This window comes from Haemorhous mexicanus, chromosome 29 (assembly GCF_027477595.1).
Source record: "Haemorhous mexicanus isolate bHaeMex1 chromosome 29, bHaeMex1.pri, whole genome shotgun sequence".
NCBI classification, from domain to species: Eukaryota; Metazoa; Chordata; class Aves; order Passeriformes; family Fringillidae; genus Haemorhous; species Haemorhous mexicanus.
In genome coordinates, this window is record NC_082369.1 from 2,796,612 (window position 1) to 3,012,834 (window position 216,223).

At 53.7% G+C, this 216,223-nt stretch overlaps 7 protein-coding genes and 1 long non-coding RNA gene across 11 annotated transcripts; 4 read left to right on the top strand and 4 right to left on the bottom strand.

Moving 5' to 3' along the window:
* The first annotated feature begins 12,033 nt into the window (after positions 1–12,033).
* On the top strand, positions 12,034–28,063 carry LOC132339528 (nuclear receptor ROR-beta-like). The gene is made up of 10 exons (XM_059869830.1): positions 12,034–12,187; positions 19,451–19,536; positions 19,627–19,768; positions 20,104–20,517; positions 20,971–21,092; positions 21,501–21,633; positions 22,688–22,795; positions 23,226–23,336; positions 23,849–23,961; positions 24,497–28,063. The coding sequence occupies exons 1-10, from the start codon at positions 12,181–12,183 to the stop codon at positions 24,656–24,658; spliced, it is 1,398 nt and encodes a 465-aa protein (XP_059725813.1). The 5' UTR covers positions 12,034–12,180; the 3' UTR covers positions 24,659–28,063.
* Positions 28,064–32,177: 4,114 nt separating this feature from the next.
* SCAMP4 (secretory carrier membrane protein 4) lies at positions 32,178–53,383 on the top strand. The gene is made up of 8 exons (XM_059869793.1): positions 32,178–32,290; positions 37,833–37,903; positions 38,284–38,337; positions 41,130–41,258; positions 44,911–45,067; positions 47,992–48,093; positions 49,286–49,403; positions 50,433–53,383. Exons 3-8 carry the CDS (start codon positions 38,331–38,333, stop codon positions 50,607–50,609), a joined length of 690 nt encoding a protein of 229 aa, XP_059725776.1. The 5' UTR covers positions 32,178–32,290; positions 37,833–37,903; positions 38,284–38,330; the 3' UTR covers positions 50,610–53,383.
* Positions 53,384–57,263: 3,880 nt separating this feature from the next.
* On the top strand, positions 57,264–99,978 carry CSNK1G2 (casein kinase 1 gamma 2). Its single transcript, XM_059869664.1, has 12 exons — positions 57,264–57,380; positions 83,188–83,684; positions 90,961–91,001; positions 91,536–91,605; positions 91,969–92,117; positions 92,561–92,795; positions 93,000–93,085; positions 93,436–93,520; positions 93,597–93,745; positions 94,165–94,248; positions 97,476–97,582; positions 97,992–99,978. Exons 2-12 carry the CDS (start codon positions 83,498–83,500, stop codon positions 98,044–98,046), a joined length of 1,248 nt encoding a protein of 415 aa, XP_059725647.1. The 5' UTR covers positions 57,264–57,380; positions 83,188–83,497; the 3' UTR covers positions 98,047–99,978.
* Positions 99,979–100,918: 940 nt separating this feature from the next.
* On the bottom strand, positions 100,919–126,133 carry BTBD2 (BTB domain containing 2). The gene is made up of 9 exons (XM_059869634.1): positions 125,530–126,133; positions 118,818–118,937; positions 115,266–115,422; positions 111,515–111,620; positions 110,519–110,716; positions 106,811–107,003; positions 105,203–105,290; positions 104,116–104,262; positions 100,919–103,615 (listed from the first exon to the last, which is right to left on the bottom strand). Exons 1-9 carry the CDS (start codon positions 126,105–126,107, stop codon positions 103,454–103,456), a joined length of 1,749 nt encoding a protein of 582 aa, XP_059725617.1. The 5' UTR covers positions 126,108–126,133; the 3' UTR covers positions 100,919–103,453.
* A 6,281-nt stretch (positions 126,134–132,414) lies between these two features.
* On the bottom strand, positions 132,415–143,659 carry MKNK2 (MAPK interacting serine/threonine kinase 2). The gene is made up of 14 exons (XM_059870281.1): positions 143,580–143,659; positions 143,298–143,483; positions 141,283–141,364; positions 141,047–141,148; positions 140,824–140,921; positions 139,809–139,888; positions 139,267–139,340; positions 139,083–139,187; positions 138,690–138,745; positions 138,263–138,358; positions 136,714–136,908; positions 136,458–136,622; positions 136,313–136,356; positions 132,415–136,068 (listed from the first exon to the last, which is right to left on the bottom strand). Exons 2-14 carry the CDS (start codon positions 143,343–143,345, stop codon positions 135,801–135,803), a joined length of 1,413 nt encoding a protein of 470 aa, XP_059726264.1. The 5' UTR covers positions 143,346–143,483; positions 143,580–143,659; the 3' UTR covers positions 132,415–135,800.
* A 9,639-nt stretch (positions 143,660–153,298) lies between these two features.
* Positions 153,299–166,830, bottom strand: MOB3A (MOB kinase activator 3A). Of its 3 annotated transcripts, none has more exons than XM_059869764.1 (4): positions 166,699–166,830; positions 156,214–156,756; positions 154,390–154,592; positions 153,299–153,551 (listed from the first exon to the last, which is right to left on the bottom strand). In XM_059869764.1, exons 2-4 carry the CDS (start codon positions 156,629–156,631, stop codon positions 153,522–153,524), a joined length of 651 nt encoding a protein of 216 aa, XP_059725747.1. In that variant the 5' UTR covers positions 156,632–156,756; positions 166,699–166,830; the 3' UTR covers positions 153,299–153,521. The 3 variants fall into 3 exon arrangements, with proteins under 3 accessions (XP_059725747.1, XP_059725746.1, XP_059725748.1); XM_059869763.1 differs by lacking the exon at positions 166,699–166,830 and adding an exon at positions 160,889–161,036; XM_059869765.1 differs by lacking the exon at positions 166,699–166,830 and having other exon boundaries at positions 156,214–156,758.
* Positions 166,831–169,751: 2,921 nt separating this feature from the next.
* On the bottom strand, positions 169,752–212,553 carry AP3D1 (adaptor related protein complex 3 subunit delta 1). The gene is made up of 32 exons (XM_059870087.1): positions 212,222–212,553; positions 198,778–198,873; positions 197,887–197,967; positions 197,218–197,298; positions 195,289–195,396; positions 194,817–194,946; positions 193,371–193,510; positions 193,035–193,108; positions 191,276–191,325; positions 189,754–189,803; positions 189,304–189,352; positions 188,719–188,864; positions 187,852–188,000; positions 187,538–187,768; positions 185,864–186,095; positions 185,330–185,475; positions 185,063–185,204; positions 184,251–184,322; positions 183,429–183,504; positions 182,504–182,703; positions 181,799–181,872; positions 179,365–179,566; positions 178,066–178,128; positions 177,339–177,440; positions 176,430–176,579; positions 176,264–176,311; positions 175,728–175,917; positions 174,587–174,675; positions 173,537–173,622; positions 173,011–173,132; positions 172,201–172,280; positions 169,752–172,045 (listed from the first exon to the last, which is right to left on the bottom strand). The coding sequence occupies exons 1-32, from the start codon at positions 212,315–212,317 to the stop codon at positions 171,950–171,952; spliced, it is 3,651 nt and encodes a 1,216-aa protein (XP_059726070.1). The 5' UTR covers positions 212,318–212,553; the 3' UTR covers positions 169,752–171,949.
* Positions 212,554–212,997: 444 nt separating this feature from the next.
* On the top strand, positions 212,998–215,204 carry LOC132339643 (uncharacterized). 2 transcript variants are annotated; one of them, XR_009489706.1, is made up of 3 exons: positions 212,998–213,439; positions 213,596–213,737; positions 215,012–215,204. It is a non-coding gene; the product is annotated as an uncharacterized LOC132339643 (long non-coding RNA). The 2 variants fall into 2 exon arrangements; XR_009489707.1 differs by having other exon boundaries at positions 213,596–213,719.
* The last annotated feature ends 1,019 nt before the right edge of the window (positions 215,205–216,223 follow it).

A 216,223-nucleotide genomic window follows, 5' to 3' on the forward strand; every position in this document is an offset into this window, starting at 1 on the left:
CCTCCGGGGCGCTGGGCATGTTCCTGACAAACCCAACACAGCCGCGAGAGCCAGGAGGAAGGGACGGACGCAGGAGCCTTTTCAGACTCTGCTATTTGGTTGCAAACTGCTTAATTTCCTGAACAAAATGATATTTTTGTTGTTGTTGTTGTTTTGATGGAAAGGACAGCACTTTTTTGGCATGGTACAATCCCAGGGCTATTCATCCGTCACCACAGCAACGAGCTCCATCAATGGCCATCCGAGATTGCGGATGATTAGAGACAACATGTAAAAGGTGGAAGACGCTGGGCACCTCGAAAACCTCGTCTTCCCAAATGACTTGAATTATCCTCATTATTTCTCCCCGGCCAATTCTCTCCCCAGTCCGCAGGAGACGTCGCTGTTATATAAACACGGGAAGAGCCAAGTTATGAGAGCAGGCGGATGAGAAGGGAATGGTCCCTTCTGATGGGGACTGACCTGGAAAGCTCATGACATGGAGGATGAAACCCTCCGAGGTGCTCAGGGCATCCTTCTGTGCCTGGAAGTGGGGAGGAGTGGGGCCACGCTGCTGTCAGGGCAGTGGGGACCATGGCTGAGCCTTGGGGTGGGGTGACCACAACCTCTGCTTTTCCCAGTCCTGCAACTCTTCCCTGAACTCTGCCAACCCATTCCAGGGACACAGTGAGGAGCTTTGTGTTGTTTGCTCTTGCAGCACCTCAAAGACCCAGCTCATCACCACCACCAGTTTTTGGGGTAAACCAGAGAGAAAGCGGTCACTGGAGCCTGGTGACGGTGTGACACGTCCCAGTGGAGGGACTTCCCGTGGTGACAGTGTCCCGAAACATGGCAGCCCTGAAACTTTAATGCCCACCTGCAATATTCATGGTGCTTCCGACAGCAGCAAGGTGGGAATTGTGCAGAGCAGCCTGAATATTTCATGGGGGGCTCTGCACTGGGATTTTGGGGATGGTTTCCTTCACTGCCACCGCAGCCCCACCCTGCCGTGGAGTCTGAGCTATCCAGTGTGGAGGAAGAGTGATGACACCCTGATCTGCAGCCAGAGAGTCCCTCAGAAATAATCAATGAGTGTTTTGGCCCCTGCCTAGGGTGGGAGGAGAGGTCATGTCCTTTTGGGCATTTCTCTGCTCTGGGGGGAGCAGGAGACCCCAAGTCTGCAGGGTGACCTCCCAAACTGGCTTTGGTGAATGGTCCCCACTCTGAGTCACAGAGGGGCCCCAAGGGCCCACCCTGGGCAGGGCTGTCCTGGTGTCACTACGAGGGACAGCTGTCCCCAGTCCTGTCCTCGCTGGCTGCTGCAGGGTTGTTTCCTTGCTAGAGGCCCTTGTCCCAGGGCTATGTGGAGGCACGGGAGGTGACGGTCACACGGGTGGCTGGGATCCAGGTCAGCTCTCCATTGGGACATCCCCTCTGTGAGCTGGGTGCTCACAGCCAGCCTTACACAGGATCCTGACCCAAACCAAGCCGGCCCAGGATGGCAAAAGGTCCCCAGAGCAGTGACACTGCAGGGGGGAGGGAGGTGATGGTGACAACATCAGGGGACAGCAGCCCCTCTCCAGCCCCCTTGGCTGCAGCCCTTCCTGAGCACTCCCTGCCTGCTCTGCAGCAGCTTTGGGGGGCTGCTGGGGGTGGCTGCCTCTGAAGTCCCCCCAAGGGCAGCAGAGCCCACCATGGCAGGGACAGGGCTCAAGCACCCTCGTGGTTCCAGCAGAGCCACCAGCTCTGCAGAGCCCATCATGGTGCATGTCCCCTCCTCACTCTGTGCCTCAGTTTCCCCTCTGTATCCTGGGGATGAGCCCTCTGTCTAGGGCATTTTCCAGGACCCCAGGCGAGAGAATGGGATATCAGTTATAGGAATGTGCCCCCTGTTCATGGAGTGACAAAACTATCCTTTGTCCCCTTAAAAAGGAAATAAGCCCAGAAGTTTCTCTTCTCAGTTAGGTGAGGAGGGGGACTTCACCTCAAACTTAAAGATAGCCAATTGCACAGGAGCCAAAAAGTCCTGCTTGGGCAATTTACTGGAAAAAGAAGAGAACAAAGAAACCAATGGCTTTGTGAGGTGTTTTACCAGGAGCAAGAACCTCTTGCACCTGGATCGGTTTTTCTCTGCAAAGAGTTTGTTATTTTGCCTTTTATTAAACCTTTTTGTTTCAACACTGCAACAGAAGCCATCCTGCTGATTTTATGCCTCCAAAGGTAGCTGAGCTATCTTGGGTGAGAAATAGATCTCCAAGAGCTTATGAGACCTGGCTCCAGGATGCTCCTATAATTATCAGTGGGCTCCTGACTCCTTGCAGGGACAGACCCCAGCCCTGAGCACAGAGATGGGAAAGGTGGCCAGGAGACACAAGTGCCCATCCTTCTCTTCATCGATGGAGCAGCACAAGGAGGCAGAGTGTGGGCACTTCCCCTGAGCTCAGCACCAGGCAGGATCAGCTTTGCTTCCCTTCTGGAAGGATGTTGGGGCTTCTCCTTGGAGCAGGGGACTGGGGACTGCTGCCACCTCCCCTGAATGGCTCCTGGAGTACAGGGACATAAGGGACAGCTCTGCCTCAGTGTGGGAATGTGGCTGTCCTTGGGGCAGTGGTTGGTCCTGGTGAGTGAACCCTGCACTGTTTTGACCTCCTTTTCTGCCAGAGCCACCCTTGCTGTCCCCCAGTGCTACATATGAGATGCTGGCACCTCTGCTCTGGGACATTTGGGACATTCAGGGTCCATGTGCTGGCTCCTGGCTTGGGCTCTTCCCCTCCTTCAGTCCCTACCATGTCCCCAGTCCCCCTGCTTAGGGAGCACCCCCTGGCCAGGAATGCACCCCAAACCCCACCTGCCCCCAGCTCCCCAAGTTCCCCTTTGGGTCCCATCAGCTCCCCTACACCCCCAGCACCTCAGGGCAGGGGAGGAATGGCCAAAACCACAACAGGGAGCTGTGGCTCTGATCAGGCTCGATTGGAGCCGATAATTAACAACAAGAGAGGATCGATAAGGGAAGCAGCTGTGCTGCAGCCAGGGGCAGGGCCAGGGACTGGGCTGGGGCCCCTCCTGCAACCCTCTCTGGCCCCCTCTGCCACCTCAGTGCCGGGGCTCTGCTGGCATCCCGCACTCCCACAGGAGGAGGATGGGACATGCACACATAAGGCTTGGCCAGGTCCCCCGGGGAACCAGCCACCACCAGGCTGGGGGTGACAACGGGGGGACCCCCCTCATCCCGCAGACCCCAGGCCACACCGGCAACGCAGCCGGAGCCCACGCTCCAGGTCTGGGAGCTGCGGGGTGGGAGAAGGAGTTAATTCCTACACCGAAAAGCTCTTTGCCGGCATCTCGTCTCTAATGGAAGAGTCATGTCGGATTAGCGGGAGGGCGGACGAGGCGCCGAGCGAGCGCCCGGCCCGGCGGGCCCGGCCCCGGGGACAGCGGGGGAAGCCATGCGGAATGGCAGATCTGGGCCACTGTGCCAGCGCCGCGGGGCCGCGCCGCCACCACGGCCAAGGACGGGCCGGGGGAGCGGCCCCGTGGAGCTCCCACGCGGGTTTCCATCCCCGTCCACTCCTGGAGCCCGGGGATGCTTCTCCTCTGTTCCAGCCTGGGGGGAAGGAAGGAAGGAAGTGGCGGAAGGAAGGAAGGAAGTGGCGGAAGGAAGTGGCGGAAGGAAGTGGCGGAAGGAAGTGGCGGAAGGAAGGAAGGAAGGAAGGAAGGAAGGAAGGAAGGAAGGAAGGAAGGAAGGAAGGAAGGAAGGAAGGAAGGAAGGAAGGAAGGAAGGAAGGAAGGAAGGAAGGAAGGAAGGAAGGAAGGAAGGAAGGAAGGAAGGAAGGAAGGACGCCCCAAACCCCAGCGGCTCCTCAGCTGCTGCAATCCAATCACCAAGGGCGAGCGATGCCCGTGTGATGGAAAAGTGGGTCAGGCACACTGGACACCATGTGCTCCTCCTCTCCTTTCACACTCCTTATCGCAGACCCGATGGTAAATAAACCAGCCTGTCTCCCCAGCAACCCAGGCGGGCGCTGGGCTGCGCCGGGAGCGGAGTCCAAGGTGAGCCACGGTGGCAGCCATGGGAGCCGGCCCGGCCAGCTGGGAGCCAGGGATCATCAGGAAGCCCCAGCCCATGGCGAGAGCAGGGTCTGCCCCGCAGCCAGGGAGCACCACCCCGGTCTGGTGGCGTGGGAAATGTGGGGAAGGCCCATGTCCTGCTGGGATGCTGCCCCTGCAAAGGGCACTGAGTTCTCCCGAGCCGTTCAATGGTTCTGGCAGAGCCCAAGATGGAAAAACTCCAGAAAATGGGGATATTTGTCACAAGGAAGCATAGTGAGGTATTTGAGGCACCTTGTCTCCCTTGGGATCTGTCAGCAGGAGCAATGGCTGAGAGCATCAGAGCATCTCTGACCCACTGACCTGTAAAAATGAGGCATCCCAGAGGGGCCCCACCCTGTATCACCCCCCTGAGCATCCACCTCCTTGGGCAAACCCAGTGGCTCTCCTGAGGCAGGGCTGGGTTGCTGCCACCCCCCCCTCCAGCTGCTTAAATCAAGCAGAGCCCTTTGTTTTCTCCTTTCATATTATTTAATTCTCCTCTCCTCACTTGCACTGCAGGGGCAGTGGCTAAGCCCAGGGCTTTGCTAAGCTGGGATCGTATTAAAAGAGCAGAGAGGAAGAGAGTTTCTGGTTCTAAGCTGCTTGTGGTAACAAAGATGGATTTAAGGAAACTGCTCCCATAGCGATATTATTGCTCAAAAGCACCCAACCCCAAGGGACAGCACCTGGGAATACAGGGAAAGGCCCTGGGAGCTTCCAGCTGGGATGCACCAGCAGCAGCCCTGACACTGCAGGGCTGGGGGTGCTGTGGGGGGCCACCAGGTGAGGCCACAGCTGGAGCTGGGACCCACAACCAGAGCTGAGCCCCTCAGCCGGGGCTGGTACCAGCTCATTGGGGCTGGCCAGCGGTGGGTGGCTCACCTGGGCTTTGGCTGTATTAAAAGCTAAGCCCTCTGGCACGGCTTTTTCCAGAGCAGCAGCCAAAAAGGTGCTTACGGGGCCGAGGCGAGCGCCTGCCAAGCCCTAATTAGGGCCGCTCAGCGGTGCCGGCGCTAACGCGCAGCCCCGGCCTCTGCAGGGCGGGGCTGAACGCACCGGGATCGCCCCGGGGATGCGAGTGCTGGGCTCGGGGTGTTTGCTGGGAGGGAAAAACCCTCCTTCCTTCCCAAAATTGCACCAGATGGGAGCTGCCAAGCCTTCCTGGGCCACTGGTGCTTGGCATCCCCAAACCAGCGGGATGCAGTGACCAGAGCCCAGCCACGGGGAGGGCCAGCAGCAGATTTCTGGGCACTTTCCTCTTCCCTGCTCCTTACCTCGCCTTCTCTCTGCATTAACATGTTAACTTTGGCCAAGAGCTTTTCCCACTGACCTACTGATCTTTCCTATTTCGGTCCCTGGAATTAAGGGATTGCTGGGATTAACTTGCACTAAAGCCTCCAGATCGGCTCTGAACGGGACGCCCAGGTACGGGCACCGGGGCAGCCCGGGGCACCGGGGGCAGGAGGAGGGAGCCTGGCAGTGCCCGAGGGCTCCTGCACGGGTAGGACAGGGCAGGACCCTGCTGTGCTGGCAGCTCCGCTCCTGCTTCTCCCATTGCCAGGGTTTTGGACCTGCTGTGCCCAGGGCTGGGCACCCCCACAGGTGATAGGCACGGTGGGTGCCCAGAGCCCCCCAGCAGGGATGGATGGGTGCTCTGAGGACCAGGCTCTGTCCTGGCAGCAGGGGTGCCACCAAGGGGCTGTGCAGCTCCCAAGCCCCTTTCCCAGGGAGGAGTTGCTCCCCGTGGCAGAGCCCTGGGTGGGCAGTCAGGACAGGACCTTGACCAGCACCGTTTTCCTGCTGGCAGCCCCAGCCTGGGGTCCCACAGTCATCCCCACCTGAGCCCTGGAGGGAGGATGCTCCTGGCACCTGCCACCACATCCTGCCACATCCTCTACCTGCCCCACAGGGTGATGCCGCAGTGCCACCAGCCCCCAGAGCCTCACTGTTGGTGGTAAAATCAGAGCCACCATCTTGGTGGCCCTGAGCCATGGGCTATCTTTTTGCAGCATTTCCACAATATTCCAATATGGGGGCAAAATAAAATCTCCAAATATACCCTTTTCACTCCAGATTGGTGGTTCCCCTCAAAGGTAGGTGGCTTTTCCACCTGGAGGGATCATCCCACAACCCTGCCCCAGCCCTAGGGACCGTGTCACTGCCAAGTGCCTCCATCTGCCCCAGGACCCCCATGCTCACCACCGGGCATGGGAGAAGCAGCATCACATGAAACTCAGCAATTTTGTGGCTGGGAAGTTCAAAAAGATGGAGGTGAAGGAGGGGCTGGGGGGAGCAGGAACAACCCAGCTTTGAAGGTGCCTGGAGATTAACTCAAGGCCATGGTTGAGGCTCGGAGACTTTTACAGCAAAACCTCATTAAGGCGGGAGCGGGGGGAACGGGGGGAGTCAGGAAATCTTCTAAGCAGGAGGAAAAATGTTTGATTCAGCAGAAACAAGTGGGAAAAAAGCCCCCTTGAGTCCCCCCACTCCGCTTTTATCTGTCCCGGGGGGATCGGGGCGGAATATGAAATCTGCCCCTTTCCTCTTTCCTGTTTATCTCCTAATTATGACGCTGGAGATTCGCGGTGCCCGGACGGTGCGGAGCCGAGGCTGCGCCGCCCGAGCCGGGGGCAGTGCCAGGGGGAGCTGCCCGGGGAGCCCCTGCACCCCAGGCTGCTGGGCTGAGCCCCTTTGGCTCCAGGGAGGGAGGGGACGGTGTTGGGGGGGCAGGACAGTCCTTCAAGTGCCAATTTGGGCATCATTTGTGCGGCAAGGTGAGTCAGGGCTCTGCAGCCTGGGCCAGGGAGACGCTGCCTTTGCCCCCTCCCCAGGGACCACAGAGCCCAGTGGGGTGAGCAGGGGGGAGGGCTGGGCCCAGGGCCAGGGCAACCAGGGGCAAAGGGAGCCAAGCCCCCCAGGGTGGGCCCTGCAGCCACCTACGGTCACCCAACACCACGGCCCAGTGACCTACTTGGGGCATCACTGAGCCACAGGAGTGTGGGATGGGGATGGAGACAGGGATGGGGATGGAGACAGGGAGGGGGATGGAGAGAGGGATGGGGGTGGAGAATGGGACAGGGATGGAGAGAGGGATGGGGATGTAGGAAGGGATGGGGGTACAGATGGACAGGAACGCAAACAGGGACGGAGGCAAGGATGGGGATGCAGGAAGGGGTGGGGATGGAGACAGGGACAGAGATGCAAAGAGAGCTGGGGATGCAGGCAGGGATGGGGATGCAGGAGGGGATAGGGATGCAGGCAGGGATGGGGATGCAGGCAGGGATGGAGGTGCCGTGCTCCACCCCAGTGGACACCCACAGCCACTGCCCGGGGCACAGTGGGATCCAGCCCGGCTATGGTTCCCCCTCCCCCCAGCCCCTAACGAAGGCTCGGCAGTCACTAATTGCTTGGGACACCCCTCGGGGTGCGGGGGGAGACTGAATGTCCCTCCCCCGGCAGCTCTGCTGGCCACGGCTCCAATTAGCCTCGTTATCCCGCGTCGCTGCTGATTAGGGGCCGGGTAATTGCCCGGCGTTTGGTGTCCCTTAGAGCCACATGGCAGCAGCTATTGCATAAGCACTGGGCAGGCGTTACGTGAGCCGTGAGCGAGTCAGGCCAGCGCGGGGGCTCCGGTTACACCTGGCCCTGCTGCCCCTCTCCTCTCGGCCTCGGGTGGTGACAGTGACAGCCCCGCACGGGCTGCAGGACTCAGGGGTGCGCGCTACTACTGCCTCAGTTTCCCCGTTCTTCGTGCTCTGCTTTGCACTCACAGTGTACCCGAATGACACCCACCCTGCACCCAAGGTCCCATGGCCCCACAGCCCCATGACCCCACAGCTCCATGACCCCACAGCCCCATGGCCCCACAGCCCCATGGCCCTACAGCCTCATGCCATGGCCCCTGAACACCACAGCCCCATGACACAGTCCCACCCCATGGCCCCACAGCCCCACACCACAGCCCGTGCTGTGCCAGCCTTTGCATAAGCAGCAGTGAGGTGCAGTGACTCACAGCACTGCAGCGGGGCCACGTGCCCAGCACCATGCCTGATCCCCTGGCTGCCAGGCCTGGCACAGCTGGCAAAGCCACATCTCATGGCCATGGTCTGAGGGCGCTGCCCCATTTGCTTTGGCACTGCTGAGGGACCCCCATCCTGCACCACCGAGGCACTTCAGCAACAGGGGGGGAGGAAGGGTGGCACTGATGCCATGGAGAGGACAAAGCAGTGGACCCAGCCCCTGAGCAGGGGGTGCCCCCCTGTACCACCCCCACAGCTGGGTGCACAATAAGGCCCAGTGGCTGCAAGTGCTGCAGTTCTCCTGCAGCTCCCCCAGCCCCCATTGCTGCCCCCACCCCCAGCCCAGTATGGGGGACATGGCTGGGCCCTCATCCAGCCCTGGGACTGGGGGACAGGACCCTCATCCAGCCCAGGGATTGAGGGACAGGACTCCCATCCATGCCAGAGATTGAGGGACAGGACCCCCATCCATTCCAGGGAGTGGGGGACAGGACTCCTGCCCAGCCCTGGGACTGGTGGCTGCCATGGGGCACATCCCCCACCCGAGGATGACTGTGGGGACACCAGTGCTGTGGCCCCTGTCAGTGGGTTCACCTCGTGACCCGCTCCCTGCCGGGCAGGTCAGCCACTCCAGATGGGAAACTGAGTCACGGCAGGTGCCTGGCAGTGCCCCTGGCAGGGAGCCCGGGGCAGGGACACCGCGGGGTCCAGCCGGGCCAGCCCGGGGCTCGCCGAGCCCAGCCCTGGCTGTGATCCCCGAGCGGGGTGAGGGGCTCTGGGTGAGGGGCTCTGGGTGTGGGTCGGGCGATGCTGGCAGAAGGTTCCCCTCTCGCTGGGTGGGGCTCGAGGGAGAGCAAACAGTGATTAAGGCTCGATGGTGTCATCCGGAATTCCTGCTCACCTCCGGGCCAGCCCGGGGCCGGCTGCGCTGATCCAGCGGTGCCACAGGCTGGCAGGGGCCCGGTGTCTGCCCTGGCCCTGATCACAAGGATTTGGCAGTGAGGCTGGGGCAGGAGGACAAGTGCTGGATGGTGGCAAGTGTCAGTTTTTGGGTCCTTATCCCTTTCTGGTGGCCCTTTCCCTCCTCTGCCACTGGTGCCACCTGGGCTGGGCTGGATCCAGCCCCACTGGACCTGTCCCCCTGCATTGCCCCTGTGGGTGCAGCTCCTGGCACACAGGAACAAAAGGCAGCTCTGGCCCTCCAGCCCCACTGTTCCCACCACCAGGAGCAGCACCAGGAGATGCTGGGGTGAGGGTCTCTGCCCCAAGCAGCTTTGAAGGAAGCTCCACCAGCTCCTGTCACTGCATGGGGAGGGGCAGAGGGTTTTTAGGGGATGTAATGTGACCTCCACTGCTGCCACTGCAGAAAACAGCCCTGGTCAAGGCCGCTCCTCTCTTAGGAGCAAATATTACTCCAGGGGCTCAGCCACCGGTGAGCTGGCTCCACCTCATTCTGGCTTTCCTGGGACCAGGACCCCAATTTGAACTCAGCCAAGTCCATGGGGTGAGACCCCGTCACGAGAAAAAGGGGTCCTGCTCTGCTAGAGCCTCTCCACCTCCACCCTTGTGGCCCCAAAACCGTGGGGCTGAGTCTCAGATCTGCAGCACCCAGCACATGCTCAGGTAACCCTGCAGCATCTCCTTCTCCCCTGGGCCTTTCCCCGGGCCATTCCCAAACCTGTGGGTGCCGCACACGAAGGGTTAAAGGGCCGGCGGCGGGAGCGGGTGCGTGGATGGCTGCGTGGGTCCCGCGTTGCTCACGGCAGGTGTGGTGCCGCTTATGTAACCTCATACTTTTGGGTTGCGCTGAGCACTCGGGGAGGATTTTCGCTCTCGCTCTGGCGCGATTCAGCCACGACTGTCCCAACAGCCGCAATCGGCGACCGCCTTTTGGGAGGGGCGAGTCGGCCGGGGCCGGACCCTGCGTGCCACGAGGAGTCACAGCGCTGCTCCCGCTCTCAGTTTCCCCATCTGAAATGGGGCTAATGAGGGTGACCTGCTTCGGGCAGCTCCCGTGACCCCGGGGGACGGCAGCGGCCTCGCCGCGCACGCCGCGGCCGCGGGGGCTGCCCCCGGCCGGGGCCGCTCGGGATGCGCACCGGGGTGGGAGCTCTGCCTCCATCCGGGGCCGCGCTCGCAGGAGCCGTGCTGCGAGCGGAGCCTGCGAAGAGCGAGGCGAGACGTCGCCCCTCGTCCCGTCTGCGTGCCCATCCATGCGGAGCAGGCAGGAAAGCCGGGAGGAAGGAGCGAATCCGACCGGCGAGAGCAGCGAACCCGTTCCCAATCGCCATCAGCAAAATCGTGTCAGACAGCAGCACTGAAGCGCGCTCGGGCCCTCCGCCCTCCAGCCCCGGCCCCCTCCCCGCCGCAGCCGCTCCCGCGCCGGAGCAGAGCCGGGCGGGTCTCGGCGCAGGGGTGGGAGCGCACTAAGTGCCACCACGGCTCAGCCCCAGCGTCCCTCTGCCACTGCCACCTGTCTGTGCCAGAGCAGGGGAAAATCCAAGGAACAGCAGGGGAACCCCTCTGCCGGCGGCCCATCAGCATCTCTGCACCCTCGGCTCAGTTCAGCGTTTGGGGTGGATGTGGATTGAAATTACCCCCTTCAGCTGCCATTAAATGGTTTGATTTGAGCACTGGGGGGCTGAGGTGTCCCCTCAGGGCCCAGCTGCGAGAGCAGGAGGCCATCCAGGGGGGAGACAGTGATGCCACATGTAGTAATGGTGATGGTGGCTGCATCTGTGCCTCTGGTAGGTGCTGTCTCCACGTTCATGGCTGATGTGGCTGTGCCATGCTTGTGACCACGGTTGGATGCCATGCTCATGGCAGATGCCACACTCATGCTCGTGGCAGATGCCCCATCCATGCCTGTGGTGATGCCAGGTCCATGCCCATGATGGATGCCAGATCCGTGTCTGCAGTGGGAGCAGTGCTCATGCCTATGGCAGATGCCTTCTCCACACACATCAGGTTTCCAGGCCAGTGCCACTGTCCCCAGCCATCTCTGGGCACCGCTGAGCTCTGACCCTGGCACCTGAGCCCTGGCCCAGCATTGCCAGGACCAGCTGCCTCCACCCCTGTGATGTGGCACCAGGGAGGACTCTGGCGACCTGGTGCACCACAAACCCCAGCCAGGGGACTTTGCCCCGTGCCGACACCTCGGGCTCTGCACGGCGAGGCCGCCTTGCGTGGTCCAGAGCCACCATCTCTGCGCCTCTTCATCAGTGTCCCTTATCCGGGGTACAACCCCGGGCCCCAAAACCACCTGTGCCTATCCCAGCATGAAGGACGGGTTGGAATGCCTCCCTGCCACCTTCAAAGTTTCCCACTTCTTCCACGGCGCCGTTCCCGACGCGCGGGGCTCCCAGGTGGGATGTGCCCCCAGACCTCAGCACCTGCACCCTGGCATGGGCACACTGGGCAGCCACAGGGGGGTCCCCGTGCTCCCCACACCCCCCCGGTGCCGGGTACTGCCCCTTCTGCAGAGGCCCCCCACCCTGTCCTGTCCTGTCCTGCCCTGCCGGGGTTTTTTTGGGGTCCCCGCGCCGAGCGGGGTCCCTGGCGGGGACAGCGGGGCTGCACGGGAGCGAAGTGAAGCAAGGCAGCAGTGATTCAGCGGGACACGCAGCCGGCCCCGTGCCTGGGCGAGCCGGGGCAGGACGGGCACGGCACGTCCCTCCCGGGGGCGGGCAGCCCCGGGGGCAGCTCCGAGCCGCCACGGCCGGGCGGGGGTCGCGCAGACCCCGGTCCCTGGCGGGCTCCGGCAGCTCCCGCGCAGCGCCGAGCACCGGGCGGCGGAGCGGCGGGGATGGGGATGGAGCAGGAGGAGGAGGAGGACGAAGGGCAGGAGGTGGGGCTGGAAGTGAAACCGATTGGGGGGGGCGGGGCGGGCTCGTCATGTGAACGGCCGCATGCTCGGGCAGAAGTGGGTCACGGCGCGGCGGAGGGGCAGGTGCCAGAGCCGCCCGGTGCCGCCCGGTGCTTCCCGGTGCCGCCCGGTGCCTCCCGGTGCCGCCGCTCCCCGCCGCGCCCCGCGCCGCTCCGGACCCCCGCGCCGCCCCATGCGCCCCCCGGCGCCCTGACCGCGGCGGACACGATGAGAGGTGGGTCCGGAGGGCCGGGGACTGCGGGGGGCAGCGGCAGAAGTTGGTCCCGGTGGGGATCGGGGATTCCCGCATCAGCCTGGCGGAGGGGGACGGGAAGGACCCGACGTCAGCCCGGACGGGGATACGGGGGAGCCGCATCAGCCCCGCCGGTGGGGGACGGGGGGACTCGGTGTCAGACCGGACAGTGACAAGGGGGGATCTGCATCAACTTTGCTGGAGGAGGACGAGGGGAGCCGTGTGAGCCCCGCGGAAGGGATGGGAAGGACCCCGCAGCAGCCCCACTGGGGACATGGGGGACCCGCACCAGCCCTGCTGGAACGGGACAAGGGGGGACCCGCACCAGCCCCGCGGAGAGGAGCAAGGGGGGAACCCGCACCAGCCCCGCCGGGGCCGCTCTGCCTCCTCCAGCTCCCCCTTCGTTAGGAATAAAATTCTTGTTTATTTTGCTTTGCTTTCCGACGCCGGCTTAGACGCACTCTTAAGCTTTTCCCCTCACTAAACCCCTTAATCTCCTCTTCAATATGTTGCTCCCACCAGGGCTGGATTTATTGTAGTTTTTTCCCCCTTTTCCCCCTCCCCACGGCGTGGGGGGCAGTTTGAGAGGCTCCTGCAGGGACGGGAGAGGGATCAGGTGCAATTTTGGGTGCCCCTTTTCCAGGGCAGGGGTGAGTTGTGCCAGCACCTGCCTGCTTTTACCCGTTCCCAAAGGCAATTCCTACTTTTCACCCCTCTGCTTTGCCAAGAAGGCGGTGGGGAGGAGGAGGATGGAGGGAGGAAGGCTCCAGCGGGACAATCCAGCGGGGCCTGGTGATGGTGACGCAGCGGTGGCCGGACTCAGCTCTGTTCCAGCGGGCTGGGCTAGGATTTTCATCCTCCTTTAAATCATTTTTCCATCATGCCCTGCCTTCCCCGAGCCCTTCTCCCTGCCAGGACTCCCTGGTGCCCCTCCATAGGTGTGTTTTGGGGTGCAGGTCCTTAGGCTCATTTTGGGGTGTGGGTACCAGGATGTTCATCCCGAGCTCCTCAAATCCTGCTTCCTCCCTGCGCCGCGGGTGCTGCGGCTCTGTCCCCGCCGCACTCTTGTGTAACGGTGAGGCCAGGGTGGGTGAGGAGGGCGAGGCGAGCCCCCCACATCCCCTTCCTGCCCCTCGACATCCTGGGTTTTCACCTTTATTAGGACCGAGGGAAGCATTAACGCCTGCCTAATTGCGATCACGCCTGGCTCTTACGTAGCACTTGCACAGCCAGCACCAGCTTAATTAGCAACTGGGCGAACTTTTCCTTTTTTTTAAATATTTTTCCTTTCCCCCCATGAATTGCTGGTGTTGACCCTAATTTAGGGCCGAACCCTGCTGATATCCCACCGTTCCCCCCAGTCGGGCGTTTTTCCCGCAGTCCGGCGTCCTCATCCCTCTCGAAGCCCAAACGCCGCATGGCGACGCCAAATTGATTCAATCTCCATTTTCCTTCCCAAAACCGCCACCGCTCTGCCCCGTTTCCCCGGGGGCCACAGCAGCTCCTCGCTCCTGTCCTTCCCTGCGCCGCGGCTGCGCCGGGGCCGGGGAAGAGGCTTTGCCTTGTATAATCCTATACGATTTCCAGCCCTCCTGCTCACTTGTTTTGCAAGCAGCGTGGCGAGGAGCGTGCGGTGGCTCGGCAGCCTTTGCGACTTGTCCTAGTGACCTAGATCTGTCATTGGAAAAATCAGAGAGGGCGGAGGAGGAGCTTCCCTGCCCGTTTCGGCGGCGTGCACACGCTAGCGCGGCCGAGGGCGGCCGGCACCCACCGGCCCTCCCGCACGACGGCCGCGCCTGGCCCGGTACCGGAGCGCGGGGATGGCCGTGCCTCCACTTCCCAAAAAACAAACCTGGAGGAGAAAGCTGTCCTCTGCCTTTATGGGGTCCTGAGGGGTTCAGACGGGATTTGGGATCCCCCACCCCGATAACCCCGGGGAGAGTCGGCACCGGGAGAGGGGAGAGCAGTGGTGGGGGCCGGAGGTCCCTGTCCCCAGCCCAACGTCGCTGTCCCTGCTCCCTGTCACGTTTAACTTTGAACTCGCTGCCGCTATTTAAAGAGCTGCTAATGTCTAAATCAGCCCGGTTTATCGGATGTGGTGAGCAGAGCTGCTCTCCTGCCTTTTTTTAGCCCCAGGGAGATAATTCCCCCCGGTTTAGCAGCCCTGCCGGAGGGGTTCTCCCACCTCATCCCGGTTTGTCCCCACCCCGGGCTGGCAGGTCCCCCTCCTCGCTGCCTCACCTTTGCCACCCTTCTGCAGCAGGCAAAGTGCAAAGGGCCGCGTCCTGCGCCGGCGGGGCTGGCCTTGGCACGGCGCTGCGTGGCACGGGAGCTGCGGAACCGGAGCTGCTGAACCGGAGCGGCCCGGGCAGGAGCGGGCGGCCCTGGGGGAGCCACATCTTCCATCCGGAGCTGCCATTTCCCTGTTGGGGGCACACACTGCATCACGGGACGGGGAAAGCAGCGCCTTGCTGGGGACTGGGGAGAATGCAAAAGCTCCGTTTGCGTGCCTGCAAGGGAAGGTGGTCAGGGGTTGCCCCAGGGCAGGGTGAGAGCAGCTGAGCGCTGTTCTGGCCCAGAGTTTCCAGGAAATCTTTGCTAATCACTTAGGAAAGCAGTTCCCCCTCCAGAATCCCAGCCTGGCACGGGCCGTGGTTGTGTCATCTGAATTTTCCCTACTGCCCACTTGGCCTCCGTGTCCCTGTGCCTGGAGCCGGGGCTGCGAACACCCGGCATGGGCCTGGCTTGTCTGGGGTTCCCCGGGGTGCAGGGATGGGGATGGGATTTTTTTGGCAGCCATGGCCAAAGTGCCGGGGTGCTGGGAGGCCCCGAGGCACTGCAGCACTGGAGGCTGTTTAATAACAAAGCCAACAGCAGATATAAAGGGGTGATAATTCCCTTTATTTCCTTGTTTATTCCTGCCCCAACACCAAAACACAACTGTGAATGGTGGCTGTGGGGAGGTGCAGTCACTCCTGGGGCTGGAGGTTGCTGCAGAGGATGCAGGTGCAGAGCAGGGGTTTAGGGCAGGGATGGGAAATGGGGTGGCTTTGTAGGTCCCTGCGTGTCCCTGTGGGTCTCTGTGCAGCCTGGACTCACACTCCTCTCCCTGCTCTGGCTGCACCAGGGGGATGCTGAGTCCCCCTGGAAGGGGAGAGGTGGTGGAGGTGAAGCATTGGAGCACCCCAGTGCCCTGACTGGGGCTGGGGGATCCAGGGGGGCTCAGGGCTGCTGCCAGTTCCCAGGGGTGCCCATCCTGCAGCATCGATGGAGCCTGGCAGAGGGATGGGGGACAGAGCTGCTCTCCCAGCAGGTTCACTGGGTACCAAGCCAGGGCACTGGGGAAGCACCAGGGGGTATTTGGGGCAGGGATGGTCCCAGAGGCACAGACCCACCTCTGAAATACTCAGAGCTGGGATGCTGCCCCACTACCTCCAGCAAGGACACCATGGCCTCACGTGGCCCCCCAGGGAAAGGGGTGCCCATATTCTGCCCCTGTGGGGTGAGAGCTGTGCAGGCTCACCCTGGGGGACTGTGCAGGGATCTGCCAGTGCACCCCAAAACAAACCCCTCCCAGGAGTCCTCACCCCACAGCCAGGGGCACCCAGTTATGCCAATGGGGAGGGGTCAGCTCCAAAAATTCTCCAGCAGCAGTGGGGTCACAGCACATCCCAAGGCTAAATGGGGTGCTGAGGGTTTTGGGGTGATTGCCCCAAAGCAGTGAGATCATATGGCCGAGGGGAGGGACAGGGGGAGGAGGAGGATGGAGCCACCATCCTCCCTGCACCACAGAGAGGGGTTCAGCCCCCCGTGGCTGATTCTGCAGGGCCTGCCTTGTTTTGTTTTGGGGTGCAAGAGATGCCCGCCCTTGGGGCGGAGGAGATGGAGGGGAGGGTGTGCCGGCCCATTCCCTCTCAGGGAGGGCGGCTCTGGCTCTGCCGAAACCACCGGAGCCTCCAGCAGGGGCAGGGGTGAGCGGTGCTGGGCTGGAGGGGACACACACCGCCAGGTCTGGGGGGTGACAGGCGGCCTGGGCACTGTGCAGGGACACACCTGTGCCCCTCACCTGGAGCTCCAGCTCAGGATGGCAAATGGGTGACCCCAGCTGGAGGTATCACCCCGAAATCCCCCAAAATCCCCCAAAATCCCTCAAAATCCCCGCTCCCGCTGGCGGGAGGTCGGCTTGCCGCCCCGAGCAGCAGCCCGGTCCGGGAGCGGCGGCGGGCCCGGAAGGGTTAACGGCCATGGTTACACAAGCGCGCGTGGCCACGGACGGAAAGTGTGTCAGTGGGACAGGAGGGCTCCACCGCGGGGCCGCGGCAGCGCCGCACCGGGGGCCATCGCCCCGCCACGGCCGGGGCCCGTGGCCGCACCGGGCCACAGGGCCACTTACATAAGGGCCGGCCGGTGGCAGCGGGCCGGGAGTTGGGCAAGAAGTGTTTACAGTGGGAGGAGAGCAAATACCACCGCCGGGACATTTTAATTGCCGGCTGGAGATCATTATTACTTTTTTTTTTTTAACCCTTTCGTTGTTTCTTTTATCCTGATCCGTGTTTTAGCCCCATTGGCCCCGGGGTGGAGGTTCCCTGCTGTCTCCCCCAGAGGGAGAAGAGGTTCATCCCGTCCTAAACGTCCCCCCCCGCGTTCACAGTGTGGCCGATGGTGGCACGGTTGTGGTGGAAGAAGATTCTCCAGTGGGGAAACTGAGGCACGGGGGTGGGGTGGTTGAGGTGGAGGAATATCCGAGATTTGGGGTCTACTGAGATGTTTTCCCTGATCACAGTGAGATATGGGGGATGCCGGACTTGCTGTGGCCACCCCACCCTCACCCACATTCCTTCCCATCCCCCAGATCCTGGGGATTTGCCCCAGGGGCGTGTTTGGGGGTCGCAGGGGAGATGGGAGGATGGTTCGGCCGCCTCGGGGGTCCACGGCCGCGGCACGAGGGGGCACTGAGGGAGCCGACTCGGTGATTCAGCCGGGTTTACAATCAGAGCAGCAATTAGCCGTGCCGGGCTGTAATTGCCATCGCCAGGTTACGGCCGTATCTCCACGTCAGTTATTTGGGGCGAGCGTCTTACGAGCGGGTCAGGTGCCAGCGGCGGGCACGGCCGGGTAATTAGCAGCATGGTAATTAGAGCCCCAAAAGGCTGCGGGCACACGGCGGGCGGTCAGGGCTTGTCCTTCACCATCATCATCCCCATCACCCTCAGCTCCAGCCCCGGGGGCTCTCGGGGGGCGGGATTTGGCCACCGGCACTACACGAAGCCTTTAGGATCGCTGGGGTTTCTGGGGCGTCGCTGGGCTCTGCTGGGGGTGCCGGCGGTGCCGGGCCGCGCTCAGCCCCGGTGTTTGCCGGTGCCGGTAATTCCGGGTACCGGAGTATCGGCCGCGGGCGTGAGGGCGCGGCGGGCGCGATGCATCACCCGCGCTGCCGGCGGCTGCAATTAACGTTGCATAACGAGCCGACGCCGCTTCCTGCCGGGGGTGGCACCCCCTCCCTGTGCCCCCCGCCATGCCACCACCTCGGCCCCATCCCGGGACAGGGCTCGGGGAGGGGAGATGGCAGCGGGATCTAGGGAACTGGGGGTGTCTTGGTCATCGGAGCCGGGTGGTGATTTGGGGGTGGCCCCACAGGGCCCTCCTGGTGCCTCCGTGCCCCTGTGAAAGGGGAGGCCCTGGGGCTGCGGTGTTGATGCAGCTGCGGGGGATGTGAGGATGCCCTGGACATCCCTGCCCTGCCCACCGCGGGGAAACCAGCTCTGCTCTCCCAGGCTCAGAACCAGGCAGAGGCGTAGGCAGAGGATGTGGGGAGGGGCAGGGATGGGATGTGACTCCCTCGAGTCGGGGGACAAGACACAGTCCTGGGAGAAGCCCAGGTCAGCAGCCTGGGGGAGGAGGGGTAAGCCCCAAAACCACCTGGTGCATGTGGGGCATTGGGTTAGTCAGTGAGTCAAAGGATGCAGGAGGGATCTGTCCCTCCACTTACACCTGGAATGGGAGTGAGTCCTTCCCCAGAGCCGGGGAGAGCAAACCTGCCCCGGGGCTGGCATCCCTGGGGGTACCAACAGCATCCCTGGGGGTACCAGAACCATCCCTGGGATATTGAGCATCCTTGGGGGTACCAATGGCTCCCCTGAGGCACAGAGAGCATCCCTAGGAGGGACCAGTGCCATCCCCGGGGGACTGAGCATCCCTGAGGGGCCGGTGGCACCTCGGCTGCCCCTCTGCCCAGTGAGGCTTCAGTGCCCCATTCCAGCCCCCCCCCCCCCAAGCATTAAGGGACCCCAGGACCCTGCCAGGTGCTGGGGTACAGGTGGCACTGGCTGAGCACTGGGATTGTCACTCACAGAGGTGGCCCTACAGAACACATCTCTCCAGCAGAGCCGATGGCTCCCAGGGGAGAGGAGAGGCAGAAGGGAATTACCCGAGCAGGGATTTGCACAGGCCCAGGAGATTGGAAATAACCATAATCTGGCCCTGGGGGTTATTTTGGCGCTGCGGTGCCTGCCCAGCACCCTCGAGAGCGCCGCCAGGCTGAGCCGGGCCGGGGCTGTGGGGGCTGGAGCGGGGATTAGAGGGTGCAGAGATGCCGGGAGGCACGTACAGCCCCAGGGGTGCCGTGCATCCCCCCCGCGGGTCGGGAGGGCAGAGGCAGCCCAGATCTGGGGCAGCTGGAAAATGAGGAGGACGAAGCCTATTAGCAGCTCAGTGCCAGCGAAGCAGAAGCGGGGAGGGAAGCGGATTTGTGGGGGGAAGGGGCCGGGACCTTGAGCTGGGGATGGCTATATCGGTCCTGGGTTCAAAGGAGCTGCTGGGGGGAGCACGGGGGGGTCCAGAGCATCTGCATCTGTAGGGATGGGGATGGTCCCCGTGCCGAGGCTGTCCCTGCCCTGGTGCACACATCAGTTGAAAAATAAGGGGAATGATTCCCAAACAAGGTCCCGGGCAGAAGCGTTCTGTGCTCTCCTGGATCCAAGGGCTTTCCTACCCTAGCTCTTGCTGCTGGGGGATGGGGGTTCCCCATGCCCTGTGTGAACCTTTTAGGGACCTCTCTGAGGTGCAAGAATCCTTGTGGTGTCCGTGGGAAGGGCTGAGCTGCCGGTGGGTCCAGCTCTCGTGCCTCAGTTTCCCCAGGTGCTGAGCCAGCCCGCGGCTGCCGTGGCCGGGGGCCATCCCCCTCCTCCCTCCCAGCCGTGACCATTATTAACCCCGTGATTTCCCCTCTTTCCCCATCCACCACAGCCCAAATCGAGGTGATCCCGTGCAAGATCTGCGGAGACAAATCCTCAGGGATCCACTACGGTGTCATCACCTGCGAAGGCTGCAAGGTGAGCCCGGGGAGGCCGGCTGCGGGCTGGGGGGCGGCCCTGGCTTCCAGCCGGCCACTTTCCCAACTCCTCCCTTCTCATCCCGGGCAGGGTTTCTTCCGGAGGAGCCAGCAGAACAATGCCAGCTACTCCTGCTCCCGGCAAAGGAACTGCCTGATCGACCGCACCAACCGCAACCGCTGCCAGCACTGCCGCCTGCAGAAATGCCTGGCACTGGGCATGTCCCGCGACGGTGAGTCGTGCCCCGGGTCCCCAGGGGCCACCTGCTCCTCCTCGGAGCGAGTCAGGCACTCAGGATGAAGCTGCTCCCCCCGCAGGGCCAGCGCGGTGCGAGGAGGGTTTGGGAAGCAAAAAACGCTTTTGTGTTTTCCGTGGGAAAATCGAAATTGGTTCTGTTCGGTTGGACCCAGGGTTGGTCTGGGATGGGGGCGGTGCACCCAGTGGGGTCCCAGCCCCCAAGCCAGGCACTCCCGCGGGAGCCAGGGCATTTCCCAGGGCAGTGGGCGGTCGTGGCTTTGCCCTGGGGGGTGAAGCTGCCCTGACGCGGCCGCCTCTCCCCCGGGGCAGCGGTGAAGTTCGGCCGCATGTCCAAGAAGCAGCGGGACAGCCTCTACGCCGAGGTGCAGAAGCACCAGCAGAGCCAGGAGCAGAGCGGCGGCACCAAGGAGGAGCCCGAGCCCCTGAGCCGCGTCTACACCACGAGCGTCAGCAGCGGCCTCTCGGACCTGGACGACATCTCCACGCTGTCCGACGGGCTGCTCTTCGACTTCCCCCTGACCCCCGATGGCAGCAGCACCTACTACAACCTGGACCTGCTGGCCTCGGCCCAGCCCTCGCCCGACCAGTCCAGCCTGGACGTGGCTGATGCCACGCTCATCAAGCAGGAGTCCATCTACGAGCTGATGCTGGAGCCGGCGCTGCTGGCACATGGGGCCCTGGAGGGTGCCCAGCTGCCCCCTGACATCTCTGTCCTGGAGATTGGTGAGTGCCAGTGCAGTGCAGGGCAAGCGTGTGGCCCCAAGGATGGTGCTTGGGGCCACCCCAGCACCTTGCAGGACACACCCAGCCCCGGGGACACACACCTGGTCTAGAGGAAGGTGTCTTTGCCCACGGCAGGGGGTTGAAATGAGATTTAAGATGAATAAGTGGATGGGATTTAAGCTTCCAACCCAAACCTTTCTGGGATTCGAAGACAGTGAGCCCAGCCTCAGCTCTTGGAGCAGCCCCAAGGCTCCCTGATGGAGCTCAGCACATCCAAGGTCATGTGGCACATCCCTTGCTTGCTTTAGGCTCAGCCCCTGCTGCCCCATCTGTCCTCACACCCCTGTGACACTGAGAGCCCCATCACCCCTCCAGCCCTCAGCCCCGGCAGCCCCAGAGGCCAGGACAGGGTGGGGGTCCCCAGGTGTCACCGGCTGCTGTCCCCCCCTGCAGACCGGGTGGCCCAGAACGTGGTGAAGTCACACCTGGAGACGTGCCAGTACACAACGGAGGAGCTCAAGCGCCTGGCGTGGAGCCTCTACTCCCCCGAGGAGGTCCGTGCCCTGCAGAGCAAGGTGAGTGCCACTGTCACAGCCCCCTGGCACAGCCAGTGTGCCCTGGGGCTGTGCTGGGTGAGCTGCCCAGAGGGGGAGGTTGCTGTGGCAGCTCACACCCCAGGTGTCCTAATGCCACCATCCTTGTGGATGGCACAGCACTGGGGTCTCATCATTGCCCTGGGGGGTGACAGAGCTGGGGTGCCAGGGTGCCAGCACACCCTGAGAGTGTCACCTGTGGATGGCACAGCACTCGGGTCTCGTCCCTGCCCTGGAGGGGTGACAGAGCTGGGGTGCCAGGGTGCCAGCACACCCTGAGAGTGTCCCCTGTGGATGGCACAGCACTGGGGTCTCATCATTTCCCTGGGGGGTGACAGAGCTGGGGTGCCAGGGTGCCAACACTCCCTGAGAGTGTCCCCTGTGGCACAGAGCTGCGAGGCCATGTGGCAGCAGTGCTCGCTGCAGATCTCCAACGCCATCCAGTACGTGGTGGAGTTCGCCAAGCGCATCGATGGCTTCATGGAGCTCTGCCAGAACGACCAGATCATCCTCCTGAAAGCCGGTAAGGGGGGGAGCCCCACCGCCCCCCTTGCGTCCCTGCCACCCTCCTTCGTGTCCCCACCGTCCCCCTCCCACCCCCAACACCTCTCCTGAGCGGCAGCCGTGGGGCCAGAAGCAAATCCCATCTCTTCTCTTGGCTGGTGCTTTCATTTTGGGGTCCCCCCGGCTGCCCCAGTTCTCCCAGTGCTGGGGGAGCAGGTGCTGGGCTGGAAGGAGCTGCAGGTCACGTCCAAGGGCAATGGTGAAGGGGGGCACGTGGGGAGTGCCTGCCTTGGGCAGAGGCTTTTCTCCATGGCCACCCTCATCCAAATGTCACCCAGAAACTGGGATGGAAACGAGAACAGAAGGTTTTCCTCTGGGAGAAGGGGTGCCAAACTCAAACAGGAGCAGGGAGGATTGAGAGAAAAGGATTGGCCTCTTCTCCCAGCAAGAGACTGGGAAGAGGAGGATGATGGCAGCGCACACCCACGTCCCCCACCCTTCCATCTGCCCAAGCTGGCAATGCCGTGCCCAGGCCAGGGAGCTGAATGTGCAAAACCCCCAAAACACTGGGAAAACCTCATAGTTTCTAATCTGTCAGAGCTGGGGAGCTGAGATTAGCTCCCAGCCCTGGGGACACGTGCCAGCGTCCCAGCAGGGTGCTGTACCCCAAAGCCAGAGCTGGCTGTGCCTGACGCGCTGGAGTTTAACTCATTCTTTCATTTCTTCCTTCCATTTTCTTTTTATTTATTTTGTTTTCACCCTTTCCTCTCTCTCGGTGCTCCACCACGACCTCGGTCTCGCTGTGCCTGGCTGCAAATGACTGGATAATATTTCCCTTTGGTGAAATATTGTGGTCACAATTGGACACCTAAAAAAACCCAACCGATCCCAAAAACCCAAACTGGATTTGTTGAAATACCCGTTCTGCTCTTGGGAATGAACAATCTGGACCTCAAACGTGCACTGGGGGCTTTCCTCTTTCTTACATTTGGTCCTGGGGTGATGGAAACCCCCCTGACCTTCCCCACCCTGCCCTGCCCTGCCCTCGTCTGCGCTCTCTCTGCCTACATCAGGTTGCCTCGAGGTGCTCCTGATCCGCATGATCCGCGCCTTCAACCCCTTGAACAACACCGTCCTCTTCGAGGGCAAGTTCGGTGGGATGCAGATGTTCAAATCTCTCGGTAAGGGCTCCAGCTGCCCCTCCCTTGGGGCTTTCTTTCTCCTCCTTCTTCCTCCCTCTTCTTCTTCTTCCTTCTCTTTCTTCCTTCTCCTTCTTCTTTCTCCTCCCTCCTTCTCCTCCTTCCTTCTCCTTCTTCTTTCTCCTTCTTTCTTTCTCCTCCTCCTCTTCTTCCTCTCCCTATCCTCTGTTGTCCCTGTCCCTGTCCCTGTCTCTGTCCCTCTCCTCTCCCTCTGGACCCCAGACAAGGCTGGAATTTGCCAGGTGAGTGTCCAGGACCCCCCTCCACCCAACTCCTCTCCCAAAACCTTTCCAAGCTCCGGGTGCTGCTGGGCTCTGCTGCTGGGTGAGCTGAGCAGAGCAGTGACAGTGACAGTGACAGTGACAGTGACAGTGACAGTGACAGTGACGTGTCCCTGCTGTCCCCTGCTCAGGCTGTGACGATCTCATCGGTGCCGTCTTCGAGCTGGGGAGGACCCTGTGCCGCCTGCAGCTGTCGGACGAGGAGCTCGCCCTCTTCACTGCTGCTGTCCTGCTCTCCCCAGGTACTGGGGGGCCCCCACATCTGGGGGTGTCCTGTGGGGAGAGCTGACCCCATAAACCTTCCTTGGTGGATGATTTCAGTTACTCCTGGGAAAGGAATTTGGGGAAAAAATGCATCTAAAGGTGGACAAAATGAATCTTGGTGGGAAGAGGAACTGTGTCACCCATGGTGGGGTGGGGAGCAGAGAGAGGAGCCAAGTGTCCTCAGAACCATCCTGGAGAGCAGGAAGGGTTAAAAGAGCCACTGCCCTGTGCCTGGGAGAGTCCCTGTGGTCTCTGGCCCTGTGGTGGCTCTGACCTTGTAGTTGTGGGAAATGGATTAGCCTCTAATAGTGATAACATTCTAATAATTAGCTTCTAATGGTGGTAGAATTATAACATACATATTGTCTCACCCTTCACCTAAGACTGAAAATAAAATAAAAGTTTTTAAGACATCTCTCTGTTGCCCCATCTCTAAGTCAGAAAAGAACGTAATCCAACAAGTGGTGACTCTGTCCCTCCTCTCCCGCAGACCGCCCGTGGCTGACCGAGTCCAAGAAGGTGCAAAAGCTCCAGGACAAGATCTACGTGGCCCTGCAGCACGAGATCCAGAAGAAACACTCCGCCGAGGACAAGCTCTCGAAGGTAGTGGCACAGCAAACCCGGCCAGGGGAGCAGGAGGTGTCTGAGCTGGGGGACGTGGCTGTGCCAGAGCTCATGAGCCACACACATTTTGGAGAGAGAGACCCCAAATCTGGCAGAGGAGGAGAAGAATTTCTCCTTCCAAGGGCTGTGAATCTCCCTTGTGGTGCAGGCAGAGCTGCTGAACCTGGCAGTGCACCAAGAAGTGGGTTTTTTTTAGGAAAAAGAGCCATTCTGGGAATGCTTTGACCTGCACAGAGCTGGGATGGGGAGGAGCCCCCGCTGTAGAAAGATGTGGGTTTGGGGGTGAGGCCAGGTTGGTGCCAGGCTGTCCAAAGGTGGGGAGTCTGATGGTGCCCCGCTGCCAGGTTTGATCCCCAAACCCACCCACTGTGCCCAGGGAAAGGGGGAACTGCCCTGCAGGGTACACCAAGTGGTCCCCAAACCCCCCTGCTTGTCCCCAGGGGAGGGGGAAGAGCAGCATCAGAGCCACCACACCCGGCATCCCAGTGGTCACCAGCTCCTTCTCTCCCTGCAGATGGTTTCCAAGCTGCCCTTGATGAAGACCATTTGCAACCTGCACTTGGACAAGCTGGAATTTTTCCGTCTCCTGCACCCAGAGACTGCCATGAACTTCCCCCCCCTCTACAAGGAGGTTTTCAACTCTGAGCTTCAGTACAGCGACCCCCGGGAGAGCTAAGGCCAGGAGCCAGCGGCCCCCTTTGAGTTCCCCCAAATTTGGAGACAAACTGCACTTCAGAGGTTTGGGGCAATTTATTTAAATCAAATAATCAAAGGCAAGAGAACCCCAGGGGGGCTGCGGTGCCTCCCTGGCCCCATCTCCTCGCTGTGGATTGCAATAGCTCTTGAATGTAAAGCACCTTGAAGGAAAAAGCAAATGGACTTTGCCATACCAGTGAAATGAATGTGAAATCTCTGCTTGGGAGAGGAGATGCTCCTGGCAGTGGTGAGGGACAGGCTGCTCCTGGTGACACGGGAGGAGGGAGTGCCCTTCCCGCTGTCCCGGCTGCACTCTCCACCTCCCATTTTTATTTCTTTGTTTTTTAATTATTATTTTTATTCTATTGTGGTTTTTTTAACCCGAACATCAGGCATGGGATAAAGAAGGGGCGATGCTGACTCGGCTGGGTCGGGGCTGCAGCTGAGGAGAGGGAAAGGACAGAGCCTTTGCTTTATTTCATCTCCCACGGGTGCAGCAGGACCCCGGGAGCTTGGCCAAGGAAGGTCTGGCTGTGGCTGGTGGGGTCCTGTGGGGGAAGTTGGTTTGAGGGAAAAGATGCTCAGTGCAGCCGGGGAAAAGTTTTGCAGGGTCTCCATGCCCTCCGTCACAGCATTTTCCCAAATTCCCAGCCAGCTCTTTGTCCAGCTGGGCGACCACCTGACTTTGTGGAGCCGGTTCAGCAGGTTCACCTGCCTCCTGCCACCTTTGTGCATCCCAGGAGCTTTTCCAGGCCCACGGGACTTCAGCCAGAGCCCAGATCCTGGCCATCCCACCCCAGAGGCACCCGTGGCCACTGGAGGGGCTCCAGGGCTGGCCGCAGCAGTGGTGGCTCTCTGGGTGTTGCTGTTGTGTGCACTTCTCTCATCAATCCCATTAAAACTGCCCCATGGTTCAGCACTCAGAGCAGGGTTTGTGACCCTTTCTCCACCCAGCCCACAGCTGGTCCCATCCCCAGGTTCCCCTTTCCCACACCACACACAGGAGCCCAGACGTGGCTGCAGGTTGAGTTGGACCCAGGCTTTCCCCTCAGTGAGCTCCCTAGAACTGTTATTTTGGGAGTTTCCCTAGAGTTAGCAGGATTTAGGAGCTTTTAAGGGGGAGAAACTGCCTGCTGGAGTCAAGGGGAAGTGAAAGGTCCTTATTCCCTTTAAGGAATAAGGTTGGTTGGAAGGAATGTGGTGTTTGGGACCTGCTGCTCCTTTTGGGAGGCTCAAAAGGGGATGAAGGAAGGATTGGTGGGATGAGATGATGCTGTTCTAAGCCACGGCAGCAGGGGATGCTTGAGAGACTCTGTGGCTCTGCAGATGGATTTTTCCGTCCCTGCTCCTGCTCCTGCTGCAGCAAATGCCAAAAAACTACAAGGGAAAAATCTGCTCCGAGGCAGCCCCAGTTTCTGCTGACAAAGGGCTAAAATCCCCAGCTCCTTTCCTGCTTTGTGCTGATTCCTCGTGCACCCAACCCCATCCTCGGGCAGCTCGGACCATCCCCGAGCGTGAGCCAAAACCTTTGGATCCATAACTGCACCCTTCAAACAAAACAAGCAGCTTTCTTAGCAACGTGAGGGATATTCCTGCTTTTATCAAAAGACCTCATAGGGAAGACCATGGACCAACCTTGACAAGGGAAGACTCCCCAGGAAGCTGATGGGATTTCTGCTCCGCTCCAAGGCAGAGGGAATTTGGGACCGCGTTCCTCCAGGCAGCTGCCGCGTGGCTTTGCTGACCACACCCCAACAGCAAACTCCCATGGCTTTGCTGACCACATCCCAACTGCTTCTGGGAGTAGATTGGAGCCTGCCAGCCTCAGCTCCCTCTCTGCTGGATCCAGGTCTCTGGGAAAAGGCTGCCAGGCCTCCCACGGCCCCACGCGACGTCCAGTGCCAATGCGTCGCTGCCCAGCGCAGCGTCCACGGCGTGGGGATGTGCCCAGCTCCTCTCCTGCCCTCTCCAAAGCTTGGACAGAAGAGAGAAGTCAGTACTGCCTTTTATGTCCAGAGGGTTGTGCCTTTTTTTTTTTTTTTTGGAAGCATCATTTCTGACAGCACCGTTCACTTCCCGGGAAGAGCAGCCCCAGAAGGTGACTGAGCTCAGAGGGAACAGCCCGTGGGGGTTTGGGAACGTTTGGGGAAAAACAGAAATTTAAAAAAAAAAAAAGCACACACCCTTCTTTTTGCCCCTCAGTATTCGTCAGCCAACCCAACACACACCAATGGTGAACGCCACCGACTTCATTTCATCCGGCAAAGACCCCAGGAAAGCACCTTAATTTGGGAACAGGCCATCAGAGCCCGTGGGGAGAGATTCTGGATTATTCTGAGCAATAAGAGCCCCCCCCGTGGGAACCTAGGGAAGACTGGAAGTATTAAGCACGAGTAACTCGACCTGCCAAACTGCAGGAACCTGCACTTTTCAGTTCTCTTCAGAGGAACCGACTTGATTCGACGATTTTTTGGGAGGGGATAAAGTGATTCGGTGTCGATTCGGTGATTCCTGGCCTGGGACGGGTGCCACGCCTGGAAAGGGATGCCAAGGGGTGGAAAGGGATGCCAAGGGGTGGAAAGGGATGCCAAGGGGTGGCAGCCCCTGCTTGGGGCTCGCCAGGGCTGTGCCAAGGTTCCTCACCCCTGCTGGGCCACCCAGAGCTTGGAGCTCGCAGGGAAAGGGTGAACAACAAAGCCTGGGCAGAAATGCCCAAAAAGGGAGATTTCCCTCTCCCCTGGGGCCAGTGGGGAGGGGGCCCAAGAGCCCTGAGCCCCCCATGGCTCTGATGCTCCAGAAATGTTCCCATCCCAACACGGGATGTTCCTTTCCAAGGGCCCTGGGCCGCCAGCGATAGCTCCTTTCCAGACCAAGATTAATTTAGTGTTTGTTTGTCTGCTCTGGCAGTGTAGCTGAGTGTCCATTTCCACCCACAGAACCCTCACACTGTGTATAAAGACGGATCAAAAATATATATAATATATATTCTTGTGAATGTTGGTGCAAAAGAGAAAAATATATAAAGTTTTGGTCGGCTTTATGTTATTTTTTATCTCTATGAATGAAAGGAAGAAATGGAAAACCTTTTATTTCCATTTACCACCCCTCCACACATACCTACCTGTAGATACCAACAGGTTTTATGGAAATGTTTTACTTTTTAGATTTAGGAAATGCTTCTGTTCTCATTGAATGTTCTGTCTTGTAAGATTGTAATTTCTATTTTTTTAAAGAAAAGAAAATAACTAAATAAAATTTCCTCTTTCAGACCAGTCAGCTTAGGAAGGGAGGGCAGGGGAGGGAGAAATGTTTATTTAAGGACAAAAACTGTTGTTGGAATTTTTCATAACATTAAATAAAAAGTAATATAATGTATGGATAACAACCTTTTTACTGAGGTGTGTTCTATAGGTACATAGATGTATATTGCACAAAATTTACAGGAAGAAAAATAAAGTCTGTTTCACAAGGTTAAAAAAAAATATATAAATATAATGTTGGAAATACTGATTTTAAATTTTAGCAAAGAGTGAGATGAAAATGAATCCCTCAAAGTGATGGAAAAACCTTTAATTTCTTCCATGGGTTAAAGACTGAGCTGTACCAGAATCCCAGACTGGTTTGGGTTGGGAGGGACCTCAGAGCCCATCCAGTGCCACCCCTGCCATGGCAGGGACACCTCCCACTGTCCCAGGCTGCTCCCAGCCCTGTCCAGCCTGGCCTTGGGCACTGCCAGGGATCCAGGGGCAGCCCCAGCTGCTCTGGGCACCCTGGGCCAGGGCCTGCCCACCCTGCCAGGGAACAATTCCTGCCCAAGATCCCATCCATCCTGTTCAGGATTTGGACATAAGGGCAGATTTCAGGCACTGGGAGGTGTTCTTGCTTCACTTAATGCACAGCAAAGTGAGCCAGGAGGAGGCTGGGACTGTGCCCTGCGGGTGTGGGTTTGGTTTGGAGCCCTTGGCAGCCACTGCCAGCCCCTCTGCCTCCTCCAGCTGGGCACTCCAAGGAAGAGCAGAGCTCTGGGAAGGTTCTTCCTCTGGGAATGCTGCTCGAGCAGCCCTTGAGTTGATGGACAGGGGCTGCACCTGGCAGTGCCAGGGACACATTTTGGGGCAGGAGAGTGGAGACAGGTCTGGGGAGATGGTGCATCTGTGGGGAGGAATCAGGGACAGCCAAGGAGCATTTGGGAGTCATTTTCAAGCAGTTCCCAGTCCTAGGAAGGAAAGAACACCTCAGATATACCAGGGCATTATGCATAGGTGTTCATGGATGTCCTGGATTTAACAAGGATGCCAGGCACTAATCTCTGCTCTGGGACAGGGACAGGAGGCCAGGAAGGGCTGGAGCTGGGTCAAGGCTTGGCATGGAGCTCAGGGCAAGGTTCTTCCCCCCGAGGGTGCTGGGCACTGCCCAGGCTCCCCAGGGAATGGTCCCAAGGCTGCCAGAGCTCCAGGAGCCTTTGGACACAGAATTCACAGAATTCCAGAATCACTGGGTTGCAAGAGACCTCCAAGCTCATCGAGTCCAACCCAGCCCCAGCACCCCACCTGAACCCTGGCACCCAGTGCCACATCCAGGCTTTGTTAAACACCCCCAGGGATGGGGACTGCACCACCTCCTGGGCAGCCATTCCAGAACTTTATCACCCTTTCTGTAAAAAACTTTTCCCTGATATCCAACCTATATTTTTTTCTAATATCCTAATTAAGTTTTTCCTAATATCCTACCTATAGGATATGATTTCACCAACTTCCTAATATCCAACCTATATTTTTTTCCTAATACCCAACCTGAATTTCCCTTGTCACACCTCGAGGCTGTGTGCTCTGGTTCTGTCAGTTCCTGGAGAAAGAGCCCAGCCCCAGCTGAGCACAGGCACCTTCCAGGAGCTGCAGAGTGATCAGGGCACCCCTGAGTCTCCTTTTCTCCAGGCTGAGCACCCCCAGCTCTCTCAGGGGTTCCTCACAGGGTTTGTGTTCCCAGCCCCTCCCTGACAGAGCTCTCAGGGCTGCTCAGGGTGGGGGTGTTGGGGTGGCTGGGCAGGGCCATCAGCTGCACTGATCCTCCCTGAGGGTCCCTGCTAACTCAGAATGTTCCAGGACTCTTTGAATCTCTGCTCTGGGTGCACACAGGGCAAAGGGATCTCTGGGTGTGAAGACACATCCTGGTTTTCTTCTGCTTCCCCTGTGATCCTCACCTGGGTGTCCATTCCCTGGTGGACAGACCAGAGCTGTGTCCCCCAGCACACAGCTGGGCTGCCCAGGAGCTGTGGGGCAGAGGGAAATAACAAAAAGGATCCTTGGAGCAGCAGGGTCAGGCAATGCCGGCTCCCAGTGCTGCCCTGGGCCATTCCCAGGGGACAACTGGGCTCCTCCTCCTCCTTCCCACCCACCTGGGGCTCAGATATTGCAGGATAAACCCTGAGCAAAGCAGGGCACAGCTTGGGGAGGTGCTGGGAAAGGCCATCACCCACTTTGGAGGCTCCCTGGGGTGTCCAGGGAATATGTGTGTACATATATATATATATATATATATAAAAATAAAAAAGTTTATATGCAATTTAATATATTATATATTATATATAACATCTAACATCTAACATGTTCTATATAATAGATATTATATAATATACAATATACAATCTATAATATACAATATATAATTTATAATTTATACTATATAATATATAACAAATGATATATTATTTATTTCATATTTCATATTTTATATAATATTATATATAATACATAATATGTAATATATAATACATTATATATTGTATATTGTATATTACATATTGTATAATGTATATTGTACATTATATATTGTATAATATATATTATATATTGTATATTATATATATAGCTCCCATGTGGGAACTCCAGACCCTTGGATTGCTGCGCACTGACATTTTGGCTTTAATTTTTAAAAAATGTGTCTTTTTTTATCCCTCGCAGAAAATCCTGTTTCTTTGGTGTATTTCGAGAAAATAAATAATAAATTAAAGCATGGCTTTAAACAAAAAAAAAAAAAAGTTTAGGGAAAACAGCTCCAAGGGAGAAGCTGGGAATTGCCAGGGAGGTTTCAGAGCTGAAGTCGGGGGTCGGGAGGGACGGATCCCATGGGACAGGGGACAGGAGTCTGGGGTGGCCCGGGCGCTGTCCCCAGTATCGCTCCCTGCTTTACTGGATTCACTGGGGCCGAGTGACCTCTGCTGGTTCGCACCCAAAATCTCCCTGCGAGTCGAGCAGCCCCATGGATTGCAGGGCAGCTCGGAGGGGCTGGGGGAAATTTTAGGGCAAATTTTAGGGATGAGCCTGACCCGCTCCCTGGAGCTGGCAGTGACAGAAAGCACGGCCCCAGAGCTTGGAAATGTCTTCTAAAGTCCAGCTGGGGGTTTATACACCCGAATTAATAGGATTTGCAGAGCTGAGACCTTGGAGAGGGATCCCTGCTATATTAAGGAGTCTAATGTGGTGAAAATAAGGACTTAAGGAGCTCTACAAGTGTTCAGGCTGGAAGAGACCAGAAAAAAAAATTAAATAAACAAAATAAAATTCATCTTTTAGACCAGGCAGCTTAGGAAGGGAGGGCAGGGGAGGAAGAAATACAAATTTAAGGACAAAACTGTTGTTGGAATTTTTCATGGCATTAAATAAAAAGTAATGTACTGTATGAATGTATGGATGACAACCTTTTTACTGAGGTGGGTTCTGTGGGTACATCGATGTATATGGCACAAAATTTACAGTAAGGAAATAAAGTCTGTTTTACAAAGTTAAAAATGTAAAAGAAAAAAAAAAAGAAAAAAAAGGCAAAAAACCCCACAAACAATAATGTTAATAATGTTAGAAATAGTGATTTTAAATTTAGCAAAGAGTGAGACTGAAAATGAAGACTTCAAAGTCTTGAATTGGAAAAACTTTAATTTCTTCTGTGTTCTCAGGACCGAACTGTACCAGAGTCCCAGAATGGTTTGGGTTGGAAGGGACCTCAGAGCCCATCCAGTGCCACCCCTGCCATGGCAGGGACACCTCCCACTGTGCCAGGCTGCTCCCAGCTCTGTCCAGCCTGGCCTTGGGCACTGCCAGGGATCCAGGGGCAGCCCCAGCTGCTCTGGGCACCCTGGGCCAGGGCCTGCCCACCCTGCCAGGGAACAATTCCTGCCCAAGATCCCATCCAGCCCTGCCCTCTGGCAGTGGGAGCCATTCCCTGGGTCCTGTCCCTCCAGGCCTTGTCCCCAGTCCCTCTCCAGCTCTCCTGGAGCCCCTTCAGGCCCTGCAGGGGCTCTGAGGTGTCCCTGGAGCCCTCTCTCCTCCCGGTACACATTCCCGCTCTCCCGCCATGTCCCGGCCCCCGGAGCAGTTCCCCCAGGCGGCGTCGGTCCCGGTACTTCGGACAATTCTGTCCCTCCCGGCTGCCGTCCCCCGCCACTGCCCCTCCCCTCCGCCCTGCCTCTCACATGACAGCGGTGGGTGTTTGCCGCGAGGAACGCTGGGAGTTGTAGTTCATAGCGCGGGGCGCGCAGCGGCAGCGGCTACTGGCGGGACTCAGTTTCCCAGCGCGCCCCGCGGCGGCCCAGGGGGAGCGGGACCGGGCGCTCGCTGAGGTGGGCGCGGGGGGATCGGGCCGGGGGCAGCGGGCGGGCCGGGGGTGACATGGGCGGAGGGATGGAGGAGACGGGGGTCGGGGAGGGGAAGCGCGGCTGGGGGGAGTCGGGGGCCGGGAGGGGGAGCTGAGGGTCGGGGGAGTGCCCGGGGAGGGGGAGCTGGGGGATGAAGGGGGCAGGGGCCACGGAGGAGGGGCGGGGGACCGGGAGCGAGGGGAGCTGGGGGCCCGGAGGGGTCGCGGGTGGTCTCGGGGCCGAAGCGGGGCGGTGACACTCCCTCAGCCCGGGGAGGGGTCCCGAGGCAGCTCCAGGGGCTGGACTCGGGGCGGTATCGGGGACAGGTCCGGGGGGACGGGCCGGCTGTGGGGGAATCGGGGCCAGCCCGGGCGGGAGGGATCGGGGGCCGCCCCACTGGGAGCCGCTATCGGGGGCAGCGGGCGGGAGGAGCCGGGCCGGGTCCCGTGTGCCCCTCCCGGGGGCTGCCGGCCCCGTCTGCTGCCGAGGGCTCTCGGGAATCACCTCCTTCCCGGCTTGGCCCTGGGGACACAGAGGGGACAGGGTGGCACAGCGGACCCGCTCCCGCCGGGGAGGTTCCTGACTCCAGGGGTTCTGAGGGTGAACCTCGCTGATCTGTGTGGTTCGGGTACCGCAGATGTGTGTGTTGCCCTCGATAGACAGCACCTGGATGTCGTAGTTTTATTTCCCCTTCTGATTTCCCCTTCTAATTTCTGGTCTCAGCGTTTTGTAACTCTCTCAAGAAACTCTGTGATGAAGAGAGCAGTGGGTTAGAAATTAAGTAATTGGTGGATTGATTTATCTGCGTTTCAGTGTTATTCTGGGCCAATTAATATTTTTGCTGCTGTCTGCAGTCCAGTTCTTCTGTGTGAGGCCAGTCTGAGCAGGTGACAAGGGGTGGAACAGGCTGGTGTCCTGAGCACGGATGTTTCTGTGCTTTCTGCCTTCTTGAGCCACCTGAGCTTCTGTTCCTGAGCAGCCATGCTTCACTTCTGGATGTGGTTGTACCAAAATCAATATTTGTCTGCTGTGGCTTTTGCATAGGCAAATTAAGGCTCCTGCTGAGGCAGCACAGGGCTGTGTAAACAGGCTGGAGGAGCCCTGAGGGGAATTGCTTCCACATCTGCTGTGCCCCCAGCTCCAGGCTGGGGGGAGATGGGGCAGCAGAAGCCCGTGTATAGCCAGGAGCCCCCATGAGCCTCCTGGAATGACGTGGGGAGGGGGATCACTCTTGTAACTTCACCGTCCCTTGCTCCTTTTCTCAGGGCACTGCTGCCATACAGTTTCCCCCTTCTCCCTGGTCATGCTGGGTGGCTTTTGGAGTTATTTTTTAGCTGGTTTTGTCACTGTAGGGACAGTGTCCCACCCTGGGAGGGCTGGGGGTGTGTCAGGGAGAGGAAGCACTGCCAAAGCCAGGCTGTGTCAGCTCTGGGTTTATAGTGCTGAGCTGATTGTTTTGGAGTGGCTGCTGCTGCCTTGGGCTCTCTGGGCAGTTCCTGGTGAGAGCTGGGCATCTGGAAGAGGCTCAAACCCAGCCTTTTGTCTTGAAACCAGTGCAGAACCACCACTCTTTCTTTAAATTCAACTGGAGAGATCATGAGAAGGGTGTTTGCTTGTGTTGGGAGCAGCAGAGGCTGCACTGATTCTCTGCTGAGCTGGCTGATTTCAAACCCACATCTCCAGGATCCCTGTGGGGGTCTCGTTCCTTTTAGGCTCCTCTCAAAGGTCTGGGGTCTTCTGGCTCAGGGTGGGTTCTGAAAGCCTGGTGGTCCTCCCCAAAGGCTCAGCTTGAAGCACTGTCAGGATTGTGTGTTGTGCCCAGGTTCTCATTCTGCTCGTGTTCCCGTTGTTAAATCCCTGTTGATGAGGGAGTGTGGACAGTTCTGCTCTGTGCTGGGGTCCTGCCCCTCTGTGTGCTCTTGGCAAATGCCTGGGTGAAGCCCTGGAGTACAGGATTATGTGGAAGCTCTTGGCCTCGCTGCATCGCAGAGTCAGAGTCCTTAATGATAGAAAAGGCCTCCAAGGTCATCAAGTCCATCCTGTGCTCCATCCCTACCTTGTCCCCAGCCCAGTGCACTGAGTGCCACATCCAGGCCTTCCTTGGACACCTCCAGGGATGGAGACTCCAAACCTCCCTGGGCAGCCCCTGCCCCCCTGACCACCCTTTCCATGGAGAAATTCCTCCTGGTGTCCAACCTGAGCCTCCCCTGGCACAACTTGAGGCCATTTTCTCTTGTCCTGTCATTTGTTCCCTGGGAGCAGAGTCATCAAATCAGAATGAAAATACAAAGGCAGTACAGAAAATATCCTAAAGGAAGGACTCAGAAACTGGGGGATCTGTTGGATGGAGAGCTTGGGATATTGTGCTCCTCTGAGATTGGCTGGGACATCTGCAGGGCACAAGAGGAGCCAGTGTCCTGTGAATCTGGTCTTGGGGACATGCTCCAGGTCACTTGGTGGGTTTATGGCGAAGCAGGAATGAATTCAGCTCTCCCACCCCTCTGTCACTGCTCCTCTTCTGGCCTGGCCTTTGCTTGTTCTTTGCCACCTTTCTGTGATAGTGGAGAAAAGAGCAGGGAGAAATAACAAACTTTAAAAACTACTTGATATGGGCAGAATAAAGCAGGGGACTGAGGAGTAGCATTTGCAGTAGCAGGAATGCTGGGGATACCAAACTGGGAGGAGGTGCTGACCCCCTGGAAGGCAGAGAGGCCCCACAGAGAGTCCCTGACAAATGGGGGCTGAGCAGCCCCCAGCCATGTGACAAGGGCAAGTGTCAGATCCTGCCCAGGGATGGGGCAGCCCGGGGTGCAGGGAGAGACTGGCAATGAGAGGCTGGAGAGCAGCGCCGTGGGAAGGACCCTGGGGGTCCTGGTCAGTCCCAAGTTGGATCTGAGTCACTGCTGTGTCCTGGCAGCCCAAAGGGGCACCCTGTCCTGGAGGGCACCAGGCCCAGGGAGGGATTGTCCCACTCTGCTCTGCCCTGGGGCAGCCTCACCTCCAGGGCTGGGGGCACTTTGGGCACCACAAGATCAGAAGGATCCAAAGCTGGTGGAGAGTGCCCAAAGGAGGGACACGGAGCTGGGGAAGGGGCTGAGGAGCAGCTGAGGGCACTTGGCTCCTTCAGCTGGAGCACAGCAGACTGAGGGGAGGCTCCTGGGGGGCTGCAGCTCCTCCCCAGGGGAGGCACAGGGCCAGGGGCTGAGCTCTGGGACAGGGACAGGAGGCCAGGAAGGGCTGGAGCTGGGCCAGGGCTTGGCATGGAGCTCAGGGCAAGGTTCTTCCCCCCGAGGGTGCTGGGCACTGCCCAGGCTCCCCACGGAATGGTCCCAAGGCTGCCAGAGCTCCAGGAGCTCTCAGGGCTGCCCAGGGTGGGGGTGTTTGGGTGGCTGTGCAGGAACAGGGGCTGCACTGATGGACCTGTGGGTCCCTTCCCACTCCTTCCCACTCAGGATATTCCAGGATTCTGTGATACTCAAAATGTGCCTCAAAGCAGATTCCCACAGGAATTCCTTCACAACATTTTCCCTAATCTGAGGTGGTGCAGTGTTTCACACTGCAGTCACATTCAAAGGAATAGTGTTGTTGTCTGCCTGGAAAAACAGCACTGCTTGTGTTTGTGTCTTGGTTTGAGAGGGAAGTGATGTCCCTAGACCTGACACTGGGCATTTTGTCTGTGAGATCCTGCTGAAGAAAAGCTCCAAGTGTCTCCAGTGGACTCCTGAGTCATGTGCATTGGACTGTGAACTTGAGAGTTATTCATTGACCATGGATGAGCACGGTGGAAAAAGGAAGTTCACACCAGAGTTTCCTTAGCATGTGTGGGATTTTCCTCCCTCCTCAAGCAGTGGGTTAGAGATGAAGAAAATCTCTGCAGTGGGTGCAGGGTGTTGGGCTTCACCTATTCCCAATTAAACTGAAAATATCCATGTGAATAGAGATCTGATTTACACATTGGAGAGGGACTGTTTATAAGAGGGTGTAGTGAAGGGACAAGGGGGAATGGCTTCAAACTGACAGAGGGCAGGGTTGGACTGGATATTGGGAGGAAATTCTTGGGAAGAAGCTCTCTCCTTTTACCAGGAGCTGGGAAGGTCAGCACATCTCAGGAAGTGATTACTCAGTGTAAAACATGGCCATGTGTGCTGTCCTTGCTGAAAGAATTGTTCTTAATGCTGCTTTGTGGATCCAAACCACGTCTTTCTATGGAAGGGGGTGCTTCACCAGAATGCTGCTTTGTCTGGGGGTTTTATTTATTTATTTGAGTTAAAACTTCTTCACAGCACCACAGGTCTCCTTGAGGGGAGGGCACAGGAAAACCATTGTTTGGCCATTGCAGGAAACCCATTGTCTGGCTCTGTCAAGGCAGGAATGTCCCCCTCAGTCTTTGCTTCTGATCCTTTTTCCAGTGGACAAACACCTCTCTGCAGCTGTAGGATACCAACACTGAAGTGCAGTAGCTAAATAATCCTCTGAAGAAGAGGATTATTTGCAGGCTTATTCTTCAGTGAAGGATTTCTCTCTCTTAGTGCTTTAGTGTAGCTGGTGTTTCATGGGCCATTTGTTCTCCCCCTGAAATTCCCAGATCTCAGCTGGGAGCAGCTGCAGAAGAGGGGGTGAAGTTTTAATGCTGTTCTTAACCATCTTCATCCTTTGTTTTCTATTCACCCATTTGAAAACTGCAAAGCAAAAGGCTCCCATTTCCAAACCATCAGTTACAAAACGGTGTTGGGCAGTGTTGGTGTTGAGGGACAGCCCTGAGGCCTCAGCTGTGGCAGGGATGGGGACCGAGCCTCCTGTCCCCACACTGGGGCTTCCCAGAGACTGGTCCAGGAAAATAATATGTTCTCCTCTGTGCAAACATATTTAAGCTTGTACATCTCTGCAGAGGAAGAGCAGGCTGCTGGTACAGCCCCAGGTGCTGTTGTCTCCACAGGCTGGGTTAGAGCAACCCAAGGAAACAGCTGTGCCAGTGCAAAACTCTGCAGCCTCCAGACCTTACCTGAGGACAGCACTGAGATGCAGCAGAACCAGCTGCTGTAAATCCTGAGGGATTTGGGTACAGTGGGCTGATCTGACCCCACTGCTGCTGCAGCTGCTGTCAGTGGTTTTAGGGGCAGATTTTAGTCTAGACTGCCTTAATTTCTGTCAGACTCCACAGTGCTGGTTTGCAGGGTTGGTTTGTGTGGTCTGTGTTTCCATTCTGGGATTTGCAGGTAGGGACACGTGGTGTTTTCATCCTTAAGGAAGAAGGGGTGGAATTAAAACTCAGCAAAGACCTCTCTGTCTATTTCATCTGTGGGATCAGCTCTGCCAAAATCAGCAACACAGCTCATGCTGGGTAAACTTCCCAGGACTGGCTTCTGCCAGAGCTACAGCCACACTCAGTGTGGTAACAGGAAGAATGAATCTGCATTTGTGCAGAGTTTCTAAAATAACGAGGGGTGATGGGTTTGGTTCCAGCTGATTATTTTTTGTTAAGCAGGAGTTTAGTGTCCAGCTAACAGGGATTATCTGTTTGTTCCAGGAGCTGGGAAGCATCACAGAGAGCCAGAAGCCAACAAATCATCTCAACACCTAAATGAGGCATTAAGTCTGGTGAGCTCTACACATTTCTCTTCCAATGTATGAGCTCTGCTGGGTCCTGACCTGTGTGCCTGCCCCTGGGAGCTGCAGGTGTTCTGGCAGGGGCTCCCTGAGCATCCTCAGCCTTTGCCAGGGGGTGCCAGGGGCACTTTTGTTTGCTGCTGGATGATACAAACTTCCAGGTGGCTGAATGAGGTGCTGCCAGAGCTTTCTCTGCACAAGGAGAAATCAGGATCCTTTTTGGGAGGCTCCAGCCTTCCTCCTCTGGGTGATGGACACGAGTAGGAGCCCTGGACTCGTGTTTGTCACACACTGGGAACATTCCCAGTTCCAGGAGGTTCTCTGGGTGCTGCTTAGTGGCATGTGCTGACCTGATTTTTTTTCTCCAACAGATCTATTGCTCTGTCTGAAACCTCACCAGGGAACACAAGTATTAGAAATGGCAGGTAAGAGCACCTCAGGTCCAGCCAGTAGGGAGTGGTTTCAGAGAGTTATTCATGATGCTGTGGTGGCTGTAACATGTCAGGAATGTGACCTGTGCCCCTTCCCAAGACCTTGGTGATCCCTAAAGCTCTTCAGCTACTTCTCTTGCCTTGGTCACATTCACTTTCCTGCTGTGTCCTGCCTGGTCTGTCACCTGAGGTTTCTGCTCAGGTGATAAAGGTTCAGGTGTGACTTGCTTGAAAATTTTGTGAGAGTGGGATTTATTCAGAAACAAAGTACATGAGAATAATTCCCTCTTTACAGAGGCTTTCCACAGTGTTCCTAGCTGTGCTATTGACATTAATCCATCTGAATTATACTTGCAGTGAAATTAGTAACAAAATTCCAACCTTTACAAAAATAAGAGGAAGTCTGGAATTTGCCTCCAGCTGCTGCTCATGGGTGATGCAGTTTGGTTTTTGAAAGCATGGGGTGCATTTGCTGATCAGATGTGTTGATCCCAGCCTTGATGGGAGAACTGTAGCACTCCAAGCTCTGCAGTCAGACATGAAAGGGGATATTTTAATGTAATTTATTTTGTCTAATCTCAGAAGTAACCCAGAACAGCTGGGAACTGCAGGGTCTCTGGGTGGGAGGAGGTGGGCAGCAGCTGGACAGCAGCAGAGAAGAGGTGTATTCCCCAGCTTTGTGTACCTAGCAAACAATCCTGGGGGTGTTTGGACCATTTTATGAGCTTGAAAAATGACAAACTGCAGTGGCTGCTTGGTTTTGGCCCCACCACGTTGGAGCTGGCAGCAGCTCTGCTGTCCCTGACAGAAAATGGGAGAGAGCAGAACCAAAGGAACAATCTGCAGCTTCAGCTCTTGAAGAGGGACAGAACAAAAGTTTCCTCATCCCTCAGAAAAAAAAAAAAAATTGTTAGAGAATCTGCTTTTACTGTGGCTGATTAATCTTGGTCTTCCTGGCTTCCCTAGAGAGCTGTCCTTTCAGCTTTAAAAGCTGTGTCCCCTCCCTTTCCCTTGATCCAGCATTGTTAAATCCCTTTGTAGGCTGCAGGGACACACTGTGCAGGAGAAATCCTATTAGGTGTTTACAGCAAACAAAAAATTAATGCAGAGGAGTCCAAATTCCTGTGGACTTTGAAAGCATCCGTGGGCCATCAGCTCTTCATGGGATGGAGTCAGCATGGTGTTAACCAGTAACTCAAACCAGCTTGGAGGGCATCTGAATGAATGTGAAGTGGGTTTGAGGGGGATGGATGAGGAGGGGCTTGATGTTTGTTTTTATCAGGAGAAGTCAAATTGGGCTGGTGACTTCAGACATTATTCCATAGCTACTTCTGATGTATTCCCAGTGGGCGTTCTCACCATATTTTCTGTGTGAAAATATGCATGAGGGAAAGCCTTTTTCCTTCCTCAAGCCTGGCTGCAGCTCCAGGCTCTTCCCTGCCAACCTTCAAACAGAGCTGAGGAGCTGCTCCTGCAAAATGTCTCCTCAGCCGGAGATAATGGGAAGGGAAGGGGAACTCTTGTGCTGACAGTACTTGTTCAGACATTTCCTCTTGTCTCCTGTGCCATTTGGAGGTTTTCCCAGGACATTCTTCATCTCTTCCTCTGGTTGTTTTTAATTCTGTTTACTGGGGCTGAAGGAGGCTAGAGACAATTAGTCACAATGCCCTGGAATCAAACTTTAATCAGCTCTGGAAGGCAAGAGCAAACATTCCCAAACATGTAGGAGCACACATCCAGGCACACACAGACAAATCTGGGAGCTGACAGCAGCAGAGGATTTAGGCATTTAATGACTTGATTTTAAAACAGAAATTCTTCCCAAGGTAGAGTTTTCTCCACCATATAGCTTTTGGCAGCATTTGCTGATTTATTGTCTCTGAATGCAAAGCTTTTCTTTTTTCCTTGCTTTTTTTTTTTCCCTATGGCTTAACCTTGCAGGAAAAATGTGAATGTACCCTTTTTCCATTAAAAACCTTGTGTGTTTTCAAAACAAGACACAGAATCATGGAATCACAAAATGGTTTGGGTTGGAGAGGACCTTAGAGCCCATCCAGTGCCACCCCTGCCATGGGCAGGGGCACCTTCTGCTGTCCCAGGGTGCCCCAAATCCCCTTCAGCCTGGCCTTGGACACTGCCAGGGATCCAGAGGCAGCCACAGCTGCTCTGGGCACGCTGTGCCAGGGCCAGGAATTCCAGGAATTCCTTCCCAACTCTGACTTATTTCCATGAACTGAATGATACCTGGGTGCACAATTCCACTTTGGGGATGCCTTCAGGCACCCTTCCTTATTGTCCCAGGCTACAGCAGGCCCTAAGGCCTGACCCCTGGCCAGGACATGCTCCTGCCTACCCAGAGCTGGTGGCTGAAGGTAAATCTGCTTGTCTGGACACTCCCCAGCCTTTCTTTCCTCTTGCTGTGGATATCTGAAGGCTTGTAACTGAACACCTCTGTGCAGCTGTTTCCCCCTGACGTTGCTGCCACCTCCCCCTTCCTGAGGAAGCTCATCCTGGAACTTATTGAAAGTTGTTTTTTTCTTGCAGCACTTTTCACACAACTTCACACTGATGTGTAAAGGTGTTAAATCCATGTGATGTTTATTAGCCCATTCCTATTCCCCTCTCTCAGCCTTGTGTGTAGTAGAACAAATGTCCTGTCCACTGCTGAGGAAGAAAACCAATATATTTGTGGTCTGGGGAGAGGATGAACGTGCAGCACTGTTGGGAAGGTGTGGAGGATATAACACATTTCTACTCCCAGCTGAAATCTGTGTTCTGTGTTCCAGAAAAGGTGAATAACTTCCCACCACTCCCCAAGTTCATCCCTCTGAAACCATGTTTCTACCAGAATTTTGCTGATGAAATTCCCATCGATTACCAGTTCCTGGTGAAGAGAATCTATCATGTGTGGATCTGTAAGTTGAATAAAAACACCTGTGCTGGAAAAAGGTATTTGTGTAGCAAAACTCCATAGATCTCAATGACTAATGTGCTTTAAAGTTTTGATGAGGAGCAATGATCCCCCTTAGAATACTCTAATATAACTTTATACCTGAATTTTAGGCTGCTGTGCCTTGAATCCTTGAGGGATCTTGAAGAAATGAGGGTATCAGTGCTGGAAAAGTCTAATAGTAATTCTGAAGAGGGAGAAAGCAGACCATGTTTGATACCTTTATTAATGTCAAATGATCATAGAATTCCAGACTGGTTTGGCTGGATGGAACCTTAAAGCCCATCCAGTGCTACCCCTGCCATGGCAGGAACACCTTCCACTGTCCCAGAGTGCTCCAAACCCCATCCAGCCTGGCCTTGGGCACTGCCAGGGATCCAGGGGCAGCCCCAGCTGCTCTGGGCATCCTGTGCCAGGACCTGCCCACCCTGCCAGGGAACAATTCCTCATTCCCAAGATCCCATCCAGCCCTGCCCTCTGGCAGTGGGAGCCATTCCCTGGGTCCTGTCCCTCCAGGCCTTGTCCCCAGTCCCTCTCCAGCCTTTTTGTAAACCCTATTTAACTCCCAAAAATAGCTACCTTAAGGAATTTCCCAGTTCCCCTAAAGTAAGAGGAATAGGAGAATTTTAGGCAAAATAAATGCAGCCCATTTGCTGCTACCTGGCTCCCCACCTCGCTCTAGAAAGGCCAAAATTCCCTCTTATTCCTCCATTTCCCTTCCCAATGGAAGCAGTGTCTTCTAGCTGCATTCTGGCTCTCCCTTAGCTCTCCAGAGCCCCCAGACATCCTGCTGGAGTTGGGAGCTGATCCTGTCACAGCTGGTGATGTGCTGATGCTCTCTGTGAGCAGAGCTCCTGGCCCTGAGCTCCTGTTGTTTGCCTCAGCCATTGAGGAACCAGGAATGAAAATTGACCATTCTTCTGCAAGCAATGAAATCAGTGTGGCAAGCCTAGGAAACCACAGGGAATGCTTTGCAAGATTAAGAATCTTTTTGCCTTGCTTATCTTTTTTTCCCCCAAATGCTTGTCATCCTCTTTACCCTTCTCACTGAAGGAAGGCTTGTTTTCTGCCAGCTCTGCATTTGGTGGCGTGGCTTTTATTCCAGATGCACGGGATGTGTGTAGGAGAGAGATTTGTGTGCATAAATAATGGCATAATCCATGGCTCCATTGTTCTTTGGTTATGTGGAGCTGCTGCAATGAGCTCTGTAATTTTCTTGCCTGAAGAAGCTGCCTGTCCCTCCAGACTCACTGGTGCGATGTCGAAGCTGTAAAGCCGCCTTTGTCCTCCCCTCTCCCAAAACAAAGAGTCCCTCAGTCGAGTTAATGGCAGGCTGGAGGAGAGCCAGGGATTTGGGCATGGCCAGGAGAGCTGCCATCTGCACCAGGAGTTTCACATTTCCATCTCCTGCACTCAAGAGTTTCACATTTCCATCTGCAGTGCACTTCCTTTGGGGGTCTCCCTGATTTTTTTGGCGTGGGTTGGAGGGAGATGTGTAAAGGGAAGAAGGTAAACAAGAAAAGGGCAGTTTTGAAAAGTAGAAACACACAGGTCATTGCTGGAAGGGTGATTGCTCATTACTTTAATTGGATGTGAGCACTGGATTAAGGTGGAGGGAGATTTGGGGAAGGTTGTACCAGAGCTCCCACTGCTGGAGAACAAACTCCGACCTGAGGCACAGGGAGAGCCAAAAGTTCCTTAAAACTTTGCACCCTGGCTTGGTGTTGTTTTGTTGGCTATTTTAAAATAAGTAACTTTTGGAGAATAAATAGCTTCTGAAAATGAATATTTGGAGAAGTACAGCTAATTGGTCTGTAAATGACATATCACTGATTCATGGAATCCCAGAATAGTTTGGGTTGGAAGGACCTTGAAGCCCATCACTGCCACCCCCTGCCATGGGCAGGGACACCTTCCATTATCCCAGACTGCTCCAAGCCCTGTCCAGCCTGGCCTGGGACACTTCCAGGGATGGAGAATCTACAAACTGTTAGTTTAAATACATAGAATTAATTAATTTAAATAACCAATATTCTCCCCCCCAACACTAAGACACATCCAAACCATTGTGTACAAGGCTTTGTTGGCTACTCAAAAGACATATTCCTTGCAGTAAAACAATATTTTATTTTACTCTCAGGCCATGTGTAAGTCAGAAGTAGCAGCTGCTATAGGTTTTGTTCCCCTGACTGTGTTGTCAGTATGATTTTGTGACCATAAAACCTTGCAGTTCTTTAGGACCCCCAGGCTGTGTGCAGGCAGGTGGGTCAGTGCCCAGGAGGACCAAGGCAGTGATGAGCAGATGAGCTGCAGAGCCATGGCAGGGAGTGGAGTGGGGCATGGGCAGGACACATTCCCTTGGCACAGGTGAAGAGAAATTCAGGGATTGGATTTTGCCTGAATAGCTGAGGCCAAGGTCCAGAGTGTCACCATGAGTTCATCACCAGGCTGTGCTGGAGGGCCTTTGGTGCTTGGACCTTCCACCTTCTCCTTTCTCTGTGCTTGTTGATACAGGTTACCACAAAGGGTTTGAAGAGTCTCCACCAGCTTTCAAAAATAGGAGCTTGTAAATTGGCCTCTTTGAGCCTGGCAGGGCCTGGGGGGATGCAGGGACAGCTGTGGGGAGCCCCTGGTTTGGGGCTGAACCCCCTTTCCAGGGATGTCAGCTCCAGGAAAATGGGGGAGCAGCATCCCTTCATATACCACTACTTAGTGCAGCACTGCGTGCCCTGGGGGCCTTTGTCAACTGTTCCTCTTTATCCAAGTGACAGGAACAGGGATGTGAAAAGGCCTCTGAGCCACCCCTGTGGTCCCATATTCTCAGCTTGATTGGCGTTTGTTTATTCCCTTGCTCAAGGCAGCACTGCCAAGCCCCCAGGCTGATATCCAGGCTTCCTCAGAGGCCCAGGGAAGCAGAGAGAGAGCCTGCAAGGCACTGAGCTGGCTCAGAGATAGCTCCTGAGGCAGCCCCAGAAGCACAGAGTCATTCAGAGGTGGAGGCAGGGCTAGGGTCATCCCCCTCTCCTCTCACAAAGGGTTTTGCTATTAATGGAAATTAGGCCTTGCTCATAATTCATAGTAACACTGGCCTGAGTCTTTTATTGGTCACATCAGTTGCTACCAAAGCTCTCCATGCTTTGACAGGTTGTAAAAGATTCCCTCATCCCTGTGCTGCAGGATCCCTCTGGAGCTGGATGTTCCTGTGCTCCCAGCTCTAGGTCACACAGGAGCCTGTGCCTCGCTCAGGGCAGCTGCACTGCTGCCCCAGGGACCCTTCCCACTGTAACCCCGGGGACTTAACAGAGTCCTGGGGTATCCTGAGTTAGCAGGGATCCCCAAGGACCATCAGTCCAGCTGGTGGTGTCAACCAGGAAACCCCAACAATCCCTGAGCAGCCCTGGGAACGCTGTCCAAACGCTCCTGGAGCTCTGGCAGCCTTGGGGTTGGGACCATTCCCTGGGGAGCCTGGGCAGTGCCCAGCACCCTCGGGAAGAAGAGCCTTTCCCTGAGCTCCATGCCAACCCCCTCCCACAGCTCCAGCCATTATCTTTTGTTTCCTTTTCTCCCAAATCCTGGAAGTGCCCCAGCCCATGTTCTCTCCTGTGCCCTCTCCCCAGTTTACTGCATCACGCTGGCCGTGAACCTCATTGCCTGCCTGGCCTGGTGGATCGGGGGAGGCTCTGGGGCCAACTTTGGCCTGGCCATCCTCTGGCTCATCCTCTTCAGCCCCTGTGGCTACATCTGCTGGTTCCGACCTGCCTACAAAGCCTTTCGGTGAGTACCAGCCCAGGAGGTGCTGCTGGTGCAGTTCCCTCTGGCAGTTTCCTCAGTTGTTACTGTGGAGTGCTGCTGGGGGAGATCTCTGTGGCTGGGGTGAAGGTTCAGCACCTCATGTCTGAATGTCTTGTTTACTTTCAAAATGAAGAAGAATGTAGCTACTTCTAAATGCTAGATACAGGACACATAGGGTCATAGGTTATGAGAGTCACATAAGATTGGAGGTGAGCAGTTTGGCACTTCTGAGAGGGTTAAATTCGTATTTTACTTAAATACCTCAAACTTAGCAGCACCCTCATCTCAGTGCAGCTTTAAAATAAGTACTAATTTGGTAAAGCTTCATTGAGGCTTATTTTGATGGAAGACTATTATTAGTTTTGAGAACTCTTCTGATTCCCGTCTCCAGCTACTTGAGAGCTTGTCTGCTTAGCTTTTTAGATAAAAGCAGTTCCCTGGAGTCAGTCCTTCTGAAACTCCACAAATATTTAAAGCCATCTTACATTTTTGCTTTAATTAATAATCATTTGCATTTGCTGTGGACCATGAGGCATCATTCAGACATTAATGTGTAAAGCCTGGCAGAGCTAGGAGGGTCCTGAGCAGTTCCCAGCCTGACACAGGGAAAGGAGGGGCCTGCCCAGGGCCACCACCACACCCCATACTCCAGTCAGGGGGTTGCCCTCTGAAGGTAAAGCTGTTCCTGGTAGGATACTCTGGATTTGATTATTCACCAGACTCTGTGATGAGCTGTTTTGGACGACAGCAAAAGCAGCTGATGGAAATGGGAGGTGACAGGTGGGTCCTGTCTAGCCCATGATAAATTAATTGTTTAAATGCACTTCTGAGCTGATGCTTTGTGTGCCCACAGCACTGGGCACTGGATGCTGGATGCTGTTAAATCACCAGTGCCATCATGGAGTACAGGGGAGGGTCATTTCTGCTGGAAAAGAGAAGGATTGGATTTGTCTCAAAGTTCCAAATGACGTGAAAATCCCAGCTCTGAACTCTTGCCCTGTGGGGCTGGAGTTTGTCCCCATCTTGAGCTCAGAAGCCCCAGGGCCTCCAAGTGCTGGAGCTCTGTTCAAAGAGGAATTTCCATTCTAAAGTCTGGGAAAAATTATTCCTCCCTGCTGACCTCCCCCAGGCTCCAGAAGGGCCGTTTCTCATTATTCCTTGAACGTTGTTTGGATGTGTTTATGCAATGAATGCTGAGAGGTCCCTGAGGTTACTGTGTGCAGAGACTTGCAGTTAAAAATAGACTCAACCCCAGGGACAGAGTGAGGAGCCCAGGGATCATCCCCTGGGACAGCAGTTGGGCTGGAAATCACTGAGGAGGGGCAGCACTGTTGGGATCATAAGTGGTGATTGCAGAGGCAAAATCAGCCCTGCTTGTCCTGGAGGAGGCACCCTGTCCTGTGAGGATGCTTCTGTAAAACCTTCCTCATCCCTCTGCATCCCAAATTAAATTAGCTGCAGAGCTTTGGTGCTAGGGCAAAGCTGTAGCAAATCTGCACCAGAAAGCTGGATGAGAAATCACCTTTTCTCTGTATCCCCACTAATTCCTGCAGATCCTTTCAAATGAAGACTCCTCCAGCCCCTTCAGGTCGGAGTTGCAAGAGTCTGTTTGAAGGCTCAGCCTAGAGCCTAATCCTTGTTAATTGGATTCTGACAGGCACCACTGTCAGCAGGCCCTGCCTAAAGTATTCCTTTCTCAATGCTGTACTCTGAGGTGGTATTTGAAGGGTGGGATTGTGAGGATACTCAAGGATAACAAATCTTCCAGAGCCACCATCTGTGACAGACACCCAGACCAACACGGGCAGCTCTGAGCAGCGTGGGTCTGGCTGGAGGCTTCTCAACATGCCTTACCTCCCTCATCTCCTCCCAAGGCATCAGGGGCTAGAATGATAAAACTAACAACCATCAGCATCATAAAAATAATTAAAATTATAAGCATTTAAATACTTTCAGGGTTTAAGCAGGAGCTGGCAGGGATTGGAGCTCTTTTCTTAACTCCTCTTTGTACCAAACTGCTTCACAAGCACCTGAAGGGTTTTTTGTAGATCTGTAGATAAATCATTGGCCCTTTGAGTTCCTTGGGGTACAGGAATCATTTGTATCATTAAAAATGATAGTTTGAGGAACTTCAGATGTCCCTGATGTGGCTGGTTTGATGGTGTGAAGATGTGTTGTGGCAGAGCCCAGACTTGGGCAAGGCAGTGCCAGGTCCCAGTGCACCCACGACAGAGACTGTGAATGTCTCAGGTCAGCATCTTGCTTGGGGTCATTTTCATGCTAATTATTGTACCTGCATAAACTCAAGGACCTCATCTGTACATCCTGAGGATGGGGAGCCTGCAGAGATGGGAAGTGTGCCTCTGCTTTCACTCGCCTCTCTCATGGCTTTTTTCCCTCCTCTGATGTCCCAGTGCTGGATTATTTACCATGGGTGTGGGAAACAAGCAGACACTGAGACATTCCCAGCTGGAATTCTCCTGCTCAGTGATCATTTCTAGTGTATGGACAAGCTCTGCCTGCCAGCATCAGACTCCTGCATGCCTCCTTGCCAGAGCAGAGCTGGGCAGGTGTCAGGATGGGCTGACATTCGGTCAGAGAATGATTCAGACTCTGTGTGTAGGAGACTCATGTCCCTCAGCCTCTCCTGTGTGTCATCATACGTGCAATTCCTTGGGGAGGGCAACTGCAAGAGCCAGATTATTGGGAGACAATCTGTGCTGCTGAGTCATGGAGCTGTGTGCTCTCACTGCCAGGGAAGGGGAGAAGCCTCCCAGCACACAGCCATGGAGGGAGCCCTCTGGAGTCACCACTGGGGAGGGTTTGAATGTGGTGGTGGGGTCAGACATGGGTGTGGAACAGCACAAGGTGCCAGTGCTCCCCTGACGTCCTTTCTTCCTCCACAGGTCAGACAGTTCCTTTAATTTCATGGCCTTTTTCTTCATCTTTGGGGCGCAGTTCCTCCTCACGGTCCTGCAGGCGATCGGCTTCTCCGGATGGGGAGCGTGGTAAGTGGGAATGTCCCAGCAGGCCCAGGAGCTCTGGGCTGTGGCTGCTTCCATGGTCTTGAAGAGGCTGATGGGAGCCTGTACAAGGTGGAGAGAAGGAAGCTTTCTGATTTCCCCAGTGGCATAGCTCTGTCTGCTCTTGGGGTGCATGCACAGTTCGGGTTTCATTGCTGTGTTGGGCAGAAATCAAGGCCAAGTTGGATGAGACTTGGAGCAACCTGGTCTAATGGAAGGTGTCCCTGCCCATGTGGTCTGACTGGCCTTTAAGGTCCCTTCCAACCCAGATCATTTTGTGATCTTCACCTGGTTGCTCTCTGTAGCCTCTTCCCTCAGTGTCCATTTCTTTCACCATTTCTTTGACGGTGTCAGGCTCAGCATTGCCCTCAGCATTGGCAGCACACGGTGAGCTGAGTGTGGTGACTCATTGTTGGCCTATGACAAGTACTGTGAGAGTTCTCCTAAAATAAATGGGAGCTTGTTAGTTCTGTCCCTGGTTGTGTTATAATTGTTTGGCATTTTAACTTCCGTCTGCAGAGACTTGAGAGCAATTCCTGCTGAAACTACAAGTAATGGAAAGTCTTAGCACTCCGTTTAACACTCTGGTTTCAGAATTGCTGATGTCTCACCTGGTTTTTGCCAGGAAAGGAATGGAGATGGAGTGTAAATCACAGGGCCCTGGTGTTCCCTGATCCCAGTTCTGGTCTCTAGATGCACAACCAAATGGGAATATGTCTTCTCTTCCCAAACTCCATGCAGCTGGCTGTCCCTTAAAGCTCTCAGACTGGATTAGTGAGGGATGCTGTCAAGTGAGAGTTGAGATCTCAGGGAGATACCTGCATTGAATTCTGTCAATTGCCTTCATTGTTAATTTCATTTTCAAGAGCTTAAAAGCTGCCTTGTAAATTTCTGGGTTATGAATCACAGAAACAGAGAATGGTTTGGGTTGAAAAGGACGTTAAATCCCATCCTATTCCACCCTCTGCCATGGGCAGGGACACCTTCCACTCTGCTGGGTTGCTCCAAGCCCTGTCCAGCCTGGCCTTGGACACTTCCAGAGATCCAGGGGCAGCCCCAGCTGCTCTGGGCATCCTGTGCCAGGGCCTTACAAGCACATAAACAATTTTTCTGATAACAAGGACACTTTGAAAAGCAGATTATAATGTTACTGTGTCTCTTTTTCTGTCTCTTGCAGTGGATGGTTGGCAGCCATCACCTTCTTCAGCAGCAGTGTGGCAGCTGCTGTGTTCATGCTTTTCCCTGCCATCATGTTCACCATGTCAGCGGTCGCAATGCTCATCTGCATTATAAGGGTAAGTTCTGCTCATGGAATGTGTCCCTGCCCATGGCAGGGGAGCAGAATGAGATGAGTTTTAAGGTCCCTTCCATCCCAAACCATTCTGGGATTCTTCAGATCTCTCTCTGCCTTGGAGAATCCCTGCTGTGTATCACAATAATGTGAAGAGGCAGCTCAGCAGCCACCACAAGCCATCACTGCTTTGAAATGTTGCACAGTGCAGTCAGTTGATGTCTCTCAGAGTTTCTGGAGGACAAATCTAGACAGCAGAAGACAGCTCAGGCTGGAAATTGTCACGGTGTCATGTGGTGATGTTGCTTTGTGTCATCTAAAGCAAGCTTCATGTGAAGCAACCTGAGGCTCTGTGAAGGGGGGAGGTTTGGATTGGATATTAGGAAACATTTATTTTCACAGAAAGGATTGTAAAACGTTGGAATGGGCTGCCCAGGGTAATAGTGGAATCATCATCCCTGGGAGTGTTCCAAAAATGTGTGAATGTATTCCCTGGAGACATGGGTTTGTGGTGATCCTGAGGGTGGAGCTGGGCTAATGGTTGGACTTGGTGGTCTTGGAGGTCTTCTCCAGCCTCAGCAATCCTGTGATTCCATGATTTGTGGCTCCTTAGGATGGTCAATGGTGAAGCATCTGCAGTGGGAACCAGGTGGCAGGGTGGGAATTGGGTCTCTGCAGAAACAAGGATTTGTAGTAGGACTCTGGAAAGCTTTGGCAGGCAGGGAGAACTGAAGCTCTGTGGCAGCAGTGGTGTTGGACTCTGTTGGAGAGGTTTCAACCCCCTGGCCTGGGCTGGCTGCCTTGCTGTGGGATCCCCCACCTGAATTGTGGGCATGCAGCTGGAATGTGTTCAAGGATTCGGTTGATATTCTCTATCTGCACCTCTGTTCACTGCATTACTGCATTTCTTGCGCTTTGTTCCTTGGAAATGCAGCTCTTCACAGAGACAAATCCTGTTCCAAGTGGCTCAGCAGGGGCTCAGCTCTGGGCTCCTGGTGCTGACTCTCCTCTTGTCCTCCCTTTTATCCCTTAGGTACATAAAATCTACCGAGGGGCTGGTGGAAGCTTCCAGAAGGCTCAAGATGAGTGGAACAGCGGCGCATGGAGGAACCCTCCCAGCCGGGAGGCCCAGTACAGCAATTTTTCTGGGAACAGCCTGCCAGAGTATCCCACAGTGCCCAACTACCCCTCTGCAAACCAATGGCCTTAAGCAGCAACAGCTGCAAACTGCCTGGAGTCTCTCCTTTTTGGTCTTTTTATTCTTGTTCTTGGAAAAGATCATTTGCATTCCCCCCCAAGCACCCCACTCATCTCGAGGACCTTCCTGGTTCTTGTCTCCTGATCCCTGAGGAATATCTGTGCTCTCAGCCCTTCCCACCTCCGCTGCACTGCACGGCCATGGCAGAAAGCTTTTTGTTTGCCTTGAGTCACCAGTATTTGCCTCGTTGCAGACTGAGAACAAACCCTTCTCTGCCCTTGCTTGAGGGAATCCTCTCCTGACCATCTCTGGAAAAGGCTCAGCTTCCCCACGATGGCAACACTCCCACAGCTGCTCCTGCCCCTGCTCCTGCTCAGCTCCCATGGAATGCCCAGCACAGCACCACACCGTCTGTAGCAAAAGCAATCAGAGCAAGAGTAGCAACTGGTGTTTACTCTCCTGGATGAATAATGTGGAATTTTTCACTCTAAGGGAAATGCAGCATTTAAATTATTTGGTACTGGTGACTCTGAAGTGATTTGTGAAAGCTCCACCCTCCGTGGGAGGATCCTGCAGGTAACAGAGGTGCCCTGGGTGAGTCCTCGGATGGGAAGTCCCCACAAGTCCTCCTTTGCCTGGCTCAGACTGTTGTGATGCTACAGCTCTTGCTTTCCCTGCTGCCAAAACCTCTTGCTGGATCTGTGTGTTCCAAAGGTGCAGATTCATCTCCTTAGGTTCATGATTGTTTGCTAAAGCCTGAATCAAAGCCCAGTGGAAACCAGTGTAGAGCTGACACTGGGCCTTGGTGATGTTCACCCTGGTGCAGGGACTCAGCACGAGATTTCGCCACCATGTAACTTCCAGCCAGGTTTTGTGCTGGATGCAAGATAATGATTGATCTCAGTGCTGGAGCCCCAGTGTGGTTTGGAAATGCTTCTGTTACAATGAATAGTTTAATTCTGCCTTCTGCTGGTGTAGCTGAACTCCAGATATGACAGTGGGGTCTGGGAGACCAAGGGAAGCTTGTTGGTCCTCATGGCTGCTGTTGGCTCTGTGGCTGGCAGGACTCCCATGAGAGAGAGATTCCTGCCTTTCTCCAATGATCAGCTGAAGGGAGGATGAAGCTGTAGAGAGGGATTGTTTTCCCTGAGGTTATCCTCCATCTTGTCATTCATCTCCATTCTGTGCCTGAGCCATCCAATTCCCTGTGTCCTACAGCGATCCAGGCAGCAAAGGCTGCAGTTTCCTCTTTCCCCTCAGCCTGCTGTGAATTTTTTTAAAACCTGTCCAAACTGGGAGGTCAGCTCGCAGTTTTTTTATAGGGAGTGACTGTTCCAAGTCTTTGGCTCTCAAAGTTTTGGCCAATGATCCAGAGTGCTCCATCTGGGAGACCTAGGAGGGGTTGGGCACCCTGGGGATCAGACCCAGAGTCCATTGCCTTGGCAGGCTGTTGATGGGGTTATTCCAAATTCCCAAATTCACACTGAGCAACTGGAAAACAAAACTGGCTCCTTGAAAGGGACAGGGACATGGTCCTAGCTAGGTGGAATTGATTTGCAAGTGGTCTTTTGAAATTTTTTCTCTACATGTGCCTTATCTAATGAAATCAAGGTTCACAGAGGAGAGCTCCTGCTTCCCCCTTGCCCCTGCAGAATTCCCTGTTTCCCTGTTAACTTGTCCTGTGTCACACTGTAAATAATGAGGGAAGCACAGTCTGGGGTCTGCATGACCCCTGTGTTACCAGGGCCAAAGCAAAAGCAACCCCAGATTTCCCCAAATTTCCTTTTACAGCCACACTGACCCCTGCTGCAGGAGCAACCCTGCGCTGGCTCTGGGACATGGAATGTGCTCCCAACACCAGAGGTTTTTCCTGGAGAGTGTGCAATGTGCTTGGGAGGACGAGCTCTTGGAGCCTTCTGAACAGAACGTGACCTGATGGCATTGTGAAGCTTTTAGGTGCCTTTGTCTAGTGTCAAGTGTAATTTTAAGTGTTCTTTGTCGCTTGCCATTGGAGTGATGAAAGAACTGCCTGGCGTTGACTCCCTGGAAATACGATGGATGCACCACGGGGTGAGGGCTGAAGGAGGGACTGGCCACACCTGGGAGCCAGGACATGGTGCACCTGTGTCCCTCAGTCCTGCCCTTTGCCATCCTCTTGCCAAAATTCTTCAAAACCATTTGATACCTGCCCCATTTCAGTGTGTCAGTTTGGAGGTTTTGAAGGAACCAAGAGGAGAAGCGTTGCTGGGGGCTCCACATCCTTCTTCTCTTTGGGATTTTCCCCTTGGAGAATCTGGGGGCTGTGTTGAAGCACCCACCCTCAGTCACACTGGAAATGTTTGATGAAAGGAGAGGGGGTGCCTGGGAGCCTGCCCACCAGAATGGCTGAAGCTGGACACCAAAATCACACCCTGTTATCCTGCACTGCCTGAGATCCCTGTGGAGATCAATGCACCTCCAGGTGGGAACTCCATCCCATCCCTCCTCCTCAATGCCAGAAACCGTAATTCCAGAAAGTCCAACATGCTGCCTGAACAAATGGCTTAATTTTTTTCTTTTTTGTTTTTTTTTTTTTGGACTCCTCTGTATGTTTTTAAATGTTTACATTATTAGATTTCTAAAAGTTCTTAACACCATTAACCCGGCCCTGGCTCCTGGTGTGGTCGGGCATCACGTGGCGTGTCTGTGTGTGATGTTTCATGTCACCTGTGGAGCTCTGGGTTTTGTTTGTGTTTTTCTCCTGATCACAAGACAATAAATGCTCATCCTGTGCTTGATGAGGAGAACTGGCCGCATCAGAGAAGTGTCTGTTCCTAGGTAACCAGAGTTATCTGGCAGAGGGAAATGGCAAATTCTCTATGTTCCTCCAAAGTCTCCCACTGCATGTTGTTTTCTCTGTGAAAGAACAGCACATTGATGGATGAGGCTCATCCTCTGTGCTGGGACTGCTGTGAGTGGCTTCTTGTGGTTTGTACTCTTAGAGATGCAGCTTTGACCAAAGGTGCTGCCATTGTTCCCATCATCTAACAATGGGATTGGAGAGCAGAGCTGTGGAGAAAGTCGCATATCCCAAGCACTGGGGTCATTTTTGTGGCCTTTCCATAGTACAGAGAGCCCCTGGCAGTGCTGGTGTCTGTCTTCCCCACTTATTGCCTGGAAGGAGAGACTCTTGCCCCTGGAGTAAATGGGCTTGGACAGTGAAGGTGAGTTGAATCCCTTTAGCATGTGGCTGAATTTATTGCCCAAAATGTTCTTCCAAAGCTATCACAGAATCCCAGAATATTTGTGTTGGAAGGGACCTTTAAAGCCCATCTCATTGCCCCCCCCCTGCCATGGCAGGGACACCTCCCATGGTTATCCCAGGTTTCTACAAGCCCCAATGTCCAGCCTGGCCTTGGGCACTGCCAGGGATCCAGGGGCAGCCCCAGCTGCTCTGGGCACCCTGGGCCAGGGCCTGCCCACCCTGCCAGGGAACAATTCCTGCCCAAGGTCCCATCCAGCCCTGCCCTCTGGCAGTGGGAGCCATTCCCTGGGTCCTGTCCCTCCAGGCCTTGTCCCCAGTCCCTCTCCAGCTCTCCTGGAGCCACTTCAGGCCCTGCCAGGGGCTCTGAGCTCTCCCTGGAGCCTTCCCCTCTCCAGGTGAGCACTCCCAGCTGTGCCAGGGAACAATTCCTTCCCAATATCCCTTTAAATGTGATTTTTTTTTCCCCATCTAAATGTCACTTTTCCAGTGGGAAGCTATTTCCTGTGTCCTGTCCCTCCAGGCCTTGTCACCAATCCCTCTCCAGCTCTCCTGCAGCCCCTTCAGTCCCTGCCAGGGGCTCTGAGCTCTCCCTGGAGCCTTCTCTTGTCCAGGGGAGCACCCCCAGCTCTCTCAGGCTGGCTCCAGAGCAGAGGGGCTCCAGCCCTTGCAGCATCTCCGTGGCTCTCCTGGACTCATTCCCATAGGTCCATGTCTTTCCTGTGTGGGGGCCCTAGAGTTGGACACAACATTCCAGGTGGGAATATGGAAATCACCATGTTGTGGTGTCATACCCCAGCTCCACTCCATGGCAGATATTTAATCCTAGAAGAGCCATTTCCCTGACAGCTGTTGATGTGACATCTGCTGATCTCAGTGACTTCCCTGTCTCCAAAGCCCTGTGCCAGGCTCCCCCTGCCCGGCCCTCACCATCCTTCTCTCTCTGACAGTGGTTCCCTACAGCTGCTGCTGTGCCCTGATGTGTTGAGCATGAGGATGAATTGGATTTTCCTCAAATTCTTGCTCCAGGGCCTCAAAATCTGAGCATGAGGCACATTTTAAGCTCCTGTTCCAGCTGTTGCTGGAGCAGGACCTTGGCACTTGGAATGAGGGGATTTTTTTTGCCTCTGCTGCAGGAGGATCAGGCAGGGTTTGTCAGGAATGGGGGTGGTTGTGCAGCCAAGCTCAGCCCCCCACCCTGAGGAGCTCCCAAAAAGCTCTGGATTGCTGGCACCAGGGTGTGTAGGGCTCTGTGAGGGTCTGGCTTTTCCTTTCTCTGGTTCTTGCTGTGCTTCTGTCCCTCTGCAGTTCCAGCTGCCATCCACCCTGGAGCATTCCTCATTCTCCTGTGCACTCCCAGTGGTCCCTTTGTGTTGTCTGCTTGTGAATGAGCCCAAACTGTCTGGTGCCCACAGGAGAGGGCCAGGGCTCCTGGCTGGATGATTTCCCAACAGAAATTCCCTGGATTTCTTGCTCCCCATGCTGGTTCTGTGGCATGAGCTGCTCGTGTCTCTGCAGGCCTTTGGCACACTGTGTGCTCACTGCTGGAGATCTGCCTTGAAATAAAATCCAAACTCTTTCTTCCCCCCTCTCCTGCTCCAGAGGGTGGTTCAATCCTCCAGCCAAATGCCTGAACAACTCGTGAGCTCTCAGAGTGTGTGAAATCACCATCAAATTACAGAGTGGGGGGGTGGGATGGGGCAGATAGGAAAGGGAGGGTTCTGGGGGGGGGTTTACCCTCTCCAGGAGTGATTTTATCTTCCTCAGGGGTGATTTTATCCTCTCCAGGAGTGATTTTATCCTCTCCAGGGGCAGGACGTGTGTCACAGCACCTCAGCATCCTCCTGAGCCAGGCCACAACACAGGAACAGGACGGGAGCAGCTGGAATTCATGTGTTCAGAATTTTCCTGATGCTCTAAAATCAGCTTCTTTTTGTAGGAGCAAACACCCACAGGGAAAAGTCCTCCAGCCAAACGTTGTGGGGAGAGCTTTTCCCTGGAACACTTCTGTGACAGGAGAAGAACCAACTCAAGCAGTTGGAAATGTTGAAATGGGTACTGGGGGTAATGCTGTCCCCCAAACCCACACAAATTCACTCACCCATTGCCTGAAAATACTTTTGGGATGCATCTGCTCCATGCTGTGGTGAAGATGTGACCAGCAGGGTCGTGCAGGGGTGTCCCCTCCCTCCAGCCTTACCCTGAAAGCCTCAAACTTGGGGGTTGAGGAAAACGAGGTGAGAAGGAAACAATCCTCTGGCTGTGCCCTCCTTTGCTGAGGGAGCACTGGGATGGAGTGTTTGTCCCCAGGTGAGCAATCAGAAGAAAATTAAAGGCTTCAGGAGTTGGCAGTGGGGTCTGTGTCCCTGCTCAGGACACTTCACAGCAGGTGATCTCCAAAAAAAAAAATCTCAAAATTAAGGAAATCTCCAATTAGCAAACCAAAACCACTACACAAACTTAGTATTTCTGCCCAGTTCAAACTAAAACCTTCACACTGTCCCAGCAGATCCCAGTCCTGGAGCTCTGTTCCCTGCAGGGCAGTGCCTCTGTTTCCCTCAGAGCGGCTTTGCTTGGGGCTGATGTCCCCAAAAAGGTGACAATGCCTGTAAAATGCCACCCCGACTTCCCTCTGTCCCCAGGGGGTGGGTGCCACAGCTGTGCCCCCTCTACAGACCCCCAGTCCCCGTCCCGAGGCTGCCCCAGAGGGCCTGGAGTGAGGATGGATGTGGGGCTGAGGGAACTGTGCCCCAAAAAGGGGCTGGACCCCAGAGCAGGGTCGGTATCCAAACATGGGGGCTGTACCCCAAACCAGGGGCTGTACCCCAAAACAAAGGCTTTATCCCAAAACAAGGGCTGTACCCCAAACCAGGGGCTGTACCCCAAACCAGGGCTGTACTCCGGTGCGGGGCTCACTCACATATTAGGACCTGTCCCCTATAACTGGACGCATACCCCCCATGATGTTCCCTGCAACAGGCCCGTGCTCCATCTGGAGGACGGTGACATCCATATCGCGACAGCATCGCGATAACCCGCACCATCAGTGGGGCCGGACCCTACAGGGTCCCCTACAGTGCGGTGTGCCCCCTGTGTGAGAGCCGCGCCCACCGGCCCCGCAGGCGCTGAGGCAGCACGGGCCCTGTCGCGACAGAGGCGCTTGTCCCGACAGCGGCACCAGGCAGCGCGGGGTTAACCGGAGCTGCCGTAAAGCGCGCGGCGCTGCCGCAAAGCCGCGCCGCCGCCTGCCGGCCGCTATTCTCGAACGCGCCCTACGCCAGCGCCGCTGCGCCGCCACCCTAGCGCCCGCTGCGCTTGCGCCGCGCTCCGCCCCGCGGCCCGTATTCACGAAGCGCGGTTGCGCCGCTGGCGCGCGGGCGCGCACGGGCGCGGCGCGGTTCGTACGCCGTTGGCGCAGCGCGGGCCGTACGCCGTTGGCGCAGCGGCGGAGGGGAGGCGAGCGGGGCCGGGCCGGGGGCGCCGCCATGGGGGAGCGGCCGCGGGGCAGCGGCGCCGCCGCCCGGCGCTGACGGACCGCCGAGGTAATACCGGGGGAGCACCGGGGGGCGGCGGGGGCCCTGCGGTCTCGGCTCCGCTCGGCCGGCACCGGGGAGGGGCGGCCGGGCCGGGCGGCACCGCGGGCGGGGGCGGCGGGGTCGGGGCGGTGGCGGGGGGGGGGGGGGTGTTGAGCGGCGGGAGGGGCCCGGAGGGAGGAATGGGCTGTGGGGGTCGCGGGGGTGCCGGGGGAGGCCCCAGCTCGGCCTGGGGAGGTCGCCGGGTGGTGGGGATGAGGGGGGATCGGTCTGGGCCGGGGGAGAGTGGGAGGCTGTGGGGGTCACGTTGGGATCGGGGGCTTGGGGAGGCTTCGGGGTCGCGTTGGGATCAGGCTGGGCCGGGGTGTGAGGGCCCAGGGCCGCCTCGCCCCTTCCCCTCCCGGCCGTGCCTGTTTTGTGGCCCCAAAGGGCTGCGAGCCCCCGGTGCCGCCGAGGCCGGGCGGGCGGCGGGGCTGGGGTCGGATGGACCCCGCCGTGTCCCCTCGGCCCGCAGCCCGCCCGGCCTGCCCGAGCCTCTCAGGATGTTGGCTCCTTTGTATGTGGCTTTCCTCTCTCCAGAGGGCTTGGGAAGTGTTTATTTGGGGAAAGGACCGTGCTGAACCTGGTATTTAAAACGGCTTTTTTTTTCTTCAGCGAAGCGGGTGAGGATGAATGCGAGAAAAGGGAAAAGTGCCCTCCCCCTCCTGCCCCTAGCAGACAGGAGCCGACTTGGGCTGTTCCGAGGTTTGCAAATGAGGAGCGGCTCTGCCGGGGAGGCCCGTGGCTCCTGTGGCTTTCTGGCAGGAGGGAGCTGAGCCCGGGGGCTGGCTCTGCATCTGGGGGAGCAAACAACGGGAAGTTGTGGGGATGGTCAGGAAGGTCTCTTCTTTGTGTGCTGGGCAGCATGGAGACTTGCTGTGTTTGGTGTAAAGTTAAAAAGCAAAGTTTCACGAACCCCTTTTGAGTTGCCGTGATATCAGTCCGTTCCAAGCAGTCCAAGTTAGCCTGGACCCGGGTTGAAAGGTGTGTAAAACCTTTGGAAGTTGCCTCCTGGACTAATCTGTTTGTTTTCCTTCCACACAACAAGTGGTCGGAGGTGTGGAAGTGCATTCTGAGAGGTGTGTGAGTTCATCTGCCAGCCAGGCTGCCCTGTCAGGCTGCCACACACAGTGTGCCCCCATCTCCCCACGGCCAGCACACAGGTTTAAAAATCGGGCCTTATGTAACAGATTGGAGCAAACGTTTGGTGTTTGCCAGTGGTCTGACAAAGAATTGCTGCAAATTAGGGCAGGAGGCCTCCATGGGGAGCCTTTGCCGTGGCAGGATAGGCTTGGCTGCTGTGAGGAACTTGCCAAAGATTTGTTGGTTTTGTTTTAATTCGGTATGTTGCAGATAGGGACGTTGTTTGGTCAGTGTTTTATCACTCCTGAGCAGCTTTGGTGTGCTGGGAGGGTTGTGGTGCTGACTGGTCCAACACCAGCAGGCTCAGGTCTGTGGGAACGTGAGATCTGGGGGGGCCTCAGATCCCTCAGCCTGGAGAGGTGGTTTAGGTTTTGATCTCCTCCTCGTTAGCTGACAGCTCTGTGAGGCCTTATAAATCACTTTAAATTCACTTGTGCAGCTCCTTTGCCAAAGCAGCAGCTGCTCTGCTTTGCCCCTGCATCCACGGGGTGCAGCTGCTGTGGTTTGCAGGGCAGAGCTGGTGTCCAGCAGCTTCCCCAAGCACTCTGGATGGAGCTGTGTGCTCTGTGTCCAGCAGCTTCCCTGGATGGAGCTGTGTGCTCTGCCCTTGCAGCGTGGTGTGTGTGCAGCTCTGGGTGCAGCTCCTGGCCCTGGTGGCTCAGCAGGTCCCTGGTGCTGCTCTCGGGAGCAGCCTCGCAGTGCCCCTCGTTTTGTATTCCGTGTCAGAGCTCCTGTGCAGCCCGGCTGTTGTCAAAACTGTTAATACGGGAGTGACTCAGCGGATCAATGGGAATGACATGAGGGTTGTGCTCGTGGACAATCAGTGTTTCCTCCCCCCCTCCAGCCCCACTGGGCTGGAAGACACAACGTCTGAGAGCAGCTGCCAATAAACGTCTCTGCTGGACTTGGGCCTGGCTGTGCTCTGGAGCTGTCTCCCCCTGCTCACCCCCCTCCCCGTTGTTTTCCTAGCTAGGAGGAGCTGGGATGAGCTGTGCTGGAGCAACACTCCTGTGCTTGGCTGTGCCTCCAGGTGTGTGCCTGGCCCTTGATCCGGGACACTGCTGCAAGCCCAGGGTGGGTAGGAAGCTGTTTATATCTGTCTTCAGACAGGAACTGCAGCTCCACAGGCACTAAAGGCTTGGTGGGAGGGATGAGGGAAGCCTTGGGTGAGCAGCAGCCCCTGATGTGCTGTTGTGGGGTGTGCAGGAGAGCTGCAGCCCCTGGGCTGGGGAGGAGACTCTCCCCTCGCTCTGCAGGGCCAGGCACTGTGGGATTTGGTAGCAGAGGGCAGTGTCCTGGTTTGTCCTGTGCTACTCCTGGGCCTTCCCACTGCAGTTTGAGGAGTCAGACCCTCTTCCCTTGTAGTGCTGCTGAGCAGGAGCAGACTTAGGTGCCAGCACGGGAGCTTCCTTCGTGTGTTTGCCATGGCTTTTTGCTGAGAGCCTGTGGGAACAGCTCTGCCCACAGCCCTGTAATTGGGCTGTGACTGGGCAGACGTGGCTCCTTGTGGGTGCAGTGAGAAGCTGTGAACCTGAGCCTCCTTGCTTGGCCCAGACATGGTGTGACCAGGAGTCTGCTTCTGTCCAGCTGTACCTGTGAGCTGGGAGGGAGAGCAGGTCCCAGCAGCTCTGGGGCTCTGCAGGAGAGCAAGTCATCTTCCTATTAGAAAAGCTGTGTGAATAGTTTTGGGGTTTCGTGAGAGGCTGTTTCTACTTCCTGCTGGCAGTTGCTGTCTCTGGTAGGTTCATCCCTGTAGAGAAGCAACAGCTTTGGTTGTGAGGGAGGTAAAAAGGTAATTTTCTGCAGGGGTAGCTGAGTGTGGAGCATCAGGGTCCTCTGTCAGACTCCCTGATTCACACCAGCTGCCCTCCTCCTCCTGAAGAATTCTAAATTCCTGCCCAGGCTGTAGCCCTGCAGCCCTTCCTGTGGGCAGCCCCTCCCTTGCATCTTACATTGATGCATTATTTCTAATAACTGGCTTGGGAGAAGCAGCCTGTGCATCAGGAACTGGCGTGACAGGACAAGAAGGAATGGCTTCCCCCTGACAGAGGGCAGGGTTAGATGGATATTGGGAAGAAATTCCTGGTTGTGGCAGTGGTGAGGCCCTGGCACAGGTTGCCCAGAGCAGCTGTGGCTGCCCTGACCCTGGAAGTTCCAAGGCCAGGTTGGATCAAAGGAGCGCCCTGGACTAGTGCAAAGCATCCCTGCCCATGGCAGGGGGTGGAACTGGATGAGCTCTAGGCTCCCTTCCAACCCAAGCCATTCTGTGATTCCATTCTGAGGTGTTCCAGCACACCCCTGCCTTGTCTGGCCTACCCTGTCAGGTTCCTGGGTGACACCTGTGGTGCTCAGAGTTGTGACCCCCCACTCACAGCCTTCCAGCCCAGTGGGGGCAGGAGGGAGGGTGGTGCAGTGGCTGTAAAACCACAGGACGTCTCTCTGCCTTCCACTTGCTGCCTTCAGAGCGTGCAGCAGCAGATCAGCCCCCACCATGAGCCCTGTATGGTGCAGGAAATGGCTCTTCAGGTAAGCTGAAACTTCTAGGTAAGGCTTTGCAGGGTGTTTCAAAATGCTACATGGAGCAGGAAGTCTCTGGTTTCATCTACCACCCACAGTAAGGAGAGTTTGCTCCTGCACTAGAGGATTTCAATTAGTTCTGTTAAGACTTTAAATTGGTTTCTTTGGCTCCAGTGAGATGGTGGATAGAAGTTCACTGTCTCCAGGAGGATCTCCCAGTGCTATGGAGTCAGTGTTCTGCTGAGAAGTGTTGGTGGCAGGGGCCTTTCCAAGCACTGCCCTGCTGTCACCTGCCTGCCCCACTGCATCGGGCCCCTGGCACTTGAAGTGTCACAGCAGAATCATCCTGACTCGCAGGAAACACAGCTCTTGAGGCCTTGTGGTGACAGTGAACCAGGTGCTCTCACAGTCCTGTCTGTGAAAGGCTTGCACTGAGATGGTGACATGGGGAAACCCAAAGTCCTGCCCAGCGGGGTCCAGCTGAGCTGACCCCAGGCTGGGGAAGGGTCCCTGTGCCACAGGCAGCACAAACACATCCATGGTGCCTGGGGACCGTGCTCTGAACGAGGGCTGGGCAGTGCTGTGTGTTGTTCAGTGTCTGCAGGGCCGGGGTGGCAAGAAGTTGAATGTGAGAGCAGGATTTGGGATGAGGCAAGACACTGTTGCCTTGGAAATAAGGTGCTCGTTGGCCTCCCAGGGTGCTGGAGTCTGGAGGAAAGGAGCGTTAATTTTTGAGTCATTCATTTTTACATGTCCACCCAGCAAAGAATGTCCTGTAGCCCTTTGTTACTTAATGTTATGTAATGCTTTTTAATGAGGCAGGCCTGGCCTTTGCTTTCCCAGTGGTGAATGAGACAGTTGGCAGGTGATGCATGGGCTTTGTCACCATGAGAGGGATGTTCTTAAGTTAATAAACAGGGGTTAAGGTTGAGCTTGAACTTGGATTTTGTGCAGCTTTCCTTTGGAAGAGCTTTGCAGCCCTGCAGCTGAGCAGTTTGTGCAGCAGGAGCGGTGCTGGGAGGGGTGTGGGGGTTCCCTGGGAGCACAGCCAAGTCTCTGGGGGTTTATTCCTCTTCCCAGGCTGGGGGCTGCAGTCTTGCTAAGAGGGGCTGCTTGGGTGTGGGTGGCTGAACGATGGGCTCAAAAAGGTCAGTGGAAATCTAATTTAAACCCGAACAGAGCTCTGTTTGTGCTACAAAAGCTCCATTCTTGCAGGCTCTGTCCTTGCCCAATGTTTTCAGGTAAAAAAATCTTGCTGCTTTTGAGGTAGCACCGATGTGCAAACAACAAAGCAAAAAACCCTTTTCTCTTATCCTTTTTTTAGCAGGGACTGTTGGCAGTGATGAAGTTTATATTCTGCTTGGTTTCCCTGGTTTGATGTGGGGAGAGGATGGTGCTTTCCAGCAACTTCTGTGCCGTGTGTGTGGGCGAGGGGCAAGCTGAGGCTTTTCTGGAATCCCCTCGCCCCCAGCTCTGCCGATTCCTCTCATCCCGAAGGCGATGCTGGTTTGAGTCAGTCTGGCTTTGGTGGTGCCAAGTACAGGGAATGTTAAGGAAGGACTCAGGTGCTGGGAGCAGAGGTGGGGTCCCTGTGCTGGAAGGGGCTGCTCAGAGCCAGGAGCTGAAGAGCAGCAGTTGGCTCTGGGAGTGTGGGGTCAGTGTGCTGTGGGATGAGGAGGTGTTGGTGCTGACAGGTACAGGCTGGTCTCTGCCTTGAGCCTTGGGAATTCCTGCTCAAACTTGCTGGAGCTCGTCCCTCCATGGGCTTCGGTGGCTGGGGAGGGAATAGGAAGTGCTCAGAGCTTTAACATTTCCTTCAGGGTGACTCGCAGCTGGTTTTAAACCCACACGGTTTTCAGAGGGGTGTCTGTCTCATCAGGGGGTCTCCCTGAGAGGTTGTCAGAACCCCCAGCAGATTCCCCAGCCTGAAGTGCCATCATCAGTGTCTTGGGAAGGAATTAGAGAGGAATTCCAGCACAGCAGACCATCAGAGCTCTCCATCTCCCACAGCCATGGGGGATGTTGTCAGGAGCAGCTCTCCTTCCTTTGCTCAGTCCCTCTCCTGCCTCCCAGGCCTGCTCAGAGCTGTCAGAGCTGAGCAAGGTGCTCCTGGGCTTACAGGGTCCACAGGAGAGGGAAAGGGAAGCTCATTTAACACACCCCATGCTGAATTTAGCAGGATATAGAACAAACTCTTTGAGTGTGGGTGGGTGTGTACCACATCTGTGCCATGTAACTTTTCTCAGGGTAGCTGTTGAGGTGTTTTCTGGAAAAGCATTGGGCAGAGTCCTGGTGTTGGAGCAGACTGGTTTGGGGTGGTTTTGCCAGGGGCTCTTTGGGACCTGCCTGCACTGGGGCTGATGGAGCAGCCCCTCCACTCAGGCTTGGATCAACAGCAGCATCTGGACATCACAGATCTGCTCTGGAGTGCAACAAACCTGGCTCTGCAGGGCTCAGCTCTGCTCCCCTGATCCGTGTGGAAAGTGCCCATGACATCCCAGGACCTGACCTCAGTGCAGGTTTCTTTTTCTTCCTTACCCTTCCCTCTCCCTTTTACTGTGCTGCCATCCCTCTGACTGCTCTCCTGCCTTGCTGGGATGTTTTCTTATGAGAGCCAGCACGTCTGTCGGGGGCTGGGCTGCCTGCAGAGCAGGAACAGCCTGGAGCATCCTCTGCACTGAGGAGCTGGGCATGGCTGGATGGAGAGGTGGACACCTTTGGGAATGCTGGTGGTGCAGCCAGAGGCAGGGAGCACAAGGTGTGCAAATGCCCTGGGTGGCACCCGTGGTTCCCAGCAGGTCTTCTCCAGTGTGTCTCTGAGGATATATAATCACAGCCCTGGAAATGAGACTCAGACTGGTCCTGTGCCCGGTGCAGAGGATGCACTGCAGCAGCCTTGGCTGGGTGACAGCAGACACCCGAGGTGTGAGAAAGCACGAGCAGGGACAGTTCCCACTGCTGGTTGTGGTCCTGGCAGGGGACTTGCAGAGCCTGAAATCTGACTTATCCCAGGAGGAGAGTGTAACACTCAGTGCTTTGGTCCTATTTTTGTTCTGAGCCAGAAAGCAAAGTCCAGAGCGGTGCTTCTCCAGCCAGAATCATTGAAAGGCACTTGTTGTTGTTTTAGGGCCAATATTTAACTTGTGCCTTCCATGAGGAATGCCTGTTAGACTCCAAATATTTGCCTTAAGGAAGAGGTTTGAGGGAAGAATGTCCAGTGCTGGCAGGGAAGCAGGAGGGATTCAGGAAATGAGCTGAAGTCTGTGCATGTCCAGGTGTGTGTGGCACAGCCTGTGTTCCCTCTGGCCCAGCCCTGGCAGGTAGGAGGCAGCTCTGGCTGAGCCGCGGTGTGGAATGGCTGGGAGGAAATGTTTGTGTGCTCCAGCGCTGGAGCACAGGGCGTGTCTGCTCCCTCAGCCCCGGGCCTGTGCTGCCAAGGGGATTTAAAGGCACAGGCTGGGAGCTGCTCTGCAGCTGGGGCTGGTGTGGGCAGCCAGGCTGAACTTCCTGATAAAAGCAACTTATCAGAAAAGAAATGCCTTGCTGCTTTTGCTTTCGCTGTGGTCTGTGGTGGCAAGGGTTCATTAGCTGTGAAATCCTCTGCAGTGGATCCTGCTAATGGCAGGATTTCCCATTCCCTGAGCTGGCTTGATGAGGTGCTCATGGCTTCTCCTCACCTTTCAGTGTGATCCTTCACCTTTCTGTGTGATCTTTCTCACAGGGTGCCCCAAAAAATCAAGTAAAGCCTGCTGCTGGTTCAGTGCCGAGCTTGTCCCACGTTTCTCCCAGGGAGAGCAGCTAAACGGGGCTGTGTGCTGGTGGATGTCAGAATTCAGGTCAGGGTTTGGTGGCATCTCAGGCTGCATGGGCTGGTTTTGGTGTGTGAGGACACAGGGAGTGACAGGAGCCTGATCCTCTTCCCAGCCCCTCTCTGCACACAGGGCAGGTGAGGAATTCTGGGTCTGTCTGGGAAGTCTGGGCTTCCTTAGCTCCATGGTAACCCTCTGCCCTGACTTGTCATACTCTGTGCTGTTGATTGGATGGTTTTGGCTGGGCTTGACTGTTTTACGCCTGGATACAGAGAAAACATGTTTCCTCTTGAAGCAAAACCAAAGGCATGTGAGGCTGCTTGCAAGGGGAAGGCTCTGCCTGGGCTCCTGAGGCCAGAGCTCAGCACAGCTCTGAAAGGTTGGGAACTTTGTGCCAGTGTGGCAAAGAGCTTGCAAGCAGCCTTTGGGCGCAGCCTGAAGCTGTGCCAAGGACAGCCAAGCCTAGCCAGAGCATGGCTCTGGCTCTTAGTCACAGGTTTGGTGCTGGGGAAGCAAAGAGGAGTGAGAGCCCCATCCAGCTTGGAGGATAGTGGGATGCTGGGCAGCTGTGGGAAGTCTTGGTCTCTTTCCATAATGAGAGTTGATGGGTTAGGGCCACAAATTGGCTGCCTAATGAATGAGGGAGCCAGGGGAGCTGTATCCTGTCTGCAGGGGTTGAAAGAGGTGATGTAGACTAGAAAATGAGTAATTAACTCAAAAAAAAAAAAAAAAAAAAAAGGAGAATTTGGGGTTTTGGATGGAAGTGTGTACTAGAGAAGGGTGAACGTGTGTTGGCTGGGATTTCTGGGACAAACCAGAGAAGTGAGAGCCCAGAAATGAGGGAGAAAGGACAGTCTGTTCGTGCAAATAATGTTCCAGGTATTAATAGCAGCAAGATGAAATGGGTCCTCCTGGGGGTGTATCCTACATATTTCTTCATGGGAATGATCCCTCTGATTTTATAAATTAAGCCCTTTGTGTAGGGTTGAAAGAGGCAGGTAAGGGGAAGGGAGGAACCAGCAAGGTTGCAGTAGATGAAGCTGTTTGAGAAAGTCTTTGGGATGAACCCCTTGGAAGATTCCTTTCCCAGTGCACAGCAGCACCTCTTCAGCTGTAGTCTGTCCTGTGCTCTTCCTGTTTCAGTCCTGGCCTTCTCATCCCCTGCAAATACACAGGTGGGGGACAAGGGAGGATGAGAAAAAACCCTTTGGGATGTGCCTTTCTGATGTGGAGGTTGGTGCAAACCAGACCAAATCCTTAATCCACAAAGCTATCCCAATGCTTAATAAAGGGTTGTGAGGCTGATCCTCTGTGTGAGGGATGGAGGAGTGAAAGGTCCTGCACAGCTTGTGGTGTGACCAGCAGTGGGATGTAGGTCTCTAGTCCCTGTTTTGAATCTTATCTCTCCCTGCAAGGCAGCAGACTGGGGTGCTTGCTGGGCCTTAGGAATTTGTCCCAGTTAGTCTCCAGTTAGTTGTGAATCACTGTTCTCTATGCTCTTTTTTCTCAGAGATCACAGATGCTTCCATGCCCATCTGTGAAATAAGCAGGTCACTTCCATACCTTTGAGAGGTTGCAAGGAAAGCTGTAATGGATTGAGCTGCTGATGGTCCTGTAGTAGAGGGGGTGGGAAAATGAACTCCTTGTGGATCACTCACTGCTTCCCTCAAGATGCTGCTGGCTCTTGCAGGGAAGGTGATGGATGTTGTCATGCCACAGGGCATCCCTCTGCCCCAGTTATTCTGTAGGAAGCATTAATTGCATGGTGCTGCTCTTTCCTCCTCGTGGTCTGGGCTGTGGGTCCTGCCTGTGGCCCTGGAGTGCTGTCCCTGCTGGGTGGCTGTCCCTGCTGGAGAGGAGAGCTGGGAGCCAGGGCAGCAGCGAGTCAGCTCCTGCTCCTCTGCAGTAGGGAAGTGCTTTAGGTGTCTCAGCACACAGAATTTCACAGTTCTTTGGGGAGAGGTTTCCCAGGTAGCCCCACTGGATGCTTACCCTTCCCTCCCCTCTTGTCCTTCCCAAATCTGTGCGGTTTGGCAGTCATTGAGGGGAAATTTGTGGGGCTTGGAGCAGCCTCAGGAAGAAAGCAGAGGGAAAAATATGGGACAGCTGAGCTTGGCAGAGCTGCAGCTCTGCCACCCAGAAATGGAAACAGCCCTTGTCACCAGTGGGAATGACATCCCTTCCACCCACCCTGCTCTGGGACTCTCCAGGACAAGGGACCTGCTCTGGAGCAAAGGGACTGGGCTGGGACAGAGCTGAGCTGGTGGTGCTCCCCCTTTCTCTGTGAGCTCAGGAGAAGTGGGGAAGTTGTGATTAACTGTAGTTTGGTAATTGAAGGGATAACTGGATCCAGGCACCCCTTTTTTTCCCTTGCCTTGCTTTGCAAAAGGCCACTCCAGATCTGCCAGTGCAGCTGCTTCCTAACCTGGTTCTGTCAAGAGGATATGGGTTAAGGGAAAAAAAATCCTACAATTAAAAGTGTTTCTGCCAACCCAGATCCTGCTGACAGAAAAGGGGTTGGGAGTGCTACACATGACAGGAGGCCAAGCAGATCTGTGCAGAGTGACAGTCCCCAGATGGCTGAGGAGCAGGGAACCCTGCTGGCACACACAGCTCGGGCCTTTGGCAGCCAGGCTGGAATTGCTCCGAATCCACTGAGTTGGACTCTTTGTGGGTCTGTTTCCCCCTTTAAACTGTAGCTGGTGTGTGCATGGCTCATAAAAAACAGCTTCAGAATACTCAGCTTGCCCCTTGCCCCCATTCCTTGTGGGATGAGTAGCTATCCCACATGTTGGAGGTGGGAGGTGAAACTATGGTTTTCATTCCTCCAGTGCTGCGTGTTGTCTCTGCCTCTTCCTCCCCTGGTCCCAGGCAGGGCTGGGAAGGAGCCCTGCTCCTTGAAGTACTGGGCAAATCTGTGTCACAGCTCTTGCCCATGGGAAGTGATTGCAGAATCCCAGAATCATTTCAGCTGGAAAAGACCCCCAAGATCAAGTCCAACCTGTGACCAATCCCCATGTTGTCACTCAGCCCAGGGCACTGAGTGCCATGTCCAGTCTTTCCTCAAACACCTTCAGGAGTGGTGACTTCACCATCTCCCTGACAGCCCCTTGCAATGTTTAGCAACCCTTTTTAAGAAGAAATTCCTCCTTTTATCCAGCCTGTGTTGATGAAGGTGGCAGGTTCTCTGGTTTCTCAAAGCTATCTGGTTTCTCAAAGCCACCCAGGTGAGCTTTGGCTCTCCTGTCAGGAGCTGGTTGCTTTGTCACACAGAATTCCCAGCCCCTCCCTGGGGCTGCTTGGAGCTGCTGGACTGATGGGTGGCACCTTCTGGCTGAGCTTTTGTGTGCTCCCAGTGCCTCCCTGGCTCTGCACTTGGCTCTCTGGATGGCACAGAACAGCTCATCCTCCCAAGTTGTTGGATTGGGTGTCCCTCCTTTCCCACACCTCTGTGGTGACAGCCCTGGAGTGACAGAGCTGGGTGGTATCCATCTGTCCCCTGACAGGAGGGCAGCTACTCTTAAGAGGTTGCCTGGGGTGGCACAGGTCAGGAGAAGGAGGAGGGAGTTGCTGGCTGCAGGCATCTGCTCCATGCACCTCCTGGAAATGTGAACCAGGAAACAAATCTGAAACCAATCTGGCAATCTCCAGGTCAGGCCTCTGACCCACTCCTGGGACAGTGCCCTGTGCCAGGTTACTGCCCTGCCTGGAGAAGACACCTGTGGTCAGGGCCACCATCCCTGCAGGTGACCTTAGAGGGCACAGCAGCCTTTGGGGACTGGGCTTTTCTGCCTCTTCTGCTGCTGCTTTCTGTGTGACATGTGGCAGTGTTGTGCCTCAGTTCCCTCTTCTGTAATGACACTTCCTTGGTGACCTACTCTGAGCCAGCTGCTGCAAGGAGCAGTGTGAGAGCAGGGGGAGCATTGGTCTGGAAAGCCCCTGGAGCCTGTGATGAGGCACACTGGGAAGATAAGATGGCTAATGCTGCTGCTTGGATTGTTTCCCAGCCTGCTGGGAGAGAAGGAGGTGTGTGTCCAACCCTGGGAACTGTATGGTGTGAATGCCAACACAGGAGAGCAAATGGGATCTCTTCTGGGGTGTCCCACCTTGTGTGTCATGGAAAGAATTTGCAGTGGCAGCATCCACCCCTGACATCATCTGCTCTCCCTGGTGGCCTGGACTCTCCAGGAACAGAGGGGGTTTTCTCATGCATGGCTGCTTGGAAAGCTGTGGTTCAGATAAGGCAAGGCAGTCTGCTGTGGCCATGCAGCAGCTGGGGCAGTGGGGATGTCCTGCCCTCCAGAGATGGTGCTTTCCAGAAGAGTGAACGTCACCTGTGTCCCTGGCACAGAAATTGGTGCAATGTGCTGATGGGATCCCTCAGATTCCTTGTCTGACCTCCTGTGTTGGGATTCCCCCCCTGCCTGTGCCTTACACACAAAGAGGCCGTGCAGACAGAGTGGAGGGAGTGGTTTTGCTCATTCTGTGCTCATTAGAGGCTGCAGGGAAGTGAAATAAAACCACTTCTAGCTCTGCTTATTTTTGATCTCCCTCTCCCTGGAAGTTGGGAGCGAGCTGGGATACCCTGGGTTTTTCAGTGGTGTTCAGCCATTTGTGCTGTGGGGAGGCCTGTGGTGTGAGTCAGGGCAGCAGTCTGTTCCCTTCTCCTGCTCCTGAGGTTATTTAGGAGCAGGTCCAAAGGCTGTGGGGGGGAACGAGTCCTGAGTGTGTCACTGTGGTGTCCCACTCCGCGGGGAGGAGAGTGCCAGGCTTGTCTGTGCTGGTTTTCAGTTAAGTTCCTCTGTGGGGAGGAAATCTCTTCCAGGTGGATGAAAGGTTTTCAGACCCAGCTTGGAGGAGGAAGGGAAGGGAGACACATGCATCCAGAAATTTGCTTTTGTTATGGGAGAGGTGTTGGGAAATGTCTCTTATCCTTTGGAGAACAATTTTGATTCCATCGCCCTGCCTTTCACTGATCCTCCCCAATGCCAGAAGGAGCACATATGGGTTTGAGGCTGTGGGATCTCTGAGGACATCCTCGATTGGCTCGTGTTCTTCCTCTGCTCTTGCACGTCTCCCAGCAGTTGACAACACTCCCTATGAGACAGCACTTGGGTGTCCCCCTCACCCCGTGTCCTCCCTGCTGCTGCTCCTGGCCCGTGGGATGCCAGCACGGTTCCTGCTCTGGAAGCAGAGCTGTCCCACAAGGAGCTCTCCCACGGCATGTGGGGGAACATCCCACCCCACCATTTGCTCAGACCCTCTGACTCATGCACACCAGAACGGCTCTGGAGGCTCCTCTGGAGGCTCATCCTGCTGTGACAAGGTTGGATCATCCCGTGGGTAGTGTCCCCCTCCAGAGATGCCACGACACCATCAGGGTGGCTTCCAGAGGAGAGGGGTGGGTGGGAGGCAGGGCTGGCTGGGGAGAGCAGTGCTTCCCCAGGGAGTCCCATGGGACAGAGAAGGCCATAACTCAGGGTGGTGGGGGCTGCAGGGAATCCCCTTCCTCACTGTCTGAGAGCTGCTCTCAGCTTTCCCATGCGTGGGAATTGATACAAGAGCTGATAAAGCTGTGTCAGCAGGGAGCTGTTGTGTCATGCACTGGCTGCACTGATGGCTCAGGGTCCAGGGCTGCCTGCCACAGCGGAGGGACTCACTCTGTAGCTTGTGGCAAGGGGTGGCAGTGGCACTGCAGCCCCTCCTGGTGCATTCTCTCCTGTGAGAATGGCTGCTGTCATGTCCTGCCTCAGTTTCTGTCCTCAGGGGCCTGTGGTTGCATAAAGGAGGAAGCTGTTGCTGTAGGGCCTTCTCAGTGGGTTGTAGTGGAGAGTGTGAACTCTGCTCTGCTTTCAGTGCAGTGGAGAGAAGCAATGGCACCATACACAGCGTTGAGGTTTGCGATGGACTGGCCTTGTGGTGACGTTTGGACTGTCCCAGGGCAGGGAGAGCAGGATGCCTTCCCATCCCTCTGCTTTGGTGGCAAGAGCTCATTTTGTGGACTGGGATTCAGAGATCTCTGCTAGTTCACTGTTTCAACCATCTGACTTCACACTAATGTTTAAATACATGTGTGTGCTCTCATGTATTACTGAAAATTCAGCAGTGGCAGGGAAGACCCCGAAGTTTAACAACAAGCAGTGCAGAGTGGCCTGAATACCTGGCTGGGAAATAAGCCCATGCCAGTGTGTTGGGAAGTGGATATCTATTTGCTAAGACAGCTGTCCCTCCTGCCCTGGTGAGGTGTGTCAGCAGTGCCAGCTCTGTGCTGTTCTCCCTGTGCCCACTAGCCCCAGGAGATGCTGAGCAGGTGAGCTCAGGATCAGCTCTTGGATGGGCACATTGTGGCCTCCCAGCTGCTGCAGCATTCCCCTCTCTGCTTTGCTGGGCCATTCAGAGCCAGAGGCACGTTCCTCTGATGTTTTCCACTGCTGTTCCTGTGTTTGTACCTGGTGTTCCTCTGGGAGTGCTGTCAAATCCTCCTGCAGCAGGTTGTCCCTAAGCCTTGTCTTTCAGCTGGAGCTCTCTGGAGCCAGGGCAGCTCTCAGCTGTGTGGCTGCTAAGGAAAGGTGCAGCACACCTCTGGCTGCAGTGGAGGTTGGGAGAGTCTTCCCCTGTTCTCCCTGGAAACTGATGGCAGCTCTTCTTGCGCATCCATTCCCAGGCTTGCTGCTGGAAGTGCATTAAGATCCCTTATCAAGGGAAAGGAGAGCAGCACTTCATCTTGTTTTTATGAAAAGTGTTGGCTTTTGAGGGCGTGGGAGTATTCAGGGACAGGTTGGGGAAGTAGCGTGCTGGTAGAGATGGTCTTAACCTTATTTCAGGCTACAGCAGCGCAGGAGGAGGTGTTCCAGCCTCAGATGGAAATGGAAGCTGTTGTTCCCAGCTGCTGGGTGAAAATTATCTGTTTGTCTAGAAGCCTGTTTTTTCCCACTGCCTGGTGACTGTGAAGCAGGCTGCAAGCTCTGGGGAGGGGAGGAGGTGGAAGGAGAACTTGCCTGCTCAGAAACCTGACATCTGAATGCAGAGCTTTCTTGCCTGGTTCTTGTGGGCCAGCACAGCGACTGTCATGGCCAGACTGGCGATGTGGTGGTGATGAATTTGTGTGTTTGTGACACATATAGGATCATCCCTTTCACAGAAAGGCTTTTCAAGGGAGTCTTAGAGCTGCCACCTGAATCTGAAGCTAAATCTGCTCTAGAAGCTTCTGTGGAGCTGGGGATGGAGAGGGCTCAGTGATGCCTGTTCCAGCTGTGCTCGTGCAGCTCCCATTCCTCATCAGCCAGCTGCCCTTGGGCTGCATCCCCATGGTCCTGCAGGGCCAGCAGGCACTTGGATCTGTCCTTGTTCAACCTCCCAGGAAAGTAAAAGGGTACCTTTTATGAGCTGTCAAGACTTTGGGTATTTTTCCCACAGCATCCAGTGGCAGAGGTTGAGGTATGGGGTAGGGTTGCCCTCCCTGAGGGTGCTGTGGGCTCTGTAATCTGTGCTCAGCAGCTCTCCTTGGGCTTCTCTGTTTCCCAGGGTGAAACACAGATGTGACCCAGTGATCTGGGATACAGACAGTGCTTTGGACGCCTGCTTGCAGGCAAAGCCTCTTTTGCAGAGAGTTACCAGGCATGAAAGCAAAGCTCAGGTTTTGCAGGAGGTGAGCACTGGGGACCTGCCCTTTCCCATTGTGTCAGTCAGATCTGCCTGGGTTGTTCTGCTCCAAAACTTCTCAGATTTGGTGTCGGTGGAGCAGCTGAATCTTGGGGTTTATGCTCTGGGCATGAGTGGATGAAAAGCAATGTTGTGTCTTGAGTAGAAAGGAAATCTTTGCTGGCTCCTTCCCAAGATGAGCACGCTTATGATGATGAGTCTGTGCAAGAACTGGGCAGGATGGGACTGGTTGGAAAATGTAAACCTAAATGTATGGATGGGGGAGCAGGAGAAGCGGAAGCCATGGGACTGGTAAACACCTTTTTGCTGGCCAACTGCTGTGGACTTTTGTAAGGCAGCTGGTTCCTCCTGGGTTTTCCAGCAGCAGCATGGATTTAATTAGTATCCGGTGTCTCCCTGGAGCTTGCAGTGTTGGGGGTGCATTGTTTCATTTAAATGGAAAACCCCATGGCAGAGCCACCAGAGCTGGCTGAGGGCTGAGACCACGGGGCTGAGTCAGGGGCTGTGTGAAAAATCCCTGAGTGGGTCCAGCTCTTGCCGTGGTGAGTGGGGGGCTGAGGGCTGAGACCGTGGGGTTGGGTGAGTCAGGGGCTGTGTGAGAAGTGCCTGAGTGGGTCCAGCTCCAGCGGGGGCTCCAGAGAAGCGTCACGTCCTGGCCGGGGTGGCTGCGCGTGTCCCACAGAAACGCCGGAGCAGATGGGACAGGATGAAGCACTGGGAGCTGGACTCTGCTCTCCTTTTAAGGTCTCCCAGGCAGGGACTCAGCTTTGTCCATAGTGAACTTCCTTTCTTCCGGCGCTGCAAACTCTGGCTTAGTAAAACCGAAACCAGTTTGACATCCTAAGTGGCCTTTTCTGCGTTGGACTGCTGAGAGATTCTGCAGAATTGCTGCATGGGCAGAAAGCAAACCTGTGCCTTTGTTGTTCAGAAGGTTTCCTGCTCTGGTTACCTGCCTGCTCCCTGGGCCCTTCCTCTCACGGTAAGAACAAAGCAAGTTGCAGTTCCTGTGTGAGCAGGGGCACCAGAGTGCTGCTGGCACGGGCACTGGGCTGGAGCTGGGTCGTTTGCTCACCTTGACATCTTCCAGCTCCATGCCAGTTCCTGGCCCAGCAGCCCCGAGGATGGCTGTTACTGGTCATGGAGAGGGGATGCTGGAGTGGAGGGTGATGGTAACATCCCAGAGGCCTCATGGTAGGGCTGGATGGGAAGGTGGGAATCAGATACCAGTTGCTCCCTGACTCCCTCCTGCAGCCAGGGGTTTGCAGTCCCACCACCCACAGTGCTTTGGTGTTCCTCCTGTTTCCATGCAGTGGATCCCACATGGGGAATGGGTCCCAAGATGGACATGGCCAAGAACTGGGAAAGGGCAGCCCTTGGCTTTGTTGGGCACAGTCACATTAGAAGAGGTGTAAATCAAAATGCAGACCTTTTGTGGGGTCTGTAAAGTCAACCAAAAAGCTTCTTCCTTTCAAGTCACTTGTAGAGCTTCAGTGTGTTTTCTGGTTATTAATTCTGCAGCTGGAAGTTTAAATTTGTGCCTGATGAGCCCAAAAAGGTGAATCAACATTCTTGGGCACTTGGTTCACGGATAGGTTTGTCTGACTTGGGCTGGGTTTGTTATTTCCAGACTAGTTCTCAGATCTGGTCTTATTTTAGCATGTGTGTATTTACTGTTATTATTTTTCCTAGAGAAGTAGTTTCAGCTTTTTGCTTGGCTCCTGTGCTGCTGCTGAAATTTCCAACGTGGTATTTCCGGCTCCTTGGTGGAGCACAGTTTAATATTTCCATCCAGGTGTACCTGCTTTGGATGAGGATCCAAGGAAAAGAGTGAAATTGTGCATTGGGCTGGGAGTGAATTGGCAGCTCATAAGAGTGGAGATGCTTCATGAGGGTTTTTTTGTGGCTGCTAAGAGATTTAGGAGTGTCTTTACTCTGTAGGCTGGTTTCAAAAACATGAAGATCTGGGTTGTTCTGAATTTGGATGTTGAGGATCTGAGTTCTGCATTTGGACTGTCCATAGCACATTGATTTCTTTCTGCTCACGTGTGCAGGGAGCAAATGTTCATCAAACAGTCCCACTGCTGTTGGCTGAAGAGGAGCCTGGTTCCTCCTCAGATATTTTTGGGTGCAAAATGATTCCTGCTGACCTGCTGCTGGAAAGCTGACACTGTGCATACATACTGCTGCCAGAGAGGGATTCTTCTCATCCACCCTGAGCTGTGGTGAGAGTTTGGGGTGAAGTTCTCCAGCTGCTGCTCCAGGGGTGTCCTGGCACGTGGCTTGTGCAGCCCATCTGTGCTCATCTTGAGAGGAGGAAATTTTTTGGGTTAGGATCTCACCAGCATAGGGAATTCACACCAGCTCTTGAGTGGTGCCTTGTGGTTCTGTTGGAAACTGAAAACTCTGCTACTGGTGGTCTGCCCCCATCTTTTACTTCCTTTTTGATTCTGTTGTGTTTGGAGAACAGTTTGAGTTTTGCTTCCACTCCCTTGAGGAGCCCTTGCATGGGGGACACTCTGGGTCCGTCGGCACTCCCAGCTCATGGGCTGCAGGAGCCTGGCAGGCTTGGGCTGGAGTTTGAGGAACAGCTGAGATTTTGCTTTTAAGGCAGCCTGAAGGGTTTGCATGTCACCTGGTGTCCTTTAGAGACCTCTGTGAAGCCACACAGAAGTCATGACTGGTGTGTTGTGAGAATCTGTTTGTGGGGGAGACTCCAAGGTGGGAAGCAGGACCCCCTTCAGCAGAAGCATTGCCCTGCTGCCTTGTTGAAACTCTGCTCTCCTCGTTGTTCCAGAGGGAATGGTATGGCACAAACATTTAAAAAAATATTGAAAATTCATAGCAATCCATTAAAAAACCATATTTGGGTTCAGAGGCTGGGAGAAAATAACTTTGAAACAATTTGGAGCCTGATTTGTTATAGGTTTAGAGCTGACCAGAGTTCACAGTGTCGTAAAAGTCTCCTGGGGAAGGGAATAGCCAGTAAGAAGAGAACATTTCTAATTTAGAGAAAAGTTTAATAGATGTGTGAGCTGGAAAAGGAAGCCAGAAAGAAAAATCTGTCATCTTCATGGCACAGCTTAACTCTAGGGAAAAAACCAAATGCTTTATTATTTTTTAAATTATTTTTTAATTTTATTTTTTACATGCTGGTGGTTTTGTGCCTTGGATGTTTTTATGGATGTGGGTGAAACCCTGAGGTGCTGGGAGCAGGGCAGTGCCTGCACGTGGTAACTTCTGACAGGCTCAGCACGTTCCTGCCTCGTTTGCTGAAGTCACTTTTGTTTGTTCTGTGTTACTGGTGTGGCTGGAGGTGATGGTGTGTCTGGTTGCTTGCTCTGAGAGTGGATTTATGGTTTTAATTCTGGAGCTGGAGCGTTGTTGGCTGTGTCCATCCCTGGGGCCATGCAAGGGGAGGGCCAGATCCTGGCCATGGAGCACTGGCTGGGCTGGAGGTGCCAGGAGTGCCCTGTGCCCACTGCTCTGGCAGCTGGGTGTGATCCTCTCTCCTCACTGTGTTCTCAGTAAAGAGCTGGGAAGCCGGGAAGGGAGGAGAGGTTTGGAACAAGGATCCTGGGATCATGTTGGATTAAAAGCTTTGCTGCCACAGTTCAGGGTTTTTGTGGGTTGGTTGTTTCTGTTGGGGGTTTTTTTGCCTCTGAACAGTAGAAGAAATTCTGGTAGAAACATTAGCCTCAGCTTTATTCCTGTCTTCTTTTCAAGAAAGAATCTGGATGGAAAAAAAGCATGTTTTGGACAAACTGCCCAGAGATTTCTTAATATTGGGGCACCAGAGTGAAACCCCACTGGTTTATTTTGCTGAGAGGGAAGCCATCCAGCACTGTCAGTGCTTCAGACACTCCTGGTGCAGTGGCAGTGGTGACAGAGCTGTGTCTGCCATGTCATCCCTGACTCAGCCTGGTGGCACTGCACAGATGAGCTGGGGTCTGTATTTGGGGGTTAGGGACAGAGCAGGGGCAGGGGGGTGGGCTGGGGCTGCCCTGTGGGACCAGCTGGCTGTGGGGATCCAAGCAGTGCATTTGTGACCACTGGATATTGGCCAGCCTGTGTGCAGGCAGCAGCAGCACAGGTGGGCTGGGTGGGTTTCACAGGATGCTGTTCCTGTCTGGTGGAGCAGTTCCTTTAGTTCTGGTTCTTGTCCCTGCAGATGCCCTGAAGCAGGCAGGGGGGGCTTGCTGAGCTCTCAGCACCATTCGAAAGCTGAAAAACAGCCAGGCATCTCCCCAGGGACCTCAGATTGAGGAGGTGCATGCAGGGAAGTTATCCCAGTGTAACAGGCAGGATGTGAAGGGCCAGGGGCTCAGTACATGCCCAGGTGACCACGGAAGGGGTGGCAGAGGCAGCAGCTCTGCAGTCCCTGGAGCTGAGCTGCGAGGCTCCCCCGGCTCTCAGAGCAGCCGCGCGTTCCGCCCGGGCTCCCCGGTGGCCCTGCATCAGCAGTTCAGTACCAACTATTGAACAAGAGCTTCCTGTTGTGCTGACACCAACAGCAACCTACAAAGGAGCAAGAGGAGTAAACAGAGCTGTGCTGGCTCCTGCCTCGCTGGAGGCTGGAGGAAGGGTTGGAGATCAGGAGGAGGCTGGGGTGCCATTGCCTCTGAACCCAGCCTGTGTTCTGATGTTCTTGTGGCTGCACTTGGCAGAAACTGCTGGGAAGGTGGCTGCTTCCAGGACTGCTTGGTTTTTAAGGGAATTTCTGGGATGGATAAAGCCCCTTTCACCCCTTGCCCTGCTGCTCCAACTCCTCCACAGGTGCTGTCCCCAGAGTGGTGCCGCCCATCCTCCATCCTGACAGGGTGGGCACAGCTCTCAGAGCTCTGAATGTAAGATGCTCACATCCAGAACTCCCATTTCCACCAGCTTCCTGGAGTTCCTCAGTCTGAGCACTGAAACTCCAGTTTTCTGAGGGATCCAGAGGAAATGGGGCCTGAACAAGCCAGTCTTCCCTTGCCATAAGGAATGTTCTGCTGTGCTGCTAGGTTTGCTTGAGTCTCCCGTGACTGGAGCTGTTGCTGGTGGAGGTCCCAGGTGGAGCAAGCTCCAGGGACTGCACAGCCCCTCTGCCTCTCAGACCATGGAGGAAACTTCCTTGTGGGGTCAGGATGAGTTTTCTCCAAACAGCAAATCCATGGACCTGAGTTCCAGCCTGTTCAGCTGCTCTGCCCAGCTTGGAGGAGAGGTGCATGTCCAAGGGTGGAGGAAGCTCAGGAGATCTCTCTGGAGCCTGTTGGATGCTCACTTGGTGGATAACTGGCTGGATGGTCGCACTCTTAAGTGGAGACCAGTGACCAGTAGTGTCCTCAGGGGTTGGTACTGGGACCAGTGCTGTTTTACATCTCTGCTGGTGCCATGGACAGTGGGACTGAGGGTACCCTCAGCAAGTTTGCTGGTGACACAAAGCTGTGTGGAGCAGTCATATGCTGGAAGGAAGGGATGGGGCATCCACAGGGACCTGGAGATGTGGGATTGTGCCAAACTCATGAAGTTCAACAAGGCCAAGTGCAAGGTCCTGCCATGGGCTGGGACAGTCTCAAACACAAACACAGGCTGGATAAAGAATGGATGGAGATCAGTCCTGGAGAGAGGGATTTGGAAACTTTGATGGATGAGAAACTTGATGTGACCCAACCCTGTCAGCCTGGCTGTACCCGTGGCAGGGCTCCCCTGGGAAGCATGCTGAGGCTTTCCATGACCCCCTGTTTTGGGACACCTTTGGGACCCCTGTGTGGCACAGCTTTCCCTGCTCCATCACAGGCAGGGCTGGCTGCAACTCTGCAGGCTGGAACATGTGTTTAACAACAAACCCTTGCAGACATCATTGGGGACCGTCTGGAGCTCGCTCTTTAAGATGTTTTAAGATTTTCCTTTGTTTTAAGACTTTTGATCTTCCTGTAAGCTCAGCCTCTTAACTTTTAGAATTTATTGGGATTTAGTTTCAGCTGTGCAAGGCCACTGGTTGCTTTTTGGTCTGGATTTTTGCACTGGGAGCCAGCTGATGGGTCATCCTTTGGGACATTGGGGTATTTGTGATTATTTTTAGCCTTTAATTGACAGTGATCTGTACTTGGAGCTGCAGAGTGTCAAGGGCTTTTCTCTTTGTGCTCTCAAGAAGCTTTCCTTTCTCTTTCATCTGGATGCAGCTGTGTTTCCCTTCTGCTCACAGAGTGCAGAGTACATGGGGAAACCAGCTCCAAGAACCATCCCAAAGGCTGGTGGGGCTCAGGGAGCAGCACCCAGGGTGTGGCTGCTCCAGGACACCTGGGCCCTGTTCTGAGCAGCACCGTGGACCTGCTCCCTGACCTTCACCAGCCACTTCCCTGCTCCAGGCTGCTATTTTTTTCCTCTTTTTCCCCTCTTTTGTCTTGCCCCGTTTAGCTGTAACCTCTTTCGGGCAGGAACACGGTGTGTGTGTTCATATAAAGGGCTGAGAACAATGTGCCCCAGATGGTTTGTACAAGTGCCTTCTCAGCAGCCACAGGGTTTCGTTCTACTGGAAAGAAATTCTTAAAAAGACAACTCTTCAGCATCTTATCCTTGCAAATGTGGGCAGGAACTTCCCGAGCCTTGATATTTTGGTCCAAGTCACAGAGACAAGGGGTAGCACTAGAACTGCAGCTTTTCTTTTTTTAAGGAAAAAACCAACTCCCCCCCAACCCCAATTCCCCTTTTCTCACCCTTACATCTGCAGGGAAAAACTTGTAAATGTGACTGGAGCAGCTCTGACCTGCTTAAAACCAGATGGCAAAGAAAAAGGACCCAATGTTTCAACAAAAGCACTGTGAACTCCCTCTTTGGGAATCAGAGGGTGTGTGGGCTTGCCCCGTTTTTATGGCACTTCCAGTGCTTCTGAGGTTCTGTTTTGGGGGTGCTGAGGCACTTGCACTTGCCTGCAGTTTGTTTCCCTTCCAGGATCCCTGGCTCAGAGCACTGGCACTGCAAACACCACAGGGCACTTCTTATTTACTTTAAGACCACAGCTTGCTTTGGAATTTCTTCTGCCAAATTTCAGGACAATTCATTTTTTTTCTTTATTTATCCCACTCCTTCCCAAAGAGACAAACAAGTTTTCTTAGTCTCATCTTGCATCAGATTTGATTCCAGGCCAACAAATCCAGCCTAGAAGGTGCTTTCCTGAGGCTGCTTTCCTTGCTGTGACCTTTTGGGAGAGGATTCCTGTGCAAAATGGAACATTGTGAAATCAGTTTTATACAGGGAATCTGCCCCCATGGTGCTGCTGCCTGGGGAGGATGGGTCAGGTCTGGGTCCCTGTTGCCTGTCCACAGGCTGCTGTGTTTTTACTAACACAGGGGTTTTTTGCTCTGGAGCAGTGGGAGTCCTGGGATTTTACCAAAAGTTTCTGTTTCTAATTAGGTTGTTCTTAATTTTAAAGGCCAGTGATCCTTTTATGGCACAGAGTAGAAAACCTGAGCAGTCACTGACACTGCACAGAGGTGGGTCCTGCTTTTGTCCTGAGGTCCAGTTAGCCACTGTGTCTCCTTGGTATTCCTGGGTTGAGAAAATAAATTCCTCCCAGCCCTTGACTCATCCACGGGGGAGGCTGGTGGGCAGAGTGTGAGGGAGCATCACTTGCCCTGGCCTGACTCACATGGATTTGGTTCAGGGTCCTGCTGCTCTGACTGCCCAGCTTGGGAAAGGGGGAATTGCAGCATGGCAGTCCCAGCTTGGGGGGCTGGGCTGTGGCCTCACTGGGTGTGAATCTGGCCCAGCTGCCTGAAATTGGAGTTTGGAGCTGGGCCCCTCCAGGAGAGCTGCTCCTGAGGCTCCGCAGGCAGGACCAGAGTTGTGCTGTGCTGCTCCTTGCATTTGTCTGGGCTGGGAAAGGGCAGCACAGTCTCCCTGTGCTCACAGGAAGCAGGATTTAATTTTTCCCTTCTGCCTCACTTCATTGTCTGAAATTCCCTTGCAGAGGCTGGCCCATAACTCTTCAAAGAAAATAATCCCAAGCGCCGGGGCTGGAGCTCCCTGAGCTCTGGCTGTTGGCCGCCTGACTCTGTGCAAACAGTCTGGGCCTGGAATCCCCTGGGACTGAGCATAAAGGTCTGATTCAGAAGGAAAGCAGGTTATGGAGCTGCAGCAGGGCTGTGCATCACCAGCTGCTCCCCTTTCCCAGTGTGTGGCTGGAGCCGTGTCCAGGGAAAGCAGCTCCCAGAACGCCGGGGAGAGCTGCCCGCTCCGGGAGCTGGGAGGCCCTGGGGGAACGGCTCCGGTGTCCTGAGGAGGTGGGAGAAGCATGAGGAGGTCGGGAGGGCAGCACCATGTGCTGAACCCGGAGCGGAAACCATCGGGGGAGCAAAGAATGAGCAGGATGTCACGTGTGGGCCGAGCGCGCTCGGGGCTGGGGCAGAACAAAGCGCGGGGAAGCCCTGCTCCTGCCGCTCCCAGCCCGCTTCCTGCTGGCACGGACACGCGCTGGGGGAAGGGAGCACCAGGGCCCACGCCAGCCCGTGGCTGCCCAGCTTTGGGAGAGCTGGAAGGCTCCCCGTGCCTCAGTTTCCCTTGGCCGAGGTGGGCTGGGTGTGGCAGGATGGTCTCCAGTTGTTGGTGTGTTGTGGGCCAGGCTGCTGTGCTCTAGGGATGCTCCAGGGGTGTTGGAGGCTGGAGCCTGTGGGGGCAGGAGGGGGCTCCCATGATGCATGAAAGCCTTATTCTCCTGTGCTTGAACAGGCAGGTCCCACAAGTGGCACCCCAGCACTCTGTGCCCTTGGAGCAGCTCTGGCCCCTCCTGGAGAGCAGTGGCAGTGTGCCAGGATGCTGTGGAGAGTGAGGATTTGGTGTCAGGAGGGGGCTGAGAGCCCCCACAGGGGCTGTCCTTTCCCCTGCTGAGCTCTGGCTTTGGTGTCTTTTTCCCTGGGCTGCTCTTAGAGCTCCCACATTTCCCTCTGTGTAGCATTAAGCATGAGAAGCTTTTTTTTTTTTTTTTTTTTTTGTTATTAATAGCTATTGAGAGCCAATAAAAAGTTTTATGGGGTTTGGCCAAGCATCAGAGCTCGCAGTGTGTTCATTTCCTGGAGCTGGAGCAGGGGGTTTGCTTGGATAACCCACGGGGTCAGCAGGAGTCTGTGGCCCTGGGAGCTCTTGGGAGGCTTAGAGTGCTGTCACAGGGGCCTGGAGAGGAGCAGAGAGAGGTGGGGAGGGGGCAGGGTAAAGGAGGGGTAGGAGGATGGCAAGGGCCAAGCTGGGAGCAAAACCGGAGCAGGGGGGAAATGGAGGTGTGGGTCTCTCATGTGCTTTCCCAGTGTGTGCCTGGATCCTGTTTGACCCCCTCTGCCCATGTTCAGCTTCCTGTCTGTCCTTCCTGCCTCCCACATGGGCACCCTTGTGAGGAGGAACCCAGCCTGACCTCCCCCAGAGCAGGGGAGTCCCTCTCTGGTGGAATGCTGGAGGGAGGGAGGGTGCAGTTCCCTCCTGGGCACCTGGTTCCTCAAGCACAGAGCAGGTCCATGGTTCTTTTCATCCCAGTCTTGTGTCCAGAAGGAAGCAAGGCTTTGGTTTGCCTTGATGTTGGGCTCTTGTACCCACATGAGGACAGGCAGCTGCACAGGGATGTGTGTGGAGCCAGTGTCATGGAATCTTGGAATAGTGTGGGTTGTGGGGACCTTTAAAGGTCACCTCATCCAGCCATGAGCAGGGCTGTGCACATGAGAAGGAGCTCCCTGGTTTGGGGGGCTAAGCTGATTGCTGCCTGTCTGTGGGAGCTGAGGGGAGCCTGGATAACCCCACCAGCAGCATGGGGCTTTCTAGCAGCCTCACTGGGAGCACACAAGGCAGCAAGGTGCTGCACCCCTGAGCAGACAGGCTGCCTAGAGCATCATTTGCTCTGGCCAGTGTCACAGCATTGGCCCAGGCTGCAGCCAAGGGGCCTCGCTCCCAGCGCTGCGTTGAAAATCAAGGTTGGTTGATAAGAGCAGAGGAGGAGGCAGAGGGATGTTAGCAAGTTCCTGTTTGCCAAGTGGGTGTTTTCCCCAGCCCAGGTGGGATGTGGTGGGCGCCCTCAGTGTGGCTGTTCCCCAGGAACCATGTCCTGGGCAGGGCCACTGGCACAGGACCCTGGCCCAGCACAGCAGGGGCTGCTGCTGGAGTGGGAAGTGCTCTAGCTCCACTAGCCCCTGCCCCTGGATCCACAGGGACCCTCTCAGCCAGGTGAAATCATCTTCACACCATGGGCAGCCCCATGCCTGGCATGGTGTGCCCATAATGCTGGGTTCATGTGTGTCCTCTGCTCCTGGGGGCTCTCAGAGTCCCTGGCTGGTGCCTCTGAATGCTTCCAGAAGCTGCCAGCAGCCCTTCCCCATGGGGACAGTTTTGTCCCCACATCACTCTTGGCTGGCTCCAACATGGAGATGCTCATCAACCATTTCACCTCAGGCCAAGGTTTTTTAAAATTCATTTGTTTGTTTGTTTAAACCAACCTCTCAGCCATGGGGCACTCTGGGACCTGATGTTTATCCCAGCTTCTCCCAGCCCTCAACTGCAGTACTGTCATTGCTGTAGGAATTACCTGTCTGCAGGGACGGTGCTGGAGGGACTCTGAGGAACCCAGAGCCCACAGCCCTCTGTTGCCCTCTGCCTTCTCATACTGACTTTCTGCCTCTCCTTTTGCACAGCTGGGACACCGAGGAGCTGCGCTGGGAGGACCCTGTCTGCAGGATGTTCTCTCCACCAAAGAGCTCCCTGTGACCGGCGATGATGACAGTCCCGGCGGGACCTTGGGAAGCACTAACATTTCAGTAGCCCAGCAGCCGTGGACGGACCTTTGCCCCTCCTTCTCCAGACCCCGCCCTCCCAGCGCTCCCCGGGATGCTGTATTAACCAAGAGGAACCCTGCTTCTTTCCTCCTCACCCTTCCATTTTCGGCAGCTCTGGGATTTGTATGGCAGCAGCGTAACCGTGGAGAGGCCGGGGTATCACAAACTTATGGATTTTGATAAGAGAGGAGGGAAAGGGGAGCTGGAGGAAGGTAAAAGAATGTCCAAGACAGGTGGAGGAAGGAGTGGTCATGGAGGCCGGGGTGCTGGAACCAACTCGGGAGTCTTAATGGTGGGTCCCAACTTCCGTGTCGGCAAGAAGATTGGATGCGGCAATTTCGGGGAGCTCCGTCTAGGTGAGAAGGGTCATCTCTGTCCTCGCTGTACCCACTCCTGCCAGGATTGCCCTGCCATCCTCCTGCTGCAGCAGGAGCAGCTGGCACAGCCTGTGGCTATGGGCACAGGAGTGCTGACTGGCCACACAGAGTGGAAGTGTTGCCCCTTGCAGGTAGCCCTTGTTCTGTCACAGAGGCTCCACTTCCTTCATCCTTTCACGCTGTGCTTGATCTACCAAGGCCCATCCCAGCCCAAAGGACTGCTTGCAGAGGTGTTTCCCATCTCCTCCCCTGCCTTGTTGCTCTCTGGGTCTGTCAGGGAGAACACTACAGCCTGGATCTGTCTGTTGTAAGCAGTGGTGGCCACAGAGATCTGGATGTCCCCCAAATCCAGGAACACTGAGTGAGTAAGGATTCAGGAGATGCCACTGTGTGCTCACCAAATATCACCCTGCCTGTGCTCTGGGTGCTGCCCTCTTGCTGTGCCTCGGGACAGGGGATGGAGCATGGGGGCCTGAGGGATGTTCACTCTGCTGGTACAAACATATAGGGAGGAGAATCCGTGTTGAATCCTGGGTAAATTCTTCAGTTGTTGAAACTAGTTATTTGAGACTCCTGAAATTCTGTGCAGGTCAGAGAAAGGGAGGAATAAAACCCAAGCATCTTCCATAGTCACTTTCCATTCTGAACCAAGTTTATCAGGAAACTCCTCAAGCAAACTCCTGTTTGGAGGGTGGGGAGGTTGCTCCTCTCCCAGGACTGGGAATGTCCCTGGAGACTTTTCAGCAAGCTGTTAACCCTTTGCTTGGCATTAGGCAGCTGGGAGTGGTCTGGCAGGGCCAGGCACCTCTGTGCCAGCAGCACAGTCTGGATGTCTCCAGGAATATGTGGGTGGAGTCCCTGCCAGCTTGGCTGTGAGTGCTCTGGGAAGGGGCTTGTGCTCTGGGAAGAAAGAAGAGAGGCAGTCCCCAGAGCCTGTGACAGCCACGGCCTTGTTGCTCCGTGATATTTTAAGCAGCGCCTTCTCAAACCGAGCTCTGAGCTAAACCTGCCTTGAGCTCTGAGCTAAACCTGCCCTGACCGTGGGCCTGGGGAGGAGCTGTGGCAGCCCTGGCTGGGGTGAGGTCAGTTCCCCCCTCCCTGTGTGGGGAGTTAATGTCAGCTCTTCCCTGCGTGACAGACTGGCTGGTGCCAGGCTCACCCGTCCGTCCCCGCACTTCCCGGCGGGATCACCGCGTAATTGCAGAGCTGGGGAAACGCTCTGCTGCAAATCCAGCTGAGCAGTTCCCCTGTTCAGCTGTCTGTCCTGCTGTCATGAGGAGCTCTGAGCCTTCCTCCATACCCAGGGCTTGTGGAAGGAGAGGTACTGCGGGATTTTGCCACACCAGCTGCTCCTTTCAGTTCCCTGGATGGATCTGGCTGCTCCTGCTGCCAGTGCCTCCCTGCTGGGCCAGTGGACAGAGAGCCCTGAGCTGTGCAGAGTCCACCTGTGTCCTTGCACCTCCTTTTTCTTACTTGCCACTTAGCATTCTGCAGTGGATCTGTGTTTCTGGGTGAGCTGGATCCCAGGATCCTGCTCTAGGCAGCAGGCTGGGGCTGTTTTGCTTTGCTGTGCTCAGTGCTGAGGGTCAGTGTGACCCCCCTGCCTTGGCCTCCCCCTCATTTTCCGGGGACACGAGTCTGACACGGATCTGAGGAATGTCTGTCAGACTGACAGGGAGATTGCTGCAGGGACTGGGAGCAGTTGGGCTCGGTTTGCTCGTGGCTGCGGGGACAAGCACGAGCTCTCGCTCCAGGGCTCCACAGTGGTCGATTCTCACAGTGAGAGTTTGTCCTTGCCACCAGCAAGAGAAGCTTCCAGTCCCTTCACGTGGCTTTTTTGCTCTGTCACACCCTGCAGTGCCTGGCCATAACATGCTAGAGGCCTGAGCACGAGATCTCATCACAGCAGTGGAAGCCACAGCTATGTGGCTCCTCTCCTAAAATCACATCTCTTCCTTAGGTGTGCCTCCAAACTGCATCAGGGCTCAGGAATGCTTTCAGGATTTAGGGATTCCTCCAGCTGCAGATGAATGGCAAGGGACCAGAGGGCTCCTGCTGTGAAGTGGTGGCATGAGCAGGGATGTTCCCCAGCTCTTGCTGGGTACTCAGCTTTCCCCTGGGAGTAGAGAATTCAGTCCTCAAGGCTGCCAAACTGCAGCTCGGTATTTAAAAGCTCCCAGACCTTCTTTGGCCTTTTCCCTCTCATACCAAAGGCCATAAGATCTTGAAAAATGTACCTGGAGGTGACTCCTCCATCTCCCAGTGGTGGGGAGGGAGGAAGGGGACATTGTCTTCCCCAAAAAGGTACCACTTTGCCCTATTTCTCCACCACACCGAGGGGCACGTGGTGATCTGTCCTTAGGGTGCTTCAGCTCAGCTGCCCCAGGTAGAGACAAATGTCCACCTGTGTAGGAGGTGTCCAAAATCAAGTGATCTGTTTAAAGATGAAATATAAAAAAACAATTGGCATAAGGCATTTGTGGGAAGCCAGAAGGGGAATGACGTGGGCAGGAGTTGTGGCTGCCAGGGTTGTGCATTTGGATCCTGATTGTCCCTGCTGGCCTTGGCATCCTGGGCAATGCAGGGACGTGGTGCCAGTCCCATTCTGGCAGTGCTGCCAGCCAGTTCCTCTCTGGACCAGCATGACTGGAGAGCTGGGCTGGGAGCTGGAGCAGGGTGGCTGCCCTAGCCCTCTGGCACAGAGGGGCAGGTTGGTGTTGTGCAAGTGTTGGGTCCTGTTACCTTCTTATGTCCTGGAGCTTCACCCTGAGCTGGTGAGTGCTCATCCCTCCCCCTGCCAGCCTCCAGCTGTGGTCCAGCACCACCCCAGCTCCTCCTGGGGCTTTCCAACTGCATCCCAGGGCAGTGCCTGCTGCCTGCACCCCCTGAGCTCTCCCTGCCCACGTGCTGCCCACAGCCAGCCCCACTCTCTGCCAGGGTGGGGCACTGCCCTCTGAAACACGAGGCAGTAGGACGCTGGTGGCAGAGTGTGGCTGGTGGCTCGTGTGCCCTGGCACTGGGCACAGCTGAGCTGCAGCCCTGCCAGCTCCCTGCACCCCAAGAGCAGGGCCAGCACACTCACAGAGAAGGTTTGTTGGGGCAGGTTCCTCTTAGCAGCTACTCACGAGTACTTGGGATGGGCTGGGGTAGGGGGAGAGGAGGAAAACCCAGACATTCAGCTGGAAGGTCAAAACTGAGCCCAAAGCACCTGGGTGCTGTGCAGGTCGTGCCCTGGTGCAGGGCTGCCTCAGAGGCAGGAATTGCCCTTAGTCCTGGCATGCTCCCTGAGGGCCCCTTCCCAGGCTGCTGCTCCTGCCAGGCTGTGCCATGGAGCTGCCCCAGGGCAGCCTCAGCCTAGAGCAGGGTGCAGAGAAGGTTGGGGGACTTGGCAGCAGCTGCTGCTTCTGTTCATCAGCAGTAAACTTCTGCAAATGTGCTTTTTGTGGCTTCTCAGTGCCCACCCCTCTCCCCCAGCCTGCTGTGTGCATTGCTGCTGGCAGCTTGGAGCCACAGCAGCTGCTTTCCTTCAAAATTAAAAGCTTGAAATTAATTATCTTTTAAAGTAAACTCGGGATTTTAGAGGGAAGAACACGGGGGGTGAGCCTGTGTGCAGTGTGAGAGCCAGGAGCAGCTCACTGCTGCAGCTGGGCCAGGGCCATGCCAGCTGAAGGGTCATGTGCAGGTGCTGGGGACATTCCCAAGCTCGCTCTCAGGCCTGTCCTGCAGCCTCCCAGGAACTCACTGGGAGTTACCTGGGGCCACTAAAGGTGCCTTCTGAAAAAATGTCTGGGCTCAGTGCCCTGCTCGTGACACCTTTCTTGTCTTGGGCTCTGCAGAGACCTCCCTGTGAACACCTGCAGTGTGGCCAAGGGCTCAGCCACCCCCCAGAGGCCAGAGCCACAGACCCACCACGTGCCAGAGGGGGCACATGGGTGTGTTTGGAGGCTTTGGAAGAGAAGAACCCACACAATTCCTGCTGCTCCTCTCTCCTTTGCTGAAGGTTCAGACTTTTTTCCTCCTGCTTGTTCAGAGCCTCCTTTAGATAAGGTCAAGCTCTAAAATAACATTTTTCTTCTGATGGTGTTAAATCCCAGCATTCCACAGAGCTGTTGTTGCTTGGCCTGGTGCAGCCACTGTCACTGGAGCTGCAGTGCTGGCAGGGCTGGGCTTGGCTGCCTTTGTGTGGAGCTGCCTCATCCCCTGTTCTTTCACTGCATTCCCAGGTCTGGGAAGCCAAATTCCCATCCTGGTGCCCAGGCACAGCTCTGTGCTGCTGCTGCTGCACAAAGGTGCCCAGGGTGGGCACAGTGCTGTGCCACGGGCAAGGGGCAATCTCAGTGCTCACTTTTCCCCTCACAGCAAGGGGCTGGAGCGTGTCCAGAGACCTGAATGGAGCTGGGGAAGGGTCTGGAGCACCAGGAGAGGCAGAGGGAGCTGGGAAAGGGCTCAGCCTGGAGCAAAGGAGGCTCAGGGAGGCCCTTTTGGCTCTGCACAGCTCCTGACAGGAGGGGACAGCCGGGGGTGTCGGGCTCTGCTCCAGAGAACAGGGACAGGAGGAGAGGGAATGGCCTCAGGCTTGGCCAGGGGAGGTTTAGACTGGAAATTGGGAAAATTTCTTCACAGGAAGTGTTGGGAAGCATTGGAACAGACTGCCCAGGGTAGGAGTGGAGTCACCACCCACAAAGTGTTCAAAAACGTGTGAATGTGGCACTTGGGAACCTGGGCTAATGTGAACATGGTGGTGCTGCTGTCTGATGATCAGAGTGGTGATCTGAAAGGTCTTGTCCCACCTTAAAGTGTCTGTGATTCCATGGCTCTGAGCTGCTTGGATGGGGACCCAGCTGGGAGCCAGAGCAGAGCCGGGCTCCTCCTGGTGCCCTGACGTGCAGGAGCAGGTGCTGGGCACTGCTGCCAAATCCCTGGGGAGGGAGAGCAGAGAGAGCCAGATCCAGCTCTAACCCACCCTGGCCCCAGGCCTGGCTGCCTGCTCCTGCCTTCAGCCTTTTCTGTTCCCACTCTGCATCCTCAGGTGCTGCCAGCTGGGTTTGGAGGCACCTCCGGCACCGAGCCGGGCAAAGGCCCCTGCAGTGCAAATATTTGCTTTCTGCCACCCATCTCACCACTTTCCTCTTTTATTTCCTTTCAAAAGCACCTTTTGTGCTGCAAGTCCTGCCTGCTCTAGGCCTCCTAGGCACTCCCTGAGCACATTTTGGGTGTCAGAGGTGCCCCCTTGGGAGCACTGGGGCAGAGCGGGTGGCTCCAGGAGCTGGAGTGGGGAGTTCCCTGGAATCCTCCCTCCTTGCTCTTTTGCTTTTTCTTTTCTCTTGGTTTATTAATCTCATGACTGGCCAGTTCTGCTATTTGCACCTTTTTTAATTCAGAAAGAGGAAGCAGAGGGTGATGATTTGACCAGTCCATACTGCCTCTGCTCCCCATCTTGTCCATCAGCTGTGTCCAAGCCCCCCAAGGAAGGGCTGGACCAGGGGAGTACCAAATTATTTTGACTCTCCTTTGGGCTGGGAGAATGCTGCCAGCTCCAGAGCCTTGTTGCTGGTAGCTTTCTGTGCCACCACTGTGTGGTGGGGACAGGACAGATGCCACTGCTGGGGATTCTCCTGCCTCCATCCCTTCTCCCTCCCTGCTGAGTCCCTTCTGCAGTGTGCCTCTGGCAGTTTTCCTGCCATGTTATATTTTTCCCCCTTCAAATCCTGCCTGACCTCAGGGAAAATCCAGCTGTGAGTTTTCTGATCCCATGTTGCTGCCCTGAAGGCAACAGTAATTGTTTTGGACTGCACTGTAGGGCCCTGTGGAGCCATGCACGGGTCTGGGGGTGTCCCACCTGCTCCCCAGGAAATGTCAGTGTGTGATGGGACAAACCCCCTGGATCTGGCACCCGCTGTGTTCGCAGACGTTCCTCCCTCTCTTCCTCCCAAATCCCTTCCTCCCTAATCACTGTGAAGGGATTTGCTTTATGCAGAAGCAGCAGACAAAGTGGCTTGGCAGAGGTCCCCTGGGATGGGAGAGGGTCAGGGAGGCAGCAGGATTGAGCCCCTCCTTGGCTGCAGAGCCCATCCCTGGGAGGAGCTGCTCCATTAATATCTCCCATTCATCCCTCTTCCCGTAATCCTGCGAGCGTGGCGCTCAGCAGCTGCCTCTGATGTCACCCGGCCAGGATTTATGGCTGCTTCAGGTGGAGAGCAGCACTGGGAGCAGATGAAATCTAACGCCAGGAGAAGCTTGTTCCCTAAGCAAATTGCTTGGAGAAAATCCGAGGAGACAGATGCAGCTCCATCAGATACCCACATGCCAGGCTTGGGGATCACTGCTGCCCTTAACCCCCACCTGCCCGGGCTCCTGCAGGCTCTGGCACAGGGAAAACTCAGAGCTGTTCCTGCAAACCTTTAATCTTGGCCTTTATGGGCCTGGGCAGAGGTTGTGCTGCTGCTTCTCAGGTCTGTCCCCTTTTCCTTGGCCCCCTGGTTTTGGGGGGATGTGGAGGTACCCCGAGCTCAACCTTCCTGTGGTTATGGTGTGAAAAGTCCTGTGCAGGTGTGGAGCCCTCTTGGGGTCCTGTACAGGGTGATGGGTGCCACAGCTGCTCCTTCACTCCCTGGGCTCTCCCTGCAGCCTTCAGCTCCTCGTACAGTCTGGGCCATGCCATGGATCTGCTCCAGGCCTCCCTTGTGCCCTTGGGTGGGCAGGACCATCCCCAGGGATGAGGTTCATTCACACACACATACACACAAGTATGTGCCATTCCCAGAGTGACCCCAGCCCTGGGGGACAGATTCCCACCGGCCTGTGGTGCCCTCAGACCACTGCCAGCTGTGCCAGTGCTCCTGGGTGTCCTTCCTCCCTGCCACTCTTTGCAGGGTCCCCCTGGCCATAACTCAGTGTCCCCCAACTCTGGCCATCCCTCTGTAGCCCCTCCCCCTGTGGGGCTGGGAGAAGCACCAAGTCTCAGTCTTGTCCCATCCCTGATGCTGCCTCTTCCCATCAGCCTTGGCTCCAGCCCCCAGGAGCCTCCCCATCCCAGAGGAATCCACATACCCCACCTGGGGATAATTAGCAGGCATGTTGCAACTCCCCACAGTGGATTCTGCTCCCCGTGTCTTGAGGCACCTTCAGGTGTTGTGGGAGCTGCAGAACCTGTTCAGAATGTTTTTGAGCCCAGGAGCCCTCAGGGACAGTGGTGGATGTGTGGTGGGGGTGATGCAGGGACTGCTTTTCATCTCCTTTTTGTGTCTCCCCTCAGGCAAGAATCTCTACACAAACGAATACGTAGCTATCAAATTGGTGAGTGGCTGTCAAACCAGGGGGTTCCTCCGTGGTCGGGGTGGGGGATGTTCCAGCCATTGGGAAGGAGGCTTCTCCCCTTTCTCCCATGGTGTTGGGCTGGGATGTGATGGATGTGGTGGCTGGGGGGCTGTGGGGGCGCTCTGTTCCTGCTCAGAATTGAGGGCGGTCTGGGAGCACACATCACTGCAGGTGGGGTGATCTGGGTCTGGGCAGGGAAGAGCTGGGTCTTGCTTTTCCCATCCCTCAGCATGGCCTGTGCTGTGCTCAGCCAGTGCCAGCAGCAGGGAGGGTGGCCCCACTGGTACCTGATTCCATTAATGTATTCCCCTCTCTGGATGAGATGATCTGGCTCCCATATGGGCTGATTTTCTCTCATCATCCCCTGAGGCTTCAACTCCATTTTATACCAGTTGCTCCCGACCCCAAATGCTCTCAGTCCAGCTTCTGCCAGCCTGTGAAAGATGTGTCTGACACCCAGACCCCCTGAACATCCTGCTTCCTACTTAATTGTTCTCCTTTCTCTCCTCCAAGGAACCCATAAAATCCCGGGCCCCCCAGCTGCACCTGGAGTATCGGTTCTACAAGCAGCTCGGCAATGCAGGTACGGGGCTGGGCTGGGCTGCCCTGGGGAGCTGCCTGCCAGGGGCACTGCTGGGAGAGAGGCTTTCCCTAAGTGTGACTCTGCAACTTCACCCCCAGCTGGAGCTCCTGCCCATCTGCTCCACAGGGAGAGGCTGGCTTTACACAGATGCCTCATCTCATCTTTGATCTCTCTTGATTTAGTTCTTTTTCCCCCCACCCCGGCGGCAGAGTCAGGGATGCAGGTGGAGCTGCCCTAAGCAGAGCCAGGCTGGCTGTGCAGGGACATCCCCCCCTGCAGCCCCTGTCTCTGTCTGGCAGTGGCATGGCTGTGACAGCGTGGCCCTGCTGCAGCCCTGCACAGCCCCTGCTCCATCTCTTGCAGAAGGAATTCCTCAGGTTTACTACTTTGGCCCCTGTGGGAAGTACAACGCCATGGTGTTGGAGCTGCTCGGACCCAGCCTGGAAGATCTCTTCGATCTCTGTGATCGGACCTTCACGCTCAAGACCGTCCTGATGATCGCCATCCAGCTGGTGAGTGCAGCCCCTGCATGGCTCCCCTGCAGGCCTGCACGGCTCCCCTGCAGCCCTGCACCTCCCCTGGAGCCCTGCACAACTCTGCACTGGGGAACTGGGGGTGTATGGGCACCATGGGCATCCCACGGGGAATGGGGGGAGGATGCTGGCACAACCCAGCCTGGCTCACCCATACCTCAGCCCCTCCCTGCTAAGGGAGGGCTCTCCACCCCTTCACAGCCCCTCTCTGAGCCTTGACAAGCATCTAAGCGTGCTCAGAGCATCTCACTGTGCCTAGGGTGCAGCTGGCCTGGGGCTGTGTCCCGTGGTGGGAAGGAGCCCGTCCTTGGGGCCAGGCTGAGGGGAGCAGGGGCGAGGCGGCTGGAGCAGGGCCCAGGGCAGGGGTGTGCAGGACACAGGGTGGGGCTCTGCCCTGGCACTGACACCTGCTTCTGCCCCAGATCACACGGATGGAGTATGTCCACACCAAAAGCCTGATCTACAGAGACGTCAAGCCAGAGAACTTCCTGGTGGGGCGGCCGGGCAGCAAGCGGCAGCACACCATCCACATCATCGATTTTGGCCTGGCCAAAGAGTACATCGACCCCGAGACCAAAAAACACATCCCCTACCGAGAGCACAAGAGCCTGACAGGGACAGCACGTTACATGAGCATCAACACCCACCTGGGGAAAGGTGTGTGGGACAGGCAGCCAGCCCTGCCTCCTGGCTGAAGGGGGGGACTGCAGGGCAGGGGTGCCAGAGGTGGGGCTGGGGACAAGCTGCCTCTCCTGCTCTTCAGGGTGCTGGCAGGACACATGGGGTGCTGCAGGATCTGGGGGCTCGACAGGGGCAGTGGCTGTAGTGGGAACTGACCCATGTCTCTTTTTCTCCATGCAGAACAAAGCCGCAGGGACGACCTGGAAGCATTAGGGCACATGTTTATGTACTTCCTCCGTGGGAGCCTTCCTTGGCAAGGCCTCAAGGTAACTGCCAGCTCCTGCTGCCCCTGGGCATGGCTTCCTGTGGGTGTGGCTGTGCCCCAGCGTGGGGAGGGGGAAGGTTTGGCCCCTGGGTTGTTGGAGGGTTGGCACCCTGCCGCTCTGAGCTCCATGCCAGGCCCTTGCAGTGCTGAGCAGCTGCAGGTCTCCCTGTGTCCCCTCAGCTGCTCTCACAGTGGCTGTCCTGGAAACCTGGGATTTGTCCTCTGGACTTGCCCGGGGAGGGACTTTGCTGGGAAGGAGTTACGTGGGAAAGGGGGCCCAGGAAATCACACATGGTGTGAGAGCCCAGGGCAGTGCCTGGCCCCTGAGCTGACCCCCCTTGTCCCTGCCAGGCCGACACACTAAAGGAGAGGTACCAGAAGATTGGTGACACCAAAAGAGCCACCCCGGTGGAGGTGCTCTGTGAGAACTTCCCAGGTGAGAGCAGTGCCCAGCCCAGCCCCCCGCCCCGAGCCCCCTGTGCCTGTCCCCCTGAGCCCCCGTGTCCCCGCAGAGGAGATGGCCACGTACCTGCGCTACGTGCGGCGCCTGGATTTCTTCGAGAAGCCCGACTACGACTACCTGAGGAAGCTCTTCACAGACTTGTTCGAGAGGAACGGTTACGTGTTCGACTACGAATACGACTGGGCAGGGAAACCTCTGGTGAGTGAGAGCTCAGGGCCTGGGGGCACAGGGGGAGGCACCCCAGGGAGCAGGGACCGCGGGGTCGGTGGCAGCAGCCAGGGAGGAGGTGGCTCTCAGCCATCCCTGCCACACACTGTGTCCAGGGGACCAGCTCCACCCTCCTCACCAGTCCCAGCTCCAGGGCTGTGACACGGGAATTTGAGGCTCTTGGAGCAAAGGGGACCCCAGCAGCCGAGCTGGCACTTCACTTTCTGCCGTGGGTGCGTTCTTGGGCTCGCTGCAGCCGGATCCCAAACATGGCACTGCTGGGGCAGGGGTAGGGGCAGTGATCAGGGCCTGGTTCTGGGGGGTTTGGCATGTTTGGCCAGAGGCTGGATCTGGCTGCGGGGTGTTGGGAGGGCTCCGTGCTGCACTGACATTGTCCTTTGTGTCCCCAGCCCACCCCCATTGGCACGATGCACAGCGAGGTGCAGGTGCAGCCCCCGAACAGAGACAAAGCACAGCCACACACCAAACACCAGGTGAGCAATGGCACAGCCTGGCTGGGGCACAGGGCCATGGGCTGGGCAGCTCAGGCTGCAGCTCCAGGGACGTGGAGCCCAGCAGGGATGGTGGCAGGGATTGGAACATGGTTTTCCCTCAGTGCTGTCTGTGGGAGTTCCCTCCCACAGCTCTGGGTCTGTGGCTCGCTGGGGCCCAGGGCAATGTCCCTGTGGCCTGGCAGAAGGGGGAGGAGGCACTGTGGGGGCTGTAGTGTGACTGGGGGGTGCCAGGCCTGGATATCAGCTGGTGAGGGGCAGGGTCCAGCCTGGGGTGTGGGGGACGGCTTGGTGCAGGATGAGCCACCTCTAAGGACACTGTCCCCATGGGGTGACTCGCTGCTCTGCTTGTGATGCCCTTCCATTGATGGGACAGTGACATGAGACAAGGGAGGGCAGGACCGGGGGGCAACTTGGCAGCATTTTGCCCCTGGCTGAGGCTGCCTTTGTTCTGGGAATGGCCAGGGCACAGGGAGCCCAGCCCGGGGCAGGGATCAGGCCGAGCTGTGTGGGAAAGGGGCCAGGCTGCTCAGAACTGCTCCAGTGCTGTGGCCTGTCCTGCCCTGCTGCAGGACACATGTCTCTGGCACTGCTGCCACCGAGAGCAAACATCGTGTGTTTCCCAGCAGTCCTGTACAAACCCTTGTCCTCCCAAACCTCCTCGGGGGCAGAGCACCTGCAGAGGGGCTGGAGCAGGGGGTGCAGCACCCTGTCCTCCCCATGCTGCTCCTGCCCAGCACAGGAAGCCTGGCACAGCCCCTTCTCTCACTGGCAGAGCTTTCTTGGGGAGAGGGAAGCATCTTCAAATCACCTCTGGCTCATTTCTGGGAGCTCGCTCCCAGCAAGGTCTGCTCTGTGCCCCCAGCACCAGGGAAATGCCATGCTGGACATCCCTTCTCCAGAGCAGGGGGAAGAGCAAAGCACAGAGCTCCTGGAGCATGGGAGCAGTGTCCAGCCTGTGGACACAGAGTGTCCCTGCAGCTCTGGGGCCGTGCTGTGCTCACCAGGGGAGGGTTTGGCCCAGCTCGTGCCACACAGGCCCTGCCGAGCCCTGCGTCGTCCTGGGGATGCGGCGTCACCCGGTCCTGGCTGCAGCTCTGGCTCTGCTGCCCCAGCCTGCTCCCAAACACAGCCCCCAAGCCCTGCTGGAGCTGGCTGTGCTCCAGGGGCTGTGTGGGGCTGGCCCTGGGGGTGTGTGTGTAGGTGGCAGGGGGACACAGACCCCCTTGTCACTGCAGGGACCGCTCTGGGAGCCGCCGGGACGGTGCTGCACGGGTGCCCTCCGCAATCACCAACTCGAGCTGCTCCGGTCATGTTTTTGCTTTTGCATGTCTTATTTTCTCGACTCCCTTTGCCACTTTGCCCACTCCTTCCCTCCACTTCTCCCTTCTCTTCCCCATTCTCCCTCTTTTCTTTTGTTTCTTTTCATTCTGTTCCTCCTGCCTGTCGCGAGCAGCCGCCCGAGGGGACGGAGTTGTGGGATCCTCAGGCCGGTGGGCAGCCTGCCGAGGAGCCTTTGGGAGCTCACCTGGCAGCCGGCAGGCTCGGGGGGTCTGTGCAGGTACATGAAACCTCCTGGGGCAGGGGCGGGCGCGGGAGGGAGCGGAGCCACCCTGGGCCTCGTGGCCACCCGCGGAGCCGGGACCAGCCCCGCTCCCCCGCCCCGGGGCTGCACATCCCGGGGTCCTGCCCCGGCTGCAGCACGTACTGCCTGTCCCTGTGGTGTGGTGGGATGCTCACGGCTCACAGATGAAGCTGGTGCTGCTTCCCAGGAGCTGCTGGGCTCCCTTGGTGCTACCAGGGGGAATTAGAGGGTGGTTGGAGATGGATGGATGGATGGATGGATGGATGGATGGATGGATGGATGGATGGATGGATGGATGGATGGATGGATGGCAGGCACGCTGCAGCACGGCAGCTGAGTGGGTGTCGCTCTGCCCCCAGTGCCGCTCGTCTGAACAGGGACTTCCCTGCGCCTCCTTGGCTGGAGCCCTGGCTCCGAGCCCTGCTTCTCCTCCCTTCCCGGGCACTCCTTGGCCGTGTCCCCTGCAGTGGCCCTGCCTCGGTCCTGTGCTGGCGCCGTCAGCCCCGTGCTCGCCGCCCTTGCCGCCTCCTGCCCGCTGCCCCTCAGCCCTGCCTCGGCCTGGGGGTCCCTCCCTCATGGATGGTGGGACATCCATGCTGGGTCCCCCTGGCTGGGCCTGCGCCGCTTCCTCTGTCTCTGCTTCCGTCCCCGCCACTCTTGCTCGTTCCTGCTGCTCCACGGTGACTCTGCTGGTGCTTGGCCCCAGGCCTGGGCACAGCTCCTGCTGTTGCCATAACAAGGCCGGGCACTCCGTGGTGCCAGGCAGGCCCAGGCACTCCGAGGGCCCAGCTCATGCTCTGCCTCGCTCCTCCTGTCCCTCATCTCCTTCCTCCTCCCCACTGCTGCTCTGCAAACCTTCCTGCTGTGCTCCACCTGCGCCCAGCACTGCGGGGTGATGTGCAGGGGTCTCTGTGCTGGTGTCAGGGGCTGGAGCCTGACGTGGCCCTGCTGGCTGGGCACTGCCTGTCGGGTGGCAGCTCCTCCAAGGGGCTGGGGAAGGCCCAGGGTCCTCACGGGGGCCGAGCAGCTTGGAGAGTGTTTGGCCTGTGCATCCCCAGGGAGCTCCTGGCTTTGCCTGTGGGCAGCAGGCACAGGATGGCAGTTCAGGCACCTCCCAGTTGCCTTGGTGGCTTGGATGTCCTCCTGGCCCTGGCACTGTGGCTGACCCTGCTGCCCTGGTGAGTGGGCAGGAGCTCAGGGATGCCTGAGCCCGCAGGGTAGGCACTGGGCTGAGTCTTGGTGCTGGGAAGCAGAAGTCATGTTCAGATGCTCAGCTGTGGAAAGGGCTCCTTGGAGCTGTCACCTTTCCCAGGCCCTGTCTCTCACCCACACTGGAGTTGGCTGCCAGCAAGCCCCTCTCCTGGTGCAGGGGCTCCCAGGAGCTGGGATCCTTGCAGGGGCATTCTGAGGGGCTCAGACCACTCTGTTGTGATGGGGCTCTTGGGAAGAGCTCAGCACCGAGGCCGAGCACTGCGATCTGGGTGAGGGCACCATCCTGCCACCAAGGGCACCTCGGTGCTCCCGGGCAGAGCTGGGTGGTCTCCTGGGTGGCTCCTGTGCCCCACAAGGAGGGGAAGGGCTGCAGACCCCCGGGCTGCCCCTGCTGACACTCGTCTCTCCCCAGGTGATGAGCTCCACCAACGGAGAGCTGAACACAGATGACCCGACGGCAGGACATTCGAACGCCCCCATCACAGCCCCCACCGAGGTGGAGGTGACAGACGATACAAAGTAAGGCCCCAGCCCAGCTGTCCCCTGGCCCCCCGTGAGGGGTGTCCCTGCAGGGCCACCACCACCCCAGCCCTTCCCATCTCGCCCTGGCCGAGGCTCCTGCAGAGAGGGGCGTGGATGGATCTGGGACTGCTTCTCCTTTGGAGTCTCTGGTCCTGCCTCATGGCCTTGTGTGCCACGGTCGGTGTCACTCCCCTGGTCGGTGCCATTTGCTGTGGCAGGTGTCACTTTTGGTGGCCGTTGTGGTGCTCCCAGTCCAGCCCCTGCCCTGTACCAGAGGCACTTGGTGATCAGCTCTGCCCACGTGAGGCTCACCAAGGCACCGAGGAGTTTCTGTCCTCCCTGACCCCGGGGCTGCTGCGCCCTCCGTGCCGTGGCCCTGGTGCTGACGGGTCCCCTCTGTCCCCAGGTGCTGCTGTTTCTTCAAGAGAAGGAAGAGGAAAACCACCAAGCGTCGCAAGTGAGCTGCCGGGGCCGGGCGGAGCGGCGAGCGATGGCTCCTCTCCCTCTGGCCGTGGCTGATCTTGCCCCGCGGAGCCAACGGCCCCTCGGGCTGGACGGGGACGGGGGGGCCGGGCCGGACGGGCTCCCCCAGCGCCCCACGCGCAGCTGGGGAGCGGGGCCTCCCCAAACTGCTTGTCCTTTCCTCCGCCACTCGTGGCCGTTTACTCGAACCAAGCCCAACTTCGCTGAAGTTCCTGCGTCCGTCAAACAGAAAAAAAGAGAAAGAGAAAAACCCACGGCGTCACTTGTTTTGAGTTTATAACCAGTCTGAAATGGGGATCAACTACAGACTCTGACCCGTCGCTGTCAGAAGAAGACGAAGACAATTTCAAGAGCAGTGGGCTAAGGAGGAATATTTTTTTTTTCTGTTGCTTCTTTGTCTCTTAAGTTAATTTAAAGTGAGTCTCGGTGCAGAGTGCTGAGTCGTCAGTCTTTGACCGTCATCTTCAGTGTTACCGAATTCTGCTCTTCCTTCCGGCCCCGCCCCGCGTCCCCGCCGGCTCCCCCTCGGTCAGGCCGTTGGTGGCGAGCGCTGGGCTCGGTCCGGCCCCGCTCGGGCGGGGAGAGCCGGGGGCGCGCGGGGCGGGGAGAGGAAACGCGTTTACAGTTCATTTACGATGCACTTTTGCGAGCAATACAGGCGCCGTCCGGTCCCGCCGAGAGCAGGTCCGAGACTCCCAGGGGCTGGGGGACACAGGGACAGGGACGGCCGAGACCAAAGGGACCCATGAATGGCAGTGGCAAAGCAGGGAGGGGAAGCAAAGCAGCCTCGTCTCTGGTGCTGCCATGTCTTGGGGCTGGATGTTTCCACAACAGCTGTAGGTGCGGGCCGGGCTTGATCGGCCTCTTGGTTTTGCAGCCTGAGCCCCCCGAGGCCCCGCGGCTGCTCCCGGGGGGCCGGGGCTGGGGGCCGGGCCGGGCGGTGAAGGGCGCGGGGTGGAGCGGCTCTGCCAGCGTGGAATTCTCACCGGGGCATCCCCCTCTGCGGGATCCTCCCGGCCTGCTCCTGGGGCTGGGGAAATGCAGGTTCTGGAACTGACACACGGACACCCCCCGAACCCCCGTGTTCCTCGCCACCCCCAGGGCACTGCAGCTCCCCACGTGACTGACCCCGTGCTCTGTCGTGTGTGTTGATCGTGACACTTTGGGGGGGGACACACTTATCTTTACCAAAACCCTGTTGTTCTGCCCCAAGGGAAGGGGCTGAGGCTGTGCTGGGGGGGGGCGGGGGAGGGATGGGACCATCTGTGGCTGCTTTGAAACATTTGTCCAAACTGACCATCTCGGGGGGCTGGAGACCCCGGATTGTGGAGGGGCTCGGGGGGCGTGGGGTCTCCCACGGGGCCGTGCCCTCCCCACGGCCCCTCTTCATCCTAAATTCGGATTGACCCCGGCTTTGGCTTGTCCGGGCTGCAGCCCCAGCTGCTGCTGCGTCCCTGGCCACGGCGGGAAGGGGACGTGCAACGTTTGGCCTCGTGTCCCCAGCGAGGCGAACAAACGAATTTTAAAAATCGCCTTAAAATTTTCACTGGAAGTGGTCCCTTGTCAGCGCGTCGGCTCAGAGCAGCCCCGGCAGAGGCCGAAGAGGAGCCGCGGAGGGGAAGGGAAGGCGGCCCCGAGGGTGTGCCCGGCGTGCCCGGCTCTGTGCGCACACCCTCGGCCGCCGGGGCCGTGGCCGAGCCCGGGACTCTCTGTCTTTCCAGCGAGGAGTCCAAATACTGCGATTGTACGTGAGAGCGTTTGTTCCATTGCGAGTTTAGTTACTGCTTTAAAACCAAGTGTACAGATATGGCATTTCAATTTCTCTGATGCTTCCTGGAAGCCATAGAATTTAGGGGCTTTTTTTTTTAATAAAAACAAAAAAATAAAATAAAAAAATCTTTAAAACCCAACACGTTTTTCTGTGCTTCTTGTGTGGCCCCAAGGGTGAGGACATTGTCCAAGCATCCCCTTTTTGTTGGAGGCTACCTCAGCAGTGGGTGGGAGCAGCCCCAGCCCCTCGCAGGGGGGACCAGGAGCCTTTCCTGGAGCAGCAGAAGGAAAATCTCGGGGGGACGGGTCAAGGGAACAGCAGCACAGCCGATGGCTCTGGGCAGCCCTCCCAGGATCCCGGCAGATGCTCCTGCAAAGCCCCAAGTGAGGAAGGTGATGGTGCAGGAGGATAATTCCCAGTTGAGCCCAGTGCTCCAGCAGGGAGCTGGGCTGGGCTGGGCTCCCCCTGCTCCGGGCACTGCAGGGCCCCGAGGCCGAGCTCCAGCACAGCCTGGAGCCCTGGGAAGCTGCCCCTGGCCCAGGGGCTCACGTTCACCATGGCCCCACTGCTCCCCGGGCAGGGCCCTGGTGGCCCCGAGGAGCTGAGTGACCGTGGGAGCTGTGCTGGGCACAGAAGCAGAGCCCAGCCCTCATCCCTGCTCCAGCAGCCCCCAAAGCCTCTCCATGCTGGGAACCACTGGCCAAAGGATCTGCCTTCCCCCCAAAGCCTGGGCCTGCAAAGGCTGAGGCAGCTTTTAGTGCATTTAATTGTCAAAAACCTCCAATTCAGGTTTAAGAAATTCAGTCATAAAATGACATCACCCAGAGCAGAGTGTGCCCACTCTGTGCCATCCTGCTGCCCTCCTACCACCTCCTCATACCCTGAGGGTCTGGACACCCCAGCAGTGATTGCCAGGCTTCAGGAGTCCTGAGGATCTGGCTCATCCCACACCCCATGGATGGGAAGCTGAGGACCCCACACCCTCAGCTGGGGAAGATGGGCCAGGAGCCTGCTTGGCTCAGATCTCCCCTCCACCATGGCAGCGGCCATCATTCTCCTCCCATCACAAAGAAACTTCATAAAGACAACCTCGATGTCTTTATTGTTTTCCTATTTACAAATCACAAAGCTGGCCAAAAAGCAGAGTGTGAACACGGGACGAGAGCATCGGATACATTCATCAAATTGCACAGGAGCCGGGCCGGGCCCGCTCTGCTGGAAGGTGACGTGGTACAACAGAATGGCTCATACTTCTGGGAACAGGCATGTCCAACAAGGAATTACATTCATCTATCTACAAAAGCCAGAATTGCATCAAACTGCAGAAAAGCCATAAGAACAGAAGTTGCTCAGGTGTAGTTCAGAGTTTGACTCCTCTCCCTCCGTGACAGGACAAGCTGCCAGACCTGCCCCATGCAGGGAGGGCAGGAAGGTGGGATTTGGGATGAGAATCTGTAACAAAATAATCATGAGAACAGAACTTCCAGGGAACAGCCAGGGAGGCTCCCCCTGCAGCTGGGCAGGGCCTGCCCCAGCCCTGCTCCTCCCAGAGCCAAGTGCACAGCTCTGCTTCTTTCAAATTCTAATTATTCCACTCTTTCCATCTGTACCTGACACTCCAAGGTGCAGAACCCAGATCAGAGCCCCTGGGAAGGTGCAGCTCCAGCATGGGCCCTGGCTGCCAGCAGTGACATTCCCACCACCCATGGGAGAGGGTGGTGACAGGAACAGGCACAGTCACAGCCCGATGGACACAGAGCCTGGGCTGTGAATCCATCCCACAGCACTGTTTGCATTGCAGTCGGGCTCAGTCACCAGGTCATGGACCCAGGCTGGGATTTTTTTTCTATTTTTTTAGTACTGGCCATATTAGAACCATCCCACCTGGAAGCAGGCTGACAATACACAGCTCACACCATCTCCCTGGAGCACAGAACACACTCTGGGCATCTCTACCAGCTACTGGTGAGGAGATGCAGGGCATTCCCAGGCTGCTACTGCAGGGCTGAGGAGGAGACTCCAGCCAGCACAGCCCCAGGATCCCAGCTGGGGCAGCAGGAGGAGGAGGAGAAGCCGTGCTTCAGCCAAGGACAGCCAGGTTTCCACTTCCAGCAGTGAAATCCAGTGGCAGCAGCTGCCCAGAGAGTGGCAGTGGCTCCATGTGCTGGAGCAGGAGGTTGGAGAAGGGGCCCTGAGGCAGCACCACCCCAGCCAGTCCCACGCAGACTCCGGTGGCTCTGGTCTTTCTGACAGACTGAGCTTAATTCCAGCTTCCTCTGCAGAGGAGGGGAGGAAGAGTCTCGTGGTCTTCACTTGTGGGCAGTGATGGTGGGGCTGGTCAGGCAGCCCAGGACCAGCCACCCTCTCTGTGACAGCCACGGGGAAAAGCAGCTGGCCCTGAACAAGGGGTATCTTCAAGGTCACTGCGCTCCACAGCTCAGCAGGTGATGTTTGTGATCCCCCTCCTGTGCCTGGCCGACAGGCAGGGTGCAAACACACACCAGCACAGAGAATATTCCACCTTTTCCTGAACCATTTGGTAAATCCTTGTCCATCTGCTGCATTATAGGTAACAGGCAGGTGCACATCCAGCCTCTCCTCCTGCTTCCATCAGGGCAGCAGGGGTGAGGCAGCAATGCACAGGAACAGAAGGGAACACATGGAAACGTGCATGGAAACTGCAGGAGTGCCCTGGGACAGGTGGGGCAGGTGCCCTTCTGCTTCAACTGACAAACCCTGGCACTCTGCAAAGGACAACAACCAGTGACAACAGAGCTGGGGCTGCCAGGGGTGAGCTGAGCATCACCAGCACTTGGGACTTGCCAGGGGTGTGGAAGCAGCACCACGGGGACTCAGAATGCAGGAGGAGCTGCCTGGCCAGGCTGCTGCCCCTTACCACTCTGCAGGGAGGTCACCTCGCTGCCACCAACTGCCCGAGGTGAAGATTGTCACAGATTGGTGGGAAGAGCAGGAAAATGCCTCAGTCCCTCCAGAGGAGCTCAGCTTTGAGATCTCCAAGCCTGTGTAGTGCTGGAACAGCAAAGCCTCAGGAAAAAGTCACTTCCCATAACTTTTGAAGGTGGCTCTGTGTGCCCAGGCTGCTGGGAGGAAGGGAATGTGCTGGACACAGGCTGGCCAAGCCCTGCAGTCTGGCCTGGACTGCTGAGCTGGAGCAGAGGAGAGGCCACCCAGCCCTGACCGAGTCTGTCTGCAGGACCATCTCCTCATGGCAAGTGAAACCACAACCAGAGCCACTCATTGCCTTGTTTCTGACTGGTGGAAAAGCATCTACATTCATTACAGTCCAAAAAACGCACGTTGTTAGAGAGGGTTAATCAGGAGGTGAAAAACAACAAGCCACAGACAACCTACAAATGGTACTGGGACACCAGCTGGACTGCACTGGGACACCAGCTGGCCTGCACTGGGACACCAGCTGGCCTGGCACCTGAGAGCAGCAGCAGCACTAGCACAAGGCAGAACATGAGCTTTGAAATGATTTCACTGTGACCTTTGGCTAGTGTGGCTCCAATTGGTGTGGTCAAACTCAGCCAGAGATTCAGTTTGGGAGGCGACAGGGAAGAGTTGAGTCCAGGGCGGGCTGGGCAGCAGCACTATGTGTAGAAGATGATCTCTGGGATTTGTCCATCCTCCACGGAGGTGCCGTTGTTGTTCCCAGCCGCGTAACAGAACGTAAAGCAGGTTTTGGCTCCCGTTGTTGGTGATTCATGGATCACTTTGCGCAGTCCTTTGGTTCCATAGTGGGAATCTGGACCCTGCAGGGGTCACGGAAGACAAGAACAGGTCAGGACCCTGCTGCTGCCCAGGCTCTCTGGTGGGTTTGGGGCTGTGGGGATGTGAGTTCCTCCCTTTTCCTCCTGGATTTGCACCTCAGGTATTGTGAGCTCAATCCCATCTCTATCAGAATTTAACACTAATTTAACAAGGTCTCAACTGCTAAATATGAACTTTTTGAGGCCATGGCAGCAGGCTCTGGATTACACACCTGCAGGACTGACAGCTCAGCTGTCCACACCAAAAAAATCACCCCATCCCCTCCCCAGTGAAACACCTGTTCAGTGCTGTGAGACAAGTCAAAAACCAACCACCCCTCTGAATGCTGGGGGTGAATGAGCTCATGGCAGCAGCAGGGCACACAGAGGCCTTGGAGATTGCACCACTGGCCTTGAAGGACACAGAGCAAGACCCAGGTTGCACCAACAGCCTACAGCAGGTGCCCTCATCTGCCTGCAGCTCATCCCACCCCGGGTGGTACCTTTAGAGTAGCACAGGCTGTGTAGTTGACGTTGGGTAAAATCTCAACAGGCTCCTTGAACATGACCCGGAAGGTGTTGGACGAGCCGTCACAGCTGAAGCCGGTGTCGTTCTGCCCCAGGACCGTGTTGCTGTCTGTGTGGATGATCTGCAACACAGATCATCCATGACAAGGTCAGCTTTCATCTGGACACTGCCCATGTGAGCGTCCCTGAGTTAGGCTGAGCCCCAGGCACTCCCAGATTGACCAGCCCTGTGATGACTGCACTGTCCATTACTCGTGCCACCCATCAATGATCACAGAACCACAGAATCCCACGTTTGGGTTGGGATGGACCCCAAGGATCATCCATCTCCAACCCTCCTGCCAGGGGCAGGGATGCCACCCACTATCCCAGGTTGCCTTGATCCACATCCTAGACTTGAACTTTCAGGGCTGAGGCAGCCACAGCTGCTCTGAGCACCTCTGAGCTCAGCACAGAGCTGTGGGCTCAGGTCCCAGACAGCCCCTCCTCACCCCCAGGCTGGCAGAGCACTGCAAGCCCACACTGTGCTTAGACCCTTCTCCCCCAGAGCTCAGGGCAGCAGGATGAGCCCTGACAATCAAGGAAGAAATGCTGACAGCCTGTGCTCATCACACCTGCCCTGTGTGCTGGAGTGACTCTCCTGGGGACAGTCCTTCTGCAGTGACCCACCCTGGGGTGGCACACAGGCACCCAGAACAGGCACAGAGCATCCATGGGCTCCACCTGCTCTTTGGACAAGACCATGACAGCCTTGAGACAACTGAGCCTCTCCCACGCTGCTCGGGGTGAGAAATCATGCACAGCTGCTTCCCAAACTGCCTCCCAACTGCCCCAAAGCTGGGAGCAGACCTGGGGAGATGCTGCAGTGACATGTGCAATAAAATCAAGAGCAATAATCCTTCTGATCCCCAGTGCCCCATCTGGCCCCTGCTACATCTGCCAGTCCCCCTGCCCAGGGACACACACAGTCCCTCTGAACCTCAGGTTTTGTCACAGAGTCACTAAAATGTGTTTGTCAGCCCCTCAAACAGCCAGGATTTTTAAGGTAGCAGAGAGAATTACCTGTATATTTACTTGGTAATCCGTTGGCCCGTGTATGGATCCGTATAATCCAAACCCAACTACAAATATCCTTTTGTTTACTGAGAACCTGCAGGAACAGAGCAGGAAAGTCAGTCCAAACCTGCCACTCCTGTACTGCTCCAGTACAAAGCTGATACACAAATATCTCCACTTGTGCTGATTTTACATCTCTGATTTAATCAAACCTACACAGACTTTAATTTAGCCCTTACTAAGAGGTGAAACCCTGCACAGAAACAATCAGCTGCACCCTCACACCTCTGACTGGTCCACTGGGCTTGTGTGAAACACAAAGCTGCATAATCCCATCCCAAATTTCAGGGTCCAGGTTCAGGAAGTGTTTCCAAGTTGTGGCAAAACATCAGCACCCCCAAATGCCAGCCAGGCCCAGGCAGGGCAGCCTGGGGGTGTGGAGCAGGGCCCTCCTCACAGTGCTCTGCCCAGCAACACCACTGGGTATTTCACTGCTGAGCCCTGGGGAACTGCTCACCTGCTGCTGGGTATTTGCTGCATTCCAAATTTATCAAGAGCAGACATAAGGATTCAGTCACTCCTGAGTGCAGGAAGCCCTGCTGCCCAAGGAAAAAGGGGAAGGGTTTTTGCCCCACTACAGCTCCACCTTCTCAGGCAGCAGAAGCCTCAGTGTCTGCCAAGCTGCCAACAGCATTCCTTCATCTGTGCACCAACTCTTTCAGCCCTGTAGTGTTTCCAGAAGGCTGGAAGCCTCAGCTCTTCAGCCAGCACGGAATATTCAGTGTTGGAACTGACCCTGATGCTGCAGAGGCTGAACCTCAAGTCAAACCTAAACTCCAAAATGTCTGTAAGTGTTAGAGGTGGGAGCAGGAAGTGTTTGGAGCTGGCAGCAGTTCCCACTACCAGGGGGAATGGACCAGAGGATCTCACCAACAGCTCCAGTGCAACAGAACCATCTGAAAAGTTGTGAAGAGTTTCATCGCTGCGAGTCCCCTTCCACCCAAGATGAAGACAAAGCAGGAAAGAACCCCAAGGCTTCCTGATTCCCTCCTGTCTTGCTCTCATTTTCAGCCTTGGGAACACAAGCCTTGCAAAGCACCATCTTCCAGCCACATCTGCCAGTCTCTGCAACCATAACTGGGCTCTGCTGGTTGTCCACAAGCTCAGGTCTGAACAAACTGGGGGTCAGCAGAACTTGACCCCAACACCTCTCTCCAACAGGAGAGGTTAAGGGGCTTCAACAAGCCACACTGACACCTGGAGCAGGGAACCAACCTGATGGAGCACTGGTTAACTGTCCCCCACAAAGCATGACAGGGGGACAACTGGTGACAACTCATTTATGTGCCCCTAAGCTGCAGGAAGCCTTTGGGGAGTTATTTCCCTCCCTTTCCAGAGAGGCCTGTGCTGGAAACCTTTGCCAACAGAGATGCAAAGTGGCAGCAACATGCAGGTCAGTGCATCAGGGGATGATTCTGCCCAGCAGAACACCTTCCCTTTGGGGTCACCCGGTGGAAAGTTGGGGTCTAGCACAGAACCTTGAGTTTTTAGAGCTAGAGCAGTGGAAAGCTCAGGGACACGAGTCCAGGGGTGGGAATGGGCGCGAGAGCTGACCTGATCCTGTCACTCGTCCCACTGTACCCCCAGCGGCTCTCCACCTGCTGGAAGCGGCTGATGCTGCACTCCTTGCCCCGCAGGCAGCACCGGGGCCGGTCGATGAACTCCACCCGCGGCTTCGGGTTCACCGTGAAGTGCAGGAACAGGCTCACCACCTCCCGGTCCGTCAGGATCCCCGACTGGGCAGGCCCTGCAGAGGAGAGGGAAGGGGCAGTGCCGTCAGCCTTAGGGAACCACAGAGTCCTGCAATGTCCCGTGTCAGGAGGGACCCTCAGGGATGATCAGCCCAGCCCCTGTCCCTGCACAGCCACCCCAACAACCCCACCCTGAGCAGCCCTGAGAGCTCCTGGAGCTCTGGCAGCCTTGGGACCATTCCCTGGGGAGCCTGGGCAGTGCCCAGCACCCTCGGGGGGAAGAACCTTGCCCTGAGCTCCATGCCAAGCCCTGGCCCAGCTCCAGCCCTTCCTGGCCTCCTGTCCCTGTCCCAGAGCTCAGCCCCTGGCCCTGTGCCTCCCCTGGGAGGAGCTGCAGCCCCCCAGGAGCCTCCCCTCAGTCTCCTGTGCTCCAGCTGAAGGAGCCAAGTGCCCTCAGCTGCTCCTCAGCCCCTTCCCCAGCTCCGTGTCCCTCCTTTGGGCACTCTCCAACAGCTTTGGATCCTTCTGATCTTGAGGGCCTCAGAACTGCATAAGCAGAATGAATCCCTCTGGGATGTTCATGGGGAAACAAGCCTGACCTGCAGCTGGGAGCAGACTAAACCCCCATCACAGATGGGATCCCAGTGGTGCATCAGGATATTAAATCCCAGACAAAGGTGCTGCCCTTTAGCCACAGGGCAGTCATGGGCTGCAGAGCCTTCATGGAACATGGAACTGTGATTTACTGCCCAGCTCTGTGGAGCCCAAAAACACCCAAAAGCATGCAGCTGATCCTTGCCCCACTCCTTGTGGAAATGACAACATCAGTAAGAGACAGGGATTTCCAAACATCCAAACCGGTCATTCAGACACAATGGAGGACCGTGAGGAGGAGGGAGAGGGACTGTCATGCAGTTACCATCAACTCAAAAAGTCTAAGAGTATTTTTACTCAAGACAAAGGTGGTTCAGCTCATTCCTTCAGGCATTTAATCCACATCTTGCATTTGAATACCTTTATGGTAGAACCTTGGGAAAAATGCTAATGATTTTAGCAAGAGCTGGAGCATGTTCTCATCTTTTCCCCACTAACAAGACATTTTTTCCAGAGTGATCACAGAATCACAGACTGGTTTGAGTTGGAAGGGACCTTAAAACTCATCCAGTGCCACCCCGTGCCATGGCAGGGACACCGTCCACTGTCCCAGGTTGCTCCAAGCCCTGTCCAACCTGGCCTTGGACACTTCCAGGGATCCAGGGGCAGCCACAGCTGCTCTGGGCAACCAACTCAGTGATGCTAAACTCAATCTTTGCAAACTACTTGAAATACTTTCAAAAGTGAAACTGGATAAAATTAGTCTGTTAGCCTAACACTCAAAAACTTCTCTACAGCTGCTTGCACAAGGCTTTGAACAGAAACAGGACCACTGAGTACTGGGGAAACAACAGCAGTTAAATGCTCTTTAACATGGGGAGCAAATGCCCAGCTCCTTGTAGGTCCAAAACTACTTGTAGCTGGTTAAATTCAGCATGATATTACCCAGACATAACTGGTCCAATGATGCAATGGGGAGAGACTCAAGAAAGACTCCTCAAAGGTAAATGAGCTTCTGAATACTTTGTTCAGCAAAAAATCAGCCTCGTTGATGTGTCTGAACTTATCCTGTGTTGTTGCAACTCACTTCTGCAATGTTTCAAATTACCTGCTCTAAGGGGAGGGAGGGACACATTTGCCAGTTAAAACATCTTCATGCAAAACCCCGTGTTTGATACCAGATTATACAATAAACTGGTGAAACCACTGCTGTGAAATTCCCTCTTTTCTTGGCTTTTGGGAGAGAGGGGTCTGGAGGGGAAAGGTTTCCCTCCTCTGTCTCTGCTGTGATCACCACAGAAATCAGTCACTCAGAAACTCAGAGGAAGGACAAAGCTGAAGGAATTCCAAGTTAATTCCTTGTTTAAGGAACAGCTAATCATTGCAGTCCCCCAGGTTTGGGGGTTTTGTTCATCTTTTAGGTTAAAGTGGATAGAGAAAACTTAAAAATTTCTCTTAAAGCACAAAGGTCCAAGTAGGACAGGCAGTTTGTGACAGACAACATGAGGAGAGGCACTGGCACTCCCAGCTCAAAGCCTTCAATTCAAACATGCCAAAATCAACACTTTCCTTCCAGTGAGAGAATGAATACAAGGTAGCAAGGAAGGATTGAAAGAAATGAGATCTGCAGAAAGATGCAAAGATCCCTGCTTCCTAAGCGAGCTCCTTCTGAAGAAATCCACATTCCCTAAGGCCACATCACAGCTGTGACAGGCCAAGTAGAGAGTGGGGACCAAGTCTGAAGCTCAGATTTTCTCCTTACTAACAGCCCTCCTCACGTGGGAACAGGAACATGAAGGACCGAGCAGCTGATGCCAGCGCTGCCCTGAGAAGTGACCTGCAAAGGAAGGGGCCAGTGCCCCTGTTTGCTCCTGTGTACACAGCACTGCAACCTGAAACAAGTTACAGTCTGGAAAATGGCTTCACTGTGTCTTTTTAGCATGAAAACTATTTAAGCCAATTGCCAGCTTCCAATCCCCAGGGAATCCCCAGAGGATGAAGTGAAAGACAACAAGCAATGAAAAGAAAACAAGGCAATCTATAGTCCAAGCTGTGAAATAAGTTAGACATCTCTGTGGATGAAGATCTTAATGTAAACTTGAAAAATACTTTGAGACACAGACTAAACAACACCCAGCCTGCAGCTCAAAGAACATTTTCAAAGTTTTTCAGATATGGGGTTCTGCTCTGAACAGCACTGGCAAGACAGGGCCAACACCACCACAGGCAGAGGATGGGGAGAGACACCCCCATTTCTCTTTGGGAACAGGCTACGATCAACACAAATAATTTGCAACTCCATCAGCTTTATGTAGTTTAAACACTCGGTATGGCTGGGAAGGGGAGCAGGTGAACCCCAGTTTGGCTCTTTGCTCTCAGCTGAATGGGACAGTAAGCATCCAACCATGCTGTGAGAGCAAACACAGCTGTGAGCCCCCTGCTCTTCCCAGGGGAGCACCACAGGCTTTAAAATGAGTGAATGGCCATGGATGCAAACAGCGTTCAGACAGCAGATGTTGTATTCAGAATCACAGATGAGTGTTGGAAGGCACCTTAAAGCTCATCCAGTGCCACCCCCTGCCATAGGCAGGGACATCTTCCACTATCCCAGTGCACTCCAAGCCCTGTCCAGCCTGGCCACGGACACTTCCATGGACTGGGCAGCCACAGCTGCTCTGGGCACGCTGCGCCAGGGTCTCACATCCTTATACTACAGAATTTCCTTCTGATATCCAATCTAACCCTGCCCTCCTTCAGGAGGCCATTCCCCCTCGTGCTGTCACTCCATGCCCTTATGATATGTCTCTTTCCAGCCTTTTAGGGGGAGAATGAGGGAAAATGGGGAGGAATGTGGGGGAAATCTCACATTTAAATCACTACAGCATACACAGAGAAAACCCTCTTTTGTGTGACTTGACTCTCTGTAGCTGAGGGAAAGCAAAGACCAGGATTGCCAGAAACACCTTTGTTGAGTTACCTGCTGCAAACTCCTCAATAGTCATCAGTGGGAAGCGGATAAGGGAGAGAGCTTTGCCCAGAACCTTCCGCTTGTTCTCTGGAATCACCTGGAGCTGCTGCCGCTGACACTCGGCCTCCGACCAGCGCACCACGGCATTGAACAGGCGAACCTCCCGGATCCCCAGCGTGTCCCTCTCCAGCACTGCCACCAGGGTGTCTGCAGGGCAGGACAACAGGCACAGCTTCAGCCTCTGAACCGCAGATCAGCCCCTTGCACCTCGCCAGGAGTACCCCATGCTCAGCCACGGTAAAAGAGGAAGCGGCTGAACAGACAGCATCTCCCAAAAGTGCTGCCTGCAGCCTCTGAGGAAGATTTATCTGAATATTCCATCAGCGAGGAACTCACTGGAGCAGCAAACAGAGCCCATTTAATTGGCATGTTAATGCAAGTGCAGGAGGATGAATTGCAACTTGCTTGACGTCAAATTTGGATGAAACAAGCAGCATGAAAGCCAGAAGGTGACCCGTGCCTTACCTCCACTGCCCATCTCATTAGAAGAAGGTTAAAGCCTGAATTTTAATGTTCATTAACTGTGCCCAGCAAGTTTGGAAACTGCAGACGGTAATTAAAATAGCCAGTCCTTGCTTCCAAAAACACAACACCTTTTTAACTCCAAAACCTGACAAAGACTTGGGGAAGAAAGCCAACTACAAAAAAAGGCAAGTTTACACCCACCCAAAACCTGCCAACATCAACACAGGAAGCAGGCTTTGTGTCATGCCCAGAAAACTCAAGTTGCACCAAAGTAAGCATATTCCAGGGTATTTCTGCAGGCAAGGCAGCAAACTCTTTGGCAAATTCCCTGTCTCCAGTCACTTTGTGCCAGAGACTATTCAACTGATTGCTCCAGAACAGCCAAGCCACAAGTGCCAAGCATTATTAACCTGTAACAACTTTGGAGACAAGCTGGTTATGAAAGCAGGGAGAGAGAGGGAGGGGTGGAAAAGAGCTTACCCAGGTCAATGTCTGTAAACCCCTCTGCATTGAGGGCATCTGAGGTGTTCTTGTCTATGTTCTCCAGGCACAGGCTGGCCAGCTGGGGCTCATCAAACAGCCGGGCCTAGGCAGGAAAGAGCATCATTAACAGAAAAGGTATTTTAAAGTTTACTCTAAGAACCCCCCTTCCCCTCCCACAGCCCATCTTCATTAGCAATACCATGCCTCACTGCACCAGGAATCCACTGGGCCTTTCACAAGCAGTTAAGCATGACAAGGCAAACACTAGAAAATTCTGTGTTTGGCAGCAGCCCTGGTTCAGCTGTGCATGTCTTCAGGCATGTCTTTGTTTTAACGCAGCCTGGGTGCAGGCACCAATCGTGCTCTCCAGCACCACACTGACCCTGTCAGCTGAGCACAGGCAATTTTTACTTCATTTTTCTATTTACAAGAAAGCTTTGCCCAGTGACTCCAGGCCTTCTTGCTCTAGGAATAATGCAGAGGCAGCTTATTCTGTAAGAACAGCCACACTGATCTTGTGCATTAGCAAGAAAAAGCTGTAGCAGCAGTGCCTGTCTGTCCTGGGGAGCCCTATAGGGTACACAGCCTGCTTAGTGCATTTCCATGTTTTGCACAGAAACAGCTACTCTAATCCAGTTACCTTAAAGAATTTGTCCCAAAATAGGTTACTATTCCAAGAAAAGCCTTACACAGCCTGGAGAGCTGCTCAGAATTTCTCTGCCCAACTTAAGTGAAGTCTTGTAAGTGAAGTCTTGCTGCTACTTCAGATCACCCTGGACTGCCATGTGTTAGCAGCCCTGTGCCCCAGCATAAGCAGAAATGGATGGAACACACAAAAAACACTAAATGACCTCTTACTTCAGTGCTTTGATTTTGTTGTTTAGGAAAGAACTGCCTTGACTTCACACCTAACAAGAGTACACCAGACTTAAACTCGCTGCCACAGGTAAGGCTTAAAACTCATGTTTTGTGGTGGGAATTCCATCACTCAGGAGGAGCCTTCCAGCATCTTCTGCTTCACCCCTGCTTGTGGCACGCAGAGCTCAGCAAGGCCAATCTTTGTGCTGAGACCTCAAGTGCAGGAAGCTGAAAACAATTTCTCAGGGCCCAGGGAAACTTCAGCAGTTGTCACCTGCCCCAGGGGCTGGAGGGCTGCCAGTGCCTTTACACTCTTGGCATCAAGAGCTGTGACTGAGTCAGACTTTACTACTGTAGTGGCTCTTTGGACACGTGAGGACTTCAGTTACACTCACAGAGCTCTCCCCCACAGCAGCTCCAGGCAAGCTTTATTTCCTTGCTGATCAAAGTGACACTTGGACATATGTCTGGCATGAAAGAGGATCACAGCTCACTACGAGGCACAATCAATTAGGAAAGTTGTTTGCCTCTGCTGTGTCTGCCACTGATCAGCAGTTGCTTGAGACAGTGACACAGCTGCTGGACCAGCAGATTGGGCAGATTCACACAAAAGGAAGTTTGGGGCTCCGCCTGGGATCTCAGGTCCATGATCTTAAGACTGTTGGGTATTGTACAAGATATATGTCAGGTCTGTAATTTACTGAAGAGGGTGTTGGTTTGATGCAGTGAAAGCAGAAAACACGTAGGTTTTCACACTGCAGGACCAGAAACGAGAGGGCTGTGAGAAGAGATCCTTTCAGTGAGGTGCAGCCAGTCATCAAGATCAGGCACATTTCTCAAGCAAGACGTGCCTCAAACATCTCAGACTTGATACAGAGAAATAGTGAACATAAAACTAGGTGGGAATCATCACTGATGATCATACAGAATGAACAGCCACAAACAAAAGGCATCAGGAAAGCCTTTCCCCATCTGGCATTTCACCTGCCCCTGTGCCAGTGATAGAGTGGCAGGCAGTAATTTGGTTTTGGCACCTGAAACACACGGATACCTTCCTCCTTTGCCAAAGAAGGACCTTTGTGACTGGTAAGGAAGTCACCATAAACCTAAATATTACTTTGCCAAAGCCACAAACTCAAGTGCAGAGACACAGGGAGCCACAAAAAAATCTCTGCATAAGGAATACCACCAAAAGCCAACACCTCTACCCCATCATGAGGTAACGGCTAGCCTAAGATTCCTCCCCAAAACTTCAGTCTGTGGGAAAGATCTGTTCCTAGCTCCTGGCCAATAGCTCCTGATCTTTTAGATTGCAACTGCTGAACCCAAAGAACAGGAAAGCTGCAGCTGAGGAGCTGCAATTGTCCCACCATGCATCAGATGGGAGCACAGATTTAGCTGCCACCGCCCAATCAAGAGCCTTCAAGTCCTGAATCTGCCTCTGGGAAGTGCAGTGTGGATCCCCCCTGTCTCAGGGGCTGCCTCATCTGTTCATGGCATGTGAAAAGGGTCACGTTAAGAGGATGTGTGAAGAAGGCATGGAGTGTTGCAGCAGTAGCTGAGCCTAAGCAGTGACAAGTGTATACAAACAGCAGTGTGACATGGAACTACTTTGAGAACTGATCCAAATATTTAAACTAAAAAAAAAAAAAAAAATCCCAGCCTAATCCTGAGCAAAGAGCCCAGCAGTGACTGCTTCAGGCCAGCACTGCTTCAATATCTGCACAACCACTGGTGTAGCCACTGCCACCCCATGGTACCTACAGCCAGAGCCTGAGAGACACCTGTACTCCTGATGAGGGGGAAAGATCCAGCAGACAGGAATGCTGGGTGAGACAGGCAATCCCTCAGAGCCAGGCCACCTTGGTGTGCTGGTTCCCAACTCACTGCAGCTGGGAAACTCCTCTGCAAGCTCTATTTAACATCAGACATCACAGCAGCTTTCCTGAGCTGGCTGATCAGAAATATCCCTCTAGAGCCACTCCAGTCTGCCCATTCCCTGAAGGAAAGAAAGTCACACAAAAAGCCTGTGTGTTTCTTATTCCTACAGCACCCAGAACAGGGTGTCCCTGGCAGTGCCAGACTCCACCACACAGATGACAGCAATGTGGATGTCACCAATACGGCATCAGCTGTCTGAGAGGGAGTGACAGGACCAGAGAGAGAAGACAGGGCTGGGAAATGGGGATGAGTGATGCTCATTTAATCAACCTGGACACTAAGTCTGATCTTTTCCAAACTAAGCAGAAGTTGTAAACTCTATCTCCTACTTTGCTGCTTCAAGGGCAAGTGGAAGGTGGAGGAGCCCAGCCCCAGAGATTGGATCAGACCCAGGGCCAAGGAACAGCTGCTCTGACACTCTGGGTCTGTGAGCCTTCAGTGCAGGAGGTGGAGCTGGAACAGGCTGAGGAAGAGAGCACCTTGTTCCTCTCCCAGGAAAATAAACCAAAGCACTCATGAAAATGTTTTCTTTCACCCCCACTTCAGGAAAGTATTGCACAAAAGTCCTTCAAGGAATGGCTGAGCAGCCAGACACAGCACTGAGAGAAAGCTCAGCATTACCAGTCCTGATTCTGTAACACACGGAAATCCTCTCATTCCACTTTTCTTCTTGGCAGATGAAATCTTTCCACCCTGTTAACTCCATCCCCAGCTCACACTCTGGAAGGAACCACCTGCCACAGTGAAACAGAAAGATCTGAAACAGCAGCAACCTTTGCTGTATATTGTTCTTTGTAAGAACCTGCTCAGCAGTGCTGGACTCCTGTGAGGAAGAATTCAAAACGACCCAGAGCTGCTCTACTTTGGATGATCACCTCTGGAACACCCAGAAAATTCCCATTTTCTGACTGTGCTGGACCTTGCTGAAGGCAGATGATCACAAACTCACCTGAGTTAATAGCATGAATGCATTGTCTGCTCTGAGGTTTTTTTTAAGAAACTCCACACAATGAGCTTCAAGGGCTGGAACTGCATATTTCTTAGCTGTGTAAAGTGTTGTCATAACAGTCTCTGGTCCGATCTGAACTTCGTCTGAGTAAAGAAATCTGAAAACATGCAAACAAACATTGCTGTGGTGAATTAAGATAACAGGGTAAACCCCCTTCAATTCATAGAAAACACGCTTGTGCCTCTGCCTGTCATCCTGGTCCATTTCCTCTATTGGAGAGGTAGAAGGGTTTTCACATCCTTTCCACTGACTCCGTTTTTTTTTTTTAGCAGACATTTTACAGTATAACTTTTAACAGCTGGGATTTCCACTGAAGCAGCTCAAACTGCCTTGCATCTCACCACCACCAGTGAGCTCTGAGTCTACCACTTATACCAGGCTAAAACAGTCTCTGGCCAAGGGTATCCCTTAAAATTAATAGTTTTGCTTCAATTAGAATGAACAAGGACAAAGATTCAATCTTGCCTGCCTCCCTCAGAAGAGAAACTCCATTTTACACTACTAATTCAGAAGTGCTGAGAAGCACTCAGACATATCCATCCACTACACACAAGGTGCTTTACCCACACTTCCCTTTCTCATCTCTTCACAGATTGAACTGTTCCATTTCATGACACAAATGTTTAAGTACAGCTCACGGTGTAACTTCAGCATAAAGCAAGAGTTAACTGCAGTGAAAAACAAGGACTGCCATGCTGCAGCAAAGCACCAGCCTTCACTGCTAGGCCAAAACAAGGAAGCACATTCATGATCTGAAAACAAAAGAAACCTGACTGAGCCCCCTAACACCTGAACTCACTGACCAGAGACAGCAGGAACTGAGGCTGAGCTCAATAAAATTAGTGATGTACTGTTGTTAGTCCTTATCACAGAATTCCAGAACGGTTTGGCTTGGAAGGGACCTTAAAGACTGTGGCACAGACACCTGCCATGGGCACAGACACCTTCCACACCTCCCAAAGGCTGCCCAACTTGGCCTTGGGCACTGCCAGGGATCCAGGGGCAGCCACAGCTGCTCTGGGCACCCTGGGCCAGGGCCTGCCCACCCTGCCAGGGAACAATTCCTGCCCAAGATCCCATCCAGCCCTGCCCTCTGGCAGTGGGAGCCATTCCCTGGGTCCTGTCCCTCCATCCCTTGTCCCCAGTCCCTCTCCAGCTCTCCTGGAGCCCCTTCAGGCCCTACAAGGGGCTCTAGGCTCTTCCCAGAGCCTTTTCTTCTCCAGGCTGAACAGCTCATGCAGAGGTTTTGTTACTGTATCTCCTTTAACCAGTGGAGCATTTGCCAGTCAGGAGCTCAAGGACACAAAGCACAGAGATGCAATACTGTGCTAACTGTGCTTGGCATTCCTATTCCACGGGATATTTTGGAAACTCCAGCAATGTTTTGCTCTGTATTTCTCTGAAGGGGACACAGCAGCAGGTTGTGTGGCTGCTATTCCTGGAAGCTTCATGCAGCAGCAGGGCTCTTCCAGGGGGATGCCAGGCAGCATTCCCATCTGCAGCAGAGGAGCTCCTGCTCCTCCAGCTAGAGAAGACCAGGAATGCCATTCAGGGAAGCATCAACAGTGTGATCCACAGGCAGCGAAGCCCTCTCACTGCTGAAAGCAGGCTTTGTGCTGCTCCAGGGCATTTGTCAATAGCAGCATAATGCCACAGGTTAATCAATGTATTTTGCATACACCCTGTCCCAGCCCCATTTGCACTGAGCAATCCTTTCTATTCCAAGATTAAAAGAACACATTGGCTCTAAAACCAATTATTTGTTTACTTCGATTACTGTGTCAGTATTTCTGTTTACCACAGTCCAGTGTGTGCTAAGAGAGACAACAAGAGTGAAAAAACTATGACACTGTGAAAAAACCCACTATCAATTTAAAAGAACATTTAGACTGTAAACCCAGACAATCAGACGTGTTCTCATCTTTGGGTTAAAATAATAATCATAACGAAAAATAATGTCTTACACAATTACAGCAGACCTATTAAAGGTCACTAGCCCACAAACTCCATCACAATCCAGCATCCAGATGGGACCTTCTGCAGAACATTCAGGATGGGCACTTTGTCCCTGGATAAGCTCCTGATCCTACAGCATTCAATCATGGCTTGGACCAAGTGAAGAGACATATGTAAGGAGCAGCTGCCAATTCAGATCAGTGTTTGGAGGACTGGTTTTACTCCAGGAACTCATACCACATACTTGGTCAGCTCTGTCCTGGAAAGCAGCACCCAGACTTCCTCTGGCACAAGCTCTGAGCATTTTAAAAGCAATTTAAAAATTCATTCTAGATTTAAGCACCCAAGATGTCCAGGGGCACAGCTCAGAAGCACTGAGGTAATCCACCAATGACTTCTTCCACAAAAAAATGTAAATATTTCTGTTGAAATCCACCTACATTCACCACCTTGTTTTTTGAGATGATGGGTTGTCTTCTGAAATTGCTCTGTTTAATCAAGTGCTGAAATCTCAGCACTGGCAGGGAAACATCAGGATTTTTGCCTCTAATTCACTGGATATTTGGGCCTCACAAAGATTTAAAGATAGTTACAAGCTCTGCACTCCAGAGAGATCCACATGGCTGATAGGCACACACCAATTAAAGGGATTCCCCACGTGCTGGTGTCTGCTTTAAAGCCAGCCAAAGGGGAAGGGGCTCAGGGCTCCCAATTATTTCTGGCCTTTCATTCTAGCCCAGATGAATTTTAAAATATTCCAAGACAGCGCAGGCACAACCAAAGCACTTTCTGAAGGTAAAGCAGAAAGTGTGCCAGAGCTATATATAGTGAGTGCTCCCAGTAGGAAGCAAGTAGGGAACATGTTAAGAGCACAGGACTGGAAACCCCTGGAAGTAGGTTAAAGGAATCCTATAGAAACAGGACAATGACTTTCCAGCATCCATTCAGAATTGCTGCTGGATGTTGTACAGCACCAGCCAAGCTTAAAGGAATTGGTGAATAGGATGTTACAGCCCCCTCTTCCTCCTCCTCCTCCAGCACACAGACTTGCAACACACACTGGAAATGTAAATTCAAAACCAGGTCTCCAAAAGAGGGATAAAACCCACACAAAGGCTGATACCACATGGAATGGCTGAGATTTATTACACACCTCTGCTTACCTGTTACAACTTGCTCATGACCTAAACAAGCTCCAAGTGTTTGTAACTTACAGAGCTTTCAAAAGATCACTTTTCCCCTCTTCTCTCAAAGAGCATTAGGATGAAACCAAACCAATTAGTGAATAAGAAGCTATAACACAATGGCCAGTATTACATATTTTTATATCTATATAATTTTTTTAAATGCAGTAGACTTTTACTCAAGAAAACCGTGATTTAACACCAACATTTAAATACTGTTGAACAGATCAAAGAGGCATTTCATCTTGCAAATTAACAATCTCCATTATACTTCCCTGCTTTCATTAAAAACATTTTTTTGCTACACTAAATCTGTGCATCCCAGTTATCCTGTGCTTTAGAAGCAGCTTACTTGAGCAGAGCTAGGAAGGCAGCAGGCTCCACGTCAGGCAGCTCAATCTCTGTGGAGGTTGTGGCCATCCCACCATTAAACATTGCATCAAAGACAGCGCTGCCCACGGCCAGCACGAACCTAATGTGGAAAAAACAAACATGCAAATAAAACCTTATGTTAAATCATATTTATATTCCAAAAAAATCCCAGGCTGGTTGCTTATCCCCAAAGCCACCCTCAGGGAAGGCAAATCGTTTGTGGAGTTAAAGCAAAAGTGTTTTGCAAGAGCAGGGAGGGTCAGGCTTGCTGCTCCTTAACTGCAAAGCACCAAAGCTGCAAGGAACTTCCTTCTGAGCCCTGTCCTGGCATACAGCACAGAAACGGTTCCCCAAAGGCCAGATTTTGGGCATTATGGAATAGAATACACACGCTTTGCAAAGTCCCTGTAGGAGCCTATGTATCATCCCAAGGTTGAGAAGCAAAGAAACAGCAGAGCTAAGGAGTTCAAGTTCTTCCAGTAAACAGAGCCCAAGCCTTTGCTGCAATTCCCCACAGTCACCTACTGGAAACACTTATGGAAAACTTGTCACTGCACACTACCCACAGGCCCAGGCACACATCTTTGGTGATGGCAGAGCTCCCAAAGCACAAAACTGCACCAGCAGCTGCAGACACCAAGCCCTGGTGCAGGAGCTGCCCTCCCCACGTTGCTGAGCACTTCCATGGATAACCTGCTCTGGGCTCAGCCCAGAGGGAAGAACAAACCTCCCTCAGAGCAAACCAGCACAGTGAGATGCACACAAACCTCAGCACTGCTGGGAGCTTACATGGTAATACTGGCACAGAGAAGGATGTTATCAGCTCTGAAGACACTGAAAGCAGGAACTTGCACAAAACAGGTTTGAGATCAAAAATTATGTCCCAGCACTCCCATGCAAACAAGATGATCCTCCCCCTCAACAGACATCCCCTGTTCGAGGAGGAGGCCCAGGCCTGGGCTACTCAGGGGCCTGTGTATATTTAAACTACTGTACCTGCCTCAGGACTTAGAAAGCCATTTTGAAAACTTTCTTGTTCAGAATGAACAAGGGGTGAGCTTTTGCCATGAAGGATTCCTGTGTCTGCCACCATGCAGCTCCCTGAAGTTAAACTGAAGGTCACAACTCAGGACAGAAGGGAAGCAGAGCAGCCCAGGCTGCAGGAGAGGACTACAACCACTTCTCTACCAACTAGGAAAAGGAAAAAGCTGGAATATTCCAGGTTCGTGCTGCAGTGGTTTGATGCACACTTCCAGAGAAGCAGCAGGAACTGCAGGCAGAAATCCACAGAAGACAGCAGGCATGGGGCAGAAACCTCCAGCCCAAGGAAAGTCCAGCACTACAGGGGAATTTCAGTCAGATTTAACAGGAAATGACCTTTTAAAAGTAGGAAATTTCCATTTAAACAATGTTTTCATTTTCTCGCTTTTACCTCCCCTCCCATCCAGAGGAGGCTTCCCAGGGATACAATGGAGTGAAGCTCCATGGATGTGCCAGGCTCATGTGCTGTGACGGAGTTTGGCTGACGAGCTGGCTCATTGTTCCTGATGGGCTCAGGGTGCTCGGGACAAACCACAGTGGTTACAAAAAAGTACACACATGCATATTTCTGTCAAACCATTCTCAAGAAAAATGTCAAGAAAAATAAAAACCTTCCTCACAATACCAGAATTGCCAGATGAAACAAAAATCCTTGTTCCTCCAAAAGCAGCAATGGTGGCAAAACAATTGCCGGCTTTGTCTGATACTAAAAATTAACATATATTAATTGCACTCTCAAATTTTCATTCTCACAGCCAGCACAGTACAGGTCCTCAATCAGCAAGAGCTTTCAGAAGCTATTTGAAAAGGGCATTCATTTAAAAAAACTCTCAAATGTTTGCTTCCATTTCAGTCGGGAACAAATCAGTCAGATTTTGTAAACTGCTGAGCCCTAATAGGATCCCGGGAGGTGCCAGAGAAACCCAGGACTCCACATTTGAAGTTCTTTTAAAACACTAAGAGAACATAATTAACATAAGAAAATCCCTGTCTCTCTCTCTCCAGTGTTTTCTTAAGCTGCACTAAAGACACTCCAGGAAAAGCAGGGATGCTCACCACTCCTCCTACACCATCCACCAGCTTCCCCCAACATGCAGGTCTGCAGGAGGAAGAGATGGGATTTGTTTCAGATGGGAAAATCCAACAGAGGGTTATTTTAAAACATTTTTGTGGCCAAAACAGAGTGGACTACTGAAAGGAGGCAAAGAAATAAGCAGAAACAGAACTAAAGAATTAAGAAAGCAACACCTGATTTCTCCTCATCCCCTCTGCACCAGGAAGAGCCAAAGTAAATTGACCGTCAGCAGGAAGAGTCACAGGAACTTCCTTGAGGTTAATTTGTCTTCAAAAGGATCTGAAGCTGACTACAGGCTGTGGAAGGCCTGCAAGAAAATGTCTTTCCTTCTGCTATTTTGTTTCCTGACACAACTTTCACTGCTTCATCACCTTGGCACCACTTGTCACCTGGTTTCATCTGCACACCCACCAGTACTGCTCCCTTTCCAGGCACTACAGTAACACCAGTAACAAAAGAAACCACTCAAAACCCACAACTACCCCACTGCTGCTGAACAGCTCCCTCCTCCATCTGCACCACTGCAGAGAAACCTTAAAATATCTATTCCAGAAGAGCTGGCACAGGAACACAGCAACACGTGACATGCTGGAGCTCGGTGACACCAGAGGTGATGAGAAGCTGCTGCTGCTAATGGTGTGCTGGCTGCAGAGGATGCAGACCCTGGGTGAAAGGAACAGGAGCGGTCCTGCAGGGGGGCAGGAGCCATGGGACACAGGAACTGTGAGTGAATACACACCCGAGAAAAGACAGGATTGGCTCAGAAGAGACTCCTGGAAACAACAGCCAGAATCTTACTCAGGCTGTCACCAAGCTGTAGATCTCCCAGGCTGGAGCACACACAGGCCTGCATCCCCACACGCTTGCCCTGCTCTCTCTCGGGCCCTGTTTTCTGGCCAATTAACAAGTTTAATTATGAGACCCATGCAGTTCCTGGCTGAGCAGGTTTAGGCATTTCTAATCCCATTGATACTGTGCTCGATGAAGCAGATCTGGAAAAAGACAAAAAACCCTTCCCTCTTACTGCTGGGTCTAATCAATGTGTTGACCTTGGCCATGCTGGTGCCAAGAAGCTTCCAGGCAGCTGCTCAGCCTGGCCTTGACATCAAAAAAAAATTAAGGCCATCCCATCTTCTTCATGGCTGATTCAGCAGCAAGAGGGAATGAGCTGAAGGCTCAGAGACCAGGCCTGCTTCAAGGTAGGCAAGGAACTTCCACGGGGGTCTGGAGTCTCCTCCAGGTGGGAAACACCTTATCTTCTCAGGGCTGCAGATACTTGGACAGGTGACCCTTCAGTCAAACCCATTCACACCTTTTATCTACAAACTGGGCTTTCACACACAAAATGAATGTTTGCTCTTAGCTGCTCTGTGAGGTTTCTTTTGTCTCTTTCTGTGGCTTGATACGAACTGCTCAGCCACAGAATCCCAGACTGGTTTGGGTGGGAAGGGACCTCAAAGCCCATCCAGTGCCACCCCTGCCTTGGGCAGGAACACCTTCACTATCCCAGGCTGCTCCAAGCCCTGTCCAGCCTGGCCTTGGACACTGCCAGGGACCCAGGAGCAGCCACAGCTGCTCTGGGCACCCTGTGCCAGGGCCTTGCCACCCTAAAATGGAAGAATTCCTTTGAGATATCTAATCTAAATCTCCCCTCCTTTCAGATTAAGGCCATTAACTGAATTTGCCAGGTGCACTCAGAAACACACCTGAACCTACAGCTCTGTCAGAAACTTCTTCTGGCACCAGCACCTGTGGACAACATCACCTGTGCTCACAGGGCACACACTACTTCATTACCTCAGCCTACAAACCCTCCACACTCCCTCAGCTCCATCCAGGAGACAGACCAGGAATCACCTGCACCATCATTTCCACCTCACACAGGACTGCATCTCTGGGATTATCTGTGCTTCCCAGTCTGCTGCCAAAGCCATTCCCAGCACACCATGAAGTCACATTGAGGATGACAGGCAGGATGCTGTAGACCACTCCTCAACGCACCACAAAGAGCTGTCCAAGAGCCCTATTTAGGAGCTGCTCCTCCTGCAGCCATGCTTGGTACCTGGCCTGCTCTAAAAATGTACACAATTAAACCAGACTGCAGAAATACTTACCTGGGAGCTGTGCACTATTGTGCCAGGGGTGGTTTAGATTGGATATTAGGGAAAATGTCTTTACAGAAAAAACTGTAAAGCACTGGAATGGGCTGCTCAGAGTGGTGGTGGAGTTACCATCCCTGGAGCGTTCAAAAAACATGGATGTGGCACTTGGGGACATGGTCTAGTGGTGAATATAGTGGTGCTGGGCTGATGATTGGATTTGATGACCTTAAAGGTGTTTTCCAGCATTAATAATTCTGTGAGTTTATGATTTCAGACATCTGACAAAGCACCAGCACCTGCCCTGGTCACTGAGGCAAAACAGCATCTCTCCAATTGAACCCATGTCTACTTTGCAACTCCATTCCAACACAAAGTAACTTCTGCTGTTGAGCTGCTGTGGGAGAACTGAGCACAGAAGGGGTCTGGGTGGTTTTATTTTAGGGTCTCTTATTTCTGAAATAACCACAGTACTTCATAAATCACCAGGATATCCCAGCTGTAACATTACATGGACAAGTTTTACTAAAATCTCTAGAATCCTTAAATCCTTAGGTGGGATGTTACACCATGACACACACCATTCTATCTTTACCACCCAGAGCACCAGATGAATTTCATAGCAATTAAGCAGCATCTCACTTCAGGGACAATTTTTTTTTTTTTTTTCCAAAGCTTCATTTATTTTCCATTTATTTCTGGGCTGAACATCACCTGTCCCCACCCAGCAAGCCTAGTTCTCAGGACAGGACTAAGCTTACCCAAATACTAATTAAGCTTCAAATTATAAGAGAGCAAAGCTGACACCCTAAACTCTAAAACCAGCTTAGAACAAGTGTGATTTGTTCTAAAAATGAGAGAAAAGAGGGAAATCTGAAGAGGGAACTTCCAGTAACATGAGCACTTAGGAGAAAAGCAATAGTTTGAAACTGTTTGGAGTGAGGCTCCCTTTGCCAAGCACCACTTCCAGGAACACCAAGGAACCTCCCTCACCCAATTAAAGTTGGTTCCATCTATGAGCTCTTCCTTGGGAGGAAGAGGGTGGCACACATGGTTTCACTGGAGCTCCCCCAAGGAACCAGCTGAATGTCAATCAGCCACATCAGATCTGCATCATCCAGGTGGAGGCGATTCCCAGCTCCTCAGAGCTGCAAATTCTTAAATGGCAGCTCAGCCCTAAGCATTAACCACCACCTCGGGTTATTCAGGCCCACATTCTCAACCCAGCTCTTCATGGTAGTGGATTAACCCCCAAAACACAGGACTTCAGAAAAGATTCAATAAAGGTCATTTTAAAATTAATATGTTCCACCTGAAATTTGGGGTCTCAAATCATTGATCCTTCATTTCCATCCCCAAGGCTCTCACGGATTTTGGTGATCCCTGTCAGCACGGATCAGGCAGTCTGGGAGACTACTCCTCCCCTCCTCTGCTTCCCATCAAACCAAGGGCTACTTCCAAGTGAGACCCAGGGATGTGGGGTTTTCCACGCTGCGCCTGTCCCACTCCATCCCTCTGGGAAAAACACTCTCACCCAAACCCTGGACACATCCTGAGCTGGTGACTCTGAGGAGAGGCATTACACTGACCCAAGGCTGGGAGAGATCTGGGGCAGCACTGACTGACCACAGTGGGGGTCCTGTGCTCAGTACGTGTCCCTGAGCAGGGGGTGAAATGTGGGGTGCAGTTATGTGACGCCCTTTTCTCTCCTCGCAGGGGAGGCGCAGCAGCCCAAACCCTGCACCCCAGAACCCCACTCGACGGCACATCACCACCCGAGGCTGCAGGAGAACCCACGGCGCTCCCAGGGCCAGCTCTGAGGGGCAGTTTGGGGATGAGGGGCCATCCCCGATGGAGAGCAAAGGGATCATCCCTGAAGAGGATGAAGGGCCATCCCTGAGGAACTGTTCTGAGAATAAGGAGACATTCCCTGAGGAGCAATCCCTCAGGGGCAGTTTTGGGGGATAAGGGGACAGTTCCCTGAGGAGAAACACGAGGGAGCAAAGTGAGCAATCATTGAGAAGCAGTTTTGGGGGGATAAGGGAGCGATTCCCTGAGGAACAGCATAGAGGGGTGAGGAGAGCCATCTCTGATGGGAAGTGAGGGGGATAAGGATGCAGTGCTCCGAGGGAATATGTGACCAATTCCCTCAGGAAATAACGGGGGGCGGCGGGGGGGGGGGGGAAAGACGAGCCATCCTCGAAGGCCAGTTTGGGGGTTGGGAGGGTGATCCCTGACAGGAGGAGGAGGAGCGATGCCTGAGGGGCACTTTTATCAAATAAACGGGCAATTCCCTTTATCACTGTGGGGAGAGTGAGGGGACGACCCCAGGCCCATCGGGCCGGCCCCAACGACCCTCCCGAGGCCCGGGGCCCGCGGCCACCCCGCAGAGCCATGGGGCTGGGTGCCCCCACACCCTTCATCCCTCCCGTATTCCCTGATCCCCACGCGCGGGATCCCCGCGCCCCCCGCCCCACCTGTGCGCCGGGATGCGCTGGGAGCCGCGGCCCTTCCCCACCAGGAAGTGCACGTCGCTGAGCACCTCGTTGTTGAAGAGGAACGCGAACCGCTCCTGTACAGTCGGCTTCGTCGCCTGCCAGTTGTACACCGGCTCCCGCTGCAGCGCCCCGCCAGGACCGCCCGCCCCGCCGGCTGCCCCCGCCGCCGCCGGGCCCCCCGCGCCACCGCTGGCCGCCGGCGGGTTGGCGGCGCCGCTCTGGTTGTAGGTGAGGCCGGGCGGCGAGGCGGGCGCGCCGTTGGTGCAGGCAGCGGCCGCGGCCCCGTTGCCCGGCGGGGGCGGCGGCGGCTGCGGGCAGGAGGAGGAGAGGCCGCCGGGGCCGCCGCTCCCTCCGGCCGCCATCTTGTGCGGCGGGGCCGCGGGGGCGGGCGGCGCGGGGCGGCGCTGCAGCAGCACCAGCACCAGCAGCGGCGGGCGGGACACGGCGGCAGGCGGGACGGGGACGGGGGCGAGGGCCGCGGAGATGTCGGCGGTGGCGTCGATGGCGGTGGTGTCGATGGCGGTGCGGATGCAGAGCGCCGGGCAGCAGCGGCGCATGGGGCGGGCGCCGCCGCCGGCCGGGCACGGGGGAGCGGCGGAGGCGGCGGCGGGGCGGGGAGAGGGCGTGGGGCGGCGGGCGGGGCCGGCACGGAGTGGGAGGATGGAGGGCGATGCGAGGGGGAATGAGGGGGTGATACCTAAGGGGATGATTCCTGAGGGGGCGATCCTTGAGGAGGATGAGGGTCCATCCCTGAGGAGAACTTTTGGAGATGAGGGGGCAATCCCTGAGGGGCGATCCCTGAGAGGCTCTTTGAGTGTAAGGGGGCGTTTCTCTGACGAGCAGCAGAGGGGAGCAATCCCTGAAGGGCACTTTGGGGCAAGAGGGGATGAGACCCTGAGGAACCAGTGTGGAGGAATGAGAAAGGCAATTTTGATGGGCGATCCCTGGAGACAGTTTGGGGGATGAGGGGACGATCCCTTAGGGAGGGTAAAGGGATGATCTCTGAAGGACTGATCCCTGAAAAGGATGGGGACTATCCCTGAGGGGTAGTCTGGGGGACAAAGGGGGTGACCCTTGAGGTGGTGAGAGTCAGTCTGTGAGGGGCAGTTTTGGGGATGAGGGAGCGATCCCTGAGGGGGAGTAAAGGGATGATCCATGAGGGACTAATCCCTGAAGATGATGAGAGGCCAAACCTGAGGGACAATTTTAAGAAAAAGGAAGCATTTCCCTGAGGAGCTACATGGAGGGGGCAGCAAGAGGAGCAATCCTTGAGGGGCAGTTTTGGGGATGAGGGAGCGATCCCTGTGGAGGATGAGGGCACATCCCCGGGGTGAAAGGAGGAGGAGCAAGGAAATGGGAGTGATTTCCTGAGGAGCAATGAGCGGGGGCAGGGGGTGAGGGAAGCAATCCCTGAGGGTCAGTTTTGAGGGATAAGGTTCCCTGAGGAACAGTGTGGGGGTGTGACAGAAGCAATCCCTGAGAACCAGTTTGGAGATAATGGCAATTCCCCGAGGAGCAGTGTGAGGGGGTCAAAGGGGAGCAATCTCTGAGGGGCATTTTGAGGGTAAGGGGAGTATCCCTGTGAAAGGGGTTATTCTGAGGAGGATGAGGGAACTCAGAGAGCAGTTTGTGAAGGGATGAGAAATGGGGGTGCAATTCACAGAGAAGAGGTTGGGAGTTAAGGGGCTGAAGGGGGTCAGTGCTGGGGATGAGGAGCCAGGGAGGTTTGGCCTTGTGGAGCTGAAGGTGAATTGGGGGTTTTCCCTTCATGATCTCACACACCAGCCATTCCTCTGCAGCAGACCCAGGCCTCCAGCAACCACAGGCCCCTGCTTCATGCCCAGCAATTCCTCGCAATAATCAGAGTTACTGGCTGCTGCTGCTGCTCACACAGGCCTGGAGCACCACATTACCAGGCCCACTGCAGGTGTTACCCTGCACAAACCTGGGAGCCACAGCACGCTGATCCCTCACTTGGTCCTGCCCTGCTGCTCCTGCTGGACCTGCTCAGCCAGAAACCACTGGCCAGTGTTGTCCCCACCGATGGCATCTCCTTGCCAGGCAGTGTGAAGTGGAGGTGGTGCAGGGGCAGGAGCCGGCTGCAAAGCAGAAGACTAATTAAGAGGCTGTGCCACTGCCTCGCTGTGATTTCAGTAACTGAACCGTTAAAGTGATTTATTCTTCGCAGGGTAATTACATTCCCCCTCTCTCTGTTATCCATCCCCTGATCTGTGCTGCTCACACACCCAGTCAGGAGCAGGCGTGCGGTCCGTGAGTTGATGTGTCACAGGGGAGATGTCCTGGCTGCCCCTTCTGCTTCCTGTGCCTTGGGGTTACAGCTTCTGTAGCACACAGAGACATGCTGTTTGTGTGGATTGTGTGCCGTTTGTGTGGATTTAACACTTCCAGACCCTCAAACAGCTCTGGGATCTCCCCATGAGCCACTGTGGCTGGACACAGCAGTGCTGCTATACCACTGATTTTGGCTGAGAGTCCAGCCTGGCTTTTTATTGTGTTATCAATACCCGTTTCTGCTACATTCTGTGCTGTCAGGTTTCTTGCTGCACTTTTAAAGCTGCATTTCACATGGACAGGTTTGGGAAACTCCTATGCAGACCTCTTGTCCTAACAGTCCCAGTGCAGGCAGGAATGAGTAAGAGCCTTTAAAATCAGAGAACCACAGAACCATAGTATCATTAATATAAGAAAACATTTTTAAGATCAAGTCCAACTGTTACCCCAGCATCACCACCATGTTCACCACTAAACCATGTCACCGCATGTTTTTTGAGCACTTCCAGGGCTGGAAACACTTAGCAGCGTTTTCGAGTATCTATTCAGAGTATTAGAAATAGTATTTTTCAGAGGAACAGTCCTTTTTCCTGTGAAACCTTTCATTTATTAATAATAACCAGGCATTCAGCACAGCTGTATTCTCTCTTAAAACGCTGCATCCTTTACTCTTTAGCACATTTCCTCGGCACAACACTCCCCCCTTTCTAGCCCAGCTGCTTCCACAGATTTCAGCGTCACACTTTTCCCTCGGGACCGGCAGCCTGGCTGCCCGCCCGCTCGCTGCTCCGGCCTGTCCTGCTTGCGGATGCTCCTTTCGGGCCACAAACATTAGAGGGAGCTGGAGACCCGCAGTGCCCGGCTGGATGGTTGGACGCGGCTGATGGCTGGCAGGAATGGCCTGTAGGCACGTCCCGAGCGCCGGGGGGTCACTGGCTGTGTCATCCCACACGCATCCAGCTCCAGGAGTGCCACTGAGGGGTTTCTGCCCTGCCTGGGAGGTGCAGGATCATCGAGCCAGCCCATGCTGCTGGTGGAGGCTGAAGTTTCTTCACCATAGCATTCCCTGCTCCAAAATCCCAGTAAATTCATCCTGGACAAACTGTGGTGTGCCTGCTAGGGAGGACTGGTGCTTCTCCATCACCTGGGGAGGGGATTCCGCACCCGTTCAATCCTGATCTTCCAGCCTGTTCTGTGCCATGCTCACCATGCCAGCCCTGCCACCCTGCATCTGACAGATCCTGGTTATTCAGCCTGTGGTAAACTAAATCAGGGTGATTTGTGTTGTGGCAGGAGCCAGAGGCTTAACTCAGGACCAGTGTAAGGAAACACAGCTGTGGAACTCAGGGATAATGGATCTGTGAGGGACACTCACCATGGCACTGTGGGATGGGGTGATGGGTTTGGTGCGCAGACCCAGCACCAACACCACGGTGATCAGTGCTGTGTTAGACCAGAGGAATAAAAAGATGAGTGTCATGCAGGAGACTTTACCACCCCAAGAATAAACCTGGGAACAAACACTCCTATAAAAGGCCTGGCGTCATTATTTCTGGGTCTGGTAGTCAACAGATTCCTTCAGAGATCAGGCTCTGGGCAAAGGCAGTGCTGTTTTAGCTGGACCATTCACAGCGTGAACAAAAGCCTCACCCCAGCAGTAACTCTGGGCAGGGAAATCACAGCTAGGGTCCAGCTGGTGGGATGAAGGCTGACCCCATCCAGGGCTGGACATGAAGGGTCTCACAAGGCTATGAGCAGCTGGAATGAAAACAGTGGGACCAGAGTGCTCAGAGTTGGATAGCAGAGAATATCTGGCCTTTCTTCACCTCATGGAGGCAGAAAAAAAAAAACATTTATAACGTGTGCTCCAAGCAAAAGCTGGAAATGTGTGTTCCAAGCAAAAGCCAGGCAGATGCAGCTCTCCCCTGGCTGAGCAGCTCACCTCAAAGGAGGCATTTTAGGATGTAGGAAGCTCCGAGGGAGACTGCCTGGCAGAGACATCCTGAGTGTGAGCCAGAGGAGGGCAAAGTGGGACCTGCCAAACCCTGTGCCTTAGCACGAAACCCTGATCTAAACCTCCAGCCAGGTGAGAAGGTGACTCACAAGGCCCAGGGCCACTCCAGCCTTGGGCACAGCTCTCCTGGGTTTTGGGAAAACCTGACTCTGCTCTGCTCCCACTGACTGACCACAGCTTCCATTGCCCATGCAATTCCACCCAGAGCTGGAATCCTGTGGGAAAGCCAGACCTGCACCCCATGGCTCTCCAAAATTCACACTTCACCATCCAAAACCACAAACAAGGCTAACCAAAGCCTTTTCCAGACAGTGGAGGAAACAGATGTGCCATGCTGTGCCAGTGCCACCGAGGCTCCTGGTGCAGAGGGAGCAGCCACAGGAAACACAGGCAGGGTCAGACCTGTGTGCTGGGCTCTGCTGGGGTGCACATCACTCACTCCCTGAGATGACTTCAGAGGGAGAACCTGTACACACCTGTCAAAACCACACCAAAATGTCACATCCTACCAAAAAACCACCCCAGATGGCTGGTTTGGGTTGCCTGGATAGGAGACATGACTCTCTGCAAAATGCACAGGAGTTCTTTCCTTCTCTGCCCCATCCCAGAAAACATCTTAAAAGCACAAAAAGGAAAATATTTTTTTGATCCAAAACAGCTGTTTTGCATCAAAACACACTTCACACCTTCCACTCCGCATTGCCCAGTGTGGGTTTGGGGTTCACTGACGGTTCAGGAGAGCAGTCTGGTCTGAGGGAATGCATGTTACTCACTCTGGGGTGGTTTTTTGGACAGGCGTTGAATCAAAATGTTGGCTAATCACCCAGGTCATCATGTGTCACCAGCAGAGCTGGGCTCAGACCCAAAATACCGAGGACACTTCATCTTTGCTCCTGCCCAGGTGCCTCAGTGCCCTGGGCTGAAGCCAGATGTGACCCCACCAGCCACCCCAGCACTGCGGCCACTCAGATCCAACCATGACCTGACGGCTCCGTTAAATCCTGAAGACAGGCAGACTGGCACAAAGCCACCACGTCACCCAAAGCCTGGCTGACCCCCTACGTCAGCCAGGCCACCCCGGTGGCTCTGCAGCGGTCTCTTCCCTCTGGGCCAGCGTGGGCGCTGCTCCTGCTGCAGGGCTTTTCTCCACTGCAAATCCACACCAGGATATTTATAGTGCCCTTATCCCGGTGGAGCCTATTTTGGGCTGATGCTCAGGCACCAGAGCAGCACAGGTTATTTTAACCCAGCCCTGGGTTATTTTCAGAGCTGCCCTTCTCTGCACGTGCTCAGAAGTGGTTTCTAACTGCCAGGAGCTTTCTGGGGTTGGGGAAACTGGGGAAGGGGGAGAAGAGGGACCATGTGAAAAATTTCAGAGATTTAAAGTTAAACCAGCATCTGCAGCAAAGCTGCCTTTGACACATCTGTCTGGGATCCAGCTGGAATCTTGGAAGCAGGATTGTCTGCAGGACACCTCTTGAGCAAAAGGCAGGAGGGGAAAGATTTCTGAAGCACACAGCTGAGGGCCCAATGATGATGAAACAACATGCAAGAGAGGAAGAAGAGCAGAGACCTGGATGCTCCTAAAATGTCCAGGGCCACCAGCTGGTGGCCCCAGGCCCAGGAGGGAGCAATGGCTTTGTTCAACAGAGGCAGAAACAGCACTGTAGGATGGGACATGCTCCTCATCCTCAGCGTGGAGGGAACCCCAGGTCTGTTCTCACCACATGCCATCCTGGAACAGCCAGGGAAGGGAGACTTCTGGGCCCATCCTGTCCTGATCCCGACATTGCAAAAGCAGCTGCAGCATTTACCAAGCAGTGAGCCTTGATTCTCAGCAGTGCTGCAGTGGGGCTCTCTCAGCTCAGAGCAACAGCTGGTCCATGGCAGAGCCCACAGCCCATTCCCCAAACCTGGGGTGCCATGGATGGGGTTCTGCCAGGGCAGAGGCACCATGGAAATAGCATCCAGAGGGATCCAGCTCCATCCCCAAGCCTAGCAGCAGGGCTGGAGAAGTCAGGATTTTAAATTTTTATTTTAAATTCCACAAGGTCTTGCCCTGTCCATGTAAGAAAGCTTAGCAGGGCCTCTACAGCCTTTTCCCCACCCTGATCCCCAGCCTCCAGTCCCCACTGCCTTCCCTATCCCACCACACTTTCCTCTTGCCTCAGTGCCCCACTCTGGCACCTGACCCATGGAGGGATGGGGGAGATGTGCCAGGAGTGTCTCTGGGGGTGGCAGGGCAGTCCCAAAGCCACTGGGTGCAGTTGGCAGGGAGCAGAGCCCTGCCCCGTGACCTCCAGCTCCCACTGGGATTGAGAGGATCACACCATCCCGCTGGGACAAGTGAGTCAGGGCCTGAGCCACTGCCAGTCCCTATTCCTGGCCTCCCACCCCAGCCACACTCCCAGCCCCCTGGGCCAGCAGCAGGCTGGGAAGGAACAAGTGAGAGTTGGGAAGGATTATGAGGAGAGGAGCCCCTGGAGAGAGTTCCACCCAATTCCCCAACCCCCCCCCATCCAACGTGCCCCACCTGCCACAGCCACTTGCCCACCATATAGGTCTCAATGCATTTTTATTAAATTCTTACAAAACAGAATACAAAATTCTGGCATCAACAATTGTTATAAAGGAAAACTTCAATTCAGCTGTATCAGATCACCTGGTACATACAGTAAAGTGCTTCTTTTTGTGTGTTTGTTTTTTTTTCTTTTTTTGTTTTTGTTTTTTTGTCTTTTTTTTAATATATATTTTCATTTTTATTTCCCAGCCAGCCCCTGAGCAGAGGCCGCTGTTGCACAAACCAACAGTGCGTTAACGTGACTCTTGTTGAACCAGCTTTGGCAGTCTTCATCAATTGTAAAGTGGAGAAAGTTTCTCCTGTTTTGATAAAAAAGAGTTAGCTTCACAGTAAACATTTCTAACCAGTTCTAAGTCGAGTTAGTTGGCTGGAGGAAGGGTGGGGGGGAAGGAGAGGAAGCAAAAACACGTAACATTTCCAGCTTAAAAAAAAAAAAAAATTTTGAAGTTGGTTTCCAAGATAGATGCTCTATGGGGGGAAAGTTTGGAAAGAGGAAGAGGAGGAAGAAGGGTGCTGGCGAGAGGGGGTCGCTGGTGCTGGACCATGGGAGCATCTGTCTGGAAACCGCCCCGAGAGAGGTGCTGGCAGCGGGGAGGGGATGTCTGGCCCTGGCACAAGGGTGTCCTCAGCCATGCCTGCCCTGCCAGGGCACCTGTAGGTGCCCAGCGCTGCCACCAGCCAGGCTGGAGGTTTTCCAGTCCATCCCAGCTCTAGAGGCATTTAAAGACTCTACCAATGCACAGACCTAGGCTTGGGTCACCCCCCAGTACCACGCCAGGAGCGCCGGGTCCACACCAAACCGCACCCAAAATGCAAAGCCAAGCCCAGGCCGAGCTCAGATGCCCCCAGCACTTCCTCCAAGTCCCACAAACTCCCACAGCATCTTCTGCTGCACATCCCTGGCCGAGGACACCCACAGGACACAGGCAGGGTCACCCAGGCCTTCCCCAGAGTATGTGGTGTACATATAGATAGAGATAGAAAAGAGATCGCTCTTATGCGTGGGGGAAAAGGGGAAACTCAGTTTGAAAACAAAAGCAGCACGGGGGACAGATAAATTTTGGAGACATCCCCCTGCCATCCCCTTCCCAAGATTTTTGTGTTTTTTAAAAAAAGGCTGCAGCGTGCAGCATCAACGATAGCTTCACAATACCAGCTCAAGGCATCGCGTACTGTACATCATTCAAGTATTTCTTAATATAAGACAACAAGGAATTATCTACAACTGATAAAACAAAAAAAGCTATAAAAAGTAACAATGTACAATCAAGATGGAGTTTTTTTTTTTTCTTTCTGTTAAAGGAGGCCTCTCCAGGGTGTCCTGGTGCCTGCGGGGAGGGTCTCCCCTCACCACTGCCTTGCTCCTCCCCACCCAGCACAGTGGGACTGGGGACACACAGGGGAGAGGGAGATCACAAGTGCGAGGCAGTTTTGGGGATGGGATGGGGATGGAGTCAACCTCCCCAGCCCCCTGGGTCAGCAGAAAGGCTGGGAAGGGTGAGAGAAGATGACCCCTGCCCTAAACTCCATCAACACCCGAGATCATCATCTCCCAAGATAACACACACACCTCCCTGAAACAAAAAGCAACATATATTGCATAGTATTGCTGTCAGCAGTCTTAAAATAAAAAGAACTTTCTTTTCTTTTTTTTTTTTTCAGAGACATCGACTGTCTTCAGCTGAAGACCCAGGGAAATCTGTTCCCCAGCTCAGAGCTCCCAAACCCTCACCTGTGCACACAATGGGCCGAGGCTGCTTTTGCAAAATATAAAGCTCAAAGCACTGAGTCAGAAGGGACAGGAGGAGGCTATGAAGGGGACACTGCCCTCCCAGTGGGAAGGTGGCTGACAGCAAGCACAGCTTGGTGGCACAACCCCAAGCAGTGCCTGTGGCAGGGAGCAGGGAGTGTCAGGGGGATCTGGAGGCCGGTCTGGCCCGGAGCACAGGCCCTGCTCCCCTGGACAGACCAGAAACCAGCCAAGGGCCTCACCCCAACTCAGCATTCTGAGTCCTTCCCACCCTGAAGCAAACTCCAAGGAAAGGACAACGCCATGCATGGCTGAACACACGTGAGCAGGGATGCACCTGCATGACCACCCACACCAGTGCTCTCCCTGCTCAAGACCCTGCTGCTCTGACCCCAAATCTTCCAGTCCTACATCCCGACCTGTCCCCAGGCTGCTCTCCCATGCCCTAGCCTTTGGGTGCTGCCACTAGCCTGACTGCTCACCCACTGACACCCCCAGGGCACTGGGCACCCTCTGTGCCCCCTGACCCTCCTGCCACAGCAGCCTCGGGGCCAGCCTGAAGCCACGGCAGGTCTCACTGTCCTGCAGTAGGTCCTGATGCTCGTTAAGGGGGTCCTTGCTTTCCACAGAGTGCACAATTCCCAGAGAGTGTTTCTGGCTGCTCTGGCCACCCTGAATACCTCATCCCCCATGCACTTCCCCAAGGGCACAGCCACCAGCCTTTTCAAAGCCCAGGGTGCAACACCTGACCTGGCACAAGAGCACAGCCCTGGATGCCCATGCATCCCCAGGGAGCCGTCAGCCGGAGCGTGGGAGAAAAGGAAGACATCTCTCTGTGCCCTGCAGAGAAGCACAGCTGGCAGTTTAAAACCAACAGTAATTAAAAAGGAAAGGGAAAAGAAAAAGGGCAAAAAGAAAATGGGTGAATAGCTTATTCTGGAAGCAGGATGCCAAGGAGAGAAGGTGGGTTGGGTGCTGCTCCCTTGCTGGCACCATCCCTCCCCAGCCCGAGCTGTTCCCTGCACTGCGTCCCCCTGGAGCTGAGCTGGGGACGCCCCCAAGCACAGGACAGAGGGGCTCCCCACACCTCCCACACCCGGGAGGTGCCTCCCAGACCCCCAGGAAGGGGTTTTTGTGGGATCTACCCGAACATCGGAGAGAAACCTGCAGCTCTGAGGGGAGGGACGAGGTTAAAACGCAACTCCCGTTGTTGAAAATGCGACCGACCGAGGGTCTTTTGTTCACAGTATGAAATGAGCTGAAATTGTCAAAGCAGCCGCGGATACAAAGAGTCCTTTGGTGTCAGGGAGGGGAAAAAATGTCAGAGGAGAAACCAAGAGCCGGGAAACAAAAGTCCGTGTGTCTGTCAGATGTCCTTGAGTGCGCCCTGGGTGAAGCAACCTCACACTTGATTTAATACCTTTAAAAAAAAGATCTTAAACAAACCCTCCCACCCCCAGACCTACAAGATCAGCAAAACCTTGGAAACCAGCCACAGGGACGAGTCCTGATCTTGTCACTAGCCAGAAACGGTGGGGTCAGGGAGGGAAAGGGGAAGAAAGAAAGGAGGAGAAGGGAGGACATGGGGTACAGCAGGTGTGAGGGGCACACACTCAGGCTTGGTCGGCCACCAGGACCAGCGGGGCCACCAGGTGCTGCCCAGAGGCCACTGCCTTGGCCAGGCTGCTCTTCTGCCGCCGCTTGGCCAGCTTGGACTCAGAGGGGGGGGAGAGCTGCATGGCCCGTGAGGTAGCTTTGATGATGATGGGTCGTGCTTCCTCCTCCACCTCTTCCTCCTCGTCCTCATCATGCCGTGTCAGCTGGCGGTTGACAGCGATGGCCTCAGCAGCAAAGGAGGTGAGCTCTTTGGCACTGCTGTTCCTGCAGGGGAGGCACAGACTCAGGGGGGGTGTGGGGGGCTAGAGGGAGGTTGGGATCAAATATCCAGGTGTCCCTTCTCACATGCTGGCCATGCCAGACTGGTCAGACACCAAAAAATCAAAGCCAAAGTGGCAGGGCTGCCCAGACACAGAGTCGTGGCAGAGCCCCCAAAAAGCAGGAGGAACAGACAGTAGTGCTGAGGAGTGGAGTCAGGATTCAGGGGGCTGCAACCCACACTACTCACCTCTGCAGGATGATGGGGGTTGGCAGGGTATTGTCAGGGGCACACTGCAAGAAAATGCAGCCAGTCAGAGCCAAGATTGTGCAGACAGGTGTTCCCCACCCCGGCTTTTGGGAGCAGAGAGTGGGGAGGGGATATCAACACTCACCCCCTGCACCCAGGGGTGCTCCAGGACCTGGGCTGCGCTGAGACGCTTCTTGGCATCTCTCACCAGCAGCTTGGAAATGAGGTCTTTGGCTCCAAAGGAGATGTGCGCCCAGTCCTTGTCAGGAAACTCGTACTTCCCCTCCTGGATGCTCTCAAAGAGCATGTTCTGAGCAGGGGGAAAAATAACAGGGCCTCAGCCAGGAGTGCTGCAGCCAAACTGGGGGTGGGTTTGGGCGCTGCTGGGGTCCCCCACGCACCTGGCAGGTGTGGCACGCCTCACCCCGGTCCCAGCCGCAGTCAGAGCCGCAGTGGCCCACAAAGGGGGGGTACCCGCTCAGCATGATGTACAGGATGACACCCAGGCTCCACAGGTCACAGCGCTTGTCGTAGATTGAGGCCTCCTCGTTGAAGGCTTCCACCACCTCTGGGGCCATGTACTCGGCTGAGCCACACTGCAGGGACAGGTGGGGTGAGCCCCAAGGGTGGGGACCGACGGAGCAGGGAGCACTGGGAGGGTCCTGACAGATCTCCGGGGCTGCACCTCTGAACGGAAGGTGCTCCCCAGGTTTGCTCCTGCCACATCACCCTGCTGGGTTTCCCACCACAGAGGATGCCACAGACCCACCTCTCTGGGGTCACCCAACAGCAGCTGCCACCCCGAAGGAAAAAAAAAAAAAAAAAAACAACAAAGCCTAAAGGGAGCAACCCCCACGGCGCAGCACAGCCGGACCCACAGGACCCACAGCATTGTCACCACCCAACCGGCTCAGCGGGACAGCCCCAGCGCCTGGGAGCGGCCACGGGACACGGTGGGACAAGCCGGCTGTGCCTGTTCCCTGGGCCGGCACAGGCGGAGCTGCCGCGCAGGATCCGGGGCGGGAGGAGTTAACCCCGTGCAGGGAGAGGCAGAGCCAGCGGCCCCATTCCCCTATCGCTCCAGGGACTCTGGGGCTTTCCAGCACATGACCCGCAGCCCACACAGGCCCCGTGACCAGGGGAGAAAAGAGCTGCAGCCAGCAGATAATCGCCCCGTAACGAGAGAGGCCTCCCGACGAGGGGCCTCTCCGGGCCCAGCAGCCGATGCCACCGCAGGAAAACAACCCCCCCCAGGCCGATCCCGGCGGGAATGGAGCGGCCGTCCCGCTCCGCCCCCATGGACTGAGAATGGGAAACTCGGGACACCGCAGGAACTCGCATCCGCCCCGGGAGGAGGCGGACGCGGAGGAAAGAGGGGGGCATCGGTGTCCTGGCCGCCGCCCCTGCTGCTGGGCGCCCCGCTCGGGCTCGGCTCCGCCCTCCCCGGCACGTTCGCACCCCAAAAACCGGGGTGCGGGACGATACCCTGCACGGGGGGCACCTGCGGCTGGCGATAAGGGGAGCGCGGCTTTCTGCAGGAGATGGCATCTATGCGACACGGGGACACCCGGGAGCTCTCGGGCTGTCCACCCTGCACCGCACTCCCGCAGCACGGAGGCCCGGCCCCTCTCCCTCGCCCACGAGCTGGGGAACCACGGGCCCCCCAGCCCGGTGCTGACCCAGTTCTCCCGGCAGGCTCGGCGCAGCCGCCGCGGCGCTCGGGCTGTTGCTAAGGCTCACGGCAGCCCGGGCGCTGCGCCAGCCCCCGGCCCCCCCGCGTTATGTAACCGCATCTCGCCTGCCACGGCGCGGGGGGGGACAGGGGACACGCAGCATCAGCGACAGCGGCGATGAGTAGGGAGGTGTCCGTGCATAGCCCTGCCCCTGGAGGCTGCAGGGCAGATGGGGGGCCCCCGAGGACGCCACAGTGTGGGGGGCTCGCACGCTTACCGGCGTGAGCAGCTCCGGAGTGGAGATGGGGGAGCAGTCGCCGTTCAGTTTGATGCCACTTCCCAGGTCAAAGTCGCAGATCTTCACTGGGGAGACCTGCGGAGAGAGGGGAAGGAATGGTCGGCGACCCCCCCCCGGCATCCTGCAGGAACCACAGCCGGCAGCCCCCCGGGGACCACGGCCGCGTTTTCAGACCACAGCTGCTCAATGCCAGGCTGTGTCATGCTTCACACCACGCTGTGCTGTGGCATATGGGGGGTGTGTGTGTCCCTGGCAGGACCTGCTGCATATGTATGTGTCCCTGGCAGGACCTGGTATGTGTATGTATGTGTCCCTGACAGGACCCTCCTGCACCCCCCACCTGAGGAATCACCCCCCCACCCCCAGGCAGCACACCCTGCACCCACCCTGGCTGCTCCCCGCTCACCTGGTCTGGGCTCTCACACAGGATATTTTCTGGTTTCAGATCCCTGTGTGCAATCCCTGGGGGCAAAAGAGCCAATGAGGGTAAAAATCCCCCTCCTACAAGACTGCTATAGTGTAAAGTCTGGGGGCGGCACAGGGACCCCTCCCTCCCCACCCCAAATCACTGCCTGCACCCTGGCAAAAGGCAACATTTGCTGCTGGCCCCGAATCCCAACCAAACTGGAGGAACAGGATCTGCACCACAAAAACCCTTGTGATGCAGCTGGGCCTGACCCTGCATGCTGGGACGGGCACTGTCCCCTGGGCAGGAGGACGGGGGGAGGCAGTGACACCCCTGGGAGGGCCCAGCGCACCCTAGGGTGTCCTCGGTGGCACCTGGGGCGTCCCAGCTCACCTTTGTTGTGCAGAAAGTGCAGGGCGCTGGCGATATCCTGCACCACCACGCTGGCCTCCAGCTCATTGAAGTGGCGTCTCCGGTGGATGTGGGTCAGGATGGAGCCTGTGGCCAGGGGAGAGCAGAGCTGGGGCTCGTGGGGGTCCTGCTGCCCCAGCTCCCTCCGCCCCGGGGCCGCACTCACCTCCCCTCATCTTCTCAAACACCAGGTAAAACCTCTCCTCCTCCTCGAAGAACTCAATCAGCTCCAGGACGTTTCTGCAGGGACCATGGCATCAGTCCAGCATCCCCCCAAACACCTCCTGGTGACCCCTCCACAGCCTCATCCAGCACAGGACCCCAGGAGGGACGTGGGATGGGAAAGCTGGGCTTGCAATGATTGAAACCACACGGCCAGGGCCCCCCTGGCCGAATTCCAGCAGGGAGAGGGGCTTGCAGCACCCGGCTCCGCTCCTCCCTAATTGCTCACAGCCCCTGCTGGCCCGCCCCACGCACAGCCCCACTCAGCGGCAGGGGCTCGGCTGGCCTCCAACTTAGCCACCGAGGCCCTGTCGTCATGGCAAACCACTGAACGTCCCCTGCGGATGCTCCAACGCGGCCCGCGGGGTCAAGGGGAGAGAGCATGGGGCAGAGGGCGGCCTGGCTGCGGCCCAGGGGTGCCACGAGCATCAGCCGGGTCTCAGCCCACTCCCGGTGCCCACCGTGGGGGATGTCCCCGCCCCGTACCTGTGTCCCTGGCACTGATAGAGCATCTCCACCTCCCGGAAAACCCTGCTCCGGATGTGTCCCAGGCGCTTCTCGATGATCTGGAAGGCAGAGGGGGAGGCTGAGTGCTGCCAGGGAAGGGCCGGGGCACCCCTGCCCCTCCAGCGCAGGGACCCGCGGGGCCGGGCGGGGCTCCGGCTGCAGAACAGGCTGTTCCCGGCGCCAGTGCCAAGCGGCAGCGGCCGTGCCAAGCCGCTCCCTGCGGGGCCGGGGCCAGCAGAGCTCCACGTGATGCCGGAGCAGCGGCGCAGCAAAGGGCCCTATGCCCCACTGGGCGCTGGCACAGCGGGGCTCGCTGGCCATGCCAAGGGTGGACAGGGGGACACCCCACACGGTGGGGAGGGCAGACAGGTGCTGTCATTGCCCTTTGGGGCAAACAGAGGACTCCACTACCACAGCCCTCCCTGCTGCCTCAGCTTCTCCTCTGGGGCACCCAAAGGCCCCTATGGAGCAAAGGGGGAGGCAAAGCTCCCCCAGCATTTGGCTGCTTTTTGACACAGGGCCCATCCTGGAGCCCCCATGCCATGGCTTGGCATCTGTGGGGTGCAGGGCCACAGGACCACCATCCCTGACCCCAAAAGCTCACCCCAGCCCCCTCCAGCACCCACATGAGACCTCCCTGGAGTGAGCAGGAGATGACCACCCTGCTAGCACCACCCTGCCCCAAGTCCCCAGACACATCCCAAGTGTTAATTTAGTCTCTGGCCTGCCCTCATTGACAGAGAGAGGAGTGTGGCTAAGGGGGGTCATCGAGGAGCCCGAGCTGGGTGGTGACAGAGGTCAGTGTGCCACCACCACAGCTCAGTGCTGCCACATCCCCACCCCTCTCCCCTCCCTCCAGCCCATAGAGCCACAGTCCTGGGCCAGCACCGGATTGTCCTGGGAGCTGGGAGAGCCCCAGGCGTGGAGGGCAGAAATGGAACTGAGGCAGGGGGTGGAGGAGGGCGGCCCTGCAGTCCCAGCAGTGGAGCTTTACCTTCACTGCGTACTCCTTGTTGGTGATGAGGTTCACGCAGGACTGGACTCTGGCGTGGGCCCCTTCTCCCAGCACCTCCTCCTGCAGCTGGTAAACATCTGGGGAGAGGGGAGAGGTCACCTGAGCTGCTGGCCCCACTGCACACAGCCTGGGGACACCAGGAGGGCCCAGCCCTGCCCCAGGCCAAGGGGAGCCCCTGGGGTCCCTGAGCAGCCCCGCTCACCTTCGAACCTGCCGGAGAAGCTGTCGGTGGCTCTGCAGCGCTTCTTCTTCTTGTTCCTTTTCTTGGCATCAGGGATGTCGATGGGTTGACTTGAAGGCATGTCTGTGCCAGAGCAAAGTCAGCAGTGTCAGCCATCCCCGTCCACCCACAGCTCCCCCAGCACCACCAGGGCTGCCGCCAAAGCCTCCAGGGCCCAAATCCCAGGGGCAGGATGGGAGGAGGCACCCGCGACTCACCGGGACGGGGCGGGCACTCGAAGTTGAAGACGGGCTCCAGGTGGTTGGACTGGTCGAACTCCAGGTCGAAAGGGTTTTGCCCCTGTGGGAGCCAAGAGCAGGAGTGAGGTGGCAGCTGCTGGATCAGCCACCACCGGCTGCCACACCGAGCCCAGCACAGACACACAGCCCAGCATGCTCTGGGACACATTCTGCTCACTGCCCCATGGTGCAGGACACCAGCTCATGGTGGGACACGGCAGAGCTCCAGGGAGAGCCAGAGGATGAGGAGGAAGGTTTTGACCACATCTCCTGATGGGGATGGTGCCGCAGGGTCACTCCTCCAGCCAGCCCCAGGCCAGCACACGGGGGATGATGAGAGGGACCACAGCCACCCACACCAACCCAACCCCAAACCTCCACCCAAACGTGAACCACAGTGAGGTAGGAGGGGAGGAAGAGAAGTGACAGGGCAAGACAGGCTCCAGAGCCACCCCTCCATGTCCTCCCAGCTCCCTGCAAGGTCACAGTGGCTGGAGCCTGCTCTGTGGACATCGTGTCCACTGGGCTGCAGGAAACCCCTGACCTGGCAGGATCAGGCCTCACTCCAAACCCTCCTGCACCCCGGGATCCATGGAGGGCATGGGACCTGCTCCTTCCCCCATGCAGAACCCCAGCAGCACCCAAAGGGACATGGGGAACCCTCTGCTTTCTGCTCCCCTGAGCCACCCTTGGGATGGAGCAGTGCTAGGGGCAAAAGGGCCCCCTCCTCCCCAGGATTATGAAATCTGTTTGGGTGGAGGTGGCAGCTCCAGCGGCGTTCCCAAACCCGCCCGGTGCCCGGGCCGGCTGCCAGCCCCAGCACGGCCAACCCCGGCCACCGGCAGAAACACCCAGAAGGCGCCTGTTTACTGCAGCCCTGGGGGGCCGGGGGTCCCCAGCGGAACGGGGGGCAGGATCACAGCAGGAGCACCCCCCTCACCAAGCACAACTTTGGATCTCTGGGACCAAAACTCTCCTGTGCTGCATTTTCCCAGCTTTCCTCCCCCTCAAAACCTGGATTTGGGGAGCGCAGCATCACCCCGCTGCTGCTGCCCCCCGGGATGAGCCCCGGCAGCATGGGGGGGGTCGGGGCCTCCGGGAGAGGCACGGGGTGTACGGGGGGGCAGGGGAAGTACGGGGGGGCACTGGGGGGGCAGTAGGGGGCCAGGGGGCCCTGCCAGCTGCCGCAGCACTGCCACACAAAGGTCTGGGGGATGGGAGGCTGCGCACGGGCTCAATCAGCACAGCCGAGGCGTCCCCCCCGCCTCCATCCCCAGCCACCGCGGGGGGACACAAACCTCGGCCAGAGGCCACCCGAGCGGGAGCGGGAGGTCACCGCCATGAGGGCGGGTTAGGGGGACCCCCCCGCACCCCGGAGCTGGAGCGAAACCGAACAAAGGACCCCCCCAGCCCACAGCCAGGAGGCGGCTCGGGAAGGGGGAAAGCGAATGGAGCGGGACCACAGGGACCCCCCCTCACCCCCCGAGGTGACAGCGGCAGGTGGGACGGGGTGGGGTGACGGGCCCGGGCTGGGGGTGCCCAGGGCATCCGGGGGCGGGCGGCATCGAGCCTCGCACGGTCCCACCGGGCCGGGCCTGGGGAGTCCTGAGACCATCCCCACATCGCTGCCGGACCAGGACGAAGGGGTGCAGCTGGGCGGGGGGAAAGTGCAGCCAAGGCACCCACGGGGGATCCCCGCGGGAGCTGCGGCATCCCAGCGCCCACCCGAGGCATGGGGGGGAGACGCTGACCCAAACCCCGGGAGCACCGCGACCTCCGGCACGGGGGACAGGGGGGTCCCCCCGCACGGTTTGGGTGGCAACGCCCCCGGACCTCCTCCGTTTGGGGGGTGTCGTGAGTGGGGCAGGAAGCGGCCGGGCCCCCTCCGTTCCCGGGCAGGGGATGCAGCGATGCGGGTGCAGCCCGGCCCTGCCGGCACCCCGGCCCCGGAGCCCCCCAGAGCATCCCGGTGGGGGCGGGGAGCAGCCCCTTACCTTGAAAGAGCGGTGGAATCCCGGGATCTCTGATTTCTTCTGCACCATCTTGCTGCGGGGGGGGGCGGGGGGCGGCGTTGCTGGGAGAAATGAGGGGGGGCGGCAAAATAAAAAAAAAGGGGGATGGGGGGGAGGGAGGCGGAGGGACGGGCAGAGCCGGAGGGGAGTCCGGGGGGTGGCCGAGACCTGCGGGGAGAGGAGGGCGCAGGGGGGGTCAGGCGGTTGCGGCCCCCCCCGGATCCTGCCCGGTTCCGCCCCCGAGCCCCCCGGGCCGGCGCTCACCGGCGCGGCCCCGCAGAGCCGCCGCTGCTGGTGGTACCGCAGCCCGCACCGCCGCCCGCTCCGCTCCGCGCCGCTCCGCCGCCGCCGGGGGGGGACGCGCCGCCCGCGCCCCCGCCGCCTTTATAGGCCCGGCCGCGGCCCCGCCCCGCCCCGCCCCCGGCCCGCCGACACCCCCCCGCCCGCCCCGGGACGGGGACACCCCGCCGGGGACGCAAGCGGCCACCCCGGGCGCACAAACACCCCCGCCCAGGGCCACAAAACCCCCCCGGGAACGCGCCCCCTCCCGGGGACACAAACACTCCTCCCGGGCACCCACCGGGACACCAGCGTTCCCCCCCGAGGACAGACACAGTCCCCCCTCCCCGGGCATACAAACAACCCCTCCGGAACACCCCAGAGCGCCGGGCACAGGACAGCAACACCTCCCCCAGTGCACCCCCCGCCCCCGGACACAAACACCCCCGGTGCAGAACCGGGGGACACAAACGCCCCCGGACATGCAAACAGCCCCCCCCCGGCCATCCCAATTCCTCCCGGAGACACAAAGACCCCGCTGGGCACTCACTGGGGAAACAGCCTCCCTAAGGAGACACCCCAAACGCCCCCCGGGACCACCCACACCCCCTCTCGGGCACCCACCCGGGACCTCATTCCCCCGGATTCCCTCTGGCAACACCGCACCCCCCTCGGGTACCCCCTCGCTGCACCGGGGCACCCTCTGCACTGCTCCGGGCACCGGGACCCCCCCGGCACCCTGCTGTGCTGTGGGGGAGGCTGGGGAGGCTCCTCGGAAGGGTCCCTGCACCCCCATACCTGGCACCCCCTGTGCTGCACCCCCCCTGTCACCCCCCTGTGCTGCACCCAGGCACAGGGACACCCCCCCTGTCACCCCCCTGTGTTGCCCCCAGACACAGGGACACCCCCAGTCCCCCTCAAATTGTACCCACTGAAGGCGCAGGGGTGGGGGAGGGCAACCCCCGCATCCCTCAGACCCCCCTGCACTATTTTAGGGGACAATGCCCCCCCCGGCACCCCAATTCCCCCCTCCCCCTTCAGACACGCTTGGGCACAGGGATGGGGACAGGGACACCTCTTGGGGACCCCCCCCTGCACCGGGACAAGGACACTCCGGCTCCGTGTTCAGGACCTGGTGGCAGGGTGGGGGGGGCCCCCTGAGCCTCCCAGCCCACTCAGGTCACGAGTGGGGCAGAGCTCAGCCCGGCCTGCACCGGGGGGGGGAGCAGAGCAGGGGTCACGTCCCTCTGTCCCCGCGGGCCACCAGTGGCTGTGGGGAGCAGGGTCGGGAGCAGGACCCCCCTCCCGGCGCGGTGACCCCGTGGGAGCCCCTCCCCACGCGTGAGTGCGACTGTCCTGTCCTATCCTGTCCCCCCCCCCCGCGCCGTGTGACGCCAGCGGGGGCTCAGAGCAGACGCGCTCGTTGCGCGCAGCGGCTGCGCCGGGGCCGATGGCTGCGGCACCGCGGTGACTTCACCGCCCGCCCCGCGCATTGGCTGCGCCCGCCGCCGCCACGGCACCCCGGACCCCCCCCTCCCCCCCGTCACCGTCACGGCACCCCGGACCCCCCTGTCACAGCCATCGGAACCCCCAGACCCCTCCCCCACCACTACCACCGCCCCCCCCCGGAGCCCCCCCAACACTCTCGGCACTCCTGGACCCCCCCGTGGCAGCCCCTGGACCCCCCCCCCCATCATTGCCATCGGACCCCCCCCCCCATCCCCACAGCCACCGGCACCCCCGGACCCCGATCGCCGATATCGGCACCCCTGGACGCCCCTCACTGCCACGGCACTCCCAGGCCCCCCATCAGCCATCGGCACCCCCGGACCCCCCCCCCCCCGCCATCGCTGGCTCAGCCCCCCTTCACTGCTATCAACACCCCCGGACCCTTCCCCGCTCCATCGGCACCGCCCCCCCTCCCAGCGCCGCAGTCCCCGGCCCCGCTCTGTCCCCCCACCCTCCTGTCCTCCGATCCATGGGGTGTTTGGGGGGGGATGTGCATGGCCCCAAAGCCCGCTGCCAGCCCGGGGTGGGGTCCCCAGGGTGGGGTCCTGGCCACCCCCTTCCCAAACCTGCCAAATTCCTGCTTTTCCTGGCCCTAATGGCTCCTCCCGCGTCCCACACACCGGCCTGCCCCTGCCCGGGCCTTTGTTTGTTGGTGCTGCTAATGAGGGCTCCCCACTTAATCCGGACTGGGGGTGAGTGGTGGTGCCCCCACTGCTGGGGGGTCTGCAGAGGGACAGGGACGGTCCCTTCCCCTCCTGGGGCTCCTGAGGAGCCACGCATTCCCAAATCGTGCCTGCCACCACGTAGGTCATGGAGCCAGGAGTGACGGGGTAGCACAGCCGGGCCCACAGCCCTGGGGCCACCCAGGGGTGCCTGGCGTGGGGGGACATCCAGGGCTGGGCCGGGGGCTCACCTGGCCCATGGGGGTCCCTGGGGTGTGTAAACTGGGGCAGTGGCAGCATGTTCACAGTGCTGGCTGTGAGTCATGCTACCTGCATGTCCCCTGCGTGTCCCCACATGTCACCATGCCCTCTGTGCACACCCAGTGTGTGCCCAGTGCCCACCCCTGCTCCCCGTGTGGTCCTGGCATGACCTTGGCATGTTTGCCCCCTGTGCTGGTCACACACACTCAGTGCACACCCAAGGGGAGGTTTCCAGCCTGGTGTGGCAGCACTGCTGGGCACAGGGACAGCGGGACAGGCTCCTCTGCCCAAGGCTCCCCTTCCCCGTGCTGGTCCCTGTGGAATTGGCTGCTAGGGAATGTGCACAAAACCACACGCGTGTGTGCAAGGCCAGAGCATGGCCCAGGGGGTGTTTGCACGAGCCCACACACACACACGTACATGTGACCGTGTGTTGTTTTGTGCCTGCACACGTGTTCATCCCAGGGTACCACCCGTGTTTCCCCCACAGGACCAGGGCTCTCCCTCTCCCCCTCTCCTGCTGGGCACAGGATGCAGCCAAAATCCCCCCCGTGGCCCAGCTTGGCCCCCAGGTCCCTGCACTGGTGGCTCCCGCTGTGGGGACACAGGTGCCCGTGGACAGTGGAAAGGGCCCCAGGCAGGGCTGGCAGTTCACAGAACACAACTCAGACCCTCCTGGTGTTTTTTTCAGGGAACACGAATTTCGATACATCTGAGGCCCCTCTCTGCTCCTGATCACATCCAGCGTCCCAGGGGTACCGACGTGGGGCTGGCAGCAGTGAATTCCCCATGTCCCAGTTCTCCCCAGGATCCACTCATGGTGAGCCCCCTGCTGTGTCCCCAAGGTGTCACCTGTCCCCACACCAGGACCCTCAATCTTGTGGGGTCTGCAGGAGCTGTTGGAGCCCCACACTCCAAGACCGGCCGAGGGAAAACAGGAAAGTGAGCGGGGCTGTGCCGGAAGGCGCCTATTGTTGGCCAGGGAGCAGAGGGAGCAGCCGGGGCCGGAGGCATCGTGACCACCCTGTCACCCCTCTGTGCCCTGAGCCACTTACGGCTGCCCACCCCCCCTGGATGTGCCCCAGTGTGGGCAGGCACTGCTCGGGGCTGTGCAGGGCTTCCCCTCCCACCCCACAGCTCTGCTTTGGAAGGGAAAATAAATAAACCTTTTTTTTTTTTTTTTTTTTTTTCCGTGTGTTACTTCCCCGGCCCAAGGAGGGCCCAGCTTCCCGGCCCTGGAAGCAGGAGGATTTGGAGCCCTGGCTCTGTGTCAAATGAAAAAATCCTGCAAAAAACTTGGAATTTCCTGCTGGGCAGAAATCAGAGGTTTGACACTCCTGGCGCTGGCGTGGGACAGGAGGGATGGGAGGGACACGGGGACACAGGGGACACTCCTCCCCCCATGCCCGGGGCACACACGGGCTCATGGCCGAGCTGGTTCCCGTGCTGGTGGTCCCTCAATTTCCCCCTCACCTTGAAGCCACTGGGAGGTTTTGGCAGCTCCTGCCAGGCCTCCAGTGCACCCCAAGTCCCCCCCCCCCGCCACCGTGGGGCTCTTCCAGGGACACAGCCTTGGTCCCTCAGTCCCCTGCTGCAGGGACAGGGCTGGGGTGAGCCCTGCTTGGCTTTCCCAGCTCCTGCTTTGCCCCCCCATTTCAGGGCTGCCCCCTTGCCCAGGAGCCCCCAGCAGAGCTGCCCAGTGTGTCCCAGGACAGCTGGGGGACAGGCAGAGTGAGAGGGGTCACAAGGAGGGGCATGGTGGTGTCATTCCTCAGTTTCCCCAGCTGGAATAGGTGCCATAAGGGGAGAGAGTAGCTGGAACCCAGCATGAAAGCTGCAGGGAAGTGTGTCCTGAGGGAAGAAGGTACAAACACACCCTGGTTTCACCCCCAAAAAGTCCTTCAAGGGAGGTGCCAGCTCAGTGGGGAGCATCGTCCCTCCCCCATTGTCCAGTCCCTGACACCCCACACCAGCCAAAACCCAGGGGACAAGGACATGGAAATGGTGGGATTGGGATGGGGCTTGACACAGGGATCTACTGGAAAGATGGAATCAAGTCCTCCAGGAGGGAAATCTCTGCAGCCCCGAAAACAAGGGGCAGGAGCTGCAGGAGCTGTGGTTTTGGGGTGGCTGGGAGAAGGGCAGGGACAGGGCTCATGCTGTGCCACAGTGGGAGTCCTGTCTTAGCAAAGAGCAGCAAATGGGAAAAGCATTTCCAGGAGGACTTCAAACACCCCAGGCTGTTGTCACCCTCCTCCACCCTCCCAATTCCCTGGGAAGGGGGAAATCTGCAGCAGCAGCCCTGACCCCCTGCAGCTGGGTCAATCCAGGGAAGCCCAGAGACGTGGCAGGAAGAGGTGCAGGCTGGCACGTTGCACATTTTCTTAGAAAGAGCAGAAAAACTCCCAAACCATCAAAAAATTCCCCCTGCTCCCTTGGAAAGGGCACCAAAACCACAGCAGGGCCTGTACACCCCGTGCTGGAGGACGTCGGTGCTTGCAGCCTCTGGGGTTAGCAGGGATTTTGTCCACCAGGACCAAAAATGATCCTGGGGCCCCTTCTCCTGGTGAGGCAGCGGGTGAGGAGGGAGCTGCCATCCCCGTGGGGCCAGAGCAGCAGGTGCCCTGGGTATCAGTGTCACCACGAGGATGGGACATGTCCTCGCCGCTCCAGCATTTTCCCAGAAGCATTCCAGGTCCTGCCCATGTTCCTGGAGCTGCTGGCTCCCTGCCTGGCCTGTGCCATACAAGGCAGAGGGAGCACGTGCCATGCTGGTGACTGCTCCCTTGTCCCAGCAACGGCTGTCACCTCCTCCATGGAGCCCAAAACTGGAGTGGAGCAAACCCAAGGCCCTGCCCGGGAGGAGGGCATGGATCAGGGCTGGGGGGCTGCCAGGGGCCCTGGGGAATCTGACTCCAGAGACATCAGCTGTCCAGGGAACACAGAACAAACAAAAAGCACATTTCAGAGCTTGGAAAGTGTCCACTGCCTGTGCAGGGATGAGGGACAGAGGCACTCCCAGGGTCTGGAGGGCTGAGTGTGACAGCAGAGCTGTGCAGGGACATGTCCTGTGCCACCTGTGCTCCTGTTTCCCCAACTCGAAAGGTGCATGGAATGAGGCAGCACTTCCTGGGGATGGGAACACAGTCCATGGGCCCGTGGGCCCCATGGCCCCTCTGGAGGGGTCCCCCTGCTGTCTCTGGGACGATGCCCAGGGCTGGAGGGGCAGGGCAGTGTAAGGACATCCTTCTGTCACAGCACAGCCCCAGCAACACTCTGAGCAGGGAGGTGGTGGCAGGTGGGGACATCCCTGTCCTCACCCAGCAGGACATGGCTCTGGCACAGACCCCACAGACATGCAGCCACAGCTGCCACAGGTGACCCCCAGCCCCTGCTGCCCCTTGGCTGCTCTCCAAGGGTCCCTACAAAGGCTGCCCCCACTTCCCAGTTTCCCACTCTAGGCAAACCCTGATGGGACTCGTGACAGATGGGCTCAACCCCTCCACCAAGCCAGCAATGGTCTGGCCTGGGATCCAGAGGAGGAAAAGGCCAGAGCGGGCCAAGAAGTCCAGGAAACCCATGAAGGAGCAGAGTGCCCCCGGGAGCATCGATGCTTGTGAGCTCAGAACCTCGTGTGGGATTAACACATGGAGAGCAAGTGGCTTTTCCAAGAGTTATTTATCAGGGAACAATGAAAGTTGTGGGTACGAGGAGCCCCCTGCACTTTTCCCTGTGAGCCAGCTGCTTCACCCCATCCTCCTGCCAGCAAGGCACAGTGGGTGCCTTGAGCTCTCCCTGCCTGGCAGTGTGACTGTGCTGTGGTGTCCTGGAGCAGGGACACCTCCTGAGCTGTGCCCTAAGGAACAGAGACCTTTCCACCAACAACAGATCTTTGGATGAGTCCAGTTTGAGTTCCCTCTAATCTGCAGCTGGACTGCACATCTGTGATCTCCTCTGCAGGGTTTGGGATGAGACTGAGACCCTTATTTGCAAACAGCTCCCCGGCGAGTTCCTGACAACACCCTGAATTAACACCAATGAAATCCATGTATTTAATTCTTTCAAATGTGAACCACTGTCCAAATCTGAGACTAAGACTGGACCTGGGTTGTACCTAAGGTCCATCAGGAGTTTAGGAAGCAGGGGGGGTCTTGTCTGAACCTTGTACTCAACAAAATGGTCTCTCTTACCCTTTTACATCCTCAGTCTCAGTGTAAATCATTCCAGCTCAATTCCAACTTGATTTTCCTTAATCTTTTATGTCCATGTAGAAGTACCAGAGGGAACCTCATCATTGTACCCTGTTAAATCACACTTTCATAGATACATATTAAAATAACTTTTGCTAACAGCATTGACAGTGACTCTTTGAGTGACCCTAAATCACTCATCTGTGACAAAGTGATATTGTTGGCAGGATCCAGATTCATGGCAGAACTGAGGCCCTGAAGCTCCTGAGGGCTCAGGGGATGGAGAAACCCAGCAGGGGAGGATCAGGATGAGCCACGGCTTCCTGGGAGCAGCAGGAGACCCTGCTCTGAAGCACAGGAAAGGAGCATTTCCCTCGGAACATACGGCAGCCACAGCCCCCTCCGTGCTGCCAGCCCGTGCCCGCTCCAGCTCCGGGGCAGATGCCATCTGTGCTTTTTGGGAAAGGATCAGACCCACAGAGAGGAGGCTGCTGGAGCCCTGGGCACTGTACCTGCTCAGCCCAGGCCCTGCAGTGCAGATCTGCAAAGCTGTTCTCTGGGTTCTCAGCACAGCCTTTGTGATACCTCTGCACCCAACCAGCGTCAGGGGGATGAGCGGTGAAAGTACCCAGAGGTCCTGGTCAAGGCTAAACCCCCTGGCCAGACTGGGCTCAGCTCTGGGGGCTCAGTTTGGGTGGGCTCAGCTTGTGGTGCTCAGACCTGGGGCTGCAGTTTGGGGTGCTCAGACCTGGGGGCTCAGCCCCAGGGGCTCACAGCTGCCTGCTCCCTGCAGCACTGCAGCTGCAGCTCAGGAGCAAGTAAACACGAGATGAAAGCCTGGGGAGATGAAAGTGCGGCTGGGGCTGCCGAGGCAGAGGCAGAGCGAGGCTGAGCCGTGGCTCCACAGACCTGTCTGGGCAACATCCTGCACTGCTGGGCATGGGGCCGGGCTCAGCCACCTCCAGCCCTGCCACATCTTCTCCTACAAAGGTGCTTTTCCTCCTCCTCCCTTGGCTGAGCTGGTCTGGCATGGGAGGGTCTGTCCCCCAAAAAGGAAGGGGGGCTGAGGAAGGCAGGTCCCTGCAGCCCCATGGGTCACAGCTGGTTGGGTGCCTCAGATCCCCAGACAGAACCCACAGCACTCCAGGGCGGTGTGAAAGGGGAAGCTGAGGAACAGCAGCAGGAGCTGCCCTGGCTCCGAGGGCTGACCCAGCACCACTCACCACCCACCTGCAGCCCCACCCCAGCTCAGCACTTGGGGCCTTGCAGGTGTCCTGGTTTCAGCTGGGACAGAGCCAGTTCTCCCCCAGTAGCTGGTACAGGGCCGTGTTTGGGTTCTGGGATGAGAATAATGCTGATAACACACTGATGTTTTGGTGTTGCTGAGCAGTGCTTACCCTAAGCCAAGGACTTTGTGTGTCCCATGCTCTGCCAGCAAGGAGGGGCACAACAACTGGGGGAAGCAGGGCTGGGCCAGCTGACCCAGGCTGGCCAAAGAGATAGTCCACACCAAGGAACAGCATGTTCTCCAGCTGAGCTGCACCCACAAAACACTGAGAGAGGGCTGGAGGGTGGTCTCAGCACCTCCTCTGGGCAGGGGAACAGGCAAGAGCCAGTGCTGCAGGCAGGAAACAGGAGGAGCTACAGGTGGGGAGCCCCTCACTCCCCTCCTGGCCAGGAAAACAATGTGCATCCCCCAAATGCAGTTTTTCCCAATTTAGTCCACCAGCCTCAATGACTGCTCCTCTGTCTCCTTCCCATGGTAGAGGAGCCTCTTGGCAAGTTGGTGAGCTGGAATTCCCCTCCCCTGCCCACTTCCACCTGAGTTTCAGAGCTGGGAGAACAGCTCAGCCCTTGGGTACAGAGACACTGCAGACACAAGTCAGGACAACCCCAGGCTGCTGGTCGGGCCCCATGGCCTTGGGACCCAGCGCAGGGCTCAGAGCAGCCTGGACCTGGCACGTGGAGAGCAGGAGGAACCCAACCAACCCCCAGGAGCTGTGCCAGGAGCACACACCCACGAGCTCCCAGCTCTCCAGCACAATCCCCAAGGAGTCCAAACACCCTGTGTTTGTTGTGCTGATGGGAAGGTTCTGATGAACGTGCAGTCACGAGAGGCTCGGCGGCGTGTGCTGTGTAAATACAACATAATTTATTGGTTCCATTTCAGAGCATCAGTGGTATTTGTACGAGTGTCCTAACGGCAGGATGAGAAATGAGAGAGTCACGTATGTACAGAGATTCCAGGGCACGGGAATGCTTTGTAAGGAAGAAGTTAGTGGTGCAGTTTGGTCACTTACTGGTCCCCAAATCCTAGGTAGACCCACTACCTACCAGGGCACTGCCAAGCTCTCCTCGTGCAAGCAGCAGGCGAGGCTGGGGGGCTCTGGCTGCACACCAGAGATTTTGGTCCCAGATGTGCACAGCTGGGTGGGGGGGTGATGCTGGGGAACAGGGAGGAGGCTCCGTACCCCAGCGGGAAGCAGGATGGTCCCGGCAGGGTCAGCGTACCACGAGGGACAGGGAGGGAGGGGATGGAGGAGAATTCCTGGTGCCTGTCCCAGCACCTTCCCTCTGGTGGCTCCCATGAGGAGCTGGCAGCGTGGATCTGCGTCCCCATGGGGACAGTGCAGAGCCACAGCTGGGCTGTGTGTGCAGAGCTCAGCTCAGGGCTGGGCTGACACACGAGGGCAGATTTCCACTCCCACAGCACCAGCCCCAATAGTGGCAGCCATGGGATGAAGCCCAGTCCCAGCTCACTCAGAGGGAGCACAGGAGAGCCAGGCCTTGGGAACAGGTGGACACAGAGCAGCTCTGCCCCAAACTTGGACTCACAGCCAGTGGAAGAGGTGCTGGGGGATCCACACCTGAGGGATCCATGTACACCAGTCCTGTACCCTGCCTCCAGGGGTGGGAAATGTGTATCCCAAGGGAGGTACTGCTTCCATGGCAGCACCAGCCCCACAACACAGCTCTATGTCAAGTGTCTGGCTCAGCTCACTCGGGGCACAGGGAGGAGGCAGCTCAGGCAGCTCTTCCCCACTCCGAGAGCCAACATTCCCATCAAGCGGCCCACAAAATATTTTCTTTCTTTTTTATAGAAATTACTATAAAAAATTAGTTAATCTAGAGCATCTTTAAAAAAATATTCTTGCAGTATCACAGTTTTACATTGAAACTCATTAAAAATATATAATTTCTTAAACGAAACGTCTCTGTTCTCCCCTTGAATCACGTCTCCAATGTGGGGCTGGGGCTCGGAGTCCTCGGAAGAGGTGCCGAGGTGGGAGCAGGGGGGGCTGAGCTCAGTGGCACATCCGGGAGGTCATTTCCTTCTGGCAAAGGGACAGAGAAGACAAGGGACTGTGAAGGAAGATCCAGGCTCCCAGGTGAGGGTGTAGATAAAAAACCCCTGTGTTTAGCTGTCAGTATCACTCCAAGGCACGGGGTGACCCTGCTGCCCACAGCTCCAGTTTGGGCAGGGCTGTGTTCCCCCCAGAACTCCCAGCACATCCCAGTCACATCCTGACTCCAGGTTCCTGACAGTTACACTGCAAGGCCAACTGGTCCTGAATTTGGGCAAGCAGCTTTAGAAGGGAATCATGGAATCCTTAAGGGTTGGAAAGACTCCCAAGATCATCAAGTCCAACTATTACCCCACCACTGCTGTGTCACCACTAAACTATGTCCCCAAGTGTCACAGCCACATGTTTTTTCTAGGGATGATGACTCCAACACTGCCCTGGGCAAACCTTTCCAATGCCTGTCCCACCTCTTCAGTGAAGAAATTTCCCCTTAAATCCAATATAAACTTCCACTGGCACAGCTTGAGACAGTTCCCTCCTGTCCTGTCACTGTTACCTGGGACAAGACTGATTCCCCCTGGCTGCCCCCTCCTGTCAGGGAGTTGTGCAGAGCCACAAGGTCCCCCCGAGTCTCCTTTTCTCCAGGCTGAGCCCCCCCCCCCCAGCTCCCTCAGTTGCTCCAGACCCTTCTCCAGCTCTGTTCCTATCTCTGGACATGTTCCAGCCCCTCAATGTCTTTGCTGGAGTGAGGGGCCCAAAACTGACCCCAGGATTTGAGGTGGGGCCTCCTGAGAAGGTTCCAGAGCCCTCTGTGACTCCCCCAGCCCTGTGCTGGCTACAGACCCTGAGAGCCCCACCAGACACTCACCAGGGGCTCCAGCTCCTTGGTGTCTATGAGATTGAACTCTTTCACAAAGTAGTAAAAGTGCTTGTAGCAGGTGTTGACGTGGGCCTCCGAGCCCATCTGGGTGATCCTGTCGAAGTGGTGGATGTAGACGTGGACAAACACTCGGAAGAGCCTGGACAGAATCTTCTTCACCACTGGGAGGAAGTTCTTGGGAAAGGGAGTACCTTGGGAGGGGAAGAGTGGCCATGAAAAAACTTTGGTCAAGTTAAAACTGGTTGCTTAGGGCTAAAATAAATTGGTAAAATGGACAGATTGAGGCAAAAGTTCTGTCCCTGGTAATTTCCAGCTCCCATCTCCCTTTTCCCTTCCTTTGGATCACATTTTTCAAAGCACAGATTTTTAAAGTGACAGAGTGATGCACTCTGTCACTTTAAAATTAGTAGAGCCCACATTCCCAGCAGTTGTTTCAGTCAGACAAGTTTCTTCTACTCTTGTTTGATGTATTTATATAAACAGTGCAAAACACCAGATACTACCAAGCAACTTCCCAAAGGAAAGGGCTGTTAACTCCCCACAGTTATCCCTTGTTTTGGTACATCTTCAGCCCTTTGGTTAAAAATTAAAGCTGTTTAGCTCCTCTTTGAAGGCTCCAGGACTGTGTTTGGCTGGGCTCCTGCAGCAGAGCAGTCTGGCCATGCAGCCACCTCCATGGGATATCAGGGTGTAAAGTTCACACTGTTTCTGGAGGAACAAGGACGAGTTAAACCCTTTCTCTGCCAGAGCTGCAGCATTTCAGTCAGCATTGAAGGACCTGGTTAAAGCTGAGCTGAAGACAGTAACAAGTAAAACCCCAAACCACAACCCTTGTGCTGTCAGAAGCTCGTCCTGCAGCCCAGAACAGAACCAATCCCCCAGTGAGGTCCCCAGAGAGCTGCAGCAGAGCCTGCGCAGCGTGAGAAGAATGGCTGGGCAGGCTTTGGTGCTGCAGCTATCTCAAAACTGGCTGTTTATGGCCCCCCTCCCCTCTCTGCCCACTCCACACCAGGTTTAAGCAGCATTTTGGCACAGTGGAGGATCCCTGTGGATGCTCAAGTGGCAGATGTGCCCCAAATAGGGACCAACTGCATCCCATCAGAGCTCCAAAGGGATAAATACCAGGGCAGGAGGAAGGGAAGGAGCTCTGCTGCACCTCGTCTCCTTCATCCCAGGAGATGGAAGCTCTGCATAGGGACAGTTGTATTTACCTGATAACTTAGAGATTAAATTCTTCCATCTTCATCACAAAATAAACCCCAACAATCTCTGTCCCAAAGCCATGTTTGGATATGGAGATTGAGGTGTCTTAGGCCAAACTCCTGTTTCCATGGTCCTGGCAGTAGATGAAACATGGCCCTTCCCTCCAGGCCTGTGCCAGCATCCCACCCCTCAGGAGGGGCAGAGGCAGGCAGTGTGGCCTCTAATAACAGAGGGGGTGATTATAGCAGGTGACAGCATCACCAGGTGACACAGAGCTGTGCCTCAGACCTGGGCTGGCCATCAGCTCCCAGAGAGCCATCCTGCATCCACAGAGCTGCTCAGAGACTGACTGCTCTAAGGGCAGCCTCCTGTTTCTCTGCCTCGAGGTATCCATGAATCCCAGTGGGATGTGGTACAGCTCTGGGAATTCCAGCACTGCAGAAGAGCTGGGAAGAGCTCACTGCACTGCCCACCTGAGAAGCACAGAGGGAAACAGCTCTGCTACAGGGGTCAGCTGTGCTGCAGCCTCTCCTGGAACAGCAACAGGGGTTCCAGGAGAAGGCTCCACACCCCTCCCTCCCTCCAGCCCCAGCTGGGACCCAAACTCACCGACATTGGTGGGGAAGATGTCCTCATTGTTGATCTGCACCTCGATCCAGTCCATGAGCAGGTTCATGTACTGGGGCGCGGACAGGGCCGTGGGTTTGCGGTACTTGTGCTCGTCCTGCCACCGGTACTCGTACTTGGGCCCGCCCGACATGACGGGGCAGGACTGCTCCGTGCAATAGTCACTGATGGTGCCGTAGATGAGGTTGATGCGGTTGAAGAAGTCCACGACGTGCACGGCCACCCAGTCGTTCTGCTCCTCGCCCGGCGGCAGCTGCACGGCCACCTTCAAGTCCAGGCCGGCGTTGAGCGAGGCCTGAGCCTTCTTGTGCAGCTCAAAGCGCTGCGTGCCCGGCTCGAACTTGCGCTTGGGCCGGAAGGTTTTGTCTTTATTGAACACTTGCTTTAAAGCGTGGGACATTTTCCTTCTCTTGCGTGTCTTCCAGGCCCGCAGCGGTGACAGCTGGAGGTGTGGCCACTTCCCGGGGCACGGCTGGGGTGACTCTGATCTTCACAGAAACCTCCCTCTGCTCATCTGGTCCTGATCTGCAACACAGCACAGAAGGGCAGCGATTAGGAGCAGCTTTCTCAACAGGAAACCTCGTCTAAATCCCATAGGAAGAGATCTGGGATGCCATCTGGGCCCTCGCCCCACATCTGAGAAGGGGGGGAAGCCCAGAGCAGCTTTCCTTCCTCCCCCTTCCTCCCCGGCTGGAGCCGAGGGGAGGGGAGGCTGGAGGGGCGACCTGGGCTGAACAGAGTCACCTCCTGACCTGTTCCATGTGGGAATGAGGCAACAGGCCCCACAGCCATGGGAGAGGCTGCCACTCACCCCGACAGTGCCACACCATGAGACCCCAAGCCTGAAGAACTGCCACCACCTGCTTGGCTCAAAGGCACTGACAAAGAAGGGTAAAACCAGCTGGGTTTCACCCAGATCCCATTTTCACCTCTGCATCCCCCCTTTGGGAACAAGGCCAGGCCAGGTCATGCCAGCCCACAAGACAGCTCAGAGCTGCTGCCAGACAGCCCCCACCAAGCCAGCCACTGAAAGTGAGAGACAGGAACCAAGGGGTGGAGGGCAATGAGAAGAAGAAGTCACAGCTCAGGCACCCGGAAAGCAAATATCCTGAAATAACACCAGCCCCGAGAGCAGCCACAGCCTCTTCTACAGGTGCACACAGACCATAAACATATTTCCTACTTCAGTTTAGCTACGTTTACAAGTTGAAAACTGGAAGATGAGGGGAATCTCATCTTCCTCTTCCAGACTGTAGAAAAGAATCAGCTCCAAGGGTGAGATGCAAGTTGAGATCTGAAGGGATGCTGACGAGAAACACAGCTCTGTTTATCTGTAGCTAATTATACCTCCTTTGTTCCCACATCCAGCCCCTTGCAGAATTTGTGCCAGGCTGCTCTTTGATGAAAGCTTAAGGCAGAAAGCTTTGTCTACCAAAAATATTATTTTACATGTGCTGGACAGAGAAACGAATAAAGTAATAGAAATTAGGCTGATGCCTTAAATAGCATAAATAAGTTTCCATAATTTCATAAGCAAGCACGCAAAAAAAATCCCTTTCCCCAAGCAGAATCTACTTAGATTTACATGAGGCCTCAGATTTACACGAGTGTTGTTCCAATAGGTAAATAGTGTCCTCAAATGCTGGCAAGCACATCCCAAACTCAAGGTCATGACTACCATGGCTGCAATCGAGCCCGTCCCTAACAGATGCTGCAGTGCTAATCAGCAGTTCTTCTCTGAAGAAAGATTAAAAAGCTTTAAACCCAAGGCCTCTTGTTTCCTTATTTAATTACAGTGAGGAAGAAACCCCAAACCACTCCAGTTCACCTCACTAAGAACAGGCTCAACATTTCCTGCGGGAATGGGCTCAGTAACCTCTTCCACGCAGGAGCTGAGAGATCCAAACCCCAACGTGGGCTACGATGTGTTGGGGAAACCCTAAAAGCATTTTAATGTGGTTCAGTGAGATCCACCATGGGCTGAGAGGTGAATCCAGAGCAGATATGTCATCATGGTTTAGGCTGGAAGGAACCTTAAAGACCATCCAGTTGCAACTCTCTGCCATGGGCAGGGACATCTTCCACTAGATCAGGTTGCTCCAAGCCCCATTCAGCCTGGCCTTCCTGCTGCCAAAACAGCGGCTGTGACCCCGTGAGCCACCTCAGGGGAGCTGAGCACAAACCCCTGGCAGATGTGTCCTTTGGAGCGTGATCCAGCCCCAGACGTGGCAGAGGAAGCAGTGAAGGGTGTGGAGAGACAGCTGAGCAGTGCTGGTTAGCAGGAGCTGTGTCACAGCCTGGCCACATCCTGTGGCAGAGCCGGAAGCTCCAGGGACTGCGCCCACCCCGGAACTGAGGCACAGCCCCCACAGAACCAGCAATGTGGGCAGCAGATGCTGAGGCTGCTGCTACTCCCAGCAGAAAAGTCCAGGGAAGCACTTGTGATGAGTTCCCTGCACTGGAGCTGAGGAAAACACATCCTGTCACACAAGAAACCACAAAGCAGAAGCAGCACCACCACTCTCCCATGTGGCTCCCTGGAGCACCCCCAGCTGTGTGACTCCATCCCTGCTTCTTTTCTGGAGGATCTGCACTGCAGGGCCTGGCATGGATGTGGATGTAAAACCTAAGGGTAAAAACAAACACCCCCTGGCTTTGGCACCACACATCAAGAAACACCAACCATTTTCTTCATATGAGCGGGATGGAGAGACTTTTCATAGAATCCCCGAATATTCTGAGTGGGAAGGGACCCACAGGTCCATCAGTGCAGCCCCTGTCCCTGCACAGCCACCCCAACAACCCCACCCTGAGCAGCCCTGAGAGCTCCTGGAGCTCTGGCAGCCTTGGGACCATTCCCTGGGGAGCCTGGGCAGTGCCCAGCACCCTCGGGGGGAAGAACCTTGCCCTGAGCTCCATGCCAAGCCCTGGCCCAGCTCCAGCCCTTCCTGGCCTCCTGTCCCTGTCCCAGAGCAGAGCTCAGCCCCTGCCCCTGTGCCTCCCCTGGGGAGGAGCTGCAGCCCCCAGGAGCCTCCCCTCAGTCTCCTGTGCTCCAGCTGAAGGAGCCAAGTGCCCTCAGCTGCTCCTCAGCCCCTTCCCCAGCTCCGTGTCCCTCCTTTGGGCACTCTCCAACAGCTCTGGATCCTTCTGATCTTGTGGTGCCCAAAGTGCCCCCAGCCCTGGAGGTGAGGCTGCCCCAGGGCAGAGCAGAGTAGGACAATCCCTGCTTGGGCCTGGTGCCCCCCAGGACAGGGTGGCCCTTTGGGCTGCCAGGACACAGCAGTGACTCAGATCCAACTTGGGACTGACCAGGACCCCCAGGGCCCCTCCCACGGCGCTGCTCTCCAGCCTCTCATTCCCAGTCTGTCCCAGGGCTGCCCAGTCCCAGGGCAGGATCTGACACTTGCCCTTGTCACTTGTCACATGGCTGGAGATTTCCCAGCCCCCATATTTGTCAGGGTCTCTGTGCAGGGCAGTTTACTTGGTGTGGAGGCAGTACTTGTCCTACAAACAAATCCCTGATCCTACAGAGACAACCTCCCTGAGAACTGGGGAGCTCAACACAGAGCAATTGTCTCTCAGACGATTCAGCATCTGTGTGAAGCATTAGCAAAATGAGTAGCTGAGACATCAAGCAGATGCAGCCTATTTAATTATGGTCTCTGACTGCAATGAGCTAAAAGAAACATTTAGCTCTAGGAAAAAAATAAAAATAAAGAGGCACAGAGACCAAAGCATCCCTGACATTGCTCAGAGATGATATCATCTGTACAACACCTACTTCCACAGGCAGGAGTCACAGCTGACACCACCCCCGCACACAAGGGAAAGGAAAGGTTAGAGACAATTGGGAAATGGGACATGCAAAGCACCTGGATGGTATCTGCAAGCTTTAAAGGCGGGGGGGAAAAACCACTCCCCCTACTAAACAAACCTCAGTACATTTTGCTGCCTCCTCCTTTCAGCCAGCCAAGATCACAGCAGACGTCACCGGTGCTCTGAGAGGACCTTGGCTCAGGATCAGAGCCCATGACCCCCGTGGGCTGTCCAGGGCACAAACACACCTCCAGCTTATCCCAAGGACATGGGAGGAGCAGCTCCCTACTATGCTGCTCTTGCCCGCCCAGGGGGCTCAAGGCCTGGCCCTCCCTTCCCCTCCCATCCCAAAAGCTTGTTTTCTCTGACTCCCTGCTTCTGCAGCTCCAGTCCTGTGCCGGTTTTGCTGCCAGGGCTGTTGGCACTGTCCTGCCATTCCTCTTCTCTTGCCAGGAATGGTGGATCATGAGGAGCTGCCTTGCTGTAACACCAGGCTCTGGGCAGAGGAAGGAAGCCCAGGTGGCTGCTTCCCAACTCCTGGTCACTTGCAAAAGCAGCTCACAGTCTGGAAAAGGGAAGAGTCACCTCCTCCAAAACACCAGGAAACTGCCTCTCCTTGCACCCTGCTGAGCCATACCGAGGTTTTCCAGGAGCCAGCAGAGTTCCCATCCTGCCCTCCCTACAGAGGCAGAATGGCCCAAAAAGGACTCCAGGAGTCCCATGACTGCTCCATCAGTGCCAGCCCCAGCAGCACTCCATGCTCCCCTCTGCTGCCAACACTGCACAGGAGTTTAACAACAGCCAGGGAAAACCAGCAAGGCAGCAGTCAGCAAGCTCCTACCTGTGCTCCTGGCCTCAGCAGGTCACTCCTGCAGAGGGCTCAGCCCGGCTCTGCACCCTCTGTCAGCGCTGGCAGGCACCGAGGCCAAGCTTCCTTTCCCAAAAGAGAGGAAAAAACCTCCCGGTTTGTTTCATGGGCGGCCGCAACCCGGCGGCTCCGCAGCTGGGGAGGGGTCAGACACGAGGCCGCCTCCCTCCTCCGTGACCCCAGCGCCGAGCCGGCCACATCCTGCTGCCTCTGCTAGAACAGCCCTTCAGCACAGCCCAGGCAGCAAGGCAGCTCTTCAAATCAGGGATTTGTCCAGTTTCCTGTCCGGGAAGCCAGGCTGCTGTCCTCGCATCCCACCGAGTCCAGCTGCTTGTAACCCTTGGGTGGGAACCTGTGACAGCCACTGTCCCCAGAGCTCCCCAGGAGAGAAGAGCCACGATCCTGCTTCCCCTTGAGCCACTCCCAGGGCCCTCAATGCCAGGCCAGAGTTCCCAACACAGGACACAAAACCCCCCTGACAGATAAAGCAGCCCTGATAAAGGTATTTTGGATGCACTGAGTATTTGAAGTAAAAACTTGAATTTACAGAAGAAAAGCAGCTTCAATCAGGCAACTTGCAGAAATCAGCAAAGACGGACACACACACACACATTTTTCCACAATTCCACCCCCCTCCTTTCACAAATCCCTTCCCATGGCCACTCTGCACTAGCTCAGTGTCTCGGGACAGGATGATCCTGGTTTTCTCTGATCAAAGGAGAGATTTTACTACAGAGAGCAGGGACCAGAACAATCCTGGCAGCTGCACTACCCTAATGGCAGCCAGTTTCTGCGCCTCCAGAGCCAGTCTGGCAACAAACGAGGGCCTGTCTTCCTGGGACGAGACTTCCAGCTGCTCTTTCGAATGGATTTCTGATATGAGGAGCGAAGGTCTGCCCCGTGCTTACCTCAGGCAGGGCAGGGCAGGGCAGGGTGAGGAGGGCTCAGTGTGGCTGGAAGGCACCCCTGGCCATTCATAATCCCGGCCAGCCGGCACTTCCACGTCAGCCGCTTCCTGTCTGGCACTGCCTCCAGCCTCCCGGCCCAGGGAGCTGCCAATGTTTTCCCAAAATTAATCCTTCCCCTCTGCAAGCTCTGTCTTTCCTCCCACAGGATCACTCCATGCTGCTGCAGGAGAGCTGAGCCACGGCCGTTCCCTTCGACATTGCCTTCCCCGTCTGTCCCCTGTGCTCAGCCCAGGCAGCTGAAGCTGCTTAGAAATTTCTGGAGAAGGAGCAGCTCGACCCGGTCCAGCTGCACCTTCAACCCCAACCCCACTTCATTCTGCTGCTCTGCAGGACAACATCCACATTTTTCTTTTAGAAAGTGCTTTAGCAGCAGCCTTCGCAACCAAATCTGAACAGAGCCACACTGGAAATGCTGAATTCCAAGGTTTGGGCAAACAAAGAGCCTTTTGTCTTTCACCAGAGTCAGCTTTAAGAAGGTCCTGCCTGTTGCCAGCCACCCCCAGGCCTCGCTATTCCAATCTGCTGCACAATTTGGAAATTCCCGAGTAAGAAATGGTACAGCTCTCCTGGGACTTCCCACGTCTCCAGGCCCTTCCTGGAAAGAGGGTGGCTTAGGGGAAGAGGTTGGTTTAGGAGCAGGACAAGGCTATATGCATGAAAAAAGAAAAAAGCATAATAAAAGACCAAAAATAGTTCTCCTGGGCTTTAACTGGCATCTCCTTCGCCCCTGCAAGGCCAAGCATTCCAGACAATCCCAAAGTTGAGTTCGTTTATGGAATAAAGGGAAAAGCCCTGTTAAATTAAGCAGTATCTGGGATAGCAGAGGACCCACCAGAGGTGAGGGGTGCTCTGGCAGAGCCCATCAAGAGCTGCAGGTGGGAATGCTGCTGCTTGGAGCTGAGAGTCCAGGTCAGCCAGCAGTGAGACACCAGCATCCATCCCAGGCAGATGGATGAACAGGGAGTTTATTGCTTGGCTTCAAGATCAGGACTGACATTCAGACCACGGGCAGTGACAGGAGGGATGTTATGGGAGACACTGCTAACACTTTACAGCGATGCTGAGCGAGGGCAGGTGAGGCAGTGAGTGCTGGGGAGGCTGGAAAACCCAGTCTGGCAAGGGAGAGGGAAGGCAAGAGACCCAATCTCCAGTGTGGATTGTCCCCCTGGCCTTCCTCCCCACAGCCACAGAGGGAGAAAAGCCACATGAGAAAGTAAGTTCTGTAAAAGGTCCCCTCCTGCTTCCCTCCCCAGAGGGAAAGGTCAGGCAGCAGATGCTGCAATCCCCCACTGTTCCCGTGGAACAGCAGTGACTGCAGGGAGCCCCACTGAGCCCCGGGTGTTACTGACTCAGGGCCAGCCCTGCTGCTCTTACGTGACATCTGCATCCACTGCAATGTCAGAGCCTTCCAGAGCTGCTGGAAGGTGTCCACGGATCCAGCCGGGCTGGGGCTGCGTGTGGAGGCAGAGCTAATCCGCTGCGGGCTCTGCAGGGCTGTGCTAAGCTGACAAGCTGGGTCACGACTCCAGCACAGGTTAACTGCACACACAAGAATTTCCAGGGAAGAGCACGGCCAGTGATGGCATTGCAGGAGCAGCTCCCACTTTTCCAGGTCCTTCAGGAAGGCCTCTTGCTGTCCCCACTACAGGGCTGGAAGGACAGGGTGGTGTTTAAGTCCCAGCTGAGCTGCTCGTCTCTCCCTGCTTGTGCAGGCTCTGTACTGTCATCACTGGACAGGGATATTTCTGGGCCCACAGCAGTTCCATTTCCTCTAATGTTGAGATCTGCCCCCACCCAAGTCAAAGCTAACATCAGTTTGGAGCATGAAATTTGCATTAGGATGATAAAATGACTAAGGCACCATTCTAACAGTAGGCTGGAATCCCAGGAAGTGTGGGATCACACCCCAGGGCTGAGCTGGAGCACGAGCTGGCCACACAACCGGCCTTTCCCAGAGCATGGATAATCCCAGGGACAAACATCCCTTTTCACTATGTTAATGTCACACGTTGGGATGAATGGCAAGATTGTTTCTTGCTGACAGCAGAGGCCCACGAGGCCTCTCCTGCCCTGGCAGGAGATACAGGAATAACTCAATCCCTTAGCACAGCTCCTGGCACAGAATGCACTCATGGATGAGAAGCTGGAGACCACCTCAACACCAACCACATCACACAGCCAGAGAAAATAGAGAAGGAAGCAAGGCAGCCAGACAACAGCACCAAGAGAGGCCTGCAGAAAATACAGGGCCTTTCAGTGCAGCCATGGGGCCAGCTCAGCTACTGCTGCAACCTCAGCTGTAGCCTGGGTGGCTCCAGCTCACCTTCTGCCCCATGAGTTCCCTGGAATCAGCACAGGGTCACACATGGGAGTGTCTGCAGCATCACCACGGTGGCCTCATCTCACTCACACTGACCCAACAGAAGCACCAGCCCTTTGGGACCTCAGCCAGGTTTTCTGGAGGAAGTTAAAGCTGTCAGATATGATGGATTGTTTTCCTCTGGCTTTGCCCACTTGCAAAAGTTGTTGTTTTGCTGGGTTTTTTTCCTGGCCTTCTCTGCCTCCATCCCTTCCTCTGCCCTCCCTTCTGCGTCATGTACCCGGAGCAAAAACCCACCCAAATACACCAGGAGCAGAGCAGCACCTCCACCACACCACCAGCTCCAGAGGGAAGCAGGCAGCAGACCAAACCAAGCCTCAGGGATACCTCTGCCTCCCAGGGGCATTTGGAAAAAGGAGGATAAAGGTGCAGCCTAAGGTGCACTCTTTATTGACAGCATTAGCTGGTATTACATATTCCTAAAGATAAGCTGATAAACCTCCAGTAAAGCTGGTTCTGGATCCACTTACAGCAGCATTTATGGCTCAAGAATCAGAAAATACTTCCCTGTCTTACTAGAAATTAAAACTCAGAAACTGAAAGCAATTCCATTCCCAGGCCTGTGGACAGGATTGGAAAGGTTTTGCAATCTCTGTGCTCTGACCCCAGATACTTTCGCTCTCACATGGGACATTTTCTCTTTCATTAGAGTGGCCATGGAGATCCCTGGCCCTCACAGAGAAGCAAGAATGACCAAGCACAGCACAGATCTGGACAGCCCAACCTCCAAAATGGGACTAAATCACCCCATTCCAGTGTGGGGGTACTTTTCACCCCATCAGCAGAAGGACCATGTTAGATGTGGACAAGGAAGCAGCTGGCAAACAGCTCCAGAAGCAGCTGAAGCGAAGCAGGACAACTTTGCTCAGAATGCTGAGTCTACTCCGAGCTCCCCAAGCCTTGGCCAAGCACATGGGAGAGCCCATTTCCATGTCTGATGATGGCACAGGTGACAGAGCAAGAGCATCCCAGGAGCTGCAAGGTGAGCCAGGCCCAGGGAACTCCCTGCTCAGCTCCTCACTATAAACCAACAGCTCCAGGTTTTGCCACCACTGGAAAGAATTCCCAATGCTGCTCTCCCTCTTTCTGGGGATTTTGAGGAGTCAGAAGCTCACCCCAGGTTCACCTCACACAAAGTGACTAAGACAGAAAGTGAATCTGAAACATGGGATACACAGTCCAGGGAACAGCGACACACAAACAGGGAGCTGGAAGTGAGCCTGAAGTTGGGAAAGGAAGCAGAGTGCAAGGACAAAGCCCTGGGGACTGTGATAAACAGGTGGCTGGGGAAGTTTCGCATCTCCCAGCAAAATCCCTCCCTGCCCTGAAACTTAGCAGAAGATTTCCAGACCGGAAAGGGACTTTTAACAAAGGGATGGAAATCTAGGAAGTGTGGCCACTCTGCAGCTCCAAGCTCTAAGAGGAGGGAATCCTGCCTTTCACTAGCACTGACAGAAAAGCTTTGCCCAAACCTCTGTGCTGAACACTGGACAACTCCAAATCCCCTGTCCTTTCCCTCCAGAGGACTTCCTGCCCTTTCCTTTTCCTGTCCTTCTCACACAGGTTCTTTGAAGGAGCTGAGCTCATTGTGCCCAGATCAGAGCAGAGGCAGCTCTGTAATATCGGGATTCCTGAGCCTGCAGCAAGAGACAGAAGCAGAGCAAGAGTTTGCTTTCAAGTTCTCCTGACACGTTCTCCCTCATGACAGCTGAGCTGTGGCTCACCATGACCTGAAAAAAATGGAAAATTCCCCATTGCCCGACCAGTTTAGAGACTAAAAGGCTGGAACTTTACCTATAGCAGCTGGGCTGGAAAAAGTCAGGAAGGAGAGGTGGGATGAAATAGGGAAGTTGAAAGCTGTAACTCCACAGTTGTGCCACCAACCCCCTTACTCTCTGCGATATTTTTTTTTTCTCATTATGAATTTTTCTGTTGCTCACGAATCCTGCAGCAGGTCCGACCCCTCTGAAGGGAGGGGGCTGTGCCCAGCAGCCAGGGCTCTGCTCGGGGATGTCCCATCCAGGGGGTTTCTCCTCCGGGCCGGGCCAGCACAAGCCGTGCCCTGATCCCCGCCCTGCCCGCCCGGGGGGCTCCGGGCCCTCCTGAGGGGGCTCAGGCCGGGCCGCGGCCGCCATCGCCCCCCGCCCAGGCAAACACAATTAAAGAACGCCCAGATCGGAGATGCGGTGGCCGCAGCTCAACAGGTCCCGTCCCGTCCAGCCAAGGCTGGGGAGAGCCCAGCCCGGCCCCGCCGGGGGAACGCGGCCACCGGGGCTGGGGTTACACGTGGGCAGGGCTGGGGAGCCGCGGCCCCCTCCAGGCCCCTTTTCCCCGGAGGCCCCTCCGAGCCCGTCCCGCAAGGCCCTCCTCCCTCACAGCCTCTCCGTGTCCCCTCTCACCTCCCCGAGCCCCCCACAGCCCCCGAGCCCCCGCACCTGCCGGGCCGCGGTCCCTCGCCGGCGGACGCGCACAGCTCCCCGGGCCGCAGCACTCCCTCACCGCGGGCCGCAGCACGCCCCGCGCGCCCGCCGCGCTCCCGCCGCTCCCGCGCCCTCCCGCGCGCCGCTCGCGGCCGGCGCTACTTCCTCTTAAAGGGGCCGCCCCCGGCTGCGCCGGGCCCGCCCACGGGAGGGACGGGCCGGGGGAGGGGGACGGAGGAAGCGGGCACAGCGCATGGTTGTGGGGGGACAGTTCGTGTTTTATCGTATTTTTGAAGTTGTATTCTAGGTTATTTTACTCTATGTTCTTTTATTGTATTTCAACATTTTATTCTACTTATCTGAATTGCTTTTACTTTCTTCTATTTTCTTTCATTTTCTATTTTAATTTTATTTTCTACTTGATTTTGTTTTCCATTTTATCCTTATTTTATTTTCTAGTTTGTCTTAATTTTATTTTGTTTTATTTTCTATTTCATCTTTTTATTTTCTCTTTTATTTTTATTCTATTTTAATTTTCTATTCACTTTTATTTTCAATTTTATTTTTGTTTTCTTCGGTTTTATGTTATTATTTATTTTATTTAATTCTATTTATTATTTTTAATTAATTCTGTTTTCTGTAATTCTATTATTAATCACAAGTCTATGTATTTATTTTTGTAATTATATTTATTTTTTCTTTTATTCCATTCCAGTTATTTCCCTTTCTTCCTTTTTATTTCTTCTATTCTGCTTTATTTTCTTTTTATATTTTTTTCCCCATTTTATTCTGTTCCATTTGTTTTCCTTCATTCCCATTTATTCAGTGTTTGTGTTTTTGGGAGCAGGGACAAGGCAGGGGGGGCCAAGAAGGGCATTGGTCCAGCTGGGGCAGCTGCAGGGACCTGCCCAGACCTCAACTTTAAGGTCATAAAAAGGAGAAGTGGCAAGAACCAGGCCCTGGTTCAAAGGGAACTGCTCACAAATGTCAGGATGGGGAAAGTCAAACCCTGCTGGGAAATCCCTGGGAAGCCCAAAATCAAAGGGTGCCAAAAGCTGAACCAGAGCAAGGAGCTCCTGCCCCACGAGGGGTTTTCCTGGCTGGAGCCAGCCGTTCTCCAGCCCAGGTGCCCCACAACGTCTGCAGATCCCCGTTCAGTCCCTGAGGTGTGCACAGCCCCCAGCCCACACCCCAACTCACACAATTCCAGAATCACTGGGTTGGAAGAGACCTCCAAGCTCATCGAGTCCAACCCAGCCCCAGCACCCCAACTGAACCCTGGCACCCAGTGCCACATCCAGGCTTTGTTAAACACCCCCAGGGATGGGGACTGCACCACCTCCCTGGGCAGCCATTCCAGAACTTTATCACCCTTTCTGTAAAAAACTTTTCCCTGATATCCAACCTGAATTTCCCTTGTCACACCTTGAGGCTGTGTGCTCTGGTTCTGTCAGTGCTGCTGGAGAAAGAGCCCAGCCCCAGCTGAGCACAGGCACCTTGCAGGAGCTGCAGAGTGATCAGGGCACCTCTGAGACACCTCGTCTCCAGGCTGAACAAGCGCAGGGTGTTCACAGCCCCTCCCAGCCCAGCTGAGCCGCAGAACTCGGGGTGAAGCCTCAGCTCCTCGGGGGTCTCTGGCTGCCCGAGCTGGCCCCGGCTCTCGGCAGCAGCTGGGCGGCTCCTGCAGAGCAGCTGATCCCGCTGCCGCTCCCGGGACCGGCCGGGCCCCGCTCCAGCAGCCGGGCCCCTCTGGCTGGGTTCCCGCATGAGCAGATGATGCTGCGCCCCAGGGCAGGAGCCTGTGTGCCAGGCTCGGGGGCAACTCCCGGTCACAGAACCGAGGGTGGGAGGCACCACTGGAGCTCACCTGGCTCAGCAGGGGCCCTTGAGCACATCAGGATTGTGGCCAGATGGCTTTTGAGGATCTCCAGGGAAGGTGACTTCACCACCTCTCTGGGCAGCCTGTGACAGTGCTCTGCCAAGAGCAGGGCAAAGTCCTTCCCCTGCTCAGGTGGAATTTCCTGTGTTCAGTTTCTTCCCATTACCTCTGGTCCTGTTGCTTGGCCCAGCCTCTGGCACTTAGTAAAGCATATATCCATATCTATATATTATATATATATATATATATATAAATGTTGTCTAGATCTATATTCATCTCTGCTCTTCCCCCTGCTCCAGCTCCCACAGCCTTTCCCCACAGGAGATCCTCCATCTCCTCATCATCCTCACAGCCCTGCACAGGCCCCACACCAGGAGCTCCAGCTCTGCTCCAGAGGATCCCAGAACTGGACACGGCACTGCAGGGCTGAGGGAGGGGCAGGGTCAGCTCCTGTGGCTCATTTCACACTTGAGGCTTGCTTCAGGCACCCCCTGAGTTGGAGTCTGCTTTTGTTTCCATCCCATTCCATCAGATTTGTGCAGTCCCAGCCCCTGGCTGGCAGGGCCACGTGGGATGGCAGTACTGGGAACAGAGGACCTGGATCCTTCCTGCAGCAACGGGGCCAACAAGCTACTGGGCAATTCCCAGTGCAGAACTGGCGGCTCCTGACTCTCAGCCCCAGGGATTTTCTATCCCAAGATGATTCTCACAGGTTCTGGTGTGACTGGAAACCACTGGGGCATCAGCCAAGCCAAGGCCTCATTCCTGCTGTGGCAGGACAGGGCCTTAATCCTCTTATCAATGTCACCACGTTTGTCACAAATCTCACTGGAGGCCAAGAGGAAGCAACAGTAGGGGCTGATTCCGGCCTCATTCACACCAGAGCTCCCATTCTTCCAAGTGTTGCATTTTAGCTGCAATCATGATCCAAAAAATAAAACAATTAATGGAGATTTAACGGAGATAGTCTGAATTATTTTTTCCTGTAATTTCAGTGTTAGTGACAGCTGCTGTTGCACAGCTGCCTTTTAAGGGGGTGGCACTAGGAATTCCCTACCTCCTTTAGAAAGGAGATTCCTCTTACCTCCACTGAAGATTCATTATTCAGCCCTGGGGTAAATCCATGCCTTGGTTTTGGGTCCATCCAAACTGGAACGGTCTTATCAAAGGACCATTTATAAAGCCAAAATTTAACTTTGTTTTGAAAGTTTATTGGATCATCTTGACACAAAATCATTACAGCAGCTTGTGGTATGTTGTTTTCTTTTTCTTTTTTTTTTCTTTTTTTTCCAGGGAATGTTGATAGCAAATAAATTTGTGAATGTAACACATCATACAATTTCAAAATTCTAGAATCACTGCACAGGATTCTGTAAGAGACTCTACATGCTAAAGTGACAGTTTTCATCCATGAATTAAAAAACCCAAACACTAATTGAGGAACATTATCCTTTAAGACAATTTTAATATGTTCAGTTTCTAATACACAACTGGCTAACCAAGGGAGGCTGACCAAAAGCAAACCCTCCACATCGTGGCAGCACGGTCGGACACGGAGCTGGGCCTGGCAAGGAACCCAGAGCACCAGAGCAGAGCCTTTGCCAAAATACCTCCTGTGGGAAGAGTGTAAAGAGCACAAGACACGCGTAAAGTACAGGACATCACCCAACAAATAAGATCAACACTTTATCCTGCTCCCTGCATGGGGCTTTGGTGTTTTAGGAGTGGTGGTGGTGCTGGAGACGTGCAGACCCAGCCAGCTCCTCACTGGGCACCTTTTTGGAGCAATCAACTGCTCCTGACCTGTGCCTCAAAGCAAAACCCTTCCATGGAGTTTTGCTCACTGGGTGCGGAACTGCAAGGAAAGAAATGGAGCAGGGGAATAAAAAATAAGTTGAAAGCAACGGATGTTGGAGAAGGACATCAACTGAGCACCTCTGCAGGACACTATGACATCCCTTTCCTGTCAGTGACTCCTCAAGATTCCAATGGGCAGAATGGGCACTTCCCAGACTCTCCCTTCTCCCCTCTAAAGCAACTGCTACAATCCCAAATCTGCAGCTCCTCAGTCCCCTCCTCATCCTGCACCCTGCAGGGAGAGCAGCTCCTCATGACTGCTCTCCTGCACCCTGGCAGGGACAGGGGATCCTCATCCCTCCTCCTTCCTGCATCTGGGACAGGGGATCCTCATCCCTCCTCCTTCCTGCATCTGGGACAGGGGATCCTCATCCCTCCTCCTTCCTGCATCTGGGACAGGGGCTCCCATCCATCCCTCTCTCCTGCACCCTGGCAGGGAGGGCTCTGCCACAGGGACCATGGGGCACTTGTGCTGCCAAATCTGCTCTCAGTGCTGCAAGGGCAGGGTTGAGGGACACTGAGGGGACACAGAGACAGAATGACTCTGCTGGTTTCAGAGCCCAGAGGGAGGACATGGACCTGCACACAAGGGGCTGCACCCATGACTGTTTCTCTAACCTGGTAATGGTCAACCTCAGCTGGTGAGCCAAAGGATAAAAAAAGCAGGAACAGACCCCTTTGGATTTCCAGTTTCTTGCTACAGCTTAACTGCTCAGGAATGTGAAATTGAAGTGGACTCTGAAAACACATCAGCAGAGACAGCTCCAAGTGGAGAGGCCTGACAGACTCAGTGTGTGGGGCAGTCGAGGGGAGCACAGACCCAAACAATAACACTTCCAGCCTGTTTCATGCTTCCACACTCGACTCTTCCAGCTGTCACTAAAAGAAGGTTAAGGCTCAAGGCAACTACTATAAACAGAAACTCAAACATCCCAGTTCCCACAGGGCTCCTTTGGATTAGCTCAAGGAGATGGAGGATATTTATATGCTGATCACAATAGATCTTGAGATAATAATAAATCATATATATATAAAAAAAAAAAACAACAAAAAGAGGCCTTCTGGTCCAGCACCAGCCTCTGCTAGAAATATACATCAACTACAGCAGCCCTGAAGACATATTTCATGGCTAAGGATTAAGTCAACCTTCCCTGGCATAAGCACAAGCAACAAACTGTGCTACTGTTGATAAAGTCCTGCTCAGTCGCCGTCCCACACAGATGAAGGTCATGGGATCATCATGAGCTGCTGAATAAATAGTGCCCACCCCTCCCTCCCTCCCTCCTCCAGTCATGTCACCAGGATCTCTTTGGGCTAGAAAGGGTTAACACCACAGTTTGTAAAAAGTTCTGAAAATAAAAAGGTAACATACAGCCTTAAAATGTCTAAACTGCAACCAATGGTGGAGTGAACTGAAAGCACGTGCCCCAGGGTAGTACATGCGTACGAGGGAGAAACTTAACACTTGGGTCTGCTCGTCTTTACACGTTGGGTGTGTTTCTGGTCGTTGGAATATTTTATAAGGAATATTCAGCACTTGGACAATGTCTCTTTCATCTCATCCAACAAGTTGCTAAGCAGGGTAGAATCATTACATTTCCCATCTATGGATACAGAATTCTCTCCCTTGGAAAGGAAAAAGAAAAAAGAAAAAAAACCATTAGCTCCTCTTTCAAGTGGGGAGAAATGTGTTCCCAGCCAAACTCAGGGTCTGGAAAGAGGCAGAGGAAGGCAGGGAAGGCTCCAGGTTTAGTTTCTCTCAGGGGTTACAATGCTCTCACCTTTTTTACCAGTAGGCAGACGTGATGGCCTTGGATAGAACGGCTGTACATGGATGCACACGAATCAACGCGTTCCACAACTGCAGAGAAACAGCAATTTCATTTCATTCCACTCCATTTTAATTCAAGCCCTGCTTCCCCTGGAGAGCAGCCCTTGCTCTGCCTGGCCTTGAGGAACAGAGGCTTCTACAGAGGGGAGGAGGAAGTCAGGGTTAAGATGTGCCTGGCTCCTCCTGGCTTCTCTCTGGGATGTTTCACAATAATGAGGTGAGTCATTTGTCTCCTAAGCCACAAATGTTCTGTGGCAAAAACACTGCTCAGAATGTAGATTTCTTCCCCAGAAATACTTCCAGTGAGGCAATGTCTAATGCAAACACCAGAGCATGATGAAACAGCCAGTTGTTTTGCTTCAGCCAGTGCTTGTGTTTTAATTAATAAACCCAAACCTGAAGAGCTAGGGCTCTCCCTCACTGAAAGGAAGCACTGGGGAAGGAGTCTGAAGCCCTGCAGATCAAACCCACCCTCCAGAGAACAGTTACAGCCTGAACTCCACAGCAACTGCTCCCATGATAGCTGTCACATGCCTCACTGGGCTGCAGGAATTCCACAGGGACACAAGGAGAATTCATTTTGAAGAACACTGCATGCTTTGAGTGTTGCAAAACTGGAGAAAACTTTCCCAAATGTATTTAATCTGGACATCACCTGCTCCTGTGGTTGCTGAGCTCACGGAGTATTATGCCCACCAAGCACAGCAGAGATTTTAGAATATGGAATTCTGCAGAAGGTTCTGCATCAAGGAAGACTCACCTGAAAAATGATGATGAAAACAGATCTTTGCCAGTAGATGTTGGAAAGAAATGCTAATTCCATCTACTTTAATAGAACTCATGTGCAGATCTCCAGACTCTAGGAGCTTGGCAAAAGCATCACTGCAGAGCAGGAAGGAAAGTAAATGTTTTATTAGAAATGCAAGTGAAATCTGTCCCATCAGCCCCATGAAATATGTCAGGATACAGAAGCTTAAGTGCTACCAGTGCTACCAAGCTGTAGGAAAATGGGTTTACAGCAAATACGGAAACCACACTCCAGAGCCCACTGGAGCAACCTGTGCCCTCTTGCTGCCAGAGCTGCCTCTGCCAGCCTGCAGGGCACAGAGCTCCCTCTGCAGAGCCACTTGAAATCAGTCACTGGACTTATCTGAGGTCACCCCTTACAGAGACACTGCCCAAGCCCTCGGGAGCAGGCAGGGCTGGGCCCTCCGGGGCAGCACAGGCCGGGCAGGGCAGGGCTCAGCCCGGGGTGGGGGGCAGGGGGGGGCAGCAAGGGCACTCACCTGTAGCAAGGCGTCGTGATCAAGTATGAAGCACAACTGAAGTGCAATTTGAAATCTAGTTTTTCATGGGTTGAACCTTCATCATCCTGCAACAGGGCAAAGGAGAGCAGGTGAGTGGGAGCCCCGAGGCAGCCACCCCTCCCCATCACAGAGGCACCAACGAGGAGCTGAGGGCTGAGTTCCCCCTGAAATAGTTCGGCTGGGCCTGAAGAATCAGACTGAGAACCATCCCACCACAACATCAGCCCACTCAAAGATTTGGGCAGCTGGGTTGATACATGCACCTACAACAGGTAAGGGACACACTGGGCCACAGCTCTGCCTGCACTCTGCTGAAATGAACTGAGCAGACTGAGCTTAAGCTAACACTTGGAGATGTGGTTTTACAGTTCATTATTTCCTGAGCAAAATAATAAATTAACAGTTCCCAGATTCTTAGGTACTAAAATAGGACTAGCATGCTATTTTTAAGAAACCTTTAAAATAGAGATAATGACTGACTCAGGAGTAGCCACAACTGTCTTCATTCATTTCCTTTGAGCTGCTCATGCAGGTCTTTCATTAATAACTGTACTGAAATAACATCAGAGACCCACACAGTCTTATCCAGCTCAATACCTATTAAACAATGCCTTCCGCTGACCTCACTCTTGGTCTGGGTTTCCACTCTTAATGACTGCATCTAATTCCCATTTTTGTTTTGCAGTCTTGCACCAGGCTGCAGTGTCCAGCTGAGATCAGAAGGAGCAGACCCTGGTTCCCTCTCTCCCCTCCCCAGCAGATCAGCGTGATTTTCTAGCTGACAATGTGGCACATGTTCCAGGCTGCCTTGCTCACACGCTGACAGGAATGACAATCTAGGACGTGCTGACGCAGGATGGGGGGCACTCTTTGCACAAGATGTCATGTGAAAATGTTCCTCACAGAATGGGCTGCTGCAGCAGGGATGAAATGATGCCTAAAAAAAGCTCGAGAGCAGAGCTTCCCACCCGAGTCCAGCTCCCTGACGCAGTTCCCAAGGAAGCAGAGGCAGTTGAGAGCTGCACTTACTTTGACTATAAAGGACAGTGTTCCTTTTAACTTCTGAGCCATAACAATACTCTGAAGTGTAAACACAAACTGGGCTTCATTAGAGATTCCTAGTGTGAAGAGAGGAGAGGGAAAAGTCAGGTCAGAACATGGTTTCCAGATCTAAGTAATGGTTAGAATAAAGTGACTTATGTGCAGACTATTTTTGAACCAAGTTTGAAATTTTTTGAGTTGGAAGAGAGTTCTACACACAACTGCTGTGATGAGTCAACAATGTTACAGCACTCTCAGCAGCAGCAATGGGAGCTGGCATTTGATGGAGGTTATTGAGCAAGTGCCTGGGCAAAGTGTCACAGTGTCACATATTTAAACTATTTGCATAACTGGAATTATATTATGAACATTTCAGAGTAGCTTTCAGAGCTAATTTGAATTCTAATGTTTCTATGTTTTGCTTTTAACATACAAGTCTGTGCCAAGAACTGCCACATACAGATTTAAAACAAATCAAATACCCCACTGCTTTCCATGGGGGATTGAAAAGCTCCCTGAGGCCACTCCAGCCCTCTGTGAGCTGTTCCAGGATTCAAATGAACTCCTTGGTGAAGGAAGGGAAATTCAGGGAAGTTCATAGATGTGACTGTACTATTGTGTTCTGTACAAACCATTATCATTCACTTCTGTGCTTAATACTTCTGGAGGGCTCAGCTGCCCTCCTAGCACATCCTTATCACAAACCTACACTGCAGAAGGCCTCTGCCATTCAAACAGTGGGACAAGAGCTTCAGAATAAATCCAGAGTGGATTCTAATGCTTCACAAACCTACTACCTTGTTTTATTTAAAATCTCATAGCAAACACATAATGAATTTTGGATTCCTGTAGTCAAAGGTGTGCCAGCCTGCAGGCATCTGGAAAAGGAACTCAGACATTTGGACTCCCAGCCCTAGATTAAGGCTTTGCTCTTGCTGTGCAGAACCACCTGGATTACAGCCATACTGGGAGAAGGCTTATCCTCTCCAGGGAACTGTGGGAAAGCCCAGCAACACCCAGGCAGAGATGCTTTTTCTGGAAAACAGCAAGAAGTTCAAGCAGCTCTTTCCACAGGAGGGCAGTGCAGGGCCAGCCACACTCCAAGAGCCCTGTGCAAAGCTGGGCATACCAGGGGGGAGCTGGAAGGGCACAGGTATCCCATCGTGTACTGATGATCCTTCTGGTCGGAGCATTTTAGTGTTGAGAGAGTCCAGGACATTCAGTTCCATGCTCTTAAGGAAGCTAGTGCTTTTGTTCTCAAAGATAACAGACACAGTAACTTGGCTGTCATTCTGGAGGTTTCCTTGAATATCATAGGTCTGCAAATGAAGTGAAAAATGTCACAGGAAAGACTCAAACTTCAAGAAACAGAACACAGCATGGGGATTAAAAAAAAAGTTCAAAAGGGAGGTAATTTGGTATAGCTGTAAGTTTATGCACAGGAAACACAGTGGTGATCAGCTAAGGATTGAGAAAGTATCAACTTAGAAATTAAAGTGGGCCACCCAAAGGAAAGGAAAAGGAGCTTGGTTGTAGTTCTATCTTCTGGGACTGAAACAGGTCTTCAGTTACGTGATGGCTACATAAAGTCACTCCACCATGCCCAGAGCACCCCCCTCTCAGGGCACACAGAGACAACATCCAGAACAAACAGCCCCAACTCACCATTTTAATGTACGGGTTTTCAGCAAGAAGGCGGTAACTGGACATGGGCTGAAAAACAAGAGAACTCACAGTCACACCAGAACTGCTGACTGAGAAGAGCTGTCACTGTCCTCCCTCCCAAGCAGCTGAGCTCTCCTTGTCCCCAGGCCTGGGCACAGCTACTCACTGGTAGTGGCTCATCCTCTAGTGTCCCGTTCTGCACCGACTCTGGGGGCTCCTCCTCGCTGTGATGACTCTTCTTTTTGGATTTCTTTTTATCCTTTGATTTCTCTTCTTTCTCTTTCTTGTGCTTTTTCTTCTTATGCTTGGAGGATTTCTACCAAAAAGAACGAGAAACTACAACAAACCCTTAAAGAAACCCTTGATCTCTAGCAATGACCCCTCTACCACACTTCCAACTCTAGACTCTCCCTCTCTGCACTTCCTGGGCTGTGCAAAGTTTCCCTTTACAGCAGAACCCAAATCAGAGCTACCAGTCCTTAAATGCCAAAAGTAACTCCATGGGGAGTCCCAGTAAACCCTGCTCCCCACCCAGCTGCCCACACCTTATCCCAAAGTAACCTGGGAACAGCACGAAGCTGAATCTCTCCAAGTGTTTGGAAGCTCAGCTTTAACTGGGACCTGTCCCCTGGCACAGGGACATGAGGTGGTCACAGCTCTTCAAGGATGTAACATTTGCAGGCAGTCACTGCACTGAACAGATGCTGATGGTAAATCCTCAGGGCTGCTTTTTAAGGAATTTGAGACAGCAGAAGAATATGGCTGAAAGGTGACAGCAACTTCATGGAACCAGAGAATTGTGAAGGTTGGAAAAGATCTTTAAGACCATCAGGTCCAGCCATTAGCCCAGTGCCACCACATCCACCACTAAAGCATGTCCACAGGTGCCACATCCACAGGTTTTCTGAACATTTCCAGGGACAACAACGACTCCACCACTGCCACGGGCAGCCTGTTGCAATGCCTGACAATCCTTTCCATTAAAAAACAATAACAACAAAATCTTTCCTAATATCTAATCTAAGCCTCCCCTGTTATAACTTGAGGCAATTTTTTCTTAACTTGAACCACTTACCTTTCCTTCATCCTCCTCCTCCTCCTCATCTTGTTCTTCCCTTTCTTCTTTTTTTACCACTTGAGATTCAGCCACCACAGCAGTGCCCATTGCAGGCTCGCTCTGAGGAGATGAGCAAAAGGATTCTGACACTCATGGAAAGCAGCTGGAACAACCCAACCCCACACCAAAAGAAACTCAACAGTGACAACTCCTCACAATTGTTATTTCAGAAATGACATTAGGCTAACATGGTATCAAGGCTTTCATTTTATGCCTCTGAAACCCAGCAAATATGATCACCTGAGGACACGATTCAGAAGATTTCCTCCAAGGAATCCATCCCCTTATATCTTTGTCTCTTCCTCTAGAATTTCCCATCAAAATTCATGAGAATTTTTCTTTCACACTCTGTTTCTCATGTCTATTAATATTGCTAGAGTCCACCTCATACTGGGAAATAAAACCATACAACTGTGTAACATTATACTCATCAATAACAAAATCAACCAAGCCTGGAGCTGCATCTGTATTTCTATTTCCATTCCTTGATCTGCACAGAATGAGCCTCAAGTCTCCCATTACAGCTGCTCTGAACTGGGCAGACACAGTATGTCTGCTCCTCAGCAGGAAGTTGAGGAGATGAAGCTGATGTTCCCCTCTGTGCTGCAGCATGACACAGCACTCCTGCATAGCTCAAGGCAAGGAATAACCACAGAAGTTTCTTCTGATGGGGGAAGATTCCTACCTGTGGCTGGGGCATAGGAGCAGCTGGTGGAGCAGTGGAGAGCCAGAAATCCAAGTCTTCCCCCTGAATTTCAGGAGAAAAAAACCTCATTATCATTGTTTTCATATCTTTCTTAAAAAACAAATTAAAAACCCAACACCCCCCAACAACAGCAACAAAAGAAAATCAAAACAAAAAGATTACAGGGCTAGAACATCTGCCCTATGAGGAAAGGCTGAGAGAGCTGGGAATGCTCACTTGAAGAAGAGAAGGCTCCAGGCAGAGCTCAGAGCCCCTTGCAGGGCCTGAAGGGGCTCCAGCAAATCTAGAGAAAAACCTGGGGACAAGGGATGGAGGGACAGGACACAGGGAATGGCTTCCTATTGACAGAGGGATACTGAAAGTTGGGATACTGGGAAGGGAATCTTTCCTGTGAGCGTGGGCAGGCCCTGGCACAGGGTGCCCAGAGCAGCTGGGGCTGCCCCCTTGGTACCTGGCAGTGCCCAAGGCCGGGTTTCAGGTTGGACAGGGCTTGGAACACCCTGGGATAGTGGAAGGTGTTCCTGCCCATGGCAGGGGTGAGACTGGATGAGCTTTAAGGTTCCTCTGAACCCAAACCAGTCTGGGATTCTGTGACTCTACAACAATTAAATCAAAACTCTAAGTTCCCATGGGAATGCAGCACTCCAGTGTGCTCCTCATGCACAGATGCTGTGACACATTCAGGAGCAAACACACAAAGAAGCTTCACTTCAGTCTTTGAGCACTTCCAAAGGCAGGCCCAGCTGACAGCACCTGCCCAGCACCCCCACACCAGGGCAGGGCATCCCTGGCATTCCAAGGGCTGCAGTGCAGAGGGAACGTGCAGCTCTGCAGGAGGTTAACAGGAGGATGCTTCAAATCCTGAGAGCAACTGGCAGCTATGGGCAGGGTTTATAACTGAAAGGCTCTGGAGCACATGGGAGACAGGATGCACCACAAATGACACTCACAAAACTAGTTCCAGATATTTTGCTAAGGAGTTCCCCACTTGGAGAACAGACAAAATATCAGCAAACTCAGCTTCCACATAAGCTCTGGCAGATCTGCTGTGTAGGCTGCAGTAGGTTGAATTCTGCTAACTTAGGAGGCTAAGTAAGTGCTATTTTTATTAATAGAAATCTTTAAATACCTGCTGTTACAGTAGTAAAAATTGAAGGAAATAGAGGGTGAATGCATTGAGCTGTTTGAACTGTTAAATGCAACTGTTCCTAGGCAACAAAATGAACTAAGCAATAAATAACAGCAGGAGCTAAAATAATGCAAATCTTGGAGAATTACCTTTTTTACTTCTTCCTCCTCCTCTACCACCTTTTTCTCTTTCTTCTTTGCTTTATCTCTCTCTTTATCTTTATGTTTCTTTTCCTTCTTTTTGGGTTTCTTGCTCTTCTTCTCTACTAGGGGAACTTCTGAGTCTGGTGACTTGAGGGTCTCGACATTCCTGTGTCTCTGCACTGGCAGCTTCTCACTGTCTGCTAAGGGTCTTGAAAAGAAAGAGCCCATTACCTGCTGCAAACAGCCTCCCTCAGCCAGATAACCTGTCCAAGACAAGGTATGCTTTGTTCTTAGGAAGCTGGGCCCCCCAGCCTTAAAATCAGTGCATACTTCTCTACCTGGAGTTTACTTCTGCACTGCAAACATTGCCCTTGTGGGTTAGGAGTCAGAGGAAACAACTGGAAGGTGACTGAGAGCCAAGGTCTGGCTGTTTAACCCTTAGAGGTGTCAGCTAGAGGCTGAGGAACACCCCCAGAGGAACAGCTCCATGTTAGACTGTGTTTCCATGGAATATCTCTCCAAGGAAAAGCAAGGATGTGGAACAGCATTTCCAGCAGAGTGGAAATTCGAGCAGTGAAATGCCAGCATGGTTCCAGCAGCCCTTGAAGGGTGTGGGGTTTGTTGTTCTTGATGAATAGATTGGTCCAATTGGGAACTATTCTAAGTAATTTTTATTTTGGAAGTTTGCACTATGAACTTCTACTCTACTATCACATTTTGTAAGTTAAATGTAACTTCAGACACCTGTTTCCAAAAAGCACCAATAGCAGGTAATATTTACATTGTATCCTAAATCCACTACTTGGGAAAAAAACACCACAAAAATTTCTCTCATTCTTGTCAAACATTTCCAGAAACCAGCAAGAATTTCACCAACTGCATATTTTTCTATTTATTAGCTTTTATTTAACATTAATTGTCACATTGGCACAGCAAACATCACTTCAGGAAGATTTCTAACGGCCTCAACTGCCTCAATTTTTTTTTGCTTATTTTGCATTAAGAACCAAAACCAATTAATTTTTCACTTTCAGACACTAAGGGAAGACTGAACAACAAACAGGCCTCATCTTTTAGTATTTCAAATATACCTGTACAGGAACAGCATTGGTGCTGAAAGCCAGTGACAAAACAGACTCTCAAAGGTGAGAGTCTCTGATTTAACAGTTCCACCACCCTTCAAGGACTTGCCCTGTCCAAAATCAACCAACCTGACAAAGGTCAACACTCAGGAGATACACTTACCTGGAAGGCTTCCCTGAAACCAGACTGCGTGTGAGCGTGACAGACAGAGCAGTGCAAGCACAGAAAGAAAGAGAGAGGACACAGACATGAGAAACCATGACAGGAGAGCACAGCACTCATGGCACAGGGGAGGGAACGGATGGAACAATCCACCAGCCCTGGATGCCTCCTGGAGCACAGCACCCAGGACCTGCTCTGCTGGCTGTGCCCAGTGCTGCTGAGAATCACCATGCAAATACAGGGGCTACAGTCAGAAATTAATTTCCTTTTATGCATTTGTTCCTGCAGATTTTGACTGGCCTTCCAAAAAAGGAAGGTCCTCAGAAACTGTTTTATTCATTTTTTTCACCAGGTACTGAAGGGCCAAAGCCCTATAAATTTGGAACTGCAAAGAAAGGCACAGACTCGAGTATCAGAGGAAGAGAGAGATCCTACACAGACCCACAGGGGCCTGCACAGTCTTCCAAACTCTACAGGAGGCATCCCTGGACCATAAGTCAGCAATTAGTTTTAGCATGGTGATTTTGTAAAAGAGCAACTAAAAACAAATCCAAATCAATCTCCGTGTGCAATACTGCACAGCCCAGGGCTCATGGGCATGTGGATGCAGGGGCTCAGTGCTGGCACTGGCACAGCCCCAGAGCTGGTGGGGACCAGCCTGGGCACAGGTGTGACATGCAGCTCAGTCACAGCAGAACAACACTTCACTCCACTGGGACACACTGAGGGGCCACAGGGCAGGGGGGTGGGACAGCCTGGGTGTTACTGGTCAGTGATCACAACACAGGCTTGCCATGGACACAGAGGTTCTGAGGGGGACAGATGGACACAGCTCACACTCAGTGCCAACACCAGTGACAGCAGAGAGACAGTGGGACACCCAAACCTCAGAGTAACCCACACCTGATCCAGTGACACTGTCTGTGCTTCCAGACTCCTTCAGTCACACTCACACTACATTCAGTGACTCCCCTGCCCCTCCCAAACCTCTCTCATACTCAGGAGTTGAGATTTTATCATCCAAGCTGCAGTGGGAGCCAAAGCTGGATGAGCACCTGAAGTCTCATCAAAGCCATGGGGAGAGAGCTCAGCTTTCCCCCCTCAGGGCCTGTAGTGCCTTTGCCTGCTCAGCCCCAGCCCTGCCCTCAGGCACTCCCTCAGCAACTCAGTGCACTCACACACAAACTGCACTTACTTATCCAGGTCTATGTCAAGTGCCTTATAGGGATCATTGGGATCTTTGTCATCTTCATCACTGGGCAAAGCATTCTGCAGGAGAGATCCAGAGACATCCAGTGAGGCAGCAAACCATTGGCAATTTTCAAACTCAAGCTTAACACTACCCAAATTACATTTTTTTGAGCCTGTGAACCCTGCAGCAGGCCAGCTGCAGTCAGGCTCAGTAAGTTATGGGAACAATGCACTTCAGTGCAGCATCCAGCTTCAAGATTAATTTGGAACAGAAACCCCTTCTTCATTAACAGCAGGACGTGAATTGCTGTTGTTAGGTTTTGATTAAAGGAAATTTTAGAAACAAATACAGATTACATCATTAGCATCTGAAATTAATTATCATCAGCTGCAAAGCTGCTGACTAGACAGCAAGTTACTGTCAAAGTGAAGCAGCAGAGCATAATAAATGCTATTTGGACAGTGTTACTTTTAGAGCAGGGATGAACATTGTTTGGTTGGTTTTGACTTTTTTAATAGCTTCAGTGGCAATTTTTGTTAAAAAAAAGAGACAGTAATTTCTTCCCCTGCAAAGAACAGCCTGGGATCATCTCAGTCATTTCTGAAACAGCTCTGGAACTGCCACATCACAGACTGGCTGCAGTTGTGGGGGCAAAAATCTCAAGAGCTGCACACAGATAAATCCCAGACCCCAAGCACAGGAACTGACCTCTGGCATCTCCTCTGTGATGATGTCGACGTGGTGAGCTGGAGCAATGTCCTCCTCACTCTCTGTGTGCAGGGAGTTGTGGCGATGGTGTTTCCCTCTCTTCTCCTTTTTCTGCTTTTTCTTTTTCTTGTCTTTCTCCAGTTTCTGTTTATGCCTTCGCTCTTCTTCCAGTTTCACATACTGGTCTGACATGGGCATTCCTGGGGAAAAGCCAAGCTGCTTTCAGGTACAGAGCACATGGACTGAGCACCAGAACACCACATCAGGAGTGTGCCCTGCTCGTGCTTCCAGCTTCCCAGAGCCAGCTGGATCCACACCTCTCTGTGCTTCCACATCACCTCACACAGCCCCCCCCAAGCACCAGCTTTGCTGTCCACTCCATCTCTCCAAATACAGGACACAGCTCAGTCATGCTCTCTGATTCTTGGCTGCATTATTGCATTACAAGGGGCATCCAAACATTGAGATTTTAAGGAGAATTGGTGACACTGCTGCTGTACTTGCATGTAAGGCACTTTACCAACAGCTTTTCAGTGCTGTATCCTTAGATACACAACCATTTTTAATAACTGAAACAAGATAATCAAACAGTATCTCTACCATTAGATTCTATTTCATGTCTCCTCCATCAGACCTCTGAGATATTTTCAAGGTGATTGTTCCCACACAGAACAGTGGCTCCTCTACATGTTACAGACCTGGCTGCATGACATTCCTGATCACAGAACTATTTCTAATATTATCCTGAAAGGAACTCAGACTGCAAAGTACTATTTTCCAATGTAAATTAAGGAGATATATTTAAGACTCTAATAGAAGTGTGTTCCTTGCCCTTCAAAACCTCAGGTGGAAGACCTAAGAAGGAATTATGACTTTTGCTAAACTGAATTTTTAAAATTAATTTTAAAAGATTAGCTGTGCTTACCTGGAACTTTTAATGGGACAGAAAGGTCGATCTGGACCACAGGAATATGTTCCACCCCTGGAGTGTCTTGGTATCGCTGGGAAAAGAAAGATTTGTTACTTTCTGAGCACTGCCAGCACAAATTTCTGTAAATAGCCATATTACAAAACATCAAGCAGTTCAATCCCTTAAGTGAACATTTTAAAAGATAGGAATGGAACAGCTTGTTAATAATTCTGTGTGGTAGCAGAGTGTTGATAACTATTCTAAAGGACCCTACTCTTAGCTACAGTTTTTTAACCCCACTACTGCCCTGAAGAATTACTGCAGCTCTCTGAAGAGTTTTTGGTTTGTTTTATTGCTAAAAATTTGCCACTTCAGAAGATAAATTTGGAGATTGGAGTTGAGGAACATGGGGCAGTCCTTCAGATCTAGAGAGATACAGATGGAACAAAGGAAGTTCTTCCCCTGAAAAAGGTGTTCAGAGACCACAACAACTTTCTGATCCACAAAATACAGTGTGATTTCCAGGGTCACCCTCTGCAGGGCTCTGAGTGAGGTGCCTGGGGATGTGAATGCTGCCATCACCCAGGCCTGGGACAAACTGCACAGACTCTCTCACAGGCTGCTCTGGGGGTACCAGGTCACTCAGGAGATTCTCAGCACAAAGAAGAGCCATAAAAGCAGTTGTAGGCAGTCACTCCAGCCCATGCATTATAAAGCGGGAAGGGGAAAGTGCAGGGGAAATATCAGAATGTCCCAGAGGAGGCTGCAGCTCTGATATTCAGGGATCCTTCACACAGTGACAGCAGAGTCCAGTGAGACATTGCAATTTGGACTCACCTTCTGAGGGGAAGGAGAGCTTTTAATATAAAATGGGTTGTTTGCCTGTTCTTGTTTCCGGGCTTCTCGACGCTAAAAGCAAGAGGATTTGCAGTTACAATGTTTGTAAGCAGAGATAAAAGACACCAAAGTGCAAAACAAAAGCTCCCTGTATTTTTGGAACAATACATAACTACTGTGAAAAGACTAGAGCAGAGCAGCTTGTGTGTGATAACAGCTCTGAGTTACCACACATACTAGGATAGAACTGCAGGTACCATTACTAATTCCCATCCCTGGAAGAGTTCAAGGCCAGGCTGGAAAGGGCTTGGAGCAATCTGAGATAGTGGAAGGTGTCCCTGCCCATGGCAGAGGGTGGAATGGGATGACATTTAAGGTCTCTCCTGTCCCAAGCCATTGTATATGATACTAGAACTAATACTCCTTAGAACACCATTCTTGGCTTTTTAATTATAGACTAGAGATAACTTCCTAGACATTAATTTTTGATGGCATTTGGAATGTTGCTGTTTTCATTTCTGCAAGGAGAGGAAGAAGTGAAGAGTAATGCAACAACAAGTTCTCTCTGTGAAAGCAAAGAGGTCAGAGGCAGGAAAGGGGGGATCACTGCTGAGCACAATCATGTTACAGTCGTTCACAGAAGCTGCTCAGGTCCATTAGCATCAGCTCACATCAGTGATCAGCTTTCCTGAGCTATGGGGAGCAGAAGGGCTCCCTGGCTACATGGAGAATTCACAGCAGCCCCCACTGTTCCAGAACCACTTAGATTACTACTGAATTATGTAGGGAAAAGCATTTTAGCATTCACTCACTCTGGCCAGTTCCTCTTCATCTATTTCTGGCTGTCTGTGTCTGGAATGCCTTTGCTCCTCCTCATGAAATATTGTTTTGGGCTTTTCATCTTCAGACTCGCTGTCTGACGGAGGTTCATTGATCCAGGCATCAAGGTCCAGGCTGGGAAGAATTGCAGCAAACAAACAGCTTGACTCAGTACCCCTGAATATTTCAGTGTCTCATCAAATACTCTGCTTTATTACTCGAAGTTTAAATAAAGGTTTGGGAGAGAGAAGGAACTTTACCCCTCAGGAACAGGGACTTTCTTCTGTGCTTTAGGAGCCACAGGGTTCAGCTCACCAGCAAACAGGGCTATCACTTCCTCAGCTACAGGAACTTCTTTTGCTTGTAGCTTCTGAATGTATTTTATTAGCTGCAAGATGCAAGAAGCCTAAAAAGAAATGCAGAAGTGGTTTCAGAGGAATATTTAACAAGCTGAACTAAACAAATCAACTGAAGTCAACAGAAGGTGTTTTACTCCATTAAGGGACTCAAAAGAAGCAGCATAAACTGCAGGTTTAGAGCAAATGTAAAAAGTCCATATTAAGCTTCTCTTTTAGCTGGGTCCTTTTTGTGCCCTTAAGTGCCTGAATAATTTTAAAATTAAATGTTTTTGAGTGAAAATCTTGCTGGCAGCCTTCAGAGATGGCATCAAACTGCAATAAGATCTGGCCTTTGTCACTGATAACAGCTTAAAGAAAATGTGCAGAGTCACAGAGCACCACAGACCTGCTCCAATGCTTCCCATGATAAATCCCAAAGTCATTTTATTCTCTTACCCTCTCCTGAACCTCCAGATCTGCACTCTGCACAAACTGAGGCAGGCGTTCGATCATCAGCTGTGTAATTTCCTGAGCTGCCTCCTTTTCCCCAGCCTGCTCCTTCTGCTGCAGGATGGATGCATAGAGCTTCACCATGTTCTGCACGTAAACAGCCTGGATGTGGCCTGGCAGGGTTGTAACTTTGGGCCTCAACATTGCTTCCAGGGTTTGGTTTGCTTCCTCCAGGTGTCTGTAAGGACAAAATACACAGATGAAAGGCAAGCAAAAATAAAATCCAGCAGGGAGTGCTTAATACAAAAAACAATATAGATCACAGCACTTTGTTTGAACAGATCTCATGCTCTTATCTAAATGGAAGATGCGCAAAAAGTTACTGGACTATTACAAACGGAAAGCTAAAGTTGTTTCTAAGTAAAAATGTGATAACACTGGAAAAGAAGAGTATATTTTCTTCTTCATCTGCAGTTTTCTTTGCACAACTTTTTTTTTTTTTTTAAGGAAATGAAGATCTGAGCTGTACCAGCATTCCCCCACTATCACTCCTACACTGTGGATACCAACTGGAGCCAGTGTTCAGAGTGGCAATTAGAAGAAGACATCAAACCAGCTGGTAAGAGAAGACTCCAGTACCACACCTGTCTAATTTACCAGAATAAAAGCTGGGTAACAGCTATATCTGCATGAGGAACAGACAAAAACACCTGTTGAAGCTAAAAAAACATATTGGTACAAGTACACTGAAAATTGTGCTACTGTGGGCACCAAAAATTTTTGAGCAAAAAGATGACAACTTCTAATTTCCAGCAAGATGGGGCTCTGCAAAAACCTTTTACCAAGAGCAAAATAGGGAGGAGAGAAAGAACTAATTCAAACATGGTGATTGCACACGTTTCCTAGAATATAAATGGGGACAGACCTTAATCATTTAGAAGTTCCTTCAATGTCTTGAGATCTAACAGCTTATACCTGCAATACCAGAAGGATCCAAAGCTATGGGAGAGTGTCCAAATGAAGGACAGAGCTGGGGAAGGGGCTGAGGAGCAGCTGAGGGCACTTGGCTCCTTCAGCTGGAGCACAGGAGACTGAGGGGAGGCTCCTGGGGGGCTGCAGCTCCTCCCCAGGGGAGGCACAGGGCCAGGGGCTGAGCTCTGGGACAGGGACAGGAGGCCAGGAAGAGCTGGAGCTGGGCCAGGACTTGGCATGGAGCTCAGGGCAAGGTTCTTCCCCCCGAGGGTGCTGGGCACTGCCCAGGCTCCCCAGGGAATGGTCCCAGCCCCAAGGCTGCCAGAGCTCCAGGAGCGTTTGGACAGCACTCCCAGGGCTGCTCAGGGTGGGGGTGTTGGGGTGGCTGTGCAGGGACAGGGGTTAAACTCAATGATCCCTGTGGGTCTCTTCTGACTCAGGATATTCTGGGATTCCAAGATTCACTACTATGGCTTCCTGCATGAGTGGGCAAAGCTGGAGAGACAGGAAAAATGATCAGATAGTTACAAATGTCTTGACTAGAAAGAGCTGAGGAGTCAATATAGCATGAGGGAACAAGAAAAACACAGTCACTTTGGCAGCATTAAGGTGTGTACTCTGAACCCTCTCTCAAAAACACCTTTCAGTGACCAAAAGCTTTACCCAAAAGCTGCCCCTCAGAGCACCCCAGGCTCTGCCTGCACTTACTCAGAGAACTCGCCGCAGATCCAGGCAGCAGCATAGAGCACCTCGCAGATGCCGTTCCTCTGGGTGTTGCTGGCGATGAGGTGGGCGTTGTCCAGCAGCATGGCCATCTGCGACACCGCGAACCTGCGGATGGCTTTCACTCTGATGGCCACGTCCAACATCTGCGCTGCGATCAGGTGCCCGTGCCTCGTGCCCTCCAGCCGGGTCAGCTCCACCAGGATGCTGATGTACCTATGGAAAGGGAAGGGATGGGTGGGCATCAGAGCACAGCCCTGCACTACCTTGGTAATGAGCTCCAAGCTGAAAGCACTGACCATTCAAAGTTGGTGATGTACTGGTAATTGGACTGGCTGCAGATGTCTATGATTTTGGTCAGCAGCTCATCTCGGTACGTCGTCCCTTCGGCTTTATCCACGTGAATCATCAGTTTCTTCACAATCTCCATCAAGTTCTTCTTGGAGACCTGTTAAAGAGGTGGTGAAGGGCTCAACCGCTTTCCTCCACTGCCAAGTCCTTCCAGTTCCAGTCAAGCAGCTGCTGGCTCTTTGCTGGACCCATATCATGTTAACAACAAACCAGAACCACCTCTGTGGGCCCCAATCCAAAAACAGATCTGTCTAATACTGTTCAATGCTTTTGTTAAAGAAGAGCCAGCACAAATTACAAGGTTTAAGAAAAGACTGGATTGTGCCACTTATGCCATGGCCTGGCTGACAAGTGGTGTTGGGTCATAAGTTGGACTTGATGACCTCCAAGGCTTTTTCCTATCCAGCTGATTTTGTGATGACCTTGCTGTGGGAGAGCTGAGGATCAGAATTACTATCAGCAATACAGAAATCCAAGAGACTCTTCTACTGCCAGATTAGAAAGTTTAGGAGTTTAAAACATTTTTGCTTATAAAGGAAACAAATTTAGGAGTCATTAACATCCAATGGAATGGATTTCAAAATGGGTGATTTCCTACAGGGCCTGAACTGAGAAACTCCATCCAGTCTGAACCAGAATTTTTAAAGCCTTCATGCTGAGCCAGATATTTTACTAGTCCTAAGTAGGACTAGTAAAGATATAGCAGTTGTTATCAAAAGTCTGCTGTGGAGTGGGCAGAGAAAGTTGCATGTTCTCTTTAATCACCTTCCTACAGGGTCAGTGGGGCTGCTGAGGAAATAAATGTAGGAACATACCATGCCATAGAGGAGATCTAAAGCTCTGAGTCGGATGGACTCATCTTTGTCATCCAAACATTGGAGAATGAGATCCTTGTGAGACTGAACTGACTTGGGGTGCGTTTTCAGGATTTTGGACATAGCTAACAGGCCCAGGTACTTCACTGTGAAAGACAAAATAAAACTTCTTTCCAAATATAGAAACACTGATTTGGGCTGAGCATGAAATCTTAAAGTTAAAAACTTCCCAGTACTCTCTGCAGTCACTAAAGTAAGTCAACACTCTTGCATTTTACTATTATACTCACTCTGCTGAAAATAGCTGTCACTGCTTTCCAAGCAGCCAATCTATAAAAAGGGAAATCCCAGAGCATGGAAAGAACTGGTTTTGATTTACAAGACCACAAACAGCAGTAATAATTGCTGTCATTTGTTTTTAAAAACATTATAATAAAGAAGTGCTCACCATCAAAAATTATTTCCATATTAAACCCCCCAGCAACTCTTTACAGCACACCAGGCACTGCAACTCCTCTGAGGCTGCTGCAGCATCTCCCCAGTGCTTGGGGGCCAACAGCTCCATGAAGAAAGCACCATACTTACAGTTCTGGTCAGAATCTTCTATCAATATCCTCAACTTCTGCACACAAAGCTGGAAAAAAAGACCACACCATGTTTATTACAGGTCTTAATTAAAATAAGTCTTCATGAAGTTTACTCAATACACAAGGAAGTATCTGACCAAGGCCTGAGGTCTCCAGGTGAGAGGGTTTCGTTGCATTAACAGACCTCCAAACAAAAGGAACCTCTGCATGACTGGATTGATAGCAGGATATGAATAAAGAGTTGGGAAAACTCTCAAACTCTGCATTTTAGAGTGAATTAAGTAGGAAAATTTATATAGGGAAGGCTTCAGTCTGCAGGATTGCACAGTGAGAGCACTTCAGGGAGCTACTGCTGTAACTTCTGGCAGAGGAACACAATCCCATTTTCCCTGGCCCTTGGGATTCCCCAGCAGAGCAGACCAAACAAGCCCCAAACCCAGGGTCCCACCTGGATGCTGGCGCTGTGGTTGGGCATCCCCGAGGACAGAGAGATCAGAACTGAAACAGAAGCACAAATTCCAGTCAGGATTTCTGTGCTGGGAGTGACAGCAACAACAACAGCCAACAGCCCTCACCCAGCTCAGCTCTCAGGGAAAGGTGCTAGATTACTGTTTGTCTGTTTGCCTGGATTTTTGGAGGTCTGGGGCAAGGAGAGAAGGTTGTGACATAAACTTATAATTTCATATATCATAACAGTAGTAATAAGAGGGCAGGAAAAAAAGTGTAAAGGTAGAAAAAGCTGCAACAGCCAGGTCAAAGCTGCTCTTCTTTGCTCTCACTAGGGTTTATTTCACTGACATCACAGAGCTGTCAAGGCTTTTAATATCAGCAGCTACTGTACAGCTGAATTTTTAATTGTGCACTTTCCTAATGCAATGGGATGCAGCAACGGATCCTGGAGTTTAATGTGATTAGATTGGAGCTTTAATCAAGCCAGCCATTGTTGATTATTTGGGACACTTGAAAGCTCTGGCAGCACACAGTCCCACTGCAGAAAAGGTGGGCTCACCCTGGTAACTGCTGCTGGCACAGCTGTGCCTCGGCAGGTGCCATGTGCTGCCCTCTGTCCCTGCAGGGAAGCTGAGCTGGACACTGTCACCTCCAGGGCTGGCAGGTGCCAGGTGCTCCTCTGGTTGGCTCTGAGTTTGACATCACCATCCCTGAGGTGTCCTGGGTGGGTGAATTCCCCTTCTACCCACAGAATGACCCCAATGGATCTCAGTGAAGGCCACTCTCAGCCACAATGGAATTCCCCTCTGTGTTATTCTCCCTCCCATCATGACACCTCATTTCCCTGAAGGAATACACAGTGAGTGACAGATCTCTCTTCCCTCTCTGAACTGACCCAGCACAGCAAGTTCTGCACCATTATCCAGAGAACCCACAGGAGACAGACAGACCAACTGTGAATGTCAATAACCCTCTGCTCCACACTCTGATACTGCAGCCAAGCCTGAGCTGCAATCATGTGTTATCCCTTTTTGTCTTTGTTTTTTCCCACCCTCCCAGTTATGGAGCTCATATCCCTTCCCCAGAAACTGAAACTGCCAATCAGTAATTCCAATTGCCTCCTCTAAGGAATTACACCCCATTTTTAAACTGCAAAGTTGCAAAATTAAAAAAAAAAAAAAAGCCTGATCCATCATCACATAAGAGAACTTGGCAAAGAGACATCACTTGTTTTAATTCCATTGCTGCTGGTACATTTTGTAGTTGTAGCAACATTTAGGATCTGGCATATAAATAATCTCATTGTCTGTACCTGCCTTCAGCAAACACAACACAGCTGTAGTGACTGCCTCACCCACTGCCAACAAAGGATCTCAGCCCCACAGTAACACCAAGTTTGCCAAGAGACTTACTGCATTTTAGAATACATTAAGTTAAAGAAAAAAAGGTTTACAGAGGGTGTCAGTTGATGACAAAGTTCAGCACGTTTTTTTTTCTAGGTTCCAAGTTTCAGTTCTCACCTGCTATTACTGTGTTCACACATTCATATAAGAGAGACATGGCTGAGGTGCTGAAACAGAAATCAGGTATATTAAATAAGGAACAAACCAGCACATTTTGAAGAGTTGTCAGCACTATCTTGGAGCTAGTTAGCACCTTGAAGTTCACAAGACATTGTCAATATTCTACTCCATATCCCTTCAAGCAGATGAAATGATTCTCACTTAAAAACTGTTGGGGGGAGGAATTTTTAAACAAATGTTTAAAAACTCAAAAATCTTCCTGGAAAAGCAGCATGCAAGAGCACTGTGACACAAGGAATATGGAAGGAAGTGGTTACTCAAACTCCAGCATCAGTCACACAATACTGAGGCAATCTTGTCCAAGAATCAAATTAAATCCTCTGCCCAAGGTCAAAAATTCATGACAAGGCAGATGGAAAAGCTCAAGTCTCTCTCCAAGCGAGTGAGTCACGCCCCAGCAGCACAGGCTTGGGATGCAGGAAAACACCTCCCTTCCCTGGAAATCATCAACCCATTTCCAGTGCCTGATTTCCCCCAAAACTCAAATTCAAGGCTGCTTGTGCCAGTTGAACACACAGCCAATGCAGTTCTGAGGACTGCAGAGGTCCTTACAAAGCCCAATCTGTACACAAGGGAACCAGGAACCTGCCAAGCCTCAAAGGAGTAGGCTCCAAGGGCAGGGCACACGGGGAAGGAGCACAGCTCCAGTGGCACAGTGATGCCCTGAGGGTCAGCTTGGGATGCTGAGAAGCAAAACCAACACTTCTGCTCCCTGGGCTCTTGGTGGGACAGCTCAGCATGCTGTGACTCAAAATGACTGAATGGAGACCAAGCCAAGGAGGATTCAGTCCCCACAACTCAGAATTACTCATGTGGGAACCGGGGAGAGGAGGTGGGATTGTCCATCCTCCTGCTTTTTCTGGTGGGCTGTAGCTATTTGTTAGTGCTAACAGCTCCCTGGAGGTACCTGGATGCTGGTCTGTTCTGAGACTGCCTTAAAGGAATATCAGGATGGATCGAAATCCTCTGGCTAGAGCTGCTCTCAAGGCTACACAGATATCTGCTTAAAACCTTACTCTGTCACATGAAAAGAAATAAACTTTTTTCACTCAACTCCTGCATAAGATCACACTTCCTCTTCATAACAGGGAGAATCCATGTATTCCCCCCAAGGCATCTATTTCCTGATTTCAGTTCAGAATTAGAACCACTACACCACCACAAACCAGCAACAGACAAGGGACAAGGAAATAACTTCAACTTTATTTAATCTACATTTAGAACATATATATTGTAAGAACCTCTTTCAAAACACATCTGAGCTGCCAAATGCATGAGAAAGGGCTTTAATATATTCCTTGTCACACTGCTTTGGTGGGTAAAGCACTCCTAAAAGTCAGGAATCAAATGTGTGAGGTGAATAGGAGAGGCAAATACACAGCTGAGCCTTTTTATACATCCTCCACAGTCATCTCTGGCTTGAAATCCAGTGAAAGAAAAGCAAATTACTCCAATTTTTATCCATCCTTTGGAGGAATTCATGCTGACAGTCAGACACCCAGAGATTTTCCTTTAAGGTATTTTACCTCACTCAGGTTTTCCAGAAACAACCCTTATCTAAGAATTTTTTTTGATACTAGAAGCCAACATACCAAAAGTCAAAAAATGATAAAATGCATCCTCACCCCAGCTATTGACCCACCCACCAGGCCCTTCCCCAGTCCTGACTGAACAAGGCAGGACCTGTCACACAAACCTGTGGATGAGGTTGGTCAGGGGCTCAATTAGTTTCTTTCCCAGTCTTGGTTCTAATGGAGTAAGAGCACCAAACTATTCAATAAGAAGAAAAGTGAGTTAATAGCTGCTTTTCAACAGCTTCAAAACATCATGTAAATTACAGCTCACTGTATTTAAACCAAGCTATATTAACATATTTTTCTCTTTGGTTACATTCACAAACATTAGAAGATATTCCTGGTTTCTTTTTATTCAGACTGAATGGTAACTATGCCTCCCAGCAAGAAACCCATTTTCACACCCAAGGTAACTGAATGACAACCCTAATCCTGTAAACAAAAAGCAGAATACTTGCCAGTTTTATAATTTTAATGAGGACCCAATTATTGGTTGACGACGTCATCAGCTTGAAGAAGAGCGGGGCGAGGGAAAGGTAATTTTTGGGATTGCGTCGAGCCAGCTCACAAATCACATTTACTGCAGCAGACTGCACACCTGGGCACAACAACAGGGAGAAGCACAAATCTCATCAGTGCCTTCATTGTAATTGAAGTTCCTGGTGCAGAACCCCCACAGCCAAAGCAGCTGAAGCTTCAGACCTGTGTGTCCAATGGTTTGGCCTCATTGCCAACCCTGAGGCAGTAAATAAGGGATGCGAAGACTGAGAAAGGGTTTTATTTAATTCTGGCTATTTTCTAATATAGCAGCAAGCCAGGTATCTGCTTTGGGTCCAGCATGAGAAAAAACAGCACACTGCCCCATCCCTGCCCTGGACTGTGGAGAGCCGGTTCTGGGACACACACAACACAATCAATAATCAGCCACCAGAAAGTTTCCAATCCCTCCTGATTTCTCTGATGTGCATTATTTAAAAATGTTTAAATACAAAACAAAAATAATTCCTTGAGCAATCTGACTGGACACGTTCACTCCCCTCTCATTGCTCAGCCTCTGACACGGGTTGTTGTCAGTTTGGAATGTTTTAGTCTAGACAGGCTGGGTGTCCCAGCAGAGAGCAATCCTTCACTCCACAAAGCTTAACAGGCAATTTCTTCCTCTCTCTGCAGGTGAGGGATTTTGCTTTCTTTAATAACATTGTCCCTGGAATATAAATATTCCATGCCCACAATAAAACAGTTGGGAAATGCAATTAAATTTCTCCCTGTAATTGCAGATACAAATCAATGGGAGATCAGATCCACACCATGCACAGAATTCCTAAAACAAGTGTTTTGATGCAGTGAGGAACACCAGCACCTCCTAAAGACTGAGCAAAAAATGTGAATACGATACTGAGCAATCGCAGATTTCCTGTGCTGCTGCTGACCTGCACTGACCCAGTACTGAGGGGTCCAAAGAGCAGTCTGGACCCAAATAAATAAAAAATACACTAATGAATGTTAAATAATTTTAAGTGTGTCCACTGCAAGTCAACAGCTGCAGCTTGCTAAAAAAGCACAAGTAGTAACAAAAGCAGAACCCCAAACCAACTGAAATATTTTCAGTAGCCAAGTTCAGTAAGCAACAAATCAGGAAACTTTAAGCTGCTTTGTCCATGAAGGTTTAACCCACTGATACATTTTCAGGAGCTTTGGGTTTGAAGAAATGGACATTTTAAAGAACATATTTTTAATATGGCAACACCCACCAAAACTGTTCTATACTCACCTACCCTGAAACAGGGGAGTCAGTGCCCAAAAGATGATTACAGAATTTTTCATGTATTCTTTTCTCCACAAGCTCTACAAGCACATGGACCTCCACGTGTGAGAGCAGAAGGAATTCACTAAAATCCACTCACCAGGATCTGGATCTTCAAGTTTCTCTTTAAGGCGAGGAAATGCAGGACGGAGGGACTCTGGGTACTTCAAAAAAACTTTGTACATGATTAACACTGCCTTCTTCCTGATGTAAGGCTTTGTGTGAGACATCTGTGAATGAAACAACTGCAGTCAGGCTCTGAGCATATCCATGTTTCCAGAGCTCCTGTGCTCACACTGCTGTCACCAAAGCTCTTTCTGGGAGACTCAACTGCTTTTTGAAAACTCAGCTTTGAGGCAAGAGCAAAATACTGTTGTTTATCACCAGAACTAATAAATGTACTTCAAAGTGATCCTCTTGATCTAACTAAGGTCTGTAAAAGTTCCCCAGAACCCCCACAAGAAGCAGCAGGTTTCACATGTATCACTTCTAAATTTAAGGTATTTACCACATTTGAATAACTTAACATTCTAGAGTTATAAAGTAAAGTTATTTCAACCTTATCAACTCACCAATGTCATGATGTCATTTGCCAAGTCCCTGGCAAGATCTGGAGTAACAAAACAGGACAAGCCAGTCAGTGCAACTCCAGTATCATACTGGTTAGGGCTACTCAGATCCTGAAAAAAGAGAAACACGCTCAAAAATTTAAGATCACACAGAATGTCAAGAAACAACTTCCTCAGACTAATTTTAGTCAATCAACATAAACAAAGCAGAGCTTCTTCATCATGGAAATATATATATAACAACTACTAACACCTGCTAAACTACAGCCAGCCTGGGGTTTAATAATGGGCACAAAGAACATAATTAAACAAGAGATGGATGACTACATCATAAAAGTAATCAGAGAGATCACACCTTGGTGGTGTTTTGGGAATGGAAATAGTTTTTAAACACTCATTATAGGACCACAAACATAGTTAAAGTGCTAAAAAACTGGTATTAAACACTAACCCTGCTAAGTCCAATTCCAAATGTCATTTTCACTGGGAACAAGCACTCTTGGTGAGTGGTGCTCCACCTTAATCTAGTGGAGAAATGAGATTATTCTTCTCCCAAGCTGCTGCAGCACCACAACTACCAGTCCACAAAGACAGGACAGAGTTATGTGTCTGGAACACATTTGCTGGTCAAGTTCCCTTGGATCTATTTGTAGTCAGTATCCCAATCAGCCCTCCATACTCTTTCAGGTCTTTCTAAGCTTAAGTCACTCACCCACAGTAAAATTAATCTATGAGTAAATTCAAGTATAGATTATAAATTGTGTATCAGGAAACACAAACATGAAGTGCACAGAGCATTCCCACATGGACTGCTGAATGAAGAGTCCAGATTCACATGGATACTGAAGCTGCTTCAGGAGAGCTAAAGATAGCAAAGCCTTTGGGGTTCTGTGCCATTTACATCTCATTTAAAAACCTGCTGCAGGTGGTGGGAAATTAGAGTCTACTTTAAGAACAATGCAATCTACTTCTTAAGGAGCAAAAAACTGCAATTCATCCTGGTTCTAATGTATTTTGAGAACTGATAAATCCTTCAAATCTCAAGTTGTTGGATCAATGAAACATGAAAAGGCATAAAGAGATTTTTATCTCTTATGTAAAAACTTGGGCACAAAGTGGAAGTAGCCAGTAAGTGACTGAAATTCAGTAAAATAAAGTATCCACCATAAAAACAATATATATTTACATTCAGCACAAAATAGTTCAAAAGATAGAGGGGAAAGCACTAGCTCTTTAGGGAAGATACTGGATAACATCCCACTGCTCTTTTTTAAGCAAGGAAAACACATTCTGGTTCCTGGTAAAAATGTAGGCAGATTTTGTACTGGATCAGTCAAGTTTTAAAGCAGTGATACTTAAAAAATGAAAGTTGAGAGCTTAAAAAAAAATCTGTAACTTCAAGAATGGGAAAACTATGCTGCAAACCAGTAACTCTAAGTGATCAAGCTCTATGCAAATGAATACACACGTGGGTACATGAATACAAAACAAAACTTTCCATAGACTCTTCACCATTTTTACACCCAATTTTACCAGACAAGTCAAAGTATGATGTGGAATTACAAAAAGATCCCTCACAACCAGAAGTGTTGTGGAGCCATGTCACTCCTGAGCCACTGCTCATTTCACTTCAGCAATGGGGACATTTTTCCTGCCTGTTACATTCTTATGAGCACTGCCTAGAGACCAGCAAAGTTATTTCTGTGCCCATTCTCTGTGCTGAACAAACACAGAGCTGGTATGAGACAGCACAGGGAGGGCTGTGCACAGCTCCTGAGTGTTTCATTAATCCCTCTGCTTGTGGAATGCCAGGAGACTGCAAATCAAGAATTCTACTGAAACACCTCTGCATTCCTCATGGAGAAATACAGAACAGATGTGAAAGTACAAGTAGGAGAGAGTGCAAGAAGAAATGAAGAACTGAACGTTTACCTTTCGGATCTGGTTAGTTGTCAGCATAATGACATCAGTCCCTTCATGAAAGCACTGGGAGGCAGCCAGGTAACCGATGCGCTGGGAAAAGGCAAGGAGGAAAAACAGGCTGCTTTTTAAGTCAATGCAGACAATGTTTAATGTTGAAGTAAAAAACAGCTGGTGGCTTTATAAGCAATATTACAAAGGTGAATGAGTAGGTTTGTACAACAGAAGAGGCATGAGAGGGCTCCCCTAGCAAAGGGGGTTTATATCAAAAAAGAGAAAGTTCAGACAAGTAACGTTCTACTGATAATTTATCTGTCTTAGGGATAATAAAACTACCTTCACCTTCTCTATTTTGTTACAACACAGTTCAGTGACCACAAAGCTGCAGAAATAAGGTAGGATTGTCTACTACAATTATTTTGTTTGTGTTGACTCCTGAGTTTCAGGTATAAAGCCCCATTAGGGAATAATTTCTTAGGAAGCAACATTCCACCATGTTTGGTGAAAAAGGTCTACAACAGAACATAAAATACATCTTTCAAGAAAAATTATAAAGCTATTACAGAATAAAAAATGCCTGGTACTAAGAATCTCAGGAGGTCTTCACATAAAAATACCCTGGCTTTTCACAAAAGGTATCTGACAGCTTGGCCAGGACAGCTGCACTTACAGAGAACTCACCTTGAATGTAAACTTGGAAGCACTCATAACTTCAATAATGTTGAAAGCAGCCCAACTGATGTCATAGCCCAGCATCTGTAACTGTGAGCAGAGAACCCAAGATAAGCTTCTGAAATAAAGAGACTCAAGGAAATAGATCAAGACATGTCCCAAAATTGAACATGCAACAGGAGTCTGAAAATGATACTGTACAAGTTTTGAGCAATGTACCACTCACCCCTGCACCACTCACAGTAAGTGAAAGACATGACAAGTTTTCAACAGTTTGCATCAGCTCCAGGCTGCCCAGAGCAGCTGTGGCTGCCCCTGGATCCCTGGAAGTGCCCAAGGCCAGGCTGGATGGGGCTTAGAGCATCCTGGGATAGTGGAAGGTGTCCCTGCCCATGGTGGGAGGTGGCAGGAGGATGACCTTAAAGGTCTCTTCAAATCCAGATCATTCTGTGATTCTGTGATAGGCAGTTATATAAGCACTGGTGTGAAGGGTTTTCTTCCTGATTTTCTTTTAATAAAAACCATAACAGAGCCACAAAAAGAAATCTTTACCAAAATTTCTGTCTTCTTGTCAACAAAGGACTGAGCAAAGAGAAACAAACCCAGTTTCAAGTGCTCATGTCACTATGTCATAAGAACCAATCCAGTTGAAAACAATTTCTTTTAACTTGTTTGTTTTAAATGAGGTTCAATTCCTGACCCATCACAATTAAATCCAGCTGTACCAAACAGAGCAGGAACGTGCAGCCTCTGATGTCAGAGCTGGGGCAGTGAAGCCCCCACAGCCTGCACTTAGAGCAGGGGAGGCAGAGCAGGCACCCAGAGCCAAGGCTGGCTCCAAATCAGCAGGAAAGAACAAAATGCAGCTGCAGTTCCACGGGATCCCAGCAGGGCACTTACATAGGTCAGTTTGCAGACTGCGTTTGCCTTCACTGCGATGTTGTCCTGCTTCAGCTCCTGCTTGATCTCGTCGATGCACTGCGAGATGTATTTTGCCTGAGGAAAACAAACAAAAATTTGAACTCCTCCACCAGTTTCTAAGTTTCCAGCATGTTGGTGGGGAGAAGCAGCAGAATTCAGCATTTGCAAGCACCAATCTCACACACACACGATTTTGTAAGCACTTAATTCTGACAAAATTACTTATTAAAAAGAACCACCACAATTCCATTACAAAACCAAAACTATGAGATGTTTCTTTGGTGATTGTCCCTTCTGCCTCTCCCTCATAATTACACCACTCATTCCAGAGCTCTAGATTCAAAAATCTGCAAACGTGAAGTTGTTCAATGGAGACTGAGTAGGCACAGGTCTGAACAAAACCAGAGTTCACCACTGCTAGAAAACTCTCAGCCTCCAGAGGGATCAGAGAACACCCGCTCATTAGTGCCCAGAAGGAACTGTCAACCACTGCTAACAGCCCACAAAGGAAAGGTGACTGATGAAAACTGCTGCCAGTGATGACACTGTGGGTGTGCACCCACAACACAGGGACACAAGGCCTGGATGGGACACAGGTGCTTCCTGGATCCCCCCAGCCATGGAAAGTCATGAATTCCCTCTCTGGTTCTCAACTTCCATGAGCCCTTTTGCCATTTCCACATTTTGATAAATAACAGTTATTTCTATGAATTTCTCAGCAATTCAAAGAGCCAAATGTCACAATGTTTACATTTAAATATTGGTGCTTCACATCTTTCCAAGCAATCACATCTGTGCTTGTGGGAAGGATGTGGCAAACATGTGATTTAAAATTATGTGTACAGATTTTACTTTCTAAGCAGAATTTGCTCAGCCAAGATTCTTCCAGCTCACAATTAATTATTATTTAAGTACAGAAGGCATCTAATACAGGAATAATGAAAATTTAAATGCAAAGAAATAATCTCTCTTTTCAAAGCCATGGATGCACCAGGGTATTTCACATTCCTAGCTGCCAGAGGAACCAGGTCAGAACTGGATTACCTAATCCCTGCCTGAATACCACCACCTTCCTCCAAAATGATATTTTCAGCATAGAAGTGTCTAGTGGCCTGACTTTAATCAACATTTTTTCCCCTTTCCACTAATTTTTGTGTATTAATACCATCATTTTTTAGTCTTTTACAAATGTCCTGGAGTGACATTATTCAAGTCACAAAAGTTTGCTGCTAGAAACAGTAGGTGGAGAATGGATGGAAATCAGCCCTGAGGAGAAGGACTTGGGGTGTTGGTGGGTGAGAGGCTCAGCCTGCCCTGGCCATGGGCACTGACCCAGAAACCCCCCCTTGTGCTGGGCTGAGCCCCCAGCGTGGGCAGCAGGGGAGGGGGGGGATTCTGCCCCTCTGCCCCTGTGCTCAGGTGAGACCCCACCTGCAGAGCTGCCCCAGCCCTGGGCAACAGCAGCAGGAGGACATGGAGCTGCTGGAGCCAGGCCAGAGGAGGCCACGGAGATGCTGCAAGGGCTGGAGCCCCTCTGCTCTGGAGCCAGGCTGGGAGAGCTGGGGGTGCTTGAGGCTATTCCTAAATGCCTGCGTTTGGGATAGAAATACTGTCCTTCCAGTGGGAATTGTCATGTTAAAGGAGGGCACTGCAAACACCAAACAACCCTTTCCTGTACGCAGATCCCTTCTGTTCTCCTGGATACAGGTGAGTGGATTGCATCTGCCAAAACTGGAGATGGCATCACCCCCAAACACTTAACAACACAGTGACCAGGTGACTTTACCCATGAGCAGATTTGGGATTGTAAACCCTTCACCTGAGAGCAATTCAGGTCCTGACAACTCACATGGGAAGTTTAAACTCTTGAGTATAAACTAAAAAAAACCTTCTGAGGGTAGAAAATAAATACTTCATTAAAAATGCTGAAAGAGCGACTTACACAACATGCAACTGATCCACAAATATATTGTACTTGGCCTTCAATATTTTATGTTCACAGAAGAGCACACTGGAACAGTGTCACAGAATCCTTCACGTGTGTATCTTGTTGCCACATCCTGGGCAGCAAGGCCAGTGATGGTTCTCAAGGCAGAAGGACACTGACACACAGGTTCTCTGTCTTTACATCCATAACCAAAAGCCTCACTTATTTCCCACTGCATCTATCCCCACACTATTCAAACATTAGCTTAATCTTCCTGGCAACCTCTTCAGAGTTAAGCACAAACCACTGTGTGAGCAGGAGAAGTGGAAAAAATAGAGCACAGGGAAGTTCAGCAGTGCCCAGCCTGGCACAGCTGAACACAGGCTGAAGAGTCACCAGCCCCAACATCCCACAGGCAAATCCCTGCCTACCAGTTAGTCCAGCTTCTGGAAAAGCATATTACAGAACTCAGAATCAGATCTGCAACTGAAAAAAGGGATTTGAGAGAGCAGAAAGAAGTCCTTCTGAAACAGCTGTACTTCAAATCCCAAAACACTCCAAGGAATGACAGGCACTATATATAGAAAGCTTTACAGGATCAGCAGGTATTAACTTTTTGTTAATCCTGTGGAGTGGCACTGCTGTGAATGAGCACTATGAGGAAAACTGATCTATGCACTCTCCCTCCTAAATCTGAAAGGCAAGCACCACACACCCGGCTGCATCTGCTGCCACATTTCACACCCACTGCACTGGGAGGGAACCTGGAGGCGGGAGCAGATCCTTAGAGAGGCTCTGGCTGTGGAACCCTGACCTGGGCACAGTGCTGGACAGGACCTGCAGCAAAGCACTTCCCACTGACCCATACCCACAGCCCCCACTGCAGCCCACGAGCTGCTCAGTGGGGTCACACCACACAGCAAACAGGAGAACAACCACTTGATGCACTGAAAAAAATCCTAGTCACTCAGCAAGGCTTAAATATTTGGAAGGAAAAAACTCTTAACATTTACATACTGACACAGCAAAAAAACCTGGGTATCTTGCCCAGCACCAATTATGTTTTTGCAGAAATCCTTCTAATATAGGCACTTCCTAGTGTGGTAATTAAAACCAAATATTTCCCAGGATATAAGTAGCTCTGTTTTTCCTTAAATGCTTTTGAGGTTCCATGAATCACATAATCATTAAGGTTGGAAAAGCCCTCAAGATCAACAAGTTCACCAGCTGTTAGTCCAGCACTGCCATGTTCATCACTAAAACATGCCCCAAATGCCACATCCACATGGTTTTTTAAACACTTCCAGGGATGGTGACTCCACCACTGCCCTTGGCAGCCCCTTCCAATCCCTGATCACCCCTTCTATGCAGCAGTTTTTCCTAATACCCAATCTAAACCTCACCTGGTACAGCTTGAAGCAGTTTGCTCCTGTCCTGTCCCTTTGTTCCCTGCAAGCAGAGCCCGACCCCCCTGGCTATCCCCTCCTGTCAGGGAGTTGTGCAGAGCCAGAAGGTCCCTGTGAGCCTCATTTTCTCCAGGCTGAGCCCCCCTAGCTGCTCCTCAACACACCTGTGCTCCAGTCCCTGCTCTGGACACACTCCAGCCCTTCAATGTCTTTCTTATCATGAGGGACCCAAAATTGACCCCAGGATTCAAGCCAGGGCCTCAGCAGTGCCCAGAGTTCATTTCTGCTCCCAGTATTCATTACAATATCAATATATTTCTTAGCTATTAATTCCTTACTAGTTCTGTGACGGTACAATTTGCAGTTTTATGTTGATGGCTCACACATCCTGGCCAGTAGACTGAGGAGCATTTCTAAGCTCCAACGTTTACAGACGTGTGGATGTGCCCAGCCAGATGGCTCGGAGGGGGCCAGGCGATGCTCAGGCAGCCCCTCAGGCAGTGTGGTGTGGTGAGGACAGGCAGAGAAATGAGGCACAGGAACCCTCTCAGCAGGAAGGGTGGGAGCAGGGGCAGAGCTGCCTGCCAGCAGCAGAGCTGAAGGCTCTGAGAGCAGCAGGCAAGGAGCTGAGGCTCTCTTTTAGTCCTGCTAGGCTGCCAAGTGAGAAAGGAGCCTTCCCTGCCTCAGTGGAAAGGTTCCTTAATGAAATGCTATAGCAACCACTCTGGTAATTGTTCTCTCCCCCAAGGAGCCTTACAGGAACATGCCCGGAGCAGCCCAGCTAAAACCCAAGTGCAGCCTGCAGATGTGAGCAGAGAGTACCCAGCAGAGCTGTGAGAACAGCATAGTCACAACTGCATTTCTCAAAGTATGTCACCAATGAGACGCTGGAATATTTTATATCCATTAACAAAATGCACATGCTTTTTGTTTTTTTAAAACAAACCCAAATTCCTCAAGAATTCCAAGATCTCACCTAGAAAATATGTGCATTTAAATGAATGTGAGTGGCTAAAATAAGAAAGAAGGCATCATGATTCAAATATACAGTCTCTTTGAAATGGAAGGAGGAAGGGGAGACTGGGTCATGGTAAGAAGCCAAAAATACCATTTTATAGGATTTTTCATTTCCCAGCCATGTTTTTTGACTCAACTTTGAAAAACACTAAGGCTTTATTCCAAGCCAAGACAGAACTTGGAGTTTGCTGACAATTTCAGAGATGCTCACAAAGGACTTCTCTTTCTCAAGCAATCAGTATATGAAGTTTAAAAAAAGTCACTGATCTGTACAATTACATTCCTAAGAAATGTGACTCTCCATGCTGTACTTTCTGTCATTACCTGACAGGAACACACCAATGACTGGGATGGAGATCACTACAGAACCTTTACATTAAATTTAATCATGTAAGCAGCTAATTTCCAGTAGTCTTTAAGAAGCTGTATGTCATCCCAACCAAAAACCACCTTCTCAACTCAAGAGAAAACAAACTCACAGTTCTACAGTCCTACTACTTTGGGTTGCAGCCCAGCAAACCAAATGCACTTGATTTGAGATTCAAACCTGTCACTGCAACATCCAAGTGTTTCCATCCACACGAGAGAGTAAAATGTCAGTGAACATTAGTTATTATTTCTCTTGAGCTTCCAGGGTTAAATAGAGTGTTTTAAGAAAAGAATTATTAACAGTGAATGCCACAAGGAACAAGATATTTTCTGGTATGTCTGAAACTACACCATGGTGAAACAGAAATGTTTAGAATACTCAGAACATAAAAATAAATATGCACAAAAGGTAACATTTCTTCTTTTTTAAGCTCTACAGGATTTATCAATTTTTGGTAGGACTTTGAGACGAACTCTGTGAGATCACGCTGAGCAGAAGCACATGATGGTGTCACAGGAGAGGAAGATGCCCACTGCTGCAACTTCCTAACATGGCCACGATGCTCAACACCAAAGGCACTCACACCCCAAGACACCTTGAGGAGGTGAAGGAATTTTCAGGTCTGTTTGTGCTTCAGGCAGCAGATCCCATTCACAGCACAGATCAGCTGCCTCGGAAAGAAGGCTGGGAGGAAATATTTACCACTTGCCAGGCTTCTCTCAAACCCCCAAAAGCAGCACTTGATGTGAACCAGTCAGAGAACACCTGTAGTGTTTGCAGTACCTGGGCACATTGTACCATGACAGTATGGAATGAATCAACTGAAGTAACAGACAAGGGCATTAAAGGGCAAAATGTGCTGCTTTCTACTGACTTGGACACAGCATTAGAGATCAACACATTATATATTTATTTCCATAAAATACTGTATTATTTAACTCCTGTAGAAAAAGCTATTTGAGATAAATAACAGGATCTTTTGTTTAGGCTACTCCATGGCTGGACAGAATTCCAAGGCATGTGCTCCCACACATGCTCCTCACAAGTAACTTCACCAAAACCATGGCAGAACAGCTGAGAACAGAACAGAGGGCCAGCAGTGAGTGGGAAGCTCACAATGTTCATCTTGATGGGTTTACACAGCCTGAGTCCAGCAGCGCAGAGGCTCTCAGCTGCAACAAAGGGCTCAGGAAACTGAAAGGCATTTTCAGAAAGCCAAGCTTATCTTTCACTCAGCTGTTGATGAACAGCATTGCTGTACATGTTTTAACACACCTTAGTTTTGCCCTTGGTACCCAGCTTTCCAGGGATTTACTGGCTCACCCTGAGGTAGGCTGAAGATGCCAGCCCAATGTTCTGAGTGACAACACCAGAGGCACAAGGCTCTGCTGGTTCATTTGCTGCAGACTTCTATATTATTTATTAGAAACACGATGCATTACCCACTGCCCCCTTGTCTGGTACAAGCACAGGGAGGTCACAAGACTCCTTGGCCAAACAACACAGAGGAAGGAATGCAAAACGTAGGGTTACAGTTTTTTCTTTTGTTAATGTCTGCTGAAGTTACACACACCAACTGAAATCTACAATGACGCATGCACACATCCATCCTAAAGTAACTCACAAGCCATTTAAAAACTTTGAACCTTATTCTAAAAAAATCAGAGAAATGCTATCTATGCAAGTACCCTGCACCAATTTCAGGGCAGATATCCAACCCCAGACCAGCCACTACAGCCCCTTAAGGCACAGCAGAAAAACACACAGGATCTTCTGAACAGGTCTGTAACACAAAGATTGGGCTGCAGGAAAGAAACAGCTGGAGAGTTCCAGCTGCTTGTCCCAAGTGACTCCAAGCACCTGCAGCATCCCTCCAAGCACTGGGGTGTTCTGGCAGTCTCCCATGGACAGCTCCTCTTTGGTGGTTTACCCAAAGACAGTTCAGGATTTCACTCTGAAATGCCCACAGAAGGACACTGATGCAGGAAGCTGAACCCACGTGTGCCATCCTGGCCCCCTCCCAGGTGGGCAAGGCCAAGATCACTGCTGGCACCTTGGGAATCAGGAAAGTGGCAATCAGCAAGCCCCAAACACCAGTAAATCAGTAAGCTGGCAGCAGCAGCAAGGGTCTAGAGATGTCCCTTAATTATCTCCAGTCTGATCAGTCACTTAATATAAGCACATCTCCAGTCTGATCACAGTATTTGTTAATTTAATTGCACAGCAATTAAACAATCCTCAGGGGTCTGTGCTGTCTAAGCCATATCCGAGCAGACAACTTTTAAGCCTAGAGAGATGTGTCAGATAAAAGTGCTCATCCTTGCAAATACAAGATGTACCCAAAGTTTTATTTTTACATTACTATGTAAAAAGCTATGCAAGTGCTTTTCCAGTAGATTTTTCAACTTGCTTGTTCCAGACATCTCTGAGCAGTTTCAGGCTCTGATAAAGGCAGGCTTCATCAAAGCACGTGCTTTGCTGGATGCAGAGGAAGCAGTCACTTCCTTTTGGGAAACTAAAGTAGCTATTGTTGCTGAGACTCAGATGACTGAAGTAGTTCAGAGAGAAACCAAAAAAAGATGCTTAATGACGTGTTAATACCAAATAAAAATGTAACACTGAAAGTACTACAAAGCTCTAACACTGATTCATGCACAGCTGTGAGTACTGTGCAGTTATGGAAAGGTAAGGAGGACAATGAAAAAGATAGTTCATGGCCATTGCTGACTTCTTAAATTCAGCACAAATATTTGTGTAATTAAAGTAAGTTTGTTCACCTCCTCCCTGCTGTACAATCACACCACTCACACTAAACAAACATCCACTCTCAAGGCTGAAGCTGATTAACACAGTGATCCACTTGGGGCAATATATTTTATACAGCTTTGCCATAGATTGAGCCAACCAGAAGAAAGTTTCAACATTCCCACATCAACACCTCCCTCCATTTATACACCTTTCAACACAGGAATGTCTCAGCAGATGTTGTCAGGTTTGAACACCTAGGTCATCATGGAAATAACAACAAAAAAGAAAAAGCTAATACAAAAATCAGCACTAAGGTATGAGGTTTACAAACTGACTGCTCAGCCTGCTGGGCAGTGACTGAAGGGAGGGCAGGCAGGAGCCAAACATTTCTAATACCCAGTTACACTCAGGATTCAACAGGGCTCACTTATTTCAGTTAATTTCAACATTTGCTTCTTATTAAAAAAAAAAAAAAAAGCCCTCAATCACCTTTCTGAGCTACTAAAACTACCACCACCAATGTTATTTTCTGCAACTTTTACTCTATTCAAATATTTTTATGCTTCCTGACACCTAGATTTTAGCAGACTCCCCCTTAGATGATGAAGCATTTCAATTTTTCAGTGTGAATAATCAGCAGTTTTTAATAACCTAATGAACACAAATGCTTCCCTGTAACCAGTCCCATGACTTGGTTCTTTCTTGTGCCTGTCATGTAACGCTGCCCTTCACAGGGCACCAGGAACTGGATGTACTCCCAGGAACACCTCCAAGTGAAAAACCTAAAGGTGCTGCCTGTACACAAATGCCATCACTAACCCACACTGTGGAGGAAGAGGTTTTCAGTCACTTTCATGGACACTGATGGAAAGAAACCACAAAAAAAACCCATTTTCTGCACTCAGCACCAGGACAAATATCTGCAACAAAAAGCACCAAATAAACAACTCTTTGCAGTTGATCACAGTGCAGAAATGCAATCTGTATCCATATTTTATTTTGATTCCTCTGGCTGTATTTCCCCTGGCCTCACTAAAGGAACAGTGGATGGTCACTCCATTTCTTAGGTACCAGACATCTCTTCCTCTCCCCTGGCCCTGCCTAGGTACAACATTTACTTCCACATGTGCCAGCATGGATCTGTCTGCAGCATTTCAAACCCGCAGCTATAAAACGACCAGGACTGGGAACAAAGCTATTATCCCCACTTATGCCACAGTCAATTAAGTAATATTTAATACAGGAGAAAGCAAGAAGCTAATGAAAGGCAGCACTAATGCAAAGCCTCAGCTGCTCCTGCCTGTAATCACAGGAGAACAAGCCCACATCTTGGCTTATGTGCCATGCCCCAGGCCCTCTGTGTCCGTGACACAGCAGGTAAGGCAGGACACGGTCACACTGGGCCCTGCAGGCCAGTCCCAGACTGGTTTCTCACCAAGTGGTGTGAGGTCCTTATCCAGCCCTCTTTGTGTATTGTTTCTACTTCCGACTTTGTCTTTTGCAGTGATTCACACGCGCAAAGAATTAACAATAGCAACTGTAGATGCACTTGGAAGTGGGTGGAATAATGAGCTGCCTTCAAAGATACCAACACGTACATGACACACAGTAACTGATCATCGAGAAGCAGTGCCTGAAAGAGCTGTCTGTCATCAATGAACTGCATGGCCCAGCAGCTGGTCTGTTCTGTCAGGCACCAACAAGCTGTTCAGCATTCCTCAAAATTCCCTGATTATGTTCTGTCCCACATCCTTTACCATCAAACACCAATACTGCACCAGTGGCTGAGGGCAGGCTGTCATGAGAAGGCCTTCAGCTTCACTGAGGAGAGGCTGAGCCCAGAAGAGTTTGTGATGTGAAATGATTCCTCAAAACTCCCCACATCATTGTTTCAGCTGAAAATGTGTCAGAAGAAGCTGGAAATCAGCAGTGGAACACAGCAGCCCTTTACTTAGAGGAAAAAAGCTTTTTTAACACTATAAGTGCCCTGTCCTCAGGTAACACTCAGTAAGCAGCAAGAAGCCACTGGCAGGTTGGAAAGCCAGGCCTGACAGCAAACCACACATTTCACAGCACGACACACAATGCTGCTCTCATTCAGCATTATATTAGTAACTGAAGGTAATTTTTTTCCCAACCAGCAGCACTGAGTGCTCCTTTCACTCCTCCAAAACAGTTTAAGTGTAAACCAGCAACGAGATACTCATCACCCAACACCAGAGACAGGAAAAGGTGAATTTTTCACTATGATTTTTCCTGAAAGTATCAATTACCAAAAACACGAAGGCACACACAGCAGAGTCTCTGAGAAAAGAGGGGGACAATCTTCTCATGTTATAAGAGAAGTGCACAGATATTTAGTACAGGACTCTAAAATCCCTTCTCTTTCTTTAAGTGTCCTTCAGTAAATCAAAGACACCTAAAACAGAGGGCTACTGTCTGAACAAGCCTAAGCATACTCATTAATACCTGTTTCTGTTACTTAGTAATTTCAGTTTTCTAAAGGAACATCTCACATCAGCATCTGACAGGAGCTTCCTTGTTGGGAAAAACAAACTTTCAACTGTGAATGAAAAACACTGTGCAAGGGCCAAACAGCATCAAAGAAATATCCTGTCTCTTATTGCACATTTAGGAGAACAGATATAATTTATCAGTTTGGACTACCTTGGCAAAAATCCAGTATATTTTAACAGCCTATGGTACAAGGCATTCCTCTCCTGAGCATGCTGTGGAGCAGATCCCGAAGCAGTAGGTACAAAGTAGGAGAAGTTACTCCACGGCATACAAAACCACCTAAGAACTGCTGAAAAACACCACTTCCATTAGCAAAAGCATCCCTTTTCCAGAAGAAAGGGAGAGAATGAGGTATTGGAAGTTAAAAGTCAGGAAAACACAGTAGGATCAAGTCTGGCTTTGAACTGGCACTGGGAAACACCACAGGAATGAAAGCATCTGTTGGAAAGTAAACACAGCGTGTCAGAGCTAGGAGGGAGCTAATGCTGCTGTGCCACCTCATTCCTTGCACACAGCACTAACCCTGCAGAAGGACCAGGCAGCTCCAGCTCTCCCCAGAGCACCGGAAATGGACACAGTGAGTCTGCACAGAGCAGGGTCTGTGTTAACCACCTCCTTTCTCCTGCCTCACATCCTTAGGGGCATCCATCCCTTCAGTTCCAGTGTCTTAAACTCAAAATAAATGGGTCACACCATAGAAATGCCTCTGACAGGGAATTAACATGCTGCAGAGAGGCTGTGAGCTCAAGGGCCAGGCAGCCTCCAGCACTCTCAGCTCCTCTAGCGAGCTGAGCAGCACACAAAACTCATCAGTGAGAGATGTAGCCTGCTCTGACTTCAAGACACACCCTGGGGTGTGAGATTTAGGCTCACAGCAACATAGGAAGAACACAAACCCACCAAGCAACAAGACAGTGGGGCTGTCAAAGAGCTGCACTGAGAAACCCGGCATGAACTGAGGTGTCAAGCACTGGTATAGCCTCGATGGGCTGCGAAACACCAGATATGCTCATGTGGTACCTGAGTAAGAAATGGAAAGGAATAAAACTTTCCATCTCAGATCTACCAGGAGAGACCGCCCAGAGACAGGAGGGAATAAGTGATGGCAGATTCTTCCATGTGATTAAATTCCAAACACAAAACCCAAGACATGTACATAAACTAACCTCCTGCAAAAAGCACAAGTAAATCAGAAGTCAAAACAACAATCTTGCCTTCATTTCTCTTCATATCATTGCTATTTCCAACCACAGTAGCTCCTTCCCAGAGACAACTCTTCCTGGAGAAACTCCTGTTGAGCCAAGACCAATAACCAATATCCTCCCCACTAAAGCACACTGTTCGTTTTAAACAAATTTCCTTTTCTGAACAGGACAGAGTGTCTGTCTTAGGCTTAGACACTTATCTTGAGACACACAAAACTACAACACTGGAGCAACATTCAACTGATACAATGAACAATGGAGACACTGTAGGGAAAAGAGGAAGAATTTCTGTAGCTAGTTCCTCTGAAACAGCATTCTGATTTTGTAACATCACCTGAAAATTAGCCAATGTCCCTGGCCATTGCCTGGGAAGCAGTGAATCCACACCCAAAAGCTCAACAGTAGGTTTACAGCTCTCTCCAGCTGAGCCAGGAAAAGGCACAGTCCTGTGCTGTCTGCAGCCACTCTCTGGAATTAAGATAAATGTTTGAAGGATTCCCAAACACACCAGGTTTTACCAGAGCAATGCCTTAATCAGCTGAACACATTCTGGTTTGGGCCTTAATTTCTGCTGTGCTCGTGAGGATATAAAAAGGAATTATCCCTGTAGTTATCTATTTCAAAATCTCACCATTTGCACTCCAAACAGAAGAGTTTAAAATCCCATCATGCTGCAGCCCAGCTGTTCCGAGACAACATATTGCTCTGACCTCAGTGAATCCCAGAGTGTGCACATACCCCAGTAACAGCTTCCTACAAGTAGGAACAGAGCCCTACAAAATTGTTCAAGGGGTGTTTTTCCCTAACTCCAAAGGGCACCAACGCCAATGCATTTTAACTGTTTCTTGTCACAGACTGAGAACAATCTCGGTGTGGCTCTTAATTCTCTTTATGAAGCTGTTTGTCACAAAATTATTTTAGAAAGAACATTCAATTCTTCTCAAGGAACTGGTGCCACAAAGGACTGGACCTTCACCAGGAGGATCCTCGGGGGTTTGACAGCTGATGAAACACTTTCTGTCCTATGCACAAAGGAATAAAGCAGATTTACTAAAAGCAGCACAACACATGGAAGGGGCTCCATAAGAATACTGTTCACCAGGTCCTGCTCTGGCAGAACACACTAAGCTCATATATTCCATACAAAGTTGCTGTTGCTACTTCATGTTGTTCCCCGCATTTTTCAGGGCACTGCACAGCAGCCCTGCCTTCCTCTGCCACCAAACCAATACCATAAATTTAACATATGCTGAAATAAATTGGATTCAATCATCCTGGTGTGCCCCTTCCAACTCGGCATATTCTATTAAAAAGAGAAATTTCCCAGGTATGCTCACTACCAAACAGTCCCTTGTCCTGTGCACAAGGGGCTTCACAGAGATTTTGGAAGTTGTATTTTTTGTTTCAGTTCAATAGCAGCAGCAAGAAAGATCAGTTGTCCTAGTAAAGTTCTTAATTTAGTTACATGTTGACAACTTTTCAGCTTTTGACAGCTGATACTGACTGCACAGCCACCCCCCAACACATCAGCAAAGCCCAGCTGTTAGACCAACATTAGGAAAGCTTCTCAGGCTTCATGAGTTACTTGAAGATGAACATAAATGACATTGGGGCCCGTTACTTCTCAATTACCATGTGACACTTCGCTGTGGAGTCTCACATAACACGTTCTTGATGACTAATTATTTCACCTATACTAATTTCCTGATCACGTGCTTCTCACACAAGAGTGGATAACAGGCCAACACGGAGAACTGATTGCTGCCTACAAAAGCTCTGAGAGAAGGACATTTTAGTCAGGAGATACTAAACATGAATGGTCTGAAAGCTGAATTAGGAGCTTACTTCTGTATAAGAGCTTCAGGGTGAAGAATACATAGCTGACTACAGCACGTGACTGTAGGGCTGAAGAGGAAGGAATTCCTCTGTATTATTCCTCTGCAATAATCACGTATACATTTACGTGTATATATATCTATATATATCTCCGTATGTACATCACAGATCTCAAACAGCACAACACGCTAAATGGAAAGATGAGCACCAAGCATGACCCTCCCTTTTTAACTCTCTTGCTCTCACCCAGCCTGTCCCTCCTGCCCCACACCCCAGCGTCACCTTCCTCGTTCTGACTCCCGCTTCCCCCTTCCCAAACCAACATTCCCTTCCCGACACGGCCCCGGCAGCCAGCGGTGACATCTCCGGGCCGGAGCGCAGGGAATGGTGCCTTCACCTCATCCTCCTTGTGATTGCGGATGCCGCGCACCAGGTCCTGCAGGTTCTTGTCAAACATACGGTCGATGCTGCCCTTCACCATCTTCAGCGCCATGGCGGCGGCGGGGCCTGTGCCGGGCTGAGGGGCCGGGCCCGGCGGGGGGGGCCGCCGCGGTGCTACTGCCGCTCGAGCCGGGTGAGAGCAGCGGTGCCGGGGCGCTCACATGCCGAGGGGAGCGGGAGGGCACGGCGGAGCTGCCCTGGCGGACGAGCGGACACGGGCGACCCCGGCCGCGGGCACAGCTCCAGGCGGCGCTGGGGATCCGGCACCGACAAAATGGCGGCCGGTCAGCTGAGGGCTCGGCCACGCCCCCGACATGGCCACGCCCCGACCGACCGGCCACGCCCCCAGGCCAACGCCGTCCGCTGGGCCGCTCTCCAGCCCCGCCCACTCCGTCCGGGCCGCGCCTCCGTCTGGCCGCGCCCCCGGAACGGCCCTGGCGCCCCCGCCCGCCTCGCCGCTCTCCAGCCACGCTCCAATCACCTTGGACACGCCTCCAAATGTCTGGACACGCCCTCTGACCCCCGCCCCTGCCCCGTCTGCCCGCCTCCCTGATCTCCAGACACGCCCCCTCCCCCTCTGGCCGCGCCTTTTACCCATCTCACTGCCGCTCTCCAGCCCCGCCTATCCTGCGCAGACCACGCCCCTCAAGTGTGATCACGCCCCAGCCCAGCCCGTCCCGCCCCTTCAGAGAAGCCACGCCCACTCACTCGTGTGGGGCCCGCCCACTCACTCGTGTGGGGCCCGCCCACTCGGCCCCTAAGGAGGATGCAGGCCCGGGGGGGGATCCTGCCCCTCTCATCCCATGGGATGGAAACAACATTGGAAACAACAAATAGTTGCAAACGCTCGAGAGAAAACCACAACCCTGGAAGCGCTTGGAGCAAACACTGAGTATTTAATGAGCTGCTGGACCTGAACTAGGGGCCAAGAGGCCGGTGGGATCCCGGGCTGTGTTAGGAGGAGCGTCGGTGGTAGGACATGGCAGCTGATCCTGCCCCTTCCTCAGCCCTGCTAGGGCTCAGCTGGAGTGCTGTGTCCAGCTCTGGGCTCCTCGGGATCAGTGAGATGTGGAGTGAGCCGGTGGGGGCTGTGGACGCGATGAAGGGACTGGAGCATCTCTCGTACGAGGAGCGGCTGTGGGCTGGGGCTGTTCAGCCTCCAGAGCAGACCCAGGTGAGAGGGGCCCTCAGCTCTGTGTGCCTGCAGGGAGGCTCAGAGCAAGGCCCAGGCTCTGCCCCGTGGAGCCCAGCAGTGGCACCAGAGGAATGGGCAGGAAATGATGCCCAGGAACTTCCACCTGGACGTGAGCAGAACTTCTTTGTTGTGCAGGTGCCCAAGCACTGAGCTGACTGCCCAGGGAAAGTGTGGGGTCTCCCTCCCTGGGGACATTCCAGAAGCATCTGGACACAATCCTGTGCCCTGTGCTCTGGGATGGCGCTGCCGGAGCAGGAAGGTGGGAGCTGATGGCCCGGTATGGTCACTCGAACTATTCTGGGGTTCATCCCCCCCACCCTCCACCCCCGCCCCGCGATAGCCGCGTCACTGTTGCCACCGTTGTCACTGTCCCATCACCGGCCGCGCTCCCGTGCCGTGCCGCGCCCCCTCTTGGCCACGCCCCCATCCTGGCGCTCCCGCGGTCCCACGTGGCAGCGCGGGCGCACGCGGCGGGGACGCACGTGGGGACAGGGGGTCCTTCGGTGGGAATGGGGGTCCCTCCATGGGGATGGGGATCCCATTGTGGGCCTGCGGGTCCTTTCTGAGGCTAAGAGTTCCTGCATGGGGCCGGGGTCACTCCATGGGGCCAGCGAGCCTTCCATAGGGATGGAGACACCTCCATGAGTCTGCAGGTCCTTTCTGGGGCTGAGAGTCCCCCCGTGGGGTCAGGGGTACCTTCACAGGGATGGGGGGATGCGGGTCCCTCCATGGGGTGGGGGTCCCATAGAGTAGGGCTGTCAGAGCTCCACCTCTCCCCTCTGCCTATGGATGTCAGCAGTGGCTGCACAGGCGATAGAGCCAAATTTTGGGTCATTTTTTACGGGGGATGCAGCTCCACAGGCTGCCACACCTGAGCACCTGCTAAACACCGTCACCCACTGCCCCAGGTGACCAGTGTTGGTGATTCCAACATCAGGGAAAGGAGGGAACTAAAGAGAAAGAAGCTTGCAAACAAAAGGGAGACATGACCTTGCCAAGATCCACCTGGGATTCTGATCCACTGCACAACAGGGGAAGGAAAAGGATTTCTCTTGCTCCCAGTGTTTTTCCCTTTGTCTCTGCCTTCAGCCTGGGATTTGCAGCCTGTTTGTGTTGGCCAAGGGGCAGAGAGAGGAGCCCAGCTCGGGGGCTGTGTTGGTTTTGTTCAGAAATAGCTGCACACATCAGCCCCTGTGCAGGAGGTTTCCCTTTTGAAGGAAAAAGTCACAGGGAAGAGTTATGTTTGCTGGAGTCCTCATGGTATGGAGAACATCCAGCTACCAGGCTGAGGCTGTGGTTGGGAAGGGCTGCCTGTGCCCACCTGAGCTGTCGCTGTCACCTCCCCTGTCCCCTTGCCTCTGACTGGGCTGCTCTCTGAGGGAATCCCCAAAAACCTTGTGAAAATCCCTTGTTTTAACCCAGCCCTTTGCAGTGGAGCTCAGCCGCTGTCACATTGTCACACTGTCACTTGGTCACACCCTCACAGCCCCAGGCAGGGGAGCCCAGGCTGAGAGGTGCAGCACCCTGAGGTGTGGGGAACATCTCTTACAGATGGATTTGGACTCAGGACTTGATCCCTCCCGACTGAATTTCCAAAGATTTCTCCTCCTGAGGCAGCCTTAGTTCAGCCCTAAGAATTGAATTTGGGACACAATTGACTTGTTCAGTCTTCTTCCTGGGTATGCTAAAGGATTTGGAATCCCCTTATGATCACCTCTAATTAAAAGCATTGCTTTAAACCTAATTGCTGCCATCGATGATACCTAAATCTTAAAATTTCCAGCTTTTGTCTTTCCTGGCTTTTGCAGCTTAGATTTTTTTTTTTTTTTAATAAATTACGCCACCTCCTGTTTTCCCTGTTGCACTTGCACAGGCAGCATTCCCAGGGAAGGAATTTTCCCTCTCCAGCTGCTGACAGAGTATCCCTAAGGAATACTGTGCCTTGGGAGAGCTCTACTGAGTCCCACAAAACACAATCCCGGCCATCACATCCCCGGTAGAGCTGGGTCTGAGCTGCTTTTTGGTTTTCCCCCGTGACAGTGCTTCCAAAGCTTTCTCCCCATTCCTGGCACTCAAAGCACTCTGTGGGTTTCAGATCTCAATGATGGTTAAAGTGGTTGTGCTTGGTTATGTTAACTGTGATTTTTATGTAAATAACAAGGAAAGACACATGGAATTGAAGGAAAGAAACATGAAACATGTTCAGCCTCCAAGGGTCCAGCCAGGTTCCCATGACAGGATGTCCACTTTGGAGTGCTCCTTTTGGGGTGTCCCATGCCTGGGTACCCAAATAGGGGTGTCTGTGTTGGAGTGACCTTGCCAGGAATCCCGTGCCAGAATGCCCTTTTTGGGGTGTCCTTTATGGGACACTCAGGATGGGGTGACTGACCCAGGGTGCCCATATTGGGGCACCCCATGTTGCAGTTCCCATGCAGAGGTGTCTGTGACAGGATGCCCATTTTGGGGTGCCTACATTGGGGTGCCCCATGCCCGGGTGCCCATATTGGGGTGCCTGTGCTGGAGTGTCTTTGCTGGGATGCCTGTGTCAAAATGCCCTTTTTGGGGTGTCCCATGGAGGGTTGTCCTTGATGCTCAGGATGGGGTGAGCGTGCCAGGGTGTCCTGCCCCCTGGTGACAATAGTGGAGTGCCCAAATTGGGCCCATATTGCAGTCCCCATGCAGAGGTGTCTGTGACAGGATGCCTGTTTTGGGGTGCCCACTCTGAAGTGCCCATATTGGGGCGCTCCCATATCGCAGTCCCCC

Excerpts from the sequence above, each read along its gene's own strand:
- MOB3A (XM_059869764.1), bottom strand. The coding sequence starts at position 156,631 with ATGTCCCACGCTTTAAAGCAAGTGTTCAATAAAGACAAAACCTTCCGG. Across the intron at positions 154,593-156,213 it reads CATCTTCCCCACCAATGTCG|GTACTCCCTTTCCCAAGAAC; the intron begins GTGAGTTTGGGT and ends TCCCCTCCCAAG. Across the intron at positions 153,552-154,389 it reads CCAAGGAGCTGGAGCCCCTG|AAGGAAATGACCTCCCGGAT; the intron begins GTGAGTGTCTGG and ends TCCCTTTGCCAG.
- SCAMP4 (XM_059869793.1), top strand. Across the intron at positions 41,259-44,910 it reads AATCTATCATGTGTGGATCT|TTTACTGCATCACGCTGGCC; the intron begins GTAAGTTGAATA and ends CCCTCTCCCCAG. Across the intron at positions 48,094-49,285 it reads TTCTCCGGATGGGGAGCGTG|TGGATGGTTGGCAGCCATCA; the intron begins GTAAGTGGGAAT and ends TGTCTCTTGCAG.
- AP3D1 (XM_059870087.1), bottom strand. The coding sequence starts at position 212,317 with ATGGCGCTGAAGATGGTGAAGGGCAGCATCGACCGTATGTTTGACAAG. Across the intron at positions 181,873-182,503 it reads TCACAGAGGAGATGCCAGAG|AATGCTTTGCCCAGTGATGA; the intron begins GTCAGTTCCTGT and ends TCTCTCCTGCAG. Across the intron at positions 176,580-177,338 it reads AGGAGGAGGATGAAGGAAAG|AAATCCTCCAAGCATAAGAA; the intron begins GTAAGTGGTTCA and ends TCTTTTTGGTAG.
- LOC132339528 (XM_059869830.1), top strand. Across the intron at positions 21,634-22,687 it reads GATCATCCTCCTGAAAGCCG|GTTGCCTCGAGGTGCTCCTG; the intron begins GTAAGGGGGGGA and ends TGCCTACATCAG. Across the intron at positions 23,337-23,848 it reads TGCTGTCCTGCTCTCCCCAG|ACCGCCCGTGGCTGACCGAG; the intron begins GTACTGGGGGGC and ends CCTCTCCCGCAG.
- CSNK1G2 (XM_059869664.1), top strand. The coding sequence starts at position 83,498 with ATGGATTTTGATAAGAGAGGAGGGAAAGGGGAGCTGGAGGAAGGTAAA. Across the intron at positions 91,606-91,968 it reads CAAGCAGCTCGGCAATGCAG|AAGGAATTCCTCAGGTTTAC; the intron begins GTACGGGGCTGG and ends CATCTCTTGCAG. Across the intron at positions 92,118-92,560 it reads TGATGATCGCCATCCAGCTG|ATCACACGGATGGAGTATGT; the intron begins GTGAGTGCAGCC and ends CTTCTGCCCCAG.
- MKNK2 (XM_059870281.1), bottom strand. The coding sequence starts at position 143,345 with ATGGTGCAGAAGAAATCAGAGATCCCGGGATTCCACCGCTCTTTCAAG. Across the intron at positions 141,149-141,282 it reads CGAGTGCCCGCCCCGTCCCG|ACATGCCTTCAAGTCAACCC; the intron begins GTGAGTCGCGGG and ends GCTCTGGCACAG. Across the intron at positions 140,922-141,046 it reads CTTCTCCGGCAGGTTCGAAG|ATGTTTACCAGCTGCAGGAG; the intron begins GTGAGCGGGGCT and ends CCCTCTCCCCAG.
- BTBD2 (XM_059869634.1), bottom strand. The coding sequence starts at position 126,107 with ATGCGCCGCTGCTGCCCGGCGCTCTGCATCCGCACCGCCATCGACACC. Across the intron at positions 111,621-115,265 it reads CATTCATGCTATTAACTCAG|GCCCGGCTGTTTGATGAGCC; the intron begins GTGAGTTTGTGA and ends TTTCCTGCCTAG. Across the intron at positions 104,263-105,202 it reads ATTACCAAGTAAATATACAG|ATCATCCACACAGACAGCAA; the intron begins GTAATTCTCTCT and ends TCTGTGTTGCAG.